The sequence below is a fragment of the Halichoerus grypus genome, chromosome 10, assembly GCF_964656455.1.
Source record: "Halichoerus grypus chromosome 10, mHalGry1.hap1.1, whole genome shotgun sequence".
Taxonomy (NCBI): domain Eukaryota; kingdom Metazoa; phylum Chordata; class Mammalia; order Carnivora; family Phocidae; genus Halichoerus; species Halichoerus grypus.
The window spans coordinates 5,951,676-6,221,382 of NC_135721.1; the positions used below are offsets into that span (position 1 = coordinate 5,951,676).

The following is a 269,707-nucleotide window of genomic DNA, read 5'->3' on the forward strand; positions in this document are numbered from 1 at the left end:
AGAGCTCCTTCTTCTTCCTGCTGCTGGAGACGTAGGTGTAGCCCTGCGCTGGGACGGAGAGATGCTCAGCGACTCTGCTGAAATGATAATCCGAAGAACGAATCGACAGGAGAGGGAAAAGCCGGGTGTTCCGGGCAGTGAGCAAACCCAGCAGGAGGCCCAGGACTCGGCACCACAGGAAGATGGGGAGGCCGCTGGTCCGGATCCCTCTGACGCACCCGGCTCTGTGTCCCCGCCCCGTGTTAGTTCGCCTGTGTTGCTGGCACGAAGCACCACAGACAAGCCAGCAGAAACCACAGCCTTGACTTTCTTGCAGTTCTGGAGGCTGCAGGTCCCAGACCAGAGTCCGGCAGGGTTGCTGGCGAGGAAAGCTCTCTCCCTGGCTTGTATCCTCACTGTGCTTGCCCACAGGCGAGGCCTTGGTATCACTTCCTGGTCTTAGAAGGACGCTACTCCCATCGGATTAGGGCCCCACCCTCACGACCTCATTTAACCTTGGCTACTTCCCCAGAGGCCGCATCTCCAAATACAGCCACCCTGGGAGTTGGAGCTTCGCCACACGAATCTGGCAGGGACAGGGACGCAAACCTTCGGTCCCTGGCCCGTCCCTGTGCCCCCCGCTCTGCACAGGAAGAACAGCCCCGTGTGTCCCGGTCTCCGTTCCCTGGGGACAGGCATTCCATCAGCGCTGCAAGTGGGTTAGCTGCTCCTGGCCCCTCTGCTAATGACCGGCTAAGTGTCTGCTGCGTCTGGAGCCTGAGAATGTGTGTTGTTTTAACTAGGGACCTTATTAGCTGCTAACTGCTGAGAGATGAAAAATTGCAGTCGGACCATTCAGGTGCTTGGCCTTTCAGCTAAAATTTCCTCTCGGGCCCCCCGCCTCTGCCTCTGCATATTCAGACTTTTCCAGCCAGTTCCATTCTGTCAAGTAATTATTTACAAATTAGATTCCCAGGGAATACATGATCAGAGAATGCTCGCATTACATACGTAAATAACAACAAATTATTTTTTCCAATAACCCAGTGTTATTAGAAATCTCAGGGACCTGTCACCCACATTCCCCGCCCTGACAGCATTTATCAGCGCTTTGTCTCCCCGACTGGAGCTGGGGATGTATGCAGGGCAAGTGACAGAAAGCCATGATCGGGGCTGTCGTCTTGGGCGATCATGAGACAATACTCTTTTCAAATCATCTTCTCGATTCAAAATACCCAGGCACTCGGTAAAAATAGGAAGCATTTATTTGTGGTTTCATTAGAGCTATAATCACTGCTTGTTGTACAGCATCTACTGTCGGCAGGAACTGACCCTCAGGCTCCCATCAGATAGCCAGTCCCCTCTCTTCCCGGAGCGAAGGGCAGTATTATTTGTGCCCAGCTGAAAAGACGACTTCGGCCAGCCTCTCTGCAGCTAGGTGTGGCCCTCTGGGCTCCAGCCAAGGATGTGCAAGATGAAATGTGCGGAGGCGAAGGAAGGAGGGCTTCCAGAACCGCTGCTTAATAAAAGCAGAAGGGAGGGGAGTGGTACCCTTTGTCCTCTTCCTCTTTCCTTCTCCCTGAAATATGGATGTGGTATCGTGAATGCCCACAAACATCTTGACCATGAGATGACCATGAGATTGAGGCAAATCGCGCACTGCTTAGAGTGGTAGAACAGCAGGACAGAAGGAGCCGGGGTCCCTGGTGACCCTGGAGTGGCCGCCCCAGCCCTCAGCTGCCTGCACCAGACTTCCTTAGTGAGAGAGAGAAGCTTGATCTCGCTCGAGCCACCCTTACCTGGGGTGTTAGATGCAGCCAAGCTGATTCTAACGCACACCACACTTTACACACGTTCTCTGCACGCAGCCAGAGGTGCACTCAAGAACTGTCTGCTACATTTCTGTTCCCTAAGCCCCAAAAGGCAATCCTGTCCCCTAAGGCTTCCGGTGCCATTTGGGATGTGAAATCAGTCCTGACTTTATTAAAATCCAAGGCAACAGATCCCACACAGAATTGACTCTCACCTGCTAGAAGTTGGTCAGTGTCAAGGTATCCGCGTTGGATAGTGTTTTCTCTTTCCCCTTTCCTGCAGAACTCATGAAAGAAAACTGGGAGTGAGGTGACAGTGTGCATGTGTGTGTGTGTGTGTGTGTGTGTGTGTAGAGTGGTGTGCGTGCACATGAGCTCTCGTGCATGTGAGGATGCTGGGGGGGGAGAGAAAGGGAGAGACAGAGAACCGAAGAAAAGTGTGAGACGCTGCCGATAAATGGAATTGAATTAACATTTCCTATCAAAAGCACCATGATTCTGATGAACATTTGCATTTAAGCACTAACTCATCTGCGCTTAAGGGTTGTTAAAACTCTAACCACCATAGCAAAAAAATTTAGTATAACAGCTCAACTTCATATAATTTTATTATTTTCCATAAAAACAAAATGTTAAGTGTATAACTAAAAGTGATTGAGTTTTTATGTTTATGTAAGACTTTTCACATAATTAGAGTCACCAGTCTATAAACTTCATTTTCAACCCAGCCCCAAGTTTTTGTGTATAAAGAGTGATCACCATAATCCCAAGAAACATCTAGTCAATTCTGGGAAATACCCGAATGACTATGAACCTCCCAGGAAAAAAAAACAAAAAAGAAGTCATTTTTATATTCCTTTGGTGATGCATGTTACTACACTCACATATTTCAAATAAGAATCATATGAAAATAATATTATAGCAAGAATAAGACCCACTGGGGCACCTGGGTGGCTCAGTCATTAAGTGTCTGCCTTCGGCTCAGGTCATGATCTCAGCGTCCTGGGATCGAGCCCCACATCGGGCTCCCTGCTCGACGGGAGGTCTGCTTCTCCTTTTCCCACTCCCCCTGCTTGTGTTCCCTCTCTCGCTGTCTCTCTCTCTGTCAAATAAATAAATAAAATCTTTAAAAAAAATAACAACAAGACCCACTAACATGCTGAGTATAGCTGAGAGTTAGTAATCAACTAGATCACACGCTTTAGACTGAAATTCCACAGTATTTTTCAAGAGTGTTAATGGCCTCTGCCCACAAGAGTGTCAGACCCACGTTCTTTTTTCCAAAAACCAAAATGACAATAATTAAACCAGGCAGCTGCTGCCCCCAGTAATATGACAACCTCTCCCTGCTCCCTGGAATTTGCTGGAATCACCCTGCTTGAGCTCATCTCATTCGAATTAGCTGTTCCCTCCCTGTGCCCCAGCAATCTGGGTGAGTTTCCCATCTATTAGCTGAATTATTCAGATGTTTTCCCACAATGGCACTAGCAGTGCTCATATAACTAGTTTCTAAATCAACAGTGAATTACATTATTGACAATCTGAGCAGATTAATTAAGAAATCTGTCAGGAATGACACTATGAGAGCTGGCTCCTTTTCAAGTCCGATCCTTAGTCTTCGAGATAGAATCATACCTGATGTGATTTCAGAAGGGAAAGGGCAAGGTACAACACCAAATCTGGGTTGGGGAGACAGCCCCCGTGGGCTGACAGGAACAGCTAGGGTGGGCTGGGGGGCAGTAGGCAATGCACACGTGCATACGCACACACACACATGCAAACACACCCCATGGGGTTACTGGCTGGCTTGCATCAACGAACAAGCAAGGCTGAAAAAAATGTTCTGTGCAGAGTAGAGTGCATGTATGTATGTTGTTACTGCCAGGCACAGATTCTGGTAACAGGAAACATCATGAATATGTCAGAAGCTACTGCACCTTTTGGGCTTTTGAATGCGTGTGTTGCAACATTTGGGGTCTCAATCTCCAAAAATTAAGCAGCCTGGGAAACTCCTTTTGGAGCTCCACTAGGAGAAAGCAACTTCTCTATGCATTTATTTTTTTTCCCTTTATAATAAAAGTCCTATCAATTTCCCAGTCTGACATCCAAAACCCAGCAAATAATGCAAAGATATTAATTAGTTCAACACAAGATCAGGATATCATAGTATTCTGTTGCTGTATTGGATTTAATTGATTTAGTTCTGTCAAACAGAAGTTGGAAGGACCATTTTCCCGGGATGTGGCAAAAGCAATTCCTACATTTTGTCTCTTCCATCTCCAGATTCTGTGGTTCCATGAGGCTCAGGATTGGGTTAGGTTTGTGACCTGGTATTCTCCAGAATCCTCATTGGTCATATCCAACTGTCTGAAAGAACCTAGGACAAAGAAGGATGGAGTTCATACACACACACACACACACACACACACACACACACACACACACACAAACACACACACACAGAAAAGAGTTAATATGTGTTATTTCTGCAGGGCTGGAGTCCAGAAGTAGGGTGGTTACTATTTTTTCCTTATACTCCTCTATATTTTCAAATTTTCTACAGTGGCCACTTGTTACTTTGGTAATCGGAAAAAATAATCATCTTAAACTAAAATAATATGTAACTACAAATGGCTAGCAGAAAGCCGTGGCTTCTGGAAGCCCGCAGATGGAAACATTGTGAGGCATGGTAGAAAAAGCACAGAATTAGCAAGTCATAACCTGCCATGTCTTGACCATTACACTTTGGGCAAGTCATTTAACCTCTCCAGACCTCATTTCATCATTCACAAAATGAAGTTACAAGGTTTCCTCAATAACTTCACTGGATTTCTAAAAAGGTCAAACCAATTACATATTTAAGGTGCTTTGTAAAATGTAAAGTCATCCCCATTGTCATTACTCTTACTGACGGTGTACTATTAGTATTAGTATTATTGATGTAGAGGGAACCTGGACACTCAAGAAAAAATTTTTCTTTATATGAAAACATTAACATAGATGATAACTACTCTTGTAGGGCTGTTATATTGCAAACGAAAATAAACAGAGCCCCCTTCTATTTGTTTGAGTTTTATTGACGTTGCTTAGCCTATTGATACAGATTCAATGGCTTTAAAACCAATCAGGTAAACTGAAAGCTTACCCAGGGATCTGGAGAGAAACAAAATAGTCTTCTTACATCATTTTTCCCAGTTTTAAGTTGAAAAGCTATATATCCTTTAGCCCAGATGGGAAGATCCCTCCGCGGTAACACAGCTTGCTGTGGAGGATGATGGTCCCATGGTAGTTGTCCTTGGTCCTGACATTGCCTTTGATCTGTCCAACGAAAAAATACTCACCCTTAACAAGTGTAACCCTTTTCAGAAAAACTATGACATTGTCATTTTAAATAATTATGATCTTATTGTATTAAATATTATTTATACATAGACCTACAGTATAAAATACTCTAGAAACCTAAACTCCAAATTAAAGCAAAATATATTGTGCTGACTCTTTAATTTATGACCAAAAAAATGAAGTTGTAATGATGGAGTCTTCCCATTTTAGTTGATTCCATAAATGAAAACAAGAGATTTGTCATTAAGTGGTATTGATGATACCCATAGTGTTCATGTATTTGTCAATTTCATTAACCTTTCAAATTAGGTAATCATAAAGTGTTAAAGACAGCATAACACATCATTACATTATTCAATGTAATTTCATGGATATTATGTATAGTTGGTCATGGTCATGTTAGAATCTCTTGTCTTTACAGCTGTTAGAAAACATTATACTTTCCAAGATCATTAGGGATGTGTGAATACCAAACAGCTAAATCTACAGCTCAAATAATGGTCCCTGCTTGGCCTTGAATTCTGATCAGGGCATGACTAGACAGTTTCCACCAATGAAGAGCTAAGCTCCCTGGAATGTTTTGTATAAGAACTGGGGAAACACAAAGCTGACGGAGAGCTTGAGAATTTGTTTAATTCTTTGCCTTCAGATTGGCAATGATAAATTGAATTATGGCTCAGCAAATAGTCACTCCACCACAGCCTGCAGTTGGTGTGTGCAAAGTCGATCATGCGTACATCCATTGAATGGGGACTCAGTCATGTCCCCCTTGGAAGAGAGCATACTTTCTTGTCCCACTGACTATAGGATTGGCCAGGTGCTTGTTCTGCCAATGGGATGTGAGCAAGGACAATAGGAGCAACAGCTTTAAGTTGTGCATGCACGGTCGTTCTGTCCTTTTGAGCTCCTGTGCTCCAGCATGAGAAGAACATGGCCCAGATGGCCGCTTCCCATTTAGCATGAGCCCCAGACTCCTAGAGCAGAACACCCCGAGGCACCACCCATTCTAAACCCTCACCCACTTGTGAGGGAACATAAATCCAGGGCCTGAAGGGATGCATTTGGGAAGAGCCAAGAATGACATCCCTACCTTTCTACTCACAGCCTTGTGCCCTTCCTTGAGGAAAAGTTTCAGAAGGTCAGCACAATCAGCTTAATAAGAACAAACAAGCAGGTATCTTGCATCTGGGTTGGAAGATGCAGGAAGTAGAGATGTATTTACCCACCCAGAAAGCATTTCCAGAGTCCCTAAGTGATCAAATCCTCTCAGGCATGCTGTCCTTGCTTCAGAGACACAGTCTCCTTAGAAATTATCAGGTGCTCCTTCTCTTTGAACCAAGACCCAGCGGTCAGTGCAGAGCCCAGCAAGGCTTTTATCTTGTTTCTTCCATCGGTGATTTGATTCATCAGTGACAGATGCTGCCCGGATTTGTTCTTTCACTCTTCACTCTTCACTCCACGGTAAAAACCCAGAAGCAGCTAGAGTCGATGAAGCAGCCTTGGTACTTTCACTATCCGGTGACTTTGCTTTCACTCTGCTGGCCTGCCAAGCCAGGCTCTCAGTAAAGGTACACTCACTGAAACTACTCTCTCTGCTCTTTCCCAGGCACCTTACTTCTGATCGTGACAGCCCTTGGAGATATTCATTACCATTCCCCGGTTACAGACGAGGAAAGGGAAGCTCAGAAATTTGCTTTCCCGGGGTCCCAAGTCACTAAATATCTGAACCAAAATTCAAATCCAGATCTGTCTTCTAAACATTTCTCTTTTGTGTCAAAGCATTGACACATTTTTTTAATGAAAAAAAAAAAAAAAACACGCTTCTTAATAACAGAAGATCAGCAATCACAAGGAGATTTCTGGAGATGAACCAGCTGATCTTATTTCTAAAATCCACAAATACCAAAGGGAAGTTGGTAAATCACAACTGGGAATTTTATCTGCACTTTACTCTCTTTTTATAGTGTCACCTATGCTGATAAAGACCTTCCACGTTTCCTCTAAAAAACAAATCAGAAGGCCCTTTGTTATACCTGAAAATCACTCAGGGCTTTGTCATCTCATCTCTTGGTCCTTAGAGCCCCACCCACAGCTGCCTAGAAGGTATCTCTTGGATAGGAGGCTAAATCTCAGACAGCTACTGAAAGGGTGAGTAAGACAGGCAACCCTGGCTAAAATAAATAAATAAATAAGTCACGCCCAAGATGTTCTGATGGCTGCCAGTGAAAGCAGTTTCCTTGCGGCTGAGGAAGAGGTGGGATGGGTGCCATGCTACATTGGAAGACCACCAGCCAAGCTCAGCCTAACGACGATTGGGGCGGGCATCTAGTTAGTGACTGCAAAGGGCTCTAAAGATGAAAGAGCGTCATAACCCCAACAACGGTCTGGAAGGCCCTGATGCCCCTTTGGTGGCTGCCCCCTCCAAGCAGTGGAAGGACCCAACCAACGCTCTCCCAAAGGAGCCAACCATGATGGCCACAACTTCATGCTGTCCTTGCATCTCACTCAACATGACCACACATTTGAGGTGGTGGAAGAAGCCACTTTTCACATCAACTCAAGAAGAAAAACGAATACCAGTGGTGTTTCCCTGCTTAATGACAGGACAGGGTTTCTCTCAGCACAGGTGAATGGCGGGGTTTGACCACACGAGTCACACCTGTCAGCAGAGGTCAGTCGGACTCTGTCCAGGCTGCCTTTCTCACGGCCGCTCACACTTGCAAGGGACGGTCCGACCACAAAGGACATGAGCTCTCAGAGGGAGACGTGTCTGTGTCCTCAAGAGAGGCACCAGAGACAAGCCCACCACAGAGGGCCTCCACTGCCCTCCATTGGGTAGTTACCACACTACTTCCTGCATGGTGAGAGCCACCCCCCCCCCACCCACCCGGGTCTTGCGCTCGTTGGAAATGTCTCTCAGAGCTGGGTGGTTCTCCTCACACCTTCAAACGAAGCCAAATCTGTTTGTCAGTTTTCTCTTCTTGTTTTGCTCATTAGGAAAGGCCTGCTGTACATGGTAACACCTGCCATAAGCTTGCTTCTTTGCTGCTTCCAGCCCCCGTGCCTTCCCCTCCTGGGGGAGCCCATTCTCTGTGGCTTAACGTCTGTCCTTTCCTCCTTGCCCCTCAATGGCCAGCCTGGAAGCTTTGTGGAGAAAATAAAGGGCAGGTGTCCCTGGGCATTAGGGAAGATTGGAAACGTTCCTCAATGTCCCATGGAGGAGAGAATACGGGCTGTGGCATCAGACAGACCTGAGCACACCTGGCCCTCTGCTTGATCTGGAGCCTCGGGTTCCTCGCTACAAAATGCCAAACAGTTAAATGAAAAGGTTTGGGCAAAGTTCTGGGTGTGTGGAAGACACTCAACAAATGGGAACCATTATCAGATATTTTTAGAGCTGCCAAGTCAACGAGCGTAGATTTGACAAAGAGGGTAACTCAAAATGTTAACTAACATTTATTGAGTCCTTATTATGGGCCTGGCTTTGACCTTATTTCATTTAATCTGTGCAACAATCCTGTGGCATAAATGTTGTCCTTATCTTCATCTCGCAGAAGATGATGCTAAGGTCCAGAGAGGTTGAGGAACCTTCCCGAGGTCACACAGGAAGTGCTGTGAGACAAGCACACACCATCTGAGTACAGAGACCACTTTCCTAAGTCCCGTGATACGGTGACCCCTCCCGCGAAGCTAGTGAGTCAGGATTTCCATCTGAGAATCTGTCACTCTGTGACTCATTTTTGTTTTGTTTTGTTTTGTTTTCTCCAGGGAAGCTGGAGTAGAAGAAATTTTACAAGGGGACACAAGAGCTGGAATGGACGCCCAGGAGGAACAGTCCGAAGAGGAAGGCATCTGCAGACCGAGAAAACCCAGGCACCAAACAAGCTACCTTGAGGCTTGACTTAGTTCAAGTTCTCTATTAAGGAGAAACCGAGGCCAGACTTGGATCCTCTGGTCTACTGGGAGGTACAGTCCAGAGCAGGAAGAGTGAGGGGAGGAAAAATATGAGAGGGAAGGGTAGACAGCAAACACGGGTGGTGTGCAACCAAGCTGCAGTCTCTCCTAGCCACCGAGAGACACGAAGGGTCCCCGTGCCATGGGACATCTGGGAGCAAAGCTGGGGAGTTGTTGCCAGGTCCCTCCCTTCTCCTGCACCTGCTCACAATCGCCCCACAAGCAGGGAACACCTACCGTTTCCAGGGGTCACCTCTCTGGGTAGCCTCAAAGCCTGGACTAGGAGAGGCAGTGGTCTGAGCCTCCAAGCCCGATGCAGCCCCTGCCCTCATCCTGCTGGGGATGAGCGGGCCAGGGAGGGCAGAAGCCTCCTGGGGGTCCAGGAGACAAGTGAGGCCTAGAAAACTCAAAAGGCAGGGGAAATTGTGTCTGATTCAGGGCCCTTGGTTCCCTCTGAGAAGTCATGGCAGGCAGGGAGGCTGTGTCATGCCTCAGTCTTGGAGGCATGTCTGGAGGGGGGTTCAGTCCCAGTTGCCCAGAGCCACCTGTGCCCCCAGTGCTAGGGAGGTAGACCATCAGAGCGGTGCAGGTTGTTCACATTCTCAAGACTGAGAAAAACGCAGAGCCCAGGCGAGCCCCACCAGCTGAACTGGAACCATCCTGACCCTGGTTGGGGAAGGCCCTTCTTCTGAGCATTGGTGCAGAGAAGGGGGGACTGGGTCTGTAGCTGTCCCTGCATTCACTTAGCCGCACACTTCTGGCTGAGGCCTTGAACCTCTTCTGTGCAAAAACAGTCCTAACCAGTCCCCGCCAGCCTCTGGAGCCTCAGTCTCCTCCTCTGTGAAATGGGGCAAGGACTCAGGCTGGTCTGACCAGGGCTGCTGTGAAAGTCATGAGTAGCTGATGTCAGAGAAGGCGGCTTGCCGGACTCTTCTGTGTGCCCAGGAAAGCCAGGTGGGCCCTGGAGACCCAGGCCCGAGAGCAGATGGTGCCAGAGGAGTTGGAGCATGCACACTCGGTGGGGGAGGCCCCCGGCAGGCGGAGTGAGGTCCAGGATGCACTGCGAGAGGGGCTGCACGAGGAGGGAGAAGGGCTCTGGGCGCCAGGGGCTGGAAGCCATCTCTCCCTCTGCTGCCCTGAGCTGGACTAAGCCTCAGGAACTGGGAATTCCAAATTTGCAGTGGTCATCCAGGTCAAGGTAAGGAGGAAGGTAAGGAGATAGTCCCCGCAACAGTTCGTAAGTTAAATGCATAATCTTAAACATTAAGATCTCTAATACATGGACCCTCATTAGAACTCTTGTCCTGAGCGCCTGCGGATTTTCAGGGATGTGTTCTTTTACTCAACCTCCTTCTAGTACCTCCCGCCCTCTGCGGCGGCTTCATTTACCCATGGGGGCAGGAAAAACGTTGGAGCAGGCAGGAGAAGTTGGGTAGCCACCAGATTCTCCTCCACCTTGGATATTTCTTTTCCTCCCTATCTGTCCCAAGGTATTCAACTCACCTTACTAATGAAAAGAATGCACTTCGAGAAGCCTGTTTTCCAAAACATACCCTGGTGTTCATCCATTCACTCATTCATTCATTTATTCAACCAATATTTGTGGAGTGTCTGCTCTGCGTCGGGCACCAAACTCTGGAGCTACGGCAAAGGACAGAGCAGGCAGGACGAGCCTCTACCCTCATGGAGCTTAAACTGTAGTGGGACAAGACACCCCAGAGCTAGGGCCACCAGCAGGGACAGTGCCCTCCCACCTGTCGGCAGGCTGCTCACTTCACCCGGATGCCCCAGGGGCTTGGGTCGGGTGGCAAGATGCTTGCCTGTGGTCGCTTAACCCCTAAGAGCCCGAGTGGGCTGGGGCCAGAGCCCACGTGCCTTCCATCATCAGGCCCCTGCTGTGTCAGGGATTAAGTATCCATCCTAAGAATGACATTAATTCACTAATCTTGGCTTGAAGATACAACGGCTCCTTCCTTGGGTGCAATATTGGGAGCACAGAGCAGATGAGAGAGAAGATGAATCAAGCACCAACCACAGAGATACACTGGCATCGTGATTGACAATGGTGGAATTTTTTTTTTTTCGAAACTGATAAACAGGAAAGGAGTTTTGGTTTCAAAAATCAACCGATTTCCTTGCTGTAGCCGTATCTAGGTTGTGTATCGAAGAAAACAAAAATAATTCTGGGCACAGAAGGGAGATGGAATATTTCTGCACTCAACACTGGGCCAGGTTGGCTTACTCCCAGACATAATGGATTCTGGTGTCCCTTTTTAAATAAAAATAAATAAAATAAAGCAGTTCAACCCCGATGGTGCGAGCCAACAAATGTTACATGCAGTGGGTACTGGTGGGTGGTGTGAAACATTTCCCAGTGGCTAAGAGCACAGCATCCCTGTTGTGAGGCAAACAGCTGGGAGGAAAACACAGGTGTGTTAACACAGACCAGCCGTTCCCACCACCCTGCCCCGCCCCCGGTGCCGGCCAGGGTCATGGGGCCACAGCTGGCCACAGAGAAGCTCGGTCCAAGAAGGCAGGCTGGGGGGACAGCTTCTGCCAGGCCAACGTCCCTGCCAAGGTCACAGCCCTGCTCCCACCCGGCGCCCCCCAGCCCCCCAGCTCAGTGGCTCCAATTCCATCCATGCCCAGAGCCCAGACCGGGGCTGGGGTCAACGGCTCTGCTATGTGACTGCTTCCTGTTGCTGAAAGGCTGACAACCTCATTAGGGTAAAAACACCGAACGCAGGACGTGGACACAGCTTGGTGGGGGGTTCTGGGAATTCCCGGGTCCGCACACGGGCCTGGCCGTGCCGCCCCGGGTAAGTCGCCCTCCGTAGCGCCCGTGAACCCCTCTGAGGGCAGCGGGGGAGGTGATGCTGTGTCCCACGACCGTTTCAGCAGGGATCCCGGGCAGGTTTCTGGAAGGACTTGAAGAAATTCAGTAAAGAGGTGCACTCTCCTGTGACCCTGAGGGAAGCGAGCTGCTGAGCTCGTTCCTTGCCTCATGGAGTCACCCCCTCCCAGCAAAGGGACCTTCGAATGACCTTTCATGACCTTATGTGTGAGGGGTACAGAATTGTTTTCCAAGTGAACTGAAGTTCAGTCAAAGGGATAAAAAGAGTTGATGGAAAGCACGAGGATTCTTGAGTTAAGTTAAGGGGCGTTTTCACGTTAAAGACTATAATTTCATGAAACAATGCAAATGTTTAAAGGACAACAAATGGACAGCCTTGGATACTTTCACTGCTGGCCATTGGGCCTGACCTACAATGAGAACCCCTTGTCTTCTCTCTGATGCCAAGTTTCTAAAGCCAGCCGGATTCAGGGGGTCCACCAGGCTCCTGAAATTGAGTGTTGCCCCCCTGTTTTCTTGGAGAGAGCACTCACTAAACGATGAAGGCTACTCTATGGTCACCCCCTCCAAGGCCAAAGGGAATCAAACACCTGCGTGTTGAAGACGAACCAGACATCATCATCCGTTCTCTCTCAGGGACTGATTCCCGCATCGCCAGTCCCAGCAGCCCCTCTGCCTTCCCTCTGCCTTGTTTCCTCAAGGGAGCCTTTGCTGAAGATGGATGCTTGGACTGAACCCAGGCACAGAGGCGGATGAGTGAAGTAACAGGGAGCCGGAAGCAGCGGAGTGTGCCTGAGGGCCAGTGGCAGCCTCCTCCAGGTCGCCCTCCCGGCCAGCACCCCCTCCCTGGCCACCCCCATGCCGTGGAGGGCTTGCACTGGGGCTGGGGCTGGGAGAGAAGCCAGGGGCAGCCAGCTCCCCTTCTCATTAACTTGCTCATCCAGGGAGTGTTTCCTGAGCACCTACCAGGGGGCCTGGGGACCCCACAAGGGCGATGCAACAATGGGGGGCACTGGCAGGCCCCTCTCCGCCTCACACAGGCTGGGCCAAGGATCCCACATGCTCTCCCATGGGGCCCTGGAGTGCGGAGTTCCCGGGGGGCTCAGACACGCGGCTCAGAGAAATCTTAAGAGTTGCCAGCTGGATCAAGGAGCTCCTGCGCACGTTCCAGTTTGACTTTGATTCTGAAAACCCCTGCATGCCAGTTCTCTGCGCTCATCCAGGTGCACCAGACAGAGCTGCAGGCTGCTGAGGGAAGTCCAGGGTGTACTGGTCCTTGCTCTCGTCTCCCGCCCCCCCAGGCCCGGGCAGCACCCAGCAAAGGACGCAGACAGAGACCCTCTCCGGGGGGCGGCCAGTGCCACCGCCAACTCCGGGCGTCTGAGAACGCCCACTCCGCCCCTTAACTTCCAGCTCTGTGCCCATATCTAAGTTACTCACCCTCTCTTGGCCTCGGTGTCCTTGTCTGTGGCAGGGAGGCTCGCTCTGTATGCATTCGTCAGGGGGCTGTTGTCAGCACGAGGTAGAAATCACGAGGTAGAGTGCCTGACACCACACGCAGCAGGAGAGCACCCAGGTATTGCCATTCTGTACTGCACCCGGGTCCCTGAGCCCCCAGAAGCCAGCGTGGCTGTGCCCACGTCAGCAGAGGGGAGAGTGAGAGTGGGCCCGCAAGCTGAGGCTCTTGGCTGGAGACGCGCAGGCCGTCACGCGCCCTGGAATCAGGTAGTCCATAAATGATGCATCCAGAGCAGAGCGAGCTCCAAACCGTGGAGCTTCAGGCCACGGGAACATCTGTGCCGACCGGGGGACCCCGCTGTGCGGCCATCCTGCTTCACCAGGGTCTCCGCAAAGAAGTCTGCTCCATGCCCATGGCTCTCTGGTGGACACAGCAAAGGCATTTATTGTGACCTTCAAGTATATAGCATTTTACAGAATAAAAAGTGCCATGCGATTCCCCAGTGGTGACACAGGCCATGTGATGAAGGAAAGGAAAATCCTACCTTCTGCCCCTAAAACTGAGCCTGGTGGGACCGGCCCCTGCCTCGCTGTCAGAGCAGGTCTCCGGCAGCCTGCCTGGCATCTGGCACCTGAGGTCCAGGCTGAGCTGTCTGGGGCCAGTGTTCTTACAGAATCAGTGACCATTGGAGCCTGAATTCTCTCTATTTGGAGGACACCATGCAGCGGAAACTGGGAGCCCAGCATGCTTTCCCTGGAGACATCTCCTCCTCTGGTCTCCACCATGAAGGACCCCTCATCAGTCCAGCAATCTTAGTCTCCAATGAGGAGGGGAAGAGCCTAGTACATGTGAGGGGGAAGGACCCTGAAGATAAGCAAACAACCTACTTACAAACTCTGGATGCCCAGTAAACACTTAACCCTCTGTCTCCAGACTCTTCCTGTGAGGTACTATGCAGGCGCTCCACCATCCTTTAGGAGTTCAGTGATGCAGTAGGTGAACCAGGATCAACTAGGAGAGCTGTGATCTGCTAAGTGTTCAGTGACCCACCCCCTAGGTGATCCTGGGATCCTTCAAAGCGCTACATGCTTACAATCATGGCTGGAAAGGAATCTTGCTCTACCAGCACATTAGCTCTGTGGCCTGGGCAAGTCATTCAACCTCTCGTGCCTCAGTTCCCCCATCTGTAAAATGAGGGAGAAGAAACTCTACCTCCCAGCACTGGGATGAGAATGAAATGAATTAACATCGATAAAGTGCTTTAAGCAAGACTGGCGTAGAGGGGTGCACTATATGGTTTTGCTATACTTTTGATAGTGGTTTCAGAGTCAAATGAAACTAAATGTTTCTAAGGTGTAAGTGCAGACCACAGAATCCCTTAATGGCAGATTATTATTATTATTTTGTTGAGAATGGGAGGGGGTGTACAATACTATAATACAGTAATATATTTATCAGATAAGACTCCTTCCTCCCTGAGAAAGAAGAGTGTAATAGTAAGAAAGGTAAAAACTAGTCCAAAGAACATGCCTGTTTCTGTACTCAGTCCTCCCATGTGACTATTTTGGGTAAAATGATATCACTCGTCAAATAGTGGGGTGCATATTAAAGCCCTGAAAGTTCTTCGGAAAATCCAGCGTAAATCAACAGAGGGTGAAATTTCCCATGGGCCACACAGCGGGAAGTATCATTCAGTCCCGAATTTCCTCCTCAAACGATTGAAAATCCTTTTTTGTTCTGATCCCCCTTTGCCACCACTTTAAAGGCAAGATAACCGGATCATGCGTTCAACAGAAGAATGAAAGAGTAAAAAGAGCAGCTTGACGGCACGCACGGCCCCTTCAACCCCAAGTGGTAAAAGGAGGAGAAAACAAGTCTAAGGAGGCCATTCTTGTGAGGGCCAAACACGGGAACAGTTTCAAAGAAGAGCAGGGTGTAGAAAAACAGTTACCAACCTAAGACCACAGAACCCAAACTGTTCAGAGATCTGTCTACAATTTTAGTTGCAGGCGAAGGGACGCTGGAGATGGTTATCTGTCGGGACCGTGATCAGTGGTCAACATCACAGGGCTGCACGTCCTGGGGTGTTGGGTGCAAGGGACTGCTAACCTAAGGCCACCACAAAGTAGCCCCAGAGCACTCGGGTTGCCCCACAAGCAGAAAAGCAGAAATAGCAGTTACTGTCATGTGGGTCATCCATGTGGCCATCTCAACTGCCACGCAAAAGACAGAGTGCTTGTCCATCAGCTCTGCAAGCCGAAAACCGCCCTGCAAAGTGGAGTGGTGAGGTTAGCAACCAATCCTAACAGACACCGGGCAGAAGGCGAGCCCAGCCGTCACCCGGCGGTCAGCTTCCTGGAGGTGGAAACACTGGATTCTCTGTTGCTCTGTCCCCAAAATATAGTCAAATAATTTGCACAAAGAAGATGCCCAGTTAGGTTCGCTAAGTAATTCAATAAGTGGACGAGAGGAAAGAATCCCACGCCACGTACCCAGCTAAGCTTTAGCCCCATCAATTAGATCAACAGGTCTCAAACATTTTGGTCTCGAGATCTCTTTACACTCTTAAACTTTGGGATTCCAGAGGATTTTTGTTTATGAGGGTTGTCAGTATTTACCACAGTAGATATTCAAACTGTGTAGACATTGAGTCGCTAGGAATTTAGAATTAAAGTTTCAACATTGAACCATGCTTTTTTTTTTAGATTTTATTTTTTGTTTATTTGACAGAGAGAGAGCACACACAGAGGGAGAGGAAGAAGCAGACTCCCCGCTGAGCCGAGAGCCTGGCATGGGACTTGATCCCAGGACCCTGAGATCACAACGTAAGCCAAAGGCAGACTCTTTACAGACTGAGCCACCCAGGCGCCCCTAAACCACGCTGCTGAGAGGTAAAATGCTCACCAAGTTGCAGGTGAACAGCACTTGCGGGGCACAGGAGGGAGACTGGAACAAGCGCCGAGACTGCTTCGAAGGTGAAAGTGTCGGTGCGCGCATGGAAACAAACCAGTACCCCCAGGAAAGGCGACAGTCACTTCTGCGCTCTAGCTGTCCTACAGGCCCCGCATTGTGCCTGAGTCTCCTGGCAAGGAAACCAGGGTGAGGGCTCCCCTCCGGCTCACTGAAGCTGCAAGAGTTGGTGAGCTCAGCTTACCTGAGGTTAAACCACTAGCAGAGGTTGGACAGGGATTTCAACATGGTCCTTCATAATCCCAAAATCTATGCCCCTTCCCCTGCTTCCTACTAATTTCTGAAAATAGACCATTTCTTTACCCAAGCTCACTGGTGCCTTGGTGGCCCCCTGCCCTGATTCATCGTGCTATTTTAATCAACTATTGCTTTGGTGGTTTTCCTTCTTTTTTTTTTTAAGATTTTATTTATTTATTTGAGAGAGAGAGAGAATGAGAGAGAAAGAGAGCAAGAGTGGGGGAGGGTCAGAGGGAGAAGCAGACTTCCCGCCGAGCAGGGAGCCCAATGCAGGACTCGATCCCGGGACTCCAGGATCATGACCTGAGCCGAAGGCAGACCCTTCACCGCATGAGCCACCCAGGCGTCCCTGGTGGTTTTCCTTCTTGACAACAGTTTTATAAAGTGTGAACAGAGGGTGGTCACTTGGTGTTTTGAAATCAGAAACTATATTTTACATTCCAGATAAATGGGGCATTCTTGACCAGAGGTGAAGCCTCATCTGGGGCTGGGATCACTGCTTACTCATTTTTGTGTCCTGGCACATGGAGACATTCAATGCATGCTTGTTGAAGAGCATATTCAGTGTATGTATCACATACATAATATGTACACATATAGATACATTGCTTGTCTTTGATTTAAATGTATTTTTTTCTAAATTACATGATAACCACACTAAAGGAAAACTAGAATAATCACCACTAATCTTGCAGACCAATGAGAAGATCATAGGGTCTATGATAAAGTTTTCTTTCTCCTTTAGCTCTTTTATTTATAGTCCCTGTTGGCAGGTACCGTGTAGTGAGCCTTTCCGTATGCCATGCCCATTATTAATACGTTGGTGACCAGATCTGCTGCTTGCTGGCATAGACCGTCCTGATAAATAGCAACAGAGGCAGGACTTTAGGATATTGTGAAAGAGTAATTTAGACAGAGAAGGAAAAAAGGCACTCACACAAACCTAAAAGTTAAAAAAATATATATCATTTGATCAGAACCTCTAAGATGGAAGCTTTACTGAAGACTGTCACTTCAAAACACCAGCAAGTTTCCGGAGAGCTCTATGACCCATCTACACACTGTCAGATAAATTTCTGGGTAGCAGGTGCTGCCAGGTCAGAAAGGGAACTAGAGCAGAGGGGACAGAGAAGATGTGGTGACTGCTGGGTGTAAGGCCAGAGAGGACACAAGGCAAAATAGAACAGTCGTGTAGTGTTGTAAATAAGCCATTAATTGACAACTGTGGGTATATGTGAGTCAACATTAGCCAAGAGGAATAGGAAGAAAGAGAGCATTGGGATTCCCAAATAAACATTTGATATGCGTTTCTCGAACACTTCTAAACCTAGAAGGAAAGTAAATTGGGCCTTTAGAAAAAGAGAGACTCATAGAAAAAACATGAAAAAACATCAACCTCCATTTCTTCACGTGGATCCCTCAGACCCCTTGGCATTCTCAGCCTTCTTATTTTAATGCCATGTTGTTTCTTGATTCCTTTCTCTTTGATTCAGAGAGTCGGGTGTATTACTGTGTATGTTTCCCACTTCCTGCCCACATGCTTTTATCTAAATTTCTTGAAGGTCTCAGGATGAGACACAAGCAACTTCTTTAAAAACCAGTGTGATTTTCCCAGCCAGTGGCTTAGCGGTCATGTGTTTTCGGTTATGGATGGTGTAAGCACCTTTGGTATAGGTTCCAAGGATCCAGATCTGAACAAAGCAGAGAAGGACCTGGTCCTCGTGGAGCTTACGTTCTGTTTGAAAGAGACAGCTAATAAAGAAATGAACATCAAGATACTTCAGACAGTGATAAATGTCCTAAAGAGAATAACACAGGGTAATGGGTTAGACTATAATCATACGGGATAGACTGTTAGAACCAGAATGGTGAGAAAGAATAGGCAATGTGATGATTTGCGGAAAGAACATTCTAGAAGAAATTGAAACTACAAAAACGTGGGGGATAAGAACAAGCTTGGCATGCCCCCCCCCAAAAAAATAGGGGCCAGATCATGTAGGGCTTTCCAGGTCACAGCAAGGAAACCCACACGTATACTGGGGACAATGTAAGATCAAGGGAATATCTTAAGCAAAGTAGTAATGAATTGGGATTGACATTTTAGAAAGTTTTGACTAATGCTCTTAAGAAATACACAACCAGGTGCCAAATTATGCCTTATGTGGCTTTATTGCTTACAGGTTACATGGAGATAGAGGGGAGGCTGTGAGGACAAGCATTAGAAATTTCATTTTTAATAAATTTCTGATTTCTATTCCCCCCCCCCCCCCAGAAAAATAGTTCCAGGCGCATACTTGCCTTGGCATATATTGAAAATCTGTTTGGAAGCAAACTGTTTTTAAAGTACCTTTGGTTTTAATTAGTTTAGCATTTTAATTTTAAGAAAAGATGAGAAACCTTAATAAGAAGATTTTCCATTTGGGTGTTTAAATCTGTACCATAATGTTACATTAAAATCGTTTCTGGTGTGTTAATTAATAATTATCTTAGGAATATTGCAAATGTGAAAGGCCATCGTGACTCACCGAGCTTCATTTTAGCTCATTCTGTTTTAAAATTCTATTAATCCTTGTTACAAATGACAAGATCATTTAATTTCTTCAATGCGACATTTTTATTACATAGGGCCTTTCATCCAAGTGAATTTATTGGCAGGGACAAGGCCCTAAAACATGCCTTTATCTTTCCCAGGCATTTTGTGGAATACTTGGCCTATATCTAATTTGATCCACGTTTAGACTCCAAATAAATCTGGCTGTCCTTCTGCACGTCTCTACCGGGGATCTGAAGAACATTCCCCCCATGCCAGACTCCAGCAGTGACTATAGGAGAAGGAGAGTCAGGTCCAGTGTGGGTACCTGAGCTTTGCAATCATGGCCAAAGCCACTGCGTGGAAATTCACACAGAAATGGCCTTCACTGTTTTCAGTTAAATGGCAGCAGTGTGATGGACAGAATAAAATCACCTAAAAGTTAAAAAGATAAATATGTCGATATTTATAGCATTTTAGGATGTACTGAGAGGCTTGGATTGGTGTTCAAGATAATCATGTCCTCTGAGACTGATTTTAAAATACCAGTTATTTACAATATTATTCTGAGGGGCTTCCTCGGTGAGTAAGGAAGGGTTGCTGTAAGGGTGGCTTTCACTTTTGTGTTTAACTCGTTCAAAGACTAAGCATTTTCAGCATCAAAGGAACCAGAACTTCTCGGAAGTGAAATCCCAAGAGCAAGGCGCTGTTTGCCCGGCTCACAAATTTCATGGTCGTTAAAGTTCGTCTTCCCATTTCATAGCTCTTCTACTTGCTAAAATAAAGAGAATAGTAGGCGTAGTGCCTACTGATGGACAACATGTTTTGTGTTGTGGTGCTTTGTCTTATACCCACTCGGTACCTCCTTTCATCCTTACTGCAACTCACGGTGACTATGGTGATAACCATACAACATTGGGGGAAACCAAGGCTCAGAGAGATTCGACCCCTGCCTCGGGCAGCACAGGGTTCCCACGCAGGTCTATCCGATCGTTCCTCTGTGGGCCATGCTTCCTGCTGTTCTAAAGTTGTGGGGATTTGCAGCAAATGGTGTCACCAATCACCTCGGCCCATTTAGGACGGGCACGGGAGCATCGGCGCTGGCCGTTCCTACGTCCCAAACAGTGAGCAAAGCCCAGGAGGACTCCAGTGTTTGGTAGCAAATCGAAGAAGGCCACACACTTACTGACCCTTTCCTGGTGCAAAAGTGGATCCTACCTGCCCTCCCCCTTGGGTCTGGGCTGGCCTTGACAGCATTGACAAATAGACAGTAACGGAAGGGATTCCGGGCTATGGTTGTCACAAAAAATACCGGATGTCCAGTTCAACTTGGATTTCAGATATGTAATAATTGGGGGGTTTTTGGTTGTCTTCAGCATCCCGACTGCAGGGGATGAAAAGAGAAACTTGCTGAGCCACGCAGGCTCCTGATTCTCACTAAATTAGAGGTGCTAGCGACATGAGGCCAGAAGGTGTGGTGAGAACCAAAGTGGGCTGAGATGGATCCTCCTCCCAACCCGCAGGCAACCTCCCATGGGTCCTCGATCCAGGGTACAAACCCTTCATGGCTCGCCGTGACCTCAGGTAGGGATCTGCCCGTAACAATTGTTTCTGTAAAAGCATGGTGCATGAAATATTTGAGACATACTTAAATTAAGAATTATTGTCATTTATCTGAAATTCAAACAGAATTGGGTGTCCTCTAGTTTTATTTGCCAAACCTGACAATCCTACTTCAGTTCCAAGACTTGCCGTTGAGAGAACTGGAAGCTTCTGTGTTGGTTTCTTGGAGTCCTGCACCACTGTGTAACAAGTCTGAACTACCTTGCTGGAAAGACCACGTGGAGTAAGGACATGGAGGGGGCTCCTGAAAAGACCACATGGAGGACATGGAGGGGACTCCCACTGAGCCCAGCCATGCAGTCCACCCTGCCGAGGCTCCAAGTGTGTGAGAGAAGACATTTGAGGATGGTCCAGACCAGAACAGCCACCAGATGGATGCCACCAAGTGATCCTAGTCTACACCAAGGAAAGCAGAAGCCAGCAGCTGAGCCCTGACTGAAATCTTGTCACACAAAGTCATAAACCATAATGAAATGGTTATTGTCTTTAGCCACTACATTGTGGGGCAGTTCACAAAGCATCAGTAGATAACCAGAACAGAGCTGAAGAAGGGTAAGGGGAAAATGGAAGTCAAAGCGAAGTCTCATAGTCTTTGAAGAGTAATGAAGATACCCAAAGTCTTTGAGACATTAGAAGATACACAACTTGATTCCACATCAATTAAGGTGTTTAATTTACTGTAGCCCAGCCTTTGCCTTAGCTTTTTGAGCAGAAGTTGATAGCTCACAAATAACTTTTTTACAAGATAGCCTGAAACATAAAAATAATTCTAAGGAGTATTTTGCAATCTTCACTTCTATAGGTCTTCCCCTCTACTGCATGGTACTTTTTAAAAAACAAATTAGAATAGGCTGTTTATGAGATATCAGCAGCTGTTGATTCATTTGCTAATTAATGATTCAGACAAAATCAGTGTGTAATATCCAGTGATAACCAGTTTATAATTACAAGTTCTTCCTTGTCATAAACCTTATAAATTACAGACAATTTTAGAATTTTTACTCATCACTGGTTACTGAATAGGCTCTTTGAATGATTCTGGTCATTATTTCATCAATAACATCCAAGCAAGAAACCTACGTGTCTCTGTTGTTCTTCCTTCATTATCTCTGGGGACCTGCCAATGACCATCACCTGTGGATCCTGCCCCCAAACAGCTGTCAAATGCAGACACTTCTCTTTGCAGCTCACAGCTATGTTAGTTTAGGACCTTTTGACTTGTCATCTTGTCATCATCCTTGTTCCTGGTGGTGGCTGAATAATGGCCCCCAAAGATGTCCACGTCCTAATCCCTGGAACCTCTATGTTATCTTCCACGACAAAAGGGACTTTGCAGCTCTGATTACGTTATGGATTTTGAGATGGGGAGATGATCTGGGATCTTCTAGGATCTTCTGGTAATCACAACGGTTTGTGTAAGAGGAGGGCAGTAGAATGACAGCCAGGGGCACGAGGCTGGAGGGACAACTTGTGAAGAAGGAGGGGATGGGCTGCGAGCCGCCAAACGCAGTGGCCTCTAGAAGCTGGAGAGGCAAGGAAACAGATTCTCGCCCGAAGATCCTCCAGGAGGAACAGAGCCCTGCTGACACCTTGAATTTACCCTCTGACATCCAGACTGTCACTGAATAACATGTGCTGGCTTAAGCCACTAAATTGGTGGCAATTTTTATAGCAGTGATATACTCTGCCATTCTGTCTCCACATCCCCAGGGGCTCTTTAAGCTATATATTTGTTCACGGCGCTTCCTGCCATAAAACTCTTTATCAAGCCTTCCATTTGATATTAGAATGAAATCCAAGTTCCTTAAAATAGCTACAGGAACTGTCCCCGCCTGCCTTTTGCTCCTGTGCCCTCCTATTCATGCCCTTGCACACTGAACTCCAGCCAAGGGCACCTTCTTTCTGTTACTTAGGCAGTCTGAGTTCTTCCCTCCATAGTGTGGGCTCATAGAATGGGTAAAGCCTACTGTTTGCCCCTCCAGCCCCTGAAACCTGCCCTGCCATCCTCCACACTATCACTCTGTTCCCACCTGACAGTAAGTGCACAGGACCCTGAGACCCGAGGAGGCTGTGGGCTCACATGCTCAGTGCGGCTGGTGGAGCACCGCCCCTGCCCACCCATACCGGCTTCTACAGTGAACAAGAAACACACTTACTTTATTAAGCCATTGAGATTTGGGGGCCATTTGTTGCAACATGTGGCTTCCCCCATCCAGAATATTCTCATTCCAGATCCTTCCAGAGCAACCTCCTGAGTCTTCACTCAGATGCCCTTTACCCACAGGAGGCTTCCTGACTAGCTTGCCTAAAGAAACGCCTTCTACCCATATAACCTAGTTGCACTTCTTGGCAACAGTTGTCATTAACCCAAATATTTTTTGTTGTCTTTTTCTTTACTTGTTCATCACAGCATCCTCAATGCCTAGCACAGCACATGGCACAGAATAAGTATTCAATAAACATTTGTTGAGAGGATGGATAGGCAGGTGGATGGGTGGGTGGGTGGACGGATGGGTGGATGGATGGGTGGGTGGATGGGTGAGTCGATGGATGGGTGAGTCAATGGATGGATTGATGGATGGGCGGATAGATGGATGGGTGGGTGGATGGATGGATGGATGGATGGGTGGATGGGTGGATGGATGGGTGGGTGGGTGAGTGGATGGATATAGGGTGGGTGGGTGGATGGATGGATAGGTGGATGGATGGGTGAGTGGATGGATGGATGGGTGGATGAATGGGTGGGTGGGTGGATAGATGGGTGGGTGGATGGATGGATGGGTGGGTGGATGGGTGAGTGGATGGATGGATGGGTGGATGGATGGATGGGTGGGTGGGTAGGTGGATGAATGGATGGGTGGGTGGATACATGGGTAGAAGGAAGGGATGGCATGAATATGCAGGTTCACAAATGCAGGACTTTTAGAAACCTGGGAATAGGCTAGCAGAGTTAGAGGTGTAAAGATAAGCAGGGCTGGGTCATGGATGTTTTCTGTATTATTCTAAAAATCCTGATCTTCATTTTATAGGAATTGGGAAGCCACTAAGATTACTTTTTAATTGGAGTAGATCTTCCAGAGTTTTACTCTGGCTGCAGTGTAAACAGTGGCCAGTTAGGAAACCACTGGTAATAATAATAATAATACCAATAAAGAATACACGTTATTAATATTCAGTATTTATCAAGCACAGCACTAATAATGTAATTGTATTAGGGTTCATTTAATCCTCATGACAACCACAAGGCCAAGAGGATGTTCTTAAGCCTATTTCATAACGTGGAAACTGAAGCAGAGAGGGGTTCACACAACCCATGAGCAATGGAGTGACAGTCTGAAGCCCAGCAGTCTGATGCCAAGCCCAGGGCTCAGAGCTCCTATTTTATGCTGTGATCACTGTGATATTCAAGGGCAGTGGCCACAGAAAGGAAAGGAGATCCCAACGTGAAGAAAAAGGTATTAGGTTTGACTTCAAAACCACAGTGAAAACAAAGGAGGGTCTTTTTAATGTTGAACTTCGTTTCATGCAAAATCTGGATCCCAGATTCCCTTCTTTGTTAGAAACCAAGCCTTGGAGTATTTTTCCTCCATCCTGGTACCCGTAGACGTGCACCCCACTACTTCTGCCAGCTCAGCTAGCAGACCCCGCACGCAACCAGCGGAGACCAGGAGAGGGCTGCAGGGAAGTGGGCAGAGACACCCACCAGTGGTCACGGTGACAAAGGTGTTTCTGGGAAGCCTGAGTGAGTCCTTGGGATTTCTCCCGAGCAATTTTCACTTTCCTGAGAGCACACCACCTTGGGCTTTCCTACTCTGATCTCGGTGCTGTGTGGTGAATATTGAGCAACAATACCAGCTGCCCTGCTTAAGGTGACATTCATGGAAGGTCTCACTACTCCTGGACTCATGGAGATCTTTCTGCTTCAGGGCCTCTGTGGGTTTGATCACAAGGTCCTTTCCCTTCAAACAGCAAGTCTAAGCATGCACACGGGCTTGCTTCAGGGAGGGGCCAGCACTGTGTAATTGTCATTTTTTCCTTTGGTATGCATGAGTGTTCCTATGGGAACGTAATTTAGCTGGACATATTAAATCATGTCATCAGCAGTCACAAGCCAAATGAATTATTGATCAATGGCTGTGAAATCAAAGTGCATCTGCAGAATTACATTTGGAAGCAGGGATTCATTTACGGTCAACTTTATTCTGGAAGGTCTCCATCTGACCGAGTACTGCCTGGAACCATCTTCTAGGGGCCCTGCTTCTTATACTCTGAAGTATGTGTATTATGTCTTTGAAAGGGCCTTATAGACTCTCCAGTAAATACAAATGTTGTGATTATCATTGTAGGCAATTGTCTTATATTTGTGAGCTCCTACACACAAGTGGATTTTCCAGCTTGTGTATTACCTAAATCTGTCACCTCTACTCCTTCTCAAAATGACACTACCACCACTACCACCAATATTCCTTCGCATCCATGTAGTGACACTGTGGGTGGCCCTGGTGCCCTCACTATTCTTCCTTGCTTGGGTTTTTCTTCCCACGTATATCCACCTGGCTTGTTCCCTTGCTTCTTATGTCTCCTGTGATTTAATCATCTCAATCCTGTTAGAAAGCACCATCACCATCCCCAAGGAAACAGAGCGGGGAAGGAAGTCTCCCTGAGTTGCACACTAGTGAGGGGGGAGGCAAGACTGGAACCCAGGCAGCTTGAATCCAGAACGGATGAGTTCCCCACAGTCTCTGTCCATGGGAAGCAAAGGGAAGAAGCAGTGTGGTGCTGGTGTTTGAGGACTCTGCCTTGCTAGTTCACAAACATGCAATGGAGTGTCGGGTGGGGCATGGTCCCATCTTCACACGGCGCCTCCTTCCCCTCCAACTGGTGCTCCACAGGCTCACGTGGACATCACTCGGATATTCTTAAAGGACAGATTCTGACTCCACTGGAATGGAAGGCCAGAGACTCTGCATTTCTAGCAAATCCCCAGCGAGTGCTGATGCTGCTGGTCCCTGAGTGGCATCGGGGTGGTGAGGTTCCTGGCACTAGCTCAGGATGAAGGAGGGTTAGGGAGGAGGCTGGTGCCTCAGTCCGGCTCCAGCAGGGTAGAGATGGCTCATGTGAGGGCCGTCAATGAGATTCATGGAGAGACCATTTACAGAGTGTGGGGCAGGTAAAGATAACAGACAGGTGAGTGAAAATCGGGAAGTAGCTGTGGCCAGAAGCCTTCCCTGGGTCTGAGGGGGACGAGAAGGGAGCTCCAGCTATGAGAGAGGGCATACCCAGCAGGCAAGGTGGCCTCAGGGGAGGGATACAGCCACTGCTATGCACAAGCCAGCAGGGAGGAGGCTAGGGAAATAAATACCCACGGCTCTCTCTCTCCAAGTTTCCTGCCCGTGCTTCTCCTGGTCAAACCCAGCTCGAACCACTAAGCCTGAGACATGGGTCCGGCCCAAGAAGGTTCTGGCGGGGCAAAAGGAAGAAAACTAGCACTGAGGACGGTTCACCATCTACCTGACCATGGTGGGAGGATCAGTCCAGCAAATGCATTCATTCATTCATTCATTCATTCATTCATTTATCTAGGAGATGTTCACTGAGCACCTGCAACATGCTGCGTTTCTTCTAGGCCCTGGAAATAGGCCAAAACAAAGCCCTCTCCTGTTGGACCTTATGTGCCCAGTGTTCAAAGTAGGGGAGATACCCAGTGAATAGAGGAGCATACAGTGTAATGTCAGCCGATGACGTAGAAGAGTAAAGCACAGCACGGGCATGGAGAGGAAGTGGCCAAGGAAGGCATGTTTGGGGAGGCAGCATGCCAGGACGCCCGAATGAAGTTAGGGGACCACAGGTGGATGCGGAAGCAAGAGTTAAGCTGGCAAGGACGGCCTGGGGGCCAGAGTGGCTGGGCACAGTGCTTGGACAAGTGTGGCAGGTGAGGAGGTCATCAGTTAGCTACCCGCACCCTCTGCCAACAGGCCGCTCTCCCCGTGCACGGTTCATGTGCTCTCCTGGGGACGGCGTTCAGCTCCTTCCCGAGTAAGGGAAGCCACGCTTCTTCTCGGCACCCCCAATCACAGGTTCTGGAGTCCTGTGCCTCCAGTGATTTCCATGGTGCTTTATGTGGAACCACAGAATGCTAGCCCCTTCTCATCCATGCGCACTAGTGGCCCGGAAAGCCGGAAAATCTGGAAATCTTTCTCAAGGCACATAATGCTCTGGTCTCGGCACTTTAGAAATCTCTACGCACAAAACAGGCAACAGTCTCTGTGATCAAGCACATCTTCAAATGTCAGAACCTGTCTCAAGTTCTCCTCAGAACCTCCCAAATCTACATTGATGGTAGCACCAGGCTAGGCCCAGGGACGTATGGAGCTCAGCAAGCATCTGGACAGGGACATACTGCCAGGTTCCTCCTTCTGCAGACCCTCCTGTGGCCGTGGTGATTCCCTCGGAGACTTGCTCTTGACTTCAAGGACAGAAATACCACCCACCAACGTGGGAGGGAGGAAAGGAGTCTGCATCCTAGAAGGCCAGCCACCATCTTGCCTCCTCTCCCCACTGCCCTGCTCATACAGCTTGGGGAGCATGAGGGTGTGTGGGGGTGGCGTCGGGGGTCCAACCACAACCTCTAGCACCCTGTGTAGAATCTGGGAGAACTTCATACATCTTATTTTATACCCTGTGGGTCCTCGCTGCACAAGAAAGGCCCCGGCATCATCCTACTGTAAATGAAACTAACACGTGTCCATTGATTGACTTATTAACAACTTTGGTAAAAATGTGGTTGGGGAGAGGTGGCTGCACATTCTCACAGAAATGAGCTCTGGCTTCTGGTTTTATAGTAATTCTCACCTTTTCTGCAACCATAACCAAGTCCCATTACAAATCCTGTGTATTTACTCTTCCCAAGGGCCTTTCAAGTAAGGGATACTCAAACGGTTTTGATGATTGTAAGGCAATCCTGTATTTGGCATACAGGCTGTGAGCGTGTGATCAGAGGTCGTAGCTGAGGCCCGGGGGCCTTCCTCCGCCACCGGAAGCAGCGTTAGTTCAAGAACTCATGGACTTTGGGAAGAGACACGGCAGGAAGTAGCAGGAAGACCAGGATCCCACATAGTCAGCTCCGTCAACCAAATCAACCGCGGCCATGGAAAGTCTGACAGATGTCACTGTCAAACACAGCACTGTGATCCTTGTAACACGGAGCTGACCGCGTGTATACGAATCAGGTTGACGTGTAAGGTTCAGGTCATAAAATTTGGTAGGTTTTATGTAAAATGATCAAAACATGTGTAATTTCTGCCATCTCTCCATATACCATGGGAAGGCATCCAAGTCAGCCTGGGTGGACTTTGCGTAGAGCAGGCCTTAGGGCCTCCAGTCTCCGAGAAGCATGAATGTCAGTCCACAATTGGTTGGACATGTCCCCAAGCATTACATCCTGCAGTTCTGGGTGTGGGAAGCCTCGTCTGACATAATCACCGTTCTGCTGAGCCCTGCCTCGGAAGAGGAGGACCAGGCCACATCTGGGCTACTAGCGGAATGATAGCAGGGATCATAATGTCTAACATGCGTCGTGTGCTTGCTGCATGCCGGCATCCTTTGCAACACATTGTGTGTGTTATTTCACTCAACCTTCCAACGGGCACAGGACGCAGGTGCAGGCAAGGAAACTGAGGCACCGAGCTGGGGAGGAGAGGGTGTCAGGTGCATAGTTGAAGCGGTGGGAAGAGCAGAGACGGAGCCTTGCTGTGTCCGTTTTAAAGTCGGTTCCAAACTTCTATGGAGGAGCTTTGTGCTGACGAGTAGGAAACCAATGGCATTCTTCGGCAACATGAACTTCTCGGTGTCACACTTGGTTCCGTCTCGGTCCATACACCTGGTCGTGAGCCTTCTTTAGCGAAACTCCCTGCAATGATCTAGACTACATAGTGACACAATGCAAATAAGCCACATCTGCAATGGTCAGAAATCGCTCTGAGTCGTAAAGCATGACTTTAAGAAGCTGTAAGTGCTGTACGTGCATGATTTACAATGGACGCTTTCTAATAGCACCGTTTCTACAGTTAATTCCCTTGCAAAAATTTTAAAGCCTAATTTTCATCAGAGAAACGATTTTCCTTTTTGCAAATGGCCTCTAAATGAGAAGAGGCATTTGTATCAATTATTTGATGCTGGAGACATAATATTGATCTAGAAAATGAATTTTAGAAAGGGAAGGGCAGGAAGAGACAGAAAAAAGGCTTTAAGTGACTCGCATGCAGCGACTGCTGAATCTCTTGGCCACAGCAAGAAACGAGCTTCCTGTTGGTACTCCAGGCAATTACATCTCATGCTGTCCACTGCCCACTTAGTCAATCTTAACACCAAGGGGCATTGTATCTTATTTACCTGTTGAGGTAAAGCCTCTGGTAGTGGAAACGAGTAGGGAAAAGCGACATCATTTGAACAGCTGTAGACCGTGTGTATTTCATCAGGACATTGGACAAAGCCAAAGGGAAAAGCAGGTGCAGAGGCCTGCCTTGGCCCAGCTCTGATATGAACGAGTGACAAATGAGGTGGGAGAGCCACCGAAGAGAACGGAAACCCTCCCAGATTCCCCGTGCAGAAAGAGAGAACTTCTCCACCCTCCCAGAAGCATAACTGGTGTGCTCTCCTAGCTAATTTCAATACAGTGGAATCCCTGAAATAAAATTCCAAATGGTTAGACTCAAGAAAAGATCCCAACAGTTCTGAGAACCCATCATGGTGATTTCCAGGCTGGTTTTGGCCTTTTGAGGTCCTGTCCTACACCATACCATGCATATTACATAAGCTACCTGAAAAAATACATAGATTCTGAGGTCACCCACCAATAAATCAATTCCTGCTAGACAAGACACAGACAAATGAGTGTTACAGAATGAGCGCAGTGGGAGCTTAAAGAGGGTCTCGACCTGGCCCCTCCCCCTCCCCCACCAGCCATGTGATCATCAACCTCCCACTGAAGCCCCTAGGGCCTTGGTTCCATATTTTAAAATAATATGTTCTTTAATGTCTGCTCCATCTGAGTCAGGCCTGCTTTATCCACCACAAGTTGTATCATATAAGTTCGTGACACAAAAGCATTCTGCATGTTGTAGACATGTAGACATGTAGACAAAAAACCTGTCTCTCAGATGGGCTACATTTCAGAGCTTCTATGGTTAGCTAGGACCATTCGATGAGGCCAATATAATGGCTAGAGATAGATCTCACATGTGGGAAGGACCTGCATTTTTAGGGGCCTGAGGATGGACTGTTATGGGTTGAATTGTGTCCCACAAAAAATCATCATTGATGGAAATGGGGGCTAAAGGACCAATACTATGAAGGAGGCAGAGATGAGCACAGGGAGGAGCCTAGCACACAGCCAGCAGCCTAGGAAGAGCCAGGGATGCTCCACATGGATAACAGAGAGTTACACCTGCGTGGCTTGGGGCTGGAACACTCTCCAGGGGGACCCTACTCAAAGATGGACCCTTGCTCCCATGGGGGTGAGGAGGAAGGAGCAGGGAGGTTGCGGAGGCACTAAGGTACAGCACAGGCGCTCCTCCACCAAATCCTCAGAAGGGTCCACGATCCACAAACAACTCTTCTCGGGACTCTCACCTAAGATTGCCTGTGCCTGGAATATCATTGCAGCTAACAAAATTCCTATTAAATCGGTGAGTTTAGCCAGATTTATCAACAGTTACACCCACATCTATCTTGCATCAGGTCTGAGTTGGTTTGTCTAGTAAGGGATTTCAGGGCCTTGCAAATACCCAGGCCTGACGGATAAAACCAACAGCTTCCGGGTTACTTTTTTCTTTAAAATAAAACAGTTATGGTGTTTTAAAAAATGAGATAAGGAAGCAAACACAAAGAAGAAATTTAACTTATGTTTCTTTCCCTAAAAGAAATCTATCATTAACTCCCTGATACATAAATTTCCATATTTTTCCTGTGCATACACATACATTTGTGGGGTTTAACATATGTACACATATAAAATTTACCCCAAAAATGCGTTTATACTAACAGACTACTTGATGAGCAACTTTTTTTTTCTTAACAATATGTAACGCGTATTTCCCATGTCAGTAAGTATAAGTCGATATCATCATTTTAAGTGACTGGTATAGTACTTATGTTATATTCCTACCATAGCATGCTTTACAAACCCTCCATTGCTAGACATGAATGTTTCCCACCTTTTAAATATATAAACAGTGCTGCAGTGAATATCCTTGCTCATACAGGATATTTCCTTAACCTAAGCTCCTAAAAGTGAAATCATCACATCCAAGCCCCATTGGGGTTGTCACCAATCTCCAAGGTGAGCTGTAGGCAGCAGTCCTCACCTCATGAGTATTCATGTGACAGGTAATCTCTCCCAACAGCTTTGAGACCTCAAGGGCAACTATCACTCGGAAGTTCACTTGTTTAGACCATCCATATGGGGTGTCAGGCCACTAGTCACCTCTGGCCTCCAACCCCCCAGTAAAATCCCAGTAAGACAGACTTGCAAACCATCAGAGCACAGATCTTGGGAAGCATGCAGATAATGTCTTGAGAAAATTTATGTGTATTTTACTCATAGAATTAACAATTCTTTCCTGATTCTCACTTCCATATGAAAATCTTTTCTTATTATTTGTTAATACTCCATTTGAACTGTTTCTAACAATTCACATCAATGGACCACCAAAAAAAAAAATTCCAAAAACATACAGAAATGCTTTACTAGAAACAATGATATGGCCTTCAATATTTGATTGAATTTAGGCAGAATGAACAGTCCAGCCTTGTGCAAACATAGGCACTGAATCACGGTTATAAGCAGAAAAGCCATGTGGCTGCGTTGTATTTAGAGTAGAAACACGTCACATGCAAACATGACCTGTAATCAAGGTTGGAGTCACCCAGCACATAAGCACAATTACTGGGGAGCAGTGTTCTCCTTACTGCAATATCTAACCAATCGGGATCTTAGGGAGGAGAAGATAGCACTTGAGGAAAAACAAACACAACAAATTCATTTAGAATTTCAAAAAAAGATATCAAGTCGCAAAGATTGTGTTACCAACAGGCATGTTTTTATACAAATGGGACAGTGAGTAAGAACCAGGAGAGACAGGGAGAGAATAATGCAAACCAGATAAGGAGGCACCATGAAGCTCTTGAGCTTCCTTAGTTCAGGTGGTATCCCATCTACAGCAAGCTTTCACACACCCACTGGGATGGGACACCTGGGTGGCTCAGTCGGTTAAGTGTCTGCCTTTGGCTCAGGTCATGATCCCAGGACCCTGGAATCAAGCCCTGCATCAGGCTCCTTGCTCATCGGGGAGCTTGCTTCTCCCTCTCCCTCTGCCCCTCCGCCCCCACTCACTCTCTCTCTCTCAAATAAATAAATAAAATCTTTTTAAAAAAATGTTTAATTGTGTTTACCCCATAACTGTTCAAAACCCCTTTTGTTTTCCAAATAAACACCTATCACAAGCTCATAGAACACCAATGTTTCATGAATCGTAAGCTAATCTGAATTGTACGTATGAACCCACGGGAAGCAAAGGAATCCACTATAACAAGAGATGCAACAGTAAACTGGCTCTTGATTAAAAAAAGAAAGACAAGACAAGACAAGAAAAGCCTGATATGCAGTTTCTGCCAATTTCCATGGTGTAACTGTTCCCACTGTGGCTGATTTGGAAAAAGTCTGTGTTTAAGCACCATGGGCTATTTCTTGAAAGTTCAAGGTGTTTCTGCCCTCCTAAATAGCAAGCAAAACTATGAAACATGATCGTAAGATAAACAAAAAGCATCTGTCAACCATTACCCAGTGGACACAGTTCTTGTGGAAAAAAAAAAAAAAAGATTAGATCAAATCTCCGTGAAATGGCAAAGGAATTAATTTTCCCCTGTAACACCCGTGCTGTTCTGGTGAATATCTCTACAGAAAGGGATGAGAGAACCGGGAGAAAGGCGACAAAAATAACCCAAAAGATTAGAAGAGTTTCTATGTGAAAGTAGTTTGGAAATACAAAGATTGGCAAGTGAACCGACCAAGGACAAAAAGGCAATAAGGAATAAAAAGTTTTAAAACACTACCATTGTTGATCATTTCTGTCTGCTAGCTGGAGATCCAAACACACATAGACGGACAGCCTGCAGGGAAGGTGACTCAAATGCAACTGTGGGATTTTTCAAGGAATGAGTAATTTTTCAGGTATACGATGGAAAGAAGGGCTTTTGAGACAAGAGAACCCATGAAAATCTCGGAACCAGGAAAGAACCTGGTTCATAGTGATGTATAGAGAACACTTCCTCCTATTAAGTTGCTGACATAACAGACTTGAACACACAGCCTTAGGCTGGCCACCACCATTCACTTTGAATGAATAACGAAGTTGGCGCGAGCCACCCCTCCAGATGGAAGATACCATACCACACACACACACACACAAAAATGGCAACCCAGCACATCTGTCCAAAGAGCTCCAAATTCCAGGAGTGCTTTCTATAGGTCAGCCTATAGAAGGGGCACTGAAAGGAAATGGTTAATGACATTGGCCAATATGAACAGAGAGAGGTATCAGACAATTTCCAGAAAGAGTGATGCTATAGTTCTGCCCCAAATCGAAATCATTCCCCTCTTTAGCTCGGAGGCAGGAACTCAGCATCGTGGAGCAAGTTGTCATTTCCCGGCCCTTCCTTCCGTTCCCTTTACCTGCAGTGCAGGTGGGGTGACACTGAGCAGATGGAAGCCAACTTTCCACTGACAAGGCACATATTTGAAAGCAAGCATGCCTTGGATGTTCCAAATAATACCTACTGGTAAGGATCGTCAACATCTTGTCAACTTGCCAAGCCTGGGAAACTTCTACTCCTGGTGATGGGGAATTTAAAAATTACCATTCCTTATTTCAGCCCTTACATGCCAGATTCAAACTTTGAGGTCCTACACTCAGAGAAACTGAACTTCTTAAAACATATTGCATGGCAATTTTTCCCTTAACAGATATGTAAGCATGATGCAATTTAGGAGCAATCAAACAGTATGGCCTTCCTATTAAAAGGACAAAAATATTCTGGACCTGTGCTATTTTTAATCAGGAATGAGAGATCCAAGTTATCAGACCTGCCCAATGAGATTCTCACATTGACACGGTTTCACGGGTCACGCAGCGCTCAGCTTCACGGAGCCTCCAGAGACGCGGCCACTTACTACACAAGATGTTCATGCACCACAATTAGAATTAAATGAGCATATGGCAGAAGAAATCTGCTTGCAGGGGAAAAAAAATGAAAAGTAATATCACAGGGAAAATGTCACAAATTAGGGAGAGCCTTTAGAGAGGCTGTGGACAGAGCGAAGCCATCTGAGGAACAGGAGCCTGGAGCCCCCGTGGGGTGGGCTAGCCCAGGAAGGAAGCTGCACGCAGGAGGTTCAGATCACGCGTGCCTTCTGCCTGCAACTTGAAACCCAACTGTCCTGTCCCTCCTGGTGTCCATGGCTCTTGCAACCATTTAGCCAACAAGGCTCCTTGTTTTGAAAAATTAATCCTTTTAACTAGGATTGAAAGATAACTCACAGAAAATTAATTAGCAGCCAGTTTAAGTTTTCACCTTAACTTATATTCAGTTGCTTTGGCTTCAGAGATTTCCTTGAAGGCTCCCCCATCATGACTCAACGGGTCATAGAATCGGGTGGCTTGTAGGTACTCCCTATAAGCAGGGAGAATGGTCATGCTAATGGGTCCTCATTCATTAAAGGCAGGTTTAATGGCTTCACAAAGGATGCCCCTTATGCCTTGAGTCACCTTGTAGCAATCAAACCAGGCAGAAAACTCTCTGATCTCTGTTCCTTGTCAACTTTGGCCCCAGTTGGACACTCCGCCAGAGCTCTGGGCTGTGACATCTGCATGGAGTCATCTGTTTCAGCTAAGGAGATCTAGTTACTAAATCTGAGACTCTTTTGGTCCAGTATTCTCAGGCAAAGAAAACCTACTTCGTAGTGCCTGTTGCAGTTCAAGTTCTTGATGGTGATCTCACAGAGTCAGCTCGCTACCACAAGGAAGATGGAACCAAATACAAACCCAGTGTTACTACCTAAAAAATGCTTGTGGGAGCTACTCTCCAATTAACCACATGTCCCCAACATCTTGCCCTTCTACAGCCCCCCTCACTTTGAATCTTGACTGTTGTGGTGTCAAATGAAATGTGGCCGAAGCATTGCTGTATGACTTCTGGGGTTGGGGTGCAAATTTCTGCCTTTGTCTCTTGAAAGCCTTTTTTCTGGAGAAAGGCAGGCCCAATGCCATGTTGTAAGGAAGCCCAAACTAGCACGTGGAGAAGCAGCGTGGGGAGAAAGGGCCAAGTACCTGCGGCTGCTCCAGCCATCGCACTGGGTCCCAAACATGAGCGAAGAAGCCCACCCAGCAACCCACCCAGTCAAGCTTCCAGATAAATTCCAGTTCTATGCACCATCTGACTGTGAGCACATGAGGGACCCTGGGAGAACTGCCTGGCTGAGCTGAGCCAAGCCACAGAGCTGTGAGACACAACCATGTATGATTGTTTTAAACCAGTAAGTTATGCAGAGAGAGAGCACGACCCATGCTCCACTCACATTTCAAGTCCAAGGTTGAAAACATTACCTTGGATTCCAGAGACAAGTGTATTTGCTCACCGCATAAAGAATGTCCTTCAATGAAGGAGGGTGTAGAGGCAGGAGGTAAGGCCATGTCATCGAGGACGGGGAATGCGGGTGAAGAGTACCATCAGTACCTGAGTCGTGACAAAACACCTATGACCACAGTTCTTCTACAGGCTCCCTCCTAAGTTTGCACGAGTTTCCCTTTGCCCAGAATACTTTCGTCTAAATGCCTGCCTGAAAACTCCTTTCTCATCATTTAAGTTGCAACATTCATGCCCCCTCCTCCAAGAAGCCTTCCTGGCCCTTTCAGATAGCCTAAACTCTGACTTGCTAGAGCTTCATTGGAGGTCCTGTCACTGTGTCATGATAGTTCTTTGCATCTTTATTGCCCATCCAGCGGGGCCCCCGAGGGCAGGGCAGTCTCCGTATTCGTTAGCTAGGGTTGCTGTAACAAAGCACCGCAGACCGGGGCCTTAAATAACAGAGATTTACTCTCTCAGAGTTCCGGAGACCGGGATTCTGAGACCCAGCTGTCTGCAGGGTAGGCTCCTTCTGAGGCCGCCAGGGAGACTGTGGTCCAGGCTTTCCCCTTGGCTTGTGGATGGCTATGTTCTCCTTGTGACTTTACTTGGTCTTCCCTCTCTGTGAGTCTCTGTCCAAATGTTCTCTTCTTATAAGGACACCAGTCAGATTGGACTTGGGCCCACCTTAATGACTTCACTTTAACTTGATTACTTTTTAAGGACCCTATCTCCAAATATGGTCCCATTCTGAGGTACTGGGAGTTAGGACTTCAGCATATGAATTTTTCTGGGAGGAGGGGATGCAGTTATACCCATAACAGTATCTTGTTCTTCCTCAGCAAGTAGACGCTCTACGAAGGGAGAGAAACAGGAGGGAAGGACACAGAGAGAGGCAAGAGTTTGGGAAGAAGGTTGTGGGGGTAAGTGCGGTGAAGTAGGAAGGAAACTACCCCCTCAGAGTATCCTACGACTTTGAAAAGGTGAATCCTAGTATTCCCCAAATCTGGAGGAATGAAATAAGATAACAAACAGTATCAAGAAGGCCAGTGGACAGGTGGTGGGTAAAAAGAGGTGGACAGGATATGAAAAGTGTGTAAAGACTAAAGTACGAGTAGGAGAAGAGAGAAAAGATGCTAAGAATGTGAACAGAAAGAAGTTTCTAGTAACATTACAAGGGTCACTTAAATAGCTGTCAGAGAAATAGACAAAATCTAATGCTCCTATTTTGATGACCAGACAAGACAGCAGAAGAAATGGGCAACAAGAAATAGAAAAGAAATAAGTGGATGAGCATCTGATTCAAAATAACCAACTTTTCTATGAGCACCAAAATGGAAAGGTATCTGCACAAACATGCACAATTATATGCACATATAATCGCAGCCCGAGTGCACTGTAATGCGCACAGGCTCGCTGCATTGAATTGAAAATAATATCAAGAAATAGACTTAAATCACTTTGCCTAACCATCCATAAAGAACTCACACATTTAAAAATGCGACGAACCAGATGGAAAAAAACTCAGCTTCACCTCTGGCTTTAATTCTATCAGAGAAGATAAATCATTTTGCGTCTAACAATCACTACATAAATAGACGGATATTTTATAAACATAGCACCAAATAAATGTCTTGATGTCTATATTTTCCTTCTCAAAGTATTCAGGTTGCTAAAAAATGGTTAGGAAAACATTCCTACACAAAGATCTAAGTTCATACACTTCTGTAAAGGGCATCTGAACACCATAGATGTTGGAGGTCTAGGGATGCAGCCGTTTCTAAGTCAGTTTGTAACACGTGGCTTGGCCTCTTTGTAAACAATATATTTTTTTAATGAAATCCTACAGTCCGCTTTGAAAATCTAATTCTATATGCAACAGTAGCACATGTATAGAGCATTTGAATGTTTTCAACAGTAAAATAGACTCCTCCCAGTTATCCCAGTGCTGGGACATCAGGCACTGAATAGAATGCAGCGCGTGTGTAGAATATTCTTCCAGCTAGAATGGAGGCCAAAAGTCAAGGGAGGTGAGGAGTGGGTTGAAGACAGTGAATGTGCTTAGAAATTCGCGGATACTCCTTATTAAAGTGCTGTCTGTTCACCTGCTCCCTCCACATCAAGCTGCCTGGATTGGTGTTTGCACCTGTAAACTGGTATTGTCTGAGCAGTGGGCGGCTAGAACCTTCTGCACATCTTCTCTTGTCAGGGATGAATCAATCATCTCGAAAGATGTCAGCATCTGCCCAAACCATTTTATATTAGAATAAATGGCAGATGGTGGTGTTTTTATATTTAATCAGTTCCACCAAATGCAGTTTCATCTCTTATAAAATGAAACCATCTGCAGCTTGTAGGTGTACAGATCTCACTAAATACCGGCTATTGAACCTTTTCTCTGAAAGGTAAAGCCGTACGTGCTAACACGGGTTGACATTAAGCACAATAAGCCCAGAAATCCTTTAAAATAAAGCCTCGTGTTTTAATAAATACTTGCATTTAATAACGCTAAATATTTATGGCTGACATGCCCTTCACGTGAGGTTTGCAACAGAGGTCTTTGTTTTCACGCCCAGCATAGCTTCCAACCATGTCTGGAAGCCTCTCGTTCTAAACTGCCTGAAAATATTCCCACAACAAAAACAGCCCTTCTCTTTGCTTCTGAATTGTCCTCACAAGCGTTTTATCTTTACTTTGACATGAGTTCTCTCAGAGTAGGTGGGCTCTGGCTGCCAGAGGAATCAACTTGATGTACACACACACGTACAAAGGTTCACACACTCACACCCAGTCACACACACACAGGCACTCACACCCACAACACCAATCACATTAACACATGCATTTCGGTATCACCACCAGGGTGGGGTCTGACCAGATGTAAAAACCGGAATGCTTATTTCAAAATGCTGGCAGATGGAACCCCTACTTTTTTGGCCACAGAAAGCAATGAGCAATCTTAACCACCAATGGTAGTTTTTATACTTTATTCCTTCTAGAGTTGGAAGCAAAGGTCAGCGCAATAGGGGTCCAGAGAGCGAGCTCTGTTCCCATGGTGAGTGGGTCATGGCTGGGGCATCGTGTCCTCGGATGACGAGACTGCAGGTGCAGATGGCAATGGAGCCTTTGGTCCCACGAGGAACCACCAGGAGAGTAGTGTGAAATTATTTTAATCTTTGACCGGCTCCAGTCTCTCAAAGTCCAAATTCCTCTGCTCAGCACCCACAGCTCTTCCAGCCTGGCTCCAGCCTGCCTCACTGTCCCCTCTGCTCCATGAACTTCCCGTTCTGCAAGGAGCTCTTCAAAGTCACCCTCAGCATCCCCTAGGGTCATCTCCTCCATGGGCCCCCTCTGCTCTCTGTTTCTTGCAACTGAATGTCATGACTACTTATTACCGCTTGGCAACCTCTCCATCATCCCACATTCTATTCTATTTTTCTTTGTATCTACCCATTTCAACTTCTTATGCTAGCTTTGTGCAGAGCCGGGAGGTCAGTAAACGTCCGTTGGATGAATGAACGAGCCAATGAATGAGTTGCAGGCATTTGCTATATTGAAATATGGTATCTGAAGACAGGGGAAAATGATAGGGTTTATTATTTTTCCTCCAAAGCAACAGAAAGGAAACAAAGTAAATAGAAAGAGAAGGATGAACAGAACACAAAAGGAAGGTGATGTCATGGTGAGTGAAGCCGCCTTTAATGCCTAGACGTCAAACAAAATTAAGACCTCCTTGAAAGAAGTAGAAGACAGTGTATTTCAAGACTTTTTAAAAAACATAATTGTAATGAAGCAGCTTCCCATGAGTTATAACCAACATCCAGCAGGCATCTCAAATGCAATGTGGTCAGAATACTCTTACTCTCTTCAGTGGCCCCTCCACCTGGCCCCTCCACCTGCCCCCTTCTCTGTAAGCCAGCCACCACCAACCCAGGTCTTCCCCTCGCCTTTTCTCTCTCAGGAGATGGACCGCCCCCATCAACCAGCTGCTTAGCCAGAAACTTAGAAGCAGCAGGTCCAATGGGTGGGAGCTCCAGAACAGCCGTCCACCACCCTGCCCGCACCGCTCCACTGTCCCACCCCTCATGGCCGTCGCCATCCGCGCTAGCCTGAGCAACTGCTACCTGCCGTCTGGCCTCCCCACGTCCTCTCTCCTCACTCAGGCTGTGCTCCGCCCAGCATCCAGTGTAATCTTTGCAAAGCCTATGTCAGATCTTGTCACTACCCAGCTTAGAACCTTCCAGCAAGTTCCTGACATATTCAGAATAAAATCCAAATCAATGGGCCCACCAGCCCCTGGATAATACAGCTCTTCCTGGTCATCTGACTTGTCTGGATGTTTCGTCTTGCAGAAGGCCACAGTGGCCTTTTGTTCTCGGCACAGACCAACTTCATTCCGGCCCCAGGACTTGTGTGTGTCTCTCCTTCCTGAGGACGCTCTCCTGCTATCCTCACATGGCTGTCTCTCCTCCCATTCATGTCTCAGCTCCAGAGCCATCTCCTCCTCCAGGCCTCTCAAACTAGAGCCGCCCCTCCCCACTCCCCTCACATTTGACATTTTCTTTACACTACTTATTATCCCTGCCTGAAATGACCTTATCTGTTTGATCATGCCTCTCTACCCACTAGAAGCAGATGGGTTGTTGGGTTTTTTTTCCCCCCCCTTATCCTTGTTAGGTCTCCAACACCTAGAATTGCACTAGCCCTTGATAGGCATTCTAAATATCATCAACGGACTGATGGATTCTTCCAACATAACCAATATTTCAGCTCTCTTTAAATGAATGGCTTAAATAAAAGTATATTAAATCCTTTGGGAAGTTTCTTCTTCTGATTCCCCTGGCAGATACATTCTTATCTGTCTCATCGCCTATGCACTAAAAATGGTATGTAATTCAAGACTGTAGGCTAGTTCACCCGAAATTTGCCCAACTAGTGTCTCTTTTCCTATTTTCTAAAGGCCATTGGCCTTTAACTATTGCACATGCATTAGACAAACAATTGCTAAAGAATTGTGATATACACCAGGCAAGGTGTATGTGGACAGACTGAGCGCTCAGGGGGCTGAGTGTGGGGGGGACGACAGGCGAGCCTGGGGGAGATAGAAAACATTCCCCAGAAGTGGCATTTGAAGAACATTGAGGGCATTGGGGCATTTCAGAAAGGGGACATGGTACTTGGCCTGATGTGGGGACAAGAAATCACTCAGGCAATAGACTGACGTGCCTGGAACCTAATAATCGTGGATGCATGTAACCATATCCTAGTTTCTAAAACAAGTGCCCCTCCATTCCCTCCAAATAAATTCTACATTTGGACCCAGTCAGACCAGCCAGAAATCCTCAACTTCACAACTTGTATTTCCCATCAATAGGACCTGCCATGTGCCGTCTGTTTCTGTAGTTCAGAACATAGTCCCTGTGCCATTCATTGATGTTTGTATAGAAATTCAGACACGAAATCTCTTTTAGAACATAGTGCTAGAAAAGATGGGTATGATAATGCCTATCTTGAGGGGGAAAACTTTATTGCCCCTGAGAAGTTGATTCGCTCTCAAAGGTCACAGAACGTCTCTCTGTCCTGATGCTGAGAACCTCAGAGCTGAGTGTGATTTCGAATCATGGGTACTCTTATCACTTTATGTCTCAGAGTTCTACCCATCTACTTAATTCTTTGCTGCCTTATCTTCCTATTTCCATCTCTTGGTTAAATGTACTGAGTTGTTGCTGTCATTGTTTTAGTTTGCTGGCTGGTTGGTTGTGTCATTTGAGTGTGTGTGTGTGTGTGTGTGTGTGTGTGTTGTATGTATGTGTGTGAGTGAGTGTTTGGGGTAAGTAGCTTCAGATGCTTTTGAAAATAGTTATATAATACAATTTAGTATTTTAAATGTATTCTCATTTCCTCTGGGTACATTTTAACACAGGGTTAGAGAGGAGTTAAATTTGCCCAGTTTTGATGGAAGCAGTGAAGAGCCCCCTTTACACTCTGGGCATCTGGACTGTTGGGCAGGTACCTCCAGATTTGCACGGTGATCTGCTGTACTCACCAATGGGAAGAGAAGCCAGTCAGCAATTAAACAAATCTTTAACAGAAGAAACACTGAACAAGCAGATAGAACTTTCTCCTCCTTTGAAAACAATTTTGTTTACACTAAAGAGGGAAGAAAATAAGGAAAGGAGAAAGTTTGTATTGGGAGAAATTAGTAAATATTTAACTGGTAAAACAGGCAAGCATATTTCGGCTTATTTTGGAATTCACAAGGATTATTCCTTCTCCTTGGCAGACATCGTTTGCTATTGTCTGCTCAGCGTCCCTGCTCCCTAATTTCTTCTGACAAAAAGTCAGCCATAGAATCCCATCCTCTCGGCCACGGGCACATGAGTAAAGCTGTGAGCCAGGACAGACCATCTAGAACCTTCCCTGGAATTTTAGGTGTGGATACTTAGAGAGGATAGCCCTCTTTTCTCTAGAGTCCTAAACTGAGGCTAGTAAGCCTACAGAGGCTGCCTGCCAAGTTTCTCACTGCCTAAAGGAGGCTCATCTGCAGGCCAAGATAAAGCTTCAGCTCAAATTACTAGAGTTTCTGTCACTTGCAACTGAAAGAATCAGGGCTGGCAGAGTCTCCTCTTATAAAGGAGGGGGCAGAGAAGCCCAGACAGGAACCGAGTGCTCATGGTCATGGCAAGGAGACCCCAGGACTCCCAACGCCCACTCAGGGCCCTCCTGCTGGGCCACCTTCAGTTCCTCTGCCTGGGCTTAGAGGGGGCCCAGGCCCCACAACCAGAGTTCACCCCCACAAAGATGAAGGATCTTCATCTTCATCTTCATCTTCATCTTCAATGCGTCCCTGCTTGGCCCCCTCCATCCCTTCCCCTGCCCCCTATCCCCTGCGCCCTATAGTCACAGTGACAGAAAAGACTACACCACTACTAGAAATCTCCTAAAAATTACCAAGACTGAGAACCCAGCCATTATTCTGAGCCCTGCCTCTGGTTTGTACTAACACATTTCTATTCCTTTAATAAAGAACTTGAGTGATGAGCTCCTGCATTTATTTAAACAGTGCTTCATGTTTGCTTGCTCCCTCTCCTGCTGAAAACTCCCACCTGTTTTGCAAACATCTCAGCCAGTCTGGCCACCCCTCCTGTGAGGAAGATGAAAATGGAGTGAGAAAGAAGCAGAGGTCTTTCTCCAGGTCCCCGGAGCTGGACAGAGAATTGGCAGTCTTGATTCGCACTTTGGTTGAAAGGGGCCTTGGGCTCACCTCCTGGGTTAAGCTCCAACTCATAACTGTGACATGGAATACCTTACTTCCTGCCCCAAACCCGTGTTCTTCACCCGTGAAATGCAGACGCCAGTGATGCCTATTTCGGAACGACTGTGAGGATTCGGTGAGATCCCGGTCTTCACAGCACCTAACGCAGGTCTGGGAGCATTGCCGGTCCTGGGTTAACGCTCATTTCCTCCTCCTTCCTGTCTCGGCGGATTAGGAAAAGGATGTTTCACATGACACACCAGCCTACCTGCTCCCAAGTAAGTTACATGGAATTATCATAGCTTCTCATACATCGATATACATAAGATGAACGGTGTAACGCTATTAGCATAATGAATATTCTAATTATGGTTCTAACATTAGAGCTGGCACCAGACATTAATCCTTAGGGAATACCAATTGCCAAGGATGTAATTGCCAACCTGCGATGGGGCGTATGTACCGCGGGGACTGAGCTTGTGAAATCAAGGAGCCATCACACTTTTCAAAACACAGGAGGAAATCTGTTACAGTAGAGCACTAACACACACACACACGCTTGCACGCACGCACACGCACACACTGTCCCTCTCCCACTATGCCACTCTGGTCTCATTTCCCTTTTCTGACAATGTTACTGCACGGATTGATGGGGGGAGTGCCGACAATTTAGCCAGCACCACTGAGCGACCGGGGACTTCCACCAGGCTGGGAGCCAGCAAGGACATTCCCCACACTTCTCCAACAACAGCTCGGTGCGGGGTTTTAGTAGCAGATTCCCACTTCATGGGTGGGGATCTGAGGTAAAGAGAAGTTAAGTAATAGTAACTGTAATCAACCAATAGTAATTGTACCAATAGCAACTGTAAACAACCAACCAACAAGAGCTAACACAGCTAGGTGCTTTGCAGGGACTCTGTTTCTGGAGCCATTTACGTGGGGTATAGTCCTCGTTATCCCATTGTGCACGAGATACCAACACCTAGCAAAAGTCATACAGCAAAACACTGGTGGAGCCGGGACTTACGCCCCGGTCATTGCTCCCAGAGGGCAGACTGAGATGCCGAGAGAGACCCCCCACTTGTCTAGGCTCACTCAGATCCCCGCCAGGAAGCTGCGATCCAAACCCAGCTCCATCTGATACCACTCTATACCTGACACACAGTATTTCCGGAGTTCAGTGATTAACTTGACATAATTCTTTATGGTTTTCTTGAAGAGAAAATGACTGCAAACCTGAACCCCGGGGGTGCCTCTGTTCCAGCGGAGTGAAGTCTGCTCCCCGGCCCAGAGGACTGTCCCCAGCACTGCCAACATCCAGACTCTGGTCGATAGCTCACATGGGAGCAAACCAGTCCCAGCTTACGTTCGTGGAAGGCATAAAGGCAGACGAATGTGCCGCAGATCGGGGAGTTGGGCTGGATGGAAACTGGCCTTGACATTGAACTCTAGCTCTGCCGGCCACTGCAACGCGCTGTTTAAGTCAGTAAGATAAAACAGAGGGTGCCAATGAAGAGAGCCCTGCAGGGAGGTTAAAGGAGCCAGGATGGGAAGCAAGAGTCCTGCCTCATGACGGCCCCCCCGGGCAAAGTTGGGGAGACGGGCTCACGCAAGTGCGGGTGGTTAGGAGCACGAATTCTCCCGCCTGTGCCAGAAGCATCAGATGTCAGACAGCCCTGAACCTGGGAGCTTCAGAAGGAGGAAAGCCAGAAGATCCAAAGATCAGGGTTATCCTAAGGACCCTCTGCCAGAAAGCCAATCTCTTTCTTCTCAAAGGATTGATGCCAGGGAGCTGGTGAGAGCCAAGACCGTGGAGGGAGGCAGATGCCAGCTCCCGGGGGGATGCACAGGCCTTAGGGACCTTCCTCTAAGGTGAGAAGCAGCCAGTAAAAGTGGTAAATGGATGGGGTTTCAGTGTGATCACGCTGGCCCAGGCATGCAAAACGAATGGGAGGTAAGCAGAATTGAAGGCAGAGAGTCAAGTGAGGTGATTTGGATAAGAAATCCAAAGAAGACGCAATTCAAGAAGCCCAAAGGATGTGAAGTTGGTGTGGTGACTGATTGAAATGTGTCTTCGGGGAATACAGATGTAACAGCAGCTCCTAGGTATTGGCTTGGAAAGCTGACTAATAATACAACTCTTTTAAAGATCAATCTGAAAACTGACACGTAATTATAGGAGTCTCCTTATAAGACTTAATAATATTCTATGCCATGGATCACAACATGTCATACAGAGTATTTGCACTTTGATTCAGCATCTCTCTGCTAATTTATGTATTTAATATCGTATTTCCATTCGAAATGCTTCCAGAAGGAAGGAGGGTGGAGGTGGGAGATGGAGAGGAGGGTGTGTTTATGTGACTAATGCCCAGAATAGGAATCGGAGCAGCTGAGCAAGGTCACTCGGAGCAGGACCAGGCTGCCCGACAAGCGGGGCGGGGGGAGCCCCAGCCCCTCAGCAAGGCCATTTGCAGAGTGCACCTTACATTCGGAGCTCCTGATGTTGAGAGTCAGACGTTAATGGTAACAGTCAGATGTTAAAGGTGACCCCCTATGCGCAGGGATGAGGGGACCCATCAGTGAGGGGCCTGGGAGCCATTCAGAGCAACACACATCCTTCAAGTCTCCTTTGCCACCCTCCACTGTCTACGTTCCTGTGGGCTTAGAGCCTGGGGTTCTGACGTTTGGAAGGGCATGCTCTTCTGAACCATCTTGTCAGGGATGCTGCCCACGCCTTGTCTTGCTTTCAGGCTTTAAAGCAAGACCAGCTTGTGGACATCCCTACTTGTCTACTGCACTGCATGCGCCTCAGCCCCCTCCTGGGCTCAGCCTCCAGGGACAGAAGGTCCAGAAGCTGAAGCCTTCAGGGGAGGCTTCAGCAGCAGGCACCTGCTCAGGAATGAACGTGGGTGCACCCCCAGCAGCAGGGGGCCTCGGCCCGTGCTTGGTGGTCTGTGGCCCGCTGCCAGACAGTGAACCCGGTGAACACGCCAGACAGTGCCTCCGAGAGCCCGTGCTCGGGCCTCCTTAGGGGCTACAAGTCAAGAGGCCTATTCAGCCACAGAAGCCAAAAGCACATCTCACTCTACGCTATGTGCCTGGCTTTCCCCAAACCCATAATCCATCCTGTCACTGATTTGCTCACTCACTCATTTATTCATGCATTCATTATGCATTCAATGCGCATTGTTGACAGGTCGAATTATCGACCCCGTCCCCGGTGACGGGAGTGAGCTTGCCGTTCAGGCTTAGACGCAGTCCCCTCACATTCCCGTGGGGTTTGGTGCAGGGCTGCGTGAGATCAGAGCCAACCGGAATTAAGCCAGGATATTTACTGGAGCCATCTGGAAAGAAGGGCCCTCTTCCTGCCAGACCCATGTGGCTCTAAGGCTGGACCTGCTGGGGACTGCGCAGGTGATGGCCTGAGGCACCGCCTCCGAGGAGACCAGAGCCAGGCCGTGCAGAGAGCACACGGGGCCCAGGGCCGCCTCCCCAGCCCAAGCCCTCCAGGCCTCAACTCCTGAGTCATTTCCATTAAGCTCGCTAAGAAAGCCCTTCCCCCATCCTTCTTTTATTTTAAGCCTGCCTTGAGTAGGTTTCCCATCATTGCACCTGGAAAAATCTTGCCTAACTGATCACCTTCAGGGCTCCATTCATGGCCTGCCTCTTCCACAAAACCTCCAAAGGGTAGAGAGAATGCACCTGCATCACACTTCTGTGGTTTGGAGGACGTGCTACTTCGGGTTGTTTTTTTTAAATGCCTTCTTGACTATATCCTGAGTTCCTCAGTGAGACAAGTGTCTAATTTTATATTCTCCTGTGACTTCGACAGAGCCTGACTCAGTGCCGAGCAATAAATGCTCAATATGATTTTCTGGGTATTTACTGTCTAGCGGCGGGGGGAAGGCGGGGGGTTTAGATGCTCTACCGTCTTTCAATAGAATTTTTCCCCAAACAACCCGTATCCACCACCCTGCCTTTTAAAGCCTATATTCCTCAAAATAGCACTATTCATTCAGCCCATATATGTTTTCTTGGGCACTTGCTATGTGCTGGACGTTGGTGCTGGGTCCAGGTGACACGGGCATCAGTATGACCAGGCTCCCTCCTGGTTGGGGAGGGAAACAGACAAGGAAACACACATGTGCCCTTGACCTGAGGAAGACCAGGACCGAGGGTGAGGGGGTTGCACTAGCCCCCATGGAAGAACTACCCGCTCTGCAGCTGCGGTTCATCAGCCCCCTGGCTTCCCACACAGTACTGGAGGACGAAGACGCGTGTACGGGCAGGTGAATATGATGGATCTGTTTGTATAAGGGAACGTCTATGGAAATCCATCTGCCTTGGCCTGTAAGGAAACACTATAACATGAAGTCTAAAAACACAAGAAAAAATAAGCACTCACATTACATCATAAATAAATAGGTTTGATTAAAACTCGTAGAATTGGCACCTTCTTACCAAAGGCCACAAATCCATGGCTGCCTTCACATTTTAAACTGAAAATTTACAAAAGCAGGAGTAAAAGGGGCAGCGCTTATATTTTCAAAAGAATACAGCCCTGTGGTCCCAGAAATTAATAATCTCAGACCCTCAGATCAAAGCAGTCTTCATATGCTCTCTTCCCCCCTCCCTACCCCCAAAATCCTATAGCAAAGTCATTTAATACATACTTATGAAAACGCTGTATATGCTAAGCAATATGCATGATGATAATAACACAATAGTGTTTGTTCCCAGAACTTAAAGTCTGGTGGCAAATCAAATCAGGAAACGTTTCTTAATCACTTGCTAAGCACTATGACCCAAGGTGTCATTCATATAGAATGCTACAATACCCAGTGATAGTCTCATCATGTAGGTACTGGGCATTCTTTTACTGTGTATATTACAATATTTGCCTACCTAACACACACAGCCTGTACTGTGGGAAAGGACCAGGCTATACCTTCAGGGGCCCCCCATCCACTCTCTGGCCAGCTGGTAAGGGCTAGACTGGCAGGCAGCCCGATAGAATGCTCAGACCCAGGCCATCAGAGCATCCTGTCACTCTAGCACAGCAACCAGGTCAGGGGAGAATGTGGCCCAACATAGGCCAGTTAGAACCAGAGCATCAGTCCCCAGAATACTGGAGGAAAATAGGAGACTGATGTTTTCTTTCTACTGGTTTATCTGACCTGGGGAGATAGAAGATTGAATTTCCCTGGATCCACCAGGTGGAGAAAACATAACTGAACACAAAACCACCTGCCAGGGAGGTCAAGTCTCAAGGATTCCATTTAACCATTTCTCCACTTCTGCTCACTTGAGCCAGCTAGTCCTACCCTAAACTTTTCAATCGCATGAGTCAATAAATTCCCTTCTTTGCCTTAAGCTACTGAAAAGAATTTCTGTCTTGCAATCAAAGCATCTAAATTAACAATGGGTTGAATTCTCTCAGCCCTGGGGTCATTGATTAGGGCAAGAGTCAGGTATCTTTTTCTGTTTCTTCCACTCTACCTAGCATGGTACCCCCGGAGGACTCACTCAGCTAACTCTCACTGAGGTGATGAACTACCCAGATCCTGACATTGCAAGGTAATTCACACACTATTCATCCAGCAACACCCACATCTCTGTTCAAGGTGTTCCAGCGAAGGGGGGACTGAACCTGGAGAGTCCCTGTTGGAGTTGGTCCTCAGCTTTGTGAGTTCTCCCAAGCATGAGCAGGCTCTGGGAGACTCGTAAGTTCAGATAAAACTCATAGGAGAATGCTTAAACAGATGGTAATTTACTAATAACCATAATAGCTGCCAGCTATTGAACAGTTACCATGAGACAGAAACTAAGCTACACATTTACACATCTCGTCTCTGTTGCCATATAATGCTCAGGAAAGAAAAAAAAAAAAATCCCTCATCCATCTTCACTTGCAGGGAGGGTCATGACAGCTAAGGGTGGCTTACTAAGCAGATGTCACCTGCTAATATAGCCGAAGCTTCAGAGCCTTCCCTTGCTCCGGTCCCTTCCACGGCCCTGCGTGTTCCCCTCCTGGACATACGGAGGAAATAGCACCCCTAGCCCACTCTGGAAGCATGCAGCTCGCTGGGCCTGGGGGTCTCCCTCTCCGCCCTGGTGATAGTCGTGGGGATAGGAAGCAGCTGTGGCCACAGCAGCCGCCGCAACAAGCCAGCCCCGACCGCACCCTGTGTCTGATCGAGAAGGATCTGAACAGCACCTGTCCATCCTGTTGGCTCTGCTCCATGGTGGGGGCTATCATAGCCCAGTCTTAATGGCCAGCTCACCACCAACCATGCTCTGACTTGGGGACTGGGGGGTGCAGGGACCTGGCTGAACGGGACCAGCTGCTAAGGCAGTATCCACTAGCCCGTGGATGCCAAAGATGGAATTCTCCAAGAGAGGCAAAAGCTGGAATTCTCCAAGGCAGGCTGGAGCAGCCCTCCAGAAGCAGCCCCAAGGTGCCAGCACACAGTCTCGCAGCTGAAAGAGATTTCCCTAAAGTGCCAATAATCCGAAACAAGTTTCCCTCAGCCACGCCCAGAGAAAGACTGAATTCTCTTTCTACTCACTCAAAAGAAAATAATATTCCAAAATTGTTGTTATATGAAGAGACATTCAAAAAATACAGAGCCAAACCCTCTAGGGAAAAAAGATTTTGTGGAGATGTGTCAGGCCGTTATCCTTGTATGCTAGATTTCTGGATTTTTGTTATGATCGTGAAATTTGTCAGCATTTTAGATTTATCATTCGTTGTGATTTTTCTCCATTCTAAATAAAATTTGCCTTATACTTAATTTTATAGTCATCATTTTGTATTCCTTTTTTAAAAAGAAAATATATACGCTTTAAACCCCACAGAACCTGGATCTATCCCCGGCTTTGAGAAATTCTGGCCTGTCAAAAATAAGTCCACCTTGCCTACCAGGATGCCTGTAAATGCATGCCTTATTTATCAATAAAGAAGCATCCCTTATTTTTAAACCCTAGAAAGAAAAATTATGCATGACTATTTTGGATAACTCTTATCTGGGTTTAGCCTAACGAGATTCACAAAGGCACAAAAGACTGGTTCCATAACTGGAATATTCCCCCAGGTGGCAAGACAGTGAGACACTTATGAGCTGGGTTGTACCCACCCCCAAATTCATTTGCTTAATTCCAACCCCTAGTATCTCAGAATGCAACTGTCTTTGGAGACAAGGTCTTTAAAGATGTGCTTAAATTACAATAAAGTTCTTAGGCTGCGCCCTAATCTGACTGGCATCCTCATGAGGAGAGAGACAGCAAGGCATGTTTGCACAGAGGCGACCATGGGAAGAAGTAGCAAGAAGGGGGCCATCTTCAAGCCAAAGAGAGAGACCTCAAAGGAAGCCAAGCCTGCTGGCATCTTAATCTTGGACTTCTAGCCCAGAACTGTGAGAAAATAAATGTCTGGTGTTTAAGCCGCCCAGCCTGGGATATATTGTAATGGCAGCCTGAGCAAACTAAGACCCTGTGACAGACGGCTGAGGTTCAGAGGGGAAGCAGAATTGCCTGAAGGAAGGTTTAATCCATTCCAAGTTCTATAGAGGACCAGTCCTGAGGGCTGTACCATCTTCCCACCATGGCCCACTCCTGAACTGCTGATGGAACTAAAACCTTCGGGGTGGTGGGCACTTCTGAGTCCTCCCTCCCAGCCCCGCCCCCACCTGCCTGTTCCCCAAGCCCTTGGCTTGTCCTCCCTGCTCCCCCAGTGGACTCCTCCCCAGCCCAGGGGCCCCACTTCCTCCTCCCACCCGCACTGGGTCCCACCCTGAAGCCACCCTAGTATTCTACTAATCCTCTCCAGATAACCCTACACCAGCTCCCAGTATCCCCCTGTAAATTTCAGAGTCAGGTCTTCTGTCTGTAACCCCACCCCAGCCTGTGCAGGAATGCTCTCTCTGTCCCTTCTTCCAAGTCCCCTCCCTCATTGACCCCCAGAGCCATCCTCTGCCAGCAAATGGAGACCTTACTGGCTACCCTCTCCCTCATCTGTGTTTAGTTTCCAGCCACCAGTCACCACATAAAATTGAAGTCCTACCCATCCCTCTACTCCCTGCTTAAAATGTAATCCCCAAAACAGAGACTGATGCAAAATAAATAAATAAATAGAAGCCAAAAAAGAAAAGAAAAGAAAAGAAAAAAGCCAAGCCTGCAGAAAAGCTCCAGAGAAGTTGGTATAACTAAAATATTTAGTTAATGAATGAAATGTCTCCAGTAAGGAGTTAAATTCTTGGCATGTGTTTTATCTTAGTAGTGATCTATGGGGTGCCTGGGTGGCTCAGTTGGTTAACCAGCTCAGGGCTTAATCTCAGGGTCGTGAGTTCAAGTCCTGCGGGGGCTTGAGTAGTGACCTACGCACGCGTGTCACGCAGTGGCCTGCACGTGCCCAATGGTCCTTCAGGAAAGGGCCGGGCTTTGGAGCCGTTCAGATGCTGTTGAGCTGTGCGATAAACCCCCATCAGGGGAACATCCCAGCAGATCCTCGTGATGGAAAAGCTCTTCGTGAAAGCGTGCAGGTGAGGGGACCCTTTGCTCAAGTGGATGGCAGCTGGCCAAGACTGATTTGAAGGAAGCCACTCTGCCCAGAACACCTCCCCATCCTGACGGCTCAGCACTCTGGCCAGGAATACAATCCTCATCGTGCAAGCCACAGGTGCCCAGTCTCCCCGGTTACCCGACAGGATGGCTCGGCCATCTAACTGGGCTTCCTGCCTAGCCTTCGCTGGAATGTGGGAGGGGGCAGGGGCAGTCACTGCAGGGAGAGGCGAGGCGGGTCTGTCTTCCAGCTTCCCCTCCTTCTTTCTTGTCCTCCCCTACCCGCCCCCCCCAACCAAGACTGGGCAGCTGCAGAGCCTCTCTGGCCTCCACATGATGAGCATATCAGCAAGAGGCCATGATAGGGTGATGGGCTGGTCCCTTAGGAGTGTGCAGGGTGCCCTGGGTTGAAACCAAGCACCAAGGGGGCCAGAAGAGGAGGGACGAGGACAAGAGGCACGGAGACTACGCCAGAGCCAGGGAAGACTGTGAGAGCACAGGAAAACTGAGATGGAAAAGGGACCCTTTTGCAGACCTGCTCACCATCCTTTCTGTTAAGAGACACCTATGTGTCAGAAGTAAGACTGACCACCCCCTTTTCACGCCTAAGCTCTCCCCTAAGCCAGCTCCCACCTGGCTCAGGTAACCACCTGCCCGGCACTATACCCGAAAGGCTCCGCTTCCCACTGTCCAGCAGGAGGATGGTTAAGCAATGAAGCTATAAAAACCCTTAACAATTTAAAAGACACTTATTTAAAAATGAGATAAAAGAGTATCTCCAAATATTTGTATTCACAGCTATCCTACAGTTTCAAAATATAAGAAGGCAGTATTTATTTGTTAAGGAGAAAATCTGTTAAAAGAATACAACATTGAATAAGTGTAAGCTCTCCCCAGGGATTTGTAAATCGGTCGCCTGTGACCTCTCTTTTTTCCCCCTTATGTAAAGAAATTTAACAATTATGTTGTTGTGCAATGAAAACTATTCCTGCCACTGAAATTCAGTCCAGAGCCACTAAGAGTCACCTGCTCCCCTTTGGAAGATCTATTACATTTCTACCTCCATAATGAATAGAAGCGTACATGCAAGAGAAAAAAATTGTTGAGGTTGCAGCTATGTGAAGCTCCTCATTCACACTCTCCAAGAAAGCAAATTATAGAAACCATGTTTCATCCAAGGGTCAAAATTAATGCAGTCAACCAAAATCAAATATGACGTATGATGTGGAGAAATCAGATACACTGACACACTGATGTTAGGTAAACAAACTAAGCAAACTTTAACTTACTAAAAACAAAGGAGTAAAATGATGTTGAAAAAAAGGTTACACACCTCCTCTGTTAAATATGGGATAAGGTACTCCGAAGCAGTTCTTTACAAAAGACAAGACCACAGATTCACTTTTGCATATGATGCCATTCATATTGAAACAGTAAAAATGCTGTTGATACTTAATATATCTCTGTAGTTTATATAATTATATTAAACCGTTTTACTTTCTCATCATGCTATTTTTAATTTTGATGTAATAATCACATCAATCTACCCACAGATCCTACCTTCATTAACTATACATAGAGAATATTCCTGAAAATTTTATCATTAAGAATATGACATATTTAGCACCACCTGATGGTAAAAAAGAGAGATGAAAACGGCCCTTAATATTTGAATCATGCAAAGAAAAATTATTCTATTTTTCATAAGAGTGTATATATTTTGCGATATTAAACATTTTAAGGATTTTAGCATATGTGTGACACCAATTTTCTTAGAAATTAAAAATTTTAGAGAAAGTTTCAAGTAAACTCTACCAAAATTGTGTTTATATAGAAAATAAAATATAAACCACATTATTTTTTCATATCAAAAAGTTTTATTTGATAATCAAGTTAAATTTTTAAGCCATATAAATTCTGTATTTAACAAAAATTCTTGAATTGTGACAAAGTATATGCCACGAGAGAGTACTAAAATATTACAGATGTTGCAGCACAAAATCCTTTCCTGAATTTGAATTTCTCTATACTTAAAATACGAATACTTTAAAAACATGCTGGAGACCTCCAATTTTAATACAGAAGAGTAGAAAAGGAATTTCTTGCAAAGTCAACCTGCAAGTTTCAACGAAACTCAAAGGCACATGTAATCCCAGAGCAAAGTATATAAGAAACAGGAAGGAAATGTGGTGACTGACAGTCAAGCAGGAGAGGGGATGCCATGGTTGCAGAAATTTAGAAAAGGCTGAGAGGGTAAAAGTCCCGAAGAAAGTGGCATCGTCTGAGGGGCACACCCACCTCTGTTGTTGAGGACAGCTGGCCGAGGTGGGCAGTGGGCAGCTCCCGTCGCCTGAGTTTGGTACAAGGAAAGCAGGATATGATGGGCTAAATGGAAAATCCATCAGACCTGCCATATACTCAGGAAGCAGTCTGTCGGTGAGGCGAGAAGCTGCGGAGAACCTGGGCGTTATGGGCAGAGTTGCCTCTGAACATTTCAGATGACTTTGAACGTAAAGTCTGGCAAAAATGCTCTTAAACACAAGTCTCTGCGTCCTATGAAGAACTCCTGCTAATGTGTCCACGGCCCTGCCCTTCATTGTGTTACTTTGCAATTAGCTGAACAAGCTCTGAGGAGTAAGAAAATGCTGAAAACCTACCAAAAGACATAACAATCAAGATGGAGAAACAATCAAAATGAAATGAAAATAAACAAAGAATTAACAAGGACTAGAAAGAAATGAGAGATAAGAAACCAAGAGATCCAACATATGCCTAACAGGTATGCTCAAGGTGGAATAGGGTTAAATACATATATTTGAATAGTTATGTTAAGAAAACTTTCCAGAAATAAAAGATTTTAATGAAAAGACATGTCTCAGGAAAAGCTGACAGAGGCAATAGACATACTGAAAAAAGAAAGGAATAAGTATATTCTATAAAGGAACACTAGAACAAAAATACAAATCTTGGGAAATATTGAAAGAAATATACACATATGAAAATATCAGGCCACAAAGATAACCTCAAGTAATTCCCAGAAGTAGAAATAACAAGACAAAATGCCTTAATCACGGGCGCCTGGGTGGCTCAGTTGGTTAAGCGACTGCCTTCGGCTCAGGTCATGATCCTGGAGTCCCGGGATCGAGGCCCGCATCGGACTCCCTGCTCAGCAGGGAGTCTGCTTCTCCCTCTGATCCTCTCCCCTCTCATGCTCTCTCTCTCTGTCTCATTCTCTCTCTCAAAAAAAAAAAAAAAAAAAAAAAAGCCTTGATCACAATGAACAAACTAGACATTAATAATGAAACCTAAAGCACAAAAAACTAACAAACAAGTCTCTATCACTTGGAAACTTAAAGACTCAATTCATAGTCAAAGAAGAAATCAAAACCAAAATTTTGCTATAACTAGGAAACAGCAATAATTAAAAGGATGCCTAGAAGAAACTATGGGTTACAACTAAAGCAGAGCTCAGGGAAAAATGCATAGTCCTGTATGTATATTAATCAGAAAAAATTAAAAATATATGAGTAGGTCACCCAATGAAAAATGATAGAAAATAGATAAGAAAATAAAGCCAAGAACAATGGAAGGGAGGAATTAGTAAGCATAAAATGTGAAAATAACTAGAAAAGTAAAAATGATAGTAATGATACGTCCAAGAATTTAAGTATGTACATACATCAACTCTTACCTAGCCTAATTTTAACAAATAAGAAAACACAAATAAACAATCTAAGAAATTACAAGGGGAGAAACTTTAGGAATCCTAAGATACCACTTTTCTGAACTTGATGTGACTCTAAAAATCTGAAGAGATTATTTTCTGTAAAATATAAATTGCCAAAACTTACATAAAAATGAAAATTCAAAGTAGATCAATTATTCTAGAGGAAATACAAAAAATTGTTTGTGTTGACAGTTCCCCAAAAGCAGTGAGTTTAGATGATTTGACAAGAAAATTCTATCAATCCTTTAAGAAATAGATAACTCCACTGTTCTTTCAAACTATTCTAGATCAGGGAAAAATAAGGAAGGCTCTCAATCCTTTGCTTTAAACTACTATAACATTGATTCACAACAACAACAAAGATTACATGAGTAAAGGAAACATAATTTATGGCTATCAAAGCAAAATCCTTAAGAAAATATTAAAAGAATAATATACAACAACCAAGTCACATTAACGTCAAAATGCAAGAATGGATAAAATTTATTGAGTTGATTAATGTAAATCATCATTGAGGAGCTTCTGGGGGAGATGACAGAGTAGGAGGATCCTAAGCTCACCTCCTCCCACAGATACAGGTAGATAACAGCCACATTAGTGTAAATAACCTAGAAAATGACTGGAAGACTAGCAGAACAGACTCTCCACAGGTAAATGTAGAGAAGAGGCCACATAAAAGAGGGTAGGAAGGGTGGAAACACAGTTGGGAGCCAAGTGGACTCACAGGACTGTTCATGGGAGGGAGGGACATGGTGGTACAGAGAGAGGAGAGGTGCAGATCCCCACACCCACCCCGCAGACATAGGGGACTCACATGGGGAAGACGAATCCCCATAACATTTGACGTTGAAAACTAGAGGGCCCTGGCTACACGAGTTCTTACAATCAATGGTGCTTAGCACCTGGAACTTTAAAATTCAGGGAGCTTGGCTCTAGGAGAGCTAGAGAGCAAGAGGAAAATAGTCCCCACTCTTAAAGAGACAGCTTAACAAAAGCCCCTGCTGAGACACAGGACCCTAGATCCATGGACACCTGCTAAGATACACCCAGCCTAGATACATGGACACTTGCTGGAAACAACTCTCCACCTAGCTTGCTAACAACACATCCCACCCTGGTGAGCTTCTGTAGATCTGCCCCTCCCAGCTTGGCCAGCCCAAGCAGGAAATTCTCAGGCTGCTGCAGGCCTCCTCCCACAGTAGAGCAGCATGAACCTTGCTGACACTGTGCAGGTTGTCCCTGCATTCTCCTGCAGATTAGCCCCTTCAATATACCCTTGGCCAGAATCCATCCAAAGCAGTGCCACAAACTAACAGTGTACAAGCAGCCCCAACAGGGACCAGCATCACTCCAAAGTGACTCCTGCCCCGGAGAGAGGGGAAGATAACCACACACACCAGTCCAACTGCAACTCTAGCAGTGGGGAAGGGTGAGACATCAGGTCTCACTGCAGGATGTGACCACCAACTAAAGTTTCTCAGGGGACGACACAGGGAAAGCACTCTGCAGCTTGGTGATACTGCATCTCTGGCAAACAACTGCCCTAACTCAACTCAAGCCCAAAGAGGCCATAGACTGGCCCACTAACAACACATGGACAAAGCCATGCCCATGGTAGGCAAAGGGAATCATTGCAAATGACTGGACTGAAGGCAAATGCAGCCCAGCCACAACAGCAGGGCACACACAACACACATAGGGAACACCCCTGAAGCACCAGATTCTGGTGAACAGGGGACATTGCACTGCAGGGCACTACAGGACCTCTTCTTAATAAGGCCACTACTTTTGAGAGCAGGAGACATAGCTGACTTTCCTAACACAGAGAAACAACAGAGAATTAGACAAAATGAGGAGAGAGAAACATGTTCCAAATGCAAGAACAGGACAAAAATCACAGCACAAGAGCTAAATGCAACAGAAATAAATAATATACCTGATAAAGAATTTAAAGTAATGGCCATAAAGATACTCACTGGACTCAGAAAACAGTGGAGGACCTCAGTGAGACCCTCAACAAAGAGACAGAAAACATAAAAAGGAACCAATCAGAGATGAGGAACTTAATAACTGAAATTAAAAATACACTAGATGAAATAAATAGTAGACAAGAGAGAGCAGAAGAATGGATAAGTGACCTTGATGACAGAGTAATGAAAGCAATCAAGTTGAACAGAAGATGGGGGGAAGAAAGAATAAAAAATGAAAATAGATTAAGGGACCTCAGTGACAACATCAAGCATAATAACATTCACATTATAGGAATCCCAGAAAGAGAAGAGGGAGAAAGGGGGGCAGAAAATTTATTTGAAGAAATAATAGCTGAAAATTTTCCAAATCTGGGGAAGGAAACAGAAATCCAGATCCAGTAAGCAAAAAGAGTCCCCAGCAAAATCAACCTGAGGTCCACACCAAAGCACATAGTAATTAAAATGGCAAAAAGTAGTGATAAAGAGAGAGATGTAAAAGCGGCAAGAGAAAACAGTTATATACCAGGGAAACCCCAAAAGGCTATCAGCTGATTTTTCAGCAGAAACTTTGCAGGCCAGAAGAGAGTGGCATGGTATATTCAAGTGCTGAAAGAATAAAATCGGCAACCAAGACTACTCTATTCAGCAAGTATATCATTGAGAATAGAAGGAGAGATAAAGCTTCCCAGACAAACAAAAATTAAAGGAATTTATCACCACTAAACAGCCTTATAAGAAATGTTAAAGGGGACTCTTTGAATAGAAAGGAAAAACCATAAGCAGGAGTAAGAAAAGTAGAAAGCACAAAAGCAGTAAAATTAAGTATATCTATAAAAATATGTCAAGGGATTCACAAAACAAAAAGGATGTAAAGTATGACACCATATACTAAAATGTGGGGAGGACGGGGCACCTGGGTGGCTCAGTTGATTAAGCATCTGACTTTGGCTCAAGTCATGATCCCAGGGTCCTGGGATCAAGCCCCACATCTCCTTGCTCAGTGGAGAGCCTGATTCTCCCTCTCCCTCTGCTGCTCCCTCTGCTTGTTCTCTCTCTCTCTCTCTCTGTGTCAAATAAACAAACAAAATCTTTTTAAAAATGTGGGAAGGGATAAGAGTAAAGAATGGGTTCAAACTTAAGCAACCATCAACTTAATATAGACCTCTATTTGCATAAAATATTATATATAAACTGAATGGTAGCCACAAATCAAAAACCCAGAATCGATATGCAAAAAATAAAGGGAAAGGAATCCAAGGATATCACTAAAGAAAGCCAGCAAACTGTGAGAGAAGAGAGCAAGAGAAGAAAGGGACAGAGAAGAACTATAAAAACAACCATAGAACAAGCAACAAAATGGCAATAAGTATATACCTATCAATAATTACTTCGAATGTAAATGAGCTAAACACTCCAATCAAAACACATAGGGTGACAGGGAATGGATAAAAGGCAAGACTTATCTATATGCTACCTACAGGAGATTCACTTCAGACCTAAAGATACATGCAGATTGGATGTGAAGGGATGGAAAATCATGCAAATGGAGGTTAAAAGAAAGCTGAGGCAGCAATACTTACATTGGACAAAATAGACTTTAAAACAAAGACTGTAACAAAAGACAAAGAAAGACACTGCATAATCATAAAGGTAACAATCCAAAAAGAAGATATAACGATTGTAAATATTTATACACCCAACATGGGAGCACCCAAACACATAAAGTAGCCAATAATAAACATAAATGAAATAATACAATGATAGAAGGGGATTTTAACATCACACTTACAACAATGGATAGATCATCCAAACAGAAAATCAACAAGGAAACCATGGCTTTGAATAACACATTGGACAAGATGGATCTAACAGATATATTCAGAACATTCCACCCTAAAATAGCAAAATACACATTCATTTCAAGTGCACATGGAACATTCTCCAGATTAGATCACATTTTAGGCTACAAAACAAGTCTCAACAAATTCAATGCATCTTTTCCTACCACAAAGCTGTGAAAGTAGAAATCAACAACAAGAAAAAAAATCTAGAAAGAACACAAATATGCAAAGGTTAAATAATATGCTACTAAACAACAAATGGATCAAGAAATCAAAGAGAAAATCAAAAAAGAGATAGAGACAAATAAAAATGAAAACACAATGGTCCAAAATCTTTGGGATGCAGCAAAAGCTATTCTAAGAGGGAAGTATATAGCAACATAGACCTAGCTCAAGAAGCAAGAAAAATCTCAAATAAACAACCTAACTTTACACCAAAAGGAGCTAGGAAAAAGAACAAACAAAACCCCAAACCAGTAGAAGGAAGGAAATAATAAAGATTAGAGTAGAAATAAATGAAACAGAAACTGAAACAAAACAAAACAAAAAAACCCAATAGAACACATCAATGAAACCAGGAGCTGTTTCTCTGAAAAGATCAAAAAAATTGATAAACTTCTAGTCAGACTCAGACTAAAAACCTTTAGCCAGAGAGAGAGAGAAAGAGAAAGAGAAGACTCAAACAAAATTAGAAATGAGAGAGGAGGAATAACGACCAACCCCACAGAAATACAAAGAATTATAAGAGACTATTTTGAAAAATTATATGCCAACAAATTGGACATCTTTAGAAGAAATGGATAAATTCCTAGAAACATATAACCTCCCAAAACTGAATCAGGAAGAAATAGATATTGAACAGACTGATTACCAGCAATGAAATTGAATCAGTAATCAAAAAAACTCCCAACAAATGCAAGCTGGTGCAGCCACTCTGGAAAACAGTATAGAGGTTCTTCAAAAAGTTGAAAATAGAGCTACCATATGATCCAGCAATTGCACTACTGGGTATTTACCCCAAAGATACAAATGTAGGGATCCGAAGGGGTACGTGCACCCTGATGTTTATAGCAGCAATGTCCACAATAGCTAAACTGTGGAAAGAGCCAAGATGTCCATCGACAGATGAATGGATAAAGAAGATGTGGTATATATATATATATATATATATATACAATGGAATATTATGCAGCCATCAAAAAGAATGAGATCTTGCCATTTGCAATGACATGGATGGAACTGGAGGGTATTATGCTGAGCGAAATAAGTCAATCAGAGAAAGACATGTATCATATGACCTCACTGATATGAGGAGTTCTTAATCTCAGGAAACAAACTGAGGGTTGCTGGAGTGGTGGGGGGTGGGAGGGATGGGGTGGCTGGGTGATAGACATTGGGGAGGCTATGTGCTATGGTGAGCGCTGTGAAGTGTGCAAGACTGTTGAATCACAGATCTGTACCTCTGAAGCAAATAATACATTATATGTTAAAAAAAAAAAAAAAGAAGAAGAAATAGCAGGAGGGGAAGAATAAAGGGGGCGGAAATCAGAGGGGGAGATGAACCATGAGAGACGATGGACTCTGAAAAACAAACTGAGGGTTCTAGAGGGAAGGGGGGGGTGGGAGGATGGGTTAGCCTGGTGATGGGTATTAAGGAGGACACATTCTGCATGGAGCGCTGGGTGTTATGAACAAACAATGAATCACGGAACACTACATCAAAAACTAATGATGTAATGTATGGTGATTAACATAACATAATAAAAAAAAAACCTCCCAACAAACAAATGTCCAGGAACAGATGGCTTCACAGGGGAATTCTACCAAATATTATAGAAGACTTAATACCTATTCTTCTCAAACCATTCCAAAAAATAGAAAAGGAAGGAAAGCTTCCAAATTCATTCCATGAGGCCAACATTACCAAATACAAAAACCAGATAAAGACACTACGGAAAAAAAGAGAACTACAGGCCAATATCTCTGATGAACATAGATGCAAAATCCTCAACAAAATGTTAGGAAACCAAATCCAACAATATATTTAAAAAAATCATTCACCACAATCGAGTGGGATTTATTCCTGAGATGCGAAGGTGGTTCAATAGTCACATATCAATCAACATGATACATCACGTCAACCATATGATCATGTCAATAGTGCAGGAAAAGCATTTGACAAAGTACAAATCAATTCATGACAAAAGCCCTCAACAAAGTAGGTTTAGAGGGAACATAACATAATAAAGTTCATCTATGAAAGGTAACATTATACTCAATGGTGAAAAACCAAGAGCTTTTACCCAAAGATTGGGAAGAAGACAAGGATATCCACTCTCACTACTTTCATTCAACATAGTACTGGAAGTCCTCGCCACAGCAATCAAACAAGAAAAAGAAATAAAAGGTATCCAAATCAGTAAGGAAGAAGAAAAACTTCCATTATTTGTAGATGACATGATACAGTATATAGAAAATCCTGAAGACTCCACCAAAAATTACTAAAACTGATAAATGAATTCAATAAGGTCGCAGGATACAAAATCAATATATGGAAATCCATTGCATTTCTGTACACTAAAAATGAAGAAGCAGAAAGAGAAATTAAGAAAATAATCCCATTTACAATTGAACCCAAAAACAATTAAGTACTTAAGAATAAACTGAACCAGGGTACCTGGGTGGCTCAATTATTAAGCGTCCAACTCTTGGTTTTGGCTCAGGTCATGATCTCATGGGTTGTAGGATCAAGCCCCACATTGGACTTCACAGTCAGCGGGGAGTCTACTTGGAGATTCTCTGCCTCTTTTCCACCACCCCCCTCTAAAATAAAATAAATAAATCTTAAAAAAAAAAAAAACTGAACCAAAGAAGTGAAAGACCTGTACTCTGAAAATTATAAAACATTGATGAAAGAAACTGAAGATGACATAAACAAATGGAGAGATACTCTATGCTCATGGATTAAAAGAACAAATATTGTTTAAATGTCCATACTACCCAGAGCAATCTACAGATTTAATGCAATCCCTGTTAAAATACCAAGAGCATGTTTCACAGAACTAGAACAAATAATCCTAAAGTGTGTGTGGAACCACAAAATACCCCAAATAGCCAAAGCAATCTTGAAAAAAGAAGAACAAAACTGGAGGTTTATCACGATCCCAGATATCAAGACATACTACAAGGCTGTAGTAATCAAAACAGTATGATATTAGCATAAAAATAAACACATAGATCAATGGGACAGAATAAACAGCCTAGAAATATACCCACAATTATATGGTCAATTAATCTTTGACAAAGGAGGCAAGAATATGCAATGAAGAAAAAATAGTCTCTTCAGCAAATGGTGTTGGAAAAACTGGATAGCTACATGCAAAAGAATGAAATGGGACCACTGTCTTACACCATACGCAAAAATAAACTCAGAATGAACTAAAAACCTAAATCTGAGACTTGAAACCATAAAAATCCTGGAAGAGAGCACAGGCAGTAATTCCTCTGACATTGGCCATAACAACATTTTTCTAGATATGACTCCTGAGGCAAGGGAAACAAAAGCAAAAATAAACTACTGGGACTACATCAAAATAAAAAGTTTCTGCACGGCAAAAGAAACAATCAACAGAACTAAAAGTCAGCCTAATGAATGGGAGAAGATATTTGTAAATGACATATCTGATAAAAGGTTGGTATCCAAAATAAAAAGAACTTATACAACTCAACACACACAAAAAAAAACAACAACCAAGAAATCCAATTTAAAAATGGGCAGAAGACATGAACAGACATTTCTCTAAAGAAGACCAACAGATGGCCAACAGACACATGAAAAGATGCTCAACATTAGTAATCATCAAGGAAATGCAAATCAAAACCACAACGAGATACTACCTCACACCTGTCAGAATGACTAAAATCAAAAACACAAGAAACAGCAAGTGTTGGCGAGGAAGTGGAGAAAAAAGAACCCTGCACTATTGTGGGAATGCAAACTGGGGAAGCCACTGTGGAAAACAGTATGGATGTTCCTCAAAAAATTAAAAATAGAACTACCATATGGTCCAGTATTTCTACTACTGGGTATTTAGCCAAACAATACAAAAACACTAATTCAAAAAGATGTATGCATCCTGATGTTTATTGCAGCATTATTTACAATAGCCAATTATGAAAGCAACCCAAGTGCCCATCAATAGATGAATAGATAAAGAAGATGTGATATATATGGAATATTATATATATATATATATATATATATATATATATATGTGGAATATTACTTGGCCATAAAAAATAACAAAATCTTACCATTTGCAGGAACATGGATGGACCTAGAGGGTATAATGCTAAGGTGAAGTAAGTCAGAGAAAGGCAAATCTATATGATTTCACTCATATGTGGAACTTAAGAAACAAAACAAAGAACAAAGAAAAAAAGAGACCAACTGCAGAGAACAGAAAGATGGTTACCAGAAGGAAGTTGGGTGGGGGGATGGGTGAAATAGATGAAGGGAATTAAAGAGTACACTTATCGTGATGAGCACTGAGTCATGTATAGAATTGTTGAATCACTATACTGTACACCTGAAATTAATATAACACTGTATGTTAACTATACTGGAATTAAAAAATTTTTTTTTAATTTTAAAAAATTTTTTAATTGTTATGTTAATCACCATACATTACATCGTTAGTTTTTGATGTAGTGTTCCATGATTCATTGTTTGTGTATAACACCCAGTGCTCCATGCAGAACGTGCCCTCTTTAATACCCATCACCAGGCTAACCCATCCTCCCACCCCCCTCCCCTCTAGAACCCTCATCGTCTCTCATGGTTCGTCTCCCGCTCCAATTCCCCCCCTTCATGGAATTAAATATTTTTTAACTAAAAAAAAATAAATCATCATTGGACATATTGAAAGAAAAAAATCAAGTGATCATCTCCATATATGATTAAGCGACATTTTATATGAGTTAACATCCATTTTTAATAAATGATCTGAAATATAGGAAAAGATAGATGGTTCATCAATAGGATATTAAAATATAACATCTATAAAAAGAATGTCAATTAAGTATGTGTGTATGTAGATTTAATTTGTGTGCGTGCATCAGTCCCAAAATTAATATCATGTTTCATAGAGATAAAGTAGTAGCTTCCAATTCAGTCAAGAAAAAGATAGGAATGCCCATTGTCACAACTATTGACATTGTTCTAGCAGTACCAGTGCATCCAACTTGGTAAGAGAAATATACATGAAGCATGAAAATTAGAAAGAGGAATTCAGATTATGTGACCTCTAACTTGGAAAACACAGGGAATCATTGAAAATCTACTACAAACAATAAGATAATTTAGAATGACGGCTGGATGCAAATTTTATAGAGAGAAAGTTATTGCTTTCATAAGCAATATAAAAAGCAACGATAAGCAACTGTAATGACTAGTTTGACAAGACTCAATACACTACTAAAGACCAAGCTTATACTGAATTCCAGCATACAATCTTAAGTAAAGCAAAGTACTGAACTCTTCAGACATAGTAAGTTACCATTTCTGCCCCCCCACCCCAAATACTCTATATGTAGATACATAAGCTTATATGAGCACAGCTTATCTACAGGTTACAGAAGAATCACCTAATTCTATTCGCCTCTGAGGGAGGGAGTTCAGTGACTACGAATCAGAAGTGAAGGAGAGGCTCACTTTTCACTGTATTCTCTTCGTCGTTTTGAATGTTGTCTCATATGCATGTATGAACTATCCAAAATATAAATAAAATCTCTTTTAATCAATAGGAAGGGAATATGTGCTCACTGGCCGTGGTTCTCTTTTCATGATTACTTCTTAAGGATTCTTATCTTTGGAAAATGCTCATAAAATTCTAGGTCTCCAAACTCACATCTCAGTCACTTGAAAAACAGAAAAGTCACAACCGTTCTAATTGCTATTGTCTTACAACAACAATTAAAGTTGTTTTAAACTGCAAACACAATGTCCTATATTTCTATGTTGTGTGTGTGTTTTAACCACAACTCATCTGAGCATCATGATATTGTGCTCATCTCCTCCATTGGACAGCATTTTGCCTTCTTCAGAGCGGAGGTGGGGTGGTCTGCCCATTAGCCACAGCCCGCCTGCCAGGACTCCAGCTCTGGCATTTACCAGCTGGTAACGCTGAGCAAATTCTTAACCTCCTCGTGACTCAGCTTCCCCATCTGTGAAAGGAAGATGATCGCAGTTTCCTCCTCACGAGTGTGTTGTGAGGATTGAATGAGTTAACACTGAAAGAGGGACTAGCACATGGTTGGTGGTACGGAAGTGTAGCTATGATTATCTGTCAGATTTTCGGGCTCAGTTCAGGTCTTTTGAAAAACGAGTGCCCTCTTTGGTTGCCTCTGCTGAGGGAGACGTGGCCCGCGGTGTACGTGTGGTGCTTGAGCGTTTCGGTCCTAATTCCCTGTTTGTGGTTTCTTTGTGTGGGAAGGTAAGAAAACCGAAAAGTGAGAAACCTGTGCTCTACCTCTGAGTTTGGCACAAAGGGAACCCACAGCTTACGGACTTCTCGTATTTTAAAATTCTCACTCTCAAAAATAAAAACCACTGGCTTCTTCCACAGGGCCAGGGAGACAGTAGCTCACTTAGCAAAATTATAGGTCACCTTAGAAGAAGCCTACTGATTGATGGAGAGAAAAGCAGGCTATGATAACGCAGAGTAAACTTTCTTAGAAACGAAAAATCTCATCCTTATCTCCAAGATAGCCATAAATTACAAGATACAGTTACATTTTCTTCTACTACCACTAATTTCTCAGTGTTAAAAGAAGGAGATGAAGGAAATAAAAATTTGAGAGGTTCATTGATTCTTCCACAAACACAGACTGAGCCCTGTGCCAGGCGACAGTGCGGATTGATGAGAACACAAGGAAAAATCGCCAGAGGCTACGCTTGAGCAGTTCGGCCCAGTGCCTCCCCTCATGCAGTAATCATCAAGGTTTAAGATTAAAGAGGGCTTGATTTTGTATCATATTTGTGTTTTGGAAAAAGCACCTTACCCAAATACTGTCCTTTCAAATCCTGGTGTCCATCCACATAGCTGAAATGCCTTTCCCACTTCTGTGGATACAGGGCACATCACTCAAAGGTGAATCAAATCTCTTGTCCCCACACACCCTTCCGTTCCTCCAGCACCCCTGCTCGGTTGGCTGGAACAGGGCCCGTCTCCTCTGTCTTGTCCCTCTGGGGGGATCCGGACATGTCTATTACAATAGCCCTCCCTCCCGAGAGACCCCAAGCTCCCGGAGGGCACGGACTGCATTGTCCTCGGTCATATATTCTCAACACCCAGTGGAATACCCTCCATAAATTGTTGTTCAAGTAACAAATGAGCAGTTCCAGAAACTTTCTGGTTTTCCCTTTACCCAACTCAGCCTCAGTCCCCCTCCAGTATTTGTACAGTCTGGTCTTTGTCTTAGCTGGAATCCACAGAGCGCCGCTCACAGGTAATATGGCGGCGTTGTTCTCCCTGCCAACAATTTTCTAGAAAGTTCTGATCATCTGTATGTCCTCTTCAGGCCATACCACCCTCTATTAGATGAATATAAAGCTGCAAAACTTTATTAGAAGCAGAATATTTATATTCAATGAAAAGATTTTCTTTTAAAACAGAAAGTATAAAAATGTCCATGAAAAGCCAAGTCTGGAGGGCCCTCCAGCACACTTACCTTTTATAAAGGGTCTTTCTTGGGTCTATTCAGAAATGCACAGCAATGCTATGCAGATGAAATTCTTTGTCATGAACTTTACTGTCAGTGAACTCTTAGGAATTCCCTTCTGTCCTTGAAAGAATGAACTTCAAAGTCAAACCGAAACCCTAAGGTGAAAACATATGCATATATATAAAAATGAGCTTGCCCTGACTAGGAAAGCGATCACCAAATCGAAGAGAAGCTTCTGTTATTTGCACACTTTGAGACTTGATAGTTTCACAAGAAATAGGCAGGGGTTTCTACGGTGCTGGTCTGTCTCTGATTCTAGAGCCATCCTGTCTGTGGTTCTCTATGTTCTTTGCATGTCTTCCCTCTGCGTGGGATTTTTTTTTTTTTTTTTTTTTTTTTGGCCACTTTTGTACTCTCTTGATCATTTCAATACCAGCAGGAGAGTAGGAGAAGCAAAAAGAGATGATATCATAATCCCCCTGTTTTTTTCTAGTGGTATTTATGATAAGAGGCTTTAGGGGAAAGAACACTAAATACCACAGCTGAAATCAGGGCTTTGAATAACCCCTGGGCTTCGATTATATGCAGTGGCTCTCACTTCTGTCACCTCCACAGACATTCAGTTCAAGACAACGAGTATATCCACAGTCTATTATTTCCCGAACAAAAGTGCTAGTGGGCATTTTAAGACATACAAGAGGACCAAAGGTTTGAGCCCTGCTCTCAGGGCGTTTTTCATCTCTTGAGGGATACAAGGTCTGCATATATGAAATAATTACGAACCCTTAAGACGGTAAACAGTACCAAATGTTCCAATAAGTAGAAGGAGCGTATTCAAGACATTCTGAGTGCTGGCTGCGTGCTGTCCAGCCACATCTTCTTCTCATCCCCAGTTATGGGGGGCTGAGGCCATAGTCTTGTGTTTCCCTCCTCGGCGACGGAGTTAGCACCAGGAGCAGCATTTGTGCAAGGTGCAAAGGTAGGGGTGCTAATAATGACACCCCAAGATGTTTTACGGGCAGAGATGCTCTGAGGGCCGTGAGCATCCGGGACCGCCAGCAGCCGAAGGAATGAACTTGCTTTCCAGCTCTGAAGCCCTTCTCGCTGGGGCCCATCAGGCTGTGCTCTAGGTGACCGACGTCAGCCTTCTGCGGCCGTCTCGGGTGACCTCGAGGAGCTATCAAAAACAGGAAGAACCAGAAAACCAGTTAGGCAGAAGCATGCAGGCAATATTTTTGAACAATCAGATATGATAGAAACATAACATATTAAGGTGACCTAAGGGTCTTTCTTGGGTCTATTCAGGAATCAGAACACCTTGATTTTTACAGCCATGACAAATTATGCCCTGTGACGCACAAGTATTTGGAGAACTGCTTGCAAGCACAGATCCCCCGTTCCCCCTTTGGATCTATAATCTGCTGTAGCTAACTAGCTTGGAGCAGTCTGAAAGACCGCTCCTCGCGAAGACAGCGAAGAAAGCGTTTACTACCCCACTTTGAGGCTGGCTGTCTTTCAGTTGACAAAGCCATTCTCCCCATGACCTGGAGGTCCCCAACGGTCGCTCTCTGCTCTCTGCCCCCAAAGAACTCCGCGCAAAGGCACTTTGTCAAAGAGTGGAAAAACTTTGTTCCAGCTCGAAACCTAATTCTATCATGCGCGTAAATTAGAATACGGTGCCATTTTTCCTCACTCTCTTTGCATGTACATTCATTTCCTACACTGAAACTAATACTTAAAACAAAGCAGTTTGATTTATAGCTGGTGTCCTCCTCATAAATCACAGCTGCAGTGTGGTGCTGGGGGCCCTCCAGTGCTGGCGCACTTCCTTTTATAAACGACGTGGCCACCTCCCATTGGAGGCAACCGGACGCTTCCCAGCTCCCCCTCACCTTCCTTTGCTCCTCATTCCCCGAGGGACTTCAGGCCCAGTCTTGGCAAACATGCTGGTTGTGTTCTGTTTCGTTTTTATTTTTTAAATTAAGGAATGTCAAAATTAAAACCTATGGCTTTGCCCTCCTGTGCTTTGCTGGCTGTAGAAATACAGCTGAGCCACTTGTCCCCTCTGTGTACCCTTGTAAGCACAGTTCCTCCGAGTTTCTTACCTGGGAATGGATGGAGGCAGAAGTCGCCTTGGCAACAGCTCGAAGCACTGGGACAGGCTGCTTTCTCCTTTGGTAGAAGAGGCTGGTTGATAACCACAAAAGTTTCCCACAAAACGTCCTATTGGGACCTAGGGGAGGGACGCTCAAAGTCAGTCATTTCCTGTGCTTCCTCCTTCTGTCCAATATCTGCGGAGTCTGGGAAGCCCGGCATAAGTGTGTCAAGGGGGTCCTCAAGGACTCAAGGGATGGCCGAGAGAGCCACGATGCGGGCCACCTGCTCCAGACCCTCTCCAGCTGGAGGATGCAGCGTCAGGGGAGAAAGGGGTGACAACTCATTCTTATAGCTAAGGGTGGTGATAGCAAGACCCTGAGCCCAGATCCGAAAGCTTATTTATCTTTCCAAAACGTGAGATGTTCCATACACACAGCTTAGGGGTGTTGTGACTTCCCCGGACACACCACCTGTTTACATCGGCCCCTGTTGCTCACCTGTCTCAGTAATGAAGGTGAAGTTGCCCTGCCCCCCAGGAGTGGGCTATGGGAGGCTTCTCCTCCCTGGTGAAGGAGATGGGGTCTCCTGCCCTGTCTACAACCACTGAGCCATGTCACCTGAGGCAAGCCACCTCAACTCTTTGAACCTCAATTTGATCTCAAGTAATATGAGGCATACGGGTTATGTGCCGACTCCCTTCCTAATTCTAAAGTTCAATTATTCTAAAAAAAGATGTTTATGAAAGCAGGGCTTCCCAGAGAATGCTTTAGACAGCCAGGTGAGGGGTGCCTGCTCAGAAACATTTGGGGAGGGCGCCTGGGTGGCTCAGTTGGTTAAGCGACTGCCTTCGGCTCAGGTCATGATCCTGGAGTCCCTGGATCGAGTCCCGCATCGGGCTCCCTGCTCGGCAGGGAGTCTGCTTCTCCCTCTGACCCTCCCCGCTCTCATGTACTCGCTCTCTCTCATTCTCTCTCTCAAATAAATAAATAAAATCTTAAAAAAAAAAAAAGAAAAAAAGAAACATTTGGGGAGTGCTAGGTTTTCTTATGGCAGGACTTCTCAGAACCTTTCTCAGGGTATCTTTTTTTGGTTATTTTTCTTTATTTTGTAGGATTTTTTTAACTTACAAACTATGATGTGCTCCTTGTAAATAGATAATCCATAGGTTTATAAAATAAATATTGATAATCTCACCTTGTCTTCTCCAGTCCCACCCCCAGAGGTAAGCAACACAAGATTTCGGTAGGTCTGTGCATCCTCTGAAAATCTTTCTAGAACATGACTCTTGAAGGAGGGGGATAGATCAAGAATTTGTCTCCAATGGTTGGACCCTTTTTCACAGAGCACTTCGCAGTGGGAACACCATTCTGTTCTATATTCTAAGGGAAATCTTGAACCAGAGCACAGAACTGCTCTTACTTGAATAGAATTCTTTTCCCAAAATGATAAGGAGTCTACACAAGCCAGAGGGCCACAAACATAACACTATTCAGTGTCCAGATCACAGGATGTTTTCACTCTTGATGAAATTTTGGAGAATCTCTTAGAACACCGACAAACCGTAAGTAGCTTCTCTGCAGGAGGCTTTCAGAACCCCACTAGGGTTCCTGTCAGCTTGGGCTGACACCTCACCTGTGTGTCCCTATAGTCTCCGCAGGGACGGTGAAGATGGGGTGACACCAAACCATCCCTGCCCTCCCCAAAAGGCTGGCATAGGATGACACTTTTATCTGTATGTTCCCAACTCCCAGAGCATCCCCAGTTTGTAGAAGGAGCTCAGTCAGCACTGTTGAACCCCTCGATGAATAAAGTGAGGAAAAAGGTGACACTGGAGTAATCTAGGACCCAACACCTGGATCAGGTCATGGTCTGATCCCCCATGCTCCACCTCGAATGTGCCAGATACGTTTTCACAGACATTGTTTTATTTAATCCACATAAAAAGGACTCTGTGAAGTCAGCAGTATTATCCCCGCTTTGCGGAGTTCACATCTGTATGACTAGGAAGACAAGACCTTGACCCAGTAACCTTCTAACTGGAAGCCAAGTGGTCTTCCCCGTACCACAATGGTCTCTATACTTTTTCCTTCAAGTTCCACACCCTAGTCCTTAGGGATCGAGGGAGTGGGCATGATGGAGGGCAGAGGTGGCCGGACGCAGGTGGCATCTGGGATCTAGTCCAGATTTCAGAATAATTGTGTGACTTAGGGCCTAAATGATCTCCAATGGATCCCCTCGATCAACTGTCTTCTTGATATTGTCTGTTTGACCAACACTAACAACAAAAACCCTTGCAAAAAAATCCAGGAAAGAGTATTTTTTAAGTGCCCTCTGGAACTGTATTTAAGCCAAACTATACAACACCTGCTCTGGCTCATCCTTCTTAAGACTCCCAAGTTGTGTCAGATACAAACACATTTGCATGACTTGTGAGGTTCAAATGGCGTTCAAAATGTGCTCAACTCGGTCATGAAACCAAGAATATTCTTGGGAAGGATGTATGGAGAAAACTCTCAATATCCGAGGAGCTGACAGATAAAATGTTTGTGTCAGAGCAGTGCACAGGGCTCCATTCCAGAACAGCACAAATTCTGCATTCTGGTATATTGTCCAGTTGGTGTAAGCAGGCTAAATTATACAGCAAGACCCTTTATAAACCTCAACACAGTTAAAGCCTTATTCCCATTTTCTTACACCGTGTGGGACAGACCCCATTAGAGGGGCTTACACGTCACGCTGGTCTACAAGTAGCCACAGGTAAGGGCACATTTTACAAACTTTACACAATGGCTCTCCCCATTAGCAATATGCTCGTCTTTCTTTACTGACCATTTTCATGTTTAATTATTTGCTTTGATTCATTTTTATGGCTGGAAAGAAAGATTTTAAGTAAACATTCTCCTAAAGTCAAACTATTCTACAAACTTTTTAACAACTTCTAAATTCATCGCACCTGATTTTCCTAATAGTTTTAAGCTTCTAAAATTAATGTGCATCCTGAGAAGACTTTTTCTCTTCCTGGGGGAGAAAAAAGTAATAATTGTGTAAAACAGAGTCTGTCAGTATAATGATTAGCAAAAGAAAACATGCCAAGGTCAAGAACACTTGAACAGAAGTTGCAGCCTGGTTTTTTTTTAAGATTTATTTATTTACTTAGAGAGAGAGAGATCGAGCAGGGGCAAGGGCAGAGGGAGAGGGAGAGGGAGAGAAGCAGACTCCCCACTGAGCATGGAGCCTGACTCAAGGCTTGATCCCATGACCCTGAGAGCATGACCTGACCTGAAATCCAGAGTCGGATGCTTAACCAACTGAGCCCCCCAGGTGCCCCACTTGCAGCCTGTTTTGATAAAACATTGTTCATTCCATTTTTCCACTAATAATAGAAATTATTTTTCTAGAAATGTAAATTGTGTTGTGTGGTGATGCAATTGATTATTGCTCTGTGGGTTTCAACCAGCTTTGCATCTATTTGTAAATTCACTTTAGCGCTCCTGATTGCTTGTGTGTGTGTATATGTTGAATTGTCTTTTGAGCTGGTTGTAACACATTATTGGTTTCCTCATTAATTAATGAGTTAAATAAGATATTTGATGGGCATTCATTTGTATTCATCTAAGGGTTATGGGCCTGAAGGTTCTAAATACTTTGTAAAAAATTAACCTTTAACATAGGTCTACTTTTTAATATTAGAATTCAAAAGTCATTTTTAAAGAAATATTCTGCAAATTTTGAAGAATTTGTTCTTATGAAAAGGAATTACCTAAATTTTAGAAACCAGTTTTGAAGCATTAGAAATATGGGTTAACTAACCACCAAATAACCTGTGAGACTTTCTGATATTGAAGAGTTTGTAGAGAGATTAGGTGTCCACAACGAGTGATCATGAGCGTTATATGCAAACCATTATCAGTGTGGTTTTGAATCTTTTGTAACTGAATATCAAAAATATTTCCTACCCACCCAACCCACCACCCTTCACCACAGACACACACGTCCTTCTTTTTTTTTTTCACACACATCCTTCTTTGTATGTGATACAAATCCATTTCAGAACACGTCTTCTTTGTTCAATGATGTGTCACTTAAGGGTCTCCTTTGGGACCTAGTGGACATTTTGTGCTTGAACAAAAGCAAACATCTCAATCCTCTTGGTATGAAGAACTAGCCACTAAAGACAGGCTAAGAGGTACATAGGAGAATCCCAAAGCCAACCGAGGAAGAAACAAGAGAACCAGACGTTCAAAATTAAGGGCCTGTGAGGAAGACCAGTGGTAGCCTTGACCTGAAGTCTGTAAGAAAAGGTATGAAGAGTCCCAAAGAGGAATTCACCTAGCAAGTCATTGGGAGCCTGTTGGCTGAGGCTCAATAGCTGGTCTAAGGCTTGTTGGGGAGGGCGGTTCTGGTATGGCTTGTGCTGGTAACGCCTCAGAGCGCAGCCCCCAGGCACTGTCCCTGCTCCAGGGAAAACCTGGCTAAGTCTACCTTTGTGAACTAGGAGAACTGTACCCTGAGAGGCCACCCATGGACCATCACCCAGCCTGTGCAGGGTGGAGAACATAGGACACCACCACATAATGGACAAGCACCCATAGGGGTCTGCAGCAGTGACACCAGGTGACAGTAAGGGACGAGTACAATAGTGGAGATGGAGAGGGTTTCCAGTTCCTTCTATGGCTCCATTTAGAAGCAGAATTAACAGAACATCTTTGGGGTAAGTTATCCCTCCTTCCAAGTTTACACACGTTTTGGAGGATGCCCTCAAGAGGCAGGTTACACAAAAGCACATGCATGTGCAATAAATTGATTGAAAACTTGAAAGTGCTATTACCACAGCTACACCTGAAGTGGTTGAAGCAGGTCATAAAAGTCACACTGGTTTTTCTCTAACCAAATTCTACATTATGTTCTAACGGGACCTCAGAATAGATCATATAAAAATCAAAATTGAAAAAAAACCCAAAAGTTAAATACTCTTTATAGCTTCAGTTTCTGCCCTTCTGAAGGATGGGGGCGCTGAGGAGGGCAGTTGTGATTGTGTTTTGATTGACCTCTGGGGATGCAACGGTCCAAACCCCACCAGATCAGACATTCCTGGTCCCGGGTTTTTAGACACAGGCCACATTCTGGCAATGAGACCAGAACTCAGGGCAGTTCTGCCTTGACCACAGAACTTGGGGCAAAAAATGCAAGTGGTGGAAAACTATAGTTGAAGATATCTTTGCTTCTAATCCCCATAGATCTTATCAACTAAGACAAGGCTACGAACAAAGGCTTTTGCATTCTATAAAGAAAGGTCCTAAGTAAGTCCGCTTCAAGCCAGCCCTTCAGATAGGTGAGTAGACTCCCAAGTCAGAAGCCCCAAAATAAACACGGGGGTACCACTGCAGTTTTCACTTCCACAAGATCGAGAGTCACATGTCCACGTGGCCTTCGTGGTTACAGAAAGGGGCCCAAGGTGGGCGGGCTGTCGGTCAAGGTTCTCTATCCGTCCCATCCCACCTGCACACAGAGGCAGGTTAGCAGAGGAACTTCAAGTACACACTTCACCCAGAATGAAACTGGCTTAACATAAGACGTTCTTACTGAGATCATCACCCATTTCGTAAAGATTCAGAGTCCAGCTCAGGATCAAAGTCCCTTTTGTTTCCGTGTGTTCTCCTGATGGCCAGCTACCTTCAATCTCTAGAAAACAGAAAGGATTAGGTGGAGCTAGATCATTTACTCAAGCTGTTCATGTTTTCTTTAATGCCAAAAAGATCTAGACTTCTAGAGGACTATTGAACTCAAAGCTGGATAACTCCGGTAATAATGGGAACAAGTCAGATACCATCAGTTAAAACCCTTCCTTAGGTTTCCATCCCGAGTAAAGGGAAACCAGGCTATTTTTAGCATTTTGATCTGTCCTAAACCTATCCAAACAGATATTTGGATAGATTTCTGCTGGGAAGCAGCAGGTAGAAGCACTTCATCGTGAGAGACATCCTTGACAAAGAAAGGTCGTAATCGGAATGGAACAGGAAGAGAGAGCACAGGAAAAAAAAAAAAAAAGAATAAGGGAATAAGACGGGATGATAGCAAGAAATGAATTACATCCCCCTTTAGTCAATCCCTGAAATTCCACCTTGGCTCATAGTGAAGAAAAGACATTGCAGTACTGTATACCGGAACTGAGCAGTCAGAAAATACACAACTTGACCCCTCCGCATCCTCGCATTTTAACCAGCAGTCCATATCCCAAACCTTCCTCCCAACATTCATAGAGAAAAAGTGATATACAATTTATTCCTCTAAATCTGAGATGGCTTCAGTGACGAGATTCTTCAAATTGCAAGAAATAAATGGTTGCACAACAGAAGACTCTCAACCCTAACTGGAAGAGGAGAGAGGACAGCTGGGGGTATTAATCACTTTGAAAATCTTGGGTCAAGTATCATGAGCACTGTATCATTCATGTATTCCTGCCTGCCTTCCTTCCTTCTGCTCTGACAGGCTGACGCTCTAGGAGGAGAGAGATATCTAGGACAAACAGCTCTATGAAACCGTGGGGAGTGAGAACAGTCCCCGAGACAGCCCTATAAAACATCCCCACCCCTGGCTCCTTCAAAGGGGGCAGAAGCTGTTGAAGCAGTGGGAGGCTATAAATAGTATTTAACTCCTATTTTTTCTAATTAAGAAAAAAATTTTTTTAATGATCCCTCCTGAAGCCCGGGTGGAACAAAGAACCAAATCCGACCAGGGACGTAAGAAAAGGCTCAGGGGCACGGGCTGGGGAGGGGAGGTGCTGCTTTTGTTCATGGGCATGAAAACAAACAAAAGTTTGAGCAGTTGCTACGATTTACTACGTGCCAGGCACTTACCTGCCAAAGAGGAATGGCCTTATAAATCCCCCTTGTACAGGTGAGAAAGTGAGTCTGAGTGAGGCTAAGTCATAACCCAGGGACACACGTCTAGTCCACACTGGGCACAGACAGAGAAGCCAGGCCTCTCGGCCATGAGACAAGATACCTGCACAGATGTTTCCTACATGAGGAGGGATGCAATGGGGGGGCCGGCTGAACCAAAGAGAATTCCGGGGGAAGGGGACAGAGTGGGTAGAGCGGGTCCAGCTGGTTCAGGAAACAGGTGTCACAGGATGTCTGGACACAGAGGGTGACACGAGGTTAGGGTAGCTTGCATGCACTACACATTACTCCTTCCCTCAGGCACCCAGGAGAGGTGAAGTACAAGGAAAAGGTTGGCTTTTCTTTCTAGAGAACGTGGCAGTCTTGGTTCATCTTCGAGGCTTGCAAACAGCAAGACAAGATCCCAGCTGCCTCCTGGAGTCAGAGGTCCCCTGATGCGTGCCATCAGCGAAGCCTGAACAGAATCCCTGAGGCCTGGGCACCGTCCCATGGCCGAGTCAGGGCAGAGCTAGAAAGAGACAGCTTGGACCTAAACACAGCAGCTGCTCTTGCAGGTCAGCCTCGCAATAAGGAGCCCTTCCTTGGTCTTGCCTCAGAGGGTCAAGAAAGGGTAAATCTGCCATGAGCCCTCAAGGTTGAGAAAGTGTCACATCTGGCCAAAGCAGACTTTTTATGCAGCAGCCAGAAAGTCCTCAAGAGAGGGGTCGTCCTGGGCTACCCACTGGGAGGTCCTCTGCTACTTTCAGGAGGGACAAGTACCCAGGCCAAACACAACTTGGAATGTCGTTACACCTCCTTCAATATCAGCCTGGGCTCCTTAGGCCCGAGGCCATCATTCCCAGGGCGGGCCCTCTGCTCCCCACCGCCCACTGGAGACTCTGGCCCTCTACTCAGGAGGGGGCTAGGCCAATGTGCTCAGGGAAGAATGTCTACTAGCCAAGAAAGCAAGGCCTAGGCAGTCAGAGTATACAATGTATTTCAATAGGGCTGAGCTAGTTTCCAAATGCTGGCTCCGCACGGCAGCCCTCCTGGGGGAGTGCAGAAGGAGAGTGGTATGCAGCCCCTCCTCAAGCAAGTTCTTAAAGCTGGAAGTGCTCCTGAGACAAAGAAGCAAATGGCCCACAGAGGCCTGAAGTTCCAGAATGGAATGTACTCCTTGCTAGTGGAAATGCAGGGTGCCCAGAACTCAATTCGGTTCAACCTAATTCTTGCAGGTCCAACGAGGGGTCCAGCTCCAGGGCCAGGTCTGGGGGAACAGAGGCCCTGAGATCCTCGTGCACAGGTAGCGCAGGGCCCCGTGGGCCAGCCACACGCTGAGACAATCTGGGGGCTGTGGGGCAAGCCCACCTGCCTGGTTCTCCTCACTTCCCCCTGCCCACTGGTCTTTGCGGGTTCTTGGGTGTCCCTCTGTCAGTCCATCCCTCATCCACTTTGCCCTGTTTTGGGGCAGACCCTGGCCTGGGATGCAAGCTAGGGAACTTCTGTCCACAGCTGGGGGCGGGGGGACACTCTGGTCTGCCCCCGTCCTTGGCAAGCACACTAACAGGCCAGCGAAGGCATGCGTTGGCGATGGTTCTCGGGAGGGAAAGCATGGGGGAGACCAGAGGGGAAGGAATCGGCAGCCACTGGAGGTGGGGGGCAAGAGGACGGAGATGGTAAACAGCACCCAGTTGTCGGGTCTGGGACACAGGACACAGTGATGCCATTAAGAAAGACACTGGAGGCTCAGGCTAGAGGAGACACTTATGAAAGAAATACAATGTTAGCATGATCGAATCGGAAACGAGTTAGAGCTGAAACATCTATAAACCCACTTTTGAGAGGAACCGGTTCCTTCCCGAATGACCATCCTTCCCTGTAAGTGTCCTTTCACGCCCCAGGGCTTGGGCACTTCACAATGCTTCTAGAGCAAGGGCGTCCAAATAGGTTATAAGGTATATTTTGGGAAGGAAAAAAAAGGCTAATTTTTTGTTTCTTTAGTACTAACAGGGAAAAGCACTCTCTCCACCTGAAGGAAAAAATACATAAAAGAAGAAACAAACGTTTGCACAACACTGAGTGCAGCCTAGAAAGCCCCCTGAAGCTTGTTCCTCTCTTGACTCTGACTTCGCGGTCAATCCTGAAATGGGGGCATTATTACAACCTGGAAATGAAGGTAATTATTTAAACTCCTTCCCAGGGCTTGCTGAGGCATCTTCCATGAGGGAAATTCTGGGTGGAGGGAGGTCACCCTCCAGGCCTGGGTGCAAATGGCGTGTGTGCCGCGTGATCCACGTGAGCAGGACTCGCTTTCCTTCTCTGTGACACAGTGGTGAAAGCCCCTACCTTGCAGGGGCCTGGTGACAGTGAGCTTTGCCCGGCCTAGCCCTGAGGTAGGTGCTGCGCCAGGAGCTTTATGCGGATTAACTCATTCCCCACATGTGGCCACCTCAGGGGCTCAGTTTTTCCAGAGTCCCCACGTCCCAGACCCCGTCCAGCACCTTCTGAGGAAGAAGGGATCAGCCCTCCGGAGAGCTCCCACACAGCGGAAGCCTGCCCGCCTCTGCGCTGACCCCACGCCCAGTCAGTCCCAATCCGAGAGTCCCAGACGGACGCTGGTCACCTCAGAAAGCACAGCGCTGTCGGCCTCCCGCCCTTTGGCCGCCCTGGGAAGTCCTCCTTATTCTCATCACAGCTTCTTTACCGTCAGTCCATGTGTCCTGCCTTCAGTTTGGTTTTCCTTCTAGATCAGAAGCCCTGCGACGGCAGGACTGCGGCGCCCCCTCCTCTCTGTGTTGGGGACAGGTGGCCTGTATTTCGTGCCCAACACACATCTGCGGGCTTGTAAACGTCTATTTGAAAATGTCCAGAAGGAAGGACACCGGCTGGTTGGACTCTGCCTGCAAGAAACGCACGTTCGTGAGGCAAAGAGGCTCTCCCTTTCAACGGCTGAACTGTTCTGAACGTAGTGACAAAACACTGAGGAGCAACCATTCTGCACGTGGCCAATGTCTTCCTGTGCTCCAGACGGGGGCACGGGAGCCCTTTCTCTGAAAGGGTCATTTGCAGAAGCGCTCAGTGGGAGCCATTTTTCAGCGCCAGAAATAGGACGGCTCCCTTCCCTTCTGCAGGCCCAGAGCTCTGACCGCAGGCTCCCCTGTGGGTTTCTACTTGTCAGTTAGGTTCGGGAGAAGTCGTGAGGTCAGCAGGCAGGAAGGAGGAAGTAGAGCATAGCAAGGAAGTTGAGGCAGAGGGCCCTCCCTGGCTCCCCAGTCAGATCTGCACTTCACCCTCCCTCTGCTGAGTGTCGGGGCGCAGAGAACCTCACCGGCGTGTTGTACGCATGCCTGAGGAGGTTTGCCTCAAGTCAATGCCAGAAGAAAATGCGAGAAAGGGCTCCGCTTGGTGTGTAAATGAAACCATTCACACACAAGTGTCTGGGAAAGGTAATAACCTAATTTCTAAGACATGAATGGCTGGTATCTCTAAGACAAAGACTGATGGGGAAAGGAGAGGAGAGCGGGTCGTTCTGTGGGGCACAAAGCAGGCTGACCCACCCGGGCTTGGGTGGCCCCATCGTGCCCAGAGGCTCCAGAGTCCTCTGCTATTTCATCATTTTGTCTCCTGTGGGGAACACATGAAATGGTCAGCCTAAGATGTTAGGGTGACGAGCTTACTGCTTAACGTTCAAAAGATCGAGGCCCTGGTTTCCCTCTGCCTCTACTCAGCGTGTGACTCGGGTCAAGTCACATCAGCTTTCTGGGCTTCAGCTCCCTCATCTGTCCCATGACCTACTAGCATCTGAAACGCTGTAAGGCTCTTTCAGCAATAATAGCCTTTATTCCATGATAGAAATCCTGGCATTCCCAGAATCAGAACAGCTTTCCCAAAAGACCCATTGTGATGGTTGATTGTGTGTGTCGACTTGACCGGATCACAGGTGCCCCAGATATTTGGCTAAACATGATTTCTGGGTGTGTCTCTGAGGATGTTTCCGGGTGAGATTAGCATGTGAATTGGTAGACTCAGCAAAGCCGTTTGGCCTCCCCAGTGTGCGTGGGTGTCATCCAGTCTCCTGAGGACCTGAATAGAACAGAAAGGTGGAAGAAGGCAGAACTGGGCCCCCCTGCCTGACTGGTGAGCGGGGACGTTGATCTCCCCACCTTATCACTGCTGCTTCCCAGACTGGAATCTACATGCTCTCCTCCCCTGGCCTTTGGACTCAGACTGCATCACACCACGTGCTTCCCTGGGGCTCCAGCATGCAGCTGGCAGATCACGGGACTCCATAATCGCACGAACCGATTCCTTTCATACCTATCTGTCTGCATATACGTATTCTATTGGTTCTGTTTCTCTTAGAAACCCTGACTAAGACATCCATCAAGAGATTCATGGTCCAGGTGACCCCATGAGAGAGTTTCCACGGTCCTGGTGAGAATGAGGACAGCTCCTTGCATGCCGGTGTGGGGACACTTGAAGAACTCTGCCCTACAGTGGGCCGTAGCTGCCAAGTAGAGGCTTGTAAAAACTCGCCCTTCCTCCCTTCCCCTTCCTTCCTTCATTATTTCCTTTGTGATCCTGGATTATAATCTTATAGCAGATTCTCCAGGATCTCCATACAGAATGCTGAGTGTTTGTAACATGATGAGGCTCAATCAACACAGAAATTGAGCTATGAGCTACCAGCTCAAGGATGCACCTCGTGAAACAGAAGAACAGTCCTCTTTGACTCATTTAGAGAAAAAGAAGGACAAGCGAAGTCTATGGTTCCTCTTCCAAGGGCTCAGGAGACCTACTTTGTGAGCTGTCCAGCTGAGCAGCCTAGAGTTCCTGTTCGACTGTGAATGGCTCCTCCTGGAGAAAGAATTCTACCCCATCCTGTAGGGAAGTGTGCTCTTTTGCACGGCATCCCATCAGAGCTCATGAGTACAATTTTTGTAATAGTTCATTTAGGGTAAAGAAAAATTAGTAAACAAATGCTCCTATAGAACTGTGCAGTATAGCAGGAAATTAAAATGCCCTTTGTTCTGCCTCAGAGTAAAGGAGCTCTGAATTCTAGAAACCCGGTCATCCTGGGCCGCCTCTTAGGCGGGTGTTAGTGCGTTAATGTTTTGCAGCAGTCCAGAGTATATGAGCAACCACAGGACTTTTATTGTCTGCTTCCCTAATCTGTCCTGCTATAACTTAAAAAAGAAGTTACAGCATCTCTATAAAGCTATTTGGTTTTAACTAGGTTGTTAAATTTGTTTGCTGAAGTCAGCTATAAGGCGTCAAGAATTTCAACAGCACAGGGTGTCAAAGATAAATACTGCAGTCAGTGTGTGGCACTGGATGAGATTTATTTTGTAAACTTTGCCAACCCCAAAAGGGAGATTATATGTTTTGGGAGAGGGGGCACCATCCTGTTAGCAATGTTCATTTAGATTTTTTTCTTACCCCAAAAGGCATTAAGTCTTTTCATAAATATTAACAGAAGTTTGTTGTGAAGTGTGAGTCCCAAAGTGTTGGGGAGAAGGGTTAACTGGCAGATTTTGCCCCCAGGTGTGGACTGTGTCTTCTCCAAGGAGAGCTGGTTTCTCCTTCCCGTGTGGCATAAATTGTCTGCTTTCATGCTTCCTAAAGAATTAGAAAACATTTGGAGTCAACCCATCCAAATTTTTAATTTTGTTTCTATAGTAGCTGCTTATTGGATGTTAACTATGATATTCAGATATGAAATCAATTATTTTTCCCCTCCTGTGGCTTCTATTTTTGACATCATGGCCATTCCAAGGATGCCAAACCCTTCCAGCTATTTGTTTATGAAATTAAGAAAAAAAATATGGGCTCATTAATTCATTTCTAAAAAAATTATTTTATTTCAACTAGTGGTTCTTAACTAGCGGCAATTTTGCCCATCCCTCCCCCAACCCCCCAAAAATGTGACAATACCACTTTTCATTGTCCCTCCTAGGGAGGGAGGATATACTGGTATCTGGATGGAGGCCAGAAATGCTTCTAGGCATCCTACCATGCCCGTGACAGCCCCCACAACCAGGAATCAGCCTGCCCAGAGTGTCAGAAGTGCCAAGGGTGAAAAAATCTGATATGCCAATTATAAACTCTCCTTCTTAGACAAAAGGAGAGAAATAGTTCTCTGTACTCATGTGCCTTGAAGGCACCAGGGCTTTGCTGAGATTATCCCATTTAATTCTGCCTCTGTAAGAAAGAGTCTTTTCTGATATGATCTGAAAGTTGTGTTCTACAAACTCTCAGTGATCAAAAATTGGCGAGAACCTCAGCCTCCCAAAGTCCAACCCAAAATATTCCTCTTTCATCTCGCCTCACCCCACAGTGGCCTTCTGCTCTGCCCACCACGTTCGCATCCCAGAAACCCTCTCTTCTTCTGTCTAAATGCTACCTCTCCAGCCTCACCTTCCCTAATGCCTTCGCTGACTTTCCCAAGCCACTCACTGCTAGAGCTCCTCAAGGCTCAAGTCCAGATCCACCTCCTCTCCTGCTGGACACTTTCTCTGGGAAAGCTTAGCCACACTCAACTCCAACCACCTCCCAGCATGGACACTTCAGAATGCATGACTCAGCCCAAAGCGCTTACATTCCGCATCCATTTCAATGCCTGGCTGTTCTCTCCTTAGGACACCTCAAAGACAACTCAAACAGACACCTGAAATGTAACCTGAATCCATGACCTCCCTCCTAATCCTTGTCCCCTTCCAGCACCCCTTGGCTGGCTCAGGGAATGGCTCCCCTTTACCTGATTTTGAGGTGGAGCCCACAGGTCATTCTTTACCCTTCGTTCTGTCCAATGGCCTATGACCAAACCATTGCCAAACCCTGTAGTTGACTTCCAAGATACGTTCAGATCCATCCACTTCTTTCCAATCTCCATACCACCCTCTTATACAAATTACCACTGTGTCCAACCTGGACGGCTGCAGTAGGTGCTCACTAGCCTTCTTGTATCCACTCCACTCTCTGACCTGCAGTCCCAGGGATCCAGCCAAGTGCACGTCAAGTCGTGATAACCATCCTCGCACCAACCTTCCCATACACTCATGCACATGCACCTGCACAAACACACACCACTTGAAGCCCTTTACTAGCTTTCTGGTGTTCCTAAGATAGAACACAACTTCTGAACTTGGCACGTAAGACCCTCCATGTTCTGGTTCCTGCAGTTCACTCTCTGACCTCCAAACACATGGACCTTGCAGTTCCTCCCACTTGTCTTACTCCCTCTGACCACAGGGCCTTCACCCATGCTGCTCACTCTGCTGAGAGCACTCTTTCTCACCATCTCCCTCATCAGCTCTCACCCACCCCTCAGATCATGGCCCAACATCATTTCTCCAGGAAGCTTTCTTGCTCTTCCTGACCTGGAATATCCTCTTAGAGCACCATGACCCCACCTCCTCCAGCAGTTCCCCAACAACCTTCCATGTGTTATCTACATCATTGTTTGGCTGTCCTCTGTATCTCCCATTGATCATATGAAACTGAGGGCAGGGAAACTGAGGCCTTAGAGATGCTAATGAACTTGGCCAAGGTCCATGAGTAGACGCAGGTGCTGTCCTACCTTAGGCGTCACTGTTCTCTGAACAACTGGCAGTTCCATGCGGTGCAACTATAGTGCATACCCAGACTGGTTTCGTCTAAATACCACCTAAATAAGGAGGAGACAAATCTTTTCGATAGAATGAATGAATACATGAATGTTTTCTGCTCTCCATTTGCCCTCTTCGGATAGTTGATCTACTTTTACAGTTTTCAAATTTAAGAATCGCCTCCCTAGGGAGAAACACACCAATTTTCCTTCCAACGGAGGGGTGAGCCACCACCTTGCAGCACTGCCCCATTTAATGCATGCTCTCCCCTCTCGAGTCGGCAGCGAGGAGGGCCCTTCTGAGCCGGGCATCTCTGCAGCATTCCGCATTTGCTTGCAGGGAAGGCCTCCAGCCTTCAGCACAGACACACCTCTCGCTTAGGATTGGCATGACTAACACGAAGGCCTTCTGTTGTGTCAGTTTTCGGAGGAGAAATGCGTTTAAAATAAGCCTTAGCGTATCCTTTAATAAAAGAGTAATTGGCAGCCAGTAATTACACCATACCTGGGAACGCCGAAAGAATCACAGTGAAGCCAAGTTGTTTCCATAATGGAAAAGTATAAAATCCTGGAAATATATATTTAGTAAAGAAATGGCATGAAAAGGAAACACAGTTCTTAAAATAGAGCATATAGGAAAGTTAATCAAAGACAAGATGCTCAAGAAAATGTAAATTTTACGGTTTCAATAGGGAAGGTAATATGTGTCAACAATCCAGAGACCGACCCATAACAGGACAAGAGTTCATTGCAAAGCGGTGAGTTAATAAATAGGTAGCTTTTGTTCTAATTTTCCACCTCTAAATTTAGATTCACTGCAGTACACGGTTCCCCGTCTTAAAATGCATGCCAGAGAGCCTTTATTAAATTCTACATTGACTTTATTCATTTTGTGCTGCACTTCAAAATGTGAGATATTTTGCATTGCCCATGAATTACAGTTACCTGTTCAGTTGGGAACTGGTCTGAAATTATTTGTTTCTGGGACCCCAATTGGATCACGTTTAATTGCTTTGAAAAGAACGCAGAAAGCAATGCTGAGCTGTGTTTGCCTCTCCGCGTTACCAGATGACCGACTTCGGGAGCAGGACTGACAGGTCTCAGCATTAGCACTTGTATGAAATTCTCGGTCTCTGCAGAGTGGGAATTAGCAGACTCTCTGAAAATAGCCAAGCCACTTAAGCCCTTAGTCACACTGACTGCTCACAGGTCTTTCTCCTCTCTCCTTTCCTTCCCTTCCTCCCTCCCTCGCGGAAGGAAATTGGAGGTAGAGTCTTTCTTCCAAAGAGAGGCGTCCAGACCAAGGCCCCCTTAGCAGCAGAGTGATAGGCTTACCCCCCGAGCACCCTGTCTTCACCAGCGGGATGGGATCATAGTGCCCACCCAAATGCAGCTCCTAGCACCGAGCCTGCCACAGTCCATCGGCCATGGCCTTGGCCACCTCCCCTGATTCCAAATGCACCTGGAGTCTACCTTGCTGACACTTTGCTGAGCCATCTCCTCCCTAAACCAAGCTCTCCTCTCGTCCCTCTCTCCCCGGGTTCGTTCCCCAACAATCTCATGACTGTGGCACCTCTTGCCTTCTCCAGATTTGGGGACTTGATATAACTGATCACCCCACAGGACCAGAACCAGGGCCCCCTACTCCCGGATCGTAAGAGGCAGAAGTCACCAGAATCACCTCTGTTTCTTGGGAAATTCCTTCTCTACCCATAAGCCTCCCTTCCTTCCTTCTCCAACTGCCAACCCGGCAGACCGAGGTTGAGGGAAGCGGGTAGCTGGTTTCCTGGGGCCCTGGCCGAAAGAGGAGGTGTCTTTAACCCACAGGGTGCAGAGCTGGAAGGCGGAGTAAAACCGGAAGTCCTGTGCCCCAGAGAGCACTTATTTAGGCCAGGAAAGCACACCAAAACCAGAGCACCCAGGAGACCTGACAGACTTGGGTGGCAGGGAGCCCAGCAGAGATGAGCAGAGGGGCTGCCTGCGAACGAGGGGGAGGACTAGTGAATGACTGGCACTCTGGGATCCTCCCCAAAGTGAGGCCCCTTGCCTGCCCTTCTAGCAGAAACCCCAGTACGTGCATCTGTGCACTGGGGCCCTGAAGATCCTGGAGCTCCTGCACCCCGTATCTGGGCCCCCAACCTCTCCCTGCAGTCGGGAGAGGCCCCATTCCTGAACTGGGGCTGCAAAGGCAGTGGCCGCTGACTGCCCACGGGCAAGAATACAGGACTGTCCTGTAACAGGGCACTTCTGTGCCCCCAGCGACAGCATGCCATCATTCGCATGGAAAAGAATGCACCAGCCAAGGGTGTTCAGAGGAAGGAGGGGGATGGTCTTGCACATCTACAGTCATCGCTGCTTTGGGCGCCAGGACTCCTGCGGCGAACTGGGCATTGCTGGGTGGCCTGGGCAGCACCCCTGGATCTGCAGTGCTCTGTGAGGACAGAGGGGACCCCAGTCCCCACCAGGGCGCTGGGGCGGTCCCTGTCATGACTGCAGACTCACCTTAACCATGGCCTCTCTCTTCCCTCGTGACTCTCACCAGCTTGTTTCACTATGTTTTCAGACACTATATAGAGAAAGCTTCACTCGTGAGAGCAAATCTCCCCTCCCCTGCCTGTTCCACCCGGAGTCCTGGGTGTGTGCCAACTGGCAACTGTAAATCACGACCTGACCCAGGGCCTTCTATCCTCCCAGATCTGTGCGCCTTCCCTCACCCGTCCTGGAGGCACGCAGCATGGTTGCCTGTAGATCCCTTCTGAAATTGGCAGCCTCTCTTCTGGAGTCGGCGAATAAAATCCCAGACATCCGCAGAAGACAGACATCCAGGGTCTCTGGTCCAAATCTACTGGTTGGAAACTTGAGGTCAACTTCCTTTTCTAACAGAAACTCTGCTCTACCCTTTGGCTCAGATGTCATCTACTTGGCATAAATGGAGAGAAATAAAATGACCAATGACTGTTGACTTGACCTTTGGGCATCTGGTGTGAAATACCATGTGCCCTTCCCCGAGACCAACCCTGGTGTGATCACTCTGGAAACAGACTCAGTTACTCTACCCTTACCCTGCCATCCCCAGTGATGCAAAATGAGAGGGTGGAAGATTTTGGGGAGTAATCAAGAAGGGAAATCACTATCATCCCAACAGCTCAAAAAGAAATGGCCCAGACATCTCTTTTCAATGGAACAACATAGAAGGGTAGTAAGGATGTTCATAGTGTAAGCTACTTCACAGCATGCCTGGGTTCTCCTTAAATTAAAACCACAGTTTGACCAATAATGTCTGAAACCAGGCCTAGGAGAGACTGTAAAAGGAGATCCTCTCTCACCAAAAATTCCCACAATGGACATCCACCCCACATTCATGCCAGACATTGTTCTAAGGCCTACATCTATTCTCACATCTGATTGTTCTTGTGTGCTCATCTCCTCTTCCTTCTCCCACTTCCTTGTCTTTTTTTGAGCATTCCCGTCTTTTGCTTTCAATCTTAACCCTCTCTCCTCTTTGTGATGAGTAGCATCAGCGGGCCAGGCCATCGAGACAGGTAAGTACTTTTTCCATCGGGGGGGGGGTCCCCAAAATAGCGTCTTTGAGTGGGAGTGGATTTTTTTTAAACTTGTGTCAGAGCCAAAATCTTTGCTAAGAATGGCCCCAGTTTCTGAAGGTGTCCTGTCAGGAGGTCTGTCCACCATCCTTCCAGGCTACAAGCCTAAGCCCACTGGGTCAAGGCAGGGCTCTGGACAGTCCTGAGCCCTGGCCTGCAGTCCACCCCCTCCCAGGGCTCTGACACGCCAGGCAGCTCCCTGTGGGTCCCCGGCCCAAGTCCATGTCCACTGGGGCTAGAGGCTGCAGGCTGCCTGTCTGGCCACGTTCCAGGACCAGCTTCCCGACCCACCTGTACTCATGCTCCTGTCTCCTCCCGACATCACCGTCTCTCCGGTGGCAGCTAGCGGCCCCCTCACGGGAAGTCATCTCTCCTGCCTCACTTGCCCGCGCCCAGCGATGTGCTGAAAGCACTTCCCGGGCCTCCAAGTGGGAGCTTTTCTACGAGCTACAGATTCTGCCCCCGCCCATTGCAGCCAAAGCGAACTTCCCAGCCCCTACTCGAACCATCCAAAGAAAGTCCAATCTGATTTACAGTTATGTTAAATACAGATCCCAGTGGTGATGCCGATTCAGGGGGCCGGCAAAGGAAAGACGGAGTCAAAGTGCAATGGGTGTAACCCTGAAAATCAAGAAGGATTTAAAGTGGGGCTTCTTCTCCCTCTACATACTTAATGCACACACGTGCGGGACTACAAAGCAAATGAGGCCTCTTGTTCTGTGCTCACAGTGATGGTCAGGTCATCTTCCATCAGCCCCACCAATTAGTTAATGTGAATATTTGAGGAGCTTTTCAGTGTGTGTGAACTGAATTGCCAATTAATCCCAGGACGTGCTCTAAGAAGTCAGGACGGCCCCTCCCTGCAGGACGGCATCATAAAAGAAAGTCACCTGAAACAAATCTGCAGCATATAAATTAATTAAAAATTGAATGGGGTCATTTTACGTTTTGAAGATTATAAGATTAGCTAGAAGGAACTGAGACAGAAAAGCAGTATCAAGCCCGAGGGGGGAAAAAAAAAGCTTAAAAAAATATAACCATGAGAGCGCTGAATCTTATCTGAGGCAATCTCAAGGCCCCCAGGAAAGTTCCAGCATGGTCTTAAGAGGGAGGTCACATAATTCTCTTCTACGAACCAATCAATGGCATCCAGCCTGGTGGTGACGGGCGTCGCTGGGCTGAGTTCAAAACACCTTCACATGGAGTAGAAGGCCCTGCCTCCCTCTGATGGGGATGGCGTTCTCGGTGACAACTGCATTAATGCCGACAGAGAGCAGAGCCGAGCGAGGGGACGCGCTGGGCGGCTCTTGACTTGGGCTGCAGCAGTGAGGCGCCGATCAACGTGTTACAAAGGTGTAGGAGTGTCGGATTCAAATCGTCTTTCTGATCCATGTCCTTTCTGATCCAGGCCCAGAGAGCAAAACCTACAATGAAGGGGATGTGAAAGGAGCCAAACACACTATTTCACCAGGATGCCCAGTGAGAGGCAGAAAGCCTGCCGGCTCACGGAATGCTGGATTCTCACACGAGACCTCCGAGGTCTCTCCAGTGACCATACTCAAGTGTTGTTAGCAACAATAGAAAGCACAACTTAAGTATGTGACTTAGTGACATTTTTTTAAATGCATTCGGGGTTCTTTTGAGGGTTCTAGAATTCCCATAGCAGAGGCACTCTTCAGTCCTGCTGACATTTGGGGACACACTTGTCAAATCCGTATTTGGCGCCAAAAATGCCTGTGTGAAAACATCTTTTTTCCTATTGTTGAGTGAAAATTCCATGAGCAAAAAATTCTTGCATTGTGTCCAGTAGAAATACGTATTTTCACTGAAAATGTTACCCCAGTGAGCTTGCTTGAGATGTTTACGTTGGAAATAAGTAACAGAAACACAGCACGCTCTCTCCTTCCCTTTCCCTCTTCTCCGACCTCATCCTCCACTCTTTATTAAGAGAGCGGGAGTAACCTGGCTGCAAATCCACAATGACAAATGCAACTGCTCTCCTCTCGGTCACAGGGAGCCTCTTCGATGTCATCTGACATCTGCAACACAGCTGTTTGCTCCCCCATGGTGCGTCTCTCTTTAAAGAATAGCGTAGAAGGCTCCGACTTGCAACTATGGCAAAGGCTCTTGGCACCGGGTATTTGCAGACTCTGGCCCAACTGGCTGAAGTAAGTCTTTGCTCATTTACCAGCCAGTTCAGGTCTCAGCTGCAGTTTTCAGCTTTGATCAGAGCTGAAGCCCATATCACTGTAGCATCATGTGTGAGCCTGGGTCTGGGAAGACCAAGAAGAAGCACAGAGGGGACATGGAGCAAGGCTGGGCCACCTGCTCCCCCATTAGGATGGGATGAAAGGGTGCAGCTGATGGCCCCGGGGAGAATGGGGTGTGCCTGCGAGGATGAACCAGGGAGGATTGGAGAGGGCTTTCCAGGGGACTAGCATTCCACCCCACCTTGCTGCCACTTCCTGAGTGATAGGTACTGGACTTGGCAGTCAAGGACTTAGAGCCTGGGGATGACCCAGACACACGGAAGAACTAATTCTAATGTATGTCAGGCTGAAGAAGGCACAAATGGGGAAGCCATAAAGAACTCAGGGAACATACAGAGAGGAAACAAAGAAATATCAGGATAGCCTGCAAGGATAGCTTGGTTACAAAAGCACCCATAAAAGTGAAAGTTGGGGGGTGGGGCAGTGGGAAGCTGCCAGGACCTTTTCTCCCTTCATTCAAATCCAACTATAAAGCACCTAATCATACTAATATTATTGCACCTACAACATGCAGGGCACACAAATAAGTAAGGAATAGTTCCTTTCCCCCAGGACATCAAGACAGAAACACGAATGACTGTGGGAAAGAATTTGTAAGTTACTTTGTAAGTGAAAAGCAGCAGGGGAGTGGAGAGGCGAGAGGGACCCTGTGTGACCGCGAGAATCTGGAGAGCTCCCCAGAGAAGTTGCCATTTATCATGGGCCTCCGAGGTGAGTGGGATTTCAATTTACCAAGATAGGAGGTTGGTTTGGGCTTAAAGAAAGCCAGGTAAGGAGGTTTCTTCCCTTACTGGAGGCTTGAAGGAGGGAGCGCACCTTGAGTACACATCCTGTGCTCTCTAAAGACAGGGTTATTTGGAAATACGGCCTCCCGGTCCTGCTTGGAGGGCATCCACATTCAGCAGTTATGGGGACAGCAGTCAGACCAGGAACCAGGAGAGTGCCAGGTGAAGGAGAGCTAGACGCCCCCTGGCTTGTACCCCACTTCCTCCGGGCCCTCCTCCCCTCCTCTTCCTCAGGCCCCCAACTCCTCCTCCACGCTGTGCAGCTTTGGGCAAGCTACTTAACCACTCTCTGCCTCCAAGTTTCCCTCTGTGAAATGGGGACATTAACAGCAGTCTGAAGATGAAAGGGTCTAGCGCTTTGTAGAGCACTTAGCAGAGTGAGCATTCACAGATGTCATTATTGCTGGTTGCTCTTCCATTCCTGCATGGTCTCATCACACCACGACTTCATCATCACTTGTACTCTGAGTGCCCCCCATCCATACCTGTGGCCCGGCTTCCCCGCTCCCACCGCCGGCGGTGAGCCTGTAAATCCCAGAGTCCTGTGTGATCACCCTCATTCCTGCAGGGCTGACAAGTACCTCAGACTTGTCAGACCCCCTGAAAACAAACCTCAGTATCTTCATCAACCTTTCCTCTTTTGTCCCCGATCTGGGTAATGATACCACCACGTGGCAACTGGTTGTCCCAAAGAGAACTCAGACGTTCATACGAGACCTGCCCTTCATTTTCCAGCCAATAAATAGATCTGATTTACTCAAAACCTCCTGATGGATAAACTCCTTTCCCCCCCTGCTGCTGCTGGCTTATCACTTCTCCTCTATCCATCCCCTCTGCCTCCGGGCTGTGTCCCCTCCAACACGGCTCTCACACGGAAGCCAAGGGCGTTCAATCATGTGGTCTCTTGGTTAAGGTCTTGTGGCTCTCCGTGGCTCTCTGGATAATGCCTGTACTCCTTCCACCCACACGCAAGGCTCTCCGTGATCACATCTGCCTTTCTAGCCTCATCTTCATAATGCTGGGCTTCACATTTAGCACAGAGCAGGCTCCCAATAAATAAATAACTGTGGAATGAATGAATGAATGAGTGAATGAATGAATGAATTGTCCGAGGAAGAACCCTTCCTCTGGCCATTCTGAGCTCTTTCTGATTCCCTAGACATGTCATTCTGGAAGACAGGCCTTTTGCTTGCCTTCATACATTGTCTAGCTGGCTTCCTGCTTAATTGGCAGCTTCCCAGGCCCCCCTCGGGCCGAGATGGGTGTCCCTGTGCGCCTTCATAATACCCCCGCGCTATCTTCCCCTTTGAGGACTACTCCCTAAGAGCAGTTCGTTGCTGGTCACCCTACTAATCTCAGAGTCCAGACCATTCATAATTATCTAGAAGTCTCTGGAATAATGCCTAGGCACTGCCTGGTCGAAAGCAGGCATTCCATTAATGATTTATTAACCCGAAAATGAATGGATCAAATGCCAATTTTGTAGTATAAACAATAGCAGTGAAGGGAGGAATCAATGTGGCATCTTTTTTTTTTTTTTCCTTTTGGCTTTATTTCTGCGGGACCTTCCAGGACGCGCGACGTTCTGTCCCACAAGAATAGAACGGACCATAGTTTCCCTCCACTTTCTGCCAGGCTTCCTTCCTGCTTGTGGCACTGACAGACTTGGGGAAGGCCCACATTTCCCTCAGTTTTCTCATGGTGATGAAGAACTATCATTGTCACAGGGCGGTGCAGAGAAAGCCAAGCAGCATTCGTTCGTGGACTTCATCCACTGACAGTTGACACGGCCAAGAAAAGTTCATTAAGCACGGAGTAATAAAAAGCACGGGGGGAAAACAGAGACGGAACAATTCCCTGGTGCATTGCGAGAGCAGGCCTCTGTGATGAAACGTTCCTCAAGGATCTGGGGAAATTACATTATAAAACTGCAACAGACCGTGGGATAGAATAACAAGCTCCATCATAACGTCACGGGGATGCAAACATTTCTCCCGGCTGGGGGAGCAACACACAGCTGCTGCCCAAACACGCCCCGATGTCCAGGTGTTTCCAACCCCCCTCTGAGTGATGCTCTAAAGGCCCTTTTTATTCTTCCTGCATAGATGTTGGAGGGCATGAGAAGTTAGGGAAGTACACTTCCCTACCCTAAGCCTGCAAGTGAAAGCCGGTCAAGAAGCACCAGGTACATTTTGACATTTGGGTTTTTTCTGAAGGAGCCAGCAGTCAAAAAATTTGGTCGCTGTACCATGAATGACTTCCAAATCAACCTCATCTTTTCCCACACAAGGTCAACTGGAAAGATGCAACTTTGAAAGCACAGAGTAAATGCAATGTACAGATACCAGGAGAGACTCTGTTCCAAAAACTGCGTGCACTGTGAGTTGCACGCCCGTGTGACTTCGTGTCCAAACCAGGACATTTTTGAGAGCAAACAGAGAAATTATTCCTGCTTTCATCTGGCCATCTAGGCGTTAACCAGTGCTAGCCAGGCAAATGAGTGAGCATGGTTACCACTCCGAGGGGTGTGCTCTGTGGATTAAATCCTTGGTGAAGAGAAAAGTGTACTGAGGTTTAAAAAGGCCAACAAATACTTTTTTTTTAAAGACACTCTCCCCGGACTTAGTTCTTTGGCTGTTTCCTGATACAGTTTCGACCCAAATCGCAGAGGCATTTCTTATCAGCAAAAGCAGGCAATAAAATATGGGAAGGACTATAGGAGAAATGGGCCAGTGCTCTTGTGAAATTCTTTCAACACACCAGCATGCTTCTACAAACAGGAAAACATTTAGCAAGAGGTGTGCAAGCTGGTTATAGATGCAACCCGATGATTCAAAGGTGACTGTCATCTGGCGCACATCAGCGCCTCTCCCCCGGAAAAATAAGCCCATAAAAATGAAGCTTTGCCTCACATGTCTAAGTGTTTCTGCATTGCAAAAATAATTTGTATTCCAATCAGGTGATTTTGAAAAAGAGGTGAGAAACGGATACATAACTCTGAAGGCTGGCGACTTCAAAGCCTCCCTCAGAATTTCAGAGCCAGCTGCTCCCACGGCGCTGCCCTTGCCTGTTACCTCAAGGACGAGTAGTTTGAGATGGGCTTTCTTCAAGCCCAGCACCCCCAAAATAAAAGCACCCTAAAAAGTCTGAAGTCAGGGACCCCATGATTTTAAAGACCCACAAAACCAACACGGTTATCTTGCAGCATCTTCTGTTCACCGGCCGAAATTGTGCTCCTGATCTTTCATCAAGAAAGAAAAAAAAGTAGACCTGAGTCCCCTAGACCCCTCAGCGCATGCAAACCAGCAGGAGGGAGGGGCTGCTCCCCACCTCACACCTCCACCTTAGTGCAGTCACCTCCCGATGATGCTCCTGCTGCCGGAGGATAATGTGGGTTAATGAGGAACCCATGGTGGAGAGGGACGTGGGGGAGAAGGAGGAGCTGCTCCTCTCCCCAGGAGCTGTAAGCCCGCACGCCCGCTTCCAGGCAGCCCGCGCCATGCACGCGGCACCCTCTGGGCTCAGGGCTCGGCAGATCTACTGACCTTGAGCAAGTCCCCCTTTCCCTTGAGACAAGGTTATGATTCTACTACTCTTCAGATGGAGGCACCATGCAAAGCCGGCAGCTAGGAGCACGGTTACTGCACAAGCATACCTATTGTTAATACACCTATTCTGTGTGGGTCAATATATATATATATTATATATATATTTTACCTTTTTCTGGTTACCCTGAAGATTTCAATATGCATCCTTGTCATATTACAGACCAATTCTGATTTTTAACTTTCAACAGCTAGTTCTAAAACATTTGCACTCTTTAATTCTACTTAACCCCTTCACAGCATTTGTACTACTTTGACACTTAGTGCCACATAAAAATATTTTAAATTCTGTAAGTCATTACTGTTTTTGGTAATCACAATTACTTTATGTTTAATTCTTCATATATTTGCCTTTTCAGCAGTGCTTCATTATTTCCTGCCTTTTTTTTGGTCTGGATTTTTTTAATGATAGAATTCAATGCCAACAGACAAAAGGGAATTCCTCAAAAGAAAGAAAACTTTCCTAGACAAAAAAAAAAAAATAAAGTAGAAATTTTATATATATATATATACACACACAAACACATATATATATATGAAAGAACTAGAACTTCCCCGAGTTTTGTGTTTTACGGACAGTCCCCCAAATCAATTAATCCTCCAAAACACTGCCTCCACCTCGTCCCCTTCCCCAAGCGTATTTCACACTTCAGCAAAGCAAAATCTATTGTGAACCAAGGTTAAAATTTCATTGTCAGAATCCACTGATTTGAAATCATTCACACTACGGGGGCGCCTGGGTGGTGCAGTCGGTTAAGCTCTGACTCTTGGTTTTGGCTCAGGTCATGATCTCAGGGTCATGGGACTGAGCCCTGCATCAGGCTCCCTACTCAGCGGGGATCTGCTTGAGATTCTCTCTCTCCCTCTGCACTTCCCACTGGTGTGCTCTCTCTCTCTCTCTCTTTCAAAGATATAAGTCAACAAATCTTGAAATCATTCATACTAGGCAGAAGTCTAACTTTGCCCAGCTACCTAGTCTACTTTCACACAGAAATTTAAATTTATAAACAGTATTTGGGAGAAGTATCAAACTCATCAGAGAATCCATTGTTTCAACACATCGGAGGCTCTCAATCACAAATAATTGTTATGGGAAATAAGTCGTTAAATATTGAGTATCACAGCTCCCTGAAGACTCCTAAAAGGCAAGGTTTCTATCTTTGTTGTAACACTGTAACTCATTCAAATAGTTTCAAACTCTGACTGGTAGACCCCTGGATTATCACCAGTGAGTGTCATCCCATTCAATCTGAAATGAAAAAGGTCCTGTGTTAAACGAACAACTGAATTTTGCCGTGTTCAGTATTAGTCCCCAGTAAGGAGGTGGTGTCGATGGGGCTGCTTTTTTTTTTTAAGATTTTATTTATTTATTTATTTGAGAGAGAGAGAAAGAGAGCACAAGCAGAGGGGGCTGGGAAGGAGGCAGCTGCAAAAGTGCTCTCAGCCCCCCAGAGTGGAAAGGCCCCAGTTGAGTGGACGTGAGCTTCTGTTTTCTGTGACCCGCATCTACCACATCTCGGGCTGTGCCCCACGTTCCATGGGCCTCCTCCAACGGCCACCTCGTCTTCAAGCATCTGTGATATCACCTCCGTGGCAACATTTCTCACTTCACAGCAATAGTTTATCTTCTGGAAAGAGGAAATCCAATATTGTCAATAACCCCAGCAGCAGAACAAAGTACTGATGTTCTCAAGGTGGGCTTATGTCAAGACCTTCTAAAATATGGCATGAATTACTCGGCCTGTGAATGCAAACAATGCATGACTACATGAGGAAAGGATTTCTAACAGCCTTCCTTCCATATATATTTGAGTGTTTTCACTTATCTGAAGCAAGCAGTCAGCTGGACTTCATTCCTTTCTGACTCCAGTTTCTGTTATCCTCCCTGATACATCTGTTGCCAAAAATACCTGGATCCCAGCTCCAAAATCTTACTTTAATTGAAAACTAATCAGTCCTTAACCTCTCCTAACTCAATGTGGTTGACCCATTTGTTTCCAAAGTTTGAACCACTCCTTAACCTTGACCAGGTTCTGACTTTCAGTGTCAGATTAAACTTGATTCTGACCTTTGCGTCAACTTTTTTAAAAAGTCCTCTAAAGCGCCGAACTCTGCCAACGCGTGGCCACACTTCAGAATGGGGCTGGAAAGTTCAGAAAGTCCTTCATGTGCTGCCACCAGGGACAAGTGGACTGCTTGCGCCCTCCCCTTGCCCATCCTTCCCCTTGTATGCAAGATACCCCAAAGTCGGCTTCCCGCCCCAGAAGATCAGAGACTCCAATAACCCCCAAACTTCTGTGATACTCGCCACCTCTCCGGCAACAACTCCTCAGTCAGTTGGGTTGACCACATCCTAGACTAAGTGCAGAGATGAGCAAGCTGAAGTTAGAAGTGCAAACAGCGCAGGGCTAATATGGCCCATGGGAAGAGTGTCACAGTCGTCCAATCCAGCCTTGAATTCTGGCTTTCCTGTTTACTAGCTGTGTACGCCTTCACAAATTTTATCACCATTCTGTGCCAGAATGAGAAAGAGCACCAGTGGTAATCCCTACCCCACAGGGGTACTATGAAGATTCCTTGTGATGATATAATTAAGGCATCAGAGCTTGGCACACAATAAACGCTCAATAAATGTGCACTTTGGGGCACCTGGGTGGCTCAGTCAGTTGAGCATCTGCCTTCAGCTCAGGTCTTGATGCCGGGGTCCTGGGTTCGAGCCCTGCGTCAGGTTCCCTGATCAACGGGGAGTCTGCTTCTCCCTCTCCCTCTGCCTGCCGCTCCTCCTGCTTGTGCTCTCTCTCTCAAATAAATAAATAAATAAATATTTAAAAAAATAAAAATAAAAATAAATGGGCACTTGATCTACCTGTCTGCCTACCTGTCTCTGTGTATCCATATCTATCTAGTTCTTCCTCCTATAATGGAGTTTCAGCTCCTTGGGAGCAGACACCATCCCTAATTCACCCTTTCACCCAGCAGAGAGGGGAGCTGTTAAACATTAATTGATCTAACATTGTTAAATTCACACTTGAACTCAACTTTCTGTCATTTAAAAAAATATTTTAATTACTGGAACACATCTCTAAACAAAAATATGGGCTTCTCCTTTTTCTTTGCATACGAGGCTTCCAGGGATTTTTTTAAAGCCTTTGTACATGGTCTTACTTCTTGTGAGGACATCTGAAACCGGGGCAGCATCAGGCCTGAGAGCCAGCCCAGCGGAGAGCTGCCACACATAATGTCCTATGCACGGATGCTGTCAGTCCCCACTCGCGCATGCGTACACACACACACACACACACACACACACACACACACACACACACCGGGGCAGGGCAGGCAAACTGACCTACTGAATTATAATTGAATGCACATCTTATTTTTGTGAATGCTTCACACACTATTGCCCACAGACTTCCCTGTACCTGGAAAGGCCAATGACCTATGGATTGGGCAAGATTGAGGAGGCAGAGGGCTGTTATTTATATGCTTCAGGTAAAAAAATAAATAAATTTTGTCTTAAAACACAGAAGCAGTTGGAATCAAGGTCAATTTCTTGGTTTGAAGCAGTTGGGTAATTGTTCAAAGCACGGACTTCACACTGTATATGAAAGAGAGACTTTAAAGCAATCTTAGCATTTAAGGCACTTTCAGCAAAATGCCTGAGTGTTGACTATGTGCCCGGTGCCACAAGAGGTGTGGGTGGCAAAAATAGGCCCCAGTCTTATCAGAGGGCGGCCATGTAACTCAAGGGCAGCGAAGTGATATTTCAGCATCCAGTGATAGTGTCGGACACATTGGTACTTCATGGAAGTTTGTACAGTGGGGCCACGGGTCAGGGAATGGGCAACCTGGGTTTCCAAAGAATTCTACAAAGGGGACCCATTTAAAAAAGTAGATCAAGTGAAAATTCAAGTTTATTCAATGTGCCGTCATGTGCCCAACCAAAACCATTCATGAAAAACCCCGAGAAAATGTGCCCAAACCATCCTTCTTCGGTTGTTATTGTTGTAGTTAAGGGTAGCAGCCCCAGAGGCAAATGTCTGGCCCAAAGAGTGACATGTCTTGTCTCTCAGCAGTTTGGCACAAGAGCATTGAATCTACGGGGGAAGAAAGCCTCCTGCCACAGGCAATTTCCCGATCCAGAGGCCAGTCCCTCCAGCGCCACCAGCAAAGGAGTAAGAGCTTCTCCTCTCACAGACCGCAGTGCTCTGCTTCATTTCGGTCCACCCACATGAGTGCTTCCATTCACTCAGCAAACACTCCAGGGTGAGCACCAAGTGCAAACATCAGGCTGCGTCTGGAAACAGCAGAGCGAAAGGACCCCACCCACAACGGGGCAATCACTTGAGTCCTGCTGTTGAGCTTCACTAACAAATTACTCAAAGGCAGGCAAACTACAGGAATAAAGATGAAATTGGAAAATCCAACTTGGACTCTTCTTTTAGAAGCCCATCTCCTAGACCAGGAAGGTTTCTCTTTGGAGCTCTCTGGAAATCAGGGCACCATGGTTCTCTGTGGCTGAGCTAGAGGTGCTGCTGCCTCCACTCGGGAAGTACCTCCTTCCCCGTCCCTCCGCCCCAGACATCCCTTCAACGAAGCCACAAGGCTCTCCCCTAGGGAGTGCAGCCAGGTCAACTGCCAGGGTCTTCTGCTCTTCCAAGCCCCACTGGAGCCCTTGACTGAACCACGGGACCTCTGGTCAGAATTCCTCCCCACGCTTGGCTTATGGAACCATGATTCAAGTGTGCTCAACCACCTCTGCCAACCAAATCACGTCCTCTTAGTTGCCTGCTTCTGTCTCTGAGCCAATTGTCTTCTACCCCATTATTGTTTTGCCTCCTGTCAATCAATTTATGGCTTATTATAAAATTAGCATCCCCACAGTTGCCACAACCTACAGAAGACTGTTTTTGTCTAAAGCTTTTTAAAAAGCAGATTCATCAGGAGCTATTCTAGATAAACATATGCCACCCTTATATATAATAAGAATTTTGGAAGAGGGTTATGCATCTTACTGCCTGATAAAAAATGTCATGCTTCCACGACTCAACAATGCTCATCAGCCTCCCAGCCCAACCAAGTCTATTCTGGTACCTAAAATTCTATTTACTCCTTTAAGTTAAGACTTACAGAATCTTTGGAAAACTGAATTTACATCAGCTATGTGTTCACCTGCTCTTGACATTAGTAATCAGCTCGGCTGTTAACAGGTGGTGATGGGCAGGACCCAGCTGGAAGGAGGGACAAAGGAGGCCAGAGGGGCCCCAGGGCCAGGCAGTGCCATAGAGTCCAAGAGGGAGGGGCACTGACTGAGCAATCCGAGGACCCCAATCTTGCCGTCTTCATCACGGCACTTCAGCCTGGTTGAAAAGCAAAGTATGAGGCCCCTCACTCCAACACATTTGCTTTATTTGGAAGGCATCTTTGCTGAAAATCACAGTTCATGACTTCTTCTGTCTGTCTCTGCAACACCCTTCCCCTCCCATTTGACGTAAGTATTGTCTATCCTTTCATCAACACACTTTAAATCCATAGGGGGAGGTTTTTAAGAATGTCTCCAAACAAGGCCATATTTTGGCATTTAGCGATGGTGTCAAGAAGTCTCCCTCCTTGGGTATTTACTTTGCAGTAGCCATATCTTTTCCCAAATGAGAGCTTCATGATGCCTTTCTAGAAGGAGGAGGCCCAGCTGGAGCCCAAGCAAAGGCTGCAGCTTTTATTGACATGTCTGGGCAGGTGCGGCTAAAAGGTGGGGTGGACTCTGAAGGGCTCTCCCAGCCTCAGGAACTTCGGGCCTGCAGGATGACTCAACTGAAGGGTAGAGAAGGCTGGGGACACAGCTGCATCACATCACAGGGATGACAGTCCCGAGCACTAGAGTGGCTTTGTCTCATGGTTATCGTCTGGAGGTTCTGGATGCACCCTGGATGACTGGAGTTAGTGGTACACCAGAAAAGAAGGCTTTTGGTTGAAAGAGACAGAAAACTTAGCCACAGCAGTGTAAACAAAGAAGAGACTCATTTTTCTGGTTCAGTGGTGTCATCCTAAGACTCTAGTGGCCTCCAGTTGGTTTGTTCCATCCGAAAGAAGAAAGAAGTCAACATGGTAGCAGAAGTTTTCAGGAACTCTAAGCAAACTCGGCTTCCTTTTGTCCCTTGGGCCAGCATTGTACTGGGTGATTAGTCCTAGCTAGAAGGTAGCAAAGGTAAGGGGGATTGGAAATGGAGGTTGGGACCACCAGGCGGTAGTATCTCCCTTAAGGGGAGTCCTGTAACATAGCATTAGGCTGTGGGGTATGCCATATAATAGGAGACTTGCTAGAATCTCGGGGCTTTGGAGAAACACAGTGACTTTCAGCAACTAGGATCTAGTAACTGTGTGATAGAGTAAATAAAAGACCACATGGCCCTTTGCTGGGGCATGGAACTGAGAACTCATTTGTGAACACAGGTCCTCCCTTCAGATGAAGAGAGAAACTAGGAATGGGCCGGGTCTATTGTGTGTCAAATGCTTTGCCCAGATTGTTTTACTTTATCCTTATAACAATTCTATAAATAGGCATCATTTTCATTTCTGATAAGAAAATGGAGGCTCAATGATCTTGAGCAACCCATCTAAGATGACTCAGCTAAAAAGTGCAAGAGCCAAACTAAAACCCACTCTCTCCATCCAAAGTCCATTTTCAACTCTGCACATGTTCAGATGACTCAATTTTATCTGGAGAATTATTTGATTATGTATAATATCCCGCCTATATCTGAAAAGATTTAAAACAGCTGCTTCTATGAAAACCCTGTCACCAGCTGCCTAGCTGAGTGATGTGTCTCTCAATTTCAAAGATAATGAAGATGCTGGGATTTTCCCCAAATGTTTAAGAAGTTCGGAAGCCCAGGAAAGTCCCAGGATCCCCAACCCCTGCAGCGATACTCTGTCTAAAACAGGTCGATTGTCCTTGCAAAATCAATACAGTCACCCATTCAACCGCTCTGGGGAGGGTAAGGATGGGGCTAGGGAGACACCATTTGAGGAGGAATAAAAAATCTCAGAAATCAAGATAAAATGATTTTTAATGTAATATTTTTAAAAATAAAAATTAATGCAGGGGTGCCTGGCTAGTTCAGTTGATTGGGCATCCGACTCTTGGTTTTGGCTCCAGTCATGATCTTGGGTCATAGGATGGAGCCCCGCGTCAGGTTCCACACTCAACAGGGAGTCTGCTTGGGATTCTCTCTCTCCCTCTCCCTCCGCCCCTCCCCACGCTTGCGCATGTGTACTCTCTCTGTCTCTCTTAAAAAATAAATAAAAATAAAACAATGCAAAAAATCCACGATGTGCCAAATCTCAAAACTTTGAAATAAAGACTGGTTGTCACTTGTTTTATTCTTTAGTTTCCAAACAGTGGTTCCCCCCAGCAGCCATTCCCAGTCCCTTGGCCTTTGAGACCCCTCTGGACAGCTCTGTGAGGGTTAACGGTGGGGTGCAAACAGATGGGGCAACGTGGGGCTTCATATATACTCATAGTTTTTTACTGCAGAGCCTCTATTCAATTTTCTCTGTGGTCTGAGTACTGGAGGACATTTTGCTAAGCACGTATGTGGGGCATAGTCTTCCTTTTGCTGCAGGCCCCAGTTTGGCCCCCTCACTCACACTGCTCATCCACACAGAAAGCGGAGAGGAGACAAACAAGGGTAGGGGGGTCTTGGATGACATTCGAGTCCATAGCCCTGCAGGCTGGTCCTATCCAGGCAAATTCCACACGCAGATGTCACTGCAGCACCTGTCAGATGTCCCTGTGTTTGGGTGAGACTGTAACTTTCAAGTGACCCTAACAATGTTGGAACACTCTCTTTTCCCCCAAAAGACACCTGGTGTGTAGCGGTGAGCAGACGTGGAGCATATTATTCATTAACAGTGCACCACTAATTGCTTTGACAGTAACAGAAAGGCTAGAAGGTATTACACTGGGTACATGACGTTGCAAACGGTGCTGGATTAATTTGCATTAAAAAGGTTGCAAGAGCAGTTAACACCTCATTAATATGATATAAATGCTAATTCATACACATCCCAAGTGACCCCCAAATTCTTATCACCCAACCAGTGCGAGTGTTGCTTCACAAAACACGCTGTATGGATCCCCCCTAAAGGCAGGGAGCAGCTCCACCTTCAAAGGGGGTGAAGGTCACGGGCACCACGGCTGCACTCAGTGTCTGCTCAGCCTGGCCCACAGCCGCTGCCTCAGAGCGGGGCGCCTGGCCACCAAGGCCAAGGCTGCAGCATTCCCCTGATGCCCTGGGGACAGCCAGGCCTCTGAAGGAAGGGCTGCACCGCACGCTGGGCAGGGAGGGAGCTCCCACAGAACAACTGAGGTTTTCCACCAAACAGCAGCTCATGGCGATCAAAGCCATCGCCTTAAATAAATGATTTATTTATACAAATAAAAAAAAAACAACAACCCTGGAGGGTCATGAAGAGTCAGAGATGTAATCGTACCACTTGGGAATGAGAGATGCTCAGAAGCTCCTGCGTCTGGCAACGCCTGGGGCTGTGATCGGGTACCTACATCAAAGGATGCGGCACAGGAGTTCACGCGGGGGATCACTTCCTGCAATTTGTTTTCAACAACGTTGTCAGTAAGAAAAAATTTCTCCCACTGCTCCTTTTCTTCACCACGAATCCCTTAGGAGGAAGGAGAAGACAAAATGAGGATGGATGTGGGGCACCTGGGGTGGGACACCCGCCTGGGTGAGAAGAATGTCCCACTGCTGTCCTCACCTCTACGTGCAGGTAAAGTGGCCTCCGGGATACGGTTAAACACACACAAACACACAAACACACACACGAGCGCGCGCACGCACATGCACGCACACACAGGTGCACACTACTTGTGCCAGCCCTGCCTCTATTCAAGCATCACCCTGGGTCTTCCTCACCACGTCAGTGCTGCAAAGTTCTCTGGAACTCAGCTCAGGGACACAATGGCAGTAGTCCCTCTCCCCACAGTGGCCATTCACCTGCTCCATGATCCATCCATGAGGCTGAAGAGACACCCGCAAATCCAGCCGAATTCCGAAGATGCACCGAGGGCCTGGGTGTTGCCAATGCCCATTCGGGTGCAGTGGGGTCAAGAGCAGATTCAGAGCAAGCCTCCAGGAGGATGGAACATCCAGCACGAAATTGATGGAGCACGTGTGGCCAGTCACCGTCAGTGCCGTGATAGAAAGCACCAAGTCAGGAGCTGGTCTGAGCCGGCCCCTGGAAGGTGAGAACATTTCGAAAGCCATAAAGAGCCATCCCAGGAGGATGAGAAGGGTGTCTGCAAAGGCACCACACAGGGAACTCGAGGCTGGTGGTCAAAAGCTAAGTCTGGGGCCACAGTTCTTCAAACCAGAACTGAGTAGTATCGCTTAGCAAGCAGACAAAGAAGCAGAACGTGTGATGAGAGAATGGGCCCAGGAAATGCGAGACATGGTCACTAGATCGGCGTTCATCAGCCTCAGGCCCAGCACACCACTCGACTTGAAACGTGAGTAGATTTCAGTTTGGTTAACACCCGATTAGAAGAATGGTTTTGTGTTGGAGAAGTATAGGAGCTACAAGCATAAAAAGTCAACTCCTAGTTGTGTGTTTGCACAACTAGAACTTGTCTAAAACAACACCAGGTGACTGAGATTTTTTCTGTCCTTCAAAAGGCACCCCTATGTGTCTCAAGTTTGGGAAACCTGGCAGCAGACCGGAAGCCTCTTGAGGGCAGGAACCAAGTCTTGCTCATCTTTGAACCTCCATTTCCAGCATGGCGGCTGGAAAGGCCCTGAGGCTAAGATCGCTGATCAATACCTGGGGACCAGACACCATCTCTGGTCCTAACGGTGAAAGCTGAAGTTTACAGCTCTTACTGTGTGCCAGGCGCTGTTTAAGCACTCAACGATCGTGATCTTTATAGCCAGCGCTGCAGGAGAGGAAGAGGAGTCCCCTGCCAAGATCCTATGCTTTACGGTCCAACATATCATGACATAAAACAAATTGCATTTAATACAGAACACATGAGCACCTTGTCCCCCGTGATCTGGCACTCAACAAGTTCATCTGCAGTCTGCTGAATATGTACCCCCCCCCAGTTTCAGTTTTAATCCCCAGAATCTGTAAATATTACCTTGTATAGGATTTTGCAGATGTGATTAAGTTGAGGATCTGGAGGTGGGGAGATTATCCTGGATTCCCTGGCTGGGCCCTACATGCCATCACAAGGATCTTCCTCAAACAGAGACAGAAGGAGCTTTGACACGTGTGCAAGAGGAGGAAGCAATGGGACCCTGGAGGCAAACGTTATGATGTGTCCACAAGCCAAGAAATGCCAGTGGCCACTGGAGATGGAAAGAGGCAGGGCCCAGATTCTCCTCTAGAGCTTTCTGAGGGACGGCAACCCTGCCAACGCCTTGACTACAGCCTGGTGGTGGGGACTTCAGATTTCCGCCCTCCCGAACTGGGAGAGAATACATTTCTGTTGTTGTCAGTGCTCCCAGCGGGGTGACTTGTTACAGGAAGTTAAAATGGCCTCCTTGAACACCTGCTCTCGTGATAACACCATGCAGGTCCAGACTTGGGCTTCTCCACATCGCTGGCCCTAGGTCTTCAAAATAAAAGGCGGTTGTATCCAAAACCATGAAGTTCTGAGGGTTGAATACTGGTACTGTTTTGCAGTGAAGGGAAGGATGGAGCAGCAGAAGCAATTAGGTAAGAGAAAAGACCGATTAATGTTCTTGTCTAATCCTTTCTCTCCAAGGGTATGTCTGCGGTAGATTCCTAGACCTGTCAATCATCCTTTCTTCTGCTTCTCTTCAAGTTCCAATTCAGGCTTCCGAGGCTAGGTGTGTATCCCATTCAGTGTGGTATCTGCAACCGTTGTACATGGTGATTCATATTAAGTGATTCATATTGCTCTTATTAAGTGATTCATATTGCTCTTATATTTCTATATATGTGGGTATATACATAATATGTATAAAACATGATACTAATTCTTTACATGGGCAACCAAATGAATAGTGCAAACTTTTTTTTTTTTAAAGATTTTATTTATTTATTTGACAGAGAGAGACAGCAAGAGAGGGAACACAAGCACAGAGAGTGGGAGAGGGAGAAGCAGGCTTCCCACGGAGCAGAGAGCCTGATGCAGGGCTCGATCCCAGGACCCCGGGATCATGACCTGAGCCGAAGGCAGAGGCTTAACAACTGAGCCACCCAGGCGCACCAAATAGTGCAAACTTTTATTTCTATTTAATAAATTGCGTATGTCTATGCAATAAGATTTATTTTTTCAAAAACAACTAAAGACTCCAGTTACACTAAAATAATTTTGATGTTAATTGTCAAAATGTATGAATTATAACCTACATTTTTTTTTTAAAGATTTTATTTATTTATTTGACAGAGAGAGACACAGCGAGAGAGGGAACACAAGCAGGGGGAGTGGGAGAAGGAGAAGCAGGCTTCCCGCCGAGCAGGCAGCCCGACGCGGGGCTCGATCCCAAGACCCTGGGACCATGACCTGAGCCGAAGGCAGACACTTAACGACTGAGCCACCCAGGCACCCCTAACCTACATTTTGCTTTTGAACAATTTAAAACAATTTGGGAGAAAAACAACTCTTTGAAAACATGTGAAAAATAACTTTAATATCTTGAATTTTAAGCATATTTAAAACTAAGACCTCAATGAAAATGCATTCAAATTTTATATACTTTGAAAACAGTTGCACTTGATATTTTAAGCATTTAGATATTCGCTGTTAATAGGACACAAATTTTGTGGGCATCTTAAGTATAACAGTATAATTATTTTGCTGAAGTTATGGGAAGAAAGTTAAATTTCATCTAGAATAAACAGATGATAATTTATAAGTTGTGTAGGTCTTTATTTTATTGCTCACCAAAATAGCAATGGCCTCTCAACAAACCAGAAAGTCCCGCACATGGACAAGGGCCTTGCATCAGAGCGGATGCTCAGTAAATGGATGTCGGATGAGTGAATGCGTGTTGGGAAGTTTCTATGGCATGTGGAGCCAGAGGGCCTTGACCATTAGCCAGAGAGTTCAGCCAGCAGGTGAGCAGGGGGGGGGTGATGCCGTGAGACCAATGTTGGGATTCACTGAGCATCAGGATACAATGGAGGCTGGAGTTACCAAATATCAAAAGTAATAGAGTTCACCATATAATATAAAATAATGTAGTTCACTGTTGGACTTTTATTTGTTCACTCTTTTTAAACTACAGTTATCTCATCAAAACCATGGCAGGAAGGTGCTGAGCCCTCTGGCTGCAGGGTGGGGCATCAGGTAAGGCAGACACTCGGGGGCTAGAGGAGCATGGCACTGGGGAAAGACCATGGACTTGGCTGGGCTCAGACCTGACTCGAATCCCAGCACCACCAGTTCGTCTCTGTGGCGTCCTGGGCTCCAGTCTGCGCTTCTCCAAACCTCTACTTATTCATCTGTACAAGAGGGATAATAGCACCCCTCTCGTAAGGCAGTTATGACATCAAAAATAGTATGGAAAACGCAGTGACTAGCCAACAGTCGTGCTCAATAAAGAGCAGCTCCTATCATCATTAAGGTGCTGGAACTCCAGGCAGAGAATGGCATGTCCCCTCAACGCAGAACCCAGGCTAGACTCCTGCTCTGAAAGGGGGGTGGGGGGTGGCGGGAATGGGCCAGCATCAGCACCATCACCTGGGAGCTTGTTGGAGATGCTGGGTTTTGGCCCCGCCCCCAGGCCTCTGAATCCGAATCTCCAGTTATGGAGACCCCCCCCCCCAGGTGACCGCTGTATACAGTAGAGTTTGAAAGCATCTAACACCCAAACCCGTGGTTTTCAGCCCTGACCACATAACCGGAGGGGCTTTCAAATAACCCATTGCCTGAGCCCCCTCCCAGACATAGGAATTCAGAATCCCTAAGAATGGTGTGGAGCCTGGGTGACTGCAGTGTGAGCCAAGACCTAGAACCACTGGCTCTATCAAAAGACAAGAAGCCTTTGGGACAGGGCCTCGTTATGCCCTTCATGGGCTCTAGGCATGTTTGCCTCCATGGGTCCTTTCTTCCATAAAATAATATGTAAAATTATATTTTCCTCCATGTCGATAAAAAGATGGCTATGTTAATATTGTTTATTAAGATATTTTCTTCAATTTAAAAATTCCTGTTTCAGTTCTAATTAAAGTTAAAACGTCGCATAGGCCCTTAACATTATCTCGGGCCTCAGACACTGCCCCCACCGTACCTCATGGACAAATTGGCTCTGCTGGGGGATATTATATAAAGGTAAGACATAGTCGATGAGACAAACGATGCTTGATAGAGCTGTAAAGCTGGTGGTTCAATATCTGTGAGCTAATGGCTCACACATACTGAGATCCTGATCCGTAAAAGAAGATGGAGAAGGAAAACAGGGAGGGAGGGAGGGAGGGAAGGAGGGAGGGAGGAAGAGATGGAGGAAGGGTGGGAAATCCAAATAAGAATGAAATTCTAACCAAATGGGGGAAGTGTAGGGAGGAAGAACACGCCTTTGCACACTCTGCAGCTATAATTGCAAAGTAAATACGAACATTGATTGCACACCTACTATTCACCCATCTGTTCTTTTAATCATTCATTCTTCTGTTTCTCCAGCTCACAACAGAGCCAAGCCCTGACAAGTTAAAGATGAGGACACTACCACCCCTTCCTTCCCTGGGCCAAACACTTGGGGCAGGCAACCCATACCTGCTTCATTTCATTACCTTCCCAAGAATGTTTGCGCAAGACCGTCCATTTCCTAGAATGACCAAACGTAATGAAAGCAGTGGGACTTAAAAGAGATCAGCTGGAATCACAGGAAAGTGGAGTGCGGACTGCAGCTCCCCCACCCCTTGAAATTATCAGCTGTGTGGCCTGACAGCTTCTCCCAGGGGATTCTTTTTATACATTATTTTTATTATTTAAAAAACCCTGGCTTGAAAGGATTGGTTACGAAAAAAGCAGCTCCTCGCCAGTGGGAATCTTGAGTGGGCCGGATCGACGCTATGGTTCAAACATAGAGAAGAGGGAGCTCAGGACCAAACGGAGAGCGCCCCACATGATGGTACTTACAAACCAGGGAAAATACAAATTCTGCTTTTCATGCACACTTCTTAGAAGAAGAGGAAGGGGGAAGAAAAGCAGTATTCAGAAGTTGCAGCGAGGCCTCATAATTAGAAATACAGCACCATTATTCCCTGCACAAAAGACCAGGGAGTTTGGATGTGAAAATGAAACCTTTTGAATGTGAAAGTTTCAAGTAAACAAAAGATTAATTGCTGTATGCATTGGCCCTTGCATTAGGGGGAAAAAAAAGCTACCATGCCTGCATGGTTGCATGGGATTTCCTGTGGAAAGGATGGCTCTAAAGGAAGAGTTTTCAAAAAAAAAAAAAATAAAGGAAGAGTTTTCCTTAATGAGATTTTTTTTTTTAATATGAGAAAATATATGCAGTTGGTAATGTTTCATACCTATGACGCCCTGCCTGGAGACCACGCTAGAAATTGCTGAAACTCAGTAAAATGGGGTCCAATCTAAGTTCACAGTTGGTGCATTTATGCTTTGCATGTTCAACACACTTTATAAATAATAATTAAGACTCCTTCCATCAATGTAAAGTATCATCCCATTCATTATACCACCGAGGAAATCCATGTAGAGGGACCTAGTTGCATCCGAGAAGAAATCTGTCAGAATGGAGCCTGGAGGTCATTCCCATGCAGATGAGACCCCAGGAAAGACAAAACAGACCCTTCCGGTTGGGTGATCCCGGGACTAGATCGGTGTGTGGCGCTGGGTAGGCACTCAATAAATAGACACGTATGAAAGGAAGGAAAGATGGGGAAAGAAAAGAAGGGAGGGAGGAAATGGTGGGTGGGATGGGTTGGGGCGGAACTGGAAGAGGGGTTGGTGGCATGTCACATGTCATGTCTCAAGAAATTATTCCAAGGTCCTTCCCAAGAGAATAGTGTGGTTTTGTTTATTAGTTTGATGGTGAGAATTAAAGCCTTGATTATATGGGTTTTTTAATCCTAAAAAAATAGAAAGTCCGAGGAAACACAAAGGCTAACTATTTATTTACCAGATTCTTCAAACCTTGTCTTTTTCTCTCTTCACTTACCTAAGTCTGTAGCCACTTCTGTCTTTGAAAAACAAGTCCACTCTTGGCCTAAGGTGCTTCTCTCTTCTGGGTGGCGGTTCCTAGGTCCCCACCATGTCTGCGTGCTCCCATGAGGATGGCCATCCCCTGGAGCTGGCAGGCGTCTGTCCCCACCTCGGGGGAATGCACGTGCATCCTATGCTCCTCAACAGAACAAAGGCTGAAGGGTTACATACAACATCTTCCTTACACTCCCGGGGTGCCCAGGCCAGCACAGATTGTCTATAAATAGCAATTTAGATAGGAGATCTCAGTGCTGGGGTGCACGGCATCACCCACCAAATGCGAGCAGACAGCAATGAGGCCCCAGCGCCGGTGGTGGATGGGATACAGGACGCCCTTGGCAGGTTGTCATGGTGGCACTGTTCACACTTTTCCCACTGGTGCACTGGGACAGACACTGTGGAAGGGAAGGAAGGTACTAATAGGTACAGTATCTCAGACACCGGAGAGCTTGGGAAAGTGGTAATTATGAGGATAATGGAGTTGAGTGGCTGTCACTGAGTGTCATCATCTATTGGAGAAAGACAAAGAAAGCCTGAGAGTTATTAATCACCAATTTAAGGTGAATCGTGCAAGTCAGAGGCCTCACTGGCAGCATCTAAGAAGATGCATCTCTTTTAGCCAGAGATGCGGGAAAGCTGAAGATGAGGCTCAGGACTTAATCATCAGGGCTGCAGAGCTCCAGAAAAGGTTAAATCCTCAGCCCCGAATAGTCTGCGATGCCTGTGGGGGACTCTGGTTGGAAGGGAGTGGGACCATGATAATTATAATGGGGACTTCTAGGTCAGAGGTCACAAAAAGCCCTTTGAGGACCCTCTGGGCCTGCAGAAGTGGCCCCCTCCTCCTGTTGAAGGCCAGTGCTCTGCCCTTGCTGGAAAATGCTGCAGAGGCCTCTGCCCCACCAGCAGCAGGTGCACCCCTGAGATCTACTCCCACTGCCCACCCACTCACAGACCAAGTCACAGCAACACCCCGCTGGGGAAGCTCTGGGACTGTTACAGGAAAGAAGAGGCTGCAGGAAAGAAGAGACTGCAGGACCCAGCCTAGAGCCATTGACAGGACCCAGAAGAACACATGGGCTGGATTGGGATGCACAGAACCTAAGTGTGCAATAGGGAGAGTGCATCCATGTGGGCATATCTTCCATAATGCGGACAGTGTGATACTCTGGAAAGGCCCCAAGGCAGGACTGCCATGCTGCTAGGACGGCCCGCACTGAAAAGCAGAAATGCCAGGACTGCCCTCCAGACAGCAGAGTAAAGGAGGAAGAGGCTCAGGGAAGTGACCTTTCTAGAGCAGATATATCACGTGAGGTCGGGAAGCCAACCAACCATGCCTGGCAAGACAGCCCAGGAATAAGCACTCCCCACATGCCATTGGGGGACAGTGCTGAAAAACACAGAGGGGGCCATCCTGTTGTTGCCCAACTGGACCGCCTGATGGAAATGCACTGATGGAGTCTTGAAGTGATAAAAGCCACTGTGGTGTCTAACTAGATGCAAGGGGGCCACGATTATAATTGGGCAACATGGCTGGAGTGGCAGCAGGGGCCTGACCCAGAGAGAGTAGTGGACACAGCATGCTTAGGACTGAGAGAAAGGGTGGCCACAAGAGCATTGTTCAATCTGTACACTCAAAAAAAAAATTTTTTTTTCAACGAAAGATGGTCAAGAGGCTGAATCAAGACAATCGAACTGTCCCAAGAAAAAGCCACATCTCAGCGCCAGAGTTGGTACCTGGACCTGAGCCAGTGTTCAGGCCCAGCACCCACTGCCTGAAGAACAGGTGGGTCCCCGGGAGGAAGGACCTGCAGCATCACAGCAAGTGCACAGGTAGGTGACTCCCCTCATTCTTCCCCAAAGAGGCCACACCATGTATTCAGGTAACCACACGCTGGAGGACGGGGGATACCCAGACCCTTTGAGGATTGTTGGGCACAAGATGGAGATGACACTGATAACTGATCCTCAAGCCCATCATCAAAGTGAAGGCATGTGGGCCAGGGGTAAGGAAGACCTGGCCAGGTCTGGCTCAGAGTGGCTTCCCTGGGTCCACAGACCCAACCATGGTCTTCCCCCAGCCCCCGAGGTATAATTTAAAGGGACTCTGGAAATGGGAAGAATTACTACATTCATTTCTGGAGTAGGAGGTAAGAGTGACTGCAGTGGGAAAATTAAATGGAAGCCCCTGAAATGCCTCCGCCACCCACGAACATCCACACGAAGATAGGAAATCAAAAATACATCCCACACCTGGAGGAAACGCCAGAGGTTAAAGACCTAGAGCACGCGGGGTGTGAAGCCAACACGCATCTAGTTAATTCACCAATCTGGCCCCTAACCCATCCCGACACACTCTACAGGACAGATCAACCAAGTAGCAACACCATCTGTAACTTCCGGTTGGAGTAGCTTCACCAGAACAGAGCAACACACCTCGAGCCCACCGGACGCAGGTGCAGGTGTGGTCAGTGCATTCGTCCCCACTATCGTCAGGAAGATACTATCACAGAGTAGACTGTATGCGTTTGGGACACTTGGCAGGGAAGGAAAGAGGGAAAATCAGAAGATCAGGGCAAGAGCTGGGGAAGATGCACGTGATGGATGGATGGAAAGAGGTACTGAGTGTATGCACTCCCTATTCTTGAACACCAACATGCTGTGCACTGCTCCGGGCCCTGGAGATCAGCAGTGAAGGAAACAGGAGAAGAACAAACAGTCCTGCCCTTGGGAGCTTCCTTACCACTGGCTGCCATTGTTGTTGTTGTGGGCGCATCAGAGATTGGGGGTGGGGGAGCTGAGGATGCTTAGAGGAGAGAACAGGCAGGTAGACAGACAGACAGACAGATATGGTCCCACACACCAGGCCTTGCAGCAAGAGATCCACCCTCTGGATGTGCAGCGTTGTGAGAGAGAGACACATATGCAGGGAGAAAGCATCTAGAGGCCATGCAGACCAGGACGAGGAGGACCTGAGCCAAGGCAAGAGAAGCCAGAGAAGGGAACACACAACAGACATGTGAAAGATACAAGACAGTCTATGGACTCAAAGCATCAGGAGGTGAGCCTCTGGAAGGTGAGTAGGTCTTGAGTATGGAGCCCCCTCAATGGCACTGGGGCCCTTCTAAGAAAAGGCACCAGAGAGGTGACCTCCCTCTCTGCCAGAAGGCATGCCTCTGCAGACTAGGAAGAGGACCCCCACCTGCCATGCTGGCTCCCTGATCTCAGACTTCCAGCCTCCAAAACCATGAGAAATAAATCTCTATTGTTCAAGCCCCTCAGGCTGTGGTGTTTGTTAAAGCAACTCAAACTCTGTCTCGGCTTGGGCAACTGGATAGATAGGGCATCACAAAGCAAAATGGGAACTTGGAAGAAGAGAGTGGGGAAAAATGCCAATGTTAGCTTTGGGACTGTGAATGGGAGGTGCCTGTGGGACACCCCCCCCGCCCCACAAGTGGGACTTAAGAGAGAGACGTGGGCTAGAGACCGAGGTTTAACCGCTGAAGTGATGGCTACCATCCACAGAGATCCCAGGAGGGTCAGACATTGCAAGGAGACCCCAGAAATGAGGACCAAGTAGGAGGAGATGGCCACATTGACTCACCTAAGAACGTCTAGTGAGCGATGTCCCTGGGAATGCATGGAGGGGCACCCGGGAAGGCCCATCAGGCTGTTGGCTTCTTTAGCAGCAACAAAATGGATGACCCATAGGCAACTGTGAATGGAGAAGCTTGGTGGTGCTTCATCTCTGCAAACATTCACGCTGCTCCACCACCTCTGCCTAGTCCTTCCCTGCAGTTCAGTCCCTTGCAATGTGCTGCTGCCTTCTCCCCCCAACAATGAAAGATGAAATTCAGTTAATGTATGAATTTGCCTTAGGAGACAACGAAATAATTGCCCTTATTTTACTGGATATATTTTTTACCTCTGAGGAATTGGGATTCATTGGGGAAAGTGCCAGTCATGGGAGGTCCCAAGCCCGCTCTCTGCTCTCGTACGTCAGGGGAAGTGCACCTGTCACCAGAGCTGCCCATGTGCATCCAGGTCAAGAGAGTGATGGTTCTGCTTTACAGACCAACACATTTGCACAGGAAACCACATCAGCTACCCTTGCTCACCAACTACCTTTGCTCAACATTCATGAAGATTCAACCAAAAATCACCAGGAATTTGAAAAGGAAAAAAATTAAATAAAATATTCAAGAGAAAGAGATGGACAACTGACCCCAGTGAAAAGAGATATAATTATAGAAACAGAAGAGAATTTCTTTAATTCCAATAGCATCCTTAGAGAGATCTCCAGACACAGATAACAAGGACAATAGAGAGGAGGAAATAGAGAAATAAGAGAATCTTCTCGACTAAAGAGAGACCTGAGTTTTCAAATAGAAAGGGCACAACCTGTGTGAAGCAGGATGAGCAAGACAATACAAAACTATCTGTACTCTGCCGACATTGTAGAACCCCAACGATAAAACAAGAGCCCTAGCTGCTTCTAGAAGGAAGAGAAAAAAAATAAAGACGATCTCCAAAGGACAAGAACTAAACTGACCTCAGACTTACCAGGAGAATGTAATGTTGGAGGATGAAGGAGCAAAACATTTCAGATCTTAAGGGAAAACTGAAATTCTATTCCAAACTATCAACCAAGTGGGGTGGTAGAAAATAAAGATATTTTGAGAGTTTTTGGACTCCGAGAGTTTTACTTCCCTTTCTGAAAATATTGCCAAGCAATACTTGCAAGGTAGTCTTCTTAGCACTTTACAGGAACTAACTTTGAACCTTCACATCAACCCTATGACATTATATTTATCCTAAGTTTATAGACAGAGAAGCTGTGGCACAGAGAAGTTACATTCTGGCAAAATGGAAAAGGAATTTCAGAAAAAAATGCTGTAAAATTTAACTTGCAGTGAACGAAGGAGAAGATCAAGGACAGCAATCCAAGGCTGTGAGCTGTGTGGTGTGTCTAGAAAGCAATGAACCCATTAAAAGAGAAACCAAGAAGGCTCAGCGAAGGTCTTCAAGACAGAAACAAACAGGGGCGTCTGGGTGGCTCAGTCAATTAAGTGGCCAACTCCGGATTTCGGCTCAGGTCATGACCTCAGGGTCCTGGGATCGAGACCCGCGTCAGGCTCCATGCTCAGCGAGGAGTCTACTTGAGATTATCTCCCTTTCCCTGTGACCCTCCCCCTGCTCGCTTGCTCTCTCTCTCTCTCTCTCTCAAATAAATAAATAAATCTTAAAAAAAAAAAAGAAACATCATGGGTGAGAGGAAAGGGAAGGTAGCTGTGCAGAATATGCATGGCCTAAAGATGGAGCAAATTTAAGATGACCTAATTTTGAGCAATAGATGGTGTTTAGGAAGAGAAAAATACATTTAATCCTGACTCTTGGAAGGTTATACTTCAAATAGCACGAATTTAGTAACACAAAACCCTTCCTTAATTTGTTTTGCAGGAAAATATTAAATAATCATAGTAATATAAATACTGCTTTTTAAACTCTTTGTTTTTAGAATTGATCCTTAGGAGCCTAGAAAACTTTTAGTTATGATAAACATATAAATATAATATGAAAATATGATGGCATAGTTGGAAAAAGAGGAAACAAAGTTGGGGATTATAAAGATGCTAATTTTCTCACCTTTATTAATGAGGAATCAACAGATAATGCCTCAAGTTGATGGTTCCACAACTCCAAGGGCGTGATCCATGAAAGAAATAATTAATAAGCTGGCCACCCTTAAAATTACAAACTTCTGCTCTGGGAAAGACGATGTCAGAAGAATGAGAAGACAAGCCACAGACTGGGGGAAAATATTTGCAAAAGACATATCTGAGAAACAACTGTTACCCAAAATGTACCCAAAAATCACTTAAAACTCAACAGTAAGCAACTGACTTAAAAATGAGCAAAAGAGCTGAACACTTTACCAAAAAAGATAGGCAGAAGGCAAGGACACATATGAAAAGATGCTCCACCTATGTCATCAGGGAGATGCAAATCAAAACAGCCTCAAGATCCTGCTACACATCTGTGAGAATGGTGAAAATCTGAAGTTGGTGGATCAAGAAATAGGTAAGCATAGTACTAAAAGTTGTGAAGCTACAGAAAAACTTAAAAAGTACATAACCAGCAAAAGCCAACATATGAAGGAAAGATGGGAGGGTATGTAAAGGCACTAAATCTCACTTCCTTCCTTCCTTCCTTCCTTCCTTCCTTTCTTCCTTCCTTCCTTCCTTCCTTTCTCTCTCTTTCTTCCCCTACGTGGGGCTTGAACTCACAACCCCAGGATCAAGAGTCACGTGCTCTACCAAGGGAGCCAGCCAGATGCCCCCCACATCCTCCTTGGTGAAGAGTTAATGCACACTGCCCAAAGTTAACTGATTAAGATACAGCGATAAAAATATTCTAGATGAAGTTATGGCGGTAATTTCTAGAAGAATTAAAACGAAAATTGCTTAGCTCTGGAGCTGGGTGGACTGAGGATGAGGGGATGTCTGCAAAGACAGTTATTTTTATTTTGTATCCTCTGTACTGCTCAGAATTTTTGGTATATAATGTGCATGTAGTGCTTTATAATTGAAAAAGCAATTTTTTAATCATCAGTAATTTTTCTGTTAGGGAAGAATACAGCTGAAGGATGAAGTTTATGGAAATTTTTCTAGAAGCTTAATAATAGACGTCAGGAACAAAGCGTTGCTGAAAATAATGAATTTTTGAATTCTGAAATGCTTGAAGTTTTTCTCAAATTGTAAATCTCCCAAAGGGTGTTTCTCCAAGTCCTACTTATCAGACGCACTACTAAGTTCAAATTATAAAAATCTTACCTGTAATTGAAGCCAGCTGCAACCTTTTTGACAAGGACTAATTGCCGATAATGATTTAAGTGCTGAAAATTCGCATACCACAATTGTTTTAAACAGGGGAACCTCTCACAGCTTTCTCTGAAAAGAACTGTTAATCTTTGCTGCTGACTTAACAAATCCTTCAGTCACCTGTTTGCCATCATTTTCATGGGCTGATAACGTGTTTATTAGAGTCATAATGTGCAGGTGGAGGAATAAAGGTCTTGTTCGATGGCACTGGGACTTCGTCTGACATTTCTACGTGGGAAACGTTGGCACGAGCTTCAGGCTTGGCTATAGCAGAGAAAGACAATAAAGGCCCACATGATTTTTTTTTTAATTCAAGGCAAATGAAAAGTCAGCATTGGATTGATATCCGTAACTTTAGATGGTGTGGCTGGTAAAACCCGTACCCTATACGGTGGTCCCCTTACCTGCTCTAAATCAAGGGCTCCTGGTATCGGCAGGGCTGGAGGTGCCGGCTTGGGTGAGCGGTCTCCCTCCAGCCTCAGCATCTCCGTCTGGCTTTGGGTGAGTCTGATTTTTTCATCCTCAGCATTGCAACCGCTCCCTTTGTCTGCTCTTTGCCTGGTTCAGGGCACTTCACGTACCAGCTCTAGCTCTGGAGAGAGGGGCAATGGGCAGCACACGCCAAGAGTTAACGTGACCTTTGACTTTGCAGTTTTGCTGCTAGGATTTATCTGAAGCAAAAAGAAGAGATCCTGTGCAAAGGTGTAGCTGCAAGGATTTAATCAAAGGGTTGTTCGAGATGGCGGGAAACTGGAAACTGACGAGGATGGGGGATGGGTTGGATACTTAGAACTCAGATGTGGAAAAGATGCACCGTGCCAGGTGGGGGTGTGACCCATGGACATCTGGCTCCTCAGCCGGGACCCCCTTACAAGGCCAGCCTTCAGCACGCAGCCTAAGCACTGTCAGCCTCAGTGGGCTGGTTAGGGAAGCTCACCTGGGCACTGGGCAGTAAAGGCCTACAATATAGAAAACATGCGGCATCATGCCTGGCACGTTGTAAATACTTGATCCATGCCACGTAATAATAAGAGAAATAATAAGACGGTAGTAGCAGTAAGAGTAAACCATAAAAATCATGTTGAAAGGGAAGATGGACTGATGGAAAAAATACATACCTATGGGAATTCGTGGACAAACAAAAAAGTAGTTGTTCTTGACCTCATCAAAGGAATGTATGCAGGGCGCCTGGGTGGCTCAGTCGGTGAGGCGTCCACCTTCAGCTCTGGTCATGGTCCCAGGGTCCTGGGATCGAGTTCTTCATTGGGCTCCCTGTTTCTGCCTCTCCCTCTGCCACTCTCCCTGCTCATTCTCTCTCTTTCTCTGTCTCTCTCAAATAAATTTTAAAAAAAATCTTTAAAGGAATATATGCGTAATAATAGGCTAATTATCAAAGTAGAATGTTAAACAGTGATTACTCCTAAGTGGTAGAATTATGATGAATTTATTTCCTGATTCTCGGTATGGTACAAACTTTCTACAAGGAAGATATTTTACTTTAGCAACTCAGAGACCCCAAAAAAATCACATTTAAAAAAGTATTTGTTTTAGATTACTCCAGCGCACAGAAACTCAGAATTGGAAGAAACTTTCAGTGCTCCAGACTGATGAAGAAAGCGAGGCCCCGCCAAGGAGAGTAGCCCCCTCGGCCTCCTCCCCGCAGAACCCGGGGTCACCTGCAGCCGCACAGCACCCCCGGAATGCCATGCAAAGCACATGGATCTGGGTCTCCCCAGGGACAGATCTGTCTCCACTCTCTTTTCTTCTGTCCTGGGTATGGGGCACGGTGCCTGGTGCCTTGTAGGAGCTCAACAGTCACTTGTTGAATGCATGAATGCGTGAGTGAAGGCCCAATACTCAGTTGGCTACTCTCTGCTCCCATGCGTTAGAGGACATACCAAGAGCTATAAAAGCAGCGGGTAATCCTCCTGGGGGCATTCAGAGACTTCCAAGAGTGTTGCGGGCCCTGGGGGGCACAGAGGATGCAGCCAAAGGATCTCCAGCCGAGGAAACAGCCACAGGAACCTGACTCACACTGAGCCGGGAAGAGGCTATTGTCTTCGTACAGAGAAGCCTAAGGTCTGGCAAGACACTGTGTTAGAAAATCGGGAAAAGCGAGGTTATGTAATCAATTTCCATTCTCCCTTTTATTTCTGGGCCCAAGTAAGAGGCCAGTCAACTATTTGGGGAAAGTGATTTACCATAAACTGTTACTAGCAAGTCATGGTTTCATGGGTTTTTCTGGCCAGAGAACATCAGCATTTTCACCAGGGCCCTGGGCCTTCCTCCCGAGTAACGTGAGAGCCGTAGGTAGATGGGGCAGGGCGGGCAGGAGAGGGTTCTCAGCAAGCAGCGCCTCTCCACACAGTAAATCACCTCGCCCTGACACTGGCCTCCCCGCCCAAGGAATCCTGCCGGAGAGACTATAAAGGACAACCCCACACACCTTTCCGCCCGCCCGCCCAACCCTGGGCCCGATCCCACACCCTCCAACAAATGTGCTCCCTGGGACATTTTTATGATGGATTTGTTTCATTTAAAGTTAATCACATTATCCTTTTCATCTGCTCTCCTTTTCTCTTACAGTTTGAGAGAGGTTGAGAGAGGTTCAAAATAAATAAATAAATAAAATAGTCACTGATTTCCCAAGACTTGATTTTTCACCGGCCCCCTGCTCATAAGTGCTGAAGATGTTCCCCCTTGGTCCTGTCGGAGCCCATTATTTCCCTGGGAGACTTGATGTCTGTTTTGATAGGAGCAATTTATCACCCTGGTGAAATCAGACTGCTGTTTGGAAGGCAGGGCCAGGATTTATGAATCCCTTTTCTCTGGGAGTGAATTTAATCCCCAAGGGTGGACATGGTATTAAAAGGCTTGGCCTGCCGCACCTGTGGCATTTGAGACAAAGTGAGTGGCAGCTGGGCCAGGAAACCAGCGCCCATCCCCTGCATACCGCGTCTACACTGAGCTGTAAACATCTTTATCTTTCCAAGCATGGAGAGAGCTCAGTTAAGTGCATGAAATCCAATTAAGCAGGGTATAAAACAATGACTTCAGTTATTAATGAATTCAAAACAATGAAATTGACTTGCAGTGCATTTTCACTATTTTTAGGGAGCATGAGTTTTTAAATTATTAATTGGAGATACTTTTAGAGTGCATCCATTTTTATGCTCCAGCCCAATTTCCTTTTTTTTTAAGATTTTTTTTATTTATTTATTTGTCAGAGAGAGAGAGAGAGAGAGAGTGAGAGTGAGAGCACAAGCCAGGGGAGAGGCAGGCAGAGGGAGAAGCAGGCTCCCCGCGGAGCAAGAAGCCTGACGCAGGACTCATCCCAGGACCCCGGGATCATGACCTGAGCCAAAGGCACTTAACCAGCTAAGCCACCCAGGTGTCCCATGCTCCAGCCCAATTTCTTGCTATATTTGGGCCAATTCCTTCTTGGAATTTATAAGTCTAGTGTCCCCGTGTGGTCATCAGGTCATCAGGTGGTAAGAGGTCATCAGGCCCATTGGAATCACGTGGGGAGCTCGACGAGCTATTGATGCCTGGGTACCACCCCAGGAGTCTGAGCCGATGTCTGCGAGAGAGCCTGAGAATCATGACTTTTTTCAAGCTTCCCCGGGGATTATAATGTACAGCTGACCCTTGACCACATGGGTTTGAACTGTGTTGTGTCCACTTATACTCCATGTTTTATAGTCTATTCCTGTAAATGTATGTTCTCTTCCTTATGGCTTTCTTAACATTTACTTTTCTCCAGCTGACTTTATTGCAAGAATACAGTATATAATACATATAACATACGAGAGGTTGGCGCCTTTAATCCCCGAGTTGTTGAAGGATCAATTGTATAACCGAGTTGGAGAACCACTGCTATAAGGAGCTTGGTATTTTTGAAAGAAGCATAGCAGAGCTTCAAATCAGACATCCTTCTTATAATTGGTCATCTATTGCAAATGAACCAAACCTGACTTCCTAAATCATTTCATTGATCAAGTTGGTAATTGGACATATAAGCGTTATGTCTTCATGGACAAGTAAATTGCTTACATGATGAATTAGCTTTACCTTCTTTCAAACTTGTGTGCAGATCAATGATTGTAGCTATTGGGAGTACTTTTGCTCTATAGAATATTCCCAACTGGTCAAACAGCTCACCTGCATCAGTTTAACTTCATGTGTTACTTGATATGACGTCATTGTGCCGAATAACAATCACTTATTTTCTGCTCCTATTTCTACTCACCGCCTCTGCTGCTCACCCATCGCCCGTCCTCCCACCCACCCATCCATTCTGCCATCCATTCACCCCTTCCTTAGGCACTAGTATTACAAGAAGGAACGACACATTCCTGTCTTAAAGGAGCTCACCATCCAGTGTGGAAAGTAGACAAGTCAACAGAAATCACCAGAAATGGAGATAAATGCTATATGAGAGATAAATCAGGGTGCCAAAAGGACACGGAAGATAGGCACCTCACCCTGCATTGAGGCGGGGTGGACGGCTATCCTGAGGCACAGAGAAAAGCACAGTTATTTCTGGAAAGTCATATTTTGTATCACTGAACTCTCAAAACTCTCAGTTATCACCTAAGAACACAGGCACAGAAAGGTGTACCCCATATGTAAGCGTAACTATTTCTCTCTGCATCCTCACTCAGTCATTCACTGGAACTAAATAAATAAGGTATTCAATAATTAGGACGGTGGTGAAAATATGAAATATCAGAATTCATACATCATCTGACATAGATACTCTTACTTGTTTGGGGAATAACATATGTACTAAAAACTCTGTTTTGGTCTTGCTGGTACTGTGGTTCTTTTAAAAGGGCAAAACTTACATCCAAGGACAGATGTCCACACGAGGAATGCTGCATACTTAATGACTGTCACTGGGGTCAAGAACACTGTGATCATCCTGGGGCTCCCTTTCTAAACTTCATTGACATTGGGGATTTCTTCACATTAGTAGGTCAGCACATGATAAAGCATGTGCCTATTTTAAAACCAAATGCAGGATACCAGAGAACCAAGGACCAATGCAAATATCAGGAATTCCTAGGCAGTCACCTGAGAGAAAAGTCACCAACAAGATACAGGATAGAGCGGGACAAAATCACCTTGTCCACACACTGTAAGTGATTGCTTACAGGACTGAATAAAATGTAAGCACAAAATAGGGTATAAATGAAAAGACTGTGAGTTGGTTGATAATATGAGTAAGGGGGGGAAATGGGGTTCATGTAGTGTTTTCCTTTACCCATTTGAAATGAATTTGGTATCTGATTTTAATTTTATGATCTTGCAAAATTAGAACTCTGAGGGACATTAGAGATAATTTAGCCCAATATTAATTTCTAAATAAAAAAATAGAGGTCCAGAATGGTGAATCAATGGCAGAGGCCATGGCTGGAGTAAAGGTCAAGGTCAGAACCGAAACCCCAGGCTTTCAAACTCCCATGACCCTTCTCCTACGACCTTCCAGCACTGTCACTAAAGGTGTGCCTAAAGCCTTACCACGACCAAGGCCTCTAGCTACCAGCATCACCATGACAGCAACCACCACTAGCTATGCAAGCAGTGACTGCAAATCTTGGCTGACAGATTTGAGTGCAAAGAAACATTCATTTACTTCTGTGATGGCTGCATTGGCTTCCAGGGTCCCTTCTCTTCCTTTACAGGGTCACATTGAAGCCCCGGAGGGCCTCGTGCCAACCAGTGAGGTGAGGGTGGGGGCAACAGCACCAGCATCTGGCCCTTAGTCACCGCCATCTACCAGTGGATACATGTTGGGCGGTCACAAACCGTCCATCTGGTCTCCTGGTGTCCATTCATGACCTCTGCATCCTCCTTGTCCCAGAGGCGGGCCCTCTTCAGGTACAGCAGCCCCTCTCTGGCCATAAAGTCAACATTCTGCGGTGTTGCCGGATCCACATGCAGTGAGAGTGGACATGAGATGGGGGAGCCTGTGCACAGGCTACTCACACCTGTCTGCCTAAGCTTCAGATAAAAATATGTCACCTGCGGGGGCCAGGGAGACTCTGGGTTAAGGCTATTTTCCTGGGCTCTCCCCAGGGAACTTCAGGGGCTCATGGAACTTCATCCTCCCAGGGTTCTCCAGCATATCTGGGGTCTCTGTAGGGACCCTCCATTCCCCCCCTCCAACCGAGGACTCATAGCGGGCCCCTCCTCAGAGCTCTTCTCCCCTTTGCCAATCCCTAGAACCTTTATTTAATCTTAGGGAGGCTTGGGACAAACACTGGCTCTGAGCTAGTATTCTTCCAAATGTATTGTTCACACCCTGAGCTCTTTTTTGAAATTCAACCCTGAGTTCCCTATTCTGTTGCACTACGCCTCCCGTAAGGCAATAAATGGGTAGCTTGCCGAAGTTGGGGAAGTGCCTGGAACCGTATAGCAAAGAGCAGTAGCTCAATTATCACCCTGCCTCACCAAGATCAAGGTGCTGGACAGCTTGAGTCCTCACGTGGTCCTCGGCTGGACCCCCCTGCTGGTCCACTGTCCCTCTCCCGCCCCCCACCCGGTCAGGTTCAAAACACCAGCCACAGAGGAGATCGAGAAAAACAAGACACTGGAGAATCAGCACACACCATCGCCCCTCCCAGGGGTAGAACACAAACCACTGTGATGTGTCAGCAGCGTTTCCTTTTGCTCTGAAGTCCACCATAAGACGAACACGTCCCCTCTGAGCTTGGCTGTCATTATCTGTATGAGGCAGATAGCAACCCGCTTACGAAGATCGCAGATAGGGGATGTACGCCCTTCGCAGGCGCACGCATCCAGCTCTTGCACAATAAACAGCGGCCAGGATCTGAGCCTTTCGCTTCTGTATCCTCATTAATACCTTTTTTAAGATTGTGAAATTTCCACCTGGCACCCTTCTGAGTTTGCCAACTGGCACAGTGAGTGAGGAGACACCAGGCCATAATTTTGGTCACTCCACAGGCCATGTGGAGAAAGATGTGTCTGAGAGGAGCCTACGTGTATAAGATTCTCTAGGAAGTGTGAGTGATTGCTAACGAAAGCAATCTGGCCAGGGTATGAATGACTCAGGGCAAGCCTGTTTCCATTTCTAGAAAAACAACTCAGACCACTTTGTCTTAGTAAGACTGAGTCTGTGACACAATTGCTCTGAGTTTTGACCCATGATGTGCCTGGTACAAACCAGGGGTTTCCATCGTCCTCTGGGGACTCTCACCCGGGAGGCTCCCAAGCCCACTCCCAGAGCTCTCAGTTGGGAATTATTGCCATAAAGGGCTTCTTGGAGGAGAGTTTCAGAACACATCAGCAGGCCTTGCACCTGAGAGCGCTTCCAGCGATGGAGGGACATTCCAGATGAGAACAGGTGCGGGCCCACAAGGCTCTCCTGCACGTCCTGCTGGATGTGTCCCAGCCTGACTTGCTGCCCAGCATTCACACTGGTCCCAAACAGACAGCAAATCTTTGCCCAGCCCTCGGCTCCACCTGGGTCTGCCAGAGATTTCCCTTTGCTACTTTCGGATATTGGTACTGAGTCATCAAACTGACATAACCACCATACTTTCTCATTTTTCACATTCGTAAGACCTAGGGCTGTTTTGACCAACGACCTCCTAAAATTGCATTTTATATCAACTTGGATCTAGCCCTGACTATGGCCAGACCGACACCTCCTGGAATGGGTTCCCCTCCAGCGATGAACAGTGCATGGTACCAGGGTTCTTCCAGATCTCCACCCAAGCCGCACTGTTCCAGACTGTCTAAAGACCTAGAAACTCACACGAATTAACCCAGTTATCCCCATATGAATCCATGAAGTAACTAAGAAGCCCAGAATGTACATTAGCAAATGGCCGCCATTCAGTGAAATAGTGAAATAGGTCAACTATATTTCCCTCTTCCCCCTCCTTCTCCCTCCCCCTCTCCCTCTGCCCTCCCCGCTCACTACTCTCTCTCTCTCCCTAAAAATAAATAAATAAAGTCTTTAAAAAAAAAAAAGGAGCCCTCACATCCACAGTGCTTAGCCTACCAGGCTCCATGCAGATGCTGCACTCACACGAACTCCATTAACCCTCGCAACACCCCTATGAAGTTGATATTGCGATTATCTCCCAGTTGACAAATGAGGAAACTGAGGCACAAAGCACTAATGTCACACAACTAATACCTGGCCACCAGATTCCAACCTGGATTCCAACCCAGGTAGTCCACCTCCTGAGTCTACACCTGGAACACAGATGCTGCAGAACTGGGACAGGCCAGCTCTGGCTGCTGAGCTGAAGACAAAAACGTTCTAAGGCAAAAGAAGAGGACTTTTGGAAGCATAACAGTCATTATATAAATTTTAAACAACCTCTCAAAAGCCACAACCCTTTCTAAGGCAGCAGCATCCAACCGTCCCCTCACATCACCCCCCTCATCAAGGTTTACTCATTTGATCTTTCCTCCATTCAATATGGCGCCTCATGGTGCCCAAACTCACGATCCCCAGTATGGTAATGCATCATCATACCGGGCAATCGGGGCTGACAGGGGGAAGAAAGGTACTTCCTTTATGGAGATCAGGGGTGTCGACGGCTCTTACGTCACTCTCAGGGCCACCTGCGGGTGGAGGCCCCCAGGAGTCCAGCACCACCTTACAGGGGTTCCTCTGAATGCACCTTGCCGAGCCCAGCCAACCTGTCCCTAAAGACCATCCCTCGTCAGGCAAAGCACGAAAACAGAGGCCTGTGGTGGATTCTTGCCTTCACTACATTCCAAGGCTGGAAACCGTTAGTAGAGAAAGCAGAGCATCAGGCCAACCCCACCTCAGTGAAACCATGTTCACACAGACTGGGGAAAGACACCAGGTGGGGAGAAGGCCCAGCCCCCGCGCCACCTCCAAGTTGGGAACACATAAAGACGGGCTACAGGACAGACCCGGAGACAACACCATCCAAGACCAGAGCAGACGTGTCCATGACAAGCAGTCGTAGGCCAGGGGACATCACAAGCTCTGTGGGATTTCCCCCAGATCCGGTCATCGGCACTGGTTTTACATTTTCACTGAACACCAGAAGGTATGTTTTCACAAATGACTCGTAAGAAACCTTCGAACAGAAAAACAGTTTTTTTCCATCTTGACCCAGATACTAAATATGGCATAATTGACAGGTCAGTGGAAGTTCTGTCGATAGTGGTCACGGTGGTGAGGGGCTTACTCACAAAGACACTCTCAGATCTAAAAGTCAGAGCACATCTGACTAAAAGAAGCATTTAGGCAATAGTGTCTGTCTGAGGAGGGCACTTAGGATATTTGTCCTGAGGTCCCTAAAACTAGGTCAGGTTCTCCCTGACCAGTACGACGGCACAGGGAGGGAATCTTGATGTCCCCCAGGTCATACTAGGCCTGAGACAGCCCTCCCCGTTTCACCGGATCTCTGGCGCACAGTAGGACAAAGACACCCTCCAGCCATTCCCCCTTCCCGTGGTTTGACACAGCGCTAGGCATAGAAAAGACTCAAAAGCCATGCCTTCGGGGAGCACAACACACAATCAGCAAAAAAAAAAAATATGGTTCAAAGGTTTCTGGGCAGGAAATGTCAAAGAATGAGGTATCTTGATGAAGGCCACCAAGGAAATGAAAGCTGTCTGGTCTCTGAAACTCAACCTCCCTGCTCCCCAAAGCGCCCTTCAAAGGCTCTGGGTGCAGGCAGTCTGGGCTTAACGCAAAGCTCCATCTGCCCCCAGGCTTCCTCCTGCCACCCCCAGCCCCCCAGGTCTGCATCCTTACAGCCAAAGCAAAAGGGGGCGGGGTGGGGGCGCAGAGAAAGCTGGGTTTGTGGGTAAAGTAGCACATCTGTGAGATTCTGCCATGTCCCAAAGCCACGGACTCTGGCGGGCCAGTGGGCTCCTCTGAGGAAGTCTCTGCCGCGGGGTTCACAAACCCGGCCAAGCCAGGTCAACCGAGGCTGCAGCTCTGATGGGAGCTGTGCCGGTGCTCACCTTGTCTGGGCAATGGGCAAGTTGGCTGCTCGGGCCAAGGGACAATGGGGCCCTTGAAAACTGGTATCACATGAGGTTCTTCACCGGCTTCATTAGAGCCACCAGGGAGTAACACAGAGGGTGCGCCCGGACCGCAGCCGGGGCACCTGGGCACCTGCCCGGGCATCTGGGGGGTCGGGGGTAGGTGGCAAGATGCGGGGTTAGGCCCCAGACTCAGCCTCATTCACCATGAGCTTGGGGGTGCTGTCCTCCCCCCTCCCGGGGCCACACTGCCGCAGATCCCTGCAGAGGGGAAACTGAGTCTCCGCTGCTGGCAAGGTGTGGGAGAACTCAGTGCCGCCCAGCCCTCTTTTCAGACCCAGGACCAATAGGATGCTTAGCTCCACATCACCTGCATCAGCTGCATCAGCTGCCAGGCTCGAGGCGCGCTCCGCCCTGCTCCTGTTCCACGGGACAGCCCGGCCTGGAGGTCGCTCCCGGGTGCGGGGTGGGGGTGCGGGGTGGGGGAGGCGCGGTGGCACCTGTCTCCAGGCTGTGCCCACACCGCCATGGCTGCCCGCACCTGGAGGAAGCTGGGCGCGCTCCCCTCTGTCTACCCTCCCCCATTCTCCCCGGAGCACCTGTGGCACCCGCAGCCAGCCCCTGCCTACCCGGCCTGCACCCTCACACCCTTCAGCCGGCTCCTGCTGGCTGGGTCTCTCCGCCCCACGCAGGGAGGGGTGGTTGGAGTCTTCTGTGCACCAGGCAAACGTCCTCAAGCCTTTCTCTCTTTCCTAACTTCGCTGAACATAGATGTATACATACACACGGTCGTTGCAGACAGAAATGCTGAGAAGTGACTGGGGTCTCATGGATGTATTTAAGTGTATTCAACAAATAACAGAAAATAAGCAATCACCTATCCCAGGCCCGGTTTCAAAGGCCTTCTTCCCCATGGCGGGGAGATCCATCACCCGAAATCAATGGAACAGCCAGAGGCTTGTGAAAGGCGGTGTAGAGAAACGACTGCAAACAGAAGCTTCCTACAGAACATCCTCCTTCCTCAGCTGGAGGTGTGGATAAACAGGAAACCGGTGAGAGCGTTCTTAAAGGGTTAGATAAGAAAACCAGGTGCAGTGGACCTGGTATTTATCTTTTTGGCTTTTACCTGCTAGAAATATTTATCCTCTGTTACCTACTGTACTATATTTAGGGTCTCACTGGATTCCTGGGCCTTTTCTGTTTTTTTTTTGTTTTTTTTTCCTTTTCTTGTTACCTTCCTGGTTGATATCAGCAAGCAGTGCTAATTCTACTTAAGAATGTGAACATTCTCACCCCCACCCCTATCCTAGCCTACCCTCTCTTAACAGTAACATATAGTCAAGTTTCCAGGTGTTAAATAACATTGAATAATAACTATATAATCAGCATAAAAATTAAGTGCTGGGTTACACCACAGGAAGATACCATGCATTTTCTGCCTGGCTTCTATTTCTTTGAACTCCCAGGGTAGCCGCACCATTGCCATATTTACTTACTGATTTTTAGAGTATTACTAGAAAATTCTAATTTCCAACAGGGAGAATGAAGGCATTTGAAACGTGACACGCAAGCAAGTTGATGGGATAGAGAGAAGACTTAAGTGATTTTCCCCTTTCTGCAGATTTGTTACTCCAGGTGGGAACTGGATGGCTGGTCCTGCTGTCGACTGACCTCATTTATCTGCCTGCCTGCTCCTCTGGCTTCATAGGTTAGTTTTGTGTCTGTGACATATTTCACACTGCAATGAGGATTATTACCTTGCTCCCATCATCACTAACGTGCACCGTGGAGCAGAGGAAAGCCATGAATCTAAAATGCTCGTGTTCACACAAACGCCCCGCGCGTCAGGCCAGGCGCCCCACCCTGCGTGTCCCGTCACCCCCCCCCCCCGCCCCGGCTCTGGTGCCAGTCTCCGACCAGACCTGCTTCCTCCCTCAGCTGGCTTAATGGAGTTCTCGCTGAGATGATGTCAGGCTTCCAACTCACGCCTCCAGGAATGAAGTGTTTGGGCATTAAATCCCGTCCACCTTACCATCTGAGCCACAAGTACTAACCACACTGACCCGACCAGGTAGAATTTCGCAATGAGGTGCATATGCCACATGGGTCAATGGCATGAGCCGCATCAGGCCTACAAATGGAATTTTCAAAAACCAGTGAGTCTGGCTCTTGCAGTCACATTGGTCTCTTTTACCCCAGAAATGTCACGTCCTCCCCATCCTAGTCATGGGATTTCTTTCCACTACTCTCCCTCCATACACACCTCTGCATCTGACACCCCAAATTCACCCACGCATCCTTCTCAACTCCTGATTCCCTAAAGCAATCGGAAAATAGAGGGACCTTTGACCGCTTTGTGATTTCATTTGGTCTTGAAAACCGTCCTTACGTTGGTGAAATAAAGATCATTATCCAGTAACCTAGCACATATGTGGCCCAGCGTCTGGCTCACACCCAGTGAACAGTTCTTGTCGGAGCCACCTGTGCTGGAAGCGCCTGGAATGTTTATTCTGCCTTACGCTTCTTCACTTTGAATGTCCCTAAGAGTGATGTGTATGTTTTCGTTCCTGATTCTCTTCAGCCCCCTTATTCTTCCTTCATCCTGGAGGATCCCTACCCTCTGAGAGCCCATCTGATCGACATAAATGAGGTTACAGGTGGGTTCCACAGAGACAGTGCCCCAGCTTCCTCTGAGCCAGACAGCCAGCCAGCCAGCCAGACAGCCTCCAGAGTCGCTCCCCAAAGCACAAGACTGTTTTCCCCCTAATTCCTCAAAAGTCTGCAGTGGCTCAAATTAAAGAAAAACTCTGGGCTCCAAAGCCAGTAATATTCCCTGAGTGCATGAACAAATACATCAAAGAATAAAAGGTTACTGACAATTGTCCCTCTTCTTCACTGTCCCTTTTCCCCTGTGTTATAGGTCAGTGGTTCCAGACTTTTAGACTTCATTGACTTAGAGAATAGTATTCATTTCAGTTTTCAATTTAATTTCAAGTCACTGATTTAGCCATTGAGTTAAAAACAAAACTTGCGAAAGAACCAACACTTCAAATCTAGTCACTGTCCAAATGAGATTCCTTATACCTGATGTAATAGGCCAATTTATTTTAAAGTCTGAATAAATATCAAGTCATTTTTGGCAGTGATGGAGGTTACCTAGCATGACGTCAGAGTGCCCAACACAAACAACGCTACAGAGATGTTCTGTCTCTGAGACATGAGGGCACTGTTCTGAGATACTTGTTGCCCTGGCCTAAGGTGCCCTCTATCCTCCTCCAAATCCTGCTTGTCTTTCAGATCTGAACTGAGGTCCTACCCTCTCCATGAAGTCTTTCCAACCCACTCCAGCTCTCCTGAATCTCTTCCGCCTCTGAATCCAGCCTCACTTCTAGTCCTTCAAATAAGCATTTAATTATAAAGCTGTCTTGTCTTGTTCACCATGGCTTCAAGTGGGATGTTCTGGTCTCCCTACATGTATCTTAGTGGGCAGGGCCCGTGTCTTCATGTCTTTTTCTTTTTCTGGGCCCTGCCCAAGAAGAGAAGTATAGACTGAACACTAGGATGTACTCCAGTGTCCTTGTCCTTGTCCTTGTCCTTACCTTGGTTGATTAGATCTTCCCACCGATGGACGGTCCTCCTGTCACAGCAGCCCCTCTGCGACCACACAGAATTCTACTTACCAGTAGTGGGGAAGAGAGTCTACCCTGACCTCATGAAAACCATACTCCAGCCACTATACCACCTTCTCAGAGGATTCTAGTTGAGAAGTTCAAGGGGAAAAAAGTGAGCATTGGTCACTTGCGATACATTGTACCACCTACCCAAACAACTAGAATAAGACATGTGAACAGAGTAGAAAATGCTGGTGGGGCTCAGAGAAAAAGAGGGGCCTGGGCAGTGTGGGCGGAAGGCACCCAGTTGTGGAATCCCTCAGAGCAGGACTCAGGTGGTGGCTCTGTCATCCCCTAATTGTGTGACCTTAGACACTGCCCTGCTTACTGCTCACCGTGTGGTCAGCCTAAACTGAGGTCTGTCCAGAAAGCCACTTAGCTCCATAAAGAGGCCTCCATCTTTACTATCTTCATTCTTAACATGCTCAGAAGCCAAGCAGGGAAAAGGGGTGCTCTTTGGGGGAGAATGACATCTGCAGGACTCAGGATGGACTGGAGAGGGCTGAGGTGGAAGTGAAATCCCAGCAAAGGACAAAGGATGTGCTGGTGTAAAGTAAAGAAACAGAAAGAAGGGGCAGATGTGAGAGAATGTGGAGAGGCACCCGGGGGAGCTGGCCTCCTAGGGTCCAGGCAGGAGCCAGGGGCTGCGATAAAGGGCAGGATGGGGGGTAGGGTGCAATTTTAGGATTGAGAGCATGTCTTCACGGGAAAAGCCAGTAGGGAAGGGAAATGTGGGGCTGAGCATCCAGAGATGGGGACAAAAGTATTGCATAGAAACAAAAACCAAAAGAGTGGTGGATGCAACCCCAGGGGGAGAAAATGTGGAGTATCAAGGGGAGTCTGTTAAGATGGAACCAAAGAGAACATCCGTGTTTAGGAGGCTGGAGGAGAGCAAGGAAGTGGCCAAGGACAGCAGCTCCACCGCGAGAGGGCAGGGGATGAGAGGCATGGACACCATGGTGGGGAGGCAGTTTTAAGTAAGAGGAACCCCTAACAGTGTTCTAAATAAATAGCTAAGCTGGGGACAGGCCCAGGGAGAAGGCATGGGCTGACCTCGGAGGCAGTTCAGAAGCCAGACCCAAAGGCCCAGCCGGCTCCCAGAGGCACCTGCCCTCCTCCCCAGCAGCGCATGCCCAGGGCGGAGGGCAGACCCAGTAGAGGCCAGCTCAGGCCACCTCGCTGTCAGTTTGGACACTGAGTAAGAATAGCCAAGAAGAGCGGGGTCAAGGTCACGGGCAGGCTACACTGTCAGACCAGAAAACAGTAGCTCTGCCTCCATGACAAGCGGAGTCCCCCTCCAGCCGGCCGTGGAATTCCTGCTACCTTGCTGGATGGGGTTCTGATAATCAGCCGACACGGACCCTAGAGACAGGACTATGTTCTCAGAGTCGTGCCTGGTAAAGCACTTACGAAGGAAGAGAAAAGGAAGGAAAAAAAAAAAAAAGCTGCATGAAAGGAACCAAAGAGACTTAAAAAAAAAAATCCTCTGATAAGCTGCATTCAAATCACCTACTTAGGAAAGAAATTAATGTTAACTGCTAAGGTCAAAGAATGAACTAAAGACATGGCTCTGAATTTTTAACCCCAATTTTTCATTCTGGTCACACGTTATGACTTCTCTGTGGATTTGAATCGATTCTACCATTGAAAGCAGCCATGCGAAGTGTCCTGGCCCTCGGGCCCTGGGGCGGGCGGGCTGGCGGGCTGCCCACCCAGCCAGGCTGCGCTGGGCTGATCCTCCCGCGGAGAGAGGCCAGACCCCGCCCCTTGTCCTGTCGGACCCCGCCCCTTATCTTACCAGACCCCGCCCCTTGTCCTCTCCCCGCCTCCCATTTGCCTGCTCTCTGCCACGTGACATCCAGGCAGAAAAGTACCCCCGAGGGGCAATCAAGAGTCAAAACCCCACTAAACCATTTCTCCCAGAGATGGGTTATTTTCTAAATGGGAGGTCAACTGACAGGAAAGAAATCTTTTACTCAAGGTATTTTAAAATCAAAACCTAAATGATCCTCTCATCTTCTGCAGTAGATCACTCCCCACCGATTAGAATGAAGGCGAAGCAGAGATTCGTGGTATTCTTAAATAAAGCTTTTGCAGCATTGAGACTATTTTCAAAGACGCTGCAAGGCCAATTTAAGAAACTATTTTCCCAAAAGCATTTCAAGAGGAAGTAAGTGTTCTACCAATGTAATTTTTCTAATACGCTTGGGCTGAACACTTAGACATTCTAATTTCAATTTAGAACCAATCTTATTGTTCAGCATGACAGACATTATGAAAACAGGACTCAACTTCAGTGAACTGAAGAGAAAGCTCCTAATGTATCCATGTTGTCTTGTGATTCAGCTCACGCGCTGTTATTACTATGTGCTCAATAAATACACATTAAACCTTTCACCAGCCCTAATTACTCAGATGAAAGCAAATTTTTGCATAAAGCCCATATTATTAAAATATTATCACACTCTTCCACACTAAACTAATTGGCCACTATTTTCAGATTTGCAGCATTAAATTGACTATATTCTCAGTCATTACTTGGAGGCCAAGCAAACACATTTCTGAAGCCGTCAACACTTGGAAATCTGCCGCCTGGATCTCAGCTGCTAAGGTAATGGTTGTTCAACTCCTTCCTCTGCACAGATATGGGGAGCAAAGGTTTTCATTAAAGGCGCGGTGGGCTTTCCTGGTGCTTTAGCACTCGGGGAGACCACTCCAGGCTATCCTGCTGGACCAGAAATGAGACGGCCATGCGTTCATGGACAGGATGGCAAGCACCTTGCCATGCTCATGCGGGCACATGCATGTCTGCAGCAAAGCTATCTTGTCGCTCCTGTCTGTGACAGTCAGCTTGCCCTGTCCCATGTCAGGAAAAGAATCACATCAACAAAATAGATGCTGTCCTTCTTTCTCGCTGCCATTTGCAACTAAAGCCCAACTTCTCAGCTCAGCCCACCAGGGGCACTCACACCAGCCTACTTTAAAAATTTGCCTGAAACTGATAAGGCGTTTGTTTTCATTTTTAAGAAAGGGATACAGCACTGTGATGAGCATGAGTTCATTGTAATTATCAACAGTCACACTTAAGAGAAGTTGTGGTCGCACACATGGTGAAGAAGTCTCTTCTAAGAATAATGGATAAAGAAATCGTGGCACACACACATACACACCTATGCACACATACACAGACAGATGCACACACACACATACATACACACACATACACGCACAATGGAATATTATTCAGTCCGTTTTCACTGCTGTCCAGTATCCTACCGTTTGAATATATGACCATTTGTGTATCTCTTAGCTTGGGATAGACATTGGGATTGCCATTTGCAAAAACACAGAGGAATGTGGAGGACATTATACACTAAGTGAAATAAGCCAAACACAGAAAGAAAAAAACTGCATGATCTTACTTATATGTGGAATCTAAAAAAAAAACCTGTTACAGAGAAGCAGAGAGTAGGGCAGTGGCTACTGGGGGCAGGGAGGTGGTAGAAAGGGGAGAAGTTGGTCAAAGGGGACAAAGCTGCTGTGATGTAGGATGAGAACATCTAGAAATCTAATGTCCTGCATGATGACTATAGTTAATGATAATATACTGAATACTGGAAATTTGCTGAGAGAGTAGATTTCAGGTGCTCTCATCACAAGAGAAATATGGCAACTATGGAAGGTGATGTTACTTAGCCTGACTATAGTAATCATTTTACTAGGTATCAAGTCATCAGGTTGCACACCTTAAATATAAATAATTTTAAAATTGAAAATAGAAGTATCTTTCACGAGACTAAATGAGCCTACTAAGGTGGCTCTGGGGCAGGTAGGTTTGCATTTTAATTTAGAACAATAGGCAGAAGGTGAGTATCTTAGAGACAGCTTTGTGATGGAACAGGCAGAGCTCACTGAGGTTTTGACACCTTCATCTCTATAAAACCCCAATCAGTTCTTTAGGTATAGTCAGCATTTCCTATCTGAGTGCGTTATGGTGGCAGTTTGCCCACTTAGCAGTCATCTATGCCAAGTACTATGGTAGACCTAGAATAAAGCTGAGAGTAGGACTCAGGACATGCCCTCCCATTGCTCATGTTGGGGATGACTGAGAGGCGTTTGCTGTTTGACTCATTGTATGGAGTGAGTCTAGACCCTAGAAATGGCTTACTTACTCTCTGGCCTAGCAGACATGCTGGTTAAGTTACTGTGAAATGTGGGGAAGCATATACTTCCCAAAATAATGCACATGATTTCAATTATATAGCAGTTTGTGTGTCTTTAAAATATTTTTTGAATTATGAAATATTTCAAACACACAGAAAATTATACAAATAATACAGCAAGCACCCATAGGAATACATTTGAAATTTAATAATTTTTAACATTTTGACAAATTTCCATCAGGGCTTTCATTTTAGAAGGGAAAACGATATTTTTTTTTTTTCAAAGATTTTATTTATTTATTTGACAGAGAAAGCCCAAGTAGGCAGAGAGGCAGGCAGAGGGAGAAGGAGAAGCAGGATCCCCATTGAGCAGGGAGCCCGATGCGGGGCTCGATCTCAGGACCCTGGGATCATGACCTGAGCCAAAGGCAGACGCTTAACCAACTGAGCCATCCAGGCGCCCCATAGAAGGGAAAAAGATATTTTTAAAAAACAATACAGAGGGGCATCTGGGTGCAGGATCTCCTTGATACCTAGTAAATACCTAGATACCTAGTAAAATGATTACTACAGTCAGGCTAAGTAACATCACCTCTGCCTCTGTGATCTCTCTCGCTTTTGCTCTCTCTCTCTCAAATAAATAAATAAAATCTTTAAAAATAATAATAATTTAAAACAACACAAATATGGAAGCAACCCAAGTGTCCATCTACAGATGAATGGATAAAGAAGTGATATATATATATACATATATATGTATATATATTTGTATGTGTGTATATATAAGTATATATAAGTGATATATATATATATATAAACATACACAATGGATTATTACTCAGCCATAAAAAATGAAATCTTGACATTTGCAGCAGCATGGATGGATCTAGAGGGTATAATGCTAGGTGAAATAATTAGGCAATCAGAGAAAGACAAATATCATATGATTTCACTCATATGTGGAATTTAAGAAATGAAACAAACAATTAAAGAGAAACAGAGACCAAAAAAAAATCAGACTGTTAACTATAGAGAACAAACTGTTGGTTACCAGAGGGGAGGTAGATGGAAGGATGGGAAGATGGTAAAGGGGATTGAGAGTACGCTTATGGTGATGAGCACTGAGTCAAGTATAGAATTGTTCAATCACTGTATTGTACACCTGACACTAATATAACAACTGTACGTTCATTATACTGGAATTTTAAAAAATTGTAATTAAAAGTTCAAAAGTAAAAGAGAAAGAACAGTACAGATATCATTGAAGCCCTCCATAAATAGTATGAATATTGTTTTGCCTGCTCATAAACATTATGTAAATGGCATGTTCTACTTTTCTTTCAATAACTAATTTTTTCCACTTACTGTTTTGTTTGAAAACTTCATCGACATTCATAGAGCCCACATACAGTCCGTTTTCACTGCTGTCCAGTATCCTACTGTTTGAATATATGACCATTTGTGTATCTCTTAGCTTGGGATAGACATTCAGGATGTTTCCAAGGTCCCACTATTGCAAACAATGTTGTACTGATATTTTGCACAGAACTCCTCAGGCACAAGCACAAGAAATTCCCTAGGGTATGTCCCTCGAAGTAGAATTGCTGAGTCCAAGCGTGCAGCTCGGCACCTTTGCCAGATGACAGTGCCAGATAGTGCCAGATAGTGCCAGATTGTTCTCCGCACACCAGTCTGCCTTTCCATAGAGTGGCGTGGAATGGCCCTCCCTGCCGCACATCTTCGCCGATCCTGGGCATTGAAAGACTTGAATTCCTGCCCATCTGAGCGTGTGAGACAGAATCACATTGTTACTCTCGGGTGTGTATGTCCCTGGGGTTGAACTTGGCCTCATACATTTGCTGTCCTTTCAAATCTCCTGAGAAGCATCTCATCACTTTTTTTTTTTTTCTCACTTTCCTTTGTTTTTGCCTTTCCTTACTTTAGAGGAGTTATTTGTATATTCTTTTTTTTTTTTTTTTTTAACTCTTTTGGTAACATCTTAATTAAAAGATAATTCACACACCATACAGCTCACTCATTTGCAGTGCACAAGTCAGTGGCTTGTAGTATACTCACAGAGTTGTGTGTCCATCACATAATCAATCCCAGAAGCGATTTCTAGAATTCCAGAAATTTTTTCATTAGCTCCCAAAAAGACACTGTACACTTCAGCCTTTGTCCCCACTCTCCTCGCTTCCCCCAGCCCCAGGCAACCACGAATCTTTTTTCTATCCCTCTGGATTTGCCTATTCTGGACATTTCATATAAATGGAATCATACAACATATGGTCTTTTGTAATTGGCTTCTTTCACTTAGCATATTTTCAAGGTTTGTCCGTGTTGTGACATGTATCCATGCTTGATTTATTTTTTTATGTAGTAAAGTATACATAACATAAAATTTACCATTTTAACCATTTTTAAGTGTACAATTCGGTGCCATTACGTACATGGTGATGCCACCATCACCACCATCCATCTCCAGACCTTTTTCATCTACCCAAACTAAAACTTTATGTCCATCAAACAAAAACTGCCCATCATCCTGCTTCCCCCAGCCCTGGCAACCACCCTCCTGCTTTCTGTCCCAACGAACTCCAAGTACTTCCTATAAGAGCAATTAGACAGTGTTTGTCCATTTGTGACTGGCTTACTTCACTTACCATGATGTCTTCAAGGTTCATCCACGTTGTAGCAGGTGTCAGAACTTCCTTCATTTTTAAGTCTAAATAATATTCCATTGTGTGTATATACCACATTTTGTTGATCCTTTCATTCATTGATGGACACTTGCATTGTTTCCACCTTCTGAATGTTATGCCACTATGAACAGTGGTGTACAAACATATATTTGAGTCTTTGCTTCCAATTATTCTGGATATTTACCCAGCAACAGAGTTACTGGATCATATGATAATTCTATGTTTAGTTTTTTAAGGAGCTGTCATACTGTTTTTCTATTTATATATTCCTAACACTTACCTTTTGCGGGTTATATTTGTTGCAAATATTTTCCCCCAACACGTGGCTTTCTTTATCTTTATTGTACAGGATTTTAATTTTAATATTTAATTTATGAATCTTTCTTTGATGGCTTTTGCTTCTTGTATCTTGCTTAAAATGCTTTCCCACCCCAATGTTAGAAGATATTCTCCTCTATTTCCACATTTCCCATGTAACTCTTCAACCTACTGGAACTGACCTCTTTGCATGTGGTGAGGTAAAGATCTAATGTAAATTTTTTTCCCATTTGGATGGCCAAATGCCCCAACCAGACATTCCCAACTAATTTGGAAATCTACCTCCATCCTAGGTCAACTTCCCACATGGGTCAATTTCTGGGTTTTCTGGTCTGTTCAAGTGATCTGCTTTCTATTCTAACCTCAATACCCTGTCTTAATTACAACAGCCTCTTAATAAATCTTACTATTTAGAGAGCAAGACCCACATCATATTCTTTTCCTTTAAAATTATCCTGACTCTTTTTGGTCCTTTACTCTTGCACACGAACTTTAGAATTCTCTAATCAAGTTTCATGGATTGCATGGAATGTATAGGTTAATATTATTTTTTTTTTAAGATTTTATTTATTTATTTGACACAGAGAGAGAGATAGCGAGAGAGGGAACAAAAGCAGGGGGAGTGGGAGAGGGAGAAGCAGGCTTCCCGCCGAGCAGGGAGCCCGACGTGGGGCTCGATCCCAGGACCCTGGGATCATGACCTGAGCTGAAGGCAGATGCTTAACGACTGAGCCACCCAGGCGCCCGGTTGATATTAAGTTTGTACTGAAACTTTTGTGGTATTGTCCCTTCCCATCCATGATACCGAGGTCCCAACCCCAACTGCTTTGTTTTACCAATAAGGACCCCATTGTCATTCCCACGACTGTGCAGGGCATGAGAGGAAGAACCAGTCCAGAACCCCGAGTCCCCATACCCACCGCTCCTTTCACTAACTTCAAATAGCAACACCCTCCAAATGACGGGGTTTTGCCTTCTATCATCTTTCTACGTAAGTCCAGACATTCCTTTGTTCACCGACATTTTCGAGCGCCACCAGACCTTTGGGCTGAGGTTGTGGGCGCAGATCCTCCTCCTCACCCACGACAGGATGGAGTTATGGCGCGTGTGATAGCCCAGAGCCATCTGTTGGAATTCAAACAGGCTCTGAGTCCTTGGTGGCCAGTGAAGAAGAACAGAGGCCATGGCCGGGAGGAACAAGAGTGGCCCCCGGTAGCGCAAGGACACGCACGGCATTGGGGTCAGAGGCTGTGCACGTGGCCATACTGACGCAGGCTCAACAACCCACAGGAAACCGAAGTACAGAAACCAGAGTGCCGGTGCACTAACTTACTGTTAAAGCAAAATAGGACCACTGAGGACACAGCGCTTACTTCCTATGGCCAAACGTTTGTTCTGTGGCGGCAAAGGATATGGAAGCCAAATTATAATGAGAAGTTTGTTCCGTGACCTCAGAGGGAGAGCGTGGAGGAGGGTCTATGATTTGCACGTGTCCTGATGGCAGGTGTGCCCATTTCAGAGCAGGGCACTGGCAGCACTGGAGGTGGGCGGTCCTGGAGGGGGCGCTCTCCCTGGGGGCTGGACATCAGCGTCTGCCTCTGAGTCCCTTCCCTGCCAGCACGTGCTCCTCCACAAACACACACTCTTTTCTCAGATGTGCTCATACTGTGACCTGATTGGAGCCAGGCTCTTTTTGCTCCTTTCATTTGAATTATAGTTTAAATCTGAAAGTGGGTTATTTCCAATTACTTGTCTAGAAGAAGCTCCATTTGGCCTGCAAAGAAACCAAGGATCGAAGAAGGTAAGGGATTCACTAATTCAAGGCCGCCCAGTCACCGATCGCCTGCACTACATTTCAAGCCAGGTTTTAATCCAACAGAAAGGGGCAAATACCTGAAAATACATGAAGGTTAAGTGGCTACATTTGGCACCTAACCACATCAACCTCTGAGGTTAGGAAACTTGGGAGTGGAGACCCCGACTCCCACCCTGCTCGGCTTCCCACGGCGCCTGCTCCGAAGTGTGCTCACGCGGGTGCCTCATACTTGCTGACGGCCAGGCTCTGCCCCCACCCCACGTGGTCCCAAACACGCAAGAAGCATAAGACACCAAGCCACATTGTTGGCCTTTTCCCATCAAGCCACTTGTCAACCCACACAGCATCTACTCCAGGGAGCACTGGGGGTCCTTTCCTCTAGGGTCCATGGCCCTCCTCTCCCTGCCCCCTATGCTGGACCTTTCCCACCCCTTGGAACACCACCCCACCCTGGGACTGCTGCCCACAGTCCTTGGGATGGTGATGACCATTATTTCTGACCCCATCCTCAGGGCAGAGGTAGGTCCTACCAATGCATCCTGGACCAGCACACCTTTCTGTGACCATGGCCATGGCCCTCGTCAGAAGTGTGGGGTCTCTTTGCTAGCAAAGCCTCTGTGCCTTCCCCCCTGTGAACAAAGATGCCCTCCCCACCAGGACTTCGGAGCAGAAGGAAAGAGGGAGTAAGGCCAGAAGAAAATTCCATCTGGCCACACATTTAACAGGTAGGTACTGAGTACCTGGAGGATAGACATATTGTAAAGAAATGAGCCCTGAAAGAAGTCAGGACACTAGGGTTCTAGTCCCTTTGCTGCCAACTCAACCAGTGGCCTGGAGACTGTCCATTTCACCTCTCTTTGCCTCGGTTTCCCTATCTGCAAAGGAGGAGGGTTTGGGCTAAATGATCTCTGAGCTCCTTTCCATCTTTGGTAGCTCATGATTCTCTGGCATGAGCATTTTCAAGTATTATTCAAAAATGCCATAAAATAAATAATAAATTTAATGGAATATATACAAAGAACTATATTCCAATGAGATGCAAGTCTTCTTAAGATTACTTCAACAGTAGTGCAAAGCAATTCTGGATAGTTTCATGGAGGTCATACCTATATGACTTATGAGAATGGATGATCACCCTAAGCATGAAGTATCTGAGTAGGAAAGGAAAAGGAAGTGATGCTATAGTTGAGGCCTGCCGGGTATTGTTTTAAGTTACCTTATGTTTTGACTCCATGGTAGGAAACAATATCTACCTGTAATTGTACAGGTCCAAATGAGTTGTCCATTTTCACGGGTACATCACAGACAAGGACATTTATCCTATGAGGTAATACAGCCATGTTTATTTAAGATCGTTATGTTTAAGGCAACAAATTCAGAATGTATGTGTTGTACTGACAATTCAGTTTTTCTTTAAGATTTTATTTATTTATTTAGAGAGAGAGTGCACACGGTTGGGGGGGCTCATAGGGAGAGGGAGGAGGAGAGAGAGAGAGCAGGGGGAGGGGCGGAGGGAGAGAGAATCTCAAGCAGACTCCCTGTTGAGCTCGGAGCCTGACACGGGGCTTGATCTCACGACCCCAAGATTATGACCTGAGCCAAAACCAAGAGTCGGCCACCGACTGCTCCACCCAGGCACCCCGTGACAATTCCATTTTTAAATCTGTTTCTGTTGAAGTTTCTTTCTTTTCTGACTTCTCCGGGCTTCTTTCTTATCTCAGGAGTTCCTGAGCTGAGCCCATGGGCATTAAGAGGCTTCTAAGTCCCTTCAGGGAGTCCTTAACCCCTCAAGCTGTAGAGTATGTATACACTTACATATTCGCTTTCATCTGATGTTCAAAGGGGCCCTTGACCCAAACTATGGCCTCTGACGGTGCTCCTTGCTCTTATGCAGAGGAGAATATTTTTCAGGCAAGCCCTGTATGTGCACAAGCGGCTTGGCAGAAAGAATCCTGATTCTGGCATCAGAGAGACCTGGTGGAAATCACCTTCCCAGCTGAACTCTGCTTTTGGACAAGTTACCTTGGTACTGTGACTCTCAGCTGCCTCATCTCTGTAAAGTGTGGGTCATAGCATTTGCCCACTTGGTGGTGTTATTGTGAGGATGAAATTATTTCCTATCTGTAAACCCCAGTACATGGTTTGTGCTCAGTGGATGGCAGGCTTTATGAAGCCCCCCAGTACCAAGCAACACCGCAGCTGCCCCCCTAGAGTAGCTCCCGGGGACCAGCACACCCGTAGGACCTCACATTGCCCCAGAACTGAAACACCAGCACCAGTCAGTCAACTATACCTCTCTGAACTCAGTGTGTCATGGCCTCCAGAAGTTAAATTTCTCCTCCTCTAGTGGCTTCCGTGAGGGCTGAGAATTTCTGTATACCACATGTCTACCCTCCGGGTTCCAACACCACCCCGCATGCAGACATTATAAGAGGAGAAACGGCATCCACACCCACCCCAGCGTTAAACCTTGATACTGTTTTCTTCTTCCACCTTTGCCAACAAAGCCACTTCCTTGTCCTCGAGGCACCTACGGATCCCACTTCTACTTCCTCCTTGACTTTCATTTCTCATACCTTGTCTGTGCTAGAAACAGCTCCCACTTCCTGCTAGCCCAGCACTCTCTGAGCACTTCCTCCCCTGCCCAGATCTCCAGGGGAGCTTCTAAACCATGCATCAGCCTCGACTGAAAGCGGCAAGTTGCTAGGCTCCTATCAAATATGCTGGAGGCCAACAGCTAGGGCCAGTGGGGACCTGCTAGTTCCCACCTCTAAGCAAAATCAGAGAAATTGAGCTCCTAGAGCTTGCTGCCTATCACGTCCTATTTCCCTGGGATGAGGACTAGGGGTCAGTGTTCGCACTCAGCCCCACCACCAACTCGCTGAACCTCTGTGAGCTTCAATCTAGGAATCAGATTAAGACACAGTCTGGATTCATATACAATGACAAGGTGGTCATTCGATAAATTCTGTGGCCAAAACAGCCAAGAGCTGAAGGAGGGAGAGAAAGGTGGGATCCTTTCTGGGAACAATGGAGCCGAGCCCTTTCAACTCCTATGAGCTTAGAAAGACCTCACAGAATTGGGGTGGGTTTATATGATAAGATTGTTATATAATAATAACAATAGCAACCACCTTCTATGGAGTATCTATTTGTCAGGTGCTAAACCTGCATTATTTTTTATCCTTGCAGTAGGGACATTATTATTGTCATGTTGCAAGTGAAGATTATGAGGTCGAGAGGTAAATGACTCCCCCTCACGGTCCTGGTAGATCCAGGTCTGTCTGGTGCCACCCCCACTGCCACACCCCCTCTCCCAATGTTGTTGCTTATAGCTCTAGAAGAGTTTTCATAAAGCCACGGGTGTTGTTAGGTATTGAAATAAGATGATGAACCAGGAAGCCTCTGGCTTTTCCTTTCTCTTTCTTATAAGACAGCCTTTCTTTAGGGACATGGCCAGATCTAAATCTTGGAAAGAGGCATAAACAGACATGTAGCCAGGGAAAGGGTTACCCAGACCCCAGCTGGTTCCAGCCCGTCCATGGAGTCTGGAGTCTTCCCTATGAGAAAAGAAACCCATGTCAAGAAACCCAAGCCTAATGAGGAATGGTGACAGCATCATGATGGTCTTGGTGACTTCCCCAGGGGAGCTGGCCATACCCCAAGTCATCACAGAACTCTCAGACTCAGTCAAATAGCAGTGCCTGAGTCTCTAGACTTAAAATCTATTGAGCGTCCAGAAAAACCACCTTTTCATGGTGGTTCTGTTGAAAGACATTTTGCAAAGTCGGAGTTCTATGTTCAGTTGATTAAACTGATGGGTTTGGCCCTTGGCAGGGCCCAGGTTGGTCGATGCCCGAGGCCCCCCTCTGACCCCCAGCACGTGTTAGCAGGTGACAGTCCCAGCTGGCTCCTCTCAAGGAGGGGGGTGCATCAGATTGACGAAAGCCGCAGAGAACTGAAACAAGGGCGTCCCTGGGGGCCACTGGATTTGCCGATGGAGCCGTCCCCCAGGTGACTGCTACTCACAATGCCGCAGAGGGCAGGGCATTCCTTCCTCAAAGCCTGAGAGGGTCACCGCCAGCAGGTGTGAGGCCTCTGCTCTGGCAGTTAGGAGCTCTGTGGCCTCAAAGAGGTTATTTCAATTCTTTGGACCTTTGTTTCCTCCTCTGTAGAGTTAACAGCACCCACCTTGCCAAGTTTTGGTAAGAACTAATGAGACACTGTGGGCAGTGCCTTGGCACAAGTAAGGCCTCCATACAGGACAGCTGACATCATCAGCACGTTGTTGAGTGACCAGTTACTAGGCTTCCAAACAGAAAACCCAAGAATGGGATTCCCTTTTGTAGTCACGGAACTCTACAGCCACCAAGCTGCGCATGTGAGCCCGACAGGGGATAGATGCTAAAGAGCACCCCCCACCCCGACATGCACATACACACACACAATTAGCGTCAGCCTCTGAGGGCCCCCGTAAAGGATCGTGAGGCTCCTGATGCACAAATCAGGTGCATTTCTTAAGGGAAGTTAAGAAGCATTTCCTTAAGCTTCTTAGCGTCCCTTGATTTCTAGAATCAGGTGCCCCCAATAATCACCCCCAAAGGCTTGAGTCTGTTGGCTGCATTAGGTGCTAACAAATTGCTAAAAGGCAGGTGATTGTCTCGTGGTTTCTCACCCCATCCCCTCCCAGCTGGTTTCATCAAATGATTGATAGTCTCCATGGCAACTGCCAAAGGCCTGCTCCCCTGAAATCCCCACCTCCGCCCTCCCCGGCCCAGCTAGAAGGGTGGTCCAGACTGCTGAGTTCCTGGGTTCTTTCAGATCCCGGAACAAAGGTTATTTTGAAATAGCTTACCCGGCTGGGAGGTGAGTACTTTGTTCCTGAAACCAGGTGCCGAGATGACAAGCACTTCCCTTTAACCGTTGGAACATTATCAAACAGGGAATCATGGGTCCGATGAGCATTAGAAGAATCAGACGGATTGAAACAAGGAAGAACCGTAACCAGGCCATCAGCCCGTGAGCACTTCTGTAGAAATGTGAGCCGGACGAGGCTCCACAAGTAGCCATTGTTTATACCATTTATACAATAGCACCACCTGGGAAGGCCCACTTGTTGTCGGGGCTTGAAAAACATACTTGGCTGAAATCAGCACAGCGCAGCCCACGGAGCAGTCCCCTGCTCGCTGCTGGGACCGTGCTGCCCCCCCTTCCAGCTTCAAAAATGTTGTTTCAAGTACATTGAAGCAGCAAAAACCAATGAGAGAAAATCACAAACTATATCTGGCTACGTGGAGTTCAGGGAGGGGGAGAAATCACGCTTTTCTGACCTGCAGAGTTCCCTGCCAGACAAATGACAATGACAGGGATTGAAATTAAAAGGGAAGGGACACAATGACCTTTTCATTTAACTTCAAGGGCAAGTTCTTTTGGTTTGAAGCAACATTTGCCAGCCCCTCACCTAGGATTCTCCCCAGGGATCCAGGAGACATTTCAAGCCTCTCAAAAGAACCCACAAAATGGCTTTAGAAATAGGATTAACCTTTTGCAAGGTGAGAAGTCTGGCTTCATTATTTATCTTCGGGAGAAAGGGGAAGTACAGGAAGCAAGATGAGAAATATGGCAGGAAGAACACCACCAACAAAGCGAGTTAATAACTTTGAACACCAAAGAATAATACATCTGCTCTTCATTCACTCAACCAGGGTTTGTTAACGATTCCCTCCCAGACACTGTGGGTGTGACTGGGATGTCCAAGTGAATAGTTCTGGGTCTGTGCCCTTGAGGAGCCCCCATGGGACACACAGACACTAAGCGAACAACTATATTACCCAGGACCAGCACCCTACAGGGGGTAGGAGCCAGGTGATATGGCAACCAACCCCTCCACTCTGAGGTTTAAGGACAGGGGGATTTTGCTGGATGGACACGGGTGGAGAGAGTATAAGAAAGAATGGCATTGGGAGTCCAGAAATGTTGAGTTCCAACCACCTCTTGAGGCACACCTTTTATTTCCTTAGTGCCTTATCAAAATACCTGCCACCTGATACCACAGAACAGGGCAAAGATTAATGAGAAGATGTGGGAAACCATCCTGAGAATTTTTAGAAGAGATCCTAAAATCATGACACTCAAGAGCTATTTTCTAATAGCCAGACTTTGGGTCCAAATCAACAAGATTCCATCTGGCACAGTTTTTATTACCGATTAAAATTAACTGCCATTTTTTTAAAGTATACCTATTTCCTTAAAGATTTTCAAATATATCTCTGGGTTTTAATCAATTAAGGAGTATTTACTGAACACCTCCCATGTGCCATATCCTGTTTGACATCTATAAATAAGTCTTAAAAAGTGCAACTAAGCAAGAGTCTATCAGTGGTATCAATCTTTGGTTTCCCCTTTCATTTGTATTCATTTGGTAAGTGCAATTTTTTTCTTCAAGAAAAGATTTAGCCAATCGTGCTTCTCTGTGCGTTTATGTTCTATGCAAAGAGACCAACTTGCAATAGAAATAAGGGCAATGGCATTTGGCAAGAGGAGTAAATGTTATATGTGGGGATTGGGGTATTACCATCCTCCGAAAATGGACTTACAAGATAAAATCCAACATTTGACATTTATGGTATTTCCAACAGCGACAGATTTGAGAGAATCAGTTGGTCAGAAGAATTAACAAAACGTCAGCAATTCATCAGGTAGCCCAGGTTCACACATGCAGCGGAACTCGCACCTTCCCCTGCACACGCACCCATCATTGGCCCTCCTGCAAAGCTTCCCAGAAGAGGTGACCAGCCTTCCCTGGGACTCCGTGACAATGCACTGACTCAGTGCCTTCCCCCTCTCTTGTCTGAGTTGTATCTGGGCACTGTTTTTTTCCTTCAAGGGGACAGAAAAGAAAGAATGCCAAGATTACTGGTGCATTAAATGATTGAGAAATGTGTGCCATTTAAAGCCATTTCACTTCCTGCCTGATACCACAAAGAAGCTTTTTAATAAAGTTAGCCTTTCCTTTCCTTAATGTCACTGTGCGTCTGGCTTGTTTTGCTCATTTTTTGTTTTCAAAACTGGGTATGATCGGAACCCTTGTTTCTATCGCCTGAAACAACCATATTTCAAGACAATTAATTTTGACAAAACACATCGGTGGGCATCCAGAGGAGGACAGAGAGGAGGGGTCAGGCATGTGAGGATGACGCGGTGGGAGAAGAAGACAGCAGGCAAGGGGACCCAGGTCCTCACCCTGCTCTGAAAGGGCCTGGCTGCCATCAAGTTCCCAGGGAAAGTGGAACCCTCAGGCTTTGGAGGGACAATGAACAGTAAGCAGCTCCCAGAGCAAGGGCTGCCCTCCTCTGGCATTTGCCCATGCTTACCAAGTGCCATGGTTGGCATGGGACTTTCCCCAGCTACAGCCAGAAAAAGAAACACCAGGAATTGCTTTAAGATTTCCCCAGGAGAATTCCCAAAGCAGGGAGAACCCATACCTTACATCAGAACTGCTCTGGCCAAACCACACTGTTGCTACTAAAATCCAAGTTCTCCATGTGACTCACAGAATATCTAGTTTAAAATAATTAGAGCAGCTGCCTCTCCTATCTCCCCTATGTACCAGGCGCTCCACATTTTTCATCCATCTTCCCATTTAAGCTTCTTGACATCTTGCAAGATAGATGTTGCTGTCTCTCTTTACAGGTGAGGAAACAAAGGGAGGCATAAGGAGTCTAAGTGGTTTGATCTGGGTCAACTGATGATGACTTCACACCAAGTGGTGTGTATCCAAGTCCATGCTCTTGACTACCATCCACAGTGCACCAGGGCTTCCTGGTCTACCTCTCAAATACCTATGTTTGAGAAAGACCCAATCCCAACAGTGTGGCCATATGTGTTCTTTCAGTATTTACTAAGGTTCCACTGTTCTGCAGGCTCTCAAGATCAAGGGAAAGTGTGTGTGGCATGTGTCCTCTAGAACTGCATTTTCTAATATGGTTGCTACTAGCCGCATGTGCCTACTGATCACTTGAAACTTGGCTAGTCTGAATTGAGATGTGTCAAGTGTAAAATGCAAACCAGATTTCAAAGACTTGGAATGAAAAAGAGTGAAAAATATCTCACTAATGATTTTTCTATTAGGTGTTGAAATAATATTTTTAGTATATCGGATTAACTAAAAGACAGTTTTTCATTTATTTTCATGAGTTTCTTTTTGTTTTTTAAAAGGCAGCTTCCAGACAGTTTAGTGTTACAGATGGGGCTCACGTGACACTTCTATTGGGCAGCGCTGCTCTCAAGGCACATACCTAGTGAGGATGACGTGTGAATGGAGCTGTCCCCATGACACAGGTTGGCAAAAACAGTGAAGGAAGCACGCGGGGAAGGCCACAGGGATGCACGTGAAATGCTACACTTGGGCCAGAAGAACTCAAATATGAAGATCAAGCCCTTCTCGTTAGTGGTCTAGCTGACTGGACAAATAATCTGCCACACTCACAGCCTGTCCTATAAAGACTCAACACCCTGATAAAGTTACAGCGACTGGATTAACAGTAGGACAAACACAGACAGCAAGAATGCTAGATTCATTTCTGGACATCGGCATCAGGTCAGATACGAGCTCTGCTCTGGTTTTTCACCTTGATCTGGGCTTTATTTGTATCACAAAATATTCCAGACCCAGAACCTCCTTCCTCGTGGCCAGGAGATGTTCAAATCTGACTTGCCTTGTTTTTATAAAACCCTCCCGGTACCCAAATGTCTTTGCGGACTGTGACATACACTCTTTGCTGCCTATTCAGTATCCATGCCTCCCTTGTTTCTTGCTAGAAGAATCCCACTTTGGTTCAGAGCAGCTGTAGGACAGACCCAGGTGACAGGCGTGACTGGTCTAAGCCTGTCTTAACCATTCTGCTCCTCACTCCCCAGCCTCCTTGGCAGCAAGGTGGGCGTCACCCAGTCCCGGCCATGAGACCAAAGCAGGGCTCAAAAGGTCTCTCCTTGCCCCACCACTTTCATCCTGCTTCTGATGTGACGACTGCGGTTCTAACAGCCATTTTGCCACAGTTAGTGGAACTGCAAGACAATTGCAGAGGTTTGGCCCTAATACTGCTGAGCTTCTGAACCAGGGCCAACAGCCATTTACCTCTAGTCTTCATGTTCTATGAGGAAAAACAAAATCCTTGTTATTTAAACCACTGCAGTCAGAGAGTCAGATGCGCTGTTACTTGCAGCCGCTGACATTCCCAACTGATAGAAACCAAGCCTGAGAGGAGAATTGTTTGTCCGAAAGCTTAGGTGACGCCACAGCAACCCAATCACCACTACACCGCTCTGTGCCCAGTGTCCTGTTTCAGTGGCCGTCCCCAGGGAGCTCTGCGTATTCCTTCCCTCTGTTTGCTGTTGCGACCATTCGAGGTGGAACACTGGAGGGTTCAAGCTGATCGTTATCGTTGACGATCCACACGGAGCGTTCCTATCTTCAGATAAACTTCGCGGTCATGGGGCAGGTTTCTCTGGGTACCATCCATAATTTTTTTCACCTCCCCTCCCCCAACTCATGGGAACTGACACAGGATCATTAATTGCTCAAAAAAATAAATAAAGACAGGGCCAACTCTTTCCCCTCAGAAGCTCAAAACCAAATATTTGTTGTTGTTTTTTTTTTAAAGACAGACTTGAAAGTTGCTAAGAGAGTCAACCTTTGATGTTCTCACCACAAAAAAAAAATGTGATTATGTGAGGTGATGGGTGTATTAACTAACCTTCTTGTGGTAACTGTTCCCCGACGTGTATGTGGATCAAATGATCACCTTGTACACCTCAGGCTTATACATGTCATATGCCAATTTGATCTCAATAAAGCTGGGAAAAAGAAAAGCCACAACCTTCCTTTTCCTGTAGCCTGTGGCGGACCCTGCTTGGCTGCCCCCCCAGCCCCCCGCTGGCAAATCTCTCTCATTGCCCGCTGTTTGCAGCCCCGTGGTGTTGAGACATGGGGAGCCCAGGCCTTCGGGAGCAGGTCCTGGTTCTCCAAGCGGATGGGGGCAGTGCCCTGGCCCCGGGGATCGGTGTAGGCACGGACGCGAAGCTTAATTCTGGCCAACGCTCTGAGGGAGGGAGTCCGCTGGGAGGCTTCTGAGCAAGTCTTCCTTCCTCTGCAAAGAAGCACTGCCGCAGGAGATGCAGAAACCCAGAGCTGAGCCCGGAGTCTCTTGACACCAGAGATGTTTAGTTTTGCTCCCATGAGGGTGCAGGGCAGCTCTGAGCGGCTGGGACAGGGAGGTGGGAGGCAGGGCCTTCTACTCCACGCAGTTATCCAGACACCCAGACCCCGGCCAGCAGCCGCGACACTACCCTCAGACCGGCTTCCAAAGCCTCCGGGGCAGGGGTGGGGGGCGCAGCCCGGGCAGCCCGAGGGGGGAGGCCTGGTCTGTGTTCCTTGAGAGCACCTCCCAGAAGCTCGCCTCCGTGACCCCCGGAGCAGTAACGGTGCACAAGTCACTCTCCGTGAGCTCGAGAACTCTCGGCACCACCCGACCCAAGCCCGTGGGCGAGGGGGGCAGGCATACGGTTGGTACTCACGTTCCTTTGGTCAAACTTATCCACATGGCCATGTCCGACAGCAAGAGAGGGTGACAGATGGACTCTAGCTGTGTGTCCAGAAAGAAAAGGAAACAGCTTTGCTCCAAAATGAAAACACAGAGCTCACAGGCTCATAATGAACAAGAATTTCCAAACAGGGACGCAGAGCATTAAATCACATGCAGGGCCCTTCTAAGCACAGGGCTCTGTGCAACTACCCAGGTCATAACGTGCATTTCGCCCTGGGCTGTGGAGGTGTCCCTTACATGGCGGTGAAACCATCTCTTCATTCCCTGACCCCTGACCCCTGACCTCTGATGGGACCCACGGCCTATGCCACGTTTTCCCATCAGCCTCCTACCATTCGATGCTGTCTCTTTCTGTAACTCCGCGGGATCAGGAGACACACCACATACCTGGGAGCCCTTCCCCGAGGCACCACGGCCCCTTGCACGGCTCAAGGAGAGTGTCGCTTCATCAAATTGATTCTAAATGTTCCAAGTAGCAATTTCACAAAGAAAGAGAAAGCACACAGATTTGAAGGTCTGATGTACTTGGGGAAAAAAAAAAAAGCAACTAAAATCAGTTTGGCAAATTGGGTGAAATTTGTGGCCTGCTTTCCTTGACAGCATCTCCTAAAACGACAACCTAATGTCTCTATGAACAGTTGCATCTTTATTGGATGTTCGCAGTAAAAGTGCACAGAATAACTCTCCGCTGAAATCGAGAATTCTCTGGCACCACCTGAACCAAGTTCATTTGTGTTTTAAAACAATTTGCATTTGGCCCTGTGCTCTGTTGCTCTTGCCGGCATCACCCCCATGGTGCAAGTGTGGGATGGCTCAGCAATGGCGCACATGCCCGCTGCCAGGATGGTCTCAGTGACTGGCGTTACCACTGTGCCCGTTACCCCCTCCCTTCCAGCCAGCTCACCTCACAGCCACAACAGTGCTTTCCAGGAAGGGGTATGGTCAGGTACGCGAACAGCTGCTCCTGAGCACTGAAGGTCCAGAGGAGGGAACTAGCAGCAGAGTGGGGCTGGGGCCAGGCCAGGCCCTGAGCTTCCAGGAAAACACCTGGACCTCATCCATTCCTTACACTGCAATGATGATGATGATGGTGATGATGATGATGACGATGATGACGATGGTGAGGATGATGATGATGACGATGATGACGATGGTGAGGATGATGACGATGATGATGGTGACAATGGCGATGATGAGGATGATGAGGATGATGATGATGGTAATGGCGATGATGACGATGGTGAGGAGGATGATGATGACGATGAGGATGATGACAATGATGACAATGACGATGGTGACAATGGCAATGATGACGATGATGAGGATGATGATGATGATGATGACGATGGTGACAATGGCGATGATGATGATGATGATGGTGAGGAGGAGGATGATGATGATGGTGGTGGTGGTGATGATGATGATGATGGTGGTGGTGATGGTAATGATGGTGATGGTCGTTTCCTTTCAAGCGTATCATTTCTTTATTGAGGGGAGTGAGATGGTATTTGCAACCGTTCTTGACTTTTCCACCTCACAAAGTATGCCTGGCTGAGGGAAGCCGTGGTCCAGGCACATGGCTGTGAAGACAGTGGACGTGGCGGGTGCTAAGGATAGACCCAAGTTTTAAGAAGGAAGCGGTGAAAATGATCTTGGATCCGTTTATCAGGTGAAAAGACACCCCCATCCACACACGCATGCACCACCTCCCATGCACACACACCGATTACAGAGCACCTACTCCATGGTATGGCCTACTCCTATATATCATCTCCCTTACAATCCTGCAGGTGCTAGAGTGATCCCCATTTTACAGGTGAGGAAACTAAGGCTTTTAGAAGTAAGGAGACCCATCCAAGGTCAATGGCATTTCAGTAGCGGAGCTAGGAAGCCAGTGCAGACTTGGCTGAAGCCAGAACCCGTGCCTTTCCCTGCCACCGTCTGCTGCCCGCAGGACCCCACAGGGACCACGGCTCAGACTCACACAGGTCCACCTCTGCCTCTCTGTCCCCTGGGCAAAGTCTGCAGCATCGGAGATGGGGGTCACACATGCTCACTATAGAGAATTAGGGGAAAACAGCGTCCTTATAAAAGAGACAAAAAATACCATGATTGTCTCATCGCCCAGGGATAGGCACTCTCCACATCCTGGTGCATTCTGTCTAGTGTTTCAGGATACACACACACACACGCACACACATGGACATAGCTCTATATACATGTTTTTACACGATGAGGCTCGCACTATCCTGAAACCTAACATTTCAGCATAGACATCTTCCTGTACCCTTAACTACTCTTCAATGTGATTTTAATGGCTTCTACAATATTTTAAAATATGTATATAAACACCAGAATCTACTTCAGACATTAAGATTGTTAGTTTCCAATTTTATACCTATATTAGTGAGATGAATTTTAAAGTGAAATCCTCGAATATAGGTCTTTACAAACATATCAAATTAGTTCCCAAGAAGAAATTCCTGGGAGTTACAATGCTGAGTAAAAGTCTGGGAACATTTGTAAGACTCTTGATCAATATTGCCAAATTGCCCTCTAGGAAGGCATTTCCAAGTCATGCTATCTTTGTCGGTTGTTTAATGAGGTTGGTTTGGATTTTACAAATGTACCGGGGAATTTTCAGCTGGCAAAGCGAGGACCCGGTTCTCCCTTCTCTGAACTCATGCTTCTGCACCCGTTTGCACCCATGCACGCGCAGGGATTGTGCTCTGTAACGAGGTGTCCAGTGTCAGGGAGGACCAAGTGGTACCTTCCCCAACCAGCCCGGGGGTTCACCCCAAGGGAAGGGGGCCTCAGAGCCGATCCCTGGATGTATGGGGAGATGCTGGGCAGCAGGCCTGTCTTATTCATCCATCCCTGCAGGAAACCTAGACCCACTGTCCCCCTGAGGGTTGGAGATTTGGAGATAGCACTCTGCCATGGACAGTGGCCTTCTCGGAGCAGACAATGGCAGTAGTATGCCGCCAGCTCATTGGTTCCCCAGGCAGCAGCCCTGGATGGCAGATGCCGGTGACCCCAAGTAACCTGGTTTGTGAGGGACTTTGCGGAAATGCCAGAAATACTTGGGTTCACTCTGGGAGGAGGCTCCTGTTATCACTCAGGTAGCAGCTTTTGAGCCGATCAGATGTTCATCATTTTTCTGAATTCGATACTCATAATTTTTCTCCATCGTTTTTAAACATTTAATTGGTCTTTCATGGCCAGAATGCATTCGCTCATTCATCCGCGTACTAGACGGCTGAGTTGCCCAACTTTGGATCATGGTTCCCCTACCTCCATTAAACTTGGTAGGGAATGAAGGGCAGGGGGCTGCCAGGGGTTCAGCTACCAGCTTGTAAACTCCGACTCCTGGTTCACAGGCCTCAGTCCCAAACAGAATCTCTATCACCGAGCTCTAACAGCCAGAACCCAGGGCTGGCGAAGAGCGGCCCAGCTCAGCAGTTACAAGAACACTGTGATCGTCAGAGTAAATTACAGTCAGAGGGAGGACAAGTTTAGCAAAATTAAGAATAGTTCTTTAATTTACACTTCCCTAAAAATATGATTGTTTATTTAAGAAAGCTTGTTGCCTTGTTAACGGAAATTAGCAGTGAAAATGTATTTCCACTCCAGAACTGTATTGGAAGTTCACAAACCTAGCATTATATAATGGAGACAAAGTCTAATCAATATTTTGATCTATGAAGGTCAGAAATCAAAGCCTACAGCTTTTCCTTAAAGTTCAGGGCTTAAAGAGATGTTTAGAAGGGAGGTCCAAATAACCACGATTTACATGGCATTATCTGCCTATTTTTTTTCTTCTGTAAACTCAGCCAGCACTCACCCTGTGTTCTTCCCCCTGAGTATCCAATGACCTAATAATAACAGTAATAAATAGCTACCAATCATCAAATATTACTTGAACGTCTTAGCTCATTTAATCCCTACACCTCTGTGATGTGGGTAACATGATTATTCCCATTTCACAGGGGAGACAACTGAGACTCAGAGAAGTCATGTAGCCCACCCAGAATCAAATATGTGGTAACTTGCTCAAACCGGGCCTTGCCTAACTCCAAGGCTTATGGGCTTAAGCCCAAGCGCACCGAGCATTTCTAACTGCAAGGTTAAAGGTCACTGGGTGTGTATTCTCTTCTAGGTACTTTTTATGCATACCCAGAACCCAGCACCCTCACCCCACTGGCCTCCCCATTATAAGTGAGGAGATCACAGTCAGAAGGGAAGCCCAGATTCAGGCCCAGGCAGTCAGACCCCAAAGCCTGGCTTCTGCCATTTCCAGTTATCCTCACAGTAAAACCATCTTGGGAACTTTGTAAATGCTGATGGCCAGGCCTCAGCCCCAGAAATTCTGATTCCATTGGCCCAGGGTGGGAACATTTGTAAGTCCGCTGGGCAGAGGGCTAATTGCCACCACATGCTTCTCCCATTCCTTACAAATCCATACTGAGCGATCACCTGCGCTGTGCCCTGAGTTTACAGTGCTCCATGACACGCTTCCTGCCCTCCAGGGGCTGCCAGGCCGGTGGCAGGCTGAGCCGCGAGCAGCGACCCACATCCAATGTGCAGAGTAACCGATGGGGAGATCCAGGGGGCCAGGGCGGTCACAGGGGTGAGGTCTGGGCCGATGTCCTCCGGGGAGGAGTGGGAGTTGTCAGGAAAGGACACATGGAGGAGGGGACTTGAACATGGGTAAGAGCCAAGAGAACAGGGAGAAAAAGAAACATATCTCACTTCTGTTGACTGCTAAGGGGGCAAAGAGAACACGGCTGGTCTCTGCCTGCCCACCGGGTCCCGCCGGGTGTGGGGAGGAAGGAGCATCTGCCCGTCAGCCCGGAGGGGCTCCAGGCATCAGCCCGAACACCTCACAGATGAATTCAATCAGGCAAGACTCACAGAGTTCAATTCTCACTTCACCTCTAAAAAAGCAAAATGAGGATCTGAGTGGAAACGGAATTGTTAGAGATTTTTCCTCCTAATTGGGAAAGTCACCCAGAGGCTGAGAGAGCCTACATCAGCAGTCTTTTGCACGGTCCCACCCAGCAGCCTCCCCATCCCACTCCGTGGGACAGAGCAGAACTTCCGGGAGGCCGGGGAGGGGTCACAGGAAGCCCCCTTCCCCCAGAGCAGTTCCCACTGTCGGAGAGAACAGGATGACATCCCATCAGCTTCTCAAGGTCCAGATCAGTCACCCACATTTCAATTCCCTTTTCTCGTCAAATACCAGCAGTGAAACGGCCCCGCCTCATCGGATTCCTGCAGCAATGGATGTTGGGACAACAGGAATTGAGAAATAGGTCACCCCGGGGGGTGGGAAGGTTGTTCTGTGGTTTCATCTAACTAGGTTGCTGGAAAGCCCCCCATGCCCACAATTATCCCCTGAGTCACCAGATCACCGTGAAGTGGGAGATTTTCAGTACCCGAAACTCCTTCTTGGGGATACAGAGCATCGTGCAGGAAGGAGCACAGACTCTGTTGTTAAAACCAGATCCATTCATTCAGTAAAGATTTCCTGAGAGCCTTCTGGACACTAGGGAAACAAAGCTCAGTAACACTCAGCCCCTGCCCCGGAGAAACTCCCTTACCAGTGGCTCTGATAGGGGAGGCCCCGGAGCCACGTGAGGCTAGGGGGGCAGAGGCGGGGGGTGCAGGCAGCGAGGGCCTCAGAGCCCTGACACCTGAGCACAGCTGAGGTTCAAGGAGCGACTCGATCTTGCTGGTATTCCACCCCAATTTGGTAAGAAAATTAAGACTCAGGTGAGTGTACCCACCCGCACGTCAGACTCTGGAGCCCGTGTGCTTTGCCCCCACCCAAGACCTCCACCTGGGCCTTTGGAGGCCACAGGTTACAGGTGAACTGTCGAGAGTACACGAGGTCACCCAGGGAGTGTGTGGAATGAAAGGAAGCGGTGCTGAGGATGGAGTCCTAGTGAAGAGGAAATGTCTCTAAGGGACCTCAGAGGAAATACCCAGAGAAAGAGAAGGAAATCATCCACCCATTCATTTTTACCAACTGGAAGAGAAGTCGCCTGGTCCTCAATGAGTTCATATTCCCAGAGGGCTGTTCTACAGGGCAGAAGTGAAACCACTACCTGGGACGGAGACTGAAGCAGGGCTGAACAGGCGCAAAAGTGAGAGCTGATCAGATCAAGGGGGGCTTCCTGGAGGAGGAAAACAGTAATACTCAGGAACCAACATCCGAAGCACGGGAGAACTCATGGAGTGGGCTGGGATTATTCCCTTGAAGTAACTTAAGTAGACTCCAAATGTGGCAAAAATTCAGTATCATGTAAGTAAGCTTTTGGAGGTAATCTCGGGAAGGTAAATGCCTTAGAAGAACGATATGAAAAAGTGTCTGTAAGGGGTTTCCGTGAGGTCATTTTTTTAACTGAATCATGAAATATTGAGCAGTTCTGTTTTTATTATCTAAAAAAGCTAAACTCAGGAGGTGACACAGAAACACATCAAGTGAGGTTTGTTAGTTCCCTTAAAACGTTACCTGCCAGAGGAGAGCATGTACTGTAATTAGCATCCGTGCTCGGCGCGTGCTAAATATCATCCACATGTGGCCGATGGTCCATTGTCCTCTCAGCTTCTCTCCTGCTACCTCAACCATTTCCGAGAAGTAAGCTTTAGCAAGTCAAATCAGAGTTTAAAGAAATGAGACTGGGCTCAGAGATAAATAGTATCATTGCCGCCGATTTCATTGTTTCAAATACAAGATTTTATTTTGAGAAGAAAGTTTAATTAACCAGAGGTGGATCACGAAAGTCTTTGCCTTTAAAATCGTACTTTCTGCAAGATTTCACCTGTGAAATTCACAGCCTTTAATTACTGCCTCACATCTTAAAAGGGGGAATCTTTCTTCTGAACGGGCTAATAACGTTATTATAGGAGATAATTACAGCTCAGGTGTCTGTGGTCAATAACACCAAAATGCGCCGACTGCATCCTTCTGATTTTTGAACTTGGAAAATAATTTGCTAGAGACACACTTGCTCCCCTGAAACAGTGTTGATGTTTCAGATTTGGGGGTTTTTTCTGCTCTTTTTTTCTTTTGGGGGGGTGGGGAGGGTGGGGAAGGGGGAGAAACATTTAGAAATCAGACCTTTACTGGATGAATTTCTTCACTTCCCAGATAGCAAGAAAACAATTGTTTCCTGTAATTGGACAGTTTGATTGGAGGCAGGTGGTGCTGAGCAGAGAAAACCAGAGCCACAAAGCCAATTTTGGCTTCAAGCACATTCCCTTCAGCTCTCAGCTCCAACAGTACAACATGTAAATTGGCTGCACAGAAGCCGACTATAAATTTAGTCCCCATTTCTCTAACAAGCACCTTATCAGCCATGAAGAGTTTCAGCAATCGGGGACAGTGTGCAGATCTGACGTGATTATAAAGCTGCCTTGAGATACCCCGGCATTAATTTCTCAAACATGTTCTTGCTGCCACAAACCAGGAATTTATGAGCAATCCTGGAAGCATCGTGTGCCGTGGTTTTAAAATATGGTGATATTTTCTTTTTCCCAGGTTAATTGGCCTTCGCGTTGCTCACGTTGCGTTATCTTGAGTTAATATTTGCTTTCAATATTTTTGAGTAACAGGCCAAATCAACATGGCGCCACAGATAACAAACACCAGTCCTGAGAAGGGGCCAAAATCAGAGGCGTGGGGAAGGGGGTGGGGGGACATGTTTGTTTTTCCCCTTGCTGCTTCTCATCCAGAAGTCTCCAAGCCTCCTCCTTATTTCTCTTCCCAAGTGCTGGCTCATTCATCCTACCCCCTTGTAAGGCAGCTGACACGCAATAGTCCCTTTTCACAGATGGAGAAGCTAAGGACCAAAGAGGTTCATTGCTTCAGCCACAGCCACTCAGGAAGTCAGGAGCAGAGAAGAGGCCATAGGCCCCCTCGCTGACTTCCCAGCCCATTGCCCCCCAATACACACGTCTCTATTAATTTCCTTGCTACTGTAAATCCGTAATACAAAACAGCCGTTTTTATGAAACGTGGAGAGGCTCAAGAAAGACAGGAGGAAACTCATCTGATAATTCTATCAAATTGGTGCCCTTTGTACCCTCTACATATTAAATCAGTTACTTCAAAGGTGCAGCGTATTTTATTATGAATTTCGGGCCATGCTCAATTTTATTTTTAATGTTAACCTAATGTTTGCATAAGTTTGGAGCTCCTTATTTATTTTTAGAACTTGAAAATAATCTTTTCTAATCCCAAGTGGATTAATAGCTAAAATAACTGCATTCTCAGATTAATTTTACCTGTCAATCTACATATCCGGATAAAATGATTTTACAAAAAAACAGATTGCAGAGTTCGCTTAGAGTCTCGAATTGCAACACTGTTTTCCAAGGTGATTACATCAAAGGAAATACCACTAAGTTTTCCTTTCCAAGCCCGTAGATACCTGTGGTTCAAAATCCTCATTAATGAAAGTCTCAGAATCTGAACACCGAAGGTTCGAGGGAGGGCAAACAACGGCCCTCCTCCAGCGACGGGACAGTTCTCCTTTTAATCTTTGGCTAAAGGTGTTCTCTGAACACACATCAGGATGACACAGAGATGACATCTCTCCCAGCCTGTTCAAGCAAGAATTCTCCTGCCCTTTTCCGTGTTACAGTTGCTCGATCCTGCCCCCGAGACAACAGCCTCACGCCCCCCTACCCCAGTGGGTAGTAGCCGCTGGTGACAAGCAGGGAAGAGAGGGGACGTGCACACAAATGCTGCGAACTTTTTCTGAAGAGGATTGCACGCTGATTAAACCTGTCAGAAGGCAGACTGAGTTTGCACAAGGAGTGCTGGTTGATCGCTAACTCAGAAATCTTGGCAATGCTACAGGACCAATATTTTTATAGAGGTGGCAGCGTCTTGAACAATGTCCTCAGTGTGCAGGACACAGGCGGCCCGTCTATCAGTATCCAGCAAGGGCGACTTTTTCTTTCACCTTTTCTGAACAAACAGGCTGATGAAGGAGCTGGGCGGAGGGTGGGGGTGGGGCACTGGCCGTGAGAAGAGCTGCACAGGACACGGTGGGGGCAGGGAAGCCATGTCAAAGCTCTCTTTCAACAGATGCACTTTCCCCCCTGGCTTTGCGCGAAGCTGGCCAAGCCAGGTTCAAACAGGTTGCAGCCATCCGCTGAAACCAGCCCCACAGCCCTGTTTGCTTTTCCTAACGTGTAGAAACAGCGACACAGACCTTAGTTTAACCACATAAAGCCAAAAGCACATTGCATTTCTCCTCAACCGGACCCACACAGGCCCCAGCATCTTCAGTCCTTGCACCTTGATGGACAGGTGCAGTCCGCAGAACTGCCTCTGCCCCCTACCCGCCCCCCGGCCTTGGCACCTGCTCCCCCCACGGGGACTTTAGCACTCTGTACCTAAAAGATCTCCTTCTTCGTATAATATCATTTCTTCCTGGCGCCTGTATTTTTTCCCGGGAAACAACAGCAAACATATTCAAGCTTTTGATGACCCAACCCATGATGCTACCCAACTGGGGGGAGGTGGAAAAAGTGGGCAGCACACCACCCCCACAACCCTGGAGGTAGGTAGTGAGCTGAGAAGCACCCCGTGCCCACGGGACCGGAGGTGAAGACAGCAAGGCCAGAGAGGGGGACATTAATGCCACCAATGGACCCCACAGTACCCATTTACTAGGGCAACTGTGCAAGCTATCACCCACTGGTGTCTTCAAACCACACAATCTTATTCTTCCACAGTTCCGAAGGAAAGAAGTCCAAAATAAAGGTGTCCATGGGGCCATGATCCCGCTGGAACCTGCAGGAGAGAAGCCTTGCTTGCCTCTTCCTGCTTCTGGTGGTTTGCCAGCAATCCGTAGAGCTGTGGACTGAACGTTTATGTCTCCTTAGAATTCATACATTGAAACCCCCATCCCAGGGTGATGATATGTGGAGGTGGGGCCTTTGGGACCCTCACGAATGGGATCAGGGTCCTTAGAAGAGGCCAGAGGGCTGGCTAGCTCTCCTTCTGTCCTGTGAGGACGCACCAGAAGACAGAGCCACCCAGAGGGGGCCCTCCCCAGAACCTGCCCATGCTGGCACCCTGGTCTTGGCCTTCCAGCTCCAGAACTGGGAGAAATCAGCTTCTGTGGTGGACAAGCCACACAGTTTACGGTATTTCATTAGAGTAGCCCGAGTGAACTAAGACACTCACTTGGCATTCCTTGGCTAGAAGCTGTAACACTTGAGTCTCTGCCTCCAGGCGAGCTCCCCTCCAGTCTGTATCTCTTCTCCTCTTCTTATAAGGACACCAGTCATACGGGATCGAGGGCCCACCCTGCTTCAGTGTGACCTGTCTTAACTAATTACATCTCCAAAGACCGTATTTCCAAATTAGGGTCACATTCTGAGGTGCTGGGAATTAGAACCTCAACATATCTTTTGAGAGCACACAATGTCACCCTTAACAGCCACCAAAACCTTCCAGTGGCTGCTCCTTGCTCAGAGAATGAAGTCCACAACCCAGTCTTGCTTCCAAGCCTCCCATGCGTTGGCACCTCTGCAGACTGATGTCCCGACACTGTCCTGATGCACCAGCCCAAGGGTCCCCCACACCCTCCCAAATCCACCTCTGTACTTTGCTCATGCTGTTCCTTCCTCCAGGAGAGCCCTTCCCCATTCTCACAACGTTTTCAAAACCTGCCCCCCGCCCCAGCATCCAGTTTAAATGCCTCCTACAGCTTCCTCATACGGCCTCAATCACAAAGAAACCGCACTCCACGTCCCTAACCTTTATTCCTCTTAAGGGACGTACTACTTTCTACTTTATGTCAGAATAATAAATACTTTTATTTCTCTTAGTTTTCTGTGGGCTCTTTCGAGTTTTTACTTTCCCCCATGGCTGCTGCCAAGTAGTGGTTGCATAAATGTTTAATAAAGTTGAGGGATCTCACACATACTTAAACTAATATATCAGCTGACATTAATGCTTCCTGGTCTTTAGCTGAAAGAAGATGGAGAGAGGATGTTTTAGAGGTGGGAAGACCTTAAGAATCAGGGACATTCTCACTTGGCCAATGTTTGTGCTTACTAATTAGAACCTTTGGCTGGACAGCAACTGGCCATCATAACTGAATCTAGGAGAGAGAACCCTGAGTGCAGATGGCCAGCACCGGGCCCTGTGAATCCTCTGAGAGTCACAGATCGCCGGGAGGATTGCCGCCGAAGTCACCCACTGCCCAGCTTTCTGCAAGGAACCCACTGGGCACAGAAAGAGCTAATGGTGTCCCCTCTCAGGGAGCAGCTTCCGGGATGGCCCCCCCCACCCCGGGGGGCGGGCAGATGCTGAGCCACAGAGGGAATGGCTGGCACACAACGTGGAGATTGCTCCCCAGTCCCCACAAACATGAGGAAGCGTCCGTCACGCACCAGCCAGGGGCGGGCAGGAGGACAGGGCGGTTCTGGTTCTGGCCCAGAACTCTCGCTGGCCCGCTGCACCGAGCGAGCCATTTCATCATTTTGTGTCCATTTCCTTGGGGGCGTGGGGACTGATCTGCCTCCCCGAGAAGCTGGTTTGCAAACGGAGCACGTGTGCAAAGCCCCGAGCACAGTGCACACGGCTGGTGCTCAGGAAGCGATCATTATCTGGAGGGTTGTCTCATCCCGTCCAGCGGTCACGGTCAGTCCAAAGTTCCCGGTGTTCCCAACCTGTCCAACGTGCTGTCTTGGGCTGTATGTCAACAGGCACAGGGAACACCCACAGCAGATGTCCCGGCCCCGTTCCTGTCCGCTCCCTCCCAGAGCCCCCCAGCCCCAGCCCAAAAAATTCCGTGTTGTCTCCAGTCCTCCTTCTTGTCTTCCCAGCAGGCAGTCTTCCTCCATAGTGTCTCTCCGTCCTTCCATCTCCCCCTCCCCCCTCCCCTAGTAACCTTCCCGCCAGCCAGCTCTTTCCTCAGCTTGAATCCCTTCTCCAGCATGCTGGAAAATTCAAGCCCCTCCAGCTCCAGGTACCATCAGACCTAGAGAGGGATGTGACACCAGCCCAGCCATCAGGGAATCGCTGTCCAAGGGAGGGGGCTCTGTCCTCGGGGGTCTGATGTCTCTCCCACCGCTCCTCGAACCTGCTCCTTACTGCAGCAAAGGGAGCCTCTCCAGCCCTGAAACACAGTCCCTCCACCCACCAGCCTCTCTGCGGGGATCTCTGGCCCCACAGCTTTCTAGGCGTCCGGATCCCATCAGCAACTCCAGGCCCCTGAGCACATCCATTTCCCAGAAACCTTAACGCCAAGCAATCCTGCCCACTTCAGACTTCTCACTTCCTGCCCCAATCATAAATAGTCCCCTATTGTTATTGACCTTTTGATGTAAATAGATCTTCCTCTCCAGCTCCAGGGCAGGGGTGTGGCCTCAGGGCAGGACCTGCTTCTCCTGCTTCCCTATCAGTGGTGATGGAAGGTCAGGGCCAGGGCTCCCCAGGCCTGCCCCTCCCCTGACCGGGTGTGGAAGCGTGGACGTCTCCCTGCTGCCCGCATCAGGCCGGGCGATCCGGCAGAGCTCGGGCACAGATGCTTCCGTGCCCTGTCCTTGGCCACATGGCACTGGGGAAGCCCCGCGTCACGGCGTCCTTCTCATGCCTTATCCCACCATGAGGCTATCTAACTTTTCCTTATATTCCTTCGCCATGCCCCATGTTCCCCACCCATGGAGGCAGGTTATTCCGTTCTTAGTTCTCATTCTTAGGGAGGAAACACTATTTGCTGAGCTCCTAGTATATGCCAGTGAGTCCAGGGGCCTGCAAGTATATTTTCTCTTTAATCTGTACAAGTACGTTGTGAATTATATGTATGTTACCATCTCCACCGAGGATAAAGGGAGGCTCTGGAGAATTAAGGCAACCCCAGGCTCACACTGATACGTGATGCAGTCAGAATTCGAGAAGGCCTGAGCATGTTCCTCTTTGCTTTACTCCACATGTATTATTGATCTCATTATTAATAGGGCCCCTCATTTTGATTGAGCCAAATTTCTCGGTGGTCTATTTTCCACCCTCTGACCTGTTCCACACTTTAGTCCACCAATAACCGTTTTAATCTTTTTTTTTTTTTTTAATTGATCTTCCTTCAGACATTCAGAAGTAGTCAGCCTGTGCCTCTGACCCAAACCTGTTTCCAGGGCCTGGTCCAGATGAAGTAGTGTCCACAGGAGCTTTGATGAATAATGGGGGGACTTGCAAACTTGGGCCCGACAACTCCAGCTCCTTAAAGCAGAATTTCCCGAAAGCCAGGTATCCTGTCCTCGCTGCCATACCTGTCCTTCCACTGGCAGGTGCACGGAGGTGTGGTTAGGGAAGGTGTGTCCTAGCATCACGGTCCCAGAAGCAGATTCCTGCCCTGTCTTTTATGAGCTGTGTCATATGGAGCAAGTCACTTAACATCTTCGAGCTTCGGATCCTCAACCGTAAAATGGCAAGGTAGCGTCCCTAACTCATGGGCTTCTTTGGAGAACTAAATTTCGGCGTGCAAGCCCAGGACCTGGCCCATAGTAAGCACTCCATACACGTAGTTACTGGTCTTCTTTTACACTTGTGCAATCTACAGTACCTGTGTGTTTTTACAGAATGCCAAGCGTAGTTCCAAACATACAGGGGAAAGAAACACCGGTTGGTTCCCCACGCGTGATACGCAGGCCCACACAGGGAAGGTCTGCTTTCCTGATGGAGGTGTCCACGGACAGAGTGCACACTGACTTGGGAAAGCACTGCTCTGAGCATCTGAGTCCGATGGATGGGAAGAGGATGTATTTGAGCAGCCAAGCCGCTTCCTTCTGGATACTGAGAGTGCTTCACATTCTCAGCACAGCTGCAGAACAATCTCTGCAATCCCCTTTGGACCTGGAAGAGAGGTTTTCTGGAGCCCAGGGACTCCTGTAAGAGTAGAACGTGGTGCTGTGGCACTTGCCCTTGGACCAGCCAGTGTCTCCTTTCCCCGAAGCCCCCACCCTGTCCCCTGAGAGCCCCCCTGCCTGCCAAGTGCCAGGCTTCTCCTCCCACCGGGGCCAGTCCACTCTCCACAGAAGAGGCCCCCATGCTGTTGTCCTTTGCACAGCATGTCCCTTAAACGCAGACCTGATGTGACCACACGTGCCTCTGGGGGGACTTGGGGCCATCCGTGAGCACCCCCTGCACGCCGTCAAAGCCCACGCCCAATTGCATTCCCATCACACATTTCCTCACCGGCGTGTCCTCTAGACCCAGAGCCCCTAACAGCCAGACATCTTCAAGTCCTCGTGTTCCCACCACAAGTACACGTTGCATAAAGGAGCACACCGGACAGAAGGGAAGATAAGGAGGGACGGAGGGTGGGGAACTGAACTCGTTCCCTGGGTGTATATTCCCCTTGTGCCATGACCCTCTACTGGCTTCGTCCCTCCCTGGGTCCCGTCCTCCCCAACCAGGGGCTGCAATTCAACATACGTTTTGTCTGTTTTTTCCTTTGTCTCTACGGCTGTGGGAATAAATTTGTTGGGATAGTTTTGATGTTGCTATAACCAACCAGAAAAAGAAGTTACACTGCTCACTTCCAACTGCTTCTTGACATGACCCTTTGGCAAACAGTGCACTGGAAGCCACAAGTAACAGAACAGGGAGGCTGTGTACTCAGGCCAGGGAGCAAACCGCAAACTGAGTCACAGAACTGGAACACATGGACGCTGGAGCTCAGATCTCACCCGGGTTGAGGAGGTGGACAGGAGCACACAACATAGCATTCTTAGGACTAACCTCCTGAGCCCCAAGTACTGCACACCTGAGCCCCGGATACTACACACCTGAGCCCCAGGGACTGCACATCTGAGCCCCAGGTACTGCACACCTGAACCCTGGGTTACTGCACACCTGAGTCCCAAGTACTACACACCTGAGCCCCAAGTACTGCACACCTGAGCCCCAGGTACTGCACACCTGAGCCCCGGATACTACACACCTGAGCCCCAGGGACTGCATACCTAAACCCTGGGTACTGCACACCTGAGCCCCAAGTACTACACACCTGAGCCCCAGGTACTGCACACCTGAGCCCCAAGTACTACATACCTGAGCCCCAAGTACTGCACACCTGAGCCCCAGGTACTGCACACCTGAGCCCCGGATACTACACACCTGAGCCCCAGGTACTGCACACCTGAACCCTGGGTTACTGCACACCTGAGCCCCAAGTACTACACACCTGAGCCCCAAGTACTGCACACCTGAACTCTGGGTTACTGCATACCTGAGCCCCAAGTACTGTCACCTGAACCCCAAGTACTGCACACCTGAGCCCCAAGTACTGCACACCTGAGCCCCAAGTACTGTCACCTGAACCCCAAGTACTGCACACCTGAGCCCCAAGTACTGTCACCTGAGCCCCAAGTACTGCACACCTGAGCCCCAAGTACTGCACACCTGAGCCCCAAGTACTACACACCTAAACCCCAAGTACTGTCACCTGAACCCTGGGTTACTGCACACCTGAGCCCCAAGTACTGTCACCTGAACCCCAAGTACTGCACACCTGAGCCCCAAGTACTGCACACCTGAGCCCCAAGTACTGTCACCTGAACCCCAAGTACTGCACACCTGAGCCCCAAGTACTGTCACCTGAACCCTGGGTTACTGCACACCTGAGCCCCAAGTACTACACACCTAAACCCCAAGTACTGTCACCTGAACCCTGGGTTACTGCACACCTGAGCCCCAAGTACTGTCACCTGAGCCCCAAGTATTACACACCTAAACCCCAAGTACTGTCACCTGAACCCTGGGTTACTGCACACCTGAGCCCCAAGTACTGCATACCTGAGCCCCAAGTACTACACACCTAAGCCCCAAGTACTGCACACCTGAGCCCCAAGTACTACACACCTGAACCCCAAGTATTGCACACCTGAACCCTGGGTTACTGCACACCTGAGCCCCAAGTACTGTCACCTGAACCCCAAGTACTGCACACCTGAGCCCCAAGTACTGCACACCTGAGCCCCAAGTACTGCACACCTGAGCCCCAAGTACTGCACACCTAAACCCCAAGTACTGCACACCTGAGCCCCAAGTACTGCACACCTGAGCCCCAAGTACTGTCACCTGAGCCCCAAGTACTGCCACCTGAGCCCCAAGTACTGTCACCTGAGCCCCAAGTACTGCCACCTGAGCCCCAAGTACTGCCACCTGAGCCCCAAGTACTGCACACCTGAGCCCCAAGTACTGCACACCTGAGCCCCAAGTACTGTCACCTGAGCCCCAAGTACTGCCACCTGAGCCCCAAGTACTGCACACCTAAGCCCCAAGTACTGCACACCTGAGCCCCAAGTACTACACACCTGAACCCCAAGTATTGCACACCTGAACCCTGGGTTACTGCACACCTGAGCCCCAAGTACTGTCACCTGAACCCCAAGTACTGCACACCTGAGCCCCAAGTACTGTCACCTGAACCCTGGGTTACTGCACACCTGAGCCCCAAGTACTACACACCTAAACCCCAAGTACTGTCACCTGAACCCTGGGTTACTGCACACCTGAGCCCCAAGTACTGCATACCTGAGCCCCAAGTACTACACACCTAAGCCCCAAGTACTGCACACCTGAGCCCCAAGTACTACACACCTGAACCCCAAGTATTGCACACCTGAACCCTGGGTTACTGCACACCTGAGCCCCAAGTACTGTCACCTGAACCCCAAGTACTGCACACCTGAGCCCCAAGTACTGCACACCTGAGCCCCAAGTACTGCACACCTGAGCCCCAAGTACTGCACACCTAAACCCCAAGTACTGCACACCTGAGCCCCAAGTACTGCACACCTGAGCCCCAAGTACTACACACCTAAACCCCAAGTACTGTCACCTGAACCCTGGGTTACTGCACACCTGAGCCCCAAGTACTGTCACCTGAGCCCCAAGTATTACACACCTAAACCCCAAGTACTGTCACCTGAACCCTGGGTTACTGCACACCTGAGCCCCAAGTACTGCATACCTGAGCCCCAAGTACTACACACCTAAGCCCCAAGTACTGCACACCTGAGCCCCAAGTACTACACACCTGAACCCCAAGTATTGCACACCTGAACCCTGGGTTACTGCACACCTGAGCCCCAAGTACTGTCACCTGAACCCCAAGTACTGCACACCTGAGCCCCAAGTACTGCACACCTGAGCCCCAAGTACTGCACACCTAAACCCCAAGTACTGCACACCTGAGCCCCAAGTACTGCACACCTGAGCCCCAAGTACTGCACACCTGAGCCCCAAGTACTGTCACCTGAGCCCCAAGTACTGCCACCTGAGCCCCAAGTACTGTCACCTGAGCCCCAAGTACTGCCACCTGAGCCCCAAGTACTGCCACCTGAGCCCCAAGTACTGCACACCTGAGCCCCAAGTACTGCACACCTGAGCCCCAAGTACTGTCACCTGAGCCCCAAGTACTGCCACCTGAGCCCCAAGTACTGCACACCTAAGCCCCAAGTACTGCACACCTGAGCCCCAAGTACTACACACCTGAACCCCAAGTATTGCACACCTGAACCCTGGGTTACTGCACACCTGAGCCCCAAGTACTGTCACCTGAACCCCAAGTACTGCACACCTGAGCCCCAAGTACTGCACACCTGAGCCCCAAGTACTGTCACCTGAACCCCAAGTACTGCACACCTGAGCCCCAAGTACTGTCACCTGAACCCTGGGTTACTGCACACCTGAGCCCCAAGTACTACACACCTAAACCCCAAGTACTGTCACCTGAACCCTGGGTTACTGCACACCTGAGCCCCAAGTACTGTCACCTGAGCCCCAAGTACTACACACCTAAACCCCAAGTACTGTCACCTGAACCCTGGGTTACTGCACACCTGAGCCCCAAGTACTGCATACCTGAGCCCCAAGTACTACACACCTAAGCCCCAAGTACTGCACACCTGAGCCCCAAGTACTACACACCTGAACCCCAAGTATTGCACACCTGAACCCTGGGTTACTGCACACCTGAGCCCCAAGTACTGTCACCTGAACCCCAAGTACTGCACACCTGAGCCCCAAGTACTGCACACCTGAGCCCCAAGTACTGTCACCTGAGCCCCAAGTACTGCACACCTGAGCCCCAAGTACTGTCACCTGAACCCCAAGTACTGCACACCTGAGCCCCAGGTACTGCACACCTGAGCCCCAAGTACTGCACACCTGAGCCCCAAGTACTGCACACCTAAACCCCAAGTACTGCACACCTGAGCCCCAAGTACTGCACACCTGAGCCCCAAGTACTGCACACCTGAGCCCCAAGTACTGTCACCTGAGCCCCAAGTACTGCCACCTGAGCCCCAAGTACTGTCACCTGAGCCCCAAGTACTGCCACCTGAGCCCCAAGTACTGCCACCTGAGCCCCAAGTACTGCACACCTGAGCCCCAAGTACTGCACACCTGAGCCCCAAGTACTGTCACCTGAGCCCCAAGTACTGCCACCTGAGCCCCAAGTACTGCACACCTAAGCCCCAAGTACTGCACACCTGAGCCCCAAGTACTACACACCTGAACCCCAAGTATTGCACACCTGAACCCTGGGTTACTGCACACCTGAGCCCCAAGTACTACACACCTAAGCCCCAAGTACTGCACACCTAAGCCCCAAGTACTGCACACCTGAGCCCCAAGTACTACACACCTGAACCCCAAGTATTGCACACCTGAACCCTGGGTTACTGCACACCTGAGCCCCAGGTACTGCACACCTGAGCCCCAGGTACTGCACACCTGAGCCCCAAGTACTGCCACCTGAGCCCCAAGTACTGCACACCTGAGCCCCAAGTACTGTCACCTGAGCCCCAGGTACTGCACACCTGAGCCCCAGGTACTGCACACCTGAGCCCCAAGTACTGCACACCTGAGCCCCAAGTACTGTCACCTGAGCCCCAAGTACTGCCACCTGAGCCCCAAGTACTGTCACCTGAGCCCCAAGTACTGCCACCTGAGCCCCAAGTACTGCCACCTGAGCCCCAAGTACTGCACACCTGAGCCCCAAGTACTGCACACCTGAGCCCCAAGTACTGTCACCTGAGCCCCAAGTACTGCACACCTGAGCCCCAAGTACTGCCACCTGAGCCCCAGGTACTGCACACCTAAGCCCCAAGTACTGTCACCTGAGCCCCAAGTACTGCCACCTGAGCCCCAAGTACTGCACACCTAAGCCCCAAGTACTGTCACCTGAGCCCCAAGTACTGCCACCTGAGCCCCAAGTACTGCACACCTGAGCCCCAAGTACTGCACACCTAAGCCCCAAGTACTGTCACCTGAGCCCCAAGTACTGTCACCTGAGCCCCAAGTACTGCCACCTGAGCCCCAAGTACTGCACACCTAAGCCCCAAGTACTGCACACCTGAGCCCCAAGTACTGTCACCTGAGCCCCAAGTACTGTCACCTGAGCCCCAAGTACTGCCACCTGAGCCCCAAGTACTGCACACCTAAGCCCCAGGTACTGCACACCTGAGCCCCAAGTACTACACACCTGAACCCCAAGTATTGCACACCTGAGCCCCAAGTACTACACACCTGAACCCCAAGTATTGCACACCTGAACCCTGGGTTACTGCACACCTGAGCCCCAAGTACTACACACCTAAGCCCCAAGTACTGCACACCTGAGCCCCAAGTACTGCACACCTGAGCCCCAAGTACTACACACCTGAACCCCAAGTATTGCACACCTGAACCCTGGGTTACTGCACACCTGAGCCCCAAGTACTGCACACCTGAGCCCCAGGTACTGCACACCTGAGCCCCAGGTACTGCACACCTGAGCCCCAGGTACTGCACACCTGAGCCCCAAGTACTGCACACCTGAGCCCCAAGTACTGTCACCTGAGCCCCAAGTACTGCACACCTGAGCCCCAAGTACTGTCACCTGAGCCCCAAGTACTGCACACCTAAACCCCAAGTACTGCACACCTGAGCCCCAAGTACTGCACACCTGAGCCCCAAGTACTGCACACCTGAGCCCCAAGTACTGTCACCTGAGCCCCAAGTACTGCCACCTGAGCCCCAAGTACTGTCACCTGAGCCCCAAGTACTGCCACCTGAGCCCCAAGTACTGCCACCTGAGCCCCAGGTACTGCACACCTGAGCCCAGCGTGCTGCGTTCTGAGTCCCAGATGCTGTAGCCCTCAGTCCCGGGCTGCTGCACCTCTGCCCCAGGGTGTCGCAGGCTTGATGCCTACTGACAGCAGGTCCCTCTGCCAGACAACTCATATCTGAGTCGCACGGGCCATGAAGCACATTCACAGACTTCGCTTCTGTGGTCCTCACCACAATCCCACGAGCTATCACTATCATGTCCACATTACAAATGAGGAAACGGAGGCCCAGAGAGGTGAAGCGATCTGCCACAGTCCCTGCAAGTCACAAAGCCGGACTCACGCCCCTGTGCCCCTCCATTTCCTTTCCTGCGGGGTAAGCAGGCCTGCAGAGCTGTGTAGACCCCAGGCCTGCCACTCTGTCTGCCTGAGCCTCTTGCCCCGGCGGTGGGAGTGAACGCTGATACGATGCTCTGAAAAATGGTTTGTAGCCATTTGCACCAAAGGATTTGAAATAAATACGTTCATATGCTTTGACCCATTAAGTACCTTCTGGGAATCCATCCAAATGAAATATCCCAGAATATGGAAATAAAGCTTTATGGACAAAGATGTTCATTACCTCATTATTTATTAAGAATACACTGTATTCTGAAAAACTGGAAAACAATGTTTAAGAGTAGGGAAACGGTGCAGTACATTAAATTATGGTTTTATATGCATTTATTTAAAAGACACTCGTTAGAAAAAGAAGGTAAAAATGTAGGAAAACACATTTAATTTTAAATGAGAAGAGGCTACAAAACTGGATATATATTTTTGTTCTACAACTTTACTTAAAACCACTCATTGAGCACTGTAAGTTCAGAGGAATAAAACGGAAAATGAGTGAAATTTCGATCCTATCTACTGAGGCCTGCAACCAAGGGACAATTGCAGCCAGGTAAGAAAATTAATGTGTAGGAGAAACCAGACCAGAATAGAATGTACCAAAGGGTAACAGTAGCGAACTTCTGATCCTAGAAATACACGTAATTACAATTTGCAACAACGAGTATTACTTCTTTAGTTAGACACATACTTCACCGTTTAAAGACCCGTGCTCCCTGTTCTACCTCCCACCAGCCCCACACCCGGGGCTCTGGGGATGCACGCCGATGCCCCGCTGTGAGCGCCCCGGGTCAGGGACCAGGCCCACCAGGTCAGGGACATTCAGCAAATGCCCCAGCGGGGACAAGGTGGTCGAATGAAGAGGCTCAGCTTTGCAACAGGTGAATCGCAGCCCAGCCCACTCCCTAGCCATGGGGGCCCCCAAGCCCCTGTGCCCCTCCATTTCCTCTCTCAGGGATGAGCAGCCCCGCAGAGCTGTGTAGACCCCACAGATAAACACGCACAATCGGCTCCCACTTGTCGAAGGTCACAGTCTGTGGAACTTAGTTGAACCCAGGTCACGGTCGGCGGCTGCCCTTGTCCAATAGTACTGGTCTTGCTTCCATCTGACTCAAATCACTAAGCCCATTTTTCAGAAAGGCCAGGCTGAGGCGCCCTGGTCTAGGAGGGGTTCCCCAGCCGCAGAGCCATCCAGCATCTTCCGTGAAAGGCAGCAGAGCACATCCAGCCTGGCCTCACCCCGTGCACCTGATGAAAGCCCCATGAGGCTGCCCCCCCCGGCCCGCTCGTCTGGTACACAGACAATACCCGTGATGAGGGTAATTTTCAGATGAGTCAAGATAAGCGTGTTTTTCTCTGACCTTTGCTGTCATTCTCACACAACAAGTGGATGATAACATTTAACTCTTTCTAATAACCCCTACAGACTGCCAAGAATGAACCTAACCAACAAGCGATTGCATCCGGAGAAGACTTCTGGGGTTTAAATGTATTGTTTTCTCTGTGTGAGGCACTTCTGAATCTGAAGAGAATTCTTTGCCCCTTTTCTGTTCCCCACGTGAGTACGATCTGGGGTAAAATAGTGGTGCTCAAGGGATGGGTGGTCCAGTGTCAGCCCCACCTGGGGCAGACCACGCTCCCCGTCGCCCCAGGCCCGAGATTCCCACCTGCGACATGCACGGCCCGGACGGATGGCACCATCGTGTGCCCCAGCCCCACCGACAGGACCCCTGAACCCGTAACGGCCAACTCCAAGACCTCAGGCTCCAGAAACCTCTGGGGACCCAATCCCATTTGTTCACAGCCCCACTAAGCACAACCAGGGATCGCCCCAGGGTCCGCGGTAGCAGCAGCGAGGGACATTCCTCCACGCTGCTGTCTCCATCTGTATGTGGAGTCGTCTTGTCTGTACTCACCTGTCAGAGCTGCCCCGGCCTGGCGCCGCGGACCGCGCCGTTCCAACAACAGAAAGCCATTCTCCCGCAGCTCTGGAGGCCGGGGCTCCAAGATCGAGGTGTCAGCAGGCTTGGGTTCTTCAAGGGCCTCTCTCCTAGGCTCAGAGATGGCCATTTTCTCCCTACGTCCTCGCATGGTCAGGCGTCTGTGCGCATCGTCTGTGTCCCAGTCTCCTCTTCTTGTAAGGTCACCAGTCATACTGGATTAGGGCCCATTCATGGGACCTCATTGCACCGTAATCACCTCTTTAAAAACTCACTCTCCAAATACAGTCCCATTCTGAGGTAGTGGGAGTTAGGACTTCAGTGTATGAATTTGGGGTACACAAATCTGACCATAATATCATCCAAACTGTTATTTTGCAGATGAGAAAGCCAGGCTTTTCCTAGATCTCAGAGCAAATTGGTGTTAGAGGCCAGGGTCCAGTGCTCACCCCGAGCCATCAGCCTCTGCCCCTCCCACCACATTTTAAGACATGCTCTCTGCTCTCCATAGCCCTATAATTGAATTCCAGCCCGAATAAAGTCCCCACTCGCTCGTTTGTGGAAGAGCATTGGGTTGGAAGACAAAAGGCTTATGGATCAGACTCAGTGACCAGCTCTGGCCTCTTTGAAAGCTCACCAAGCCTCAATAGCCTCATCTGTAAAATGGGGAAGTTAATACTAAATCCCTAAGGCATGAAGTCCACATTGGTAAGCACCTTGGGGCAAGGATAAGGAGAGATGGTGGGCCCGATCAAGGGAAAATATAAACGGGGCTCCCACAACATGGAAACTACCTGAGGACACACATTATACGTGCCTTGGAAGTTTTAATTTAACAACAATCATATAAATTAAATCACAGAAGATTCTGAGACATTGAAATATTCAAGTCCTCTGTCTAAGACCACCTCCAGACCAAACCTGGTCAGCCTCTTAGAATTTCTATGAGTTTGTGAAAGAAAGTAGACACTAGTTCTTCCAGAATGTTCAAGACTGCGGAAGCCACCCGTGATGCAGACTGACAGGCCCCCGGGCAGGCCCAGCCAGCCAGCTGGCTTTCACTGTCCTCTGCAGAAATGTACTCCCGAGTGTGTCCCTCACCACAGGCAGGAGCATGTGAGGCCACCCTGCATTCTAGAAGAAAGAGAAGCCCCAAGATTCCAGATTCTGGCGCCATTTTTGTTCATGATGTAAAAACTGGGGTTTTCACATCACCTATAAAATCAGAAAGGAGAAGGCAAATGTGTGCCACTCTCTGGGGTAGTAGGGCAAGGAAGAAAGGACATGGCCTCATGGACAGGCAGGCCCAACGTAGAAGCCCTCTGCACCTTAACTGAAGGACTGGGGGCAGGTGCCATAGCTCGGCAAGTACTACTCTCTCCGCTTGCCCGTGAAGTGCATCAGGAGCACGACAGTGCGATCCCTTATAACAACTCCTTCTGTAAATGAGTGCTATGGAGAGCTGGGTAAGGTTCTGCACATTACATTAGCTTCCTCCCATACACCCTGACAAGCAGGTGACCTCTTCAACGTCTTCTCCACTCTGGCTTCTGCAGATATTCTAATAGCCCCTGAAATGTGCAAAGCGCTTTGCAGTTTAGCAGGTGCTTCGTGGTGCCCCTCTATTAATAGGCAGTGAACACGAGTCCCTTGGATAACACATCGCCTCACTGAATACACAGACCCAGAGAGGTGAACTGACCTGCCATAACGACCCTACACCTAGGTCTGCTGACTCCAGATCAGCATTCCTTCCACGGCAAACAAACAAAATTTGTCTTCTTCCCCTGCAGGAAGTCCAGGGACCTGCGCTGCATGCGAGCAGCGCTGAATGTCCAGGCCAGGCATTGAACTTGGAGGCCATGCTGCCCTTCAGACTCCTTGGCTAACCAAGGCTTCCGAAGTTCTCCTGGAAGTGCGTTTGATGTGATTCCTTGCATTCTCCTGGTGTGGCTCTCATTTCCTTCTTTAAAGCCAAGCGCTTCCAACTATCAACGTTTTTAAAAAGGCAGGAAGGTCATTATATTTTTAAATCCTCCATTTTTACCTTGAGGCTCTATTTTTCTGTTGCATTAATGAGATGTGAGGATAAACTGATAGTTTCACCTTCAATACTTGAGTGCTTCTTTCAGCCTGGAGGTAGTGAAAGAAATCCACCTGCCCCCAAAGTTCCCACGGCCCCATCTCGCCCTCCTCGCGAGCATCAGGAGGCAATGCCGGTGGGGTCTGCCCGGCAGAGGGGGCCGGGAGCTGGGCTGCAGTCCCTCCTGGTCTGCATTCCCCTCGGTGAGCCAGGCCGAGCCCCACTCCTGTCTCTGCTGTCACAGGAATGTGTACATTCGGCTGTATTTATGGTTCCTTTTCCTCTTTTGATGAGGCTTCTGAGAAAGGTGGTTCGACCTCTGGCTTCACACTGGCTCACGTCCCACTGTGGGTGTGGGGGGGGGGGGTCCCGGGACAGCCTGGCCCGGCCCTCCCCAGCCGGCGAGGACAGCCACATCTAGCTCCCCTGGGGGGCCAGGAATGCAGCAACTGGGCACTGCTGGTGTTCGCTCAAAGGTTCAGTATTTGAGACTCATGGCTAAATTCAGTAATAACACCACAATTTCACCAAAAAGCATTATAATGATTACTGAGTTATATTAGGAGCTTATTTAAGATAACATCTTATTTGCACAATATAGTTCAAATAGATGGTTAGTACAGCGAGGGCAATCGTTGAAGTCCTTAATGTACATTAGCATAATCACTCTGGAAGTGCGTGCCACTTTTAAACATACGAACGGTTAAAACCAAAAGCATAAATATATGTCTTTTAAGGTGGTGGCACAGTTAGAATAAGAGGGTTTAGGTTTATATGTAAACAGGAATTTAGTTGTCTCTTTAGCAGTACAGTAGGATGTAAAAATCTCTCCAAGACAGCTCTCTTAAAGAAGCCAAATCTGCTTTCCCAAACTGCTGTGTTTTATTAATAATAGTTCCTGTTTATCAAATACCTTCTGTATGCAAGGCGCTGTGCAGGGCACGTTCCGTAAATATCTCATGCAGCGTCCTTCTCCCTGCATTGATAGGCATAAATAGTACTAGCCCCCCCCCCCCCCCGATTGAGGCTCGAAGAGGGGAAATGGCTTGCCTGAGGCCACACAGCTAGAATTTTGGGGGCACTCTCCACGTTTCACTGGCCCTCCATCACCCACCACCAAATGTGGAGTGCCCAGTGGGTTCCAGACAAACAGCAAAACATAAGGGCAGGCTTGAGGGTCTTGATTGGTCCCCCAAGGCGCTCCGAGAGGCCCCGTGTTCCAGGACCCACACTCGGCTAGAGAGCACAGCAGGAAGCCGAACCCGAGGCCGGAGCCGGCGAGGGGCCCCCTGCACTAACCTCTGCCTCCTTTCCTGAGAGGACGGAGGCTGGACAGAGGCCAGGGGGCAGGGGAGGCCCTCAGACGATGTAAACCCACTGGGCCTCCGTGCACGTGAGAACTTCCACGAACGCTCCAGATTCCTCAGCGCTGCTGCTGCCCACCATCACCACACCTGAGTGTGCACGGTGGCTCTCTCCCGGCAACAACCATCACTCTTGTGTGGCCCTCACCAACATCCCAGCGGATGGCTTTCTTTCTGTGCTGGGTTTTTTGCTTTTTCTTAACAGAGAAACCTGATTTTCCTGACTTCACACATGAGACTCTGAGCTGCCCCGAGAGGCGCAGGTCAACGCTTCGGGGAAGGGGCGCGTCCTCGCCAACACAGCAGCCTCCCAAGCCCGAGATGCTCTGCTCCCACTGCATTCGGACTATCACACCTGGATTACCCAGGTCATTCGAGAATAATCCAAATGCCAATTCCCCAGGGTCAAGACTCACCTGTAATCCTTCCAACCTTCGCTTCCATGTCCCCCCCCCCCCCGCCAAACTTAAGGAAAATGCTAGCCATTAGCTACACTGACTAATCTGAGTTCAACTCTGACCCTCTGGCAAGAAAGCTGTAGGGCTGGAAATTAACTAAGACAGCAATTACGCAATATATAATATAGCTAATTGTGTATTCTATTTCACACATAATATAAATTGGTGTAATGTGACACAAGGAATTATATTGCAGAGGAGCAATTAATCTGCTAAAGTTCTTTAACAAGGATTTTTGTGAAGCCGTCGGAGCATTCCGTGGCGAGGTTAATCCCACTCCCTCCCCACACACTGCCCAGGTGAGCCTCCTGTTGGCCCGTCACACAGAGGCCGAAGCCACCTCTGGTCAAATCCACCGTAAGCCCCGGTGCACGGTGTCCAGCACTCAGTGGACACTAACCTGAGAGTAACTGCTATTTATACTAGACACGTGCGCGTGTTTCCCTCGGAGTGTTGTGTGCCCCCCGCGGCTCATTCTGAGAGACTGTCCCTGCCCTGAGCACCCCTATAGACATGCCTGATGCGCTGTCCCCAGTCCTTCTCACACCACCGCGTCCCGGGTCCCCTCGGACTCTGACGAATGGACAGCGAGGTGTGTGGAAGAGCCATTGCCGAAGTCCCCAGGCTGAGTCCGGTGCCCCCGCACGTGCCTCCCACTCATCACAGCCACTGTCCGCATCCCTGTGTCCGCCTCCGCCCCAGACAGAGTCCCTGGACACAGCCGTGTCGCTTCTCTCCAGTGGCCTCACCAGGGCTAGCGCAGAGGGGCTTGGCAAATGCTTACTTATGAACGAAATTGCCAAGTTTCCCTTGGCTGATGATGTATAAGTTTCAGTTTGGGTCTTCCAGTAGCGGACCCACGGTGGGTTGTACACTAATACATGGGGAACTCAGTGGGCCCCATGCTGGTCCTGGAAGAGTCAGTCTGACCCCCGCGGTGATCAGAGGCGCTGCCCCGGGGGTGGGGGCGGGGAGGACATGCACACAGTCATCACGTCCTCTGAGGGAGGTGGTATTAGCCCCATTTTACAGATGAGCACACCAGCACTCAGCAAGTCTAATTTGCCAAAGGTCATGCAGCTGCTAAGTGTTTGTCTACACTTGAAGGCAGAAAAGCAATTGGTGTCTGTTCTAGGAATTAGGAACGTTGCTGCTGAGAACACTTAAAAATAGCCCTGTGCATTTTCCCATTCTTGAACCAGGTTTACTAATCAGGGACTCAGCTGAAAAAATCCAGCAAAATGACTCAGTTCCTAGCAATTTCTCCCCGTCACGTTGGGACAACCCCAGCGGAGCCTGCAAGCATAGAAACAGGGAGAGAAAAGGAGGAGAAAAAGGGAAGAAAGGATGCATTAGCTCGAAGGCCCTAGCCATTTCCTCTCACTAGGCCCTGCAGCCTCTCTGTCAACTCCGGGGTGCTCACAAGGGGAAAACGCCTGCGGTAAAGTCAAGGGCAGACTGGAGGGCTTATTTCCTGTCTTCTAAATATACTCTTGTTCCGATGGTATCTGGTCCCCTGCGTCATGGAGGATGGCCGCCCTTTACATTGCAAATGTCTCAGGAACCCCTCAGCCCAAAGGAAGCTCAGCGGGGAGAAACCGTCACTTTCTAAACACCTTCAGGAACAGCGTGCTCCAGCTCCAGGCTCCTCCTCCTCCTGCCCCTCCTCCCCCTCCTCCACCTGGCTGTCCTCCTCCTCTCCAGCCAGGGCCCTGCCAGCCCTCAGGGTGGGCAGTAAACGTCCAGCAGCGCAGCTCTCTATGAATGTTGTCAGAGGAAAAACTGAAGCAGCAAGAAGCAAACAGAAATCATTGCATACCTGCTGTGATCCTGCCTCCATCCTGCTACCCTCCTGGAAGCAAGGGCCTGTTCATCCTGCTGTCCTCCTGGAAGCAAAGGCCCGTTCAGGACTGTGGCTGGTGGTTCTTGAGCCGAGTTCCTCAAACATGGCAAAAAGAGAGGGAAGCCTGGATAGGAGGTGGCAGGGCCTCCCGGGTGGCTTCGGAGCTGAGAGCCAAGGGAACACCCACTCAGCTACGGCCTGGCTCTGTGGCCCTCAGCCCCAGTCAGATCATCTGGAGGATGGGTTACTAAGAGCTGTGACTCCTCACAGGGTTCTATGAGGCTGAAATCACAGTGCCCTAAACCACACACACAGCACTCACTCCACACTAGGATTTGAGAAACTGTGTGCCCAGCCCGGGCCTGGTGCATTTCCATGATCTCACTTAACGTTTACACATGTGCCTCCTTCCTTCTCACAATCAGTATCAGTAAAAATGACAACGGTTCGCTTCACAGCGATGTACGGGAGACCAAGGCCGAGAGAGGTTAAGTGACAGGTCTGATGTCACAGAGCTCAGAAGTGCCAGAGGGGGAATTCCATGTCCAGCTGAACTGGGGCCCATCCGAGTTCTTGTATCCTCAGCATTTTCCCCCAGACGGCCAATGCACCTGCAGTGGGCGGGGAGGAGGGTCCTAGAGGCAATATTCCCAAGGATGCAATGGTGTGCGAGGCTCAGAATTAGAGATGGGGGAGGGGTCCTGGGGTTACTTCCTACTGGAGTCCTGAGCAAGCCCTGGAGGCACCAGGCAAGGGGTCATCTGACCTCTTCCTCATGGCTCACCCCTGTGGCCCATTGCTAGCCCCACTCAGCCACACTGCTGGAAGGGGTCTCTGCGGTGCTTCTCCAATGCTCTAGGGACAACCCTTGAATGTCCTCAGCAAGCCCTGGGACACCAGCCCCTTCCTAGGCCTGGAACAAGGGAAAGGAGGAGGAACAAGCCACAGGTAAGGGAGCATGAGCTTCCAGTAGGGCCGGGGGGTGCGGAAATGACTCCATGTAGGCCGAGAGCCCGGGGTCCTGTCCAGGCCTCAGGCCCGCGCCCCGTCTTCCCACTCTGGTCTACTGGGGAAGGAGCACCACTCCCTCTGAGGCGTCCAATAAATGAGCTTATTCACAGAGCTGAGGCAAGAGTTTTACATGGGCAGTTACTTACTCTGTGCACTTAGACCAGTCCTTGAGGTCACTGGCGCGGGATAGGAAGTGGTTACGGTGGTACCCTAAAACCATCCCTTCTGGAGAACAGTCACCACACGTGACTTTAGACCATCTTCCACCCCAGGGTGACATCAGTGCCTCCTCAGGACAAGACCCCTTAGGCCCAGCAGTCTGTGTGTTCCCCTTAGTCTCCGTGATCCCCGGGCTGGTCTCGCTTCTCCCCTCCATGAGTAGTGAGGGCTTTCACCAACGGGTATGAGGGGGACCATTAAGTCGGTGGTCTGCTAAAGCCAGCCCTCCCCGGACGGCTAAGCCAAGTGTGACCTCGCACTTAGTGATGTCTCATCAGCAGCTTGGAATCGGCAGGATGAGAGTATTTACACCACAAAAATGGTCAAACGTGGGCTTTTTTTTTCTCATGGTCAGTTGTTAAACATCTGCCAGCATACCACGGGAGCCCTAGGCAGACAGGCAGGAGGGACCCCATCCTAAACCTTTGACTCCCTCCGCTTCCTCTTTTGGATACGAAGGAGCCCAGCTGGGAACTGGCAGAACCTCCCAGGAGACAGGCCCCTTACTCTCGCTGGGAGAGGGGACCTATCACAGCACCGGTCTCCTCTCTACCATCATGTGGTCTCTGTAGCCTCACCCCAACGTCCCAGAGCTGGCCGAGCCACTGGTCCTCATCTGCAAAAGGAGGCCACCCCTGGAGGCAGCAAACGAGACAGAGCCCGGGGGGCAACGAAGGCTCGCATTTCACAGCAGACGCGGTCGCTTGGGCAACAGTCCACTTCTGCCCGGGCCTTACAAACGTTCCACAAGTTTTCTTCCTCCTAATTTGCTTTGATCTCCATGAGCCATCCACCCCCCACCACCCGTGAAGTGCCCTTGAAGTCTGGAAAACCCAGGAACAAAGAGTTGCTCTTCACAAGTGTTTATAAGACTAGCTCCGCTCAAGACCCAAAGCGTGAGCGAAGAGGAGTCGCCCCAAAGCCCAAAGCCACCTGCAAGTTTGTCACACACCTTTGTTTGACAACGGGGGCAGCTGAGGTTTGTTCAAGGCCACATAGGAAATACGGTAGAGCTGAGACCGGAAGCATCTAGAATTGCATGTGGAAACCGGGAGAAAAGGTTGCTTTTCATCACTTAACCACCCAAAGCATAGGCGTTTCTGAGTCACACTTTTCCCAGAGAATCAGTATTCCACACATCCGCTTTAGCTGCACGACACCTGTTGGCATTGCCCTGTGAGCTGGACTCCGGAGTGGCCCAGGTGACCTTTCCTTCTGTCCCAGGCAAGAACTGGAAGGCCCTGCCCAGGCCTCCTCGCAGCTGCTCTCCTGATGGCCAGCTCTGTATTCTTCTAGGCGTCATCCAGTAGCGCAGCCTGGAACCTGCTCCTTCAGCCCTTTCTAAAGACCAAACCCCCTGTATGAAGAGCCTTTCCACTTAATATATCTGGAGCGGTTTCTGTTTCCTGCAGTGAGCTCTGACTGATACACTTGCCCTTAGGTTCTCAGATCTAGGCAGTATGTATACTTTGTAGTTTAAGGAATGGCTACCAGAAAAATCTGTGAGTCTCTATATAATCCTTCCTGGACTCTATGGTCAGTCCCGATATTGTTGGGGAGGCACCACCCTCCTCTGGCTTTTCAATTCACGAGCATCAAGAGTCACACGATGCTGATCTTTTCTTGCACACACAAGCAACTCAAATACACACTGGTATAGATTGATCCTTTGCTAAAGAAAAATTTCAAGGGCTCAAACTAAGTATAACCCACCTTAGACTTTGATGGGGAAGAACCTCCTATAGATAGATGGATGGAGAGCTGGGGGACCGTTCTGCAAAATCTGCAGCTCTATTTTAAATCCAGGTCAAGGTCAGCGTCTTCCATTCTCTGGTCCACACAAAGTTCCGTCCTGAGTCTCCATGACACATCCTTCCTCAGGGCCACCACAGATCACTTGTTGGGCAGGAAAAGACAAAGTTAGCACTAACCGGGGCCGTTGGCCTCCACTTCTCTCGGGACCTCGCCTCCATGTGCCACGGCACAAATGCCCCCTGACCGCCGGAAGTGAGATCACCCGCAGGAAAAACAAAACCACATGGTCCTCCGCTCTCTTCCGATGTCATCCCAGTCATCTGGTTCAAGGACTGATTCAGTTCATCTTCCCATTTCTGCTTCATGATGTGTCGTCAGCGACATGTGTCCAGCTGGTGAGTAGAATTAGAAACACACGTCAGTCCCTACGGCAGGGCAGGGAGGGATTTTCCTCAGAAGTTAGTGTCGAGGGGCGCCTGGGTGGCTCAGTCGGCTAAGTGTCTGACTCTTGGTTTCAGCTCAGGTCATGGCCTCGGGGTTGTGGGATCGAGCCCCACATTGGGGTGTAGGGGTATCTGCATTCAGCAGGGAGTCTGCCTCTCTCTCTCTCGCCCTCTGCCCCTCCCCCCACTCATGCATGCACATGCTCTCTCTCAAATAAATGAATAAATCTTTAAAAAAAAAATAGTTTTGACATGGCCCACTAGAAGAGGAGGCAGCAAGAAAGTCATGAGCGCCCACCAAGTCAATGTTCCGAAAATGAGGGGATCCAGCTCTCCCAGCCCCTTGCCCCACCCCCCCGCCCCTGCCTTCCTTCTCTCCCCACTGCTAGTGCTGACCTGGCTGAGACCTGCCTCTGTCCTCTGTCCCCTGTCCCCAAAGGTGCCTGGCACAGGGGTCTGCCTCCCAGCATCAGCAGCCTGCTCACTCAGGCCTCACCCATCGGTGGCCAGTGGCCCTGTCCCAGGCAACGAGATGTGGGGGCGAATTGGCCCATGGCAGGGGAAGGAGGGGCCAGGTGGCATCTGAAAAGCTCTCGATTACCAAATAGTAATAATAATTTAAAAAGACAGTTGTGTCTGGCACAGACCAGTCCCCTTCCTCACTCCCTGTACTTGGATGTGGTGCTTGTAGCTATAGCAGCCACTTTGGGACCATGAGGAAGTAAGGGTAAGGATTTAAATGCCAACATATTCCACAGAGTTGGCACAGGAAAGAAAGAACCCAGGTCCCTGAAAACCTTGGTAAGAAGCAACTGCTTCCTTCCAGGTGTGGGGTTACATGAGAAAAATAAACCCTTATTTTTTTTAACCACTATTAGTTGGGTTTTCTGTTCCTTGCAGGAAAACCCATCCTAAATGATACAATATCCCAGCACCATTTGTAGGTTCACTTTTATTCAAATGATACCTAATTCTCGGTGCTCTGCACTTGGTTTTTCTCCCTCTGCAATGTGTGTTTGCAATGTTTTCTACACCAATTCCTACAGGCCTATTTTATTCTTTTCAATACGCCCCAAGTATCCCATTATATAGACACATTTCACAGATAAGCCCGATGCCCTGCTACTAGACATCTTCACTGTCTCCATTTTATCCCATTGCAAACACGGCCTCCTCAAACATCCTTATACACACGCGGGAAAACATCTGCACATAATTCCTGCAGCTCTTTGTACAGAAGGAAGGCCAGTCGGCCTGTCCCCTTGGATCCTGTCCTTACTACCACACACTCCCTTGACTGGATATTCTGAGCCCTCCTTTGCTGTCCTGGGCCCATCATCACCGAGGCTCACACTTAGACCCCCCTTCTCCTTCTCTCCCTCCCCTGACAGCCCTGACCCCTGGAACATCCACCTCCTTGACCAAAGCCCTGGGCTCCCGCTAACCTGGGACCTAGTTAGGGTGAGTGCCTTAACCTTCTTCCTCTTGCTCTAAGCAGCCTCCCTGCACCCCCACCCCAGCCACTCTCCCCCGGGCTAAACCAGACAAGCTGTGGGCACCTGGTCTGCTCCCCCAGCCGTGCCCCAGCACCATGTCCAGAGCCCGCCCTCCCAATCTGCCCCTTTTCTGCTCTGGTGACCTGGCCCACATCACTGACTGAGGCCCAGCTCCCACAGGAAGCTCAGTGAGCAGCCACACCCCACTGACTACCAGGCCTGGCCCTGGTTTCAGCACCTGTAACCTCGGAAAATCACACCAGAAACCCAACCTCATACCCCAACCCAAATCCCGGTTTTCGACAGAAGCTGACAAATACCACTGTGGGTAGAGAAGGACGCACCAAGTTGAAAGAGCTGACATCTAAGAACGTACGAAACACACGCGTCTCCAGTGAGAGCAGATAGCTCACCCTCTCTCAGGCCGGACTGGCTTCCGACCCCCCGCTGCTGCCCAGCCAGCCGAGGCATGTATGTGCTGAAGCACGTGCGGCCTCAGCCCAGACGCGCAGGTTACATTTTTTAGTATCAAATTTAGTGCAAAAAGCCATCTTTCTCTGCTTGGCAGATCACAGAGCTCACTCTGAGCTGGGGCTGGGGCTGGCCACGGGCCGGGCTGTGGAGTTCCTGGTGGCACGGCTGCGGGCCCCTCTCCTGTCCTCGTCCCCCACCACACATCCCCACCAGCCAACAGTACCTGAGCCCACGTGCGACGTCAGGAGAGCAAGCTTCGAGGCCATCTGGTCCGGTCCCAATTCTACAGACCGGAAAACTGAGTTTCAAAGAATCAAAAAGATCACATAGTCACTTCGGGACAGAGCCAGGATGGCAAAGCTGCCCCTCTGCGTGCCTCCCATGCCAGGCACCTGTGTGCACTGGTCTCGGGCGCTCGCGGCCTTGAGTTACGCGGTTGTCGCCATCTCACAGATCAGAGGCCGGGGGCTGGTATTCGAGGTCACACAGCTGGTGAGGAGCGGAACTTGGGGACAAACTCGGCCACCTGCCTCCCTGTCCGTGCTCCTCACTACCCCGCGAAGCCACGCTTAGGACAAGAGTGAAAACTTCGTTTCGGACAGGAAGAGAGAGAGTGTGTTAGGGAAAGAAATGAGTGGCTATTATTAAACAGTGAAAATGCAAATAAAGTGCCTAAAACAGAAGCCAGCAGGTGTCAAGTAAAGCAGTACCTTTCTTCTTAAGTAAGGAAGCACCCAAAAACCGCATGGATGGGAGCATGTCTTGGACCCACGAGCCAACCTGAAAGGGGGGCGGGTAGCCCAAAGTTTAAATAAATATTACCACACCCATAATAAATGATTGTGTCAATAAACAACAGGGAGAAGAAATGATTCGCCCTTGCAAGAAAATGCTAAATCATTTATGTCAGTTCTGCCCCTCCAAGAGGTGGAGGGAACCAGCCCCCCACCATGGGTGTGGGCGGCCTGTGACTTGCCCCCAGAGAGGACGGTGTGGAAGGGCATGGGACGACTACCCTGGAGACCCTGGCAGAGGCCCCCGCTGCTCAAGGCCGCCTCAGCAGTACGAAGTGCCTCGTGGAACGTTCCCTGCACATGATGTCATGAAATGACACTTCACCTCTGTGGGCTCCCCTCCAAACCCTTAACCCCAGTCCAACCATGAGAAAAACATCAGACAGGCTCAACGTGAGGGACATTCTACAAAAACACCCGACCTCAAAACCCTCAAGGTCATCCAAAACAAGGAGGGTCTGAGAAACTGTCACAGACCAGAGGAGGCCCCAGAGACGCGAAACCAAATGGGATGAGGGATCCTGGAGAAGATCCTGGGGCAGGAAAAGGACCCAGGAAACGCTGGTGAGATCCCGATAACCTGTGGCGTTCAGTTCACGGTGAGGGGCGGACGCTGGTGCGCGGATGAAAACATGCTCCGTAGCTTCGCCAGAAGCGGGCAGGGCGGCGTGGGGGAGGAGCTTCTCTGCAAACACACAGCTCTTCCAGATAAAAGGTTTATGGTAAGTAACGTGCAGAGATGTTTGGCTCTCCCACCGGGGCCATTGTTCTTAGCTGCCCCCACAGGACACTGATTCGGAGATCTTTCCTGTGTCAGCCGAGGCAGCACCTGAGCAGCAGGCATCCGAAGACAGCGAGTCTCCCCTGCAAGGCGGCTGAGGCCTCTCGCCAGGTGAGACCCAAGGGCTTCCCTGGAGTTCGATGGGATTCTAACCAAGTTCTAGAGTTCTCATAGACCGGGGCTCTCCCGCCCTCCGCTCATTGTTGGTCTTTGGCATCTCCCACTCCTGAGTCCCGGGAGTTGTAATCAGGTGGTTGCGGGGTTCAAATTTCCTTTCGGTGTGAAAATGCAAAGCGACCTGGCCAGGAGGAGCAAAGCAGGTGTCCTCTTTCATCCAGCTGGGGTCACTGTCCCCTAAGCCTCCACCCCCCCACCCCCCGCCCTTCGGTCCCTCCTGCCCCACGGAGGTCTCAGTCCTCAGGCTCATCAGGACTTGGCTGGGCTCCAGGCAGTCGCCCCGGGAGCACCGTGTACCACAACAGGCCCCAGGAAGGCCCGGCCTCCGAGCCGCACATTGCCGGGCTGGCTGGCTCCCAGCCAGTGGGTCCCCAGATGCCATGCAACCCACACCTGAGCGGGGTAAGAGAATAGGTGTGTGTAAACAGTATTTGAAAAAGAAAATAGCTGTACAAATACAGCACTTGTTAACACAGGTGTTTATAGGTGGAATTATTTTTCCAGGGCTGCTATCTCCCGACCTCCTTTGTAAGTCCCAGCTCACACCTGCAGGGACTTTCCTATTAGGTGAAGGCACAAAGAGGCAACAGAGAGTCCATATCGACTTCACGAAGCAGGAGGTCAGTGATCGGCTTCAGGCCGGGCTAGTTTTCACCCAGTCTCTTCCTGCTAGAGTTGGAGTTTTTTTTTAACCTGCTCTGACAGGATCCAGCCTGTTCCGCGCTTCCTGCTTGGAGAAGAAGGCGCTCGTGACCCCCCAAGGGCGGCCTCAGGGAGATGGGCCTTTCCTGGGGCCGGTGGGCAACGGCTGCTGTCTGGGCATCATTATCCTACTCTAGCCTCTCTCCCCAGGGGAAGCCTCGCTATGGATAGTTCATGGACAAGAAAGCCAAAGACATGTGTCCAAAGTCACGGAGCTCAAAGCGGAGGATTCTGGGGCCAAAAGAATCCAAAGCTTCAGCTGAGAGGGCTGCAGCCAAGAAGACGCCACCCGAGGGCAAGGGCGCCATTTGCGGAAGCACGGGGACGTTCGACTGCGAATGGTGTCTTGCTCTACCCTGGGAATTAGGTGGCACTGTCAGGTGGGAACAGATATTAAAAATTGTGGAAGAGAAACTTGGTTCCATGGATCTGCCCGCTTAAAAATGGTTAAGATGGCAAATTTTGATGGTATGGGTATTTTGCCACAATTTAAAGCATTTCTGGAAGAGAAACTTAGCACAGGACGTCCTGTCCTGTGTGGAGGGAGACCTAACACACAGCAGGCGACTTTAGCTTTCAGTCTGTCTGTTTTGGTAACTGCATCAGCTTGACATTCGGAGAGAACTCCAGCCTCTGCAGAGACCTTCCCTCAGACGGGCCGCTCATTCCCACAGATGTGAGGCGAGGGCTCCCCCGCTGTTTGGGGGGCCCTAAACAGTGAGATACCCCAAGGGCAGATTCTTCAGAGTGAGGTGTTGAGGCTCGGTTTGCCAGGCTCAAGGGAAGAGGGCAGAGGGGAGAAGACACTTGGTTTGGAGCCCTGGCGTGGGTGAAGCCAGGTGAACATGGCTGCTTGGGGACACGGGGTGGGGGGGGCTCTGTCACTGCTGGAGCAGGGCAGACCTACAAATGCTGTGACCCGCTGGTCAGAGGCCACCCGTGGGAAGACCCCTCGTGGCCACCTGGCCAGGGGTGAGCAAAGGTGAGCAGAGTGGGAGGGGGAGGTGCTCACTCCCCAGAGTCCCCAGCGATGCCTGGGAGGGGCCGAGTGTCCCACAAGCACACACACGGGCCTCAGGCGAGGCCTCAGGGCACTGTCTCACTACATCTACGACCCTGGGGCAAACATTATTATTTGGTTTGTGCAGCAAAACCCTCCCATCCATCTTGAAAAACGAGATTTCTAGAAACTTTGCTTAGAACTATTGTTCTATACCCCCTCCCTCTTTAGCCTCGGTTCACAAACCAGCTCCGTTTCACAGATGAAGCCAAGGGTCAGAGAGACAGGGGGCATTCACAGGCGGGCCTGGTGAGCGAAAGCTGGCTGGGGTAGAAGCTCGGGTGTCCTGGCCTCTACTGTGGTCCTCCATCCTCTATGACACTGCCTCTTGAAGAGGAGGCTCCCCGTGAGCAAACGGGGGGGGGCTGGTCCTCTCCAAATCCCTCCTGGCTCCCCTGGGCCCCTCCACCCCTGCCTCTCCCTCTGTGTGGCAGATGGGCCAAGGCAGGCCGGCACACGGGCCTGAGCACCCCCTGGAGGCCAGTGGCCGGTCCACCCTGTCACCTGCCAGGAGGAGGGGCAGAGAGAAAGAGAGGAACACCAATTGAGAATTATTTTATTTAAGATTTATTTATTTGGGGGAGGGGCTGGCAGAGGTAGAGAGAAAGAATCTCAAGCAGACTCCCGGCCAAGCATGGAGCCCGACATGGGGCTTGATCTCAGGACCCCAAGATCGTGACCTGAGCTGAAAGCAAGAGTCAGATGCTCAACTAAATGAGCCTCCCAGGCACCCCCCAATTGAGAATTTTAAAGTTCACCACAGAGAAGCTGAAAGGTTTTCCATCTGAATCGATGACAAGACTCTAAAAGATGGGACAGTGCCAATAAATAAATAATAAATAAATAATAAATAAAGGGATGGACAGTGCCTAACTAGACATTATTTGATGTCATGCCAATTAAGATCACCTCATATTATAGTTCCAGACCTGCTCTGTTACTTGGAAGTGATGGGAATGCTGGGATGCATTGTCCACCCGCCACGCTGGAGACTCTGGGCCGTATGCCGGCAACCTCCAGGCCAGCAGCCTTGGGAGGGACAGCACAGCCAGAGTTGAGGGGTGAGCAGCACCCCTTCCACTGTGTCTCAGTCCATGAACAGATATTTGGTAAACCCCGTGTGCTGAGAAGGTGCATCATGCAAAGAAATGGACCTTGTGTTCCCCTTACTCTCTGGCACCCCAATGTGCAAAAAGCCCCCCCACACCCACACACACGCGGCAGGACACACAAATTCACACCCCGCCCCCCAGGCCCAGAGTGGCTCCTGCCATGTGTCCAGGTTTAGCCTTAGCCCTGCACACACATCGGGCCGTATCTTCTGACCCTGCCTCAGTCCCCAGCGCCTGCCTGTTGCCCGCAGCGTCCTGGGTGCCCTGTGGGCGTCTATTCACCTGTCAGCACGGAACCGTGCAAGTGTCTTCCAGGTGAGAACGAGCTCCGGCTCGGGTTCTAAGGGAGCGCCTCTCCCCTGCACTGCCTGGCGGGGCAAACGGCGTCTCTTCCCTTGGGCCCTGAAATTCCACCTGGGACGGCGGCTCACGCATCAGGCACAGCTCCGAGGTGGCCCGGGGACAGACAGGCCGGGCTCCCCGAGCAAGGACAGTCTGACGTGCTCCAGGATTGCTGGGCAGCTCGCTACAATGAACCACTTTTCCCATCTCCCGGCGCCGACTCCTCACTCTGATGGGGTGACACTGGCGCCCATGAATAATCATGAAATAAAGGGAGATAATTAATATTTAGCTTTGCCAGAGGAAAGCACTTGAGGGGGAAACCACCATTTAGTCAGAGGGGTGACAGTTGTCAGCTGGAGGACAGGACTAATTAGATGCACCGGCGGCAGCCGTGGGGCGCCCAGAGCAGCTTGTTGGCGCCAAGGTGACTTCCACGGGACGACGAAATGCGGGGTGGCAGAGGCAGAGGCCAGCCCCGCACACAGGTGGCTCTTCCGTTCTCCACGCACCCCCTAGGCCCCGAGGACCGTGACCAAGGTCAGGGCCATGCCGTTGGATTGGTGGCCTTAAGAGAAGAGACCAGAGCTCTCTCTTCGTCACCTTCTCACGGGAACCTGACCTTGCCAGACCTTGATCTGGACTCCCAGCCTCTAGAACCATGAGAATCTCTGCGGTTAAACCCACCAGTCTTCAGCAATTTGTGCTCTGGAGGGCAGCCCAAGCTGACTAAGACACCCTCCACCTGCCCTCCCAGGACAGAAAAACCCTCTAAACAATCCCCAGTAAGAGGCCATCTGACTAGGCTTGAATACTTCCAGGGTTGGGGTACTCACTCCCACTCCTTTAGCTTTGGGACAGTAGAATGGAGAGAATTAGGGACTTTGGTTCTCAAAGTCTTGCATTCAAAGCCCCTTTGCCCCCAAGCCCACCTCTCCTCCCTCTTACTGTCCCTTCTATCCTGGGGAAGGGACTCGGTGCACACACATGCATGCTAGCCAGAACCCCGAGCACCGTGTGCACTCCCCCTTGCTCTCAGCCCTCACATCCAGCCTGCTCCCTGGTCCTGGAGATTCTACCTCCTTCATCTTGGGTACCCGTGTCCTCCCCTATGGCCACTTGCCCCCACCAACCATCACTGGCTTCCTCCCAGCGTTTTGCTATGGCCTCCTAACTTCCCCTCTCACTGCTACTCCCAAATCCACCCTCCAAACTGCTCTCAGAGTGAGCTTTCCAAACCACACTCCTGACTACACACTTTCCCACTTAAAATTGTCACCGTGTCTCCACACTATGTCATCCTGCCCCGCAGGATAATGGGCAGACTCCGCACTGTATCCTCGGTGCCCCATCCTTGGTCCCAAAACTTGTTCCTGCAACATCCCCAGCCACAGTGTGACTTCCTCCCACCCAGCCCCACCCACCACGTGCACGGCATGCACGCACGCGCACAGTAGATGGAGGTGCACGTGCACTCCCTTGCATGCGCGCACACACGCACACACATCCCCTCCAGCCCTTCCGTCCGCTGCTACTTGCTCCGACCTCCAACAACCATGCGTGGGCCCCGGCAGCCCTGCCCGATTGCATGACCTGCGACAAGTCTCTGTACGCTCAAGTCTCTGCCCATCTGTAAAATGGGAACGGTCAAATCCTATCTATCTCCCTGGGGGAGGCAGGAGCTCTCAGTGGAAGGACGGGGAGGAATTCCTGGCAGAGTCTGACATGTGTAAAGATTCTGATGAATGTTGGCTGCCTTCTGTCCAAGAAAAGCCAGGGCTATGTCTTACAGAGACCTAGATCGGGGCAGGGGAATGGAGCAAAGGAAAGAAAATCAGAGGCAGGGGGAGGGAAGGCGCGGCTTCAGGAGGCAGCCTGGAAGGTGCAGGCGCCCGCCACCACCGGGGGACAGAACAGAGCCGTCCGTCAGAGCCCCGCTGACACAAACTAATCATTCTTCCGATATTCGGATTCAAATCTTGACACGGCAAGCACAGCTGAAACAGAAACCATAATAATTTTTTAGACTAATTTGTTCAACACAAGAATAAAATCCAAGTTGCCTCCAAATGAAAAGGAAGGAGGATACTTTTTTCCTTTTCCACCTCTCAAAGGCCTCTAGGCAGAAGAGCGCAGATCGGAGAGGAGAGGGCCAGCGTCCAGCCCTCAGCGGGCTGCCCGCTACGCTTGCACTCGGGGCTGAGTCCTGGCGGATGGGCCCGTAAGGGGACGCCTGTAAGGATCTCTCCAAAGAGCTCCTGCTGTCCTTCATTTGTGCGAAGGAGAGATCTGTCACAGCGGTGTCCCCTCCGTCGTGGTGGACCACACCCACCGGGGTCCGCACAGATCCCTGCACCGGGCTGGGAGCGCGGGCGGGATGTGGCTCAGGAGCACAGAAGACACACCGAGAGGCAGAGAGACATGGCTGAGAGAGACGGGGGGACGCAGGGAAACACAGACAGAGAAGAGGCTGAAAGAATGGGCTAAACATAAAAAAGGCACAGACAGATGGGTATAGAAAGAGGGAGGGAAGGCCAGAGAGAGAGAGGAAATGGGAGAGGCCAGGGAGGGGCCTCCTGCTGGTTGTGCCCACCCTTTTCTCCAAGCAAAACTGCCCTCCCCTTTGCCAAGTGAGAGGTCAGCAGCTCAGGCCTCGCAGCTAAGAGCAGAGCGCTCTGTTTCTGGCCAAGACAACGAATAGACGAAAGTGCCCCGAAGCCCCCGCCCCTGAACCGGGGGGCGGGGTTGGGCAGCAGCCTGTGCGGGGGAGAGGATCAACGTGGCCGAGGCCTCAGACCATCTCCGTGGTGAACTGGCTGCTTGACTCGCTTTGTAATTCCCCTTTCCCAGAAAGCCACTGTCTGCAGAATGCTGCTGGATGTCTCGGAGAAGGTGTCCCCCACTGGACACACCCCGCCCTGGCCATCCATCCACTGTCCGTCCCGGGCCCTAATTACAACCCAGGACAGCAGTAACATCAGCAGCTGGGGGCAGAGGGACAAATCCCAAGAGGCACCAGGACTGGCCCTCACCTGTGGTTTTTAAAATTCAAACGAGAAAGGAGAAAAAGAAGTCCAAGTCAGTCCCTGTCTGGTTCCTAAGGTGGCCACACCTGTTAGACTCAGCAAGAGGAATGCTCTTCATTTGGAATCCTGGTCCAGCTGGAGGGGGACAGGGCAGGGACACAAGAGCTGGGCAGGAGTCCCAGGGCCCCATCCTGGGGGCCGAGAGTCAGCATCCGGCAGGGAAGGGCCACCAGCCAACACAGGGGGGCAGGTCCAGGGCGCAGGGTCTTCAGGGGCTGAAGCCCTCAGAGCAGAGCCGGGCACACAGGTGCTCAGCAAACCACCAGAAGCCAGGGCAGAGAGTCTCCCTGGCAGCCCCGGAAGAAACGGACCCTGCTGACACCCTGACAGTGGACGTCGAGCCTCCAGAAGCCTGACAGCATAGAGCTCTGCTGGCTAAGCTGCTTGGGTTGTGATACGTAGTCGTGGCAGCCAGAGCGACTAACGCACCTGCCCGGGAGCTAGATGACATCTGTGTTACAGGTGAGGAAACGGGAGGAACACTGAGAACTCTGCCAAGGTTCCATGGCCAGAGGGGGGCCCTGAGGAGAGCCCGGGGGCACCAGCCTGTCCACTGGAGGGGGGGGTCGCACCTGCACCGCTGACCCTGTGAACCTCAGGATGTCACTTGTCTCTCGCACTCCCTGAGTAGGAGGCATCCAGGCCAGACCAGCTGGGAAATGCACTTGACCCCTGGCCACAGTCACCCCCTGAAGAAGGAGCTGAGTCAGCAGCACCCTGCTCTCCGCAGGGTGGAAGGGGAGCCGGAGGCCACAGGCAAGCAGGAACTAGAACCCCCCGCTACCAGAGCCCTGTGGGGCTTCTTCAACTTCTGCCACTTCCCCACTCTTTCCCCTCCGATACCCACCCTTCTGCTCCGCCGGGCTGCTAATCAGCCCCTGACGGCAGGAGACGCTGGCCTCGGCCTCAGGGATCTGCAGAGGCAGGAGCCAAAGGAGGGCTCCACCCGCCAAAGGCCAGTCCAGCCCCGAGGGAGGGACTCCCACTGAGGGATGTGGGGAATGAGGGGCCACCCAGGCCTGGAGCCATCAGGGATAAGTGACACCTCCCTCCCCGGGGCCCCGGGTGCTGCACCAGGGTCCAGGCAGGAGTGACCTCAGACTGCGATGTTGCTCTGCTCATTACTTCCATTCCTGTACCTCCCGGCTGCTTCCTGACAAAGATCAGGAGCCCAAGGGGAAGACAACCGAGGGGCTCTCGGCAGGCCCTCGCCCATGGCCTGGACTCCGGCAAGTTGCTCAGTGACTTGGGCAGGGGGCGTCTGCTGTGCCTTGGGAAGGTGCAGGGGGACGTGGGTGAGCGCAGAAGAGGACCAGAGTGCTCCCCGAAACATGCAGCGATTCATCCCGACCCAGAGCCCTTGCTGGCGGGTGCCCTCCTGCGCTGGGGGGTGGCATTCACGTAGTATTTCCAAACTAAAAACACATTTTTTTTTTACATGTTTTTCCCCCTGATCATCGCAGCAATCCCACGAGGTAGAAACCATTGTTAATACACAGATGGGGAAACTGAGATTGGGGCTGGCTCCATCACTGGGCTGGAATTCAGAGCTGAGGGACCCCCCCCCAAGAGGCGCCCTGCACCTGTCCCAGAAACCAGCCTCAGGATGGGTCACCACCGCAGGGCAGCACCGACCGCCCTCTGCGGATGGCCTCACGCGGCGGGGCTCCCGGGGCTCACCCGTGCGCTGAGCCAACCGTGCCGGCAAACCGCCCCCCTTACCTCTAACCCAGCCCTCAGCTGCAGCCTGAGCCCGTTTCCTGTGTTCTGTCCAGAGCAGAAGAGAGAGAACCACCCACTCAACACCCATTCTGTAAAAACCCTCGTGTTCCTGCACACGTCACAGTCATCCTGCAGGCTCGGCTTCCCCCAAACTTCCCTCCTGCTTCTAATTTTCCAGTTTTTACTAATCTCTGGGGGCAGTGGTCTGGGGGTGGGAGGCAGGTGGGAGGCAGAGAGCGCTCGCTGTAGAAGTTGGCAGGCATCCTCGGGCCCCACGCTCCCAGTTGTGATGGGATGAGATGGTGGAGAGCCCAGCTCGGTGCTGGGAAAGACACACAGGGAGCAGCCCGAGGCCCAGCGGTGCCCAGACAAACCTTCCGCCCCATGTGCCCAGCTCTGCTCTATTTCTCTCCACTTCACAGTTCCCCATAGTCGTCCGTCTGCATCTAGAACCTCCCTGCCTGGCTGACGGCCCTCCCCACCCAGACCGGGCCCTCTGCAAAACCTGTCAGGTCTCCAGCTTTCCATCCCAGTATCATGCCACCATCCCGCAGGCCTGGGCCCTGGGAGGTCACTCTGAGACCCGGTCTGTGTCGGGTGGGCACTTGAAGGGTCTGGTCTCCCCAGCATGGGACCTAGAGATCAGGACAAATCTCCCTCCCATTTGCTGTTGGGAGCAGGGGGAGGTATGCTGCTCAGAGCAGAGCAACGGCCTAACTGAACTCAAGATAGGTGACATCTATCACTTCCCTGCAATCTGCAAGCCTGTCACTCGGCCTGCAAAGATTAGATTAGAGAGAACCCTGGCCATCAGAAAATCCAACTTGAGATACCTAATATCTGCTTCTCTTTGGTCTGTGCCCACAGCGCCTGTGAGGCTAGCTTCACTGGCACTTTTTCAAGTGTAGAAACAGAGCAGGCAGGCCCCTGCTATGCGAGGTCCCCCCCAACCCCCACACCATTAGCTCCCGCCCAAGGGCCTTCCAGCTTCCAGCAGGGCCGCGGCCCAAGCCTTTGGGGCCCTCCCATTGGCCGGTCAACGCCGCCGCCTCTGGGTGTTCTGGAAAGGCTCGCAGCCCCATGTGTCTCACACTCCTTTGCCTGGACAGCAATACAAGCCCCCACTGCTCACCCCGGTCCGACCTCCCCTTCCCAGGACTGGTCATTCGACAGGATCTGAACGGTGAATGCTGTGTCCTGCTTGCACCCCACACAGTTGGAGAACTTCAGAAAGACCTACCCAGACGGGAGCGGAGCAGCGACTCTGGCTCAGGTCTGACCGTCAGGTCTCACCCTCTGGGAAAACATGCCAGCCAGGTTCCCCGGGCGCCTCCCGCCTGTCGGCACCCCAGCAGCAGCCCGACTCCAGTCTCAGGGGTGGCCGAACCCCGAGAGCTCACACGGCCCCTCAGCCATCCCAGCTGCCATCTCCAAAGCCCAAAGTCCCCCTAGGACTTTCCGTTTCAGGCTGGGTTCAAGGAGCACCATGTCCCCAGGTGCTTCCTCAGCTGGCGCTCCTCAGGTGGGAGCCGAGGCCGCAGACCGTGGGCCCCGCGGGGAGGGGGGTGCGGCCCGTTCTTCTCACGCCCTCCCCTGCCCACGCGGCGCCCCCGGCCCGCACCCCTGCCTGCACCTCTCCCTGGCGCGAGCTCACCTGTCCTTCATCCCCGGTGCCAGCCTGGGACGCCAAGATCTCACGCGGGCAGAGACCGGCCTAAGGGGTTGTCATCTGCAGCCCGAGTCCTGGGCTGGACGTGAAGGGGGAGGGGGTGAAGGAGGTGTCCGCGCCTCCGGGTGGGAGGGTAAACAGGATTCCCAGACTGGGCGTTCGGGAACCATCAGCCAGCGGGCCTGGCCCCTCCCGCAGGTGAGCCCCTCCCCAGGGCCTGGGCTCCCCACGGCCTCCGGTGGGAAAAAGAACCCAGAGTCCTTAAGCAGAGAGAAGACCTCGCGGGCGGGCGTGGGCTCGGACATGCCTCATCTTCAGCGGATCCCAGCCCTTCATTCTGTGCCTCACTTTGTCAAGTCTCCTCCTGCCCCAAACTACTGCAGGTGAATGCCTGGGAAGTTTAACATTCTCGGGAAACAGCACAGCTGTGCTCCCTGAAGTCACTTGTGCCCCCTTCGTTCTCCCTGCCTTGCCCTGCGGGTCCTTCTCCAGCTCCTTGCCCCCCACCCTCTCTCCCCCTCCCCCGCGTCTCTCTCCTCCTCTCCCTCCTCTCCCCCTTTTCTCCATTTCTCCTTCTGTGCCTGGGGGGAGCCCTACTTTCACAGACCCTCTCCCCAAATGAATGTCTCAACATCTACAAATATTAACTTCATTAATTTGGGAAGGATTTATCAGTGCAGAGGTTAATTGTCTCTCCCTGACATGTTTTTACTGAATACATCTGGGTGACAAAATTAATTTCCTCATTAGCTATTTTTAAAAGTGGAACAAGCTAAGGGGGAAACTGGTGCAGGGAGGCTGCAATGTGAGCTGTTCTGGCCTCCAGGCTGCCCCGGGCCCTGCCCCAGGTTCCCCTCCCAGGGGTGCTCACTCAACCCCAGGAGCAAGAAGCATCGAGGTCAGGGCTCAGGCGGAGGTGCCTCCTGAGGGAAGGGCTGTGGGGAGACTGAGGTCTGCGTTCTGGGGCGAAGCCAGTCTCTGTGGTCCCGGGAGCTCCAGGGAGAGGCCTGGGCCCCGCAGCGCAGAGCCAGGACCCGCCCTGGCTGCTCCAGGCCCCTTCCACTCCCCATGAGGGTGCCTCCTACTTGGGCACCCAAATAGTGGCTCTCTTGAGCTGAGTAAGATCAGCAGGTAGAGACAGAGATCCATCAAAAGAGCCCAAGTTCCACAAGCCATGCTGCTGAGCCCGGAAAGCCAGACCAAGTTCCTCTGGGGTCCACGGGAATGGCTCCCACATCAGGACCCGAGAAGCCAGGCCCCCCGTGTGCTTATGACAGTGGCGTCCAGCCCAGATGCCCCCGCTAGAGTGGCCAGGGGGCACCTGCACTGAGGGGAGGCCCCCTGGGCCGGGCGGGGGGGAGGTAAACGCTCACCCAGGTGCCCCGCCCTGGAATTCAGAATGTGGACATCCCAGAGCGCCAAGTGAGGGGCTGGTGGTGTCAAGTAGCGGAGAGCCATGGGGCCTGGGCCAGTCACTCAGCTTCTGTGGTCTCGGCTTCCTCGACTGTGAAGGACACTAGCCGCCTCACTTCCATAAATCCTCTGGGACCTGAGGCTGCACGCTCAGAGATCCCAGGAGCCTCCCAGCCACCAGACCCCCTAGCTGTCCCAGCCCTCCCCACCCTCTGGAACCCCCCCACCCCCCTTCCAGAGTTACCCTTCCCCTCACTCGGGGCCCAGGACAGAGGCCACCAGAACTTAAAGACCCAGTAAGATGCAGAATCCAGAACCTCCCCGAGCTGAGCCCGCTACCCACCGCAGCCCCTCCCAGGCTGGCAGCCAAGTGCTTTGGGCCTCCTTCTAGCAGAGAAGAAAAGACACCCAGGGATCAGACGCTGCCATGGGCCAAAGCCAGGTCAGACCCAGAAGCCCCTTCCTCCAGGGGTCCAGCTCCAGGCTATCAGCCCTGTCCTTTCTAGGACATGGTGCTGATTCAAATCCCAAATTTCCTGTTTCTATAAACTGAGATACTACACACACACACACACACATCCACACACATAGGACGCTCCCCAACGGCCACTTCTGACTTAGCCCAGAGAAATTATCATGTGCAGCAGTTCCAGGAACAGGAAAAGCCAGACCCAGGGAGCTATCTGAACGTCACCCGTGGCCAGCCTGGGGCGGAAAGAGGACGGGCTGCCGGCACCTCCCCTCCCAGGTTTTATCTCCTGGGCAGTTGGGCCTGCCTTTCTCACGGCCGCCTCTTCCTCCTGAGGGCAGCAGCTCAGCTCGGGCAGAAGGATCCTGGGCACCAGGGTGCCCTCGGCCCCTCCTGAGCTTGCTGCTCGGGCACCCACTGGATGTGTGCTGAAAATGACAGAGAGCGGCCTCTCCCAGGAGCCATCCCTGGGCTACCCACGCACCAGCAGGAGGTGATCACACATACAACCAGGAGCCCGTAATCTCATTCCCAGGTGTCCCCCTCATCCAGCTCCAATCTCTTTACGTCTGGAAGACCATCTCCCTCCACCTATCTCCAGCCATCCCTCCCTGCTTCTGGCCTGCCTGGCCCTGGGAGGTTCCTGACCTCCTTGTGGGGGAAGGAGTCTGGATGCAAAATGGGAAGAGGCAGATTGGCTCATGCTTCCCAGAAGCACTCCAGCCAGCCTGGCCTGGGGGTAGGGGTGGAGGGTAGTCCTCAGGGCCTCCCATGCCCCCTGATGCTGAGCCTGAGGAGAGGGAATACAGGGGCCCAGGGAAGACTTCCCAGAGGGGATGAAAGGAGCTGGGTTCTGAAGGATGAAGAGGAGTTTGCTGAGCTGATCAGAAGGGAAGAATGTACAGAGAGGGAGCAGCATTTGCAGAGGCCCTGGGACGTGAAAAGGGACCAGCCTTGCTGGGGATCTTGAAACTAATCTGGGCTGCCAGCATGTTCACTTCAGAAGGTCGAGGATGGTGGGCCAGCCCTGGGTGTTTCTCCCCGTAAGTGCTTAGTGGGAGTGAAGCTGGAGAGAGGCAGAATCTGACTGTGGGTTGGGAAGAGCCCTTGGGAGGCAGTGCCGAGGCCAGACGGGAGCTATGAGAGCCACGGTGAAGCTTAACCTCGAGACCGGGGAGCACTTTTTCTAATGGCCTCGCTTCCTCTAAGAAACACAGTGGAGACCGTGTCCAGTGGATTCTCAGAAGACCTTGGGGAGCACGCTGGAAGGGCTGGCCCCTGGCACCCTGGGTCCTCCCAGTGAAGTGGTCTGCCCACAAGGTTTTGTGGAACCAGGAAAGTTAGATCTTGCCCTGCTTTAGAGATGGGGAACCCGAAATAAAGGGAGGCTGCATATCAGGAAGTCCGTGCCTGTGCCAGGAATCGTGCTCCCACCACCCTGGACTCCCACACTCGGACCACACACTTGATGTGGGTGCGGCAGCAGCACGCTTTTTCCTGTGAATGCACCTGGGTCACCTGTGTCACCTCCAAATGTGGACATCTGGGTGCTGTGAGGTGCCCCACCTGAAATGCCGCCCCCCTTCCGAAGCCAGCGGACAGTTGTGCAAAACCTAAGGCCAGAAAGGAGACCGATTGCGGAGCAGAGCTGACGCGGGCTCTATGGAGCTGCAGCACCAAGGCCCTCGTTCTTCGAGTTCATTCCAGTCTGTCCTCATCCACGCCTTTGTGCCGTGATCTGTTGAAAGAACAGCGTCTCTCCCACTAAGCGAAGTGCGCTGAGGACGGGCTCGTTGAAGGTAGCCGGCACTCCTGTGCAGGATGGATAAAGGCCGTCCGTGCTGAGGCTGCTTGAAATGGAAGGGGATAGAGATGGGGCTTGGCCCAGATCGTTCCGAGGGCAGTGGTGCTGCCCAAGGGCTCACCTCGCTGTGGCTCACAGATCTGCTGTCCGCTCTCCCAAGGTTTTCTGTCTTTGGAAGAACAAATCCTGGTCAGCTCGTTGCCTCAGCAATGCCCAGAGCTGCTCCAGCCAGCAAGTGTGGAGAGCAGGTCACCAGAGCGGGGACTGCCAGAGTTGGTCCCTGCCCGTGCACAGTGGGGTTTGTCAGCCACCCCAAGAAGCATGGGTTTCAAAAGCCAAGGTTTTCTTGTCTTCTGGGCCCTGTGACTTTTTGGAAGGGAAAAACTAAAGCATTGCTTGGCAATTTTGTTCTCAGTCCAAAGGCACGTTGCTTTGGAAAGTGGTCAGATTCTGCATTTGTTGATGTTAGAATCCAAAAATATGGCAATGGAGAAATGGGAGGGATGCTTTTTAGGATTTAAGATATTTTCTCAGCCACATTTTAAACATGATTACAGCCCGAAATATTAATGGCATGTAGATCTTCTGCTCAACAAAGAGTTTCTACTGGCCTGCGCATACCAGGCATTTCTGGGGCGATTACAATGTTCTGCTCACATCACTCACCAGCTGAAAACCCTTCAATGTGCCCCCACTGCCCTCAGATGCAAAAATTATCACTGTCTGTATAGCGTTTAGAGAGGGGTGTGCTCAGCACTCTGCACGCATTTCCTCGCTTACGTCTCAAAACAGTTGTAAAAGGAAATATCATTAAAGCCATGATACAGATAAGAAAACAGAGCCTTAGCACAGAGACGTGCCTGAGCTTACCGCACTGTATGGTAACTGGGATGAGCCCCAAGCCCCGCAAGGCCATTCTCGGCAGCCCCCCACCACCACTGTAATCTCTCATCTTTCTCCCTCCCCTTCATCTAATTCCCACCATGGATGAAATAGTCCCCATCTCATCCACTACTCCACTGAGCCCCTCCTCACTCTTCCCCAGGTCCCCCCGCCCATGTCAGATTAGGGAGCTTCTCTGGATGAGGCAGCATCCTTGTTGCGGGGAGAGGGTTTGGGCTCTGGGCGCCAGGCGGCGGTCCCTTGCTGTGTCTAGCTCAGAGTCTGGTGCCCACGAGGGGTGCAGCAAACATGCACGGAAGGAGCAGCTTCATTCTGCACCCAGAGCTGTTTTCCTTCTTCACAACCCACATCGATGAAGAAGATTAATAAAATCTACTGGGGATGCCATGCTTGAATGCGAGACAGGCCCACCTGCAGAACCAGGTGGAAACCCAGACTGCCCGGGGTAGGGCTGGAGGTTTTGCATTTCACCCAAGCTCCCAGGTGCCCCTGCTGCTCATCCTGGCCTCACCCTGCCTCCCACCAATGCCTACTCCCCGTTCCTGAGCTCACACCTGAGCAGAAGAGCTCTAGACAAGTACGACACTTAACTAAGTGCTTATTAACGTTTTGGACGACTTCGAACCTCTGGCCCACGACATAAAAACAATTAATGGACCCATTCTAAGTTTTCTGTTTGAAGGAGTCATTTGTTACAGTGGGGGGTTTTCCTCTGCATTTTTAGAAATGCCAGGAAATAAAATTTTCAGTGTGACTACCATATCCTCATCTGGGGCACTGCAAGCTCACCACAGTTAGACCTCCGAGGGGACCCGGGGCTCCCCGGGAAAGGGGGCGAAGCTCAGCCTAGGGTAACGCTCTTAACTTCTCAAAACATGATACCATTTACTTTGGCTTTGGCACATTCAAACAAAAAATTCCCTCCTACCACACACGCGCACTCACGCACGCACACACACGCCGGCTTTCGGTTCACAATGAATGTGTGGGTCTTTTCCGCGTCTGTGTCGCTGGGGCTGGGGGAAGGCCCGGGGGACAGAGGCGGGGCCGTCCCTGCGCGCACGAGGGACATGCCCCCTGCATGGCAGGTCAGCGCCCTGCCGGCCCCCGGCCGGTGAATCACGAAGCCCGCGTCCTTTCCCAGTTACTGCAGCTCTCGGAGCTGACTGAAAAACCAGTAGCAGCTGCAGGAAATGGGTAAGAGCACTGACCACAGATAAACTGTAGGACCCCACAGAGCAGCGGCAGATAGACTCTGGGACGGGAAGTGGCGCTGTCAGGCCGCAGCCCCACGCCCGCGCACGGGGCACACCCCCCGATGATGCTCGGGCCGCAGCTGCGGGGTGGCGGGCAAGGGCAGAGCGCGCGGCCCCAGCACCCCACCGCACCCCACCCGGGGGGGGCGGGGCAAGCAGTGGTCAGAGGGAGAAAGAGACAGCAAGAAAAACCCTGGCTTGGGAGTTCCAGAGGCTTCTGTCATCGACAGCAGGGGGCGGGGGTGTCAGGGGTTCTGATCATCAGGCCCGGGCTGTGCCCCGGCGATCAAGTCAGCGGCTGCCCATGCACCTCCTGAAGCCAGCCGGGTCCCTGCAACCAAAACACCCAACTCTCAGGAGGAGAGGGGCCAGGTGCTCCGAGGGACAGACCCGCGTTTTCAAATACTCCCCCAGCTTTTTAGCCAATTCCAAGGACAGGTCCTCGGACACTCATAGTGACAGAGAACATCCTAGCCAGGCGCTGTGCCAGCCCTTCATACATGACCCCATTTAATGCCCCCCCTCCGAGGAAGTAGGTCGGATTGTCCCCCACTTTACAGATGAGCAAACTGAGGCTCCGGGGATTCAGTACACCTTGCCCTGGGTCGCAGAGTGGGTAAGGGGCAGCGCCCAGATTCACGACCTGACTGCAGGCTCTGCCGTCTATGTGGGTTAGACATTCTCTACTCCCAGGGAGCCACGGGGTGTGGAATTGAGGGAAAGAGAGCAGGGGAGCAAAGCCTCTAGCTGAGCGCCTGTGGTCAGCCTTAGGAACGTCCTCCCACGGCCCAGGTGGGACACCGGCCCAAGCAGCCCGCTGAGACGGGGCCCAACCTCCTTGTGCCCCAAAACAGACCCAGGGGTTCTTCCAGGGACCTCCAGGTCAGGGTGGTGACCCAGGTCCCGCTAGCCCCTCACTTCTCTGTGCCGGGCTTCCTGACAAGCTGTGGTGGGAGAACCCGACTGCAGCCTCAGGGGGAGGGGCTCAGCTGAGAAGGGCTGACCTGAGTCCCCCTGGGGCCTTCCTCAGGCTCTCCCGGCAGGCAGCACCACTGTGGGGAGGGGGAGGGGGTCCCTCCCAGCCTCTGAGAAGCAGCCAGGTGCACCTGCCCCCCTGGCAGGAGCGGCCCCCTCTGCTGGCACCCGGGCTGTCTCTCAGGGTAGCAAGACAGGAGTTCAGCTGGGCGACTGACTCACCCTTGTTCCTGGAACTATCTGAGGGCGGGAGAGGATGCTGTGGGTAGGTTCTAACTGTATCATCTGGGCTGGGGCCGGTAGCAGATGGTCCTTACAAAAAAAAAAAAAAAAATACTTCCATGTGGGCTTAAAATAGCACAGCCCTCACCCTCAGCTGAATGGGGAACTGTACGGGCCAGTCCGTCACGTGGGGGCGGGCGCGGCTGGCTGCAGGTTGGGACACAGAGCTCAGGCTCCTCCAGCCTGGAAGGCGGAAAAGGGAAGCCCCGGGCACCCACTGTCTGCCCGGCCTCGTGTTAGGCAGGTGGTATACGCAGCCGCACTCGGGCCCCGTGACCATCCTGAGCCCACGTGCCCCAGTGAGGACCTTGAGCCTGAGCCACACACAGCGGGCTCGGTGAGCAGAACGCAGAAGTAAGACCCCCAGGCCTTCCTGGTCTGGCCTGGAGGAAATCTCAGATCTGCCACTCACTACTGGTGTGCCCGGGGCCCGTCCCGTTCCTTCACCTCAGTGTGTTTGTCTCTAAAATGGAGTGAACGGAGCCCTATCCCACCGGGATGCTAGAGGGTCTCTGCCAGGAGCCGTGCACAGGCATGTCATCTCCCAACGCGTTCACAGCCCGTCACCCCGGGAGGCGTGACGGAGCCCGCAGCCTTTCTCCCCGTTTTTGAAAACTCCTTTTGTGTCCTTATTTAAACCATGCTGCATTCTGGCAAGTAGAAGTGGCAGCTCTGAAAGCGGGGTCTAATATTCCACCCTCTGGGCTGACGCCGTGGACACTGGGGTGGGGGGGTGACAGGAAAAGGGCCCGCCCACATGTGACATGTGGCGAAGGCAGCACTCGGACTCCCTCCTGCCCAAGGGGCCCCAGAGGGAGGAAGACCTCCCAAGTACAGAGCAGATGGAGACCCTCCAAGGGATCCAGGAGGCCCTGGGTCGCTCATCCAACATAGAAGTCTTGCCTGAGATGGAGGGTTTCTGCAGAGCTCACCTTGAGGTCCTTCGGGGACGAGCAGGGGGCTGTGCCCTAAGTGTTTAACCGGCTCTGCCGGAGATTGAAAAATAGCTCTGATTTGTGCCAACTCTGGTGATGTCAATGCTCCCCCCATGGCCAGTGCGGTCCCCGAATCGGAGCTGGGAAGACACGGCCCACTGGGCTGCCCGGAGCTCCACCGTCCAGCACACCCCGGCCACGAGCAGACCAGCCCTCCCACGAGAGGCCCGCGGGGCAGCATGTGAGGGTTAAGATGCGTGGACACTTCAGTGACCTCTGTGGTTAACTGTGTCTGGTGAAAGCCCCACTCTGCTTCCTAGCTGTGTGGCCTCGGGCAATTTACACAACCACCCTGGGCCTCCGCGTGACGTGCGGCCTCATTGTAAGGACAATTGTTTTGTGGTGATCTCTACAGAACGAGCTAGTATTTTAGGTGATGTAACTGAGGTCAACCCCATGGCTCTCCTGGCCGGCTCGGGGCTGGAAGGAGCCTGCTAGAACCTCACCCGCCCAAAATCACATCCATACACGCCTCCCCTCACCCCTACATCCCCCTCACTACCGCTCTCTCTTCCCTCCAACACTTCTTCAAAGGGCTGTCAGGACTCTCCGCTTCCTCTCCCCCCGCCCACCCGTCCAGCCGCTGCCCCCCACGAGCCACCACGTCAGCTCTTGCCAACGTCACCAGTGGCCCCACTTTCCAAGTCCGAGACTCATTTCTCAATAGTCCTCTTACTCAACTTTCCAGCACCGATAGGACCTGCTGACCCCTCAGCTTCAGGGACGTGCGTGTCCCTTGGTTTCTGTGACAGCTCCACCTCCTGCTGCCCCTCCCCCCTCCCGCTCTTCCCCGCCTCTTGGCCTGTATGGTCTTTCTCTACCCGGCCACGCACATCAGGGCACCTCCAGCCCTCGAAGGTTCACGTCTCCCCTTCTAACCTCTCTCTAGGCAAGCTCGCCCACTCCCACAGCCCGTTACTCTGTGTCTCCCAGCCTCTCCCAGGCCTCCCCTCTGCCCCCACAGCAACACAACCACAAGTCCATCCCACACGCGCCCCTCTCACTGTCTCAGACACGCCTCAGGCTCAGCTGGTCCAAAACGGAGCCTCTGAGCCCTCCCAGACCTGTCCTGCTTCCAACTTCCTGAATGGCCGCCGCCATTTCTCTTGCCCCAGACTAACCTACCCTAAGTTGTTTCCCTCCCGGCAGCTGGCAAACCTATCCACACTGTCTTCTGTCTTCACCCCGTCCCCCAGCGTAAGCCAGCACCATCTCTGGGACCCGGGAGGGCCACAGCCACCAATCTGTCCCCCCACCTCCACGCGGCGCCCTCCGGGGCTGCAGAGCCTTGCACATCTCAGATGCGGTCGGACACCCTCACTCACACGGAACACTCCTGGGCACAGACAGGAATCCCAACATCCCTACACGGCCTCCTAGGGCCCGCATGCATGACAAGCCTCAGCCTATTCTCTCTCTGCCCCCTCCCTCCCTCTCTCTTCCCCCCACCTCCCTCTCTCTCTGCCCCCTCTCTCTCTCCTCCCTCCCTCTCTCTCTGACCCCCTCCCTCTCCTCTCTCTCCCCCATCCTCTCCCCACCCCACCCTACCCTGCCCCTCTCTTTCAGAGCAATCTTCCTCTTATCTGTCCCAGCACTTACCCCTTCAACCCAATGCCCCATTCATGCTTCTGATTTCAGCCTAATCACGGCTTTCTCAGGAAGACCTTCCTTCTTCCCTGTGCCCACCCCTGCCCCCCACACACAGGAGATGCCTTGTATTATCCCCCCTCTGACCTTCCTGTACCATTTTCTTCATAGCTGTTAATAAGTTTGGAATTATTCACTTATTTGTGTAGTTAATTGATTAACATTTATCTCTCCCACTAGGCTAGTAATTCCCGAAGCCCGATTTGGCCCAGTCTTCTGAGCCGGGTAATGCTTTACCCTGGGGCATTGTCTGTGAACTGCAGGAGGGCCGGGCCCCACCTACCAAATGCCTGCGGCACTCCAGCCCTTGTGACAGCAAGGAAAGCCCTTCCCCACGGCCCAGGAGCCCCACCCCCAGCCTTCTGCCCTAGGTAAGAGCAGATCGGACAAGAATGCGTCTGGGCTTGCCCTGCCCCCGTGGATGGCCCAGTACACAGTGGATGCCCTGAAAACACGTGTGGGTGAGTGCACTGAGCTCCAGCCTGTGGGTTCTTGAGCAAGCCATGCTGATCACCAAGGCAGGTGCTAATAAGGGGTTTGCAGCTGGGGTCCAAGAGGCCATCTGGCCTACGGTGGGACTTGACAGTGAGCCCCTGGAGACTGTCACCTCATGGTGCGTGCCCAGAGCTCAGGCAGGCCAACAGTCAGCCCCTCCCCCCTCGTCATCTCACCATCTGTGGTGCTCGGGGCACAGGGTGACAAGGTCAATCCTCACTTGACCATGTGCCCTGGAGAAGCTGCTGATACCTTTTCTTGCTTGTCAGGATCTCTGCCTTCTCCCTACCTGCTGCCAAATTTCCACGTAGGCCTGGCCAGCGAGCTGACTGCCAGGAAGAACCAAGCTCACATGCACACGCCAGGCCAACCGCAAGAGCGGGCACGGCAGGGGATGGGTACCGCCAGAGATCCAGGCCCCCATGCTCGGACTCCTGCTGCCCGGCTCTTCTCCTGGCTCTCGGCTTTGTGTTTACTCTCATGGGATGAGCCTCTTTCCCCACCATCCAAATTCCAGTCACTTCCACCAGATATGGTGAACTTTCACTGAGTCAGCAGAATTCACGTTGGGCTCCATGTTCCATGCATGCGACAGACGTCTGTCAGGCACTCCCTCTGTGTCGTCGGGACCACCCCAGCAAGGACCCCCCACGTCCCCCCTTGCTGCCGTCTCCATTGTGTGTGTGCATATGGCCCAGAAAGTGCCTCCTTTACGCTCGCTCACTCCATCAGTGTAATGGGCTTGCTTTGGGCGCCTGGGGGGCGCAGTCCGTTAAGCGTCTGACTCTTGATTTCAGCTCAGGTCATGATCTCAGGGTCGTGGGATCAAGCCCCAAGTCAGGCTCCACACTCAGCACGGAGTTGGCTTGTCCCTCTCTGTCTGCCCCTCCCCCTGCTCATACTTGCTCTCTCGCTCTCTCGCTCTCTCTCTCCCCAAAACAAATAAAATCTTTAAAAAAAAAAAAAAAACTGCTTCGCACCTGTTCTGCGCTGGGACAATGCTTGGCCCTGGTCCCACGGTAACTATTAATTCCACATGTCCCTCGCCACAAGGAGGTCACTTCTGAGCCTGTTTCCCTCCTCATCTGCCTGCTTTCTTTAATCCCTAACCCCTTTCTCTGTGTCAAGCACTCTGCCGAGTCCTGGAGACACTTCTGAGTTGGGAAGACTTTCTACAGCTGAGACCATCAGAGGACGAGTCAGAGGGTTCAAATGGAAAACGAGGGTGTAAAGTCCAGACAAGATGCCAGAGATGCTGGAAGTGGGAGAGGCTAGCGTGGGGGAGCGGTACCCTAGAGATTGCAGGAGGGACTAGCATCATATCCGCCCTCGAAGGAGGGATAATAATCACAACGGTAGCTAATACCGACTGAGCCCTAACAATGTTCTGATAAACATATAGGGACTGTCTTCCTAATCCTCACAATCACCCCACCACAGTTGTTACCCTTGCTCTCATTTTATAGACGAAGAAACTGAGACACACAGAAGTCATTGGCTTCAGGTTGGGCAGCTTGTAAACAGCCGAGCCAGGACGTGAAGCCACACAGTCGGGCCTCCCACGGTGCTCTTCAACAGCACCAAGAGGACTCGGGTGTATGAGCTATCTATGGCTGTGTAACAAATGTCCCCACATTTAGCAGCCCAACATGACATCAGTTTGTCGTCCTGCAGTTCCCGTGGGTCAGGAATCTGGGAGCGACTTAGCTGGCTCCCCTGGCTGCCGGCCTCCCTGGAGCTGCAATCAAGATGAGAGCCCGTGCTGGGGCGCCTGGCTGGCTCAACCAGCTAAGTGTCCGACTCACGGGCTCAGGTCGTGATCTTGGGGTCCTGAGATCCAGCCCCCCCGCCAGGCTCCCCGCTGAGCACAGAGTCTGCTTCAGATTCCCTCTCTCCCTCTCCCTCTGCCCCTCCCACTCATGCTCTCTCTCTCTCTCTCTCAAATAAGTAAATAAATCTTAAAAAAAAAAAAAAAAAAAAAAGATGAGAGCCCACGTCCCCTCCAGGGGAGACTGGAGAAAAACGGTTCCCAGCTCACTCTCTTGGTGGCTGGCTGTAGCTGGAGACCTCACTTCCTTGCTTCGGGGGCCTCCCCATGGGGCAGCTCACACTGCAACAGCCGCTCCGCTCAGAGCGAGGGAGCAGAAGAGAGGGACAACAGGACAGAGGTCACAGTTGACTTGTAGTCCAGTTACGGAAGTGACGTCTCGTCACTTTTGCTGATGTCTGTTGTCTGTTCGTGAGAGGCAAGTCACCAGGGTCCAGGCCACACCCCAGGGAAGCATATGGCACGAGGACATGGACCCCGGAAGTGGGGGCTGTGGGCCATCTCCCAGGCTACCCGCCATGTCGGACTAGCAGAGGAGATGGGCGTCCACGAACAATGTGAGGCGTAAGCTCATTATCTGTCCTTTGGTTCCTCACCCCAGAAATCCTAACTGTGTGTTCTTAAGTAAGAATAATAGGCTCAAAGTGAGCTAAAACTTGATTCCCAGCCTGAGAGAATTCTTCCTCCTGTTCTTCCCAGAAACTAAGTGCCAAAGAAGATGAGCATTTCTTAAAGATCAGCGGCACACTCGGCTATGTAAGGAAACACAAGTGTATTTCGCTGGCATTGGGCTAAAAACTTGGCAGCAGCTTTCACTCCCACCCCCTCGCCATACGACTTCAGTTGGTCCCCCTAGAGTGCTTCTTTCTTCATCTTTTTCTAATGAAGAGACACCTCAGTGGATCCAGGGCTGGAGCTTCTCCTTCAATCACTTCCAAGCATCGCTCTCAGCGTCACCTTCTTAGAGCCCCAATGCATATAGGCCCCATCACCACTCAAAGACCATCTGTGGCTCCAAACTTGGGTCTGGAGTTCAAGACCTTCGATTCTGCAGCCCCAACCTGCTCCCCACACAACTCCTTTGCTTGGGTTACGCTGGCCCACACGCCTGAATCTTCCTGCTCCCATGCCTCTGCTCACCCCACTTCCTAACCCTTGCATGTCTTTCCTGCTCCTCTTCACTTGCTCAAATCCTGGCCACCCTTCAAGGTCAAGTTCATGCCCCATCTTCTCAACAAACCTCTCCAAGACCACTCCAGCCATCCAAGGCTGGACTTGGTGGGAGGCAGCGTGTGTTCAATGGGATCTGCTAAATAAAAATACTCATCAAAGCAAGCAAACCACTCCAGGAAAGTGTCTGAGTTTTCCTCCCTAAACCTACAGCCCTGTCCTCATCATCACTACCTGCTTACTCCCTCTGGGTCAGCCTGGACTCAGCCTTCCGGCTCACCTGGGCAACGGTCCCCAGCATCCTTCTGTACGAACACTGGCTACTACCCAACCCCATGTCGTAGGAGACGGCTTTCTCCGGGCCCCGCATATCTTCCGCTGCCCAGACATTCCCAGTTACACTGAGCGCTTCCATGTGGGGCTGCATCTGATTCATCCCTGAATCCAGAGCAGGGCGGAGACACGGTAAATATTGTCAGGAACGAGGAAGAAGGTGAAACCCTTCATTGGTTGGACTCCCCGGTTAAAAACCCACCAAAGATGCTTTACTCTCTTTCTTTAGTGCTCAGAAATACAAAGACACCTTTCCACTTAGAAATCTAACAACATAAACTCAGTCCTATCCTGACAGGGAGGAAAGCATGGGGATGCCAGAGGTCCCCAGCGCACCACTGCTTGACCTGACAGAGCTGCTGAGCCACGGAAGCTGGGTGTCTGAGGCCCTGTTTTCCAACAGTCCGGGTCACATGGGCAGGCAGCAGAGGCAGGTGCAGACAGGACAGGCTGACGCGAAACAGGCCTGCGGTGCACGTCGTGCGCGCCGGGAGCACCCACACTCCCCGAGTCGGCGTGGCCCCCGAGTCCTCCTGGTAACGCCTCCCGCTGCTGGGCCGTGGTACACGACACCCACGTTACTCACTGCACATTCACTCCTGAACTTTATATTCTGCTGTTCTCTTTTCGCACATTGTTCAGAAATAAATGCCGGTGCCCACATTACATTTTGCTTTTAAATAGCCTGCCACAGAGGAGACTTGCCCAAGCGCTCTCCAAGCCACGCCGGACGGGGTCCAGGCCCTCTGCGTGGAAGGCAGAAGTTCGAGCTGGTGCGAGGTCACAGGGAAGCCGCGTGGAGGCCTGCCCTTGCTCCTGGCACGGCCATCACCAACCAGGGGCCTGAAAGGAGTCTCTTAACTGTTCTCCACTAAGGCCGGCTTTTCTAAAAAGCACCTTATGTCAGACTTGTTGATCTCGGGACCACTTCATACTCCTAAAAATTACTGAGCATCCCTAAGGAGCTGGCGTTCATGTGAGCTATATTTGTGAAGCGATTTACTGTACTAGAAATTAAAACTGAGGCAATTTTTTGAATAGTTTTCAATTTGTATCAAAAATCACAATATAGATTCATTACATATTGGCATAAATTTCACATTTTAAGAAAAATAACTGTATTTTCCAAAGCCAAAATAACAGTGAGCAGAATGGCAACTGTTTATATTTTCCCAGGCTCCCTAAAGGTCTGAATTAGTGGAAGACCACTGGAACCTCACATCTGCTTCTGCTTTCAATCTGTACATTTTGTTGTTTTAGTTGAGGTATGTGAAGAAAATTCAGCCTCAAAAATGTAGTTGGAAAAGAGAGAACAGCTTTGTAATAGGCTTTTCAGAACCCTGTGGCTGTTCTTATTTGATATTACACCAAAACTCAGCAAATGGTACTCTCTTAAAGGTTAGTTGCAATGTAGAATCTGAAACCATACCAATTAATTTTGCAAACACTGTCACATTGAAACCCACTACCATGCACTTTGAATATTGTTTTTTACCTCCTCATGAATTTGCAACATCATGCATTGGTCATCCGGAAAATACTGATTCATTGAGCTGTGCAGATCTAATGATATGTTGACACATTTCATTATACAACCTCCGGAAATCATAGCATTAACATAACCTCTAACCTCATCAGAAAAGTCTGAATCAGGAAGCTATCAAGCTCACAGGAGTGGATACAAGTTTTCTAAAATTCTAATTTTCACTTGGAAGTTTCAATTTTACAATTGGCAACAAATATTGTCAGTTATTTTTCGTGAAGAAACAGGCTCGCTTCATTTATTTTCAAGAAAATGCAAAACACCCAGGTCTGAATCACCTAGTTTGTCTGTCAATTGTCCTTCCATAAACACCACGCCACATGGAAAGCCTGGACGAGAAACCCAGCTCCTTGACAATGACCAGCGACATCCGGTCACGTGAGCGGAACTTAATTCGTACCTCAGAAGCAATTGTACTTGGCGAAGAAAAAATGTTTTTTTACAGTGTTCGCAAACATTTCTGTTAATGTATCCAATGAATCAATGGTGATCTTAAAAGAAATGTTACAATTTTTTATGGAATCAAGAATCAACTAAACCATCTTGGTCATTTAATTCTTCTTCATTTAGTGATATTTTTAAAAGTCAATATAATGCTTCCTTCACCCTTGTTTTTTGTTCTGTCTGAGGTGTGGGAGAACGGCAAGGGGGGTACATGTGGCCACGGACCCTGGCGCCAGACTGCTGGTGTTGGAATCCTGGCTCTCTTGCTGCTTAGCCATGTGAGTAGGACAATTTTCAATGGCTCTATGCCTCAGTTTCCTCATCTGTGTAATGGGGTAATAATAAAGCACCTGTTGGGTGGGGTTGCTGTGAGGACCAAGTGAGCTCTGGACAATGATGCTGTCGCTAGAGGGCATGTTGCCACCCATGCAGGCAGGCTGTAGCCCAGGGCCCTGCGCTTGGTGGGAAAGCCTCCATGGCGGGCTGCTTTCCCACCACCCCCCACCAAGGCAGCATGGCCCCTGTGACAGCATGTCTAGCAATCTAGAGGAGTTCAACAACAGACAGCCCCCCTGGCTCTCTCCTCAGCCCAACAACAGGCCCCGATAGCCGAGCCCTTCGGTCTGGAAGCCTGACGGGGCCGGGAGAAGGTGGCGGTAGAGGGGGGCCCAGGACCTCGTGATCCAGGTGATCTGCCATCATCACCTTCCAACATGGGCACCTGTGACAGGACAGGCTCTGGTCCAGCAGCGGAGCATGAAGCAGGGATGACCTGGGGGGAGCTGTGTGGGAGCTCCCACCACAGGAGGCATGGCCTCCAGGCCCGGAAGGTGGCGCACCAGCGCCCCCAGCCCAGGGAGGGTCTCCTCACACGGGAGCAGTAAGGGACTCCCCCCTGGGTGGGGCCCCACTGCAGAGCAGGGGCAAACCCCACCCCACGAGGTACAGTGCTCGGGAACAGGCCTCGAGGGAAAGGAGCAGCGGGTAGAGGATAGGCTGCTGGCCACCTAACCGTAGACTCTTGGCGAGGAGTGGAGTCAGCACAGGTGACTCAAACAGGAAGTACCTGCGAAACAGGTAATAACATCTAGAACCACAACACACAGCACGCACGTGAACGTGGGGTCTGGGCAGTCCGGCGTAGCCACGCAGTCGCTCACTCCCTGTCCAGGAGGCCCTTCAGGTGTGCCCTTACCTGAGTCCCGTCCTACCCAAGGTTTCATTCACAAGGAACTTTGGTGACCCTCAATTTGCAGTAACCTCAGACCCTGTCTGAATTTCTTTCACAGAGATCTTTGTCAACAAGGCCTACAGCTGTTTTCCCACTGAACGGGAGAAAATATTGCAAGTCATACATCTGATAAGGGGCTAATATCCAAAATATATAAAGAACTCATGTAACTCAATAGCAAAAAAAAAAAAAAACCAGAAAAACAAAAGGAAGAGAAAAAAGAAAAAATCCAGTTAAAAATAGGCAGAAGATCTGAATAAACATTTTTCCAAAGAAGACCTACAGATGGCAACAGGTACCCAGAAAGATGCTCAACATCACTCATCATCAGGGAAATACAAATCAAAACCACAATAAGGCATTACCTCACACCTGTTTGAGTGGCTATTATCAAAAAAACTAGAAATAACAAGTGTTGGCAAGGATATGGTGAAAAGGGCATCTTGTGCACTGTTGGTGGGAATAAAAACAGGTGTGGCCACTGTGGAAAACAGTATGGAGGTCTCTCAAAAAATTAAAATTAGAGGTGCACCTGGGTGGCTCAGTCGTTAGGCGTCTGCCTTCGGCTCGGGTCATGATCTCAGGGTCCTGGGATCAAGCCCCACATCGGTCTCCTTGCTGAGCAGGGAGGCTGCTTCTCCCTCTCCCACTCCCCCTGCTTGTGTTCCTCCTCTATCTCTCTCTCTGTCAAATAAATAAAATCTTTAAAAAAAAAATTAAAATTAGAGCTGTCCTATGATCTAGCAAATCCATTTCTGACTATTCATCCAAAGAAAATGAAAACACTAACTTAAAAAGATGTACCCCCATATTCTTTGCAGCATTATTTACAATTGCCAAGACATGGAAACAAACCTAAGTGTCCACCCATGGATGAATGGGTAAAGAAATTGTGGTATACCCATGTAGTGGGATGTTATTCGGCCATAAAAAAGAATGAAATCTTGCCATTTGCCCCATGAATGGACCTCAAGGGTATTACGCTAAGTGTAACAAGCCAGACAGAGAAAGATGAATGATCTCTCTTACAGGTGGAATCTTAGAAAAAAATTAATTAAAAAAAACCTGCACTCACAGATAACCAAGCTCATAGAGTACAAATTAGCAGTTGCCAGAGGTGGGCGGTAGGGAGTAGAAGAATTGGGTGAACTGTTTTGGTATTTCATTTGCTTGTTTAAATAAATGGAGAGGGGAACATAAAAGAGCCCTCCCCTTGAGAATCTGACATTATAGCTGGGAGAGACAGATAATGAACAATAAACAGAATAGTAAGTAATTATATAATATGTTCGAAAGTGCCATAAAAATCTATAAACACAGCCACAAAGATGAAGAGTTTGCAGTTTTAAATGTGGGTAGGCTTTACTGAGAAAATGACATTTAGACAAAGATGTGAAGGAGGTGAGGTAGTCGTCTGTGTGAATATCTGGGGGAAGAACTTTCCAGATGGAGAATCGGCCTGTGCCAAAGCCCATGGTGGACGCTCATCTGAGCAGAGGAAGAGCAGAGAGGTCAGTGTGCCTGGAACTGAGTTAGCAATGGGGAGAGGGCGGGGGGTGACATGGTGCCGAGGCCGTGTGGGGCCTTGCAGGACATAATAAGGGCTTCACCTTCCGTCACGGATGAGTGAGACGGGAGGGCAGAGGCTTTGGAAGGTCTCAAGCCCAGCAGTTGTAAAGGGATGATCTGAGGGCCATCACTGAAATAGCCAAGCCCAGAGGCAGGAAGACCAGTGAGGACGCTACTGCAGTCCTCCAGACCCAGGAACCTGGCAGCACCGGCCAGGTGGTAACAGTGTAGGTGGCAGGAAGTGGCCAGAACCTGTACATGGTCTGAACATTGGTTCAACGGGATTTTCTGGCAGAATGCATTCATTTTGGGGTTGGTCCAAGTCAAAACAAAATGTTAGTCACTAACAATCATATATATTCTTATTAAAACGGTATCCAAAAAGACCCAATAACGATATTATTTTTCACCCATCATGTTGACAAAAGTAGACAGTGAGAAGCATATAGAGAAAGAAGTACCATTATACCATCACAGGAGTGTAAATCAGGGCCGTCTTCCTAGAGAACGATTTACTGAGTCTGCCCACATGTTAAATCCCACACCCTTTCACCCCGTGCACCATTTCCAGTTGCCTGCCCCACAGAAACATTCCCAGAGGTCCAAACGTGCAAGAAAATGTTCACAAAAGGACAATCACTGCCACACTGTTTGTAAAAGCAACCAATTGAAATAAACCTACATGCTTATCGAAAGGTGACTGGCCATGTAAACTGTGAGCAGACACACGGCAGATTACCACACATGCTTTGAAATAATGAGGGAGATATGCACCTACATCTGTTAAGAAAAAGGCCTGGGAGGTGCCCTGAATTGTCTGTAGGGATTACTTACAGGAGAAGGCAGGTTGAGCAACAGAATTAGAGGAGAATTATGTCCTTTTTGTTCCAGGTCGTTCCGCATTATTCCTTCCCTTACAGGTGTAAGAGCAAATCCATGCATGATTTGTGTATTATCAATGTACGCTTTTTTTTTTCTTTTTTAAGATTTTGTTTATTTATTTATTTGACAGAGAGAGAGAGCGCACAAGCAGGGGGAGCAGCAGAGGGAGAGGGAGAAGCAGGCCCCCCGCCAAGTGGGGAGCCCGATGCAGGGCTCCATCCCAGGACTCTGGGACCATGACCTGAGCCAAAGGCAGACGCTTAGCAGCTGAGTCACCCAGGCGCCCCTCAGTGTACGCTTTTAAGCTTAGGCGCAATAAGACACCGTCCTGAGCGCCCACAGTCTGTAGTCACGGATCCTCTGGATGCAAACCCACCCCATCTATACCATACCCCCTGCCAGAGGTCAATATTTCAGGCCTTTCATAAAGCTAAATGCTTCAGGCTCCTTACTAACCTAGGCCCTTTTTAAGTAAGTAGTCATTTTGTGTACCTAATACTATATCTTAAATTCTGTATTTTCATCCTAAAGAGGAGCCTAAAAAGTATAAGCCCCATAAACCTGCATCTGCCCTTACAGCTGCTCAGGCTGGTCTCACGGCCCTGCTCGGGGACAGGATGGTAACATCTCCCACGAAAGCCCTTTGTAGGCCTCCCTACAGGCTGAGTGGTGACAACAAGCAAAGGCAGAAAGGGGAACTAAGAACCAATCCCCCCACCTCGGTGAGACCCCAAAGTCCTTTTCCACAGTGTGCTCAGAAGCTTGGGAAATTTCATACGAGACACCATTAGCCTGGAGATCAGTCCAGCCGGGAACACAAGTGAAATAGGGGGAAAGTCAAGACAGTCTCTAAAATGAGTCCCATAACTAAAGGAAACTGTTCTTTAGAGTAGAGAATCTTTCAGCCACAGAAACCCAGAAAAACAGGGAGCCAGGAGAGAAGCAGGTCTGTCTCAGGAATGGGTTTTAATTCTCCGGTCCCCATGGCCGGCGCCCCTCGCAACAGAGACTGGGGAGAGAAATGCACTGAAGCTTAATGTCTCTGCTAGCCTGCTCCCTGACTCTGAGCCCACAGTCACCAGGCAACCGTTGGATTAAGGAGTTTGCCAGGTAGATTTCCCCACACAGACTAGGGTAAGCAGAGGACTCAGCTCTCTGGACCCTTCGACAGATGGGGTTCTCCCTATAAAATAACAAGCTGACATCCAGCATAGACATCAGTGCTGGGAGCGTGGTTAATGTGAGTCTGCCCCAGAGAGAGGGATTTGGGATTTGCTGTCTGAGCCGGCACAGCTAGTCCAGGCCCCTGACCGTGAGAATTTGCCCACCGCCCACATGCGGACTGCTGTGTGACCTTTTACACAGCTGTCATCCGAATTAACTCTGTCCAAGCTGAGCTGGGTGCTCAGTGACACGCCGTAGCTGGGTGGTGCCGCTGGGTCCACATCTGTGGGATCATCTACTGTTGACCGGCCCTCCTAGAAGCCAGTGGGCAAGTCGGCAATGCAGTGTGACAAGCAGCCCAGATCTGAGGTCAAAGCCAACTGCTAGCTGGTGTGTGGCTACCCAGGCTAGGGTCCATGTCCTGATGGGTACCCGCAGATGGCGATCTCCTTTCCCTCCCCGTCCCTGCTAGAAACTGTCACAGGAAAGGCACGAGGCAGCCCCTGGCGGGTGTCATGTGTTTCTTATCTCCAACAAAAGGAGTCCTGAACACTGGGCAGGAAATCGCATCCCCAGGGCAGGGCTGTGTTCAAAGAGTGTCTCCATCCTCCATCTGTGGATCTTTGCATCTGTGATCAGGAGATCCAGTGGGAGAACAAGAAAGAGAGGGGTCTACTCAGAATTCTGGAGAGAGCATCTGCCTTCTGGGCTGAGCCGAGTAAAGAGAACAGAAACAGCTGGAGAAGAACCGTGGAGGATGAGCTCAGAGCTGCACCTGAGGAGCACGTTCGTGGGACGGTGTCAGGGACAGGTCATGGCTGGGTCCCGGTTAAAAACCATGACAGACAGCTCAGTGGACAGCAATGAGATGCCGTTCCCCACTAAGAAATGAGGACTTGGCTCCTTCTGTTCTCATAAGCAGGGGCATTTTTTTTTTCTCATTCAAAAGAGACGAAATACAGAAAAATCAAAGAACAGATGCAGAAGCCATGAAACACCAAGATGAGGATTTGCATCTGCTCAAGGTGACGCATTGGCAGGCCAGGCCCGAGCGGACCAGGACACCGGGGATACATGTCTCTAGAACAGGATGTGAGGGCACTCTAGCTGCAGCATCTGTCACCCCACTGATTGCCAGGGTTGACCAGGCTGACCTGGCTGGCTAGGCGGTGTCCCCCACTTCCCCCACCACTCCCGTGCATCCCTCTGGAAGCTGCTCAGAGCAAGAGGATGACTTTCCCCAAGAGAGGAGGACCCTTCTGGGGTCAAGGGTTTGGAGTAGGTGGCTCCCCAGCTAGAACCTCCCGACAAGCTCTCCTCATTTGTAGGAGAGTGTAGGGCAGTCAAGCTTCCACAACTCCAGACACATCCAAATGAGGCGCGGCGGGCCCCCCGCACCAGGACTCATCCCGGCTGTCTCCACGGCACTAGAAGCCTGGAGCCCCGTCTGCCCTGTGTCCGGCCCTCCGCCCTGACCCCTGAGGATCAGGGCCCCCGGCTCACTCACATTCACATCTCAGTGCCCACCCTTCCACCTCCACGGGACCCTCAGGGCACAGCAGGCTGTCCATGAGCACTTGTCGTGTTGAAATGACCTCACGGCCGGCTACAGATTCTGCTCCTCACGGGATTTTTTTCTAATCACCTTCAATTCTTGGAAAGACCCCAAACTTTCAACCATGTGCCGTGCATAGATTCTGTCCGGCTAAATACACACGACCGTTTCCCCATCTCACCCGGTCACCTAAGGCACAAAATAAAATCAGCTTTGGAAACCAGAACCCAGAAGGAGAAGACCCCTCACTAACATTTCCCAAGAGGGGCCTTGCTTACCTCCCACAACCATAAATCGTAGGCAAGCCGTCTGAACCATTGTGCTGTGTGCTTCCAAACAGACGACTTGTCACCATAGCAACACTCACATCTGTCATTACCTCAGAGAGAGAACACCTTTTAAAAGAAATCTACTTAGCAACATGTCATGTTAACTTCTGTGCTTCTTACGGATTCGCTCAGGAATCTAGGCCTGAGTGCCCTGGGATAAGGGGTGCCTCTGTGAACAATCTAGAAGGCATGGCCACAGCCCAGCGTGGCCTCTTCCTCGACCTGCCCCCACCTGTCCTTGGATGATTCAGGTGCCGGGCCTCCCTGAAGCCAGAGCATACCGCCGTCGCAGGCAGGGCAGTTACACAAGCCCGCTGTTAGGAACATAATAGCTGTCACCTTAGCATTGTGCATGCAGAGTCTCTTAATCCTCGGGCCAGCCTATGCAGCAGGCATTCCCCCGACTCAGCGATGAGGAGCGGGCTCCAGCCCCCCCGCCCCGCCCCCTGTGCCGCGGGGACATCACAAGCCACACCCGGCTCCCAACACACCATCCACACCCTGTGCATCTGCAAAGTTTCCCAGCAACTCAGAAAAGAGGATTTTTTTTTTTTTTTATCATCTCCATTTTATACAAGAGAAAACTATCGTGGAGAAGTGAAGGATCTTGCCCAAGCCTCTTGAGAGGACAGTGCAGGTGCAGAGACACAGGCTCTCCTCCTTGGGGGGAGCCTCCGTCCACCCCTCTCTGAGCCCAAGAAGAGGCCACCCAGGCCTCTTTCAGAAGAAAGTCCAGCCTCTTACACTGGGTGAAAATCTTCCCAAGCAGGCTAGTCCATTGGCTAGGCCCTCAATTCTTCCAGACCTTACGTGGACCTTCCTTGTGTCTTTGAGGGAAACAAGCACAAGGGAAGCACATGTGAGACTTTCATGCACAGGAGTCTCCTGAAGATCTTGTTAAAATGCAGATGCTCACTGGGTAGGCTGAGAGTCTGCATTTCCGACCAGCTGCCAGGTGAAGCTGCTGGTCCTCAATCCCACCTTTAGAGAAAGGGGACAAGACCCCTCTGTTTAGAAGAAAAGACACACTGTAAAAGATGGAGTGTTGCCCCCAGGACAATCCAGGCCTATCGCAGGCTGCATGTAAGACCTTATGTTGCTAAGGAAGCCTTAGAGAACAGGAAGGGAACCCGGCTCCTGAGGCCGAATTCTAACCTTTAGGAGACTGACTCTACACCAGGAGCCCCTCTCAGGCTCTAAGTCACTATGATAGTAGGATACCTTCATTCCTGATCCCCCATTGCCTGGCCTAGTACCTGGAATATATTAGATGCCCAATAAACATGGAAGGACCGAAGGAAGGAGGGAAGGGAGGGAGGAAAGGAGGGAGGAAGGGAGGGAAGTTTTGATAAAAAAAAAAATTGACTCGCAGCAAAGAAGACTCTGAGGTGTGATCTATTTTATAAATTATGTAATGCTCGCACTGCCCAAGATGGGCACAGAATGGCTATCCTATGCCCAATAATTAATTGATAGAAATAATTTAGCCTTGCTCATGGAGCTTTATGCATTTCTGTCACTCCATGGAATCTGGAACCTACCTTGCGTGTACTAACTACATCAGCCTTCTAAAACCAAAGAAACTTCTGGATATTGGAAAGATGTAATTTTAGGACCTGTAATAGTTAGTTGTGTGTCAGTTTGGCTGGCCCCAGATATTTGGTCAAACATTATTCTGGAAGTTCCTATGAAGATGTTTACTGATGCGATGAACATTTGAATTGGTGGATTTTGAGTAAGCAGACTGCTCTCCATAATGTAGGTGGGCCTCCTCCAATCAGTTGAAGGGCTGAATAGAATGAAGATTGACGTTCCCCAAACAAGAAGGAAATTGGCCAAAGACGGCCTTTGGACTTGAAATGCAACATCAGGTCTTCCCTGGGTCTCCAGTCCGATGGCCCACCTTGCAGATTTTGGCCTTGCCAGTCTCCTTAATCATGTAAGCCAATTCCTTAAAATCTCTCACTTGCTTTCTCACTCTTCCATATATATGTATGCATACATGTTATATACACATATACATACACACCTTATTGGTTCTGTTTCTCTGAAGAACCCTGGCTAATACAGGGGCGGAAAAGGAACTACATTTTGTAGCAGATGGTAAACACTGCTTATCCCAAAAGATACCAAAGTGTAACACACAGACTGGAACAGAGGCTGAATATACTCATGGCTGATGAGCTAACAAGTCACAGGACATCTCTAAACCCAGGAGAACACGGGGCTATGCCTTCAAAGAGTGACAGTTAAACTCTTACCCCCACCCCAACCCCGAATGGATCCTCGGATTGCACTTGGAGAAATACCGCAGAACAGGTTTCCTTGGAGGGACAGTCTCGGTCAGAATGAGATGACCCCCCTATTCTAAAATACAATATGAGTTTTCTTCATATGCCCTTCCAACACCAGGCAGACCACATGAAACCATATTTGATCATCTTTGGCCCTATAAACTGACAATTTTGTATAGTTAACCTAATACATCTGCTTGTGCCTCATCCTTTAGACCACACTGAATAAAGCCCCATTATCACCCAGAGTCCTCTCTCTTCCAGAGCCTCTAGAGTGTTCTCTGTCTCACCATCCCATCTACCTCGGCAGCAGGTTGGTGCTGTGTGAGGCCGGGGCATGCTGCGTGGGCTGGGGGCGAGTCGCTTCCTCTCCCAAGCCTGGGTCCTGAGCCACCAAGCGCTGGTGGTGACCAGGCTGCCTCCTTGGGGCTGAGGCAGGACCCAGAGGAGGGGGTGCCTGGAAGCTCGGGTGGGTGCGCCTCTCATTTTAACCCGCACCACTATGAGGGGGCAACAGTGCTGTCACGGAGGCCTCATTCTTTGTTGGAAGGTGCTACAGAAACACCCCTAATCCTTGTTTCCTGAGGCACACGGGCTGCTGGAAACTCTGGGGCCTGGCCCGACCCCGTGTTTACAGACCCTCCTACCCCAAGAAGTCAGAGACCAGAGAGCTGCTGAGGGCGGGGCCATGCCACATTCACCATCTCCCCAGTGCCCGACAGGACGTCTAAGTCAGGTGAGAAGTAAGTGAAGAAAGGAAGGGAGGGAGGGAAGGAAGGAGGAGGGGTTTGTCCCGGCCTAGATCCCTGCTGACCACTCCCTCCAGGACACCCACCAGTCTGGTCCATGCATCTGGCCACCACCCTCCATCTGAGGCCGTGAGGCTAGCTCTCACCCTGTGGAGAAGCTAGCTCCCCCCACCTTTCCCTGGTGCTGCCACCAACTCACCCACGACCATGGCTTCTGCCACCCAGGTGAGCCCAACCCGGCCCCCCCAGCTCTCCCGGCCCGCACAACCTGTACGTTCCCAGCCTGGAAACCAGCTCCAGTGTTCACCCCCTGAGCACCCTGTTCTTTAGCTGCCTCTGTTCGTCCAAAGCCCCGGGCTGGAGAGAGGGGACTGTAAGAGGCAGAGGACACAGCACTGCCACGTGGCCTCTGCACCCTTCCTGAGGCCTCACACAGTGACCTCGGGCCCTCCCGTGGGCACGAGCAGCCCAACCTCAGCCCTGCCTCATCCCCCTCACTGGCCTCCAGGAGCCTCGCAGGTCCCACACGAATGCACCACCAAGATGGCGAGCCCTGGGCTATACACCCAAATGCACACTCCTCCCTCCAACCAGAGGACCTCACCAGCCAAGATCCGCAAGTGCCAGGGGGCTCTGGACCCTGCGGCGGGAACCAACATGAATGGCCCTGGAAAAGCCAGAATGGAAGAGAGGGTGGAGGGAAGGGGCTGAAGACCATGTCCGAGGAGAGAAGCCACCCTTGGGGACGAGGTGGCGTCAAATAGGCGACCAGGCCCAGCTCTCAAGCCAGGTGTGGTGGGAGTGATGTAAGGACCTAGGAATACAACACTTTACAACCTCAATTAATGATTGTTTAAGTGGCAAATATCCTTACAGAAGACTCCCCTTTGGTTTTGCTTAATAATTACTATTTAGAGAAAGTCGCACCCTCGCACGCGCGCACACACACACACACACACACACACACACAGCAGATGCCGCATCTGACTCGTGTTCCTGAGGAAGTTCAAGAAGGGGAGAAAAGGAAGATCACTGGAGAGAACAATCAAATGCTCGAGTCCAAAACCAAAAAATTACCACAACTCTCAGAAATCCCATGTTTCGGCAGATAACAGCACAACGTGGGCCCGCCCTCTGGGGAGAGGAGCGGGGGCTGCTGCTGTGGTTGATCTGGCTCAGTCTGCTTTACTGTCTCAGCTGGGAGGCTCATTCACCCACGAGGTGATTCCTACCACCCGGAACCCAAAGGCAAATTGTGTGCGGGGACAGACCTGCCCGAGGGACATCACACCAGGGTGCGGCCATGGCTTTTAATGCTCCTAAACAAGGGGGTTCCCTCTCCCTGAAGGACCAGGAAGCAGATGTAATCCCAGGGGCTTCTCCTTCTACCCAACATCCTCAAGATGGGGGCTCATGGCCCCTTTGGCTCCTGGAAGGCCCCCGAGGGTGGAGTGGCCACCTCTGGATAACCTGAGGCCTGGCTCTCGGAGGCCTGAGCGAGCAGTCCCGGGACCCAGCACTCAGATGCGGGCCAGGCATCCAGACTTTCTCGCCGCCAGACAATACTCCCTCAACACTGCGTGCCTGCTAGGAAGCACAACATTTCATTAAGCAAATCAAGTATGGCTTTGGTAGCTTTAGCGTCTATAGAGATGTGAGGCTTTTGGCAGCTTAAACCCTAATCCTTCTCACAGCCATAAACCCCGAAAGAAATGAGAACAGGTTAAAGGGGAGTGACAGCCCAGATAACTGAGCATCATTCTTCCTCACTCTGTTTCGTCCCCTCCTTTGTTTTCCGCTCTCTGTGTCTCCCACTTGTAATATCTGCCCCATACTCATGTATCTGATACCATATGAGCCATCTGAAATTGCTTCTTGAACCCGGAGGGATACGCCAGCGTGAGAAATGTGATGAAGTGAGCGACGAGCTGCCGGACTGCCACCTGACCGAGGAGGGAAATCAGGCCCCATGCGACGTCCCTGCCCACGTGCCCCCGGGAGCATGTCCCCCGGGGCCAGCGGAGACTGGGTGGTCAGGACGTGAGCCTCCCAGGCTCCCGCAGAAGCAGCAAGGTTAGGGACTTGCACGGGTTTCCAGCTTCCTTAGGCTCCCAGCTCTGAGAGAGGCATTTCTGTGATGTCAAAGGGCCGGCAGCAGCAGGATTTCCTGGGGTGCCAAAATCACGCCCACAAAATGAAAATGCACGGTCCCGGGCCCTGCTGAGTCAACATCTCTGTGTTCTCCACCCAGGATGAAGCCAAGGATCTGCTCTTTTACCAGGCGACTCCTAGCTCACACGACACGAGCACCACTGCCCTGAAAACATCATATGCCCTCCAGTCCCCGTGCGGCGTGACCAGGGCCCTCCCAGGGCGCCCACACCAAGGCTCTTGCACCCCCAGATCCAAGCTTTAGCAGCTTCCTTGCTCTGCCTGCCCTTCCCTCTCTGACACCCGCTCCCCTATGAAGCCACAGTTGCAGAGCGCCCTGTGTTCTGACCCTGGCTTGATGCCCTCCTCCTAACGCTCCCCTCCCTGTATGAGTCCCCCTGAGTGCCCAGGACATCATGGGCGCCTGACTGGTTCCCCCAGCAGCCTGCCAGCGCTGCCCACAGCCTCATGTTAGCCTTCACTTGGCATCGATGGGCTAGATGGCAAGGAAATGTTTATCGAACAAACAGATGGATCTTTACTACTTTCCTCCAGGAACTCACTTGCCCCAAACACACAGCTTGTGACAAAACGAAGCCCAACCAGAACTCTTGCTTGATTCCAGTTTGCAAGCTACATGCATTTCCACGACTCTGAGCCTGGCACCTGCCCTTCCCCCCTCTTCTCTCCCCCAGCTTAAAAGCCACCTCCTCTAGGATCCCTTCTTTGATTTCCTCTTATTCATTCAACAAACATGTCCTGAGTGTCCACCGCAGCTCAGGCACTTTGCTGGGCTGAGAACAAGCCGAGAACAGGCAGGAGGGGTCCCTGCCTGGACCCTAAAGGAGCAGCCAAATGCCACAGTGATGTGCGCCCCCCGTCTCTCCCAGTACCTCTGCCAGAGTCCCTCTGCGGAGCCATGTCACTCCTACGACCGAGAATTACGTAGCACGCATGCAACACGCATGCGCACAAGGCACGGCGCGGCTTCTAACAGGCAATGCGCAAGCGCTGGGTCGTGCTCGTGGACCCGCACGCCTAAGGACAAGGTCCTCCAGAAAGGTTCGTTGAATAAACAATAAACAAAGCATAGAAAGAAACAGCAGGGGGATCTAGGTGAGGCTAAAAAGGAAAGCTAACACCCGTTAAAGCCACAGGGAGATACCACTACATGCCTATCAGCTTGGCCAAAACCCGGAACCCTGCCAACACCAAGTGTTGGGGAGGACAGGGAGCCACAGGAACGCTCATGCGTCACTGGCGGGAATGCAGAATGTGCAGCCACTTTGCAAGACGGTTTGGCGGTTTCTTACAAAACTAAACCCTACTGTTACCATATGATCCAGCAGTCATGCTCCTTAGTATTTACCCAAAGGAGTTGAAGACTTACATCCACATGAAAACCTGCACTCGGATGTGTATAGCAGCTTTATTCCTAATTGCCAGAACGTGGAAGCACCCAAGATGTCCTTCAGCACGTGAGCGGATAAACTGTGAAACATCCAGGCAATGGAATATTATTCAGCACTAAAAAGAAATGAGCTACAAGCCAGGAAAAGACATGGAGGAAACCTAAATGCGTATTTCTAGGTGAATTAATCCAATCTGGAATCACCACATACTGCAGGATTCCAACCATATGACATTCTTGAAAAGGCAAAACTACGGAGACAATAAGGAGATCAGTGGTTGCCCGAGGTTATGGAGGGGAGAGGGGCGGGATGATAGGCAGAGCACGGAGGGTTTTTAGGGCCGGGAAACTACTCTGTATATATGATAATGGTGGACACACGTCCCTGTGCATTTGTCCAAACCCACAGAACGTACACACTAAGAGAAGACCGTGATGTCAGCCGTGGACTTTGGGTGACGCTGATGACGACGTGTCACTGTAGGTTCGCCAACCGTAACAAACGTCCCACTCTGGAGGGGGCTGTTGTTAACGGGGAGGCTGTGCCTGTGTGGGGGCGGGAGGTATAGGGGAACTCTCTGTACCTTCCCCCTAATGGTGCTGTGAACCTGCAACTGCTCTAAAAGTAAAGTCTTTAAAAAGTTTTTAAAGAATAGCCTCCATAATAATAGTAGCCACTCTGTCTTACTCTTACTAGTGACAAAACCAAGGCCCGCAGTTATGAACGTCAGAGCTGGAGGAGAGCAGCTTCTTCTGGCTCTGAGCCCACGCTCTCCCCAGCTCCAGCCCGCCTGCAGGTGGGGCGGCAGGATCTGGAGCTGGCCTTCCCAGGGCTGCCAAGGGGCTTTAGCCAACCACAGCACGGGGGCCTGGGCAGGTCATGCCAGCCACCGACGCCCACTGGGGACTTCAAGAGACAGGAGCTGCTGAGGGCCCTGGACCACGGCTGTGCAGCCTGGGGAGCTACACCGGCCAGCAGCCCCCAAGGGTGGTGACATCCTGCATAGAATGGGGACTGGGGCCAGCACAGGCCCTGGAGTTCGACTGCCTGGGTGCAAATGCGGGCTTCTGCCTCTTACCAGCTCGGTGACCTTGGGCACCTTACTTCACTCCTCCATGCCTCAGTTTCCCCATCAGTAAAATGGGGGTAATCAGGCTTTCTACGTTGTAAGATTGCTGTGCCATCCAGATGAGGTGACACTCGCAAGCACCCCACAGAGTGGGAGATAGGAAGCCTGCCACGGGTGGTTGCTATTCTCACTCTCAGCTGTCACTTCTCAAGCCCTATGCCAGACCCACTGTGTTCCTTAGCTTACCTCATCCTCACCCCACAGCCAAGGAAGCACGACAGTCTCCATGCTCAGAGGCCTTTCCCAAGGCCACCCAGGTAATGAGAGGGATCTGGACCAAGGACCCCTCCCTCCAAAGCTGCTGTGTCGCCCTGCCTTTTGGGGCGAACAGTCCCTGTGACAGGTGCATCCGCCCACAGTGAGCAGCCCAGCCTCGCTGACTGGCACATTCCTCGGGTGGTTGTGACCTGGGAACAGTGAAGTCCTGGCTGCAAGAGCGGGTGGGGGAGGCTGGACAGAAAAGCCCCAGGTAATGTAAATGGAAACTCTAACCGACAGGACTGCACCTGGTGTTTTTGCATTTCCCAAGACAGCTGAAGGGATTGTGTCTGAAGCTTCACACCCCGGAGGAAACCCGTCTGTAGCCATCAGGGCGGCTGGACTGGGTCCCAAAGCCACCTCATGTCCCAGCCTAGAAATTCGGTGTGGGAGCTGATTTAAATGCAGCACCTCAGGTAAACTGGGACCCATCTGGGAGGGGCCTTGACCCAAATCCCAGCCAAGGCGGGGGGGGGAGGAAAGGGGGGTGCTCTCTTAGATCCAAGGAGGAGGCAGTAATGCTCTGTTCCCCACAGATTCCTGGGGCATTAAAGGGCGACCCCAAGGCCACTTGTCTGGGCTGTATGTGAACTGTGCCGGGGAGGCCACCCCCTGGGAACCCTGAGGGTCTGGCTCCTTCTGGCACCAACTCTGCGGGCAGCATACAGCAAAGACTCGGGCATCGTGCGGGAAGCGGTGCTCAAACAGATGACGTAAACTGCCCAGGGTCACGCCCAACTGGAAGAACCGGGACTCAGAGCCAGGCCTGGCTCCAGGACCCTGGCACCTTCCCTGAGCCTATCCAAACAGGACCTGCAGCCACCATAGCTGGGAGAAACCAGCCCGAATGTGTCGCCAGTCAGCGGCCACCCTCCAGCACAGAGCACAAGCCATGGCACCCCGGGGAAACCCCAAATACCAGAAGACAAGGTCCGTGGCCTTGAGCTGCAGTAAGTTATAGGGCAAGCAGTGCAACTGTGCGAGTGACCGGAGCCAAATCCCTGCATCAGCAGCGCTGGCCCAGCTGTGTCAGACAGACAGGCACGTGCAGAGCAGTCAGGGGCCTGGTGAGGCTGAAGGAGGCCTCTGCAGCTGGGTGGCGTGGGGGGTGGGGGGGGTGCAGCCAGCCAGCGGGCACTGGTCTGTAAGGGTGGCCACAGAGGACGAGGAAGTCCGGCAGCAGGCCGAGCCAAGACCAGGCCCCGCCACACGGCTCCAGGAAGAAGGTGGCTGGGAGGCCTTCCAACCACGGTCAGAAATTTTCATTTGAAACGAGAGGCGGGTGGAGAGTGCCCTGCAGGGACAGAGACCACAACAGTGCTGGACACAAAGCCAGGATCTCACAGAGCCCTGCGTGTCCCTGCGGGCAGCAAGCACACGAGGGGCTCAGAGGAAGCCCCCCACTGCCCCATTCTGGTAAGCCGGGCTGCAGTGCCCAGCTCTGGGTCCAGCTCCCCACGGCCTGAGCCCCCCTGCTCCCCAGTCCCCAGAAAAGGTAGAGCAATGTTTGTTTGACTTACCTATTAACCACTTCCCCAAAATAGACCCATGCCTGTGGGGTGTTCCAATTCAGGAGGCTGCTCAGACGTGAGTTGCAAACCGTCCTACCTCCTGGAACCCTTTCTGAGAGGCTCCTCTATGATCAGTAACGTCCCGGACAACTAGACCCCCAGGAGCAAAAGGTTCAAGCACTAAAAAGGCGAATCAAGGCCAGATGTTGACGAAGGGGCTTCAAGGTTAAGAAACCATCTCCAAGTCAACTCACAGCTGAGCTCAGGCAGACAGGACCCCCGGCTGTCTCTTCCAACCTGTCCCCCCGAACGGTGTGCCCCTTGGCCTCCCAGCCCCCCAAGCCTGTGCCTATGCTCTCACCAAGTACGCTGCCCCTGCACTCAGGGTCCCTGGTCACCTGGTGGATTCAGAGGGCACAACTCCAAAGGGGGGACCCCAGCTCAGCAAGCAGCCTGGGACTTTTGCTCTGACACCAGCGCCACATGATCAGGCAAACCGCCGGGAGCGGCACCCACAGGGGAAACGGGCCAGGCAACATGAAAGCAAGAACAAAACCAACATCGGGCGGGTTATTTTTATCATGCTCCACACTCGCAGCGGAGACCTGACAGCTAAAGGGGCATCCCAGGCATTGGGCAGGTTTCTTGCACCCTCTGCCTCTTCCCTCCTTCCGTGCCCTGAGCCCCCTCCTCGGGAAACTGAGAAAGTGGATCGGGTCAGAGCAAAACATTCCTCATTCTGCCTTCTCCACAGGAAAAACTAATTAGTCGCCAAATATTCGGAATGGGTAATTGCTACCTGAATTAATAAGGGCAAACAGCCGGCAAGAAAACAGTGGTTTACTATTTCTGAGGGCTTGCCTCTCTTAACCCGGAGTCCCAGGCTCTGCTGGGAGGGACTGGCCCTGGTGCGACACGTCTCCCACCGGCAGCCGCAGAAAGGGGCACTTGGCAGCCTGGGGCTGGCCCCGCTCCTGGGTCAGTTCAAACACTCCTGTGGTTAGGGGTCACCCCGTCTCCTCTAACACCCAGCACACGTGTGCTCACATACACGTGCACGCTCACACAGATGCACACGCCACACCTGCACACGCACCACACACACGCCTGCACCACACACACAGGCATGCACCACCCACACCGTGCGTGCTCACACACACGTGCACACTCACACGAATGCACATGCCACACCTGCACACGCACCACACACACACCACACACAGGCATGCACCGCACACACGGGCAGCCAGCGCCCACACCACTCGTGCACACACACACGTGCACACTCACACGAATGCACACGCCACACCTGCACACGCACCACACACACGCCTGCACCACACACACAGGCATGCACCACCCACACCGTGTGTGCTCACATACACGTGCACACTCACACGAATGCACACGCCACACATGCACACGAACCACACACACGCCTGCACCACACACACACTTGTGCTCACACACACGTGCACACTCACACGAATGCACATGCCACACATGCACACGAACCACACACACGCCTGCACCACACACACCACTCATGCTCACACACACGTGCACACTCACACGAATGCACACGCCACACATGCACACAAACCACACACACGCCTGCACCACACACACACTTGTGCTCACACACACGTGCACACTCACACGAATGCACACACCACACCTGCACACGAACCACACACACGCCTGCACCACACACACGGGCAGCCAGCATCCACACCACTCGTGCACACACACACGTGCACACAGCACATACCAGGGACATCCAAGGGTTCCAAGGAGAATGCATCAAACGAGATTCTCACCCAGGGTTTTCACCAAGTTGCCCCAAGTTCGTCAACTCTGACAGGGGGTGTGTAGACCAAACTGAGGGGGTTGCAGGCAGAAGGAGGAAGAAGAGAGAGGGAAAGGAAAGTTGAGGTGACCCTAAGGAGAAGAGAACAGGCACGTGCGGAGGCTGGCGCAGCCCCAGTCCACCCCCACCCCGGTACAGCTCCAGAGTCCTGCCCAGAGGGTCCTGGGGAGCCTGCTAAGCCCCACCATGACCTTGCTGTGTGACCTCAGACACATCACCTTCCCTCTCTGGGCCTGGGTTTCTGCCTGTGTAGAAATGAAGTGCGTCGGTGCAATCATTTGAACAGTTCTGAGGCGCTGCCCCCCAGGAAGGCTTCAGTTCAAAATTGGGGTCATCACAGTCTCCCCTGCCTGCAGCCCCTCCCCCCACCCCTGCCGGAGCATTTACCACAGGACTTCCCCTGCACATGGCAGCAAGGAACTTCCTCTGGGGTGGCCATGGCTCTCTGGAGGCGTCCCAGCGTCACAGGCAGCTTAGCTTCTCACTGCTGCAAAGCCGCACAGAGAATTCTCGGCGGCATCTGCGGGGGCTGCCCTCGCCGGCGGTGCATCTGTGTGAGGCTGCCACGGAAGTTAAGTGTGTCCACATGATGCATATGATCGGTCCTTCACTTTTTTATTTAATGACATATTGTAAGCAGCTCTCATGGCTGTACGTGGACGGTTCTTTTCCGAACAGCCACACAATTATTCCATTGAGGGCTGTTTCATAGATCCAACTGAACCCCTACTCCGGCGATTTTATTGCAGGTTTTTCCAGTCTTTGGCTTTTATAAGTATTGCTATAATAACTCTGCTTATAGGTACTCATTCTGTATAAATGAAAAGTTCTCCATGTGTAGATATCTACCCATATCTTTAGAGGTTCCTATTTGCCTAGAAACAAAGTCTGGTGCCCCGCACACCAGGTCCTGAGCTGCAATCACTTCAGAGCATGGGATCAGGGAAGAAAACTCAAGCTTTCTGTAAGCAATACCTTATACTGTTTGGGAAATGGAATGAGTAAGGGGAAAATAAACAAAATGCAGCCCCTGTTGAAACCTCTTCAGAAGTGGTTTTCTTAGCGGGTATGGATCTGGCAGGAGCAGAGTCACAGAAGCATGGAACGAAGGGAGGACGATGGATGTGTCAGGCAGAAGGAGAGGCCGGGGCCACCGCTTTGTTCTGCTGGGTCAGCTCTCCCCTGGGCTGGCGAGGGCAGGACCTGGGTTCAAATCCTGCTCTGTGCACTCACCTGGCACCCGGGTGTTGTTTTGTGTGAGGACTTCCATTTCCCTGTGTGTAGAACAGGACACCCAGCCAGCAGGTCACACGAGACCACCAGAGAGCGCCTGGCAAGGAGGGGTCACCCTCAGCCTCTGTCCTGCCATCTTCCTCCCTGCTCCAGGTCGTGAGAAAAAGAAACACTGAATCTCACAGCTGCTCCTTAAGTCCCCATGCGTCTCTCTCCAGCCTCCCCCACGGCCCCCAACTCAGTCTCAGGGCTTCTCCACCCTGTGGCCTTTCTCCCGAAGAGAGAACCCCTGACAACACCACGTCTTTGGGCACAAATGTGAGCACGTCTAGAAATCCCCAGATGATTAATAACTAAGACAACCCCCTTTGTCACTAATGATATATGGCAATAAACCTACTGGCCAATGTTTTTTACTTATTTTTCTAGGAAAACACAGGAAGCCCAAGAACACAGAAACACAGCAACTCCGGGGTTGAGCAGGGATATTCTTAAAAATCCCCATGGTGCTTATACGGTTTAGCAATCTTTCCCTTCACGTGGATGCGCCCTGGGTTAGGAGTCGGGACCCCTGCAGATGCAAACAGGAAGGGAGGCCTGGCGGGCAAAAGCACACGATGCAGTGGGCCTCACACATCCGCCCGCCATGGTCACCAGCCGCTGAGCAGCACACACCCGTGCCAGGATCCACAGTCACCTGCACCCAGGCAGGCCACTGACTAATCCCAGCTCACCTGGGCCAGGTGACCTCGGGAATCAGTAACTTGAGCCGGAAGTCCCAGCCTCCTCCTCTGTAAGGGAGCATCTCTTTCCTCGAGGGTTGTCAGAGGATCCCATGAGATAAAGTTGACCAGCCAGTGGGGTAACGGCTGATGTCACCACATTCCCACAGGTCTCAGGAGGCTGTTCCCATAGTCAGATGGGCTCATGTCTGTGAAATAGCATGAGGATATGAAAAGTGGGGCCTTTAGTCACCCCCCCCCAGGAGACAGCCCTGGGTCCCCACCCAGCCGGACTCCCCAGGACTGGGAAGGAAGCTCATCAGAATCCAGAATCGCTGTTAGTCACCAAAGGCTCTGCTCCCCACCTCCCCAGTGGCCTGCCTCCCTGCCCCACGAGCAGAGTCTCCTGGGTTCCCAGTCCGGGAATCAGCCTTCGGCCCTCTCCCTAGAGATACTTTGAACACTTCAAGGGCCTCACTCCAGAGAACATCAAAGACCACAGCATTTCCCACGGCATCCTTCAACCAAGTGACCTGTGAATGTCCATCCCCATGACCCGGGAGCTCGGCTTTGACTAGGGAGCCACTGGCCCCCCAGACCCCATGCCCCAAATCCATTGCAGGGGCGGGTGACATGGCTTCCCCAGTGGAGGGGCTGAGATGGGTTCTGCCTGGGATTTGCACCTTTACCCTACTCAGTAAAGAGCTGTGTCGCTATAAACCTCTCCTCCACTTTCTTACGGGCTAATGGGTTAAACATCTTTAATTTTAGAAATAATTGCACACAACTGTAGAGCACACACTGGCCCCAGGTCCCCCAGCTCGTGATCTCTCCATGCATAGGGGACAACAATATTTTTAGGCCTATCCCAGTTACCCACCCCGGCCGCAAATGAAATATTAATGAAAGGTTATGCTCGCAGCCTTCAGAAAATGATTACTCAAGACAGCAATTATATTTTCCCCCTTTCTGTGTAATAAAACTGCACCTCACTGCGCAGTAGGAATTAATAATTCTGAACCCTGTTGTTACCGAGGCAACATCAAAGCGGAAGGGAAGGCATGCCCACGAGGGAAAACACACACACACGTCGAGACCCACAAAGAAAGTGGGTGACTTCAAAAGAGCAGGATTCTATATTCAGGGCTGGGATCCTTTCTCAAGGTCATTAGCGGCTCTAGCTGACTGAAAGAGTGGCCCAATTACAAAGCACACAGAGGAACAGAAATGAGAACAGGACGTAGCTACAACTCCAACTCCGGGTCACTCCGCACGGCCACCAGCCTGGCAAGTACCTGCAGCCAATCGGCCAACTCCCCAGAATCCTTCCAAGGGACTCAAAAGCTCAGGACAGCCAGCTGACTCCAGAGCCAACGGGCAATTTCCATGTAAGAAGAAAGAGGACACCCCATGGCCTGGAAGAAAAATAGTGGCCATTTATTGAGCACCTGCTATATGTCAGGCAAGTGCGAAAGGCGGGAAGTCCCAACCTCATTTGACAGATAACAGCACTGAAGCTCAGAAACATTCACTGAACTGCCCAAGGTTACACGGTAAATGGCAGATTTGGGATTTAAACTGAAATCAAAGAGGGTGAGGGTCGTCTGTGTCTCTGCCCTGTTCATTTCACTCCCCACAGACCACCTAGCAGGGTGCCCGGCAGAGAGTAGGTGCTCAAGAAATTGTACTTATATAACGAGCGCATGATTACACTGGATCCAGCATCCACGCTCGGAAGGCAAAACTCTGCACCTTCTCAACAGACTTGAACAGAAAAAACAATTGTGACTTTATTATCTTTTAAATACGGAACACTTTGTGAATTTGCACGTCATCCTTGTGCAGGGGCCATGCTAATCTTCTCTGTATTGTCCCAAGCTTAGTAGGTGTGCTGCCGAAGCAGGCACGAGAACACGCAGTTGTGACTTCCAATGAGTCTCAGCGTTCCGGGAACTGGGGTAGGTGGGGGAAAGGGCGGCATGCGATCTGGCACATCCCGTGACAACAGGCACCCATCACGCCCCCCAACACATGCTCTAATCTTACCCCTCGAGGCACTGTCAGACATTTTTCATAAGAGATTCGTGGGATACCGTACGAAGCAACTACAGTTTCGTTTTGCTCTGTGACCATATGAAAATCAGAAATTTTTCATGACGTTCCCTTGAAGGAACCTTCTGCTACCAGATCATGCCCTGACCCTCGGGGGGTGGGGGCTGCCCACCGCCCTTCAGCCCTTTAGGTAACTCTGGGGCAAATGAGAAAAACCTTAAGGCCTTAGAGAACAAGGTCATAGGTTGAAGCAGAACAGAGTTGCGTAGCTGTGACGGGGCTCCGGATCATGTGGCCCGGAGCCGGGGGCCCAACGGGCAGAGGAGAATCTGCTGACCCTGCTGGAGGTGGGGAGAGCTGCTGAGGCAGGGGGAACAAAGCTGTCCTGGGGTCACTGAGGTGGGGGGAGTGAGGCCTTCCCCCTCTGACAGGGAAGAGCAGGGGTTCCCAAGAGCTGTGCATGCGGAAAGAAGGCCCAGGGAGGCCAGGAAATGGCCAGCAGGGTGGTGGGGCAGACTGCCTGCTGGGTGGGTTCTTCGCGCCCCAGGATCCTTCTGGAAACTGCAGCACCTGTGTGTGTGCGTGAGGAGCTGGGGCAGCCCTTTGTGATGGGAAAGCCAGGAGGGACAGGAGAGGAGGTGAGAGGGGTCTGTGAGAGATGCTCGGGGAACTCAGCTCTTCAAGCAGAGGGAGCGTGCTGGGCGGACTGAGCAGCCCTTAAACAGACAGAGTAACGGAAGCCCGGTCACGGCCCAGCACCCAGGCTGGCGAGAGGGCTGACGGGCAGCAGCCGGAGGAAGGGACACCCGCTTGCTGAGCAGCCGGAACGTGTGCAGTGTGCTCGGTGCTCGATGCAGTGTCAGAAGACGCAAACACAGCCCGTGAGGGTCACGCAGCCGCGTGACAATGTCGGCACAGCCCGCAGGCAGCCGGATACAGAAACAAGGGCCTGCGTCTTGCTGGGGACTCGTGACAGAGCCCAGGTGCCTCGGCAGCTCCCCCGTGGACACCGCCTGCCAGGGGCGGTGTTTGCACAAAGGGCTCAGATGAAGTGCACCGGGGTCCCTGGGACACCGTCCAACCCAGGGTTCCATGAGAGCTCCCGACGGCCCTCTAGAATGAGGACACCCTGGTGGGAAGCGTGGAGAACACCACGGCCAGGGGCACTGCTGGAGGGAAGACGGAGAGAGGGTCCCACCACCTCCGGAAAAGGGCCAGAGCGCCTGCTTTTTCTGACACCAAATGAATCCACTGACACTCATCCTCCTTAGTCACATGTGGTCCCAGACCCAGAGAGCCACTGGCCAGAGGTGGCAAGGCCCCAGCCTCCTCCTGCCCTTAGCCTCTTCGTGCTTCCCTGCTCAGCAGGCCTGGCCAGAGAGGCCACACAGAGAAAGGGCACAGTGGCAGAAAGAGGGGCAGCAGGTGGTCAGCCCCCCCCCACGGGGGGGCCCAAGGGAGCTGGGTCCTGGGACCAAGCAGCGGGGATGCCATTTACAGTATAACAGAGCTCCTCAGGAAGCCCCCAGGGCCCTCACAGGCCTTCCTGACCTGCCTCTGAGTGGGGGCAGGGGCCATCCTTGACACAGGACAGGCCTGAGAGAGCAGGCAGGTCCGCACAGAGCCGCTGAAAGCCAGGGCGGGGACCACGGGCCTCAGCCAGTGCTGACCACAGATGCCCCAGGCTTCACATGCAACTGAGTGAGTGGCATCTGCGAGGAGAAGAAGTGGGAATGTTCTGAGAACCAGATCCTCCTTCCTTCTGCCAGAAAATTGGGGCCATTTTCCGGGAAGGTTAAGAAGTCAAAGAAGCTGCTTTCCACAAGCCTGAGAGACAGGGCACTGTCCCAATCACAGATTCCATCGGTGACCACCTGCTCGCGTTCAGAGGGCAGGGAGTAGGCTACCCAGGCGAGGAACACGGAGAAGCTGGGGCCAGCGCAGTCTTGGGGTTCAGAGCAAGCCCCCAACTCCCCCAGCCCCGCCCAAACCTGTAGGAAGAGTCCTCTGCAGTGTTCCTGATTCTTCCTCCACCTGAGGCCTCACCCAGCATGGGGATAGGAATGCCTGAGGATAGGGGAAGCACACCTGAGATGTGGCCACCTTGCGGCCCGGGCCTACAGGGAGACAAGCAGCTGGGCCCCCAGGTGGGAGGGGGCACCGCTCCTGCCTCAGAGAAGCACCCTGAGGGTTGTGCTGCCACCTGGTCGTGGCCATGGGGAGAGGGGGCGCTGGGAGGAGGGGGCGCTCTGCCTGGCTGGCGGAGGCACGGGGGCATCACATACTCACTATTCATTCCATAACACTTACTGAACGCCTCGCGATGCGCAGTCTTAAGACAGAAGCGGTCTCAGAGGGGAGAGACTTGTGACTATCCGCCCCAATGCAGGGTGATGGCCAGCCCAGGTCGGGACAGGGACAAGCGCCGGCGCGGGCACGGAGGGACGTCCGCCCTGGCCGGAGCGCGGGCTGGGGCGCAGAGCAGGGAAAGGGAGAGAGAGTGCGCGGCCCGCGGGACCCCGGGGCTCAGCTACGGGCGCCTCTCTAGAGCCTGGATTGAGGAAGTTGGGGTCAGAGCTCCAGAGAGGAGTCCTTGCTGCTGAATTCCCCTTCCAGACATCAGAGGCAAAGAGGAACACGCACTCGAGACCACCTGCGCCAGCACTTCCCGCTGGCTCAAAAAACAGGTCGCGTCGTCTTGAGCGCGGCAGCAGGCACAGGTTCCGCGGCGGCCCGGAAAACCACCGCTCCGGGGAGGAGGCCGCGGCCCCCGGGCGGGGGCGGAGCTCCGGCAGGCCCCGCCCACCGCACGCACCGCGCGCAGCCCCGCCCGGGTCCTCCTCCGGGTTAAGCTTCCCAGCCGGGTCCAGGACGCCTCCGCGCGCGGTTCCCGCTCCTCCGTGCACCTTCCCGTTCCAGCCTCCCGGCATCTCCTGCAACTGTCAAAATCACCTCTTTTTAAGTCCATTTCATTGCTCAAGACTTTTTTAGATGAGGCCTTTCATTATTCCTGGATCCGGATATAATCTTTCTCTCTTTTCACCACCCCACCTCCACGTCCCCCAAAACCCCACCCCACCCTCGCAATTTGTGCAAACCTCTAATCCGACTGATCAGACTATATGGCCTCCTTACCGCGGAACACTGGGAGGTCCTTAAGGACTATCTGTGGAATGGAATGAGAGAGGACTTGCATCCCTTAACCCTACAAGCAATTCCAGCTTCACCCTACGCCTTTGCCTGTGGACTCTCATGACCTAGAAGAGGAACCCGGGCCCTGCCTTTGGGATGAAGTTTCCTCCACCCTGACACGAATTGCCCTCTATCTGCAGGACTCGCTGAGTGCTCCTGGGAACCGCCAGGCTCCCCTCCCCACTGCAGTCTTGAAGGGCAGCTCAGCTGGCCTTTGGTGCCCCTAATGTGCGTGGGTGCTAGGCAGAGCGGCAGGAAAGCCACGAGACGCTGTGAAAGGTGTGCCGCCAGGTGGGAAGAGTGCGAACCTCGAGGTCAGGGGGACCCACGTTCCAACTCTGCCTGCCATGCACTGTGGTTGTGCTTAGGCAAATTCCCCGTGCGTCAGTTTTTTCAGCTGTAAAATAGGGGCAGTAATCACTATTTCGCAGACCTCCGGTAAGGACTGAAGAAACGCATGAGCACCTATGGGCTCTCAGCGCACATCAGCGGCTATTGGATACCCAGGGCAGGGTGGATATGAAGAACACAAGCTCTGGACCCAAATTACCTGTGTCAAACCCTGGCTCCGCCACGTGTTTGTTGTGTAACTTCGGACGAATGTCCTTACCTTTCTGTGCCTCGGTTTTCCCATCTATGAAATGGGGATAATATGCTTAACAGTTACACAATTTCTGTTTGGGGGGGGTGAAAAGTTTGGGAAAGAGTGGTGGCAGCTGCACAACAGTGTAAATGGAATTAACGTCATTGAATTGTATGCTTAAAATGGGTTAAATGGGCATTTTTATGTATGTTTTATCACAATTTTACAAAGTTAATAATAATGTCATATACCAAGAAGCAGTGGATTATAGGATGCGAATCATATCTCAATGAAACTGTTCATAAAAAATAAAAATAAATGAGGATAATAATATTACCTGCCTGATAGGGTTGTTGGAAGGGATTAAATGAGTCTGTACAGTACTGAGAATGGTGTCCAGCTTTCCCGACGAAGGAGAAGCACAACCGGGTTTGGGGATCTGTGAAAGTTTGGGTTTTCTGGGGCCTTTTGCATTTTGTTTTAGGATCCTTTTTTATTAGTATTATACAAACCACACAGAAATGTCTGAAATTTCCACTTCTAAGTTGGCTGTAAGTGACCTGACATGCACAGTGCTAGGTGACAATAGCAGATGTTGACATTTGAGAAGTCATCCTGCTCAGAGACAGAAGGAAAGGTCACTGTGTTGAAGGGGCCTGTAAGTGATTACATTCCTCGCTACTGAGTGTAGAACTTGGTCCCCCAGAGATAGCACTGGGCACTTCTAGAAGCTTCTCCTCACGATGTCTGTTCTCATACCTCTTCTCTTTTTTCCCTCTTTTCCTTATTGTTTCTTTTTTTGGGGAGGAATTAGATTTTATTTTTTTGTAAGCGTAACTTTATTTTTATTATCCCAGTGTTATGTTTCAAGTGTACAATATAGTGATGACTCAACACTTCCATACATCACCCAGTGCTCATCACAACAAGTACCCGCCTTCATCCTCATCACCTAGTTAACCCAAACCTCCACCCACCTCCCCTCTGGTAACCATCAGATTGTTCTCTGTAATTAAGAGTCTGTTTCTTGGTTTGTCTCTTTCCCTTTTTCCCTTTGCTTGTTTGTTTTGTTTCTTAAATTCCACATATGAGCAAGATCATATGGTATTCCCACATCCCCTTCTTCAACACAGCTCTGGGCTCACAACAGGAGCCAGGCCCTCAGCTGCTGGAAGAGCAGGAAACGAGGCTGGGCTCCAAGAAAGGGGTTGACAGCTCTCAGAGGCCAGGGACCAGAAGGAAGCCTGGGTGAAATGGCTCATCCTCCATATGGATGTTCAGCTCGGCTTTGCCTGCCTCTTCCTAAAGTTGAACTCAAATTTGCCCCCTGGTAGAGAGGGGGCTGCAGCAAGCGGGGGGGGGGGTGCCTGGAGGGCAGAGACAGACCTGGGCATGGTGGGGGCAGGGGGAGCAGCCAGTCACTTCCAGACAGAAGTGGGTGGTGCCAGCCAGGGGCCGGATCCCACAAGGGCAGGGAAGGTGGTCCTGGTCCCGACCAGCTCATGTCAAACCAAGACAGGGCGTAGAAGAGCTCAAGACAAGCACGCTACAAATCTTAAACCCACCCCAAATTTGGGGTAGGTTTGCAATTAAACCCAAAGACTGGAATTTGGAAGATCAAAAAACTTGTCAATTTTACCCAAATTTGCTTTAAAATGAGAACAATGAGATTTGAGAGCAGAGGGTAGGCTTATGGCGGACTGCTGGGTTCTGGATTCTAAAGGAGGAATGCACTTGAGTCCCAAGTTCCCTCCTGTCCCTGGCCACAGCAAGGCACCCGGAAGCAATGTCTCCTCCCAGGGCTGGGGGCCCAGGTGTGAACCCCAGACAACCCCAGACATCCGCCCAGCCCAGCTGGAAGGGCACATTTCACCCTCTGGGGCTGTTGGCTTTACTCTGGGCTGAACCCAGTCAAGACCCAAAGGAGTACAGCGTGCTGAGTGCGCACCAGGGAGGGGAGGAAGTGAGCTGTCCAACTTCTGCTTCCCCTCCCCCCACAGGCCGTCCTGGGGGGTGGGCCCTTCCCCCGTGTGGGGGCTGGGGAACCTGGCTTTCCCCTAAAAAGTCTGCTTGTGAGAAGGACATCAGGCGGGATAGAACCAGCGGCAGCTCCACGGCACAAGCCCCCTGTACTCCCCGATCCAGCATGTCCCCTCGGTCCCAGCTCCTTGTCTCACTCAAGGTGGGCTGCAGTGACAAATGGCACCGAAGCGGCCTGCGCTCCATCGTAGGCCCTGACTCTGGGGGCCACGGAACTGTGGCAGGGCTTTGCAGCAAGCCTGGGTGCTGCAGGGCCCGGGAAACAATCCGGGAAGCCCTCGGGCCCTCTGGTTCCCTCCCCCAAGCCAGGCTTTAGTCCTGAGCTGCTCCCCTCTCTCCCAGTTCCAGTAGTATGGCCAAGAGCTCCCTAATAAATACCAGTTTGGCACACTGCACTAAATGCCTAATCTCTCTAAGCCTTGAGCCAACTTGGTGTAAGGTCACCACATTTTCCAGATTTGGAAACCAGAGCCCAGAGAGGCCGCTAGTCAATGGCAGAGCCCCATCAGAAGCCAGGTGCACCTGCCCGCGGCCTCGTGCCCCTCCCCTCAGAGCCCCTGGCCTTGAGCAGGCCGCCCCACCCTCCTCTGCTCAGGACCCACACTGACTCCACTGGCTTTCCCAGAGCCCCCGTGGAGTCCCACAGGCCCTCAAGTCAAAACCCTCCAAAACACTTCAGCCAGAACGATCTTGCAACCCCAAATAGGACTCTAGAAGGAGAGAGGCAGAAAGATGCTCAGGCCCCCCGCTAGCCTCCAGGCCCCCTTTATCCTCTCTCCCATCTAACAACCACTTCATGGGAAGGGGGTGCAAGTGTGAGCCCTCTGCTTATCCTAGCCACTGGGTGATCTCACTGTTGTTACTCCCATTTCGCACGTGGAAAACTAAGGCACGGAGAGGCCGCATGGACCACCCTGGGTGTTAGTAGCAGTGAGCACCAGAGCTGGGACTTGAGCCCAGGCCACGCACCTCCAGGCCTGTCTCCCTATAGAGACCATCGCCTGGTGAGACGGATCTCAGTAGCCCTCCTGCATCTGGGCCACACACACTGCTTCCTGCAAGGAAGGGGGGGAGGAGAGCGGTGCAAAATCCCGAAGGGCTGGGTAGTGCCTTTTAGCCTCTAGGAAGCCGCATCCTCCCCTACCTTCTTGGAATAGTCATGGGAGAGCTGGTTCATTGATCTGTTGAGTCACACTGCTCTGGGAGATGAGGTTGAAATATGCACCAGTCACAGCCTCGTAGGATCATTAGGACACACACCATAGCCCATTTCCTACAACCCAAGAAGAAGCTCTCACATGAAGCCGTCAGGCCAGTTGGCTCCAGTACAAATCTAAGCTAAGGAGACCTGCCTGCTAGCGTCAGTACACGGGGAGTGCTCGGGGAGATGTAAGGCGTCACTACCCCAGGACTGCAGTCAGAGGTGGCCGGTGCTCAGAGAGACGTTATCTAATGGAATAACAGAACGCTTACAACATCTTTAAACATCTGCACGCCGAGAGGTCACAGTACGGATGAGTCAAAGAGTGAAAGTGGTAGGATGGCTCCCCTGAGAAAGGATGCCTGTCCCATGCTCTTCAGATGGTGGCCTCATGGCCTTCTCTCTCCCTCGCCTCCCTCCCATCACAGGCCTTGTGACAGGTACCGTCTCTCCCAGCTCCTAAAGTTTCTTCACGCTGCTTGCTGGCTTTCTGGAAGGATTTGGAGGGAGTTGTTATGTGTGTACTTTTGAACGTTGTAATTCTGTATTGTGAAAATCTAGCACTTAATAAAATAACCATGACTGCTTATTTGTAATGAGTCTTGATGTTCTGGAAGTTTCCTTCTTATAAATGGAAGCTGGTTCTTATAAATATTTGGTCAATTAGCCATACTATCTGAAATAAATCGTTTGCTCTCAGTTTTTATGGTGGTTAACAGTTTGTGAAGCAATTTTTACATACATTAGCCAGTGGCTGGAACATTATCAGTGCATATAAAAGTTTATGGAATTGAGAATTGAGTTATCCAACCTGATTTTCACAAGGGCTTATGAGGGGTTAGAGTTTTGTTGGCGGGAGGAGCTGCCTTTTTTTTTTTTTGAAAGATTTTATTTATTCATTTGAGAGCGAGAGAGCATGAGAGAGAGAGAGCCCGAGCAGGGGAAGGGGTACAAGGACAGGGAGAAGCAGGCTTCCCGCGGAGCAGAGAGCCCGATGCGGGGCTCGATCCAAGGACCCTGGGATCATGACCTGAGCCGAAGGCAGACGCTTAACTGACTGAGCCACCCAGGCGCCCAGGGCTGCCTTTTTAAAAGGAAAATCTTATGCGCCCACAGTGAACAAATTTGGTCACTACAAAAGATTATACAATCTCCAGGGAACTTCCCACCCATTTCACAGAGCCCCACGCTCCCCAGATGTAACCACTGCCTATATAGTTTTCTATAAATCCATCCAGAAATGTTTCGCCTACACAAACACATACAGATACCTCTTTGCAAAGAATAGATGTATATCATCATCACAAGTTTTTGTCTTTTTGTTTAAATCAAATAACATACCGCATCATATTTTCCATACAAAATGTGCCTTACTCATTTCAAGGGCAGTATAATACTCTGTTATATGATGGATCATAATTTACCTACCAAGCTTCTAGTTTATCACATTACGAATCTTGCTGTAAGGGAACAACCTTGCTCACCTATCTTTGCTCGCATTGCCAGAGTCTATTTGCAGGATAAATCCCCAGAATTAGAAATGGAAGCCTCAAAATATATGCACTTGTGATGCTGATATTTAATGTAAAATTGCCACCAAATAAAATGAAATCCGGACAATTTACATGAGTGTTTGGGAACCCTATTTCTCCACAACCTTCTCAATATTGCAGATGGATGGCCAAACTGGCTCATCGTGGCCAACGTAATTGGTAAAGAAAGGGCATCTCGATCTGATTTGCATTTATGAGTTAGTGAAGAGGAGCATCTTTTCACATATTCCCAAGTTACTGGTTTTTCATTTTGTAAAGTACGCCTAGGTTCAGAGAAGTTGAGAAGTGCAATTTTCAAATGTTTCTCTCCATAGTGAGGGGCAGACACCTAGGCCTGATGTCAGCTCCAAGGTAGTAACTCGCGAGAATGCAAGTGGAGGGGTCCACCAACACCCCCAACTTCATTTTCGGGCCAAAGCGTTTTCTACTAAATCCCTCTACACACGGGCATCTGAAAAGAGGAGAAATGGCGTTGATTTGCCTAGTAACTGGACTGAACACCACCTCTCTGGGCTTCCCGTTCTTCCCCAAGAGAGAGGGTGCCAGTCACCCAAGTGTCCGCTAACCTTCATCAAAAGGCAACCCCTTTTGGCGAGCAGAAGAAATTGGGTGGGGGATGGCCTTTGGAATCATTGTGTCTTCTCCTCCCAATAGTACAGGACTCGTCTCTTTTGTTTTGTTTGTCCTGCTTATCCTTTTAACATTTAAATCTTCACTCCACCTGGATGATAACATTCATGTGGTTCGAAACTCAAAACAATATAACCAGGTAAATTTTAAGAAATCTGTTTCCACCTCATGCCTGATCACCACCTCCTCCCCCGATTTCGTTCCTCCCCTCATAATTTCTCATCCCTTTATTGTTAACAGTTTTTATCATTAAAATAATAGTTTTCTCTCATTTTCCAAATTTCAAAATATATAACAGTGCATTGGGTTTTTCAAATGATCTTTGTTTTTTTTTTTTTTTTTTTTTTTTTAAAGATTTTATTTATTTATTTGAGAGAATGAGAGAGAGAGAGAGAGCATGAGAGGGGGAGGGTCAGAGGGAGAAGCAGACTCCCTGCCGAGCAGGGAGCCCGATGCGGGACTCGATCCTGGGACTCCAGGATCATGACCTGAGCCGAAGGCAGTCGCTTAACCAACTGAGCCACCCAGGCGCCCCTCAAATGATCTTTGACTACTCCACCCCACTGCCCCACCCGTAAGGCACTTTCTTTCTTTCTTCTGGAAAACCCTGGATGAGAGACCTCCAAAGTCCTGCCCAGAATTAAGAGCACGGGATAAAAGAGAAGGAGCCAGAGTTCAGCAGCTATAAAAAATTGTTTTAAGGGGCGCCTGAGTGGTGGCGCAATCGGTTGGCATCCGACTCTTGGTTTTGGCTGGAGTCATGGTCCTGGGGTCATGGGATTGAGCCCCACATCAGGCTCTGTGCTCAGCTCAGAGCCTGCTTCAGATTCTCTTCTCCCTCTGCCCCTCCCCCCTGCTCTTTCTCTCTCTCTCTCAATGGGTAAACAAATCTTTAAAAAAAAAAATGTTTTAAGTGCCCATATTTCCCAGTAGGGAAATCGTTACTTGGTGAGTGGGCACCTCATCCCAGACAGTATTCAAGGAGTCAGGGACATTGCAGATTTCTGCACTTCTCAGAAGAAAGGAGCATTAGGTTTCGCCCACATCCACAATCCCATGCTGAAATCCATTCATTCATGTATTCAAAAAGCATATAGAAAGCTTCCTCTATGCCTAGCCACGTGCTAGGAATCACCCACAGGAAACAGAATCCCAACTCTTTTCCTGCATTCGGGGGGTTACAGTCTGATAGACGATCCATATGGAGTCCGGGGCTATGGTGCCCAGCTGGGCAGGTACTGTGATGCGCAAATTTCCCAAAGACACGGAGGCCCTGAGGCAGACAGCCAGTTAGCAGACAGACAGACATGTAAAAAAAGATCGTCATTAGATGCCTAGAGTCAGCGGAAGGGGACGGTGGGGAGCAGAATGTAACGGGAACAGAGCTTCGAGAAGAGGGGTCTTGGCTGAATCCTGAGCGACAGCCTCTCTTCATCCACATGCCTGGGTGGCCTCCCTGCTTACCAGGTGCCAGCAAGGTGGGACTGATAGTTCTCAGGGGGCATGCGCACTACTGGATTCTGAGCCTGTGATAAGAGACCTGCGTTCTCTTCTGGGCTCTGCCTCTGAATGACTTCAGCCTTCGGCAGCCACTCGGCTTCCCTTCCACAGCTTTCTCAATGATCCCTGGGCCTTCCTCACTTTGTGCAGGGGTTCAAAATATGCACAGGGCTCTAAAGGCCCAGTAAAAATCCATCCTCGGCTGATGGTCCATCACCCAGACCCTGCTGAAGGAGAAAAAAAAGCAATAATTCTATGAGAATTCTGTGAGAATTATTGGAAGGCCAGAGGAAATAAATCCCAAACCACCGCAGGGTCTATGGTCCATCGAGACTTGCCCCACGTTGAGAATTTATCCCAAGATGCAGTAGAAGGCACAGAGTGGAAAGCAATGGAAACAACACACAGCGGCATCTCATCTGTGCCGGGAACCATGATAGATGCTCTATGTCCATTATTCTATGTTAGAGGTTTAAAATCACTGTTATGGGCTGAACTGTGTCCCCCCCTCCCAATTCCTAACCCCACTGCTTCAGAATGGGACTATATTTGGAGAGAGAACCTTTCAAGAGGTAATTTAGGTAAAATGAGGTCATCAGAGTGGGCCCAAATCCAGTATGACTGGTGTCCTTACAGTAAGAGGAGATTAGGACACAGACTCGCACAGACCACGTGAGGAGACAGAGAGAAGGTGGCCATCTACAAGACATGGAGAGAGGCCGCAGGAGAGACCAACCCTGATGACACCTTGGTCGTGGACTTCCAGCCTTTCAGGAGTGTGAGACAATACATCTCTGTGTTTAAGTCCCCAGTCTGTAATATTCAGTTATGGCAGTACTAGCAAAATGATAAGCCATAATTTATCACCTCCATGTTTTTTATCTCTTTTTTGAGCAATCTGTGGCTCAACCCATTATAAGAGTAGATTAAAAGTCCTTAAAAGAGGAAGCCACAGGCTGTGTGTCTCACACACGTGTGCAAGCACCAATACACACACACACATGCCCATCTCTCAATAAAGTTCGCTCCTACCAGCTCAAGCGCTGGTTCTAGTCCACGGTAAATCCTGATTGATGCACCACCTTGAGAAAGGAGAACAGGTTTCACGTCTTTCTCCTCTCCTCCTCAACGCCCACTTCCACCTGTCTTCCCACCCCACCCCAGGGAAAGCTTGGCCCCAGGTCATGGCACACTTGACCAAAAATGGCCATGGCCTTGTATTTGGAGGAGATAATAAATTTTCCTTTCCCTCTCAATAAATAACGATGTGGCTAGGACTTTAGGAGCAGGTTCCTGCCATGCCCAGAACGTGTCCACACTTCCGTTCCCTGCCAGCTCTGAGGACACTCATCTGGTAGGATGCACTCACTGGGCGGTGCCCACGCGGGCTGGGTCCCTAACCGGGAGCTTGGACAAGGCCCAATGGAGGGGGTGCCAAGCTGGGCCAGTACTTCCCCTGCAGCAGGGCAGAGAGCCCCACGGCTCTTCCCGAAGCGCCCTTAACTTTCTTTCCCTCACAGAAGAACACTGCAGCCGAGCCAGGAGCTCAGAGGTGTCATCAGGACATGGAGGCCATGTTTGTTCACTGCAAGAAGCCTCTGTCCTGCAAACAAGGGTCACAGATGAGCCGAAAGTGGGTCTACCCGCCAAAAACATTGAGACATCTTATGATGGCCTTTTCCCCTTTTTAAGGTTTCAAAAGATGTCATTTAGCCCAAGCTATAATGTGGGCTTCTTCCTTTCTGTATAGCTATACCTGATGAAAACTGTTTCTCCATCCAGTGAAAACCCTTGAAAAAACACACCATAAAAATAAATCTTTATTTTTCATGATGTTATCTTACTGAAAAAACAACAATACAATAAAAGAATAAAATAAGCATCCAAGACTAAAGTTGCCCTGCAGCCCATACCTTAATAAAAATTAATGTTTCTCTTTTATTCAAATGATTCTTGTCCATCTGCACACCGAATTTTCACATACAAAAGAAAAAACATTAAATAGTAAATAACAAGTAGTTTATTTTTTTTCTCTTCGTAACAAATGTGTTTGCCTTGGAAGGACATGTGGGTACTAATACGAAAATGAGCAGAAAGCATAAAGTCATGGAGTCATCAGCTGTCATCAGAAGACCCAGGGGGCCTGAGAAAGAGTCCCTGCTCTGCCCGCTGGTCACACTCGAGGAAACACCAGCAGCAGCTCCAGAACTGGTCCCCAGAGTCCCTTACAATGTGGTCAGCACCCCCCCTTCCAAGACACTGTGCCATACTTGCTCCCCCTGGGTAACAGACTTGCGTTGGTAAGCGTGGTCCTATTTGAGAAAAGTTCACCCCCCACATCCGAAATTTCCCCTTGCCTGCATCCCTTCCCTCCTCACCCATATCTGCTCTGGATGAGTCGTCCGGCCAGCAGGCCGATTCAAGAGGCCTTCGAGGCTAGTTCTCATCCTTTCCAGGACAAGCGGTTTCCAAGTATCCTTTTTCTAGCACGCTGCAGTGAGCATCCGCACACAGCCCAGGCTGGGAGGCCCAGCTGAGCCTCAGCCTCTCCCCGCACCTGCTTCTGGGCTGGAATTTCCCTGGGACAGGCTCCGTCCGGCCCTCTGCTGCGGTGCAGACCACGGTCTGGCAGTGAAGATACTGCCCGATACCCACTCACCCACTTACTGCCCCTCCCCGCTCCGCCCCGGGGCTGCACAGAACCCACCCGTGTGCTCCTGGCTCCTTGAACAGTCCCCGTGCAGGGGGCTGCAGCCCAGATACCAGGCTCCGTGCCCCACTTGCAGACCCGCTCCAGCCTCTTCCCTGGGGACTGGCCCTTCGTCTCCTCTCCAGGCCAAGTCTTCAGCTTGACTCACCCCCTAGCTCAACAGGAGCTCCCACTGCAGCCCCCAGACTCCCCGGAATGGGGGGAGGGGAGGGATGGGATGGGACAGGGGTGGGGGACAGGGAGGGGATAGGACAGTGGCCCTCAACCACATCCTAGGCCCCGTGGCCAATTCCAGCTCATCACAGACCAAGTCAGAACTGTGAAGCACAAGCCTCGAGAAAGGGGTAAACCTTTCACACTACGACTCCAGAACTCAGAAGTATTCCAGAGTGTTCCCCAGGAACTTTTTCATTAGGCACCCTACACTCTAGACTCTCCCAAATAATGCTGACACACGACCAAACACACACACACACACACACACACACACACACACACACACTAACACTTTCATCAAACGACATGCGGTCGTATGTGCAGAATTTGCAATATTCAGTAAGGATAAGGAAATTAAATGCTTCTAATTAACCAGAGGAGGCGTGAAGGGCTGGGGGGCAGCCACCCAAACACGAGACTAAGTGTTAATTTTGCTCAAGGCCATCGGCATCGCCCATGTGCGGCCCGCTCTCCTCCTTCCTTCTCTCCTTCTCTCCCTCACCCGGAAGACAAGGATGTCTTGGGCGTGCGGTCCTCAGACTCCTAGGAAAACTACCTGACTATCTTGAGACACGGCTGGCACTTGGGAATCATGGGCCATGAAGAAGAGGGCGGTGAGGCTGATCCTGGACCCGGGCGGCAGAGGCTGTCCTTGGAACAGGCTGGGGGACCCTCGAGTCCTGCGCCAATTTGCGGCCAAAAGGTAAGGGAGCGTGTGTGAAGCTGCGGACCATGTGCGCATGAGCCCTGATGCATCATGTGGTGTGTGGCCACGTGTGAGCACGTGTGTGGAAGACTCTGAACAAGCACACGCGCATGAAGAGCGTGTGTGATGTGCGCTGGAGGGTGAGTGAGGCTGCAGCCGTTGTGCATGCGATGCGTTGGAGGGAGGCTGCAGGTGGGGGTTTGGGGGGTCGATCTCCAAGCGGGGAACCATTGCACAGCAGGACGGGGGATCAGAGAAAGCTCCCCTTCTTGAGCCCTGTGCCCTAGTACGTTGGCAGGTTATCAAGGCCTGGGGAGGACCATCAAGGATCCCCCAGCCTGGGAACAGCAGAGCTAAACTAAAATCAATTGAAATAAACCACATGGAGAAGCAAGGTCAGAGGAAGGTCCCCAGTGGCCGACCACAGGCCCATAAAGACCAACACAATTAGCAGATCAGTGAGGGGCAAAGAGACAAATCTGTTTCCCTAATCAGGGCCATGAATGCAGACCTATCCGTGACTCCCAGGGGCATGGAGTCCCCTGGCTCTGGTGGCAGAAGAGTGGGTGGGACCCCAGCCTGCCTCACTGGAGCTGTGGGACCCTGTTCCAGTCGGTCCATACAGTCGGGCCACCTTGGAAGCTAACCACACTTCCCTCGGACAATGGTCAAGAGAATGGGCTCACGTCCACCAAGGCAGTCTGTGACCGCCACGTGCTGTGTAATCACTAGTCCCGTTTCCAGAAAGGACCCGCAGCTGCTCTTGGCAGAGCGAGACAGCCCACACACCGAGGAGCGTAAGGACCTGGAGGAGCGACCGGCGGGCGAGGGGGGCGCAGTACACAGCTCACCATGGGTCTACAACACCCTAAGAATCTACAATTCACGGCGGGTATGCTATATACGACGAACATAAAATACACAAAACACAGTGGAGATACAGCTTTGCCCTGCTATCCGAAAGCTGAGCATTCCCATGAAAACGTCCATAAGCCAAAATGGCGTAAAGCAAAGAAGCGATTACCATTAATTTATATGGAAAAACTGTTGAGCGTTCCCAGACCCCAAGAATCACCTCTCTTAAGCTTTTCTGATACCTTTAGAACACACTTGCTAAAAGACGCACAAAATAAATCAAGATAAATCACAGAGGCTCACAGACACAGTTCAAAGCTCTGGAGGCTGGACGCTGAGATGCGGAGTGTGGGTCCCGGGGAAGGCGCGTGGCGGGACCACCCTTGCTGCTCTTCTGCTTTCTCTCAGTTAATGAAAAAAGTACGAATGTACATCTTTCATTTAGCAGGGAATCCCTATACAATATCCGATGAAGGCCTGAACCCGGAGGGTGGGAGCAGAAATGGGAGGGGTGGGCAGAGGTGACATGAGACATGCATACCCAGGACAGGGTCGCCAGCAGGATGTGGGGTTTCAGCAGGCTCTAATTTGGGAGACAGCCAGGGCCACGGTGCCATGTGCAAGATATGAGAGTGCGACTCCAGGAACAAGTCAACTCTCCCGGCAATGTCGTGTCTGCCTCCTCCTGGCAGCCTTCCCAGGAGCCCATCTCAGTCTTCGGGCCACTGCACCTAAGGAGAATCCACGGAGGCATCATCCGCACACAGGTGAGCTGGTTTGTAGGAAAACACATCCTGCTCTTTTCCAGTCCGGAGGAAGAACCAGGAAGGACCCCATTCCCTGCCCCCTCACTGGGGGAGGGCCAGGTTCAGAGAGTCCGGAACAAGGCCACGAGTGTTCCCAGAGGCAGACCACGTTGGGGAAGCCAGAGTTCAAGTCCACCTGGGGCAGTGGGGAGGGCCTGGACTCAGACAGACACAGGTGCCCAGGTGGAAGGCAGGATGAGAGATAGGAGGTGCACACACAGCACCTCAGCCCTGAAACTTGCTGTCTCCCAGACAGATGCCATTCTCACGGGAACCAATCACAGGGCAGGGCTAACTTCTGTGTTTCCAGGTGAAAAGCTTTCTTCCTCAGTCAGGTCTGCAGGACCTGATCAGAATCCGAACTCCTGGGGCCGGAACTGCCCTCTACACACGCCTCCAAACAGAGGCTGAGGATCTGGGCCGTTTCAACAACCAAAGGAAGCAACATCAGGAACCAAACACATGCTGGTTGTTCTCATAGGCTTCCACGGACAGCAGAAGCTGCCCCTCACTGTTATTAACTTTCTAAGAAAGGCTCTTCCTTTCTCCCAAAGTTCCTCCAGGAGCAGGACTCCTCCTTCTCCTCCAAACCCACCAAACCTTCTCATGACCAAACTGCCCTGACTTGGTGGGAGGGTCCCACGGTGACCATAGGAGAGCAGGTTTCCTGCTTCTGAGGTTCAGAGCACAAACACCCTCCTGGGCCAAACCTGCCCCAAGGCCAGCTTAATTGGAAATGACTGACAGAACATTCTAGACACCAAGAGCTCTCAGGACAACAGTGGATTCTCATTAAAGGTCTTGGGTGTCGAGTCCCTCCACCACGGCTGAGGTGGGCACATCAGGCACTGGGTGAATCCACTCCCTCAGGGATGAGAACCCAGGCAGCTGAAGGAATTTATCACAATAACTGAGAAACTGGACACATTTGTCACACTCAGAAATCTCCAGAGACCCAAGTTTGTGGTGACGATTGGCCATCTATAGCCATCAGGGCGTTGGGAGGGTGTGGCTGGTGGCAAGTTTATGGTTACAGAACAATAAAATGGGGAGAATCTTCATCTCTGGAAGAACACCGCATGAAAAAAAATAGAACGACTTTTTTTGAACTTGGAAACTATGTCATATCTCTCCATGCACTTTAAACATTTCACGATTCAGAGACTGCGAGCATCAATCCTTCTAATACAGTACAGCCTCATTACTCTGTTTTATTAAAGACAATTTTTGAAACTTCATTCTCTGAGAAGGGATGCGTGAGAAATATGTAGTCCACATGGAGAACAAAGAATCAGTCTTCAATTTAAATTTAAAAATTAAAAATAGCAATAAAATAGAAGGTAACTTTACCCTCCCCTGACTCAAGAACCATTCACCTGGACTCTTTGCAGAAACATTTAAAAACATTTGTGGGAGTGGAGGTGTGCTTGCCTGGTGACTGGATCCTCACACACTTCTGAAAGCAGTGCAAATTGTCACAATCCTTTCCAGAAGCAATGGAACCATATGTATACTCTCAAAATATTCTAACCGTTTGACCCAGAAATCAATCTGCTGGGAACCTGCCCTAAGGAAACAATTTGGAAGAACCAAAATGCCATATGCACAAATACGTACACTGTAGGGGCACCTGGGACTCAGTCGTTAAGCGTCTGCCTTCGGCTCAGGTCATGATCCCAGGGTCCTGGGATCGAGCCCCGCATCGGGCTCCCTGCTCAGCGGGGGTCTGCTTCTCCCTCTGCCCTTCTCACCCCCTCCCCGCCCCCCACTCCCCGCTCATGCTCTTTCTCTCTCTCTCTCCCTCCCTCTCACAAAAATAAATAAATAAAATCTCTAAAAAATATGTGTTCACTGTGGGGTTTTCTATATGTTAAATGTTGAACACAACTGAAGTATTCAACATCTGGATGTCAAAGTAAATTAAGTCACATCAAATCAATATAATATTATACAGTGATGAAAATTATCATTTTAACTGCAGTAACAAAGAAAAGGTTATTGGTATTATTACATGAAGAAAATATGTGACTATTGGACAAGATCAAGAAGGCACTTTCCCAAAATGAAAGCAGTGTCAAGTTCATGTTCTTTTTACCTGTTAAACTGTCCTTCGTTTTATTCCAGAATATTTTCTGTCAGGGAATCACAGTTATACTTGCTTTATTAAGATGCTGGAAATCTTCAAAAATTATTTCTGAGAACTTATTCTAAGGAAATTATCACACATTCACTGCTGTACTACTTCTACTTTTTTAGATGAGAATAATCTAAATCACCAATAATAAAAGAATAAAACAAATCATCTGTATCCAGGGGCACCTGGGTGGCTCAGTCAGTTGAGCATCCGAGTCTTGATTTTGGCTCAGGTCATGATCTCAGGGTCATGAGATCTAGCCTAGTGTTGGGCTCCATGCTCAGCGGGAAGTCTGCTTGAGATTCTCTCTCTCCTTCTCCCTCTGCCCCTACCCCTGCTCATGTACTCGTTCTCTCTCAAAATAAAAAATCATGTGTACCCAACCATGGAACATTGTGCCTCTAATCAAAACTGTGACATAGAGAAATGTTTCAGATATATTAGATGAATAAAGCAAATTACAAAATTGATCTGAAAATCTGATTCCTCTTTTGTAAAATTATATATTTTGTCTTTAATTTTAATTTCTTAACTTTTTCCTTTTATATAATAAAAAATATTTGAAAATGGAAAAAGTGTTCCCACAGCTGAGCCTAATAATTTAAGCATAAAAATATCTAAGAGTTAAGAGCTAAAACTATAAAGCTCTTAGAAGAAAACATAGCTATACATCTTCATGACCTTGGACCAGGCAATGGTTTCTCACATGTGACAGCAGGAGCACAAACAAGCAAAATAAATAAATAAATAAGTGAATTGTACTTCATCAAAATTAAAGACTTGTGTGACAAAGGACACCAACAAGAAAATGAAAAGAGAATCCACAGAACGGGAGAAGATATTTGCAGATCATGTATCTGATAAGGGTATAGTACCAGAATATATCAAAGAACTCTTACAATTCAAAAATGGGCAGAGGATCTGAATAGACCTGTCTCCAAAGAAGACATACAAATGTTCAATAAGCACATGAAAAGATGCTCAATAGCATTAGTCATTAGGGAGATGCAAATCAAAATCACAATGATGGGGGGATGGGGTAACTGGCGGACGGGCATTGAGGAGGGCACTTGATGTGTTGAGCACTGGGTATTATATACAAATGATGAATCACTAAATTCTACCCCTGAAACTAATAATACACATATGTTAACTAAATTGAATTTAAATTAAATTTTTTTACATTTTTTTAAAAGATGTAAAAAAGAGAGTCACAATGAGATACCACTTCACACCCACTAGGATCCTCAAACCAAAAAGGTGGACAATGGAAAGCACTGATAAGGATGAGGAGAGATTGGAGCCCTGACACGTTGTTGGTGGGAATGTAACAAGGTGCAGCCACTCTGGAAACCAGTTGGGCCATTCCTCAAAAAGTTAAACATCATTAGCATATGACCCTGCAATTCTCTGGCAAGGTTCCTACCCAGGAGAACTGAAAACACATGTCCACACAAAAACTTGTACAGGAATGCTTATAGCAACAGATTCATAATAGTCAAAAAGTGGAAGCAACTCAAATGTCCATCAACTGATGAATGGACAAATAAAAGGTGGTACATCCATAAAATGGAATATTATTCGCCCGTAAAAAGAATGAATGGCTGACACACACTACATCATAGAAGAACCATGAGATTATCATGCTCAGTGAAAACAACTAGACACAACAGGCCTTATATTACAGGATTTTATTATAGGAAATAGAGCAAATCCATAGACAGAAACTAGATTAGTTGCCAAGATGCCAGGGCCTGGTGGGGAGAGAATGAAGAGTGGCTGCTTATAGGTACGAGATTTTTTTTGAGGATGTTGGAAATGTTCTGGAATTGAATAGTAATGATGACTGCACAATTTTATGAATATACTAAACACCACTGTGTGAGACACTTTAAAGGACCGGATTGTATGGTGTGTGAATTACATCTCAACTATATATGTATATGAGTAAACTGGAATGAATCATTATTGACAGGTCATTTTAACCCCAGATGGCAGATGCAAAGACTCTATACCCTCGTACTTTTGAATTTCCCACTGACAGCCACCAGAAAAGCATTAAGATGGCCTTGGCAGACAGTGAGCAGAATGTTCTCTCCTTGAGTTAATAACACAAGGTAATGTTCGCACAGAGATTTTGGATCTGTGGGTGATTTGGGGGGAAAAAATCACATTGGCTTAAGGAAAATGGGGACAAACACTAGGTTTAAATACTGTAAACGAATCAAAGATTGGGACATAGAGCCAAGCGGGAATTGCCAAATCTGAATTTTTTTCTTTATCATAAACCTACACTCCTGACTGGAGTAATCCTCGGGAGCACAGCCCCGCCGCCGGATAGGACTCTGTCCACACGCTGTCCTCTGTCTCCTGCTTTGAGCCAAAGATCACTTCCTATGGTCCAAGAAAAGGTGCGGGACGGCTTTCCTCAGCAGCTAACCTGGGCTGTGACCGCCTGAAGCTCCACCTTTGCTCTTGGTTCAGTTCGTGCTCTGAACACTCACAGCCCGGCCCGGCCCCGGGGACAGCGCTGGGTACGCAGGCTGCCGCAGACCAGGGGATAGGCCGCACCGTGAACAAGACGGACTTTGCCCCGAAGTGCAGGGTCCTTACCTTCTCTTGGTTTAACCCAGAACTGACTCCAGGAGTGAGGTCGGCTTCGGTAAGCCCACCACAGAGGACGGCAGGGACAGCCAGCATCTGAGACAGAGGGGACGTACAGGTCATCGGTCGGGTGCAGCCTGCCACCCCCAACAGCAGCCCTGGCCCCAGCAGGTGGTCCTGCCACCCCTGCGGCGACACCCAGTTGGAAGGAGCCCACCCAGCACCCCACAAGGCGGCCTTCCCTGCTCTGGGGCGGTGCTAACTGACCAACTGACGGGACTCTTGGACTGGGCTGAAAGTGACTTGCTGTGACTCCCCACAGAGGATCGAGCCTTCTGCTCTGAAGCGGCGGGTAGAATGAGTCTCCCCTCGTTCCCATGAAAGTCCTTCCTGTATGAACACGTCAACCAGCTGGGCCATCGGTTCAGGGACGCCAAGAGCAGATAAAACCAGGGAGGAGGGATTGAGCTACGCCAGATTCTAGCCTGCATCTCCCTCGCGGAGCCAGACGCTGAAATTCCGTGTTGCCCGCAAACAAAATACTAAATACCACTTCCTCACCAGCGCTGTGATGAGCAATGCCCTACAGATGCCCCATAGAGTTCAAAGCCAATCTTTCTCGGTTTTGTTTGTTTGCTTGAGAGGGAAATTCCCCGTTGCAGACATCCAGGTTGATGAGCCTGGCTGTGACCGAGGTTCCCCACGTTCCTCCTCTGTCCTGGCAGATGCCAAGGTGGGATCCTCTCCCCATGAGCCCTTCCATGTTTCCTGAGGAGGGGCCACCAGCGACTGCATCTTGCATAAGAATCATTCATAAAGGACATTCGTGAGGGGTCCACAGTGGGCCAAGTCCTTTGGCCGGAACTCCTGCCCTGCCCCAGACAGCATCAGCTGGGACCCTGGCAAGTCTCCTCTCCTGGGGCTGGGGCCTCAGTGCACTCATCTGTGAAAGGGCTGGGGTCTGAGACTCCCAAGGCCCTGCTGTCCTAATCTCCTCCACCCTCCCCGCCTGCTGATGGCAAGCTCCTCAACCTGGCCCCGGACGTGCCGAACACTTTCAATGATAAACTGTCTTGATGGCAGGGAAAAATGGTTTGGCAAAGCCCAAACCCATTACAAGTCAATGAGGAGTTGCCTGGCCAAATGAACAGCAATATAAGCAGCTTTGTTGATTTAGCAAGACAGTCTTTTCTTTTATTTCTTGTAAAGAAAAATTGCCGTCATTCTTAAACTCATCTGACTGCCAGCCAAGAACCACTCATTCCACGCGGGTCCGGACGCAGCGTTATACAACTCTGGAGGAAAACTGAGGCACGGTGGGCCGTAGACCAGGCCCCACTTCATCTTGGAGTGTTCACAGGAGATGCCTCGTGGGTCTGGGGGCTCGGGCCTGGGCAGCGGGTGGACAGTTGCAGCGGGAGGCACTCGGGGGGCCGGCAGCCCAGGGCAGGGAGCACCCAGACAGCAAAGCAAGGAGGACAGAGCTCCCATCCCGGTCCTCCCAACTAGTAGCACTGTGACTGAGTGCTGGGGCACACAAAGTGGGGGCGGTGCTGCCGGGAGCCCTGAGGACACCAGCCAGGAAGATCTGCCACTCCTGGGGCCCTTTCCGAAGACACCTCACATCAGTGTCATGATTGACTGGGAGTAATCACACCCTCCCAAAGCACCTTCGGGTAGCACAGCCCCGAGATGGACAGCAGTGGAGGTGATCAGCAGAGGCCGTTGGGATGGGAGGTTGCAGGAAAAGCCTCCGAAGAGCAAGCCACAAGGGCTAGGGCAGAGGGTCAAGCTGGCCTGGCCCTCAGTGGTCAATAGGGACACTGGAACACAAGGCAAGGCAAGAAGAGGCTCAAGAGGAGTCACCACGGGTCTGGAACACAGCAGGAAGGCAAGTGAGGGGCAGGGGCCGAGGTTCGGGACGTGTGCTGGGGTCAGGCAAGGGGTCGGAGTGTCCTCACCTGGAGGAAGTGGCTAAGCTGCCTAAGCACAGAGCTGGACGAACGGACGGGAACCGGGAGCCCACCCTGCCATCCCCTGGACTGGGTTAAACTGTCCACATCAGCCCGAGATAAAGTCACTGGCTGTCTGACCTGGAGTACAGGGCCTGGCCCGGAGAAGGCAGCGATGACGTCTGCGGGAAGGAGGGTGCCACAGGGGGTAGAAGCCAGAACCAGCTCGGGACCGCATTTCGCCAAAGGCCACTTGTCTCCATAGTCACCTCTTAGGTCCTCCCTGGTCCTCCCCATCTCCCCGCAGGCTTCCCGAAGCCTCATCTTGCTTCCCAGCCTCGGAGCTCCTGGAAATCGCCTTCAGACACGGACGGCATCTCATGCTTTACGCTGATCTTTTCTCTACATCCACGACGGCGTGTCAGCCTCGAGAAACCCGTGAGGCTGGTCTTGCTCTCCCCATCTTCCAGGCAAAGAGGCCGAGGCTGAGCAGGTTCATCAGGCTGCGCGAGGTCACCAGCAGGTGAGTGGCGGTGCCGCCTGCCGGAAACCCCATTATGGTGCATCTGCAATGAGCCAGGCACTTCACAGGTACCATTTCATCAAATCCCCTCGCCGTCCCTTTGAGGCCAGAGTTATCATCGTCATTCAGCATCGGGAAGCACTGAGAGACTGAATAACTTGTCTACAGTCTTCCAGGTAGATTCAGAGCGAGAATCCAATCTAGATACGTCTGAATCCAAATTCGGTGTTCTCCTACTCGACTACGCTTACCACTGGCCACTTTCTCCTTCCCTACCACCTATAAGTTATAGACAGCCGCCACTTCCAGAACAATTTCAGGGGACATTCTCGGCCTGCAGGCTTGGGCTGGGTACTTTGAGCCTGCCAACATTTCAGGATCCAAGTGTGCTCCCTTCTCTCATGGTGATGGGGTCATTGACCCACTAACTCTGCCACGCCTCCCCCAGGTGTGTCACCACCCCAGCAGAAGCCCTAAACTGGACACTGCAAGGTCACATGCATTTTGGAGCTTCTGTTTACCTGCCCTTTGTCCTGGGAAGGGACCCACCTCTGTAGGGAAGATCAAGGGACAAATCCCCCTGATTGCCTCTCCTTGTGACAAAACCACACACAGAATTCCCTTACTGATATGATAACTTTGGTATGCAATCAAGAGAGAGAGAGAGAAAAGTCTGCGGAGAAAGAAGCTACCACTCCTCCCCCACGAAGGCCCATCCGAGGCCATTAGACTTATGGGCCTGTGCCAGCGCGAGCAGAAGTCCAGGCAGACCTCTTGGGCCCGGTGCCCTGGTCAACTCCACATAAACCGGAATTTTACACCTCGGGGTCGCTTTCCCGTCTCCTACAATAGGTGAAAGATATTGGACCTTTGCACATTTTGAAAATATGCGAGAGCATCAAATAATTTGGCCTGCTTGGGTAACAATGAGTCTCAGTTTTTAACAAGTTTCTTTTAGGCAGATTATGCAAACATGGTGGTAAAGAAGAACGTCAATAAAGCCACATTTTTGCCATCACTTGAGAGCCCTGCACAGTGGGTCCATAAGGATCACACACTGGCCCGCTCAGATAAACCGAGGCCCTCTGGGCTTCCGCGACGGCTGGTGCAGGGCTGCAGGCGGGGTTTCTGCAGGACTGTCGTGAGCGCTAAGAGCGTGAAACGAGCCTGGGCCCCAGGCTCCAGAAGCTCAGAGCAGCATGAGGGGACCAAGCCAGGCTCTTCCCGCATCCTCTTATCACCTGCATGACCTTGGACAGGTGACCTTCACCTCTGTCTCTCTAGTATCCCTCCAGTAAAGGGAGAGGAGCGGCGCTGACCTCACAGCGTGATGGAGGGGGTTGGAGGGAGAACGTGCATCATGGGCTGTGTGCCCCACCAAGTGCTGTGTCCAGACCATACTGAGCTCAGGGGTAGCTACACACAGCATTCCCCATGGGAAATTGCACCCCAATGTCCAGACTCACCCAATCTTCCCCCAACTCAACAGAGGCACACTCAAAATAAATAAACAGATAGCTGCCGTGTCCTGGGCCCTGGCTCTGAATGCTCAAGAATCTCTCTTGTCCCTCAGGACGGCTCTCCTGCGCCTCTGGGTTGCAGTGTTGTGTGAAGGAAACAGAATCTGGAAAGTTGGATGACTTGCATAAATATGAGGAAACTAGGTTTGAAGACCAGCTTCTTCGAGTGAAGAGAAGGACAAAGATCCCACTCAAGGTAGGAGAACCCGGTCCCGCTCAGAGAGCCCCAGTACCTGCTTCTCGTCCTTCAGCTCCCTGCAGAAGGAGGCTGTGGTCCCACACGGCCACCACCCGAGGAGGCAGGACCGGGGCTGGGCGCACCACAGTTGTCTGCCACATCAGCGCCCAATAAAGAATAGGCTGCAAGCTTCAGGCTTGTTCTTGAAGCACTGCCCACCCCAGCTGACTCCAGGGACCTGGGAAGTTAGGGACGGGCTCCAAGCTGGCCAAAGCCAACTGTGATTGAGCGGGTCTGCCTCAGCGCCCACAAGAAGGGTTTGGCTGTCCCCGCTGTTTTCATTCACTGGTTGGTTTGCTTTGGCTTTGATCTTTAACAGTGCATGTCTATAGAGCTGCCCTGAATAGAAAGTGCCCTTGTTCTGCTTAGAAAGCCCCAGACATCTTCCCTCCTTCCTTCAGTGCATGACCAGGAGCTCCCACCTCAGGACACAACAGACGGGAAAAGACCAAACGTTTCACTGAGGATGTTTCCAGCTGAGATGCTGTTATTGCTTTCAGAGCCCAGGAGAAATGCTTAGCTTGCCGACAGAGATAATAAAGTTTGTGGCCAAATACTGAGAAACCAGAGCGCACCAGGGACCAGTGGCCTTGCATGCCAGAGGCCTAGTGTGGCCCAAGGCCCAGCAGCAGTGTATCACCCCAACACGATGCTGTTACTGGTTCTCACAGAGCCTTGAAGCTCTGAAGACCCAGGGTGATCTAGTCTGACTGCCTATGCTGGTGATAAGGAAATGGAAACCTGGGAAGCGGGGACTGGTCCAAGGTCACGGAGGTGCTGGACACAGAGCCAAGAGCCGCAGGGGCTTCACTGCCTGTTATGGGCTGCACTGTGTCACCCCAACCCTCATAGGTTGAGTCCTAACCCCCAGTACCTCCGAATGTGCCTGTATTTGGAGACAGAGCTCTCAAAGAGGCCATTAAGGTAAAATGAGAACAGAGCCTCTGTCTCGGCCGCACTGAGCTGGCTCTGGCCTGCAGATCAGGGTCTATGTTCTGGAAGAGAGACCACCTGTAGGTGAAGTCAGGGGAGAGAATATCACACTATTTGGGGAACCGCAAGGAACTTGTGGCCTCTGGAGTTGAGGAGGGTGGTGGGAAATGAGAGCAGAGAGGCCCAGAGGGGCCAGCCACCAAAGTCCTCCTGTCGTTGTTCAAATAGAGAATGGACAGAATCCCCAGAGCACGGGAGTCGCACCTCTGTAAAATTTTAAGCAGGAGGTGGTGGGGTCCGCAGAAGAGAAAGATGCTCCCGCGGCTCTGAGGAAGCCCATCAGAAGGAAAGGGACTGCACCCACAGGTCCAGGTAGAGACGGCAGGGGCTGAGATGTGGCCGTGAGGGAGGCAGCAGGGGCAGAAGGGCAGGCGGCACAGCAGAGGTGAGGCCAGGGGCACCAGCTCATTTCCTCCCCCAGAGCACACAAGGCAGGTGGCCTGGGGGCCATGCAACTGAGTTCTGGTCAGTGGGATGGGGCAGAGGTGACATAAGCCTCTCCTAGGCGTCTTGCAGGATCCTCTGGTCTGCTCTTGTAGCAATCCGAGAAGGCGTGGGCTCCAGGTGGCATAGCTTCGGCTGGAACCACCTCTGACGGGCCACCTAGAGGAGAGCTGCTGGGAGTCAGGCCCAAACCACGCCAGACTGCATGCGGGCAAGAAACACATGTTTAGGGGCGCCTGGATGGCTCAGTCGGTTAAGCGGCTGCCTTCAGCTCAGGTCATGATTCCAGAGTGCTGGGATCGAGCCCCGCATTGGAATCCTTGCTCTGCGGGGAGCCTGCTTCTCCCTCTCCCTCTGCCTCCCTGCCGCTCCCCCTGCTTGTGCTCTCTCTCTCTCTCTCTGTATCAAATAAAATCTTAAAAAAAAAAAAAAAAAAAGAAACACATGTTTACTATAGTAAGCCACTGAGATCTCGGGGATCTTTGTTACACAGCAGAGCCCACCTGACCGCGCCGGGGAGGGGGATCAGAGCACTGGTCGCTGGATGGCGCTGAGGACAGAGGCAAGCCCAGGATGAGCACACGGGCAGCCAGGGGAAGGTGGTGCTGCTAACTCCTAACTCCGGCAGGAGATGCTAGATGCTAAGTCTTTGCCTGTATCCTAGACATGAGTGTTTGGGGAGCTTCTGGCAAGAAGCAGATGACCACCGGCAATGTGTATGTGAAACAACATCAAGGAAAAGGCTAGAACCACAGCAGCAGGCTGGAGGGGCGTCGGCTCCAGGTGGTAGCTGAAGTCCTGCAGAAGGAAAGAGAGCATCTGGACGTGCGTAGCATGCCGCGCGCAGAGGATGCTAAGAGCTAAAGAGAGGAAGAGGATGGAAGAATGGCCATCAGCCGGGACAAGAGGAGCCGAGAGAGGTGTACCTGATGGAAAGACATTGAACACGAAGCAGGCAGGACAGAGCGTGGCAGGAGTGGTGAAGGGAACCAACAGACCCCCAGCACCGCCCAGGGCACGTCCTCCAGGGGGGCTTTCGGTGCCCCAGGCGGCGGCCGGCTACAGACTCTGCCCCCTCCCCAAGGCGCCAGCAGGTGCCAGAAACTGCTCAGCCCGAGATCCAGGGACAGAGTGAGATTGAGCCGGCGGCTAACCCTCGCGCAGGGAGACAGCAGGTGTTTCCAACAGTCCCCGCCCTTGAGGCACTAGTGTCCGAGCGGTGAGATAAGGCAGGTTCAGAAATAACTCGCTGGAGGCAGACAGACAGGAATAAGTGCCCCCAAGAGCAGCAGATAATGCACGAGGGGCTTCCAAAGGGAGATTACTTCCAGCTGGAAGAGATCGGGAACGATCCCTTGGAGGCAGGGCCCTTGGGGTCCAGGCCTAATCTCTGCGTGCCAGCGTCACGTCCAGGTTCTGGAATAACGGTGTCTCTCCTTGGTCTCGCTTTCCTTAGCTGCTGCTGCCAGCACGGTGAGTGTCCGACTGAACACCCTGTGTTCCCTGCGTGAGCAAGAGCATCACACATCCAAGGTGGTCAGGAGAGCGGACTCGTGGGTCTCCACAGGCACTCCCGGGATGGCAGGAGCGAAAGGTGTCCGAGCAGGACCCCAGGACCAAGTGCATACTTACGTCGCATGCACTGGGCCACGCTACCGGCTTGGATGATTACAGGCCATGCTCTTCATCTCAGGCCGGGCTGTTGTATAACAGGACGCCGCCGATAAGACAGCCAAACCGAACATCTGTCTGCCACAGTTCTGGGGGCTGGGAGAGATCAGGGCACCAGCAGAGCTGGGTGCCAGTGGAGGTCCTCTTCCCGCCTTACAGATGCCGCTTCCTTGCCCTGTCCTCATGGGGTGCAGCAGAGATCACCTCATTGTATCTCTTTTCATAAAGGTACTGACCCCATTCATGGGGGCGCCACCCTCACAACCTAATCAGCTCCCAAGGGCCCCACCTCCAAATACCATCCCATGGAGGATTAGGACTTCAACATATGAATTGGGGAGGTGGGGGGGAACACAAGGCTTCAGTCCCTAGCACTCCTTGATAAACCCCCACCTGCTGGATAATGAGGACTCCAAGAGGTAAGCTTCACTTCCCAGATCTTTCAAATAATCAATAAATTCAGAGCACAAAGGACATCAATGTTTTTTCTAAAAAAGAGAAGCAGTTCACATAGTGAACAGGTAGCTGTTTATTTATAGAACACATAAATTTTTTTAAATAAAACTGAAATGGGCACAAAAATCAATAAGTTTTTCAAAGAGTTATTTATTTTGAGAGAGAGCACGCAAGCAGGGGGAGGGGCAGAGGGAAAGAATCTCAAGCAGACTCCCCGGGCCTGAGATCACAACCTGAGCCAAAATCAAGAGTTTGACATTCAACAGACTGAGCCACCCAGGCACCCCAATTTCTTAAAAGTATTTTTGTGGGGTGCCTGGGTGGCTCAGTTGCTTAAGCGTCTGCCTTTGGCTCAGGTCATGATCCCGGGGTCCTGGGATCAAGACCTGCATCAGGTTCCCTGCTTAGCGGGGAGTCTGCTTCTCCCTCTCCCCGGCCCCTGCTCGTGCTCTCTCTCACTATCTCTGTCTCTCTCTCTCTCAAATAAATAAATAAATAAATCCTTTTTTTTTTTTTTTAAGTATTTTTTACATCTCTTAACTTGATTTCTTCTCACACTACCTTTTGGAGCCCCAGGTGAGAAAATCAAAACATAATGTTTGGGATCGACCTAAGGTCACAGCTAGAATAATAGCTCTAGTTGACTCTTGGGGAAGGGGCTCAGAGGAGAAAACTCCTAGGCATTACTGCTTTTCTACTGTATGCACTAGCCTCCCTAGAACAGCGATCACCTCCAGGGCTGAATGCTTGAGCCACAGCCTCAACAAGGCCCGAGGGCTGGGAGTGAAGGAGGTGGGAGGCTTGCAGATTGCTCACCCTCCACCTGACCTCGTGGGAGCCTAACGGAATATCACAAACAGTGGCAGCTGAGCTCAGCATAAGGAGCTTGCCAGAGTTAGATGCCACAGTCCACAGGAGGGGCTGCAGGTCTCCCCAGTAAATCAAAGCCCACTTTCTGCCACTGGAATCTTCCTGCTTTCCACTCTCTAGGGGCTGGCATCTCCCCTCACCCAACGCTGAACTTCTAAACTTCAACCTCCTGTTGGCTGCTTCCTCCCCAAGCACATGCACATCACGACCTGTGGGGGGCTGCTTCCAGGTCCTTCTGCCCTCCGTCTGCACGAGCAGTTTGCACAGAGATTACTGCTTGGAAGCAGAAGCACGTGGCTTGGTGTCTTGATTTCGGAGCTGATCAGCTAGAACAAGGCATTTTGCAAGGTGCAATGGAAGGAGACCATCTCCTCCGCTAGCCACTCCGCAGACATATGGCCTGCTTTCCCACCAGTTAGGAAGTGATTATTGGAGCAGCACAAACAGATTTTTTTGTCAAAGTGGAGGTGTGATTTTCTCAGGTTTTGTGGTAACACACACACGCATATTTTTACCAGCCCAATCTGTTTTCTAGCGGCCCAGTAGCCGCGGGGTCTGGGAGGTCAACTTAAATACCTGGGAATCACAAAGGTGTGCCTGGTGAAGTCTCTGGAAGCTTCAGGCATATCTGACCTGACGGGAGGCTGAACCACCGCAGATAAGGCCAGCTGGCCAACGAGCCGTGAGTAAGGAGGAAAGGGGGGCTGCGGCAAGAACAGGCCTGGAGGCAGGGGTCCCACACCCATTCTGGACACAGGCAGCCCCTCCCCTTCCTACCTGCCCAGGTTCTCACCTGTGACGGGAAGAACCACCACAAAGCCTCCTCTTACACACAGAACCCTATCACAGAGCTCATCGACTACATGGGGCCAGAACTTTTTTTTTTTTAATTCGCTATTGCTGGTTTAGCTCTAAGATCTCTTTGAAATAAAATTTAAGACTTGCAAGAGACATTAGGGTAAAGATAGCAGATGGAACACATGCCTTTACTTTCATTACCTCCCTAATTACCTTGAAAACAGAAACTTTTTTTGTGTTGTTTTACAGTATGGATCTGTGCTATCCAATATGGTAGCCAAGTCACATGCGCTACATGGCCTTTTTATTAAATAAATTCTAAAATGTAGTCTGTCGTTTGCACTAGCCACGTCTCAAGTACTCAATAGTTGCATATGGCTAGTGGCTTTCTTACTGAGCAGCAGAAATAAAAAACAATTCCATCATCGCAGAAAATTCTACTGGACTGTGCCAGTGCAGACCCACAAGGAGCACAGTGGGGAAAGCACGGGGGAAATGCCGGGAACTGGAAGCTTAGATGGGTGGTCAGTGGCTGGATGAGTAGAATAAAGTTAAATCCTAAACCAGAATTGGGTGGTGCCAAGAAGGCAGCTAGCCCTTGACATTTGTCAGGTCTGGGCAGGAGTACCAAAGCAAGCCACGTGCCCTAACTCTGAGAAAAAAAAAGGCTAAACCAAGATAACAAACTCTATTGAAAGGACTAAAAACTATCATCTCTCCTCTACCTGGACAAACATGCCTTCTTGATGACATAGGAGGACAATGTATTAGCTTGCTAGGACTGCCATAACAAGGTACCACACACCACAGAGCTTAAAACAATGCAGTTCTGGAAGCTGGAAGTCCGAAATCAAAGTATGGGTGAGGCTGGTTCCCTCTGAGGGCTTTGAGGGATAAACTGCCCCCTGCCTCTCTCCTAGGTTCTGGTGACGGCCAGCAACCCTAGCATCCCATAGCTTATAGATGCACCACTGTCTCCATCTTCATGTGGCTTTCTCCCTGCATCTCTGTCTTTACATGGCCTTCTTATAGACACACCAGTGGTATTGGCTCAGGGACTCTCTCTACTCCAATATGACCTTATCTTAACTAATGACATTCTACAAGGACTGTATTTCTAAAGGCCACAATTTGAGGTACTGGGGGTTAGGACTTCAACACAATTTCCTTGGAGGACATAATGTAAGCCCTAACAGCCAGATTCAAATTAGAGTTCTCAGACATTTATGGGTTCCGCATCAGAACACCACATTAAGAGAAGAGCCCCTGCTCCTGACCCTTCCGTTCTTTCCCACCCCCTGCTCTTCCGTGTCTGAGGGGCCTTGTCATTGCTCCATCCATACCTCCCACAAACCAACACCTCTCATTAGAAAGATCAGAAGATACAATAGAGGAAACAGAGCAAAACCCAAAGGCTTAGTTCAACAAGTCCAACATTTGAAAAGAGAGTTTCCAGAGCGAGAGAAAGAAATCAAGGGAAACAGAGAAAAGAAAATCATCAAGATATAATTTAAGAACATTTCTGAGATCGGAGAGACATGAGTTTCTAGCCTAGGACTCATTGAATGCTTGGCATGATAGATGAAAATAGACTCACCCCAAGTCAGTCAGCATGAAATTTAAGAACACTGAGGACAAAAAGAAAATCCTACAAGCCATCAGGGAGATAAAAATAGGCCTCATACAAAGGATCAGAAATCAGAATGATTTTGATTCTCAAGAGTAACCCCGGATGCTAGATTATAATGCAGTAAGGTCTTCAAAAATCTGGGAGGAAACAATTTCAAAACCAGAATTCTGTACCAAACCAAACTACTAAGTGTGAGGGTACAACGAAGATAGTGTTAGTCCTTCAAGGTGTCAAAGTATTGACCTTCCACACACCTCAGGAAGTTATTGGAAGATTTGTTCCACCAAAAGAAGAGAAAAAATCTATGAAAACAAGCATGAAACCCAACCCAAGACATGATCAAAGAGTAAACTTCAGACTTCCAGGCTTAGCTCCAACATGTAAATAGCTTGGAAGTAGTCACCCACCATTCTTACAACATGAAAGATCTGGAAAACTGAAAACAATGACTTTTCTTAGACTCATCAGAGACTGGTGTTGCAGGACAAACCGTCACCCCTAAATTGGGAGAGACAAGTATCATAGCCAAGATTTACATAGAGAGCAAAAGTCACCAACTAGAGTCATAAACTGGTAGAGACATTTAAGTGGTCATTTTGACAAATTGCTAGAGGCTGAGTGTGGACTAGCCTAAAAGAGAAAAACTACTGGGGCTACAGGATTGGTGGGCTTTCACACTTGGGGGGGGGGGCGCACTTTACTTCCAGGAACCACACCAAGTTCTCACAATGAAGAATCAAAAAAGATCCATGCCATGGTTCTGGCAGGAGGAGAGAAGGTAATCATGTATAATATGCCTCAAGCATTCTCCATAACAAATGCCAATTCTCCAAGAAAGAAGATTGTCAGGGCTATCCCAGCTGGGGGAAGGGCATTTCCCCCAATACAACACCCTCTAGCCTCCCTGTATTGCCTACCAGGGAAATGGTGGGGGAACATAGTTAACAGAGATCATTGCTTCCCGGAAATAGATTGGGAACACAGATAGAGCATGCTAACACTAATCAAAAGAAAGCTGGAACGCTATATTAATTTCAGACAAAGCAGCAGACTTCAAAATAAGGAAGATTATCAGGGATAAAGAAGGCCATTACATGATGAGAAAGGGGTGAATTTGCCAAGAAGACATAAAAATCCCTAACATGTCTACCCCTAATAACAGAGCATCAAAATACATGAAGCAAAAATTTATGGAAATGGAAGAAGTAAATACATCAACTGTTATAGCTGGAGACCTCAACACTTTCTATCAGTAAATGACAGATACAACAGGCAGAAAATCAGTAAGAGTATACATGACCTAAGTGGTCAATGTGATCTACCTGACATTTATAGAATACTCCATCCAACAACAGCAGAATACATTTTCTTCTACAAGAATATAATTCAGTTTATATGAAGGTGAAAAACAGCAAAACTAAGCTGTGTTATTAGAAGTCAGGATAGTAGTCACCTCTGGAGAGCAGGATAGGGATGGTAACTAGGAAAGATGTAAGGGATGCTTCTAGAGTACTAGTCAAGTTCTATTTCTTGACAATGGCATGTGCACTTTGTGATAATTCATTAAGATATGTATGTACTTATGCTCTGTGTGCTTTTTTGTTTGCATATAATGCTTTGGTTAACTTTTAAATAGAGAAGCAAAGGAATCCCCTGGGACCATGGAGTTGTCTGGAGGACACACAGTACAGATGCCCAGGGGGCTGCCAGTCCACTTGGAGCAGCTCAGGAGACTCCAGAATAAGTTACCCCAGGAAGATGAAATTGACCTGCTTCAAAAACATCTGGAATCAGAAGGAGAAAAGACAAGTGTCCCAAAGATAGGGAGAGAAGGAGATGGAGCCCTGTCTCCACAGATTGCAGGAAAGTACAGATGCTCTGAAAGAACTTTCTTCTCTCATCTAGGAAAAAAGGGTGGGATTAGGGAGATGGTTGATGACTTTGGCCAAGACTCACGGGATATGGCAGACATAAGAGGAGCTCCCAGGCTCCCTGGTTTTCTCTCAACCTGTAAAATGGAGTCTTAAGGAATAGAAATATAATTTTTTTCTTCAACATGCTTCCTTTCATTAATTACCTATTGCCATGTGACTTAGTGGGGCTTGTTTCATGAGAGAAAACAATGACCCTACCCGGATTTCTCAAATTCCTTGAGATGGGTGTTAATTCCAAGGTCAGTTTCAGTATGTAGCTAATGGCACTCATAACCCACTTGCTTTCCCCCCTGGTGGATGTTATAAATGGCTTATATTCAATTTCCATAATGTTTCATTATACCAGGCAGAGGTCAAGAGAGCAGAGTTAAATGAAATTATTAAATGGTCTCTCTACCCTCTTTCTCAATCCCCACATGTATTCATTCATCCATCTTTTCACTAAAGGTTTGTTGATGAACATAAGAACAAACCAGTGAAGAAATAGATGATTTCATCAGAGCTGCCAACACGTAACAAAACCGAACACCTTCACCTGCTTGCTGCACCTTGGCCCCTGTCAGCTGCTGATGCCAGAGAGCCTTGAAATAATCTAGATGCCTCCATCCAATGGACAGAAGAGAAACAGACAAGGGAACTCAGCAATTACATAAATCAACCATGAAAAATCAGGAGGGGTTTTTTTTTTTCCTGGAAACGTTTTTATAATTAACCTACAAACCTAAATTCTGTGGAAAAGAACCCAATGCAAAATCCCCAAGTAGTAATAAAATTCCCACTTCTTAAGTTCACATTTCAGGCATGCCTCAATATTAACTTCTCATTTCCTCCTCTCCTATGCTAATCAGGAGTGAAATAAATACAATCTTCAAACCGTGGCCTTAAATTTAATCCCAGGTCTCTAGGGGGCTTTATTGCTTTTCTAGTCCGGCCTCCTCATTACACAGATAAGAAAACCGAGGCCCCTGGAGAGAGGGCAAGCTGCCCAAGGTCACCCAAGGTCAGAGGTGCAGCTGGGACCAGAACCCAAGCCTGCCCCTGCCTTTACCTACATTACCTCCATGAGAGGAATCCAAGCGGCACATGATGCCCATGTCCCTGCAGCAGCCTGACGGCCTGAGCTGGGACCAGCGATTCTCCGTGCTCACCCAGCCCCACCACCAGCCCCCAGAGAGCTGCGGCAAACCTCCTTCACCCTCCAGCATCTGCCCCGACACTCTGCCACGACAGGTCCACCTCCATCCTTCTCCCCAAGGCCAATCCCAGAGCCCTCTGCTCTTGCCCTCTCCCCCTGGGGCTCTCTGCCCTTCTGGGTCGGCCTCCTGTGAGAGCTGTCTGCCCCTCCCCCCACAACTCCCCCTCCTCACCTCCCACCCCACTCCCTCCCACTGTCCCTCCCACTGTCCCTCCCCACGCTCCTTAACTCCAAGAGACTCTCCCTAGTTCTCTGCCCCTAGCCTGTCTGGTGAATTCCACCCTGAGGACCACCCCCTCCACAGAGCCCTCTCCCCCCAGCCTCGCAGGAAGAGCTCCTCTGTGGGTCTGCTTGCCTCTGGGTAGTCCTCCCTCAGTGCACCTGCCCAGCTTCATCTGCGGTAATCCTGTGGCTGGGTCCGGGCCCTCCTCTCTGTTTCACCCTCTCCCTGGAGGTGAGCACCCCCTCCACGGCCCCAGCCCCCAACATCCAGCCTGAATACACCTGCCAGATGCCACACTGATCACCCTCCAGAAACTTCACACTCACCTTTTCCATACCCTCCACTCACCTCTACACTTCTCCTTTCCCTACAACCTGTCCCTCGATTACCTCCCTGGCATCGCTCGCCCCTCCCTCCCTTGCCCACTCATCTCCAGTTATGCTGAACTTTCTGGCCTCGGGGCTTCACATGCTGTACCTTCTACTGGAAACACTATTCCTCCCTTGCCCTCCCCCCCCCCAGCTGTTAAATGACTAGGTCCTAAGCCGAGATGCCACTTCTTCCATGGACCTCTGCCAACTCCCCAGGTGAGCAGAAGGAGACCCTCCCCTGCGCCCCCATCTCTCCCTGGGCCCCATCCCCCCGGAGCTGATACCTGGGTTATCCATGCATGAGAATGTGAGCCTGTGTCTACCTCGCTTGCCACTGGATTCTCAGCTACAAGCACAGACCTGGTTAAAAATGTTCCAGTTTGTTCAACTCTGAGTTGCGTGAAATAGGTGTTCACCTAGCTAGGTCGTCCTCTAGACCATGAGCACCTGGAGGGCAGAGACTGTTCTAGCTCCGTGTCCCAGAGCCTGGCACACAGCAAGCCTTAGTGATGTTGCTTCTGTACCACTCTGCCTGAGGGACGCTGTGCCTGGTGGGTAAAGCAGGACCCCCTGATCCTCCTGGGCTCAGGGGAAGAAGAGCAGCTGGTCTAGGTGACAGTGATTGGGGCCAATCGTGCGTGGTCATTTCGCATGGTCCCCAAGCCCCAAAGAGATGAGTTCAAACTGATGGCGTCAACTCCATTCTCAGCAGAAGCCCAGCATCCTGGCTGCAACGGACATCTGACTGACATGGGGAAGATCTGCTGGCACGGGGCCTCCCGTCGTCAGACCTTTCTGTGCTGCCTGCGACAGGTCCCTGGGGAATGCCCGATACCATCCTGGGACCAGAGCAGCAGGGACCCGACTGCCTGGGTGGCTGACCTCCAGAGCACCCACCAGCCCGGGCACCGGGGCAGCATCCTGGCCTCGAGCCCCAGCCACACGCACGATGCTGCAAACTGTGAAGAGCCAGGCGATGACCTTTGGACCCAGGGCTTTGCTGGCAAATTCGGCCACCGTGTCCTGGCCACAAAAGGCTGCTCAGATGGGGACCCAATTTCAACAAGCTGCCCTGAAATATTAGCCTCCGAGAACACAGCAAGCAACCCCCTTCTGCAGAATCAGGACACGGAGAAGCCCTAAAATTCGAAGGTGTGACTCCAAGCCGCTCAACCCAGATGTGTGCACCTGCTCGAGAGGCTGAGGGCTGGCGGGCGCACAGCGGCCCGCTGATGGCTCCCAGCCTCAGCTACTCGCTGTCCTTGCTTCCGCTCCCCCTCCCCACCCCTCACAGCCGGCATTAAAGCATAGGGGTGGGAGTCATACGTACCCCGGCGAAACCTCATGTCACTTTCCTGGGAGCACACAGCTCGCTGACACTCTGGAGGGGGCGGTGACACTGAACTAGAGACAGTAGAGCAGAGACTTCTAGAGTTGGCACAGCCTGAGCAGCAACCTCAATTTACAAGTTACGAGTCCCTGGGTGAGTCATCAGTGTTCTCATCTTTAAAATGGGGGTAGTCATGGTACCAACCTCACAGGCATAAGGAGAGGGGCACATCACCTACGCATGGCAGGGGTGCTTTTTCCTCTTCTCTTGGTAAATTGGCCATATTTTTATTGCCCCAGACAAATAGAATGGATTGGTTCCGTGTCCTTTTGACAGACCTAGTATATTTCCATCAGTTGCACATTATTTCTTGCCCTGTGAGAGGTCATGGGGAGAGAATGGCCCCTACCTGCCAGAGCCAAGCTTTGGCTCAGGGTCCCTCCTATTCACTGAACAGATACTGGTTGAGGAGTTGCATTCTAGAAGGGAGAGGTAGATAATAAACGATAAGCTTAATACATAAATAAGTTATGTAGTAGGTTAAAGGTCACATGGATTCTGGTGGAAAGGAGCAGGGAAGGGGAAATGGGAGGAGGGGGGTGGGGGCAGGTTGTATATTAAATGGATCAGTCAACATGGACCTCACTGAGAGATGAAATTAGAGCAAAGCCTGGAGTCAATCAGAGAGAAATCTGTGCGAAGACCATTCCAGATGGAGGGAATTTCTGGAGCAAGGCTTTGAGAGGAGAGCATGCCCAGCATGTCTGCAGATGCCTCCTCAATACAGACATCTGGTCTACTCCTTGACCCCTGGTTCTGATTCTAGGCATCTGCTGGCAGCCAGGATAGGGCCTAAGCCTTGTTCATGATAGTCCAAGCCTGGCCATGTCTCGTTGCTGAGGCCTTGCCTCCCTGACCTGCCCAGATTCCTCCGTATCACCTACTCCTGCAGGGAGATCCCTCAGAGTGAACTGCCCTCCAGGACATCCATCTTTGCTATTTCCCACCCTGTGCTTACACCCTGATCAGCCTGTGGTATTAGACTTCCTCCTCCAACCTGCAATGGGGTCTCATCCCACTTGCCTCTTCAGGTCCAGCAGGAGGTCCTACTGCAGTGGTCCGTGCACCAACCTCTCCTCGGGTGCTGGGCTAACTATGCCGTGCTGCTAAGCACATGCAGCCAACTTTCCCCAGTTACAGCTCACAGCCACCAGGAATGGTGGGTAGACTGGAGGAAGCCTTAGAAAGGGAGGGCTGCATGGGTAGTGAATAGACAGTGGATGGGTGGGTGGAGAAATGTGTGGACAGACGGATAAAGGACAGATGGATGGGTCACAGATGAGCTGTGAAGAAAACAGCAAAGAAAACAGCCCTATACTTCCCCAAAAGCATTCTGAAGAGGAATGTT

The 269,707-nt window shown here is 49.3% G+C and overlaps 4 long non-coding RNA genes and 1 other non-coding gene across 6 annotated transcripts; 1 reads left to right on the forward strand and 4 right to left on the reverse strand.

The window, feature by feature from the left end:
- Positions 1 to 3,996: 3,996 nt before the first annotated feature.
- On the reverse strand, positions 3,997 to 66,892 carry LOC144379190 (uncharacterized). Its single transcript, XR_013441575.1, has 4 exons — positions 66,525 to 66,892; positions 13,381 to 13,819; positions 4,936 to 5,108; positions 3,997 to 4,167 (listed from the first exon to the last, which is right to left on the reverse strand). It is a non-coding gene; the product is annotated as an uncharacterized LOC144379190 (long non-coding RNA).
- A 649-nt stretch (positions 66,893 to 67,541) lies between these two features.
- On the reverse strand, positions 67,542 to 234,202 carry LOC118520090 (uncharacterized). 2 transcript variants are annotated; one of them, XR_004909520.2, is made up of 6 exons: positions 233,732 to 234,202; positions 229,382 to 229,578; positions 228,648 to 228,791; positions 179,854 to 180,287; positions 68,624 to 68,751; positions 67,542 to 67,695 (listed from the first exon to the last, which is right to left on the reverse strand). It is a non-coding gene; the product is annotated as an uncharacterized LOC118520090 (long non-coding RNA). The 2 variants fall into 2 exon arrangements; XR_013441574.1 differs by lacking the exons at positions 67,542 to 67,695; positions 68,624 to 68,751; positions 179,854 to 180,287 and having other exon boundaries at positions 228,009 to 228,791.
- LOC144379327 (uncharacterized) lies at positions 103,342 to 113,165 on the reverse strand. Its single transcript, XR_013442142.1, has 3 exons — positions 112,186 to 113,165; positions 108,541 to 108,979; positions 103,342 to 104,260 (listed from the first exon to the last, which is right to left on the reverse strand). It is a non-coding gene; the product is annotated as an uncharacterized LOC144379327 (long non-coding RNA).
- On the forward strand, positions 184,272 to 185,176 carry LOC118520091 (uncharacterized). The gene is made up of 3 exons (XR_013442143.1): positions 184,272 to 184,462; positions 184,565 to 184,680; positions 184,913 to 185,176. It is a non-coding gene; the product is annotated as an uncharacterized LOC118520091 (long non-coding RNA).
- Positions 231,170 to 231,276, reverse strand: LOC118520114 (U6 spliceosomal RNA). The gene has a single exon (XR_004909544.1). It is a non-coding gene; the product is annotated as a U6 spliceosomal RNA (small nuclear RNA).
- Positions 234,203 to 269,707: the final 35,505 nt, after the last annotated feature.